The 263,018-nt window shown below is 48.2% G+C and overlaps 105 protein-coding genes across 105 annotated transcripts; 54 read left to right on the plus strand and 51 right to left on the minus strand.

The window, feature by feature from the left end:
- Nucleotides 1-696: 696 nt before the first annotated feature.
- On the minus strand, nucleotides 697-2,127 carry FSUBG_4585 (thioesterase thiol ester dehydrase-isomerase; the record flags this gene model as incomplete). The annotated part of the gene is made up of 3 exons (XM_036682590.1): nucleotides 697-781; nucleotides 825-1,007; nucleotides 1,625-2,127. 3 exons carry the CDS (start codon nucleotides 2,125-2,127, stop codon nucleotides 697-699), a joined length of 771 nt encoding a protein of 256 aa, XP_036539761.1.
- A 581-nt stretch (nucleotides 2,128-2,708) lies between these two features.
- On the plus strand, nucleotides 2,709-3,526 carry FSUBG_4586 (KP4 killer toxin; the record flags this gene model as incomplete). Its single annotated transcript, XM_036682591.1, has 2 exons — nucleotides 2,709-2,758; nucleotides 3,142-3,526. The coding sequence occupies 2 exons, from the start codon at nucleotides 2,709-2,711 to the stop codon at nucleotides 3,524-3,526; spliced, it is 435 nt and encodes a 144-aa protein (XP_036539762.1).
- A 521-nt stretch (nucleotides 3,527-4,047) lies between these two features.
- Nucleotides 4,048-6,090, minus strand: FSUBG_4587 (uncharacterized protein; the record flags this gene model as incomplete). Its single annotated transcript, XM_036682592.1, has 1 exon — nucleotides 4,048-6,090. One exon carries the CDS (start codon nucleotides 6,088-6,090, stop codon nucleotides 4,048-4,050), a length of 2,043 nt encoding a protein of 680 aa, XP_036539763.1.
- Nucleotides 6,091-6,941: 851 nt separating this feature from the next.
- FSUBG_4588 (uncharacterized protein) lies at nucleotides 6,942-7,745 on the minus strand (the record flags this gene model as incomplete). The annotated part of the gene is made up of 1 exon (XM_036682593.1): nucleotides 6,942-7,745. The coding sequence occupies one exon, from the start codon at nucleotides 7,743-7,745 to the stop codon at nucleotides 6,942-6,944; it is 804 nt and encodes a 267-aa protein (XP_036539764.1).
- A 1,479-nt stretch (nucleotides 7,746-9,224) lies between these two features.
- FSUBG_4589 (22kda glycoprotein) lies at nucleotides 9,225-9,708 on the plus strand (the record flags this gene model as incomplete). Its single annotated transcript, XM_036682594.1, has 2 exons — nucleotides 9,225-9,334; nucleotides 9,390-9,708. The coding sequence occupies 2 exons, from the start codon at nucleotides 9,225-9,227 to the stop codon at nucleotides 9,706-9,708; spliced, it is 429 nt and encodes a 142-aa protein (XP_036539765.1).
- Nucleotides 9,709-10,966: 1,258 nt separating this feature from the next.
- Nucleotides 10,967-12,258, minus strand: FSUBG_4590 (uncharacterized protein; the record flags this gene model as incomplete). Its single annotated transcript, XM_036682596.1, has 2 exons — nucleotides 10,967-11,469; nucleotides 11,523-12,258. The coding sequence occupies 2 exons, from the start codon at nucleotides 12,256-12,258 to the stop codon at nucleotides 10,967-10,969; spliced, it is 1,239 nt and encodes a 412-aa protein (XP_036539766.1).
- Nucleotides 12,259-13,395: 1,137 nt separating this feature from the next.
- FSUBG_4591 (hsp70 family chaperone) lies at nucleotides 13,396-14,465 on the plus strand (the record flags this gene model as incomplete). The annotated part of the gene is made up of 5 exons (XM_036682597.1): nucleotides 13,396-13,478; nucleotides 13,523-13,631; nucleotides 13,698-14,144; nucleotides 14,206-14,272; nucleotides 14,323-14,465. The coding sequence occupies 5 exons, from the start codon at nucleotides 13,396-13,398 to the stop codon at nucleotides 14,463-14,465; spliced, it is 849 nt and encodes a 282-aa protein (XP_036539767.1).
- Nucleotides 14,466-14,516: 51 nt separating this feature from the next.
- On the plus strand, nucleotides 14,517-15,325 carry FSUBG_4592 (hsp70 family chaperone; the record flags this gene model as incomplete). The annotated part of the gene is made up of 5 exons (XM_036682598.1): nucleotides 14,517-14,599; nucleotides 14,649-14,748; nucleotides 14,800-14,909; nucleotides 14,958-15,195; nucleotides 15,245-15,325. The coding sequence occupies 5 exons, from the start codon at nucleotides 14,517-14,519 to the stop codon at nucleotides 15,323-15,325; spliced, it is 612 nt and encodes a 203-aa protein (XP_036539768.1).
- Nucleotides 15,326-15,818: 493 nt separating this feature from the next.
- FSUBG_4593 (uncharacterized protein) lies at nucleotides 15,819-16,378 on the plus strand (the record flags this gene model as incomplete). The annotated part of the gene is made up of 2 exons (XM_036682599.1): nucleotides 15,819-15,856; nucleotides 15,922-16,378. The coding sequence occupies 2 exons, from the start codon at nucleotides 15,819-15,821 to the stop codon at nucleotides 16,376-16,378; spliced, it is 495 nt and encodes a 164-aa protein (XP_036539769.1).
- A 384-nt stretch (nucleotides 16,379-16,762) lies between these two features.
- FSUBG_4594 (uncharacterized protein) lies at nucleotides 16,763-21,021 on the minus strand (the record flags this gene model as incomplete). Its single annotated transcript, XM_036682600.1, has 6 exons — nucleotides 16,763-17,288; nucleotides 17,358-17,990; nucleotides 18,046-18,372; nucleotides 18,422-20,076; nucleotides 20,136-20,916; nucleotides 20,966-21,021. The coding sequence occupies 6 exons, from the start codon at nucleotides 21,019-21,021 to the stop codon at nucleotides 16,763-16,765; spliced, it is 3,978 nt and encodes a 1,325-aa protein (XP_036539770.1).
- Nucleotides 21,022-21,665: 644 nt separating this feature from the next.
- FSUBG_4595 (uncharacterized protein) lies at nucleotides 21,666-24,540 on the minus strand (the record flags this gene model as incomplete). The annotated part of the gene is made up of 7 exons (XM_036682601.1): nucleotides 21,666-22,245; nucleotides 22,303-22,379; nucleotides 22,756-23,392; nucleotides 23,440-23,573; nucleotides 23,651-23,934; nucleotides 23,984-24,427; nucleotides 24,489-24,540. 7 exons carry the CDS (start codon nucleotides 24,538-24,540, stop codon nucleotides 21,666-21,668), a joined length of 2,208 nt encoding a protein of 735 aa, XP_036539771.1.
- Nucleotides 24,541-24,817: 277 nt separating this feature from the next.
- On the minus strand, nucleotides 24,818-25,847 carry FSUBG_4596 (uncharacterized protein; the record flags this gene model as incomplete). The annotated part of the gene is made up of 4 exons (XM_036682602.1): nucleotides 24,818-25,160; nucleotides 25,215-25,568; nucleotides 25,623-25,681; nucleotides 25,734-25,847. 4 exons carry the CDS (start codon nucleotides 25,845-25,847, stop codon nucleotides 24,818-24,820), a joined length of 870 nt encoding a protein of 289 aa, XP_036539772.1.
- A 1,754-nt stretch (nucleotides 25,848-27,601) lies between these two features.
- Nucleotides 27,602-29,172, plus strand: FSUBG_4597 (cytosine deaminase; the record flags this gene model as incomplete). The annotated part of the gene is made up of 2 exons (XM_036682603.1): nucleotides 27,602-28,031; nucleotides 28,085-29,172. 2 exons carry the CDS (start codon nucleotides 27,602-27,604, stop codon nucleotides 29,170-29,172), a joined length of 1,518 nt encoding a protein of 505 aa, XP_036539773.1.
- Nucleotides 29,173-30,495: 1,323 nt separating this feature from the next.
- Nucleotides 30,496-31,682, minus strand: FSUBG_4598 (uncharacterized protein; the record flags this gene model as incomplete). Its single annotated transcript, XM_036682604.1, has 3 exons — nucleotides 30,496-30,936; nucleotides 30,985-31,349; nucleotides 31,400-31,682. The coding sequence occupies 3 exons, from the start codon at nucleotides 31,680-31,682 to the stop codon at nucleotides 30,496-30,498; spliced, it is 1,089 nt and encodes a 362-aa protein (XP_036539774.1).
- Nucleotides 31,683-33,060: 1,378 nt separating this feature from the next.
- FSUBG_4599 (uncharacterized protein) lies at nucleotides 33,061-33,361 on the minus strand (the record flags this gene model as incomplete). Its single annotated transcript, XM_036682605.1, has 2 exons — nucleotides 33,061-33,287; nucleotides 33,340-33,361. The coding sequence occupies 2 exons, from the start codon at nucleotides 33,359-33,361 to the stop codon at nucleotides 33,061-33,063; spliced, it is 249 nt and encodes an 82-aa protein (XP_036539775.1).
- A 1,381-nt stretch (nucleotides 33,362-34,742) lies between these two features.
- FSUBG_4600 (uncharacterized protein) lies at nucleotides 34,743-37,372 on the plus strand (the record flags this gene model as incomplete). The annotated part of the gene is made up of 4 exons (XM_036682608.1): nucleotides 34,743-34,812; nucleotides 35,076-35,436; nucleotides 35,484-36,906; nucleotides 36,962-37,372. 4 exons carry the CDS (start codon nucleotides 34,743-34,745, stop codon nucleotides 37,370-37,372), a joined length of 2,265 nt encoding a protein of 754 aa, XP_036539776.1.
- A 49-nt stretch (nucleotides 37,373-37,421) lies between these two features.
- FSUBG_4601 (aminotriazole resistance) lies at nucleotides 37,422-39,165 on the minus strand (the record flags this gene model as incomplete). The annotated part of the gene is made up of 3 exons (XM_036682609.1): nucleotides 37,422-37,717; nucleotides 37,761-38,008; nucleotides 38,060-39,165. The coding sequence occupies 3 exons, from the start codon at nucleotides 39,163-39,165 to the stop codon at nucleotides 37,422-37,424; spliced, it is 1,650 nt and encodes a 549-aa protein (XP_036539777.1).
- Nucleotides 39,166-39,689: 524 nt separating this feature from the next.
- FSUBG_4602 (FAD-containing protein) lies at nucleotides 39,690-41,457 on the minus strand (the record flags this gene model as incomplete). The annotated part of the gene is made up of 2 exons (XM_036682610.1): nucleotides 39,690-41,371; nucleotides 41,421-41,457. 2 exons carry the CDS (start codon nucleotides 41,455-41,457, stop codon nucleotides 39,690-39,692), a joined length of 1,719 nt encoding a protein of 572 aa, XP_036539778.1.
- A 769-nt stretch (nucleotides 41,458-42,226) lies between these two features.
- On the plus strand, nucleotides 42,227-43,596 carry FSUBG_4603 (dienelactone hydrolase s; the record flags this gene model as incomplete). Its single annotated transcript, XM_036682611.1, has 4 exons — nucleotides 42,227-42,551; nucleotides 42,602-43,023; nucleotides 43,083-43,252; nucleotides 43,299-43,596. The coding sequence occupies 4 exons, from the start codon at nucleotides 42,227-42,229 to the stop codon at nucleotides 43,594-43,596; spliced, it is 1,215 nt and encodes a 404-aa protein (XP_036539779.1).
- Nucleotides 43,597-44,589: 993 nt separating this feature from the next.
- Nucleotides 44,590-46,971, plus strand: FSUBG_4604 (uncharacterized protein; the record flags this gene model as incomplete). Its single annotated transcript, XM_036682612.1, has 3 exons — nucleotides 44,590-45,584; nucleotides 45,729-45,759; nucleotides 45,808-46,971. 3 exons carry the CDS (start codon nucleotides 44,590-44,592, stop codon nucleotides 46,969-46,971), a joined length of 2,190 nt encoding a protein of 729 aa, XP_036539780.1.
- A 447-nt stretch (nucleotides 46,972-47,418) lies between these two features.
- FSUBG_4605 (D-arabinitol 2-dehydrogenase) lies at nucleotides 47,419-48,297 on the minus strand (the record flags this gene model as incomplete). The annotated part of the gene is made up of 2 exons (XM_036682613.1): nucleotides 47,419-47,877; nucleotides 47,923-48,297. The coding sequence occupies 2 exons, from the start codon at nucleotides 48,295-48,297 to the stop codon at nucleotides 47,419-47,421; spliced, it is 834 nt and encodes a 277-aa protein (XP_036539781.1).
- A 380-nt stretch (nucleotides 48,298-48,677) lies between these two features.
- On the plus strand, nucleotides 48,678-49,526 carry FSUBG_4606 (hydrolase dienelactone hydrolase; the record flags this gene model as incomplete). Its single annotated transcript, XM_036682614.1, has 3 exons — nucleotides 48,678-48,727; nucleotides 48,782-49,154; nucleotides 49,206-49,526. 3 exons carry the CDS (start codon nucleotides 48,678-48,680, stop codon nucleotides 49,524-49,526), a joined length of 744 nt encoding a protein of 247 aa, XP_036539782.1.
- A 1,831-nt stretch (nucleotides 49,527-51,357) lies between these two features.
- Nucleotides 51,358-52,788, plus strand: FSUBG_4607 (uncharacterized protein; the record flags this gene model as incomplete). Its single annotated transcript, XM_036682615.1, has 1 exon — nucleotides 51,358-52,788. The coding sequence occupies one exon, from the start codon at nucleotides 51,358-51,360 to the stop codon at nucleotides 52,786-52,788; it is 1,431 nt and encodes a 476-aa protein (XP_036539783.1).
- A 1,375-nt stretch (nucleotides 52,789-54,163) lies between these two features.
- Nucleotides 54,164-55,847, plus strand: FSUBG_4608 (heterokaryon incompatibility 6 OR allele; the record flags this gene model as incomplete). Its single annotated transcript, XM_036682616.1, has 2 exons — nucleotides 54,164-54,631; nucleotides 54,702-55,847. 2 exons carry the CDS (start codon nucleotides 54,164-54,166, stop codon nucleotides 55,845-55,847), a joined length of 1,614 nt encoding a protein of 537 aa, XP_036539784.1.
- Nucleotides 55,848-56,013: 166 nt separating this feature from the next.
- On the minus strand, nucleotides 56,014-57,439 carry FSUBG_4609 (uncharacterized protein; the record flags this gene model as incomplete). The annotated part of the gene is made up of 8 exons (XM_036682617.1): nucleotides 56,014-56,032; nucleotides 56,083-56,215; nucleotides 56,275-56,446; nucleotides 56,494-56,680; nucleotides 56,731-56,848; nucleotides 56,899-57,025; nucleotides 57,078-57,164; nucleotides 57,209-57,439. The coding sequence occupies 8 exons, from the start codon at nucleotides 57,437-57,439 to the stop codon at nucleotides 56,014-56,016; spliced, it is 1,074 nt and encodes a 357-aa protein (XP_036539785.1).
- Nucleotides 57,440-58,178: 739 nt separating this feature from the next.
- Nucleotides 58,179-68,361, plus strand: FSUBG_4610 (uncharacterized protein; the record flags this gene model as incomplete). The annotated part of the gene is made up of 17 exons (XM_036682619.1): nucleotides 58,179-58,348; nucleotides 58,401-59,268; nucleotides 59,323-60,995; nucleotides 61,045-61,389; nucleotides 61,445-61,957; nucleotides 62,107-63,103; nucleotides 63,157-63,456; nucleotides 63,968-64,137; nucleotides 64,189-64,637; nucleotides 64,687-64,973; nucleotides 65,026-66,229; nucleotides 66,278-66,608; nucleotides 66,708-66,728; nucleotides 66,776-67,099; nucleotides 67,156-67,321; nucleotides 67,374-67,753; nucleotides 67,809-68,361. The coding sequence occupies 17 exons, from the start codon at nucleotides 58,179-58,181 to the stop codon at nucleotides 68,359-68,361; spliced, it is 8,751 nt and encodes a 2,916-aa protein (XP_036539786.1).
- A 414-nt stretch (nucleotides 68,362-68,775) lies between these two features.
- On the minus strand, nucleotides 68,776-69,888 carry FSUBG_4611 (uncharacterized protein; the record flags this gene model as incomplete). The annotated part of the gene is made up of 1 exon (XM_036682620.1): nucleotides 68,776-69,888. The coding sequence occupies one exon, from the start codon at nucleotides 69,886-69,888 to the stop codon at nucleotides 68,776-68,778; it is 1,113 nt and encodes a 370-aa protein (XP_036539787.1).
- A 581-nt stretch (nucleotides 69,889-70,469) lies between these two features.
- On the plus strand, nucleotides 70,470-72,389 carry FSUBG_4612 (Zn(II)2Cys6 transcriptional activator; the record flags this gene model as incomplete). The annotated part of the gene is made up of 5 exons (XM_036682621.1): nucleotides 70,470-70,680; nucleotides 70,724-70,859; nucleotides 70,908-71,124; nucleotides 71,174-71,479; nucleotides 71,529-72,389. 5 exons carry the CDS (start codon nucleotides 70,470-70,472, stop codon nucleotides 72,387-72,389), a joined length of 1,731 nt encoding a protein of 576 aa, XP_036539788.1.
- A 429-nt stretch (nucleotides 72,390-72,818) lies between these two features.
- FSUBG_4613 (NIT3 nitrilase) lies at nucleotides 72,819-73,772 on the plus strand (the record flags this gene model as incomplete). The annotated part of the gene is made up of 2 exons (XM_036682622.1): nucleotides 72,819-72,863; nucleotides 72,933-73,772. 2 exons carry the CDS (start codon nucleotides 72,819-72,821, stop codon nucleotides 73,770-73,772), a joined length of 885 nt encoding a protein of 294 aa, XP_036539789.1.
- An 81-nt stretch (nucleotides 73,773-73,853) lies between these two features.
- FSUBG_4614 (isoflavone reductase) lies at nucleotides 73,854-75,018 on the minus strand (the record flags this gene model as incomplete). Its single annotated transcript, XM_036682623.1, has 4 exons — nucleotides 73,854-74,159; nucleotides 74,224-74,550; nucleotides 74,615-74,884; nucleotides 74,935-75,018. 4 exons carry the CDS (start codon nucleotides 75,016-75,018, stop codon nucleotides 73,854-73,856), a joined length of 987 nt encoding a protein of 328 aa, XP_036539790.1.
- Nucleotides 75,019-75,558: 540 nt separating this feature from the next.
- On the plus strand, nucleotides 75,559-77,094 carry FSUBG_4615 (C6 transcription factor; the record flags this gene model as incomplete). The annotated part of the gene is made up of 1 exon (XM_036682624.1): nucleotides 75,559-77,094. One exon carries the CDS (start codon nucleotides 75,559-75,561, stop codon nucleotides 77,092-77,094), a length of 1,536 nt encoding a protein of 511 aa, XP_036539791.1.
- Nucleotides 77,095-79,964: 2,870 nt separating this feature from the next.
- FSUBG_4616 (uncharacterized protein) lies at nucleotides 79,965-85,382 on the plus strand (the record flags this gene model as incomplete). The annotated part of the gene is made up of 1 exon (XM_036682625.1): nucleotides 79,965-85,382. One exon carries the CDS (start codon nucleotides 79,965-79,967, stop codon nucleotides 85,380-85,382), a length of 5,418 nt encoding a protein of 1,805 aa, XP_036539792.1.
- Nucleotides 85,383-89,555: 4,173 nt separating this feature from the next.
- On the minus strand, nucleotides 89,556-90,461 carry FSUBG_4617 (transcription factor atf21; the record flags this gene model as incomplete). The annotated part of the gene is made up of 1 exon (XM_036682626.1): nucleotides 89,556-90,461. One exon carries the CDS (start codon nucleotides 90,459-90,461, stop codon nucleotides 89,556-89,558), a length of 906 nt encoding a protein of 301 aa, XP_036539793.1.
- Nucleotides 90,462-93,412: 2,951 nt separating this feature from the next.
- FSUBG_4618 (uncharacterized protein) lies at nucleotides 93,413-94,369 on the plus strand (the record flags this gene model as incomplete). Its single annotated transcript, XM_036682627.1, has 3 exons — nucleotides 93,413-93,491; nucleotides 93,568-93,900; nucleotides 93,954-94,369. The coding sequence occupies 3 exons, from the start codon at nucleotides 93,413-93,415 to the stop codon at nucleotides 94,367-94,369; spliced, it is 828 nt and encodes a 275-aa protein (XP_036539794.1).
- A 196-nt stretch (nucleotides 94,370-94,565) lies between these two features.
- Nucleotides 94,566-96,657, minus strand: FSUBG_4619 (family inorganic phosphate transporter; the record flags this gene model as incomplete). Its single annotated transcript, XM_036682628.1, has 6 exons — nucleotides 94,566-95,510; nucleotides 95,571-95,759; nucleotides 95,813-96,023; nucleotides 96,072-96,374; nucleotides 96,422-96,507; nucleotides 96,556-96,657. The coding sequence occupies 6 exons, from the start codon at nucleotides 96,655-96,657 to the stop codon at nucleotides 94,566-94,568; spliced, it is 1,836 nt and encodes a 611-aa protein (XP_036539795.1).
- Nucleotides 96,658-99,022: 2,365 nt separating this feature from the next.
- Nucleotides 99,023-100,993, plus strand: FSUBG_4620 (4-coumarate ligase; the record flags this gene model as incomplete). Its single annotated transcript, XM_036682630.1, has 2 exons — nucleotides 99,023-99,194; nucleotides 99,273-100,993. 2 exons carry the CDS (start codon nucleotides 99,023-99,025, stop codon nucleotides 100,991-100,993), a joined length of 1,893 nt encoding a protein of 630 aa, XP_036539796.1.
- A 457-nt stretch (nucleotides 100,994-101,450) lies between these two features.
- Nucleotides 101,451-102,272, plus strand: FSUBG_4621 (CCC1-like protein; the record flags this gene model as incomplete). The annotated part of the gene is made up of 1 exon (XM_036682631.1): nucleotides 101,451-102,272. One exon carries the CDS (start codon nucleotides 101,451-101,453, stop codon nucleotides 102,270-102,272), a length of 822 nt encoding a protein of 273 aa, XP_036539797.1.
- A 1,475-nt stretch (nucleotides 102,273-103,747) lies between these two features.
- On the minus strand, nucleotides 103,748-105,269 carry FSUBG_4622 (integral membrane protein PTH11; the record flags this gene model as incomplete). The annotated part of the gene is made up of 4 exons (XM_036682632.1): nucleotides 103,748-104,195; nucleotides 104,247-104,919; nucleotides 104,966-105,101; nucleotides 105,153-105,269. 4 exons carry the CDS (start codon nucleotides 105,267-105,269, stop codon nucleotides 103,748-103,750), a joined length of 1,374 nt encoding a protein of 457 aa, XP_036539798.1.
- Nucleotides 105,270-107,130: 1,861 nt separating this feature from the next.
- On the plus strand, nucleotides 107,131-108,927 carry FSUBG_4623 (isoamyl alcohol oxidase; the record flags this gene model as incomplete). The annotated part of the gene is made up of 3 exons (XM_036682633.1): nucleotides 107,131-107,384; nucleotides 107,437-107,637; nucleotides 107,694-108,927. The coding sequence occupies 3 exons, from the start codon at nucleotides 107,131-107,133 to the stop codon at nucleotides 108,925-108,927; spliced, it is 1,689 nt and encodes a 562-aa protein (XP_036539799.1).
- Nucleotides 108,928-109,520: 593 nt separating this feature from the next.
- FSUBG_4624 (plastocyanin-like domain protein) lies at nucleotides 109,521-110,078 on the minus strand (the record flags this gene model as incomplete). Its single annotated transcript, XM_036682634.1, has 1 exon — nucleotides 109,521-110,078. One exon carries the CDS (start codon nucleotides 110,076-110,078, stop codon nucleotides 109,521-109,523), a length of 558 nt encoding a protein of 185 aa, XP_036539800.1.
- Nucleotides 110,079-111,646: 1,568 nt separating this feature from the next.
- On the minus strand, nucleotides 111,647-112,403 carry FSUBG_4625 (uncharacterized protein; the record flags this gene model as incomplete). The annotated part of the gene is made up of 5 exons (XM_036682635.1): nucleotides 111,647-111,752; nucleotides 111,819-111,893; nucleotides 111,948-112,092; nucleotides 112,148-112,280; nucleotides 112,326-112,403. The coding sequence occupies 5 exons, from the start codon at nucleotides 112,401-112,403 to the stop codon at nucleotides 111,647-111,649; spliced, it is 537 nt and encodes a 178-aa protein (XP_036539801.1).
- A 1,757-nt stretch (nucleotides 112,404-114,160) lies between these two features.
- FSUBG_4626 (uncharacterized protein) lies at nucleotides 114,161-115,355 on the plus strand (the record flags this gene model as incomplete). Its single annotated transcript, XM_036682636.1, has 3 exons — nucleotides 114,161-114,463; nucleotides 114,514-114,864; nucleotides 114,927-115,355. 3 exons carry the CDS (start codon nucleotides 114,161-114,163, stop codon nucleotides 115,353-115,355), a joined length of 1,083 nt encoding a protein of 360 aa, XP_036539802.1.
- A 445-nt stretch (nucleotides 115,356-115,800) lies between these two features.
- FSUBG_4627 (uncharacterized protein) lies at nucleotides 115,801-116,307 on the minus strand (the record flags this gene model as incomplete). The annotated part of the gene is made up of 1 exon (XM_036682637.1): nucleotides 115,801-116,307. One exon carries the CDS (start codon nucleotides 116,305-116,307, stop codon nucleotides 115,801-115,803), a length of 507 nt encoding a protein of 168 aa, XP_036539803.1.
- Nucleotides 116,308-117,448: 1,141 nt separating this feature from the next.
- On the plus strand, nucleotides 117,449-117,868 carry FSUBG_4628 (heat-stable 19 kDa antigen; the record flags this gene model as incomplete). Its single annotated transcript, XM_036682638.1, has 1 exon — nucleotides 117,449-117,868. The coding sequence occupies one exon, from the start codon at nucleotides 117,449-117,451 to the stop codon at nucleotides 117,866-117,868; it is 420 nt and encodes a 139-aa protein (XP_036539804.1).
- Nucleotides 117,869-118,477: 609 nt separating this feature from the next.
- Nucleotides 118,478-119,570, plus strand: FSUBG_4629 (lipase acylhydrolase; the record flags this gene model as incomplete). Its single annotated transcript, XM_036682639.1, has 2 exons — nucleotides 118,478-118,534; nucleotides 118,584-119,570. The coding sequence occupies 2 exons, from the start codon at nucleotides 118,478-118,480 to the stop codon at nucleotides 119,568-119,570; spliced, it is 1,044 nt and encodes a 347-aa protein (XP_036539805.1).
- Nucleotides 119,571-120,557: 987 nt separating this feature from the next.
- On the plus strand, nucleotides 120,558-121,784 carry FSUBG_4630 (OYE2-NADPH dehydrogenase (old yellow enzyme); the record flags this gene model as incomplete). Its single annotated transcript, XM_036682641.1, has 1 exon — nucleotides 120,558-121,784. The coding sequence occupies one exon, from the start codon at nucleotides 120,558-120,560 to the stop codon at nucleotides 121,782-121,784; it is 1,227 nt and encodes a 408-aa protein (XP_036539806.1).
- Nucleotides 121,785-121,905: 121 nt separating this feature from the next.
- Nucleotides 121,906-124,889, minus strand: FSUBG_4631 (uncharacterized protein; the record flags this gene model as incomplete). The annotated part of the gene is made up of 5 exons (XM_036682642.1): nucleotides 121,906-122,382; nucleotides 122,535-122,764; nucleotides 122,812-123,496; nucleotides 123,550-124,429; nucleotides 124,477-124,889. The coding sequence occupies 5 exons, from the start codon at nucleotides 124,887-124,889 to the stop codon at nucleotides 121,906-121,908; spliced, it is 2,685 nt and encodes an 894-aa protein (XP_036539807.1).
- Nucleotides 124,890-125,729: 840 nt separating this feature from the next.
- FSUBG_4632 (3-ketodihydrosphingosine reductase tsc10) lies at nucleotides 125,730-126,800 on the minus strand (the record flags this gene model as incomplete). Its single annotated transcript, XM_036682643.1, has 3 exons — nucleotides 125,730-126,160; nucleotides 126,209-126,701; nucleotides 126,756-126,800. 3 exons carry the CDS (start codon nucleotides 126,798-126,800, stop codon nucleotides 125,730-125,732), a joined length of 969 nt encoding a protein of 322 aa, XP_036539808.1.
- Nucleotides 126,801-129,607: 2,807 nt separating this feature from the next.
- Nucleotides 129,608-130,888, minus strand: FSUBG_4633 (uncharacterized protein; the record flags this gene model as incomplete). The annotated part of the gene is made up of 1 exon (XM_036682644.1): nucleotides 129,608-130,888. One exon carries the CDS (start codon nucleotides 130,886-130,888, stop codon nucleotides 129,608-129,610), a length of 1,281 nt encoding a protein of 426 aa, XP_036539809.1.
- A 344-nt stretch (nucleotides 130,889-131,232) lies between these two features.
- On the plus strand, nucleotides 131,233-132,821 carry FSUBG_4634 (WD repeat-containing protein; the record flags this gene model as incomplete). The annotated part of the gene is made up of 2 exons (XM_036682645.1): nucleotides 131,233-131,752; nucleotides 131,806-132,821. The coding sequence occupies 2 exons, from the start codon at nucleotides 131,233-131,235 to the stop codon at nucleotides 132,819-132,821; spliced, it is 1,536 nt and encodes a 511-aa protein (XP_036539810.1).
- Nucleotides 132,822-133,994: 1,173 nt separating this feature from the next.
- FSUBG_4635 (sterol 3beta-glucosyltransferase) lies at nucleotides 133,995-138,496 on the plus strand (the record flags this gene model as incomplete). Its single annotated transcript, XM_036682646.1, has 5 exons — nucleotides 133,995-134,736; nucleotides 134,786-134,883; nucleotides 134,931-135,368; nucleotides 135,417-138,194; nucleotides 138,242-138,496. The coding sequence occupies 5 exons, from the start codon at nucleotides 133,995-133,997 to the stop codon at nucleotides 138,494-138,496; spliced, it is 4,311 nt and encodes a 1,436-aa protein (XP_036539811.1).
- A 730-nt stretch (nucleotides 138,497-139,226) lies between these two features.
- Nucleotides 139,227-140,699, plus strand: FSUBG_4636 (f-box domain protein; the record flags this gene model as incomplete). Its single annotated transcript, XM_036682647.1, has 1 exon — nucleotides 139,227-140,699. One exon carries the CDS (start codon nucleotides 139,227-139,229, stop codon nucleotides 140,697-140,699), a length of 1,473 nt encoding a protein of 490 aa, XP_036539812.1.
- A 1,729-nt stretch (nucleotides 140,700-142,428) lies between these two features.
- On the minus strand, nucleotides 142,429-143,232 carry FSUBG_4637 (uncharacterized protein; the record flags this gene model as incomplete). The annotated part of the gene is made up of 2 exons (XM_036682648.1): nucleotides 142,429-142,835; nucleotides 142,896-143,232. The coding sequence occupies 2 exons, from the start codon at nucleotides 143,230-143,232 to the stop codon at nucleotides 142,429-142,431; spliced, it is 744 nt and encodes a 247-aa protein (XP_036539813.1).
- A 701-nt stretch (nucleotides 143,233-143,933) lies between these two features.
- FSUBG_4638 (NADH-ubiquinone oxidoreductase subunit) lies at nucleotides 143,934-144,658 on the plus strand (the record flags this gene model as incomplete). Its single annotated transcript, XM_036682649.1, has 4 exons — nucleotides 143,934-143,984; nucleotides 144,168-144,274; nucleotides 144,402-144,554; nucleotides 144,610-144,658. 4 exons carry the CDS (start codon nucleotides 143,934-143,936, stop codon nucleotides 144,656-144,658), a joined length of 360 nt encoding a protein of 119 aa, XP_036539814.1.
- Nucleotides 144,659-144,757: 99 nt separating this feature from the next.
- On the minus strand, nucleotides 144,758-145,703 carry FSUBG_4639 (alcohol dehydrogenase Bli-4; the record flags this gene model as incomplete). The annotated part of the gene is made up of 2 exons (XM_036682650.1): nucleotides 144,758-145,578; nucleotides 145,628-145,703. The coding sequence occupies 2 exons, from the start codon at nucleotides 145,701-145,703 to the stop codon at nucleotides 144,758-144,760; spliced, it is 897 nt and encodes a 298-aa protein (XP_036539815.1).
- A 723-nt stretch (nucleotides 145,704-146,426) lies between these two features.
- FSUBG_4640 (FCP1-TFIIF interacting component of CTD phosphatase) lies at nucleotides 146,427-148,736 on the minus strand (the record flags this gene model as incomplete). Its single annotated transcript, XM_036682652.1, has 1 exon — nucleotides 146,427-148,736. The coding sequence occupies one exon, from the start codon at nucleotides 148,734-148,736 to the stop codon at nucleotides 146,427-146,429; it is 2,310 nt and encodes a 769-aa protein (XP_036539816.1).
- Nucleotides 148,737-150,538: 1,802 nt separating this feature from the next.
- FSUBG_4641 (condensin complex subunit 1) lies at nucleotides 150,539-154,330 on the minus strand (the record flags this gene model as incomplete). Its single annotated transcript, XM_036682653.1, has 4 exons — nucleotides 150,539-150,709; nucleotides 150,760-153,150; nucleotides 153,197-153,462; nucleotides 153,511-154,330. 4 exons carry the CDS (start codon nucleotides 154,328-154,330, stop codon nucleotides 150,539-150,541), a joined length of 3,648 nt encoding a protein of 1,215 aa, XP_036539817.1.
- A 546-nt stretch (nucleotides 154,331-154,876) lies between these two features.
- On the plus strand, nucleotides 154,877-156,427 carry FSUBG_4642 (CDC7 kinase; the record flags this gene model as incomplete). The annotated part of the gene is made up of 2 exons (XM_036682654.1): nucleotides 154,877-155,249; nucleotides 155,304-156,427. The coding sequence occupies 2 exons, from the start codon at nucleotides 154,877-154,879 to the stop codon at nucleotides 156,425-156,427; spliced, it is 1,497 nt and encodes a 498-aa protein (XP_036539818.1).
- Nucleotides 156,428-156,842: 415 nt separating this feature from the next.
- On the minus strand, nucleotides 156,843-157,547 carry FSUBG_4643 (60S ribosomal L27a protein; the record flags this gene model as incomplete). Its single annotated transcript, XM_036682655.1, has 3 exons — nucleotides 156,843-157,151; nucleotides 157,210-157,318; nucleotides 157,516-157,547. 3 exons carry the CDS (start codon nucleotides 157,545-157,547, stop codon nucleotides 156,843-156,845), a joined length of 450 nt encoding a protein of 149 aa, XP_036539819.1.
- A 320-nt stretch (nucleotides 157,548-157,867) lies between these two features.
- On the plus strand, nucleotides 157,868-160,660 carry FSUBG_4644 (chromosome transmission fidelity 1; the record flags this gene model as incomplete). Its single annotated transcript, XM_036682656.1, has 4 exons — nucleotides 157,868-158,032; nucleotides 158,132-158,581; nucleotides 158,631-159,335; nucleotides 159,386-160,660. The coding sequence occupies 4 exons, from the start codon at nucleotides 157,868-157,870 to the stop codon at nucleotides 160,658-160,660; spliced, it is 2,595 nt and encodes an 864-aa protein (XP_036539820.1).
- Nucleotides 160,661-161,409: 749 nt separating this feature from the next.
- On the plus strand, nucleotides 161,410-162,942 carry FSUBG_4645 (purine-cytosine permease; the record flags this gene model as incomplete). The annotated part of the gene is made up of 2 exons (XM_036682657.1): nucleotides 161,410-161,630; nucleotides 161,679-162,942. The coding sequence occupies 2 exons, from the start codon at nucleotides 161,410-161,412 to the stop codon at nucleotides 162,940-162,942; spliced, it is 1,485 nt and encodes a 494-aa protein (XP_036539821.1).
- Nucleotides 162,943-163,116: 174 nt separating this feature from the next.
- Nucleotides 163,117-164,901, minus strand: FSUBG_4646 (cytochrome P450 monooxygenase; the record flags this gene model as incomplete). The annotated part of the gene is made up of 5 exons (XM_036682658.1): nucleotides 163,117-163,211; nucleotides 163,252-163,708; nucleotides 163,762-163,813; nucleotides 163,864-164,714; nucleotides 164,767-164,901. 5 exons carry the CDS (start codon nucleotides 164,899-164,901, stop codon nucleotides 163,117-163,119), a joined length of 1,590 nt encoding a protein of 529 aa, XP_036539822.1.
- A 550-nt stretch (nucleotides 164,902-165,451) lies between these two features.
- Nucleotides 165,452-167,179, plus strand: FSUBG_4647 (Na+ H+-exchanging; the record flags this gene model as incomplete). The annotated part of the gene is made up of 3 exons (XM_036682659.1): nucleotides 165,452-165,587; nucleotides 165,658-166,838; nucleotides 166,889-167,179. The coding sequence occupies 3 exons, from the start codon at nucleotides 165,452-165,454 to the stop codon at nucleotides 167,177-167,179; spliced, it is 1,608 nt and encodes a 535-aa protein (XP_036539823.1).
- A 182-nt stretch (nucleotides 167,180-167,361) lies between these two features.
- FSUBG_4648 (uncharacterized protein) lies at nucleotides 167,362-168,068 on the minus strand (the record flags this gene model as incomplete). Its single annotated transcript, XM_036682660.1, has 2 exons — nucleotides 167,362-167,702; nucleotides 167,747-168,068. 2 exons carry the CDS (start codon nucleotides 168,066-168,068, stop codon nucleotides 167,362-167,364), a joined length of 663 nt encoding a protein of 220 aa, XP_036539824.1.
- A 1,688-nt stretch (nucleotides 168,069-169,756) lies between these two features.
- On the minus strand, nucleotides 169,757-170,281 carry FSUBG_4649 (acyl n-acyltransferase; the record flags this gene model as incomplete). Its single annotated transcript, XM_036682661.1, has 1 exon — nucleotides 169,757-170,281. One exon carries the CDS (start codon nucleotides 170,279-170,281, stop codon nucleotides 169,757-169,759), a length of 525 nt encoding a protein of 174 aa, XP_036539825.1.
- Nucleotides 170,282-171,260: 979 nt separating this feature from the next.
- FSUBG_4650 (GAF domain protein) lies at nucleotides 171,261-172,454 on the plus strand (the record flags this gene model as incomplete). The annotated part of the gene is made up of 2 exons (XM_036682663.1): nucleotides 171,261-171,286; nucleotides 171,731-172,454. The coding sequence occupies 2 exons, from the start codon at nucleotides 171,261-171,263 to the stop codon at nucleotides 172,452-172,454; spliced, it is 750 nt and encodes a 249-aa protein (XP_036539826.1).
- Nucleotides 172,455-180,602: 8,148 nt separating this feature from the next.
- FSUBG_4651 (spindle poison sensitivity Scp3) lies at nucleotides 180,603-182,557 on the plus strand (the record flags this gene model as incomplete). The annotated part of the gene is made up of 3 exons (XM_036682664.1): nucleotides 180,603-180,720; nucleotides 180,844-180,962; nucleotides 181,073-182,557. The coding sequence occupies 3 exons, from the start codon at nucleotides 180,603-180,605 to the stop codon at nucleotides 182,555-182,557; spliced, it is 1,722 nt and encodes a 573-aa protein (XP_036539827.1).
- A 1,270-nt stretch (nucleotides 182,558-183,827) lies between these two features.
- Nucleotides 183,828-184,425, minus strand: FSUBG_4652 (NADH dehydrogenase (ubiquinone) 1 alpha beta subcomplex 1; the record flags this gene model as incomplete). Its single annotated transcript, XM_036682665.1, has 4 exons — nucleotides 183,828-183,874; nucleotides 183,932-184,061; nucleotides 184,111-184,128; nucleotides 184,222-184,425. 4 exons carry the CDS (start codon nucleotides 184,423-184,425, stop codon nucleotides 183,828-183,830), a joined length of 399 nt encoding a protein of 132 aa, XP_036539828.1.
- A 1,066-nt stretch (nucleotides 184,426-185,491) lies between these two features.
- Nucleotides 185,492-186,829, plus strand: FSUBG_4653 (carboxypeptidase A; the record flags this gene model as incomplete). Its single annotated transcript, XM_036682666.1, has 1 exon — nucleotides 185,492-186,829. One exon carries the CDS (start codon nucleotides 185,492-185,494, stop codon nucleotides 186,827-186,829), a length of 1,338 nt encoding a protein of 445 aa, XP_036539829.1.
- A 391-nt stretch (nucleotides 186,830-187,220) lies between these two features.
- On the minus strand, nucleotides 187,221-188,093 carry FSUBG_4654 (NADH-ubiquinone oxidoreductase 23 kDa subunit mitochondrial; the record flags this gene model as incomplete). Its single annotated transcript, XM_036682667.1, has 5 exons — nucleotides 187,221-187,297; nucleotides 187,365-187,563; nucleotides 187,617-187,709; nucleotides 187,759-187,786; nucleotides 187,843-188,093. 5 exons carry the CDS (start codon nucleotides 188,091-188,093, stop codon nucleotides 187,221-187,223), a joined length of 648 nt encoding a protein of 215 aa, XP_036539830.1.
- A 491-nt stretch (nucleotides 188,094-188,584) lies between these two features.
- On the minus strand, nucleotides 188,585-190,337 carry FSUBG_4655 (oxidoreductase; the record flags this gene model as incomplete). The annotated part of the gene is made up of 2 exons (XM_036682668.1): nucleotides 188,585-190,149; nucleotides 190,211-190,337. 2 exons carry the CDS (start codon nucleotides 190,335-190,337, stop codon nucleotides 188,585-188,587), a joined length of 1,692 nt encoding a protein of 563 aa, XP_036539831.1.
- Nucleotides 190,338-191,765: 1,428 nt separating this feature from the next.
- Nucleotides 191,766-192,640, minus strand: FSUBG_4656 (short-chain alcohol dehydrogenase; the record flags this gene model as incomplete). The annotated part of the gene is made up of 2 exons (XM_036682669.1): nucleotides 191,766-192,304; nucleotides 192,352-192,640. The coding sequence occupies 2 exons, from the start codon at nucleotides 192,638-192,640 to the stop codon at nucleotides 191,766-191,768; spliced, it is 828 nt and encodes a 275-aa protein (XP_036539832.1).
- A 1,091-nt stretch (nucleotides 192,641-193,731) lies between these two features.
- Nucleotides 193,732-194,670, plus strand: FSUBG_4657 (uncharacterized protein; the record flags this gene model as incomplete). The annotated part of the gene is made up of 1 exon (XM_036682670.1): nucleotides 193,732-194,670. One exon carries the CDS (start codon nucleotides 193,732-193,734, stop codon nucleotides 194,668-194,670), a length of 939 nt encoding a protein of 312 aa, XP_036539833.1.
- An 817-nt stretch (nucleotides 194,671-195,487) lies between these two features.
- Nucleotides 195,488-196,032, plus strand: FSUBG_4658 (gelatinase b; the record flags this gene model as incomplete). Its single annotated transcript, XM_036682671.1, has 2 exons — nucleotides 195,488-195,525; nucleotides 195,573-196,032. The coding sequence occupies 2 exons, from the start codon at nucleotides 195,488-195,490 to the stop codon at nucleotides 196,030-196,032; spliced, it is 498 nt and encodes a 165-aa protein (XP_036539834.1).
- Nucleotides 196,033-196,671: 639 nt separating this feature from the next.
- On the plus strand, nucleotides 196,672-197,427 carry FSUBG_4659 (uncharacterized protein; the record flags this gene model as incomplete). The annotated part of the gene is made up of 1 exon (XM_036682672.1): nucleotides 196,672-197,427. One exon carries the CDS (start codon nucleotides 196,672-196,674, stop codon nucleotides 197,425-197,427), a length of 756 nt encoding a protein of 251 aa, XP_036539835.1.
- Nucleotides 197,428-197,668: 241 nt separating this feature from the next.
- FSUBG_4660 (L-isoaspartate(D-aspartate) O-methyltransferase) lies at nucleotides 197,669-198,481 on the minus strand (the record flags this gene model as incomplete). The annotated part of the gene is made up of 3 exons (XM_036682674.1): nucleotides 197,669-197,810; nucleotides 197,857-198,335; nucleotides 198,380-198,481. 3 exons carry the CDS (start codon nucleotides 198,479-198,481, stop codon nucleotides 197,669-197,671), a joined length of 723 nt encoding a protein of 240 aa, XP_036539836.1.
- Nucleotides 198,482-199,227: 746 nt separating this feature from the next.
- Nucleotides 199,228-200,331, minus strand: FSUBG_4661 (metal homeostatis bsd2; the record flags this gene model as incomplete). The annotated part of the gene is made up of 3 exons (XM_036682675.1): nucleotides 199,228-199,791; nucleotides 199,843-200,259; nucleotides 200,311-200,331. The coding sequence occupies 3 exons, from the start codon at nucleotides 200,329-200,331 to the stop codon at nucleotides 199,228-199,230; spliced, it is 1,002 nt and encodes a 333-aa protein (XP_036539837.1).
- An 893-nt stretch (nucleotides 200,332-201,224) lies between these two features.
- Nucleotides 201,225-201,681, plus strand: FSUBG_4662 (uncharacterized protein; the record flags this gene model as incomplete). The annotated part of the gene is made up of 3 exons (XM_036682676.1): nucleotides 201,225-201,242; nucleotides 201,300-201,488; nucleotides 201,538-201,681. The coding sequence occupies 3 exons, from the start codon at nucleotides 201,225-201,227 to the stop codon at nucleotides 201,679-201,681; spliced, it is 351 nt and encodes a 116-aa protein (XP_036539838.1).
- Nucleotides 201,682-201,841: 160 nt separating this feature from the next.
- FSUBG_4663 (citrate transport mitochondrial) lies at nucleotides 201,842-202,941 on the minus strand (the record flags this gene model as incomplete). The annotated part of the gene is made up of 5 exons (XM_036682677.1): nucleotides 201,842-202,343; nucleotides 202,389-202,536; nucleotides 202,587-202,718; nucleotides 202,774-202,794; nucleotides 202,848-202,941. 5 exons carry the CDS (start codon nucleotides 202,939-202,941, stop codon nucleotides 201,842-201,844), a joined length of 897 nt encoding a protein of 298 aa, XP_036539839.1.
- A 1,111-nt stretch (nucleotides 202,942-204,052) lies between these two features.
- FSUBG_4664 (heterokaryon incompatibility protein het-E-1) lies at nucleotides 204,053-208,420 on the minus strand (the record flags this gene model as incomplete). The annotated part of the gene is made up of 4 exons (XM_036682678.1): nucleotides 204,053-204,081; nucleotides 204,132-207,404; nucleotides 207,454-207,985; nucleotides 208,034-208,420. 4 exons carry the CDS (start codon nucleotides 208,418-208,420, stop codon nucleotides 204,053-204,055), a joined length of 4,221 nt encoding a protein of 1,406 aa, XP_036539840.1.
- A 2,336-nt stretch (nucleotides 208,421-210,756) lies between these two features.
- On the minus strand, nucleotides 210,757-211,728 carry FSUBG_4665 (uncharacterized protein; the record flags this gene model as incomplete). Its single annotated transcript, XM_036682679.1, has 3 exons — nucleotides 210,757-211,058; nucleotides 211,119-211,641; nucleotides 211,690-211,728. 3 exons carry the CDS (start codon nucleotides 211,726-211,728, stop codon nucleotides 210,757-210,759), a joined length of 864 nt encoding a protein of 287 aa, XP_036539841.1.
- A 320-nt stretch (nucleotides 211,729-212,048) lies between these two features.
- Nucleotides 212,049-213,553, minus strand: FSUBG_4666 (methyltransferase; the record flags this gene model as incomplete). Its single annotated transcript, XM_036682680.1, has 8 exons — nucleotides 212,049-212,088; nucleotides 212,136-212,555; nucleotides 212,601-212,738; nucleotides 212,785-212,822; nucleotides 212,873-212,922; nucleotides 213,174-213,264; nucleotides 213,321-213,350; nucleotides 213,398-213,553. 8 exons carry the CDS (start codon nucleotides 213,551-213,553, stop codon nucleotides 212,049-212,051), a joined length of 963 nt encoding a protein of 320 aa, XP_036539842.1.
- Nucleotides 213,554-215,278: 1,725 nt separating this feature from the next.
- FSUBG_4667 (xylosidase arabinosidase) lies at nucleotides 215,279-217,178 on the plus strand (the record flags this gene model as incomplete). The annotated part of the gene is made up of 6 exons (XM_036682681.1): nucleotides 215,279-215,617; nucleotides 215,674-215,778; nucleotides 215,826-216,279; nucleotides 216,330-216,512; nucleotides 216,593-216,870; nucleotides 216,918-217,178. 6 exons carry the CDS (start codon nucleotides 215,279-215,281, stop codon nucleotides 217,176-217,178), a joined length of 1,620 nt encoding a protein of 539 aa, XP_036539843.1.
- A 424-nt stretch (nucleotides 217,179-217,602) lies between these two features.
- Nucleotides 217,603-218,868, minus strand: FSUBG_4668 (5-methyltetrahydropteroyltriglutamate-homocysteine methyltransferase; the record flags this gene model as incomplete). The annotated part of the gene is made up of 2 exons (XM_036682682.1): nucleotides 217,603-218,171; nucleotides 218,220-218,868. 2 exons carry the CDS (start codon nucleotides 218,866-218,868, stop codon nucleotides 217,603-217,605), a joined length of 1,218 nt encoding a protein of 405 aa, XP_036539844.1.
- A 1,120-nt stretch (nucleotides 218,869-219,988) lies between these two features.
- Nucleotides 219,989-221,661, plus strand: FSUBG_4669 (uncharacterized protein; the record flags this gene model as incomplete). Its single annotated transcript, XM_036682683.1, has 3 exons — nucleotides 219,989-220,409; nucleotides 220,457-220,697; nucleotides 221,259-221,661. The coding sequence occupies 3 exons, from the start codon at nucleotides 219,989-219,991 to the stop codon at nucleotides 221,659-221,661; spliced, it is 1,065 nt and encodes a 354-aa protein (XP_036539845.1).
- Nucleotides 221,662-223,880: 2,219 nt separating this feature from the next.
- Nucleotides 223,881-225,665, plus strand: FSUBG_4670 (major facilitator superfamily transporter; the record flags this gene model as incomplete). Its single annotated transcript, XM_036682685.1, has 4 exons — nucleotides 223,881-224,108; nucleotides 224,164-224,377; nucleotides 224,425-225,488; nucleotides 225,537-225,665. 4 exons carry the CDS (start codon nucleotides 223,881-223,883, stop codon nucleotides 225,663-225,665), a joined length of 1,635 nt encoding a protein of 544 aa, XP_036539846.1.
- A 146-nt stretch (nucleotides 225,666-225,811) lies between these two features.
- On the minus strand, nucleotides 225,812-226,878 carry FSUBG_4671 (gamma hydroxybutyrate dehydrogenase; the record flags this gene model as incomplete). Its single annotated transcript, XM_036682686.1, has 3 exons — nucleotides 225,812-226,229; nucleotides 226,276-226,798; nucleotides 226,851-226,878. The coding sequence occupies 3 exons, from the start codon at nucleotides 226,876-226,878 to the stop codon at nucleotides 225,812-225,814; spliced, it is 969 nt and encodes a 322-aa protein (XP_036539847.1).
- An 801-nt stretch (nucleotides 226,879-227,679) lies between these two features.
- On the plus strand, nucleotides 227,680-228,526 carry FSUBG_4672 (dehydrogenase reductase sdr family member 4; the record flags this gene model as incomplete). Its single annotated transcript, XM_036682687.1, has 2 exons — nucleotides 227,680-228,111; nucleotides 228,164-228,526. The coding sequence occupies 2 exons, from the start codon at nucleotides 227,680-227,682 to the stop codon at nucleotides 228,524-228,526; spliced, it is 795 nt and encodes a 264-aa protein (XP_036539848.1).
- Nucleotides 228,527-229,820: 1,294 nt separating this feature from the next.
- Nucleotides 229,821-231,093, plus strand: FSUBG_4673 (covalently-linked cell wall protein; the record flags this gene model as incomplete). The annotated part of the gene is made up of 2 exons (XM_036682688.1): nucleotides 229,821-229,997; nucleotides 230,047-231,093. The coding sequence occupies 2 exons, from the start codon at nucleotides 229,821-229,823 to the stop codon at nucleotides 231,091-231,093; spliced, it is 1,224 nt and encodes a 407-aa protein (XP_036539849.1).
- A 418-nt stretch (nucleotides 231,094-231,511) lies between these two features.
- FSUBG_4674 (uncharacterized protein) lies at nucleotides 231,512-232,885 on the plus strand (the record flags this gene model as incomplete). Its single annotated transcript, XM_036682689.1, has 1 exon — nucleotides 231,512-232,885. The coding sequence occupies one exon, from the start codon at nucleotides 231,512-231,514 to the stop codon at nucleotides 232,883-232,885; it is 1,374 nt and encodes a 457-aa protein (XP_036539850.1).
- Nucleotides 232,886-233,505: 620 nt separating this feature from the next.
- FSUBG_4675 (uncharacterized protein) lies at nucleotides 233,506-234,864 on the plus strand (the record flags this gene model as incomplete). Its single annotated transcript, XM_036682690.1, has 1 exon — nucleotides 233,506-234,864. The coding sequence occupies one exon, from the start codon at nucleotides 233,506-233,508 to the stop codon at nucleotides 234,862-234,864; it is 1,359 nt and encodes a 452-aa protein (XP_036539851.1).
- Nucleotides 234,865-235,250: 386 nt separating this feature from the next.
- FSUBG_4676 (uncharacterized protein) lies at nucleotides 235,251-236,573 on the minus strand (the record flags this gene model as incomplete). Its single annotated transcript, XM_036682691.1, has 2 exons — nucleotides 235,251-236,179; nucleotides 236,234-236,573. 2 exons carry the CDS (start codon nucleotides 236,571-236,573, stop codon nucleotides 235,251-235,253), a joined length of 1,269 nt encoding a protein of 422 aa, XP_036539852.1.
- Nucleotides 236,574-238,534: 1,961 nt separating this feature from the next.
- On the minus strand, nucleotides 238,535-238,790 carry FSUBG_4677 (uncharacterized protein; the record flags this gene model as incomplete). Its single annotated transcript, XM_036682692.1, has 2 exons — nucleotides 238,535-238,687; nucleotides 238,737-238,790. 2 exons carry the CDS (start codon nucleotides 238,788-238,790, stop codon nucleotides 238,535-238,537), a joined length of 207 nt encoding a protein of 68 aa, XP_036539853.1.
- Nucleotides 238,791-240,499: 1,709 nt separating this feature from the next.
- On the minus strand, nucleotides 240,500-240,994 carry FSUBG_4678 (uncharacterized protein; the record flags this gene model as incomplete). Its single annotated transcript, XM_036682693.1, has 1 exon — nucleotides 240,500-240,994. One exon carries the CDS (start codon nucleotides 240,992-240,994, stop codon nucleotides 240,500-240,502), a length of 495 nt encoding a protein of 164 aa, XP_036539854.1.
- Nucleotides 240,995-241,790: 796 nt separating this feature from the next.
- FSUBG_4679 (uncharacterized protein) lies at nucleotides 241,791-243,707 on the minus strand (the record flags this gene model as incomplete). The annotated part of the gene is made up of 1 exon (XM_036682694.1): nucleotides 241,791-243,707. One exon carries the CDS (start codon nucleotides 243,705-243,707, stop codon nucleotides 241,791-241,793), a length of 1,917 nt encoding a protein of 638 aa, XP_036539855.1.
- A 1,678-nt stretch (nucleotides 243,708-245,385) lies between these two features.
- On the plus strand, nucleotides 245,386-245,953 carry FSUBG_4680 (uncharacterized protein; the record flags this gene model as incomplete). Its single annotated transcript, XM_036682696.1, has 3 exons — nucleotides 245,386-245,622; nucleotides 245,681-245,773; nucleotides 245,834-245,953. 3 exons carry the CDS (start codon nucleotides 245,386-245,388, stop codon nucleotides 245,951-245,953), a joined length of 450 nt encoding a protein of 149 aa, XP_036539856.1.
- A 740-nt stretch (nucleotides 245,954-246,693) lies between these two features.
- On the plus strand, nucleotides 246,694-247,797 carry FSUBG_4681 (uncharacterized protein; the record flags this gene model as incomplete). The annotated part of the gene is made up of 1 exon (XM_036682697.1): nucleotides 246,694-247,797. One exon carries the CDS (start codon nucleotides 246,694-246,696, stop codon nucleotides 247,795-247,797), a length of 1,104 nt encoding a protein of 367 aa, XP_036539857.1.
- Nucleotides 247,798-248,054: 257 nt separating this feature from the next.
- On the minus strand, nucleotides 248,055-248,906 carry FSUBG_4682 (U1 snRNP; the record flags this gene model as incomplete). Its single annotated transcript, XM_036682698.1, has 2 exons — nucleotides 248,055-248,501; nucleotides 248,550-248,906. The coding sequence occupies 2 exons, from the start codon at nucleotides 248,904-248,906 to the stop codon at nucleotides 248,055-248,057; spliced, it is 804 nt and encodes a 267-aa protein (XP_036539858.1).
- A 238-nt stretch (nucleotides 248,907-249,144) lies between these two features.
- On the plus strand, nucleotides 249,145-250,931 carry FSUBG_4683 (phosphatidylinositol glycan class T; the record flags this gene model as incomplete). The annotated part of the gene is made up of 2 exons (XM_036682699.1): nucleotides 249,145-249,907; nucleotides 249,952-250,931. 2 exons carry the CDS (start codon nucleotides 249,145-249,147, stop codon nucleotides 250,929-250,931), a joined length of 1,743 nt encoding a protein of 580 aa, XP_036539859.1.
- A 734-nt stretch (nucleotides 250,932-251,665) lies between these two features.
- FSUBG_4684 (uncharacterized protein) lies at nucleotides 251,666-252,282 on the plus strand (the record flags this gene model as incomplete). Its single annotated transcript, XM_036682700.1, has 2 exons — nucleotides 251,666-251,896; nucleotides 251,941-252,282. The coding sequence occupies 2 exons, from the start codon at nucleotides 251,666-251,668 to the stop codon at nucleotides 252,280-252,282; spliced, it is 573 nt and encodes a 190-aa protein (XP_036539860.1).
- Nucleotides 252,283-253,714: 1,432 nt separating this feature from the next.
- Nucleotides 253,715-254,256, plus strand: FSUBG_4685 (phytanoyl hydroxylase; the record flags this gene model as incomplete). The annotated part of the gene is made up of 4 exons (XM_036682701.1): nucleotides 253,715-253,960; nucleotides 254,008-254,069; nucleotides 254,133-254,175; nucleotides 254,218-254,256. 4 exons carry the CDS (start codon nucleotides 253,715-253,717, stop codon nucleotides 254,254-254,256), a joined length of 390 nt encoding a protein of 129 aa, XP_036539861.1.
- Nucleotides 254,257-254,452: 196 nt separating this feature from the next.
- FSUBG_4686 (N4-(beta-n-acetylglucosaminyl)-asparaginase) lies at nucleotides 254,453-255,496 on the minus strand (the record flags this gene model as incomplete). Its single annotated transcript, XM_036682702.1, has 1 exon — nucleotides 254,453-255,496. One exon carries the CDS (start codon nucleotides 255,494-255,496, stop codon nucleotides 254,453-254,455), a length of 1,044 nt encoding a protein of 347 aa, XP_036539862.1.
- A 401-nt stretch (nucleotides 255,497-255,897) lies between these two features.
- Nucleotides 255,898-258,795, plus strand: FSUBG_4687 (uncharacterized protein; the record flags this gene model as incomplete). Its single annotated transcript, XM_036682703.1, has 2 exons — nucleotides 255,898-256,280; nucleotides 256,347-258,795. 2 exons carry the CDS (start codon nucleotides 255,898-255,900, stop codon nucleotides 258,793-258,795), a joined length of 2,832 nt encoding a protein of 943 aa, XP_036539863.1.
- Nucleotides 258,796-258,929: 134 nt separating this feature from the next.
- On the minus strand, nucleotides 258,930-260,169 carry FSUBG_4688 (d-3-phosphoglycerate dehydrogenase; the record flags this gene model as incomplete). Its single annotated transcript, XM_036682704.1, has 3 exons — nucleotides 258,930-259,533; nucleotides 259,583-259,681; nucleotides 259,820-260,169. The coding sequence occupies 3 exons, from the start codon at nucleotides 260,167-260,169 to the stop codon at nucleotides 258,930-258,932; spliced, it is 1,053 nt and encodes a 350-aa protein (XP_036539864.1).
- Nucleotides 260,170-261,331: 1,162 nt separating this feature from the next.
- Nucleotides 261,332-262,756, plus strand: FSUBG_4689 (ankyrin-3; the record flags this gene model as incomplete). Its single annotated transcript, XM_036682705.1, has 1 exon — nucleotides 261,332-262,756. The coding sequence occupies one exon, from the start codon at nucleotides 261,332-261,334 to the stop codon at nucleotides 262,754-262,756; it is 1,425 nt and encodes a 474-aa protein (XP_036539865.1).
- Nucleotides 262,757-263,018: the final 262 nt, after the last annotated feature.

Here is a 263,018-nt window from a genome sequence, read left to right on the forward strand (position 1 = left end):
TATTATCTTTATTACCCTTAATATTTAGGTTATTAAGTATATATTTAAGTAAATAGGTTTTATAATACTTTTTAAGGTTATTATCTTTATAAAAAAATAGCTTTTTAATTATATTAATATTTTTAGTAAAAACTATATTAAAATTACCTTTTTTAGCTATAAAGTATTTACTATAATTACTAATTACCTAAGTATTAGTAACTTTAAAAACTTTACTTACTATAAAGCTAAGAAGTTAAAAAAGCTTATAAAAAAGGAAAATAAAAATATAATTAAAAGGCTATAAAAGAATATTACCTAGTTACTATAAATTATAGTATTATAAAAGGCTATAAAGGCAGTAATATAGATAATTAAAAAGTTATTAATTAAAGTTATTAAATAACTTTAAAAAGGATTATATATATAGTAAAAAGGTTAAACTATTAATGGTTCTATTAACTAAGTTATCTAGGCTAAAAAAGTTAAAGTGTTAATACTTTTACTAAGGTAAGTTATATCCAGGTAAAAGCTTTAAAAGTTAAGAGAATACAAGCTAATTAAGCTTATAAGATTAATACATAATAATTTTTACCACAATGACCGTCATAGGGTTCCAACCAGCGGTCGCCCTAGTAATATCACCATAATGACAAAGTCCATAGCCATATTCTGGAGCCAGGTGGTCTCCTGGGCCTCTTCCCTCTACCTACCCTTTCACTTGACCCGGTGATACCGGAATACGTGCCGCCAGTACATGTGCTCCGACGCAATGGGGCGTTCTTGGACGGCCAGCTTATAGCTAATGTCTTAGTGATAGCACTTGTTAAAGGCTACACACATACTTAATAGGTAATGTAGTCAACGCTGTGGCTGTGGAGTCCTTGTCTTGGTCTGCGAAGTCTATCGGTGTGCAGGCATTCAAAAGTGGCTGACACGACCTCTTGTTATCTGGCACCAGCCAGTCAGCGCCGACGCGTGAGCTTGGGATGTTCAGTGGCCAGATGATAGCTAGAGGTTCCGCCTCCCTGCATTAATTGGAGCAGATCTCGTCCAGAAGCCGGACCTTGTTCAAAGCCAGAGTGACATGGAGGTTTTGTACAGCATGCTCCAAGCCACCAAGCATCAGCCTGACCAAGAAGTCTTCACCGGTCGTATCCGCCACTCGTCGACTGCTTCTTCGGGCCTATCTATGATGGTCATGATATCGTCGGTTGCTCGTTAGGTGTTGACGTTGACAATTGTGTTGTCAGACAGTCTTTGGGTGCGAGGTTCAGCACAATTACCAAAGGGTGGCGAGACTGGCAGTATGCAGCTGAAGTAGCACTGGCCAGTATCTTCCACGAATATTTCTGTATATTCTCGTGCGAGACATTAGTTTTGTCTATGAATGCCACCAGTGAGGGAGCTGACACGACTGGAAGCGTCTGGGTACGCGTGGCATTGCATCTCAATGTCATTAGATGTACCAGGTTTCACCTGCAGTACTGACAGAGGCAAAGTGAGCTCATACCCCTTGGATTCAGGTCGGTAGCGTATGTAGTTATCTACTTATATCTTGGATACAGGGGAAACTAGGTAGTATAGACATGTTCCATCACCTACTACCTGCCGGGATTCATTTTCCATCTTGAGGTCAACATACATCTTTTTGCCCTTTAGTTGTTTGATCGTCGCCGTGACTATGAAGACCCCACCCAGAACCATTGGTTTACGATAGTTGACCTCGAGCCGCGCCGTCATAGTGGTTGGCTCACCCATCTGCGGGCTACCTTGCACCTTTCCAGCATGGTGTGTGTTGAGAAGTGCTAGCCAGCCAGCGACTGTGTCAAACAGATAGGAGAGAAAGCCCCCATGGCCACGGCCAGCCCATCCAGCTACTCCAGGCCCGATATCGTACATGACGCACAGTTCTGGAAATGGTGCCCCGATCGGACGTCTTTCTTGGGGATTCTGATGGAAGTAGGCCAGTTGCGCTCTGACGCCGTCGGGGATTGCCAGAATGCCGTTTGCGAATGCTCCCCTGTTCATGACGGTCTCTAACGGGTTCTGGATATCGTGAAGCAACTTGATATCCGGAGCTGTAAGGGTTTCGGCGCACCATGGCACCTCGAGAAAGTGGTGCAGGTCGGAGGCGTTGTTGTTCATCTGGTAGTGCTGCAAGTAGGTCGATTTCAGTGGTACAGGCGTGGCGTCTTCGTCTCCTGTCTGGAAATGCCGGTGGAACTACAGAGGAATGTATTTGTATGACCTCAAGACTTTGGGCTTATTGATATCTCATTCACTACCAAAAATAAACCTTTCTCACGGTTGGATCGGATAACAATCGCGGTGTAGACCCACCGACTTTTTATGCCGAGGCTCAAAATATTCGCCGTATATTTGCCGAGCACTCGGGGTTTCGGGGCATGCTAACTAGAAGGGAGCCAGCAGTTTTGAGGTCCCAGGACGATATAGCTACTGACTGTGTGCTTTGGTGTGCACTTTCATCAATCCAGGTATCCTAAATCCAGGGACAATGACTGTTGTATCATTTCGGCATAACAGCCGGCGTTACATGCATGGTGTACAAAGCCGCTTACTATACCCTAACAAGACGCCCGAATAGGAATTTGCTACTCAACCAGTAGAATCAATTACCCGATGAGTCACTCAGTGGGATTGATATTTCATTGAGTGTCGGTCTTTGCTTTGATTGGCCTTCCTAGGCGGTCTCTTTCAGGAAAACCATGCAGGGCCTTACCGACCAAAGAGAATTAGGAGGACCCAAATTCAACAGGTTCGTAATGACGTCTGAGTAAGAATGATATGTGACATGGAGACACAAAAGGAAGGTGTTAGTAGATGTTTTCTAGTTGAAATCAGCGTCCGCGATGCCGAATTCCGGGTCGTTCCAAGACAGGATGATTCCGAGTTGAGATATGGTTAAGCGACCCATTTTGAACTCCAGTCTACTGGTACAGGTTCTCCATGCCCAAATCACATATAAAGCTCGCTACTTCTCCTAATAAATGGCCTTCTATTTCAAGCTATTTAGTTGGCTTTTGTCGATCAGTCAACAGGAAAAGAAATCAACCTTTCATCCGAATCTTCTTCACCTAACTCAAGTCAGTATATGCTATGCTGAACGTTCAAGCATCGCCAAACGCTAATTCCTTCCAGAATGCATATCACCGCTATCCTTGCCACTGCCCTCTTGACGGCTAGCAACGTAGCCGCTGGAATTAATTGCAAGGGCAGTGTGCTGTGCGGCCAAGGCACCGAGCCCCTTTCCAACCTCATCAACTATGCCGGTGGCCTCAACGACGACCGTTGGTACCAGAACGGGCAGCACATTGTCTGCGGAGGTTCACTCTGTGCCTTTCTCCAAAACAACGGTGGTTTGCCTGGTCGTGATATCAAGCGCCTCCTCGGAGATCTCCGCGACCATGGCTGCAAGTACTGCGGCAGTGTCCCTGTCTTCTTCCCTGATGACAACAATGATGGAGACCACGGTATTCTGACCGTTAACTACGTCAGCAACCCAAACTGCCAGGGCGTTTGTTAAGAGCCCACTGTGAGGCTCGTCTAAGTCACCGAAGGAGCCTTGGGCAGCGCCCTTTATACGAGAAGCATCTTCGTAATAGACACGAAGCGTTTCTTGAAGGGCTGGGAGAATAGACAAGAGGTTTCATTGAAAGGGAAGGCTGTTTTTCTCACTTTTGTTATTTAAAAGGATTGTCCCAGCCTCATAGAGAAACAACTTTGAGACAGAATCAAGCGAGCTGCCGCACAATGCAGTCTGTAGATAGATTAGTGGTACCAAAATCATACATTCATTTAATCATTGGACCATGACATAGCTTCAAAGGCGGGGGTCCCTTTTTGCGCATTGTTTCTTTCGGCCTTATGTATAAAGTGTTTACAGAGTTATTTCTCCCTCTTGATGAGACTACATTCCAGATTCTGACATGCTCCTGTTTGGGATACTCCTTCGGTCCTCTGCTCGTTAGACAGGTTGTGAAATAAGCACAACTAGGCTTCCATTATTCTTCAGTCTCTTTTTCTAATCATGTCTCTCCTGTACCACTAGACGAGTTCAACAGTTTTGCTCGCCTGAACACTGGCCCAATATTGTTCATATGCAAGACAAAGCACGCCAATTCGCTTATACTGATCGACAGCTACATCATGGTCTGTGGCCTCCAGGATCAGCGCAGCCCCGATCACTTTCTTTTCATGTTTAGTCCACATTGACGGGAGGAGCTTCGCTACCAACATGCAAGTATAACTCCGCTTGATTGTTCCTAAGAAGTTGGTATAATCCAAGTATGCGATGCGGTCCTCGGGCTTTCGAATTCCAAGGATAGCTTCGGTCTTGATTGTATTCCCTTCCCTGTCGTAAGCATTCGGAACAAAAACGAAATCCAAGTTCAGGTCGTAGAGGTTGAATCGCTTGACAGGGCCGCAAATAGTCACACTCCCCTCGAGTATCTGGCCTGATGTCTGAGACCCGTTCGTCCTTACTGACCACGATTTCACTTGAAGGGTTAAATAATTTTCTTTGAAGTTGGTCATGATTGGCAGAAACGTGATCGGATGAATAGGAGAGGCCCAGCACCATGAGGGTCGATTGGTTCCACGAAATGGGTCAGCTTCAGGCTCTTGCCCTCCCCAGCCTATCCAAAGCAGCCCCTGAGGGATAGAAGACTCCCATATGCCTGCTATGTAATCTTGTGGGAAACAACTTTGGATTCTCTTGGCGACGCCGGACAGCGCAGGTAGCTTATCTCTATAGAAAGAGAAGTTTGTGCCAGAATAAACCTCGACAAATTGGTACCACAGCGTTATAAGATCGTCTTGCTTCTGGCCCTGCAAGTTTCCAAAAACAGATACAAATTCTTCGTTTCTGTAACCGTAAATCTTAGGTTCTGGGCCATTGGGGTTCGCTTCTGTAGTTTTGAGTTCAGAGCATTCCCACAGCAAACAGTTGGCGCCAAAATGGAGTATTCTTCTTGATAAGACCCGTTCTTGTATTGCCCATCCTCTGGTAAGAAGGGGGGCATTCTGGATACTTAGTTCCCATGAAGGGGACGCTGGATGAACTTCAAGGTGTGTGGTGTCCCCAGAGATCTTATTGATTGTGAGCGTCACTGGTTGCGGATCGAGCTCAAGTGCGGGCCTATCGAGGAACAGTCCTTGCTGGGATGATATGGCACCGCTTGCGGCGATCGTCAAGGCGGCGTTTTCGTAGTATTGTCCGAACCTCGCCGCCTCGTAAGACCAGTCGTCTTTGTGCCTCTGGTCATCTGGTCCTTCGCTCTGTAATATGCAGAGAGCATCCACCCACAGATACCTATATCCTAACTTTCTCGTAAAGATAATCGCGTCTTGTACGGTCTTTGCAAGATGACCCCATGGCAGATGTTTCGTCATCTCTTTCAGATTAGATGCTGTCGTTTTGGCGAATTCGTGGCCTGAACCCCATGCATAGCTCAATGCAAGATACTCGATCTCGGGTGAGGAGTTTGTGATCACTATCTTTGGGGGAGCTGCTCCATCTTTGGGGCCAACATCGATGAGTCTTGTCGGTATCGTCTTGGTTTGGTCTAAACCCTCAGGCTGCATACCACATTTTTCATGGCTCGTTGAACAGCTATGTATCCACCTGTTGGCCAATGCAACAGCCTTTTCAACACCCTCTGCTGATGATAAATCTGCTACTGTTCTTGCATTGCGCGAGATCTGTTCCCTAATGCTTGCTTCATCTTCATCCTCCTCATCCGTGACAAGTGGCAGGGGGTGCCACCGACTGCGGTCTATGTCTAATCCAATACCGCACCAAATCTTTGGCTCTTTCGGATCTTGTCCTTCAGCTTTAGATTTTCTGTAAGAGCGGAGAAGCTTGTATGACGAAAGATGAATAGCCAATGTCTCTGTCCAATTACATTTTGAAGTTTGGTAACAAAAGGACTGGTATATTATTTGGCACAGAGCACAGCCGTTCTGCGCTGCTTCTTTGAGTTTGTAGACATTCGGTGCAATTGTCCGGCGGGGAATCGACTCTTCAGCATCAATCTCAGCAAAGTCTTTGGCAAACTGCTTGCATGTATCGCACAAAGACTCAGTCATTTTGCGCAATAGATGGTAGGAACTGAGACATTGTTTGGAGCAACCAAGGCTCAGATTTCAACTGCCCGGCTTGAAATACCCCTCTAAAGAGCCTGCCCACGCTAGCCACGTGATGCATGCTGACACGACATGCCCGCTTACTACCGTATTGAAGCGCCTGGGGCTGTGTTTTTAGGCGGACTGATAAATGCATCATCGGATGAGAACCCCGAATTTAGTTAGACTGGCGAGTATCCCGATCGTTGATTAATGCCCTGATCAATACGATACGTACGGATCAATTGCTACGGATCCAAGTAGGGTAAAAATACAACCAAAGTAGCTTTGTCCACATGTAAGGTAGGTAGCTTTACTACCCGGGGCAAGGGGGTGCAATAAAACTTAGGACTTCTATCTTAGGTTATAAAAATCCTTAGGTAAGCTTAGATTAATTTTATATAATTTATCATAGATTTAGAGAATCTTAGACTAAGTAATTTTGACAACCTAATTTAACGTCAGCAGTCTTCTTGCACCCTGGGGCCGGGTGTAAAGCTACAGACGGATTTTTAGTTGAAAGGGGCACCAAAGCTACAGTGGCTACCCCCTGCATTTATAGTGCCTAACCACTGTAATTATAGGAGGCTGCCCTGTAGGCCATTTAGCGCGACAAAGATACATTAAATAAGTAAAGTGTATCCGTAGCGATTAATCCGTACACATTGTATCGATCAGGGCATAAGAGAACAGCGACTACTGGAGTCTAGAGCAAACGACAAACTTGGACTTCAATTCCTAACTAGGCTCCTAGAGCTGTGCCCCAGATTACCAATAACGGCTCTTTGGAAGAAGACGCTCTACCGGGAAGTCTTCTAGGTAGTTGATTTTCGATGGGAAAGAAACCACTGTTCAGCGAATTTGACAGCCTCAGGTAGAGAAAACAAATGGCAGTTTGCTGCACCTATTTGACCCTTCGTCACACTTTTTTGCTCGACGAACTCCTTTCCTAGTTCCAAAAAGTCTTCCTCATTCACACTGACGTCTGACACAGTCGCCCATTCTCTAGTTCCGTTGACTGAAACTGCGAATGAGATATCAGCCTTTGGTGAGTTGACTCTGTACTCTGCAAGATGAAAGCAAGTACAGCGATCGAATCCAACGCCGATAAGTAGGACCTTGGCATTCAGCTCTTCCAGACGAGCTAGGGGACTCTTTTCTCCCAGCATGCTATCCAGTTCATGTCCGGCTGTGATAAACTCCGCCTTTGCACCAATTGCAGCAAAGGAAGTGTGAGGGTGTGTACTCCTTACTGTACCTGGCCATGTTCTCACTGTCTCGGCCAATGCACCCATGTGTTCGCTTCGAGTTGTTATAGTGTCGAATGCAGGCCTGGTATCGCGGATAGTCTGCCACCATTCTGCAGGGACGGGTGGATTTACCCAATTCGATGGATCTGAGTTGCTGCTGGTGTGTGTTGGAACAACAAGAGTTCCTTTAGGTGTAAGGATGTCGAGAAGAGCTAGGGTAAAAGCTTCAGCTCCGCCGTTGATCCAACCTATGCTTTTGAGGGAGCAGTGGACCAGAACTGTGTCCTGTTGTTTCAGGCCGAGGTTTTGGAGGTCCTGAGTAAGAGATGGCCTGGTGCATAGCGGCCCGGTAAGAGGTGCCGGCGTCATGGTGAACAATGAGTTGAGGGAAGTTATAAAGTGTTGAATATACACAGATACAGGACAAGAAATGATCCAAGTTCAATCAGTAAATGGCTGGAGACCAACTTATACAAAATGTGTACGCTAGCCTCTTTACGCTCCCCCGCTCACTTAACTCCTCTGGACAAGGTGTTCACCGTCTGAGTCACCGTAAGCCAATGCGCAAAGCCTAGATGGAATGGCAAGACCAAAAACCATTTAACGGTGACGTTGGCGTCAATCAAGAATTTTATATGCATATGTTTTTGTGACTAAAATACTGACTGCAATTGAGACTTCTATTCTGGCGTGATAATACAACCCAACCATTTGGAAGAGAGGGGAATCGAACCACTGATCCAATGAGTGTCCGGAGTACGGCCAAGGTCAGCTATGGAGGCTTAGCCTCAATACGGCTAGTGCAGAATCAATATGGAAAGTGGATTGGATTGTGCCCCTCGTTTACCTTTTTCTTGAGCGAGCTCCAGGGTAGCTATCCTGCGACATGATCATCTGTTACTGGAAGTTTTGGTAGAAGCAGAGCTGGAAGTATTTCAATGCCGTTTCTGATACACTAAGAGTGAGATCATAAGAAATCTGCAGAATTGGTGGAATATATGCATCTACATTTGCCGGGAGCCATAACTAGAATATGTTTATGACATCAGACAGCTGAAGACATCGCCGAATGTTTTGGAGTGGATTCTGGAAATAGCAGAGTTTCGAGCCACTGACGCGATTTGATCGTTTGTTTTCGTAGTAACTGCAACGTCGCAATGAAACATTTCCATTGCCAAGCCAATTCGTGACGCGCATTGGAGACGGAACCTCGTATTGAAATGACGATCATCCGAGTTCCGTTGTGCAGGCATACTCGCCTGAGATGACATTCAATGCAAACCAAAATTATCCATAGCTCAGTCGAGAGACATTCTCGACGTCATTGCATTCCTGTCAGCGCGTCTTCTCCATGACATCACTGAACACTCTAGAACCTCGGCCCGCGATTTCTTCACCCAAAATGGCTAAGTCGAGCGCGATAAAAATAGTATATTTATATCACAGGACCCTGAAATCTGGACGCAAATCGAGGCTATTGAGACGCTGTGTTCAATTGAGACATGGCCATCGAAAATTAGCCTGAATAAGGGGATGATCTAGAGGAAGGCCCATGCATGCCAAATGCCGAGTTCCGGACGGCACATAGAATACGAGATTTGGGGATCGTGACCCTCAAGTTCCCCACAAACAGTAGCACTCGAGGGCGGAAATGTGAGGGATCGGCGAATGAGGCGATCGACATGCGCTCCAGCTTTTTCTGGGGACTATCGCAATACAAAAAGGGAGGGATTCCTCTCTAGAAGCTCACTCTTCGTCTCAACAACAACTCAATCTCACTACCATTCAATACTGTAATTCCTCTCTCAACCTAAACAAATCACCAACCTTTTCTTTAAAACCACCAAAATGAAGTTCTTCACCACCGCTCTTCTCTCCGCTGCCGCCGTCTCTGGTTATGCCGTCTACGAGGTCAAGGACTTCACCGCCAGCTGCGTTCCTCACAGCACCTTCTGCAAGTCAGTACAATCCCTTCTCCTCCTCATAAAACAAGTGCTGATATAATATTTCCAGCTACGAGTTCAAGGTGATCCAGCCCGGAACCATGGAGACCTGGAAGACTCCCGTCCACTGCTCCGCCCACGTCCAGTCCGCCAACTATCTCCTCCCTGATGTCAAGGACGCCAAGTGTGATGACTCTTCTCGCACCTTCTCCGTCAAGCGCAGCAAGAAGGGCTTGACTTTCTCCATCTCTCAACCTGTCAGCCCCATCAGCAACACAGTTGGAAAGCACTTCATTCCCAACAAGCAGCTCTGGCAGTCCAAGGAGCCCAATGCTGAGATCCAGGCCTACAAGGGCCCCAAGGACTTCAAGCTCAACGCCGTTGAGTAGTCGGGATTTTAGATCTTGTTGATTTGGGAACCACTTCATTGTTTCTTTGAAAGACGCAGGCGTGTTGATTTGTATTTGAACTATATTTTAGACTAGAACTATTAGCTATATATCTAAGCACAAAGATTCGCTTCCCACTACATGCGCTTGATGAATGGATCATTTAAACCTTAATTAGTCCTAGGGATGAGAAACTCAGCAGATAGACACTGATGGGAGATCAGTGGTTTTTGTTGTAAGCCATTCTGCTGTTTTACCGTACCTCGAGGGCATCCGTCCATCCCGTGCTGGCGCACCCTTAACCTCGTAGAGCCCATTGAAGATCTAACAGGGCTGACATTATTCTTGACCGACAGAAACTGTTCATGATGGTCAGAACCATAAAATGATACCCGGAAATTGGGTTCCGTCACGCGTACTTCAGGGGCATACGCGGCACTACGAGGAATCACCTCCCCCCTGATAACATGATCCAATCACTGACCCATGTCTTATTCGTGTCGCAACGTCCTAGGGACTATCTTGAGGACAGTTGATCATGCATACTGCCCACATGGCTAAACTTCGTTAATGCTGGGTTCGCGGCGTTGTCGGGGTAGGATCCTGGACCTCCGCTGATGCCGATGCCAATGATTTGCCCGCCCTTGTCTGAGAGACGCGAGGCCATAAAAGGTATTGATGATCTTTACAGAATATTGGGAGTCTGCAACTGCCGTCTTGTTTAGCGATCTTTGAGCAGAAAGGTGGAAAGAATGCGTACGTTGGTGAGAAACGACGGTCTATTCTGGTCTTCGCACCATTTAAAATCTTAAGGCCAGAGTTCAGTTACTGGCTCGGGCACTGCAGAGCCAAAAATATGTCTACGATATGTTATTTCTTCGCCCTGTAGTGGGCACTTTTGACTTTGCCTTTTGGCCCTGACCTCCTGCTCGAGGGCAGTTACCAATACCTTCATGCCACTTCATTTAGACGTTTTCAAGGTTTATTTCATGCCAAGAAGAATCAATGCCCTAATTAGCGTGGATGTAGGCTAGGAGAGGAAAGAAAAGTCAGGACCTTGATCCTAAATAACAAAAAGATTTAGGTAATTTAAGATAAGTTTAGGATATCTTTTGCTGAGTTTATTTTTAATACCCTATGTTCAGGTCTAAGTTTTCTTCCCCCCCGAGGGTAGGTTCTTATCCCTAACATGAATACACTTACCTGATGTGACATTGCTTTACCTGAGATCTTAAACCATTCCTTTGGCGTTGATTGTCTAAATGTCCTGACATGAAACTCCCATCTTTATCACAGTAGTTTCCAGCCCCTCATTAACGCCATCGCCATCACCTCGCTTTACTAGGGCCGGCGAAATGACGAACTTCACCACCGCCTGAGTCTCAGTCTTTTTATCAGAACAAAAGCGCTCGGCTTGATCCAAGACCATGCAGTCGCCGTCGAAAACCAACCCTTCCTCATGATGACTCTTATATAAATACTTCCATTCCCATCCAGCAGCCTGTTGACAGAACCTTTTGTCCAAGTCAATGGCGCCCTGCAGGATATCATCGAGCTGCTCAGCGACACTGTCACTAGAGTTCACTGATAACCCCAGAGTCTCAATGATAAGTGAAGTAATTTGGTTCCTGATGCGCTCGAGATAGAGCTTGTTCTGTTCCTTCTCATCACCTCCTCGGGAATTGAGGGCTTCAGAGAATAACTGAGTTGTCTTCGAAGTCCACATCTGGACGTCACTGGGTCTAGGCGAGCCTAGATCGGCTGTTCTCCTGCATTAGTATCATGTTCTGGGCTTTTAATTATTGAACACTTACTCGTCAAGAACAACTGGAGGCCTCTAATATGAGGAGCCACGGACTCACCAGCCCAGTGGAATAGCCCAAAGACTTCAGTGGTCAACACCTTCCAGATGAAACTTTCCACTAGTTGCGGTCGCCTATCTTCATTCTGCAGTAGTCGGCGGTAGTCTGAGCTCTCTGGGGTGATTGACTGGAGGTGGCGCAGATACTTGTGATGCATCGACGTGCTCTTTGGAGGCACAGTCTCAGGCCACTGCTCGGCGAGATTGGAAATGCTGTATTTTAATTGCTTTACAAACCCCATGATTTCACGGTCCGTGAAGCGGCCAGCTGGCTGGACTCTGGTCCGAAGATCGTTAAGCACTTCAACTAACTCCTTACGTTCCGCACACGAGTTGGCTAGCTCTAGTCTTGTTTCCTCAAGCTGGTCCTGAATGCTTTCCATGTTAGAAAAAAGACTTTTCAATTCCTTTTCGGGATCTCTTTCGGAAATTTGGGCAGTAGTTGATTCTCTCGCCATGCTTTGGGTAGACTCTTCGGATAGGACAACTCCTTCCATGTCTTCAGATGACTCATGGCTCTCCTCTCTGTCTTCGGAGAAGGTTTCTGTCATCTCTGTTGGAGATAGGTCGGACTGGGGCTCTTCATTCGCTCTGACCTGGGTGGCATTTGTAGGACTTGGAGGTAGAGGATCTTCGTTATAGTGGACGGCTTCTCGGTCTTGTCTTTGAGACTTCATCGAGGATCCCATGATAGTTGGATTGATTAGAAAGAACAGAACTAAGGGTTATTTTGTTTGAGAACAGGTTCTTGGAAAGATGAAAGAAAAGAATGTGCTAGAACATGTTTTCTTCGATAAGAACCGACACCGGAAGACTCTTATAATCTTCCATAGACCTAAGTAGGACCGGGATCGAGTAACCCATGTCTGTCAGTAAACAGTGTTTCTGGCCAAAGCAAGTTGTGACAAAAATAGAACACAGAATCAGGTATACAATGCGAGAGGGATTGGAACATTAACTTGGGGGCGATGCACTGTACACCACTATGCACGTTCAAGAACCTTGACGCGGTCATGCCACTTGCTTTATCCCTTGGCTGAGACCAGAACAGAGCGCTTCCCTAAACGCCAATCAACAGATACACAATCCGCTTCTGGCCCGTTTGAGCAGCTAAGTCTGTCGGCTCGCAGTTCACGGAAGTCCAGTTGTTTCAGCCTCTTTGCACTTTGCGATAATTTTGTGCAAACCCCTCAGCCTGATTTTGCCAGCCTGCCTATCATTGGCACCCTTAACCGCTGGTGGGTTGAAAACACCCTTGGCATCTTTCAGCTTTACGCCACTACATATGCCTTTATTTTTTATCATGACGTAAAAGTGTTCCCAAATATAGACCTTTATTACTTCAATCTACAGCCGTAGCCGCTGGAGGGTTGAAAATGCACTTGGCGACTTTCAGCTTTGCGCCACAGCAATTGCCAAGATGAAGGTAACATCAATCTGCAAGGAAGATTACCTTGACCATAGAAATGTTTCCAAAGACGGGTAGTCGCCGTTGTTGTTATTTTTGTACAAAGCGGCTATTTCAATGCATACTGATGAAAGTTGGAAATGCTGATCGGCAGCCTGATTTTATCCCCCTAAGCCACCTGGTCCCAGTTGGGTTGGCCGTTCATGATGGCCGCTGTTGTACTACACGACCCTGACCTGCTGAGCTGAACCTAAAGCAGATCTTCTCAACATCGATAAAATGCCTATTTAAGAGCCCAACTGTAATCCACTATCAGCATTAACTCAGAGACTATCTCGAACAGCTTGAGAGTTTATTCTTCTACAAGATAAAGCAACTTCCAATTCCATCACTATTGAACCTGTCAGCAAGAATCACAATGTATCTAAATACCCGTCTTCCAACTCACTTCAAAACAACAAAGAGGGGTGTCTTAGCTGTTGGCATTGATTTTGGAACCACGTGAGTATTGCTTTTCCTTCGTACGCTTACTAGAGACTGAACAGATTGGACAATAGTAACAGTGGAGTTGCTTGGGCTACCGCCGCTGTTTTCGAAAGACACAACATCAATTTCATCTCCTCCTGGCCTGGCCTAGGCCGGGAGGAAGGAAAGGTCCCTACCGAGATCTACTAGGATGATGACGGTGGGATGAAGTGGGGATATGACATCCCTGGCGAGGTATCACGCCTCCAATGGTTCAAGCTTTTGTTGCTGAAACCTGATGACCTGAGCCCTGAGATGCGAGCATCACCCTTCCTGCAACGCGCTCGCGACATCACAAGACAGTCTGGTAAGGATCCTGTCGACGTGGTCGCCGACTACCTCAGACTGCTCTGGGATCATGCCCAGACCAAGATCAAGCAGGAACTCGGCAATGCAGTGTTTAACGCTTTGACTTTGCATATTGTTGTGACCATTCCGGCCATCTGGAAAGGCTATGCCCAGCAAAGCACTGAACAAGCTATCCGGAAGGCAGGCATGCTATCGCGTCGATCGGCTGGGCCGACTGAGCTCAATGTGGTGACCGAGCCTGAAGCTGCAGCGTTGTCAACTATACTAGATCGCTACGACTCTGTGGAGCAAGGCAACGTATATGTTGTGTGTGATGCTGGCGGAGGCACTGTGGTAAGCAGCTCCTCATTCGAAATATGGTATTGGTAACTGCGCTAATATATGTTTGGTTTAGGACCCGATTACCTACGAGATCGAGTCTATTGATCCCATCCGCATGCGCGAGGCGGTTTTAGGACAAGGTTTGCAAACTTAATAAACAACTACTAGCGTCGACTAATATCCTTCTTAGGAGAGCTTTGTGGAGGTGTCTTCATCGATGAAGCCTTTGAGAAAAAGTGCAGAGAACGTCTGGGCTCGACCTGGAAATCTATGAGTCGCGGAGGAAAGAACGAAATCATCAAAGAGTCCTGGGAGTATTCCATCAAGCCATAGTTCAAAACCGGAAACCCGGACAAAGTGTACACGGTCACGCTTCCGAACGAAATGTTCTCGAACAAACCAAAGCAGCGCTTTGACGATACCACGAAGGAACCTTTCATCAAGAGAGGTAAAATTCACTTTAAAGAGTAAGCTTCCGCAAGAAGATATTGGTTGGTCGACTAACAATGTCCGTAGGGCGGATATCAAAGAGACGTTCACCATGGTCTTTGATGACATTGTGGCCCTTATCAACTCTCAGATTGAGAAGGCAGAGGATCATCATCTTCAAGTGACGGTAAGTTGGAATAATTCATAAGCCAGTGTCATTACTGAAAGAAATACCTAGGGAATCATACTCGTTGGAGGTCTCGGCGGGAGTCCTTACTTATACAGTCATCTGCAGGAAATCTTCTCGGATGACGGGATCGACGTCCTCCAGCCGAACGGCATGAAACCGTAAGAGCTCATCTTTCCAGAACTACGATCCAGTGACTGATATATCAGGCGAACGGCAATTTGTCAAGGCGCTGTCTGCAAAGCATTTATGGATGGCGGCGATGAAAATGGCCAGAACCTAGCCCACAAACCCATCACAGTAACATCCACAATTTCCAGAGCCCACTACGGAGTTATGTATCACACACCATTTGAGGAGGGAAAACACCTCAAGAAGGATAGATTCTGGGACGAAGATCAGGGTGAATATCGCGCAGACAACCAGATGGAATGGTATCTCAAAAAGGTACGAGCCTTGACTTTCTGATCTCCGAATCGTTACTAACCTTTACTAGGGCGACTGTATCTCCAAGTCAGAGAAACTCAGCCACCCTTTTACCGCATTTACGATACGAACTGGAATGGACGATTCTTAGACACGATATACCGCATCAACTCATGAAATTCGGTAGTCCCTGTGGGTACTCACTAGCCCGTTATAAGCTATCTGATTGGTCAGGATATCAATTAGGATCTGATAGCTAGTTAAATAGCCTTATTGGTCAAATGAACGAAGTGGCTTTGCCTAGCGTGTACCCACAGGGACTACCGAATTTTATGAGTTAATGCGGTAGTTAGGCAATACGGAGTACGCGCGTCCGTGATAGTGTCGCCGCCCGTTGATATGGGTTCTTCCGTTAGTGTAATAATAGTACAGTACTAAAAATAAGCTACACGCTCATTTGTTAGACTGAACCACCAACCAAATACCCAAAAGCCATCCTTTGGCCAGCTAATCATGAACCACCTGGAGCTAGCCCAACGGATTATGCCGTCGGCTCTCGGCCAAACCGCGAATCCGGGCCGAGGCCAAGTATTTATACTCTGTACAAGCTGTCCTTTTCTTAATAATTTGCAAACAGCACCACGATGAGTATCTCTGAAACATATGGTATCCGAGTTTCAAGGTTCGTTATTTCTTGCAGCATTCTCTTGGTCTTCGACTTGACTGAAACATACTGACGCGCTCTAGCGGCCTCCATGAAGTCAATGGCATGCATCTTGCGCGTAGCCTGGACAAGAATCTAGTTTTAGCCCCTACCGACGTCGCGGGTCTGACTTTTTGCCAACAATGCAAAACGAATGAAACAAATTTCGTTCTCAAGGACGATTCCATGTCAGAGTTTCTATCCGTCATCGGCCCAAGCGGCCGAGGGCCGTACGAGCTGCGAACCTCTCCTGAAACCAAACCATTTGGCATTGGTTCAATGGTTTACCTTGACTTTTCAATAAAGACTCTTGATCAGGGGACTGGAGTACATACTCTGGGGATCGCCGACGAGGACATAAATGACGGACACTGGATGGCATGGAGAGACCCAGAAGGCAATGGCGAATGGTCAGTATATTGGGTGACGCCTCGACCCTACAACATGGACGATTTGCCTGGAGGCATGCATATCGAGTTAACACTTGACAACAAGGCCTGAATTCGCAAGGAGATCTGTTTTAGTACCGTTCGTTGATTCCTCCACAGGAAGCACAGCAATAAATAGTCTAGGTTTACCTTGTTCGAGTTTGTGAATCTATTTCTGCGGCATTATATATATCCAAGGCTGTCATTCCCTATTTGCAAGTCTTCGCTGATTAATGATGACCTGTATTTATTGATTTATGTTGTTCCCTTTGTATTGGGGCTGGGGTGTCTCTCGACCTCTCAGCCCTTTCGCAGTTCCCACAACATCAAGAAGAACTTAACTGGCTTCCGCAGCCCGAATCAGCATATGGCACTCTGCGGCAATTCCTTCGCTAGGATGCATACTCGTTCGGTAGCCTATCTCTATCATCCAGTCCCAACGTTGGTTTCGGTCAGATCAAGCGCCTTCACATAGACTTTCGCTCAAGTTGCTGACAGGCATACTAAACGACAGCGAGTCTACCTTTCGTGGCCGTTCGACGACATTTTTGAATGATACTTTCTGTCTCGTGGCTTCATCTCCAACGTCGCTGAGACCATCATACGAAATTTTGGCAATACCTAGTTCATCAAGGATCTCGTCGAGAGATGTCTCGCTGGTCAAAATGGCAGTCAGTGCACTGACCATCTCTATGTCAACGTGAGGTCGGCCGCTACATTTGGGATCCTGCATGATCCATGTTGCCAATTTTCTGGGCAATACTGAGCCGAAACAGACATCTTGTGATACTGGGTCCATGGGAACATAGATCGTGAGTCTCCCGTCAGGCTCGGCAATATGTCCCTTGGACAGCTGACTCTCGGCTACAACAGTCTCACCATTCTGTTGCAGAATGAAGGAAGTCTTTATACTCCATACTAGTACACATTCAATGCTGGATAGTCGCTTGTGAAACGCCTTGATCCCAGATCGACAGTACGGGCTACCGAAATTCGCCGCAACATTAAAGAGATTAATGGCTCGTTTCTATCGAGAGTACTGAGGAGCTTACCGAGTAATATAGCGGGCCTTGGCATTCAGGCTTCGCTTCTTGTGAGGGATTGGAACTTCAGATGCTCCGAATAGACCTCCTTTCTCCTTAGCAACAACCGTTACATCCTCTCGGACACATCTAGACATGTATCGACTTTCAATTTTCAGCCATTGGAAGAACGGCTTTAGACGATAGAATTCCCCAAGGTCGAAGTCAAGAAGGCGGATGTAATTTTCGAAATTGACCCTCAGATTGTCATTATCTCCGATGGCAAAGTCTGTTTCTACAGATCTCAGGCAGACCCTCCCATCGGGATCTCTGACAGGGAATATTTCAGCATCCCTGACAGGCTGCGGATCTAGGAATGCTGGTTCGCTTCGTAGAAAGTCATTCAGGATGAGAATGGCCTCTTTCATCTGCTGCGGCTCGCATTTAGGAGACTTGATCAAGCGGTCGTAAAGTATTCGTAGCGATAATGACTCAATGCCAAGTTTATCGACGAAGAAATCACGAAGTGGTTTGTATGTCTCGTCTAGGGTTCCCATACCGCATAGGTCCGTGTTGCTAGACCATAGGACTTCAGTAGATGTGTGCCATCCTGTGTATGGGCCGTCGGGGATGAAGATAAGAGGTGAGCTCTCAAATGCAGTCCTACTTTGATATCAGAGTTACATGTCGAACCAGGTTGTGACAAAATAATACATACCTCATATCTTGAGATGAGGAAACCTTCGTGTTCAAGAAGCCATACACCGTGAGAACTTTTGCAGGATCCTCGTCATTCCTGATGCGCAGCTCATTCAGTTCTGCCACCAAATGTTCAAGCTTAGCGTTCTCTATACCGAGCGTGTCGAAGAAAAGACTATGTAGGGCGCTTCCAGCTTCAGCGCTTGAGCTTTGCAGATCGTAACAGGAGTTGAGCGAGCGCATGGTGGCCATGTCTAGTGGTGCGTCCCACAAACAAGATGAAGAATTTATCCACTCAAGTTGTTCTCCATTGAAGTACACAACACCGGATTCATCGAAGAAGTTTCTTGTTTAGTGTCAGCGCTAACCAAGTCAAACAACGTAGAACAGCTTACCTGAGCTTCTCTCTGTCCGTTGCCGTTTCCCCGGAAGTAGAGAGCTGGCCATATATGGAAGCATATAAGTCCAAGACTTTCTGGAGTTGACGATTCGGATCCTTCTTGGGGTCTGAGCGACGGATTGAACGCAGGATCTCGAGACGAAACTCGAGATTATCTTCCTTACCGACCAGACGATATTCGGATAGAAAGTTCCACTTGGTGCCAATGCCTCCAGTACCGTCTTGAATGGATTTCAGAAACGGGAACAGTCCGGGTTGTTCCATATAGGTGTCAACTATATCCGTGAGAGCTTTGAGAGGAAGCCAAGTATCTTGTAACTTGAACGTGATTTCAACATCGCAAACGTTGCTTACAGACAGCTGTCGAATCTCGGATATGATGGTAGACTCGCTTGATAACTCCACCTCATCTTTAAACAGGAGATATTCAAGCAGGCCCAGAAGCTTGTCTGGACTTTGACTTACGATATGAAGGAAATCAGCCGATAGTTTTCCAGTCCCATCTAATTCGAGGCATATGTCTTCCCTTAAACCAACGTAGTCGCAAAGCCATCTCTTCCAGCCGATGGGTGAAGAGTTACCCTGAGTTGGCACGTAGCTCAAAGTTTCATGATGTAAGAAAAGGCAAGGAAGAGAGGATTCTGGCTTCACAGGCCCCAGAAGGCTTTCAGGACTGAATGGGTGATCCTTGCCTGGTAGGTAAATTGCCTTAGGGTTATATTGTGGCCTCTCAAGTGTTGAGCTTGTTGTGAGAACTCGAACTTCTTCGTAATGATGCCGCTCCCAGTCGCTTGCTTCATGCGTCAGGTAGAGGTATTGTAGATATTCGTTGACAAGTTCGAGTGGGATAGTATCTGGTGTGATAAGGCTTTCCCGAACTGACTCCCTGGCATCGTCGAGGGAGGGCTCAGTAACCCCAAGGTATTTGAATAGAGCATACCGATCTGGATCTTGAGTAGCGTGTGGTGCTACCATCCTTAAATATTTGGTGTCCGGGATGGAAATGTCTCCCGTACGTGGAAAATAGATCGGACCAGATAGTATAGACGTCCATGTTCCTCCTTGCAGAGGCACAACTGCAATGGACTTGACCCTCGAAGCATTTAAGCTTGACGTTTCCGAGAACTGGAGAAGGCAGCGCGCCATTCTCGCATGCCACTCTTCAGTAGTGTATTCCCGATGCATCTTGGGGTTTTTAAACCTCATATCAACCTCCAGGTGTCCCCAAAAAGTCTCGTCCCACATGGTCTCTGCACCGTGCTCCTTGAAGATCTCCACCACCCGTTGAGGATAGTCTGTTGACAAGAGCTTGTTGCTTGCAAAAGGTTCAACCAACGGTTGTCCGTTCTCATCTTTCAAATGGTCAGGCAGGATTATTATCTGATTCATGCATCGAAAACCTGACTGCTTGTAGACCTTCACCAAAAGATTCCTCTGAGTCATATATCGGATCTCTAGACTGAGGGGTGACTTGTGGCTGATCGGAGGCAGAAATAATGGCCATTCATAACGAAGACTGGCATGAGTGTCAAATGCGGAAATGGCTTGCAAGAATGCGGCTACGATCCAGATGCGAATTTCTTGATTCTTTTTTGAGTTATGCTTAAGCTTTTGTTGATTGTCATACCCAAGATCAGCGTCTATCAAAAACTGTAGCATATTTTTAGTATTCGGTCTCAAAATCCAGTATAGAGGCAAGATTTTCTCACATTGTATTTTGATTTGCTGATAGGCAAAACGTTGAATATCCCGTTTTCTCTGGTGTCGATCAAGGGCTTGCCCTCCTCGGTCAGTGGGAACGCCAATTTGACATTTCGTCCCCCCAAGGCTCCCCGCTCCGCCATATGGAACACTCGGCCTTTTGCCTTCTTTTCATCGTGGTCGTCGATGGTTGCTTTGAGTAATTCACGGTTACTTTCCATCCAATGCTTGCGGAATCGCTTAGATTGACGAATCTCACCACCTTTGCCGTAGAACTCAACAGTTATACGCCGAAGAGCTCTAAGAAACAGTAGGCTTTCGGCTGGCAAGCTTTCAAATTGTTTCAGAATAACGCTCTTCAGGCGCTCCAGATGTTCTTCGGTGCCATAGTCATGAAAATAGACAACCATGCGCGTTAGTGAATCGGGTATTGGGGCAGATGGCGAAACCCAAATTGGTTTTATTTTACCCTCACTCGAAGAGAGACGTAAGTCAATGGAGAAGGCACCTGACTGGAGATAGATTTTCGCCGTAGATTTGAAGACCGAGAGTAGATCATCCTCGCCAGTGCTTTCATCCTCAGTGGTGGAAGGTAGACATATATGTTCTAGATCTTTTTTCGTAAAACCGTCGTCGTTGAACTCAACTTCAATATGACTAGAGTGTATCTTGAAAGATACATATGGATATTCTCCACGCCTTATCGCTTTCGTGAAGACTCTCGCGTCGATATAGAGAAGCAGCTGGCGTAAAAACTTTCTGCCACTCTCGTATACATTCTCGTCTAGCCTGCTATAGAGTTAGTGTTGGGTGACTGAGCCACAGATCAAAATCGCACTTGTATTCGCCAGTAAGCTCCCGAATGACTCTCTCTGCTTCTTGCTGGGTCGTCATAATGAGTAAGTGATAAGTGTGATAAGGTTGAGCCCACAGAGGTTTCAGCCTGAACTTAATGGTGAAGAACACAAATGAACAAGACTGAGAATAAAGATCAAGTTGTTCCCCTCTATACTAATGCTATTCAAATGGATTGATACTGTGATGCAGAAGAGCGTAAATAAAAAGATGGAGGGCAGTTGTTGTCGCCATCGACGGGGTTTTTGAGCGTCAATATGCATGTTGGTCACGACATCCTTGTTTGTTAATCTGTCTCACATCACACTGCCTACGTTGGCGGCGCTTCGCCAGAAAATGGCCGTGACTTATGGCGCAAATCTAGGATCATCCTGAGCATCACAGATACTCATGTCTTCTCTTTAAGTGACGAAGATGAGAAATTCTTCCTTCCTACTTTTTTCTCCGAGGCTTTTCGACTTTTTCTCATTTCTATCGCGATCAAAAGATCCATTGAGCTTTATGCTTCACAATTCGGGTTAAAATTGGCCATCTGCGTCGACGCAGCCGCGCGCTTAATAGACCCCCTTGATTCGGCTATTTGACAAATGCTGAGCATCTGAATTGCAGACGATATTCAGACGGCAAGAGCATACTGATTCGATCAATATTCATATTTATAGACCTCTGTGAACTCTTTTTCATCAAACGCCGTTCGATTCGCTGAACTCTCCCAGCGGCTGCACCTTTTTGACAACCCTTGCAGGAGATCCTACGGCCACGCTCCAGGCGGGTATATCGCGCGTCACGATTGATCCAGCGCCTATCGTACATCCCTCTCCAATCGTAACACCAGGTAAAATAGTGACACCGCCCCCAATCCAACAGTCATCGCCAATATTGATAGGATACGCATACTCGATGCAGGCCCTTCGACTTGCGACCTCCGTTTCATGTGTCGCCGTCGAGATCATAACGTTTGGACCAATCATGACCCTGTCGCCAATCGTAACAATAGCTGAATCCAAGACCGTCAAGTTGAAGTTGGCGTAGAATCTCTTTCCAACTGACATGTTGGGGCCGTAGTCGACTCTGAATGGTGGCTCGATGAAGACTTCGTCGTCTTCCACGTGTCCAAGAAATGATTGGAGCATTTCGGCTCGCCTTTTCGTGATGTTCTCGATGTTGAAGTCGTCGCCTTCGGGAAACCAGGTGTTGTATTCGTTCATGGCCTTCCGAGCAGCGAGACGAGCATTTGTGAGCTTCGGAATAAGTGAATCATATCTGCAATAGTTGTTAGTAAGTTGGAGACTCTCAAATGCGCTTGATGTGTTCACTGACAGCATCCCTGAGATCATCCTCTCATATTGTTCACAGTGGGGAACATTTGCCAGCTTGGATGCCTTGTCCAACTCGGCCTGGTTCTTCTCGTGTGCCGCCATATTATGTATCGCGTCGCTCCTAAATAGATAATATCAGGTTATAGAACATAAGTCTGGGATATTATATGATTTATCATGAAATAATTGTAGGGGTTCATGTCGTCTTTATTCATGTCCATCGCTTGCCAAGCCATCTTCTCCGAAGATGAAACTATTCCGTAAACAGAAATACTCCCAGCTGCCAAGTCCGATTATATCCCCGATGCCGACTCCGACTAACACGGTGGAGCACTAGTGGAACGTCGGCCCGTCAAAAGAAGAGGTATGCATGTTGAGAACGAAGAAGCTCGGAACAAGTCTAGAAAAATGCTCGCATCAATAGGGACCAAGGTAGAGAAAGCGGCGAACTTACAAATTCCATCCAGGGAATGTTTGACCAACCCCGAGGATTCGTCCTTCTCTCGTCCCAGACTTTGGTCAATAACTCGGTCATGGCGGGGTGCTGGAAGCCCGTAGAGTGCTTGATTTCGTTGATGCACCAGCTTGCGTAGTGTATTTGATGCGGAGCGCAGGTATCGGCCCCTGCTAGGAACAGCGGAAATAGCAGACGTTTATAAAATGCGCTGTCTCTCGGTATTGTAGCACAAACGTCCAAAACCGCCGAGACAGAAGCTTTTATCTGCGGGTCGTCGCATGAGATAGCGAAAGCGTCGGGAAATCGCATCACGCGGAGCAAGCATGCATGTCTGTATGCCTCGGCAAGGTGTCGCCATTCCTGGTGGTTGGTGGGATAAACGGCATTATCGGCATCCCAGCCGCGGAAGAACTTCTCAGCTCCGTCGAGTAATTGCTCAAACTGTTCAACGGGCAGGTCTCCAGCCAGGTAAGCTTTACCTGCCTCGAGCACCTGGCCAATCTTGAGGAACATTACTGGCGGACAGCCAACTAACGTGTGAAGGCTTAAACTTCCGTGGTCTCTCACGCATTCTCGTACCTCGGTCGAGTAGGAGAGCTTTTCAGCACCGCTGAAACCTCGTATCATATCCAGCCTATTTGTATCAGGGCTGCTAGTGAGCTTCGCAGGGTGAAGACTTACCATGACAATGCGGATATCAAGAACATGGCGGTTTTTGAACGCATGGGCGATGTGTCAAGGCAAGCGATCCGCTTGCAGAGGAACGATACACCTGTCAAGTGAGCCCCATGGGTTGAGACGCCTGATTCACAAACCTATGGCTATGTCAGTAGTTGCTGTGCATAAACCTAAGGAAGAGATGCTGTACATCATGCAGAACGAGAAGTAATACCATAGCTAGAACATGTTCCTCCTCGGTTGGTGTCAGTCGTGAGATATCTTCTTTGTGTAGCAGAGAAGCGAGAGATCGTATCGCTGATAGTCTGTACCCAAGAGATATCGTGACGAGTCTCTGACTGTTCGCGTGTCTAGTGTTATGCATATGGCATGCTGTCAATCCGAGTAGCGAATGCAGAATACCTTGATGCTGGTAGGCAAGTGGCAGAACATATTCTCTGAATGGGTTGTCCAAACCTGGTACGTGGATAATGAAGTGCTCGCTTAGCGTTTGATCAACTAAGATAATTGTTACTGTTTGAAGTTTCCCGTGTTTCAAGTGTCTTACAGTAGTCAATGATATATCGATTTGTCGTAATATCGTTCTCTAGGTCGGTGTGTGCTGAGAGTGAGATAGTAAAGGGCGCGACGTCGGGCGACAGTGATAGAGTCGCTGATGTTTGAGGCGACGTCAAGGTCAAAGCTGACGTCTTAAGGACAGGTAATTCGGGCGAAAGTGAAGCCGACAGTCTTGCATCGATGGGCACAGGTGGCATTGACAATTCTGGAGGTGACTCACTCAAGCTCACTGGCTGTGAAGGCGAGGCATCAACGCTATCTGATGTCGCAGGCTGCAAGCTTGGTTGATTGGGGGTAATCGTTAATGTCTCTTGGAATTGAAACCGTGGGGGGTATCCTTCACAATGGAGACCTTTGGTGCGACATCTATCGCATATTGGACGTTTCCGATCGCATTTTCGACACTTCTTGCGACATGTTCCGCAGGCTGGGTCTAAAAGAATATTCTCATGAGAATTATTCAGAGTACGATGAGAGAAAGACTAAGTGCTCACCTTTGCGACGGGCGGTTGAGCGATTTGAAGATGAATTATCACTACCTGTCATTATTGCTGTGTGTATTACCAAAATTGGAAATAAAAGACAATGGTGGAGCGAAAGAAAGGATAATCGAGAGGATGAGAACCAGCATCGGAGTTGTTGATTTCTTAGTGGGGTCGCCCTCAATCTTTTAGGTCATGCATGCACGCCTCGCTATCATCCCGAGCCGATTTATAAGGCACTACAGAGCCCGACTCGGAGAAGCGGGACATCGCCATCTAACTCAGCTCCCAGTTACTGAAGTCATACATACAAGTTATTATTTGTCCTAATACTGAGCTTTCTAAAAATCTGAAGGACCTTTCTCGAGGTCTGGTCGGAGCAGGTATATCGGATCTATCTGTTCTACATAACCGCACGCCGGGTCGCTCATCGAATAGCCCATGAATGCCTGTATATCCTGATCAAGCTTCGTTACTATTTCTCTAGGAACAGCGAGATACTGGTTTTCTTCTTGTCTCAAGAAGCCACGAATGGAAAATGTAGCAAAGACTAAGCGGTGCTGGTCTTTGGTAGAATTGGTACCTCCACCATGATACGCTGAAGCAAGCATGATGAACGCATCGCCCTTGTCCATCTCGGCAAAGATGCAGTCTTCAACACGCGGGGGACCTCGTTCTGAGCCCCTGTGATTCGTCAGTTACGTTTAATATTCGAAAATTCTGGTGGTCAGCACTGACCATAAATGACTCCCTTGGATGAATTGTGTACCGCCATTCTCCTTCGTAACCTTTGACCCAGCTACAAACAGCCCAACAGAAGACTCACGATTGGCATCACGCTCATCATCCCACTTATCAATATCTTCGTGGATATTGTGACTGATATAATCGTCACGGTGAAGTGGCTGTGCCTTGCCTCCAGGCCCGATTCTCATAGCAGTACAAGAATGCAAGTAAGGCTTCGAAACCGACTCCTTCCGTTCAGGACCCCACCAGAACCAACTTCGGGTAGTGAGGAAATGATCGACGACTTGGTGGTAGACTGGGTTCATGACCTGGGATCGGGCGTATGTAGGGCTGAGGGCAAGGAGGCTTGGCGCCCGTTGCGTCTCCTCTTAAGTTCACGTGTTAGTTCGGTTATCGTACTAAGTGTTATAAAGAGAACTTGCTTGGGAAGAAGCTGCCCGACCATTCAACGTCTGAATCTAAACGTGCACGGCATTCATCATATGCCTTATCGATATCTGCCTCCGATACCAGCCCCTTCACAAAAACACCCCCATCACGCTTGAGGAGTGCGATGATGTCCTGGATGGGGGCATCTGCAGGGACTCTCTGAACTTCGGGGCCGTACTTTTCTGAGATGGACATGGTGGATAAGAAATATTTGATATGAGCGACTCAATGGCTAAATAATTCGCTAATCATAATGACTGGGTAATCTGACAAGGAGCGAGGAAAAGAGAAAGTTCTTGGACCTGAGAAATGATTGTTCGAGAACGAGTGGAACTTTTCGAAGCGGAGACTCCGACAGGTGGAGGAGCTGGGAGTATTTCCTGTTTTGGTAAGACCGAAAAATACCCCATTCGGAAATAACATGACTAATAATCTAATCCGATTCCGAGGAATGATCCGCCTTGAGGAGAGGAGCTACATCTCCGATTTCTGGTTGCATACCTAGGAGAGGAAAGAAAACACAGGCCCTTGACCCTAAGCAATAAAAATATTTAGGTAAATCTAGCCTAAGTTTAGGGTATTCTTTGCTAAGTTTATTTGCTCCCTGAGGCATACCTACCAATGGAGTTTACGATGTAGACTTAAGGCCTATCACTTAGGAGATAACATACCGGAAACTGAACCTACTATCTACCATGCATTAATTATGGATCGTTATATGCCATCGCTTCAAAATGACTGCACAGAGCTCTAGGTCAAGTCCGTGTTAAGATACCATCGATCACTCCCTTGAGAAGGGTTTCTTAATTGGCTTAAACTTATATATCACACTTTACTGTTTCGTAAGTAACTAATGAATAGTTGGTATGTAAAGTGGATGCTGTGTCCTGACTTAATTACGTAGCTTGTTAAGATCACTATATCGGTTATCTGAAGAAGACAATATTATCTCACAAAACATCAATTCTACACCTGTGAGCAGAACATTAGCTCATTATATTTTCTTAAGAATTGGCCTCCTAATTTAGGACTTGCTCCAAATTACCCAAACAGTTTTCTTTCTATGATAGCTACCTTGGGCTCATGAAGGAAGGAAGGCAAGGAAATCTCGAACCTCTTTTCGAAGCGATGGCAAGACCTCAGTGTATTTATAAGTATATATCAGCAAGCCTTTATAACAATTCACTTGATCATCCTGGCTTCATTCCAGCAGTTCCCTCTCTAGAGATGTCTAAGCACTGGCTGTTTTCTTTCAACATCATTGAGCTGAAATCTTAAACGACGTCATAACCCATGCACAATTTGAAGCTATTCCCGGATTCTCACGCGACGCCCCCGACGATGCCGTACAAGTCCGAGAAATGCCCATTCTCGATATTGGTCCTTTAATGATCTCTCTCTTTTATCATTCGCTGTGATCCTCGCGATTGCTTCTTCAAGGTTGTCAATCCGAGACTAACTCATAAATCCGACAAAAGCGAGCATCCCAATTGAGTAACCTTCTCTCCCGCTTCCCTCGCTATCTCCGCTCGCGCTTAATCATCAGCCGCGAAACCTTATTATAAATCACCAACTGAGGCTAGTGGTTGGAAGGGTCAAAACGGACTAAACCAATCTCGATGAAGATCAACAGAATTAACAATGGGTATTCGGGTAGCGATGGGCATTTCTGGCGCGAGTGTTGCACTTGTGTAGATCGAGACGGGTAGAAAACGTTGCCTCCGTGATAATGCCGGCCGTGGCCTCACTTGTTGTGTTCCGTGGAGTTAGGCCACGGAACGCCGAGACTGTTCATGCAGGCAGCCTCAAAGCCTTTTGTGAATTACGAAACGGGTATGACATCGTTGCATCGTCATCGACTATAAGAGTCTACCTCTGTCCTGGTTATTCACCTGAACGACAACCCTCTAAATCAATCGCATCTAAGAAATTAATAACTATCACTCACAATGGTATTTCGCTCTTCTCTCAATAGTAACACTTCGCGCCGGCTGTTGCTCAAAGGCGGCACGGTCCTTATTCATGACGCCAATGACAACGTCCAAGCTCTAGAAAGGGACATCCTCATCGAGAACAACCGAATCTCCAAGATAGCCGAGAACATCAGCGACATCACTGATGATGAAGTGATCGATTGCAATGACAAGATCATCTCACCTGGCTTCATCGACACGCACCATCATCTTTGGCAGACCCAGCTCAAGGGACGACATGCTAATGAGCTACTTCTCGATTACATGGCCTCCGGCAATCTCCAGTCTTCGAATTATACGAGAAGTGATATCTATTGGGGACAGCTTGGCGGTTCTCTCGAAGCAATCAATGCAGGCACCACCACTGTAGTTGATCATTCACACGTCAATGTCTTTGCTGGCGCTGGTAAGTCAAATAGCCTCAATCCTCAAGCAGAAGCTAACCGCCACCACCTTCAGCCTCAACTGCCATCTCAGCCACTGCTTCTTCTGGCCTGCGCTGCATCTATGGCTACTGCCCAACTGCTCGCGTCGCATCATGGTCACCTTTTGCAATGGATCCAGATATGCTTGCACCATGGGTCGTGGGCGAGATAAAGGAACTAGGCAAGAAGGCGCCCTTCGGCTCCGGCCGCGTTACTTTGGGTCTGGCTTTTGACCTCTGGTTTCTGCCAGAACCAGCCATCAAAAACTTGTTCCAAAGTGCTCGCGAAGCTGGTGTCGAGTTGGCGACAACTCATGCTGTTAGCAACCCTCAGATGGGATCCTATGATCTCGTTCAGCAGATCAAGAGCCTTGGCTTGTTGGACAATCGCATGCTCTTCAGCCATCTCAACGGATACACCGCCGCGAGCGTCAAGGACCTCGCCGAAGCTGGAGCACATATTAGCAGCACTCCTTCCACAGAAATGCAGATGGCGCTTGGAGATCCTGTGTGCTTGAACGATGATCTTCCCCAGGCTCAAGCCCAGTCTAGTCTAGGTATCGACTGTCACAGCAACCAGGCCTCTAGCATTGTATACGAGATGAGACTTGGTTTGCAGGGTTCCAGGGCCAAGCATAACCAGAGACTGATCGACCAAGATCTGGCCCCTCGCAAGATCTCCAAGACTGTTCAGGACGTATTCAATCTGGGGACAATTCAGGGTGCTAGAGCGATCGGGAGGGAGAGTCAGCTTGGTAGCATCTCTGAAGGCAAATTAGCCGACTTGGTCATTTTTGACGCCAATACTCCCGAACTTATCTGCGCTGCTGAGCAAGACCCTATCGCAGCCGTTGTATTGCATAGCAGTATCGGAAACGTCGACACAGTCATCGTCGATGGAATCGTTCGAAAGCGTCGAGGCAAGCTTGTTGGTGTGACCGTAGAGGAAAGCATGGTGGACGTTACCGAAAAGCGGTCCTTGGAGTGGGCGGATGTTGCCAAAGCGATGAGAAAATCTCGCGCCGAGATTCTCCAGCGCGAAGCAGAGAAGCAAAACTTGGATGATGTCAAGAAGGGGGTGATTAGCAGCTTTAACATTGACTTGTCAAAGCTTAGGGACTGAATGATCAGGCCTTCCAGACAAGTAGAACACCGTTGAATAGACTAAATCCAGGCTAATTTATGCAACAAGATCAAGAGATTCCAAGCTCGTGAATCGATTCTGCGTAGTCGCTGTCTGTAAGATAGCTGGCCAAATACATCATTGGGTTGCGCAAATACTGGAATGCGTACATAGAATCGATCCGTGTTTACAACTTTGCTCATCTAAGGTCATCTAAGAAGCAGTAAATAGTACATTGTCGGGCCATATGGGAACCATTGCGGCCCCGAAAGATCTCTCGTCTTAATGTCCGCGTTATAGTTCGTCCCGTTAGTCAAGACATCTTAGTGCGATCTTCCATGACGGCTTATGCACGACCCTCACGATATCCGAGATTGGATCTTTTAATCCACCGAGAGAAGTGCCTTACGACGGGAACCCGCTCCGTCGTGTATCGGCCTTACCAGAGTGCTGGTTCTCTCTCGACGGCAGCGGAACCGAGCGGCTCCGGCTGTAGTTCCGCCGATCGCATCCGCCGATCGCATCGCCTCTCCTGGATACCCTACCGACTACAAGGACTGGAGATTTCTTCCATTAGACGAACTCAAGGCCAACTATTTAGGATGTGCGGTGTTGTAGTTGGCTTAGCTTTGGTGCATGCTGGAAAGCCCGACCTTTGGCAACGCCTGCATGGGCTCACACAGGCGGACAAAAAGGGCTGGGAACAGGATATGCTTAGCTCGTTCGACCCAGACTAATTAACGAGTATTTCTAGAAAATTCTCAAGTCAAATCCATTCTTATGCTGAAGGGCTTCATATGGTAGGACTGCTGAGAAATATTGCGGATTTGTCCAGACGTAATTCTGGGGTAACTTTGCTTTTTCTGAGCAATCACAAACTCTCTCCACGATGTGATAACGCATGTGATTTCTCGCTTCCCCGAACGCCACATTCATTTTTCATCTCATCTCACCAATAAATCGCCCGATAATGTGGACAATGAGGCCTTTCGTACTAATACCCATGCATCAGCGTCAAACAGCCACAATGCACCGGCCGGTCGAGCGGAGCCGCATCTTAGCGCACGATTTACAACAGGGCCCATCACATCCTTTGCTCCAGAGACAGGGATTTGGCACAAGCCATATTTCTCACTGAGTTATCTATGTTATTTAATGCATTAATATCGTGTACGTCTAATTATTCTAGAAGCTAAAAAAGAACTCGAGCGTCGGGTATATGCCAATATGGTATGCCGCTGTGATCTAACCGGGAGGGGTATCCGTGAAGACATTCCAGATCTAAAATGCTAGTTCAGAAAAGGCTCATCGAGAAGTGTTGAGCTATTCAGCAGGGAATGGCAGTGGCTCTCGCTTCAGATGTCGGGTGGAACTTGATTCGCTTTCAAGATCATCGTAATCAGTACGATCCCGGTTTTCTTTAACAACCTCGATCTGCGTAGTTTTGAAAGTTCTGGAAACCTGAATACCGTCTTCTTTCCTTTGAGGCAACTCGATGTCGTCGCCACCAGCTTCAATGAAAGTCTGGTTGTTGCCCGGAAAGACAGAGCCCATCTTCTTTCCAGTTGTTGTCTTTCCGCTCTTTTGACCAGAGCGAGATCGGGAGTCGGAGTAGTCGTAGCCATTGGGGTTGCTGGCCTTGACAACCTTGGTAATAAGCTCAGCCATGTTCATCTCGATGTGGAGCTTGACGAGGTATGTCAGAGGATGGAATTGAAGGTAGACGATATCGTTGGGTAGAGACATCATTGCGATGAGCAGGACCTTACAACATCAGTATAGTTAAGTGGAACTTGTAAGAAGCACACTTACATCCATTGTCATCGAGACAGCGATCATGAACAGATTGACACGATATAATCGAGTATACTTGGTGAGACCATTGGCGATAAGGCGAGATCGAACAAGGTGGATGAAGTAAAAGTTCAAACCAGCATCGACAATCAAGAATATGCATTTCTCAACTCTATCCCAGACAGCGTTGACAGCGATCCATTTGGGACTGATCTGTAGTCGGGCTGGAATCCAGACACAGAAAACACTGATATTGATGGCGAGCAAAACAAAGAATACACTGAGTTTGAGCTTCCATGCATTATGTCGGTTGACCATGAGGATCGAGATTCGGTTGATGATAATCTGTAGCAACGATTGGATCTGAATGGCCCAAAGAAGGACTTGAGTTGCGTTAGACGAGGTGAGATCGGATCCGATGATGGGTACATACCAATGACAAAGAAGACTGGGAAGCCAGGCGGAATGTACTGTCGCAGATATAACCATGTAATGGCACTCATAATCACACTGCTCGTCCATTCCATCCACACCAAGATGAGATAAATATTCGTCCTCGTCCCTCTCTTCCACGATTTAATCGTCTGCTTCGCAGCTTTCGTGCCCGCAAATATCGACACGCCTAAGGAGAACCCCCAAGCGATGCTCGCGATGTTCATATCATTGATACTAGGCTTGTGAAACTCATAGTGATCTGACAACAAAAGACCACCCATCGTAACGGGTTGGCGAACAAGGAATGTCGATGTAGAGAAGAACAAGAAAGCAGGGACTTTTAGACGAGAATTCCTTGGTGCATATATTTGAAGAAAAAGGTGCAGACGCTAGCTCGACTCAGGGGCCACGAGGAGGCGTTGCATCCGTTAGAGCGCACTCTTGCGTCTGAGCCTGGTCCTGGGAGCCTGGATGTTGCGCTTATGCACCGGGATACGGACCGCTGAAGATCCTCTGTGGGAGGTTGCAGCCCAGTTGTCCGGATCCCCTGAGATCAATCTCCTTTGGGAGTGTTATGACTGCAAGGTACCCCGCGATGCGTGATGTTGGTTACAGACGTGTATGCATGACCCCGGGTCAATGGAGTTGAATCAGGCCACTTGAAGATTGTCTCAATGTCTATAGGCCTACGTGTTGTCAATTGGTATATCGACATCTCCCTCTCGTTCCCGTCTTTTCCATCTTCTAGTAATGGCGGATTTGGTCATTTAGTTGTATCACTAATCAGTATCTCAAAGTCATTCCCCATCTTCACCATTGGCAGTCTTGCATACAAGACCCTGGACGAGTGTTTGCTTTTGCGGCTCCGCATCTTAGCGTCCATCACCACCCAAAAGCCTGGAACGGAATCCCAAGAAATTAGTCTCAATTAACATGGACTAGGTAAAGGGGGCTTATCTAGCACCAATTTCGAAAAAACGTGGTGTTGGGATGATTGGAGACAGATGAATTGATCCCGGACAGAAGGTAATAGACTAGATAGTTCGTGGCTCAAGGCTCATCGCGTGGTGTTGTCAAAATGCCATGTGCTTATCCTGGTCAATGCTGAGGGTTCGGCTCCGCGGTGGATACGGGCCTCAGCCCTGAGAGTGAGACGCGAGTCAATCTATCGAAGCTTATTTTTTGCATAGTCTGGGCTGTTGGGTACATATGTTGCTCGGGGGAATAGGGAATATTTGCGATACGAGATGTAGATCGCAATGTTATTTCCCTAGTCTGCGGCTCAGATTAAGTGTTTTGGGTTGGTTTTATGCGGTTCAGCCAACATCGTGAATGAAGCCAATCGGAACGTTTGGGACAAAATCCGAATGCCATGTCAATTAGGCTCCCAAATTGGTAAAAACGTCTGAATCATGAAATATTAAACCAGGATAGTGCTAGTGCTTGCGCTCAAAGAAGTGTTGGAAACAATGTACCTCATCACTATGACGCGATGCCTACTGGCGTTACGACCCGATAACCAAGCATCACATTTGCATTAGATTCTTACAAATCATATACAATTAACTTCAAATTCTCCAAAGCACACTCGATATGAGAAGTCGGGGGTCAAAGTTTGTTCATTCAGATACTAGATATCGCTGCATAATCCGTAACGCCTTAGTTACCCTTGACGCGCTGGTCAGGGGTGCCATCCTTCTTCAGACCACCATGCTCAGTGGGCTTGTAGTCACCACCGCTGCTGTCGGAGCTTCCAAGGCCCTCGCCAGAGCCGGAAGTCTTTCCGCCCTGCTCGCCGGCCTTGTGGGGGTCGACCTTGCCATGAGCGAACTCGCCAGTGCCGACGCGACCGTCGGGCTGTCCGTCCTTGCGGAGGCCGTCGTGCTCTGCAACTTGTTAGACATTGTTAGACGGAGGAGAGTGGAAGTGAAGATGTACCAGTGGGCTTGTAGTCAGACATGATGAAGTAGTTGTTGTTGGTGATAGTAAAGGTTTGTAAAGGTGCTTATGATTGTTGATGAGATTGAGTGTTTGATGATGAAATGAAAGCACAACTTGGAGATTTGTCCTTCTTTTTATAAACATCAATCCTGTCATATTCATCTAGCAAACGCTGAGACATATGAGCTCATTGACGTCATGGATCGAATTGATCGAGCTGTTGGCTCTCTGTTCTTCACCGTAAGATATTCGTAGATGTCATTGACTTTGCTTTGTTCAATTCCCAACGCAATGTCGCACAAAAAGTTCACGGTGAAATATTGGTGATCGCCCAATGCTCACCCCGCATTCAGACTAGATGATGATGCGGTGTAACTAACAACAATAGCAGCCAAACCCGGAGTATGGGTCAATCTGCAAAGCAATCATCGTTCCAAATAGTCAAAATGAATTATGAGCTTGTCATTGATGAGAGAATGAAGTTAGACAGTCTCATTCACGACATTCAGGGAGATGTTTGCTTGGATCTACTAGTCCCAAAGCACTGTCGTTGGATCTCACAAACAAACTTATGATGGCATAGACTATTTAAACTGGAGCTTGTGATTGGCCAGATCGGGCTGCCCCTGAAGCAGCCGCTCACACAGCCCTATCGTTAACCAGATTCTGGCGATCGCCATGCACCATGACACTTGTATGTCCGGCGCATCTCCTCCGGGTGGCTGACGTTCACCGTTAGACCGATTAGATTTATGCAAGCACTACAGCACGAGAGTTTATTCATCAGCGATCACGGATTAACTCCAATAAAGCTGTTTTGAGCCATGACTTGTGTGCACATGCTTAGGTCCACGAGGCGCTCTGATCATGCCATTGTCGTCACATATTCATCCCTCCATCTACCCGGGACAGCGAGGTAAGCATACCGATGCAGGTAGCTTGGGGCCAAACGGCAAAGAATTAGGCAGCTGTAGAGAAAATTTATCTTTCATAGTGTTATTTACTAAAATACTAGCAGCATAGTCTCCAGTTTAATGAAGTCTGCTATTAACAGAAAATTTGTTGCAATTGCAAAGACCCCAATACCTCTGATCTCAATTAAGTGGCACTTGCAAACAATAATATCCAATGTCGGCCTCGTCGATGCCAAGGCCAAGTGCACTGGAACTACAAGAGTTAAATTTAATAATCTTTTATTGTTGCACGAAAAGGGTGTGATGCTTTTTAGTGTATGTATGAACCCCATCTTGAACCATAATAAACATCACCACCGATGATTGTCTTAGTATTATGTGCCTACGCATTCTTGAAAGAACGGCCGCATCGCGAGTGACATCGATTCTCCCAACAAAATATCTTCTCCTTGTCACATAACCCTCTATGGACTTAGTGACACAACTATGTGCAATCTCAGCGATTATTGGCAATGTGAGAATCATGCGAATAGCTTCACTCACCCTCCCGGTTATCGTGAGTTTCCGGTTGAAGCTTGGCATTTTATTGAGCCAATGACGCAAACTGAAAAATTGTTAAGCGCTGCGAGAAAATCGTTGAACTCATCAGCCAATTGGGCATCTCAGCTCAAATGACCCATGTCAGCTGAAAACCGGTTTCAGAACCCCTCGCTTAAGAATCTCACTGTCGCATACGAATACCTAGATTATGGGTATCTCGTAGTATTATGGACCCTTTATCGATAGCGACAGGTTGTGCCACTCTCATTTCAACCATAGGGTCCCTCTCACTGTCCATCAACACCTTTGTTCGCACTTGTCGTGAGGCTCGGAGTGATCTTGACAGGGTGTCCCGTGAGCTGCTCTCTCTGCAAACAGTCCTTGAACTTATCCAGGAGGACGTAACTGATGAGAGCAAGACATTTCCTACGACTCTCGAACGCCATGTCTCGGGTATCATAATCAATTGCAACTCAGTGGTTGTAGAGCTACAAGAGTGTATCACCAAATATGGCGGCGATAGTCGACTCAAATCCAAGGCTGGTTGGGCCATCAACGGACAAGGGGATGTCGCAAAGTTGCGCTCGAATCTTGAAGCTCACAAAGCGGCATTGGAGTTGGCTCTGGATATGTTATCGCTGTAAGTAAACTCGCAATCACTTCAGACAGGTTAACCAACATGTGAAGGCACGTTACCAAAGAGATTAAAAATGACACATCAGAGATTCGGAATGAGACATCAGCGATAAGAGATGACACGGCACAAATTCTGCAAGAAATACTTCGACTTCAGCAACGATTACCGAAGCAAGGAGGAAACGACTATATCCTTCAGAACTTCCTTGAGGAGATGACGACATATACTGAGAAGGCTTTAGACGGCACCTCTATTGACGGGGGGGATTCCAGCACCAAAGCACCGTCTTTTGTCCTTGAGACAGATGAAGGGAGCCAGAGGCCTTCCGATCCTGCTCATCTCTCGGACTGGGAATTGGATTCCGCAGCGAGCGACCAAGTCGCATACAAGCTGAAGATGAAGAGATGGGAAGAACAACAGAGCGAGGAAAGGTTAGCTGAAGCAAAACTGAAAGATGTCCAACGATCAATCGAGTCCACGCAGCAACAACCGACCGCTTTCCACCATTCAGGTCCTCGGGAGCCGTCTGAGGAAGATGATGAACTAGGTCCAGTACCGCCCAAGGATGCTTATATCGAAGAATGGGAGAGGTCTCCAGTTGAGAGTGAAACGGAATGGTGGGAGAAAAAGGAGAAAGAATGGCAAGATCGCAACTACCAGTTAGATTCGGGTCAACTCCAGCGTCTTATCACCTCGGCCCATTCTATATCTTCACGAGAAGACGCACAAAGAACAACCCGGACACATCCGCATGGTGTGACAGTTCCTGAGAAGAACAAATCTCAGAGCAGCCCAACAGACCCCAGTGAAAATCAGTACTGCCACGATCCCGAAAAGCAAAAAGCTGAGGCAACCAACGATATCTCAAGAAATGCGACAAAGTCAAATTGTCTTCCCCTCTCAGCATCTGCCGTTATGTCAGGAACACAAGACTCCTACTACGTAGAGGTCGAAACTTTCTACGGCAGATTGGTGATCAACTGGCCCATGCCAACTGCGATCACCGACCTCTTGTCTGAAGATTACTACATCGAATCCTCCTGCAATAGCTTCACAGCCTTGACGTGCACAGCACAAGAGTTTCCTTCGCAGAAGGACACTCTACGACCCAGGCGATTCCTGAAGCCCAGAGACATCAAAGTTGTCTTCTACATCCCAGTGACTACCAAGACTACTTCTTCTTGTTTTAAACGCCAGTGGGAATTTATAACTACTGCAGTCGCTGGATTAACACGGCGTCTAGAGTTGAGCGGCGATGTCCCGCCGCCGTGGCACAACATCGTTATTGTCGTCGAGGGACCTCCAAGATGGGACGATATTCACCCCGACATAGAGATTATCCTCACAGAGCTTGGCATACTTTACCAGACAGATAACCTAGTCACTAAGGTCGACGGCATGGTGTTAGACCCCCCTTATCATAAAGACCATTGCAAGGTCTTTGGCAAGATGATCTATGGGACAATACACGAGGTTCGTTCAATACTTCAGGGAAAGCCACACTCTTTCCGTCCTAACGTCTTAATAGTATACAGTACAGCCAACAATCCGTCCCCAACACACCTGTACCAAGAGCATCATGGGTACTGAACCGCTCCAAGTAATTGCAGTGGCTCCACAATGGTCTCAAACAGATTGGGCATCTCATAAACCAGCCCTTCCGCATAACTGGGCAGCAGCTGTCTGCGAGGTCTTGAAGCCAGAGTTCATAATGTCTTTGCCAGAACATCGGATCCGAGCCATACCGTCCCCTGGGGAGTTTCTAAAGGGAGTCTGGACTTGTCAAATACGATTCAGAACATCGAAGCACGAGCAAATCAACCAATGTGTCTTGACTTCTCCCGATCAGTTCCAGGCGGATCGTAAGAACATGATCACGCGCTCAAAAGGCGCCCAAGGGTTTGCCAGAAGGCTCTTCGGAAAGTCTGGATCTAAATAGGTGTTGAGAATATACCATTTGAAGTTACTGAAATCGTGAACACTCATAATTAATCCTGCTTCCTTCCAACGATACCACCCTTCTTCAGACCAAGCCACACTACAATGGTGACAGTGCTGCAGCTGGCAAAGATGGTCCAAAACGCAGCCCGATAGCCTTTCATCAAAGCCTCTTGGCGTTCCGTAATGTTAGAGTGCTCTGTAACTGAAGCAGCGATTGCAGCAGTGATGGCTAAACCGACCGAGTTGCCAAATTGAGCTACTTCGTTGAAGACGCCACCAGCGAGGGACTGCATCTCCGGGGGGTAAGCGTCGGAAATTACAAGGTTTGACACTGTAAACAGTACTGTTTCATGTTAGCTTGACCAGATAAAAGCGATTGGGCTTACCATCTGGATTAACGGGTGAAAGGAACATGGCCCAAAACGGAGCAAGCCAGTAATTCTCGCCGACATCAACTGTCGCCATCAGAGGTGCTGCTACCATTGTCACAATTGCTGAGACAACAGCTAATGTGCGAACTTTGACTTTGGCGATGAGGAGGCCAGTGATGATGTTGACTGCTACACCCATGATGACATGAGGCAGAAACCTGAGGGAGCTTTCTAGAGCTGACAGACCTTCAACCTTTTGGAAGCTACGGAGTCAGGGTCAGTAAGTGATCAAGCATGTATCTCAAGGGACTTACTACAGCGTTGTGAAATACTCGATACCATTCAGCGAAGCCCAACATAAGAAGACAGCGATGCAAACTGATGTAAATGACCGGTTCTTCCAGAGGCTGTTGGGTATCAAGGCTGGCTTTCCGCGCTTGACTTGATAGTCCATCCAGAACGGAAACGCAGCCAACAAGATAATTGCGACTGTTAGAAGGGCGATATTTTGGGGATCATCCAGTCTCTTGTAGGAGGATGAGATCATCGCAAGAACATAAAGCAGCATACCGAGCGCGACACTCATAGTGGTCGCTCCAACCCAGTCAATCTCATGCATCAGCCGAGTCGTCCACTTTCGCTCGGAGGGTGTATACACTGAGGGAAGAGACCAGATTGCGCCTGTAGATAGACAAAAGTTGATGATGGCGCTCATGTAGTAGGCCCATCTCCAGCCGATTGTATCGGTGAAGATGCCTCCAAGAACGAGACCGAGAGCGTAGCCAAGAGGACTGCCCATGCCGTTGATGGCAAACGCAACGTTTCTCCAAGGTCCTTTGGGGAAGGTATTAGCTATCAAGCTGACAGCGGTGGGTAAGCACATCGATATCGAAGCTCCAAGCAGAGTCCGGAAGAGGATAACCTGAATGCCCGTCTGAGCAAGCCCAACAGCCAGTGTGAAGGCTACAAAGAGAAAGCTCCCGGTAACCCACATCAATTTGGCCCCGACGACATCCGCAATGGCACCAAAGATGAGTAAAAGGCACCCAGCAGCGAGCGCGTAAACAGCCGCAGGCCATAAGATGAGGTTCTCAGAGAGACCAACGTCGTCGGCGATCTTGGGAAGCGCAGCGATGAGAATGCCTGAGCCCATGGTGTTGAGAAAACTGATGCCCGCAAGAGTGACGATGACGATTACACCTCTTGTCTTGGATATCCCCAGGCCGCTTGAGTCCTGCGCTCTTGGGGCATTTTCTTCTTCCGGGGCTGGAGGGTTTAACTGCGCGTCGCTGGCGTTGGTATTGCTTGCTTGGTTGGCTGTTCTTAGCTTCGCTTTGGGACTGAGGGGTTCCAAGGGAATGATGCCGCCGTGAATTGAGGCAGCGCCTGTGTCCGTGGTGATATCGAAACTGCGGTCCATTTTGCGCTGTTGCCCTGCGTGTTTGATGATTGGCACGCGAGTTTGAAGTCGAGATAAGCTCTTTTGAGAGGATATAAGGTCGCATCAATTGATGGTAAGCAGCGTCATAGTTCAGTCGAAGGGCGCGCTTCACGCTGACAAATGACATCAGTTTACAAGTTTCGAATAACTCAATTGGATCTGTCGCAGATGTAAGAAAATCGCCAAGCATTCTTTGACTCTATTATAGCAACGTCATTTATGAGAGCTCGATAACAAGTGTTACCCGCGCCAATGAACAGCGAAGTAATTTGGCGACACGTATAGGCTGTGAGGTTGGCATCAGTGCTGAAGTTCCAGTGGGTTACCCCTCCAGTCAGATGCCGTCAACCGTTATCGCGACAGGCACTTCTCTTGTCGGGCAAAGAGGCACAAAAGGTTGCTAAAGAATCCAGTTTTTTATTCTTCTATCATAAGACAACCGATAATGGACAGTAGCGCGATCAATCTCGACTATGGATATATGCAAACGACAAAAATACACCTTACGCCTTCTTCAGCGAACCAGCAAGCTGCCCAACCTCGACACCGTCAATCTCTTCAGTAGCCTCGTGCTTCTCCTTCCACTCTTCAACTAACCCCTTAAAGTCAGCAGGGAGGTAAGGCGAAGTTAGTTCCTGGAATCGGCTTCCCTTGCGATGTGTCTCGAGTCCCATATCCTTCATAAGCATGTTGCAATAAGGCAGGCCCTCGAATACAAGATCAGGGAGATCAGCACCGTAACCACAAGGGTATCGCCACTTGCCCCATTGGGTGTGAAGCATAATCTCATCAGTAATCTCCTTGTCGGAGGTAGGAAGGCGATCGATCTTGCCGGCAAGGAAAGCAGCGATCCAGTGGCCTTGGATGGTTGCGCATGTGGCTGTGCTGACGGATGAGATCATGCCGGCGAAAGCCAAGTCACGGGTCTTGACCATCCCGGAGGGAACCATGAAGCGGTAGTAGCGAAGAGGGTTGGCTTCCTTGGGCTTGACGTTGAGTTCTGGTTGGTTCTTGAGGCCAGGGTAAAGAGAGAGGACCTTCTCGTCGGCCTCTTGGGCCAAAGAGCGCTTCTTCTCGGTGGAGTATGGAAGACCAAGCTCATCCTCTGCAAACTTGATAGTAGACTCCTTCTTCCATCCTGTTGAGCAGATAATAGCATCGGTGTCGATGACGTTGCCAGAAGCTAGGACAGCTCGGTTAGGTTCCAATGACTCAATGTCATCAATGTGGACTCTGATCTTGCCCTGCTTAACAAGATCGAACAGGGGACTGTCGTAGTTCAGAATACTAAGTCCACTACCGATCCAGAAAGCAGAATGCCAAGGCTTAAGCTTCGCAAGCTCCGGGTGAGAGTCGTATCCGATGGCGCCAGTAACATCGTTGCTGAGAGTCTTCCAGAAGTTGCTAACGAGGAACCGGCCGACAGAAGTTCCATGGAGGAAGTTTCGCACAGCAGGGTAACCGTCTTCTTGACCCCATGGGCAAGGGCTGAACCAAGTCATCCATCGAATGTTCAACAACTGATCCAGTCGCTTCTTGAGGGGTGTGACGAAAGGAGGAGCGATCCAAACTGGACCGTTTCCTGTAGGGCGAACAACCAAGTCTACTGTTGCGCCATCTTGAACCAGAGCGTAAGCAACATCAAATGCAGACTTGGCACCACCAACAACGATAGCTTTCTTGACGTTCAGGTTAGGAGCCTCTTTACAGAAGTCCTTAGCATGGAAGAGAGGAGCACCAAACTTCTCAGCGTTCTTGTACTGGGGCATATTTGGTGTTGATGTAAGACCAGTAGCCAGCACCAATCTCTCGGTGGTGATACTTTCTGTTCCCTCGGGGGAGGTAACACTAACTCTCCAGCCAGCATCACCATTTCGCTCCACCAAGTTCACAGAAGTGTTGAATTGAATTCGGTCGTGAAAGTCGTAGTGCTTAGCAAAGTCGGTGAGGTATCGGTGGAGGACTGTTCCAGGGATATGGCTATTAGGCTTGACGCCGTATGTCTTCTCGGCCATGGGAAAGTCGGGGTATTCGTATGTGCCTTTCATGTTGTTGGACTTGAGACCGGGGTAGAGACGGTTCTTGGACCAAGTGCCACCGCATGACTCGGCGGACTCGAGAACGGCAAGATTGGCGTGAGGGCTGATTTGTCTGATGGCCTTTGCGGCGGCCAGACCAAACCATCCTGACTTGTTAGTTGACAATATCTTTGTGAGGAGGGATGATATGCTTACCGGCGCCTACAACCACAACATCATATGATTTAGTCATGTTGTCTCGATAAAGGTAGATGAATGAATGTTGAGAGGTAAAGGGAAAGATCGTGTATCCTCTATAAGTTGAAAGAAGCAGGTATGATGATGCAGACAGTCAAGGGGGCGAAGATGGGCTATCTATATCTATCCAACCACAACCGTCGGGTATCCCCAAACGTCAGTTTCACCTTAAAACCTCGTCTAATCTCCAACTGACAACTCAGCTGGACCCCTCAAACAGCCCAACAACGTGTCGGAACGATATCTCAACTGCTGTAGAACTGTCGTAAACAAGAAATGCCGATAACACTAGCTTGGGTTCTACCCCAGATTCGACGTTCCGTTATCCCCATTCCGTCCCCACCTATCAATTGCCTTATCTGGGGTAAATCATGGCTACGGAACGACATGATAGCTTCAATAGGTGTTCCGAACCCTGTAAATCATATATCTAATCCAGATTAGTGACGCAGGAACAGATATGACTCGCTAGAATTGACTCGGTTATCATGTCTAGCTCAGAGACTAACAGCGCATCATGCGCCTACGGACTTTCCTATCGGAAGTTCCGAAGCTGAAGCGTTTATCTTAGATCTGCGATAAGAGTTGTCAAAAGCGGGGCCTGCGATAACCCCTCGTATCATAATCTGGGGTTTACCAACCTTCGGCGGAGTTCCGCTCTACGTACTTCACGTTCTAATTTACTATCTATATATTGTTTCTTCGAGCAGCGCCTAGACCATCTTATACCCCCAGACTCAAAAATCAACCAATCAGTTTTCACGATGTACGCCGACATTTCAAAGCCTCCTGCTCCTCTTCCCCAGGCCAAGCCTGAGACTGTTGGTGAGGGGATTACTCTTCTGCCTCCACTTTCAAGACGGGGTCATGGACCTGGTCTTGTTATTCTGAGTCCTGACTCGGAGAAGCATTTGGATATTATTGAGGGTGTTCCTTCTGCTCTTTTGAAGTGGGCTGAGGAGGGGTATGCTGTTGTTGAGATACAGGCGAAGGCGTTTAAGAAAGATGCTGGTGAGGTGTTGAGTGATGCTTTGAAGGCCTTGAGGGGTTGTGAGCAATTGGAGAAGGATAGCAAGATTGGACTTATTGGTGAGTGAGCCTCTATGATGGTTGGTGGCGTGATACTGATTCTCCGACAGCATATGACCCCAAGCTATGGAACCAGGTAGCTGGCTCAGTCAACAACTCTGGTCTAGTAGGTGCAGTGCTCTACGCCAATGATGCAGATCTCGCAACCCTTGAGAAGTCTAGCATCCCCATCCTGCGCCATATTGCAGGCCGCACAGCCATCATCGAGAGAAGTGATGGCCTCACAACATATTCATACTCCAGCGCAAAGTCTCATCTCATGGCAACGCCATTCCAAGATGACTTTGACTACTGGACTGAGTCTCTGTCGCACACAAGGAACTTGACTTTCCTGAAGCCGCTGACCAATGGCCCTTACTTTGATCTTGAGGCTATCTGGGATGAGCATACTTATTATGAGTTTGCGGACCGCTCGGTTGAGCATACGATGAGCACTATGGTTGATCAGCCATATGTTAACCACGTACCTACAGTAAGTTCACTACATCTCTGAAACATTGGGGCTGGCATGGTATACTAACATTGGTTCAGCTTACCGGTGGCATCGGCCGCAAGTCACTTACAACCTTTTACCGCGATAACTTCATCTTTCAAAACTCAGACGACACAGAACTTGAACTCATCAGCCGCACAATCGGTATTGACCGTGTAGTCGATGAATTTCTCTACAAATTCACCCACAACAAGACAATTGACTGGCTGTACGTCACTTCCTGACCCTCTTAGTATCCCTCGCTAATGTCCCAGGCTTCCCGGCGTTCCACCAACCGACAAGAAGATGGAAGTTCCCTTCACAGCAGTCGTGAACATCCGCGGCGATCGCCTCTACCATGAGCATATCGCATGGGATCAAGGCACTGTACTTGCGCAATTGGGCTTGATACCGCAGTATCTTCCCTTCCCATATCCTGTTGCAGGACAGAAGGAGGGTGCCAAATATGAGTATCGCGTGCCTGTGACGGGTCTTGATACAGCGGCGAAGATGAGGGATAGGAATTCAGTGGCTTCGAATGAGATGTTTAGCTACAAGGTTCGGGAGGTTTAGTGTAGCATTTTGATCTCAGCATTAGTTCGGCGTCAATTGATTTCATTACAAGACTAGCTTTCTTCCGCTTCCCGCGGGTAGTATTCGGTCCCGACTCCCGAGATATGACGACAACTTTGCCCCTCGCGGGCCCTTGTCTTCACGCTCAGATTCGCGTGCAACGTTGAGCCTCATTAATAGTAGAGGGATGATAGCCAATGGCACTCAGTGTCAGTATGGCGAGATAAAATTGTATAAACCATTGGCTTGTGAGTTTTGTAGTTTCTAACATGTCAGAAGCGGAAATGCTTGGGAGTGATGCCAGAAATACATCAATATTGCCGGAGTCATTATGCGCTACTATTGGATCTCAACGGTCTCATTGCAGCAGTATCTCGTTCTACCACAACCAGTACAATGTTCTCACCAACGTTGTAAGAATTGCCACCACTAATAAATATGAGGCGTTTATGCCTCCAGCTGAGCGCCTTCACCTGCATCCTTTGAGTCGGCCATGCCGTCAAATGCGATAAACTGAATCATCTACCCTGCACCATCGCATCCAACCAATGCAGAGAATCCTCTTCCGAAACCGGGATGGAATGATAAGGGTCTTTCAAACCGATACTGTCTGATTGGCCTCGAAACTGCTCATGTAAGCCGTTGGCCACCGCCTAAACCGCATCGATAGAAGTCTGTTACTTATCTCCGCAGCTAAAATTATGGGAGATAAGAAGTAGAAGCTTAGTCTCGCCGATCTTAGTCTAGTCTGGTTTACCCCGCATGGGTCCAAGGTGAAGACCGACGCTAGTCAAGATTAACCCAAGATAAATAATCAACGCGGTGTTTCTTCACCTTTTGCCCACCGAGTTTCCGCCTTCCTCACCTCTGACCCGACTTCCGACAGACTCGAAAGAATATTGAACGAAACAACAGACTCAATTGACTGGTTGGTTATACTGGGACACTCATATACGCGACGCGACAAAGGGGGCCGAAACCCCTGTTTTAGCCATGGCCCAGGCACGTGAACCCAAAGGAGTCAAGAAATCCAGCACTTCAACCGGGGAACCTGGAAAACGGAGGACACCATACGCTCTGCGCGCATGCGACGCATGTAGAAGGCGAAAGGGAAAATGCGACGGGCGACAACCATGCAGGCACTGCTCAAGCCGAAACCAAAATTGCAGTTACAGCAGCAGTCTCGAGAACAATAGCTCCAGTCTTGACAGCGACGATTGGCACCCCGCTACAACGACAGCAGCGCCCCCAGCGCCCGCCATCACTGACCCGATACCTGCGACTACAAACCACGACTGCGCGACTTCGGGGACCTCATGTCAGACGAACCAAGCTGCGATTGTTGATATGCTCTCTAGTCTTCAGGAGCAATTGAATAGTTTGGCGTCGCAAGTGCAATACTCGAGTAACCAGGAACAACCAAATCTTCCGTCGCCAATGACTACGATTGCTGCGACACGACCCCGCGATCATATTCCCACCGCAAATCCCAATACAATACCCATCATCAGTCACAGTTACACTGAATCCACCATCGATGATCAGAGCTCAACGCCAAAATCCTCCCGAACGACAGCCTCTCAACATTTCTACGGCCCAACATGTCCAGACTACGCACTGAACGTGGGACAATTAAAACTTCGGCGGAATAGCTTGCCAGGTCCACCACTTCAACAAAAGCAACTACAACTTGCCAGTATCCACGAAGACGACGCTTCCGATGAGGCGGATCAGAACGATGGGCAAAATACACAATTCTCTGTATCGCCGCGCACGATCGACAAGGGCGACCCAGCTATGCTTTTGACATTTCGCTCAATTATGGGGCTGCAAGAGACTACCCAGCTTTTGTACATTTACCAAGAGGTCGTTGGTGAACTTCATCCCGTTGTTGATATCGACGCGCTCATTGTGCAGACGCGTTCGTGGTATGCTGAAGCTGATGCTGGGATATGGGATGTTTTGGCGTCGAGCACTGGAGCTGCTACGTACGAGCTGCTATTAATACTGAACCTGTGTTTGGCTATTGCTTTGAGGGCTGACGGGAACCCGTCGAGTTCGAATACAGAGACTTTGTTGAGGGATAGTTTTCAGGATGCGGTCAATGCGAAGCTGGCTGCACCCGCTAATAGCATCCAGCATGCGACCATCGTATTCCTCAAGGTATGGTACTACCACTATCTCAAATCGCCAATTTACTAATTGAAACAGGGCTGGTACGACTTCTTCCAAGAGATGCCCCGCTCAGCTTGGCGCATGTGCGGCATCGCCGGTCGCATGCTGATGGAACTCGGCCTACACAACGCCGAAGTCTTTAGACATACCGTCAAGACCGAGGCTCAACGCACAGAAGCCTGCACTCTGATCAGCAGTATTGTCATTCTTGATCGACAATGGAGCTACGCAACTGGTCTACCAACACACTTCCAAGACAAGAGCTTCAGCTCCATGTCTACATCTTCTGTCAAGAACCCATACCTCAAAGCCATGCTCTCCTTTATCCTCATAAGCGACCGTTTCAGCGAACCTATATCCAACGCCGCGAAAGGCGAAGGCTACAACGATGAAAACTCCTTTGAGTTGATGAGCTTTCAGATCGAGCAGTGGAGAAAGAAGGCTGTTGGTGATTACACCGTTGCAAATTGTCAAACATGGCATACAGATCCATCAAGTCGTCCGCCAACATGGACCATCTTACTAAACCTCCGAGCGGAATCCGTTCGGAGCCAACTCCTCAAACCGTTCTTCTTTTCAGAATTGGATATTGAGATTACAAAGAACCACGTTCGACCAGCGACTGATCGAGTTTACGATATCATTCATGTTTTGCACACGCTTGACGCGACTACGGATATCTACCGCAAGCAACATCCATATTACCAACATATACTGGCATGTACCGCTGGTCTAGCATTTCTGCTCATCGCTTTCATAAAGCAAAACAGAACAACAATGCTACCAAGTCTGACACCCGATCTCATCGAGTCTCTCGGCGGCAGTTTCAGCATGTGCGTAACGCTCACAACAAAATACACGCGCCGCTCGCGCTCCGCCCGTCGTCTCGCCAAGCGTCTTATCGAGATGCGACGCAACCTTCTCAGCCTAGGAATTCTGAACCCAGCGAGCCCAGGAAGCCACGAAGGTCTAGATAACGTCACAGAGTCAATCAGAAGAGCGAGTCTTGCACAGCCAGTTGGAGATTTCCAACCCTATACAGAGTACTCGCCGCCTTTTAATAACGGTGTCGTTCCCGGGGGATTTGTGGCTGGGACGGTACTTTCGGATACGGATATGCAGATGGGCTGGGAGGATTCGCTAAGGTTGCAGTGGCCTATTGGCGATGTTAATCACATGTTTTCGGAGAGCATATTTTGATATTGATTAGCGACAGAAATGAATTACGATGATTATGATCCCTTAGCCGATAATTTGCTGTTCCGTGTGATGGTGAAGATAGCGGGTATGAGGTTTATTAGTGACGGATCTGGGCGCTTTTCCGATTCCGGGTGCGGTATCCGCTTCGCGGGCCGCTGGTCTGCTGAACTGGTGAAGTCTTACCACTTGAGGCCTCATGGCGGGAAAGGTATCTCAAACATTTTGACTATCAGTGGCGCCGGCTGCCCTTGGCAATAGTCTATAGATCAAGAGAGTCATGCGTTGAATGATACAGCGTGAAGATCGAGACTCTGTTCCGTCTCTCCATCGATGATGCAGGCGTATGCGATGGAACAAGCAGTTGACGACGATAATTTAAGGGTTGTAGGAACAATGATTAGGGACATAAACAAACTCAGTTCGATATAATTCTCAACGCTAATTAACCTAGTTGTTCTCATAACTAATCAATCCATCAATAGTACCAGCATGTAATCCGCCAGTAATCGGAATATCCGCCGCAGTAGTATGTCTCGCCGCATCACTCAACAAGTAAATCACCGCCCCCGTAAGATCATTCTGTGTACTCAATCTCTGATTCGGCGGCGCCAACCACATCTGCTCTCCCTCCCGCTTACTCTTAAGCTCACGAACAGTCCTCGTCATCTCCGAGTCCACGAATCCTGGAGAGATCGTGTTTACTCTGATACCCTTTGGCGCCAGCTCAACGGCCAAGGCTTTGGAGAGCATGAGGATACCGCCTTTTGAGGCGTTGTATGCCGCCATGCGGTAGCCGGGAAGGCCGATGTGTGCGGATTGAGAGGCGAGGAGGACCATGCTTCCGCCTGTGCCTTGCTTGACCATCTGGCGGGCCGCAAGTTGAGCCACAAAGAACGTTCCCCGGACCTATCCCCATTAGTTTAATTCATTTTGGCGGACCGGATAACTTACATTGATGTCCTGAATGCGGGTAAACTCCTCCCAAGTCTGATCCAGGAACGGCTTATCAATAGCGATACCCGCAGCGGGTACAACACCGTCAATAGTCTCAAACTCCTTCAGCACCTTATCGAAAGCCGCATTAATGCTCTCCTGTGACGTAACATCTGTTTGGATGTAAACAGTCTTGGCGGAGAACTTCTCACTCAACGTGTTGAACTCGGCAGTAGGCTCTTTCTGGATATCTAACACAGCAACATTGCCGCCCATCTCGCAGATAGCTCGCGTGCAAGCGAAACCAATGCCCTGAGCTCCACCAGTGACGATGTAGTTTCGCCCGCGGAGCTCAAACATGGGACGGACATCTTGGAGAGCGTCTGTAGCCATATTGATCAAGTGGGTATAGTTTGAAGGTAATAGTGTGATGGTGAGTTATTCTGTATAGATGGGGCGTATTTGATGACAGTATTCCTTATAAATGCCGTGGCTACATCATCTTATCGGCTCTTTACTTATCATCTGCTGAACGATTGCCGGCCCCGGAATGTGGATAGTGACCCACCTTCCGGCCTTCGGAACGGTAACGGACCATTCCGTTTATAGCAAAGGTCCAAGCTGAACTGCCTAGATCATGGGACTGTTGTTACCAAATAACTGATTGGAGTAAGAGGAATTATCGTATTTATGCATGCTCTACTGTTCCATATCTTATCGTGGTAATTGTGACTCTCAACGACGTGACTCCATCAGCTGTAACGAAATCGAAAATGGCTTCTCATCCTCCTGCTGCTTGCTGCACCATCGCCAACCTCCATGAGTAAGTCATTCCCAAGAATCCCACCTGGGGATTCTGTCAACTCACATGTTCAAGGGGAACTCCCAAGGGAGATGTTGTCAAAGTCGGCAATGTCACTGGATACCTAGCAAAGCCGTCCAAAGACTCCAAGCAGGCTGTTCTATATCTCCCAGACATCTTTGGTATCTGGCAAAACAGCAAACTCATGGCCGATGCCTTTGCTGCTGAGGGATACACATGTCTTGTTGTCGACACCTTCAATGGTGACCCAGTGCCGTTGGAGATGCCCGAGGGCTTCGACATTATGAAGTGGCTTGGTGAGGGCTCCGATGGAAAGAACCCTCACACCGCGGAGGCTGTGGATCCCATCGTCGTGTCGGGGATCGAGTACCTCAAGAGCATTGGTATTACCCAGATTGCTGCTGTCGGATACTGCTTAGGAGCCAAGGTTCGTTTTATACGCGAGCATGAAGACTTCCAGACAGCTAACAACTCATAGCACCTCATTCGTCACTACAAGGATGGCATCAACGTTGGATTCATAGCCCATCCATCATTCGTCGAGTCAGAGGAGTTGGCTGCCATTACTGGTCCTCTGTCCATCGCAGCCGCAGAGCTTGATGACCTTTTCACAGTAGAGAAACGTCATGAGAGTGAGGGCATCCTGTCCAAGTCAAAGCAGGACTTCCAAATCAATCTGTTCTCTGGAGTTCATCACGGCTTTGCTGTCAAAGGAGATATGAAAGATAAAAGGCAATTGTTTGCCAAGGAGCAAGCTTTCAACCAGGCGGTGTCTTGGTTCAAGAGACATTTTGAGTAAAAATAAGATTATACGAGTTTCAAGACCTTGAAAAGAGGGTACCAAAATAAATTCAGTAAAGAGTAACCTAAGACCAGGCCAAGATCAAACATCTGCTAGAGAAATAACTAGAGAGTTGAACAATTACACAATATTGACGATAGAGTTACATGCTCAGCCTTTTCTATGATTCCTGTCTACTCGATACACGGTGAAATATTAGCAACGCTAGATATCTGGAAAAGACTTTATTTACAAAACGTAGGCAAAGTCTCCGTCGCATTGGCTTCAGCACATGCGATTGCTAAAGACAGCTCATATGGCTTGACCGATATATCAAGGGACTTGACACTAACATCCAGTGCTTTCTTAGCGAGTACCAAGCCAGCTACGCCAAACACAATGCTGATAACAGTGAGTAGCAAGACAACTGCTGCAGCCCAGAAAGTAGAGTACTCGAGGAAATTACTCCTATCAGGCCTCAACCGTAACTGAGACCAACCGCTGGGTCCATGTTCCCAGACATCCAACAACTGTGAGATCTCTGTTTCCCAATGTGAGAAGTCTCCAAGTGATAACGATCGCTCGCGGCCAAAGGGAATCTTGAGAAATTTCCTTCCTTCTCAGATAAGAATGCCTTAGTGTCCTTATCATCCGGGAAAAGCAATTTGATTGTGTCAACTGCTTCCTGTACGAATTCCTTTGGAAGTGAACAGTCATCTGGGTATGCAAGGTGATTTCGTAAGGTAATGGCGTGCTCAAAGATTGTAATTTGCTTGTATTCCCAGTCGATTCTGAGATGCTGCATCAGATCACTTGTCCATTTTACTTGGAAGCCGTAGTATCGAGTAAGGTTCGCAATCGAGAAGCTCTGAGAAATCTGTCGGGGTTCGGCATCCGGCTTTCTTCCTGGCGCATACCAGTCTTGTATCAGTAGGCTCAGTGGCATAGTCCTTGGCCACTGGTAAGAACTTGCTGAACCAGATGTTGAATGTTCGATGTGCACCATTAGCCAAACCCTTATTGCCATGTCAGCTGATCTCATAGTTTCATCCGACGAGTTTGCGAATAACTCGGACTTTTTCTTGTAAGCATGTTGCCGAATTTGATCGATAACAGATGCGAGGTCGTCAATCGATTTCGCGGTGTAAAGAATCGACTTCCGTTCAATCAAGCTCATTTGCTCTTCCAAAAATAAGAAGTATCTATCGTATAGATCCACGTAGGTATCAAAGTCGCTTCGAGACATATGCGGCCATATCCTATTGAGAATTCCGTATTTTCTATCGCTACTTAGCTCCCGTATAGCCATTTTCTCGAAGTTGCGTTGTGTGTTTAGTGCCACGATATTTTGCAAGGTAGCATTGCCCTGTTTGGTCGAAAGTTTTCGCCAGCTATAAAGGTAACAAATAATTTTGAACTGGATTTACCATGCGGCTACAATTCAAAGATTAAAGGACATGAGAGAATAAGGGCACTATACGATCCTGCGACAGACGCGAACCGCTATCTCTGGGCCCTGGGCCCCCCCTTCGAGTCACATCCAAGTATGCCTTGGCAAGCCACCTGCCACTCTATGCAGGCGTGACTGGTTTGAACGACAGTTTGGTATTGAACTATAAGTTCCAGCGTGACCGTGGCCTGCATGATAGACAGGGGTGCGAACCAATAACAAGAGTCGCATATCTTGCTAGGCTCTCTTGCCATTGGGGTTGCGGCTGATAAGCCTCGCGTTGCTGCCAGATCATACCCATCTGCCTTTTTCTGACCTTGCATCTAAAGGGGTTGGAATACGAAACTTCCTTAAAATGTCTCCGAGACCCAGGATCTCGCCCCTGTTGCTATGTTAAGTATGGCATCTACTTCATCAGAGACCGAGGTATACATTACCCCGCCAACAAGCCTGTCACAAACAACGACATGCCAATTTCCTGGCCGTATTGTAGTGCAACCCAGCTTCCTCGATCTCGAATTTGATGAAAGTAGCTTTTCACTTCCAAATAAGGCCAGGGGCATATGTTGCTCAGTTAAAAATGTCTGGTATTCCAAGCATCATTGGCCCGAGCAGTCTCAGTACAAACATCTCTTCGAACAAGCCTCGGAGACATGGGAAAAGCTTGCACCGGAGTTTAATAGAATATGGAATACGGTATGGAGGAAGTCGCTTGCCACAACCCTGCGGACCGTTGAGCTACGTCTTGCTGGTGTCCATCAGCCCGGCGACAAACGGGTTATTATCAGGCCAAGCGTTTGGATCAGGAGCACGGATGAGGCTATTCGCAGCGCCACTGTTTGGAAGAAATTACAAAAGCAGGTTCGCAAACTAGGTCTCGACTCGGCACAATATGCGTCCATATTCGCTGAAGGTGGTTTAAGATCAGCAAATGGTCCCGCATCTGTCTCACGGGAACAGCTGGATTTACGAAAAGGAATCAAGTTTGCATATAACTTGACGTTACATACCCATGTGGCCTGGTGGGCCGTCAGCGGACCTTATGAGTGCGGTGAGATCTGCTTGGCTACAATTGTTAAGTATGGGAAAATAGTTTATCAGGAAGTATCACGCATCGGTGGCGTGTTGGGCATCAATGTCTCACACGAGGCAGGGGTTACCTCAGGGCACACCATGCTTCTTTACTTCTTGCAGAATATGGATCAGACAGCCGCAACGACTATAACAGATTTGAAAGGCACTGGCAGTAGCAGCCAGACGTCCAGCTCCGACTCCTGTTCAGAGGACGATAATGAGGAAAGCAGTAGTGACGAGTGCGAGCTCGTGGAGAACGATACCGACAGCACAGACCCTGGAACTGATCTCGGTTATGTTGATCTCGAGAAAGTCGGTACTTGGGTCCCAGTGAACCTATTAGGCATGATCAACTTCATCAAACAGGTCGACGTCGACGTTTCGATCAAACCCTCATATTTGAAGCTTATGAGCCCCTCAGATGGCTTCATACCTGCCGACTTTGCCCTTGTGTCTCGAGTGGAGTTCGATTTGTTTCTGGGCCAGAACGATAATATCTACAATTTCAACGGACGAAACATTGTATCCAGCATCTGCTCTGACTCTTCTTTAGCAGCGAATGAGCAAGAAATACTCGTATTATTGGGTAATGGCATGGAAGCCTCAGCAGGTTTCCTCCAACCAGCAAAGATACCCTTCTCCATTGGGAGCACAACTGTTTCGGCACGAAAGATTCGCTTGACTGCACCTTTGTCAGTAGTACAAGGGGGGAGAGTAGGAAATGACATTAAGCTAATTATCAGTCCAACTGACTAGGTCGAGGCACGTCAGGGTCTTGGGTTGTTCTACGAGATTCAGGCAAATTATGCGGCTAAATCATAGCCGTGTTCGAAGGAGAGCCATTTGCACTTATGATGACCGCCCAAACTCTTTTCTCCGACATTATGAATTACTCCCGAGATGTGTCACTCGTCACACTAGGACCCTGCAAACTGGACCTGAAAGATAAGAGTCAAGCCTTGGTGTACAACAATCTCGGACACGAAGTGGGCTTAAGATCCGTCGCAAAAGGTATCAATATCTTCACACCTGAGGTGAAATCCAGTAGGGCAATGGAGAAGTCCGTAGCAGCGCCTGAAAGATCTCAGACGACATCTCCAACCATACCGCATCATCCAACAACAGCTCCTAGTCACAGACCGCCGCCTGCAGCTAATGTCTGTTCTTCTATGGGCAATAACCAGGGGAGCGTTAGTGATACTGGGTCGTCCGAGCATTCGTCGCCACCTGATGCCCGGACCCTGGCACTTGAACGCGTGCATCTGTGGTCAATGGACAATGTGATTGCTCGAATCTCCGCCAGAGTCGTCAGCCAGGCGAACTTGAACTACATTCCCATAACAACCCTTGAGTCGGATATGTCAAAGACACAGCCGCCAGCAGGAAACTTACGATTCCTAAATACCTCTTGCTCTGACTTGGCTCTGATGGGATGCGGCTCAATGTTTGACCAATTTATGCCGAGTCGTAGAATAGATTTCAGTCTTGGATGAACTCAATTGTGTCTTGCGGGCATAAAGGCAGTGACGAGAAAGCCAACCAAGCTAACACTTTGGGTTTAGATTTGGAGTTTATTGTCACAATGCCTTTATATAAAAAGAAAGGGTCCAGGTTCAGGATGTGATACTAAACAGCGAATATTGATTGGAATCTTTCAGTATGTTGGTCTAATATGTCTCGTTGATATCATGAGCCTTAAGTATGAATCAAACAATCTACTGGTTATCATACTCCGTCTTATTTGAAAGGAGCTAGACGCAAATCTCCTCAGTAGGCTGTCCAAGCAACTGTAATTAAATTCTATTATTGTTATGTTCTATTCGTCTAAAATGAGTAGTAAAGAGGCTGTTCTATCGCTGCCTGAGTACTTCGGCTGACAGCATTTTGATGCCCAATCAACACGGCCTCATCTTTGAGATGTCTAGTGGAAAGTCAAATAAGTGTGGCTACTAGGCAAGTCAACACTTTTCAGCTTTCCTTTTACACACTACCAAGTTGTGGGGACTTCCCTTAGCCGTCAGCTCAGGCTTCTTTGGTGGCAGCACTGCCCCCTCACAGCCTCATTTTACACTCCATAACATGACTGAAATCGCCAACTTGACTTCTCCCTGTCCAAGTATCAGCAGTCGTTATGTCGGGGCCAGAAAGAAGCAAAGACCGTCCAGCAGAGGATGTCTTGAAGAATACGACTACGAGAGACCTGCCTCCTTCACAAGAAATATTCGCGACACCCGTAAATGAGCACTTCTTGAAGCAATATTCTTACCATGACCTCAATTATCATAAGCATGAAATCAGATTGGTCCACGTATTCAAGAAACCTGGAAGCGACTTGATCCACGGTAATCTCCTTCCACCGCAGAAGCTCACAGATGTCAGCGGGAAATACCACACAATATCCTACTGCGCTGGGAGTGCCAAAGGTACCAGGCCTATTATACTACAAGGAACCGAGTTCAACGTGTTTGCCAACCTCGACTGTGCTCTTCGAGAAACACTGGCATATTGGAGCACTACCAAGTATTCTGACGACGACTGCGTTCTGTGGATCGACCAGATATGCATCAATCAACACGACGATTCAGAGAGGTCACATCAGGTAGCTTTCATGCGAGACATTTATGTGAAATCTCGAGGAACCTTTATTTGCCTATCGACGGTCCGGGCAGACCAGGCTTGGCCAAATGCCTTTTCTTGGTTTTCGCAGCGAGATGTGCAGCAGTATACTTCTCGATATTACAATGGCAGAGTACATCAAAGGCTGGAATGCTTTTTACGACCTACTTGAGTGTCCATGGTGGAGCCGAGCTTGGATCCGTCAGGAGTTTGCCTGTTCCCGAGCTGCGATTTTCTTATATCACAATGAAGCCCAGGACTTTTCCGAGCTATCGTGGCTCCAAGCCATCTGTCATTCGGATCTAGTTACCAATCCTCACCACCCTGAGAACCACTTTTCTGGACCTTTACTATCGAGAAGCGAGGTCAAGCAAGAAATGAAAACTCTGACCAACCGACGATTTCTCACAATTGAGACTTGCCATGTTGCCCGGTTCTTACTTCTTCAAAAGACGATGCTGGGGGACGGGCCGGTAGAGTGCAAGATGGACTTTAAGAAGTTGGCATTGGATGCTCGTCATTCCAAGGCCACTGACCCCCGAGATAAGGTCTTTTCTCAACTGGGGCTTGCCCACCCGGGATACAATATCATGCCCAACTATTCCAGGTCTAATGATATTTCACGCGTACTGATTGATACTGCAATCAAGATAATTCTTTTCGAGGGAGATCTCAACATCTTCCTGTACGCACTTCAGCTTGCAAAAGCACCTTCGTGTCAACTGCCATCATGGGTTCCTGATTGGACTTCCGCGACTGCTTCAACGATCTCCGTTTTCGGCCAGTCAGAAAACCATCAAGTTGCTAGCATCACTGCTCAGATAAGACACGATGCCGTTGGCTCCATTCGGTTTGGTGCGAGTATTGACGGTAGCCAAATGACTGTTCTATTTGTGAAAGCACTTCGCTTTGGTATCTTGGAAAGACTTTGTAATGACTTACCGGCGTATGGATGTAAAAGATTTACCTTGAGTGGTGGACTTACCACCCAATGCCGGGATGAAGCTGAACTGGGTGATGAAATCTGGCTGCTTATGGGCACATCCTGTCCATATATCCTCCGTTCTACTGGAAAAGGATACAAACTCATCAGTGAGGTCGTTGCGATAGACAATCCAAGTTGCAAGCTGCTTTGTGAGCGGGAAAGGGACAGGATGCGAACGGGGCTTGAGGTGTTGGAGGAAATTTCAATAATCTAATATCTAGTTTACAACTCAAGCAAGAAAGAGTTATGTGATACAAGTGAATATGATAATGACACCAGGACCTATGCAAGGTCATCACTTTTTGAGTTGTTCAGTTATGAATATATTTGCTTGGCTGGCTGGCCGAACCCCCGGTTGATGGTGGCCTGGCCCGTCATGCTTACGTCTTCTTCTCCCATCTACGAGGTTGTGAATAGCTAGTCAAAAACGTGATGGAAGGATTACTTACAGATCGAGGAACAATTTCCAGAGAATAGAGAACAGAATTCCCTGTAGGCCGTTGGCCAAGATGCGCGTCTTGAGTCCACGTCCAAGGAGACCAATGACCCCATCTTGGATGACCACAGCGCGTGCAGCCTCGGCTAAAACATGATCGTGTTAGTTATTGGCTTTAGATTCTTCTGGTGTTAGGTGGCCTTACCATATGAAATCTTGGTGTCGTTGACTTGTCGGTAGGTCTTGACAACTCTCAATGAGTTGGAGATGGAATCTGAGACGATGGAAGCGCAGAAGCCGATGAAGGCGAGACGGAGCAACCACCAGAACAGAGGATGTCTTGGTGGCTCAACAATGACCTCCGACAAGTAGTTGTACTTTAATAGGTCAGTTTCCTATCTGCCGATTTTGGGTCTGGACGTACCGTAGCGAACCAAGGATAATGACCGACAAATGTCGCCGCAGCGGTAGCGAATGCTCCCCACCACAAGCTACCAATCCCATTCGATTTGATACGCCGTCTCAGAAGGGCTGTTCCACGGGCACCCTGAGCTTGAAGGGTTGTCTTCAAAGTGTCGATGGGAGTGAGGATCATGCGGAACGCAGCGGCACTGACAACTAATAAGCGTCTTCCTACAGAGGAACTCAGGCTCTGGCTTACCATAGAGAGGCAAAAATGGTCTTGATAGGTGATGGAAGATTCTTGAGGTATGGGTTTGACTGGAGCAAGGCGAGGATGCCAGCGTTGGCAGCTGTGTCTCCAAATCTCGCGATTGGGCCTATAGCAGTCAGATATCAGCATTCCAACTCCGTGAGTAGTAGTACAAACCTTGGAACAAAGCAGGTGCAATTCCTTGGTAGTATCTACGAATTCCGCCCTCGGTGTAAAGAGTACGCGTGGCAACAGTGAAGGACGTGCCGTGACGATACTGATAGTTCATAATGGTTCGCAGAGGCTTTGCACGCTGTCAGTCAAACAATATCTATACTTCCGAGACAGTGGCCTACCATTAGTAATAAAACTTGCAGCACCATAGCCGCCGCACCGCTGAGTCCTCCGCCAAGAGCCCGTTTGAGGGCTTTCTTGAGATCAAACTAAACAAGTCAGTAAGCATTTCTCGCCATGACACTAAACTCACCTCAGTCTCATCTGCATCAATCCAGCCCTTGACAAAAACCGCCAGTACCACTATCGCAAGCACAGCCCAGAATATCCTCCAGGCGTACCAGCTCTTCGGTCTTTTCTCTGGAGTCGGCTCGGCTTCCGGCTCATTATCGGCTTCATTTATCTCCGGCGATGGCTGGCCCGCAAGAAGCGGCGTTTGCTCAGTAGTTCGCGCAAGAGCCTCGGGATCGAGTTGAGTCGTCATCGTGAGTTTTGAGGATGTTGTATATCCTCAAATGAATGTTGATAAGAGAAAAAAGAGGCGGGTGATTGAGATTCTTGGGGTCCCCGCAAGCGTCATTGATTAGTGGGCGATTTGCGTGCTAGACATGCCGATTACGTGCTAATTTAAGCGGGGACGGATCACGAGCATTATTAATCCACGTAACACGTTATCTTGTCTCAGCTCTCTTATCTCATCTCGACATAAGTTCCATGTCGATACTCAACGTGGTACTTCTATTGTCAATCTTGGATAGATTTGGATCCTCGGAACTAACTACCACTAGTCTTCTAGAATCGAATCTAGTCTGAACCCACTTTGTGCAGTGTGCTAACTTAGTCCCAAACCCGGCGGGTGCAACACACCATTGATAGCGACAATTCATTAAAATACAGGGGAAAGCCAGAGCCCTGGCATTTCACCACGCAGCAATACTCTCTTCATCTATTGATAGAATGGGGCTAATCCACCATGGCAATTCAAATACGCGCTGAGCTTCAGTGGCGGTCTCAGAACATAGCGGCTGCGAGGTGATAACTTAAAATAGACCAGGATGTTGTGACCAACATGCATTGACAGAATGGCTGCCTCTTGTTATCACGACCAACAGCGCTAGCCCCCCCGCAACACTTCTGGTTCAAGAAGTTTCAGCGAAAGCTATCCTTCATTCTATTTTCCAAATTCACGAGCGAAACACAGCAAAATACTTCCATTACCGATCATGTCCACTCCGGAAGAGGCAGAGAGAATTGTGAAGGAGGTGACGGAATATTATGGATATCTGGACCATGACATGATGGACGATATTGGCCGTTTCAACTCCGACTATCGCCGAAGGATTGATGAAAACTGGCTCAAAATGGAGAACGCCGCGTCTCATTCCATTAAAGTGTAAGTGCCATTGAGAGTAAGCACAAAGCCCCGAAATTCACAAAGTGTTCAGTTTAGCGAGAAACATATACGGCAGCGGTGCTCGTTTCGTGTTCGAGCTTCTCCAAAATGCCGAAGACAACAGCTTTCGGAAGGCCGATGACAAGAATGACCCCCCGTTTATCTCCTTTCAGATCCACCCGAAACATATTGTGGTTGAATGCAACGAGGATGGATTTACTAGTCTGGATCTGAAGGCGATATGCTCCGTTGGAGAAAGCACCAAGACTGCGAAACACGGATATGTAGGTGCCAAAGGTATCGGCTTTAAATCTGTCTTTATCGCTGCATCCCGCGTCCACATTCAGTCGGGAAACTACTCATTTGAGTTTCGACATAACAGGAATGACCCGGGTCTTGGAATGGTGAGACCCATCTGGTTGAAGCCGACGGAGACGATTCCTAGTCCCCTCACTCGCACGACACTTTATTTACATGAACAAGGTGACGAGGATGAGATAGAACACCTCAAAACGGTCATTGCCATGCAGTTTGACGACCTCCAGGAGACCTGTCTTCTCTTCCTACGAAAGCTGAGCAAAATTAGCGTCACTTTCTATGACGGACAAGGAAATCTCCAGCGGTCAAAGCAGTTTACGAAGAAGAAGATCGACGACTTCCGTGTCTCTTTAGAAACTACGGTAGCTTCAGCGGACATATCCTCTATGACAAGCCAAATGTATCACATTACGAAGCAGTTAGCCACGGGCCTAGCGCAGAGCGAGAGTCGCGATGCTGCCACCACTGAAGAGGCACGGAAAAGCCTGACCTCTGCTGAAGTTGTCTTGGCATTTCCACTAAAAAGTGATTACCAGCCTCATATTTCTACGAGAAGACAGGAACTCTTTGCCTTCCTGCCTCTCAGGACTTCAGACTACAAGGTAAGCAATAAAGAGTGTCGACATTGACTAGGGAAGTCCGCTGACCATGAATAGTTCCATATCCAGTCAGACTTTGATACAAATGCCAACCGGCAGGATATTGTGACTACAACAAGAAGAAACTTGAACATTCGTGATTGGATTGCCAAGACCTTTCTACAGGCAATTTTGGAATTTAATCAACATCCAGTTCTTTGTTACAACTGGCCACTGTTTCTACCATCTCAGGACAGTGGACACGACTCGTTCTGGTCCGGGCTAGATGCCAAGATTCTATCTCTGGTTCAAGATAATCCTATCCTAAGATCGAGAAACAGAAGTGACTTGCGTCTCGTTCGCGAAGTCGTGATAGCCTCGAATGGCATGGTCGACGATGAAGGTGTACTCTTACTAGACGATCCCGTCAAGGATCCCTTCATCTCGGCCAAGTACCCGTACAAGGTGACGAACCATCTGAAACCCTATGGACTACGGGTAGCATCCACGGGTCTGTTTGTTCTTCTACTGGAAAGAGATCTTGGGCAGCATGACTCCAAAATGCGGGCCAATACAACTGCTGATGACTGGCATTCCTCAGTGGCCCGGCTGTGTTCCAAGATATGTAACAACGGCTGGAATGGAACCACGTTGCTGAAGTCGCTTGAAGTTCTACCGCTGAGAAACAGTGATTGGACAGCATCTACCTCAGGACCGGTCTTTTTTCCGATGACGGGGGATATCGAAATACCCGAGCACTTAGGTCTCAAAGTGCTCAGTAAATCTGCGACTACCAATACTGACCGGAAGATTTTGTTTCGGCATCTTGGAGCAACAGATGCCACATATGAAAGTGTTCGATCGGCGATATTCTCTTCCTTCATTCGACTGTCCGAGATGTCGTTTACCTTCACTCGTGATTGTCTCCGCTACTTATTTCTAACACATTCAAGCCCTCAGCACACACGAAAAGGCTACGAGAACATATGGCTTTTCACCCAAGAAGGAAAGTTATATCGAATGGGCGGTTGGCCCACGATTTATCTGCCTACAGATGAGCATCCTTTCAGTCCTGCCAGCCTCTTACAAAATACGAATGTGCCGACAGACTTTGACGTCCACTTTTTAAGGCTCGGATACTTCACTATCGCACACGGAGATCAGAAGCACTCCTTGTCTTCTTACAGACGATGGCTTTGCGATTTTATCGGTATACATGAGAGACTTACGATCTTATCAGCCAACCAAAATGAATTGTCACCGCCTTTTCAGTACGTCCTTGCCCATCACCCTGCCAAATTCCTCGGCCTCCTTGAACATCTTTGGCGACTAGAAGGAGAAGAAGTATTGAAATACCCAATCATTATGTCTCAACTTAAACAAATCCCCGCGAAGGAGCTTTGCAAAGTTAAATTCTCCCCCAAGCTTGAAAACACGTGGCTTCCTCTACTGGAGCTTAAAGATTCTGTTCGCCGGTACATGGAGCTTCCAGAGCAGTTTCCTTTCCTCAACATTGAGGATGATGCCGACGCTGAACAAGTCAGCTCCAAGTGGAATTTCTTGACCAAACACTTTGGTGTTGGAAAGTCTGACGACTTGGACTTTCTTCTCGAGATACTCCACTGCATCCGGAGGTCTTGCACAGTCCCTGTGTCTATTCGGCAATCACAAAGGGTTTTTGAGTTATACATAGCCATCTACGCTAAGCTTGTTACCTCTTTGGTGCCGAGTATTACGCGAACAAGAATCAAGTAAAGTTCAACTGAAATTCCTTGCGCCACCTTACTGATAATTCGATAGAGAGGCCTTCGAATCGTCTGATGGCGATTCCATCCTCGTCCCATATGATGAAGACAAGTCATCGTGGTCAGAGCCTGAATTCTGTGTCTGGGATGCACCATCTGATCTCGTCACTGTGTCTTCTCTAAAGTCTTTATATAATAGAAGAGGTCTGAGTGATGAAGACATGCACATCATTGAGAACTTGTTTCTCGGAACCCTAGACGTACGTAATATTTCGGTCGAGGGGATTGTGTCAGAGCTCGACTGTCGTCGGGGGCTTGGTGCGGATTGCGAGGACGAGGACCAGATCACGAGCTTGTACACTTATTTGCATGAGAAGATGGATGTCACACCAGCCGCAAGGTATGTCACTATGTACTATTACAGTGCCAGACCGACCACTCTGACCAAACCCTAGAGCTGCATTTGAACAATCTCCACTCATCTTTCTGAGGCAGGAAGGTGAACCAAAATGGTACAAGACATCTGAATGTTTGTGGTCTAGCACAGCACCAATCCGTGGTAAGGTGACGCTTGACGAGACTTATGAAGACCTGAAGGAACTTTTTGTCGCAAAGCTTGGTGTTAAATCGCTTACAATGCAGATGGTCTACGATGAGCTGCGACAGTCACCTGAGAGCAGCGTCGAAGATATAAAGGTTGCTCTCTTCTCTTTCAATGACTTCCTTCAAATCGAAGATGGAAATTGGGACCCCGAACCTATCAGAGCGGCCAAGATATTTCCTGTCGCCTATCCTGATGGGACTATCGCGTTACGGTCCATGGATGTGGGATTTGCAATAGCAGATCGGGGTAACCTACGATCTAAGTTCGCTGACCAGATTGCTCTCTTGGACTTTGAGTTGGAGGATATCCATCGACTGAGACCATTATTTAGCTGGCTAAAGATCCAACAGCGATACCTCTCTAGGTGCGTCGCAGAAAGAACAGCAGTTGCAGGGGATTCAAGATTGCCGATATCATCACCCAAAAGAGACTTAGGCCTCAAAGCCTATCAAATATGTCGGTCAGTATAGTCACTATCATGCCTAACCACAGCTAACCACTAATAAACTGCAGAGTTGCAGCCACATTCAGGAGTCCGCGCTTTCAACATGGCGACCCGCATCTTTACAACCAGCTGCGTGCTATGAAGGTCTTGGAGGTTGAAGGAATCTCTTCTGTTCTGAGATTGAGTCAGAATGGTAGACAATATGAAGCGAGACTCTCGACAGCCAGTGAGCATATCGACGAGCCAGCTGGGAGTCTTACCATTTACGTCCCACGAAATCGGAGAGAACAGGAAATATGCTTTGGATCAGTCCTTCCCAGGAAGTTTGCAGCATGGCTCATGCGTAACCCCCATACTAATATCGATGGCAATGTGGAGGTTGATATCATCAACGCCCTCACTTCAATATTTGCTAGCGACCGAGCCGTTCTTGATGAGATCCTTGACGATCAGGGAATGATACAGTTGCAGTTTGAAGATCCAGACAAGCATTTGAATAAAGACGAGACGGGTGATGAACAGGCCGAAGATAATTATGCATCTGATTCGACCCCAGAGCCTGGTTATGAGGTTTCTGACCTGCTTCCCACTCCAACTCATTCGTCAATTAACTCGATCATACCATCGCCGGTACGAGATTCGGAAATCGAGGATGGTACTTTGGAAATAGAGGAAGAAGTAGTTGAGATTCAGAACAGCACATCCCAACAAGTTCGCCGAGGCGATGGAAGTGCTTCGCGGCCCCTACGATATCACTCACCAGATGGCAGACCTTTCAGCTCCGAACGGTTGGAAAGCCAAGGCCCAATTCCTTCATATCCAGCTTCCCAAGCGACTGAGGACCAGAGATATCTAACAATTCTCGAAAGAGTCATCGCGGCAGCCCGACTTGCGAACTTTCCATCTGGTGGAGCATTCGACTTGAATGGCCTGCGAGATGCCTTGCTCGATTCTGGAGAGCATAGCACGTACTTGAGTTATAATGGGTTGGATGTCTTGAGTAGGTTTCAATCGACAAGCCAACTAGAGCGCGATAAGAAGATTGGAGCCGCTGGCGAACTCTACGTAAGTGTTCTGATCAGAGTGTACCAATTCTCAGGCTGAACTTTCACTTCCAGGTATTTGAGCTGTTATCGAAGCTTGAACTACCCGGATGGGGTCGTAACAACTGGCAAAGTACTATAAGAACATATGCCAACATTCATCCGGAGTACGCTGATCTGTCTCACTGGCCTAGTCGTGAGACAGCAGACCTTGTATACACAGATACCCAAGGAGACCTGACATGTATCTTGGTCGATGCCGAAATTCTTAGTGACGATTGGTCTACGAGACGTCCCAGATACTACATCGAGGTGAAGACAACTACTGGGCCATGCGGAACACCATTCTATATGAGTGGAAACCAATACCGACTGGTAAGCTTTCTCGTCATGCGTTTCCCAAACAGGGACTAATGGCGCATAGGTGGAACGTATTCACCATAGTTCAGACTTTTCAGAAGTCTATATCATATTCCGCGTTTATTTCTTGCTAGATAGGTCGCAGATCAGTTACTGTGTATATCCTGATCCAAAGCAACTTCAAGATGATGGACAGCTCATTTTTACGGGAACAACATGGTCGGTCACTCCTGGGCTACAAGAATGATGGTTCTATGGCAATCTATGATACGAGATAGTTAGAAAATGACGAAAGACAAGTTAATCCTATGAAGTAACTATGGCTCGAAAAAGTGTTCATCTTGAATCAAGCTGCTAGTCAAATAGGGCAAATGCCTGATCATAAAAAGTTAAATTCTGAGATGGTAGCGCGGATGCGAAAGTGAGGGGAAGTTCAACAAGGTTCACTACAGGGGTCGGTTGGCATGGTAGGGGGTTAGCGTTCACTGGACAACCCTATCAACAGCAGACTGGTCACATTTTCCAGGTGATCCTCCCCAGCTTCTTTTCCCAAAACCTCATTCACAGATTCTTCTTCAAAATCGCTGAACCGTCGCACTTGCGCCTTCTAGTAATAACACGTAATCCACAATCTAAAATCATGGCCAGCGCGCAGGAGGCTGAAGAAATCATTCGAAGCTTGAATGGCGACATTAAGTGAGTCGCCTCGGGAGGGTCACGCTGAGCAGAGTCACTAACCATGAAAAGGCTAGGAAAACATGTCGAATATAGCGCAAAGAGATTACTACCTGAAATCATCCGCTATGCTAACAGCAGATCCTTCACCAAAGTCTCGGCGGCCTCAGAAACTCCTGCAATCACATTTAGAATACACGATTGCGATAGAATCGTTATCGAGTACAATGACGATGGCCTGACCAAGGCTGATCTGGAAGCGATTTGTCAACCAGTCTCCGAAGAGCAAACAAGCGAATACAATTTCAGAACAATTGTTATCGCCAATAGGAAGGTTCACATTCAATCAGGGAATTTCTCATTCGACTTTCAGCACAACATACTCGATCCCGAAGACAGTATAATGCGTCCTGTTTGGGTCTCCCCCACTGAGATAATCCCCGACAACATGACTCGCATCACACTTTACCTTCATGACCAGGGCAGCAAAGAAGAGGTCGAAAATCTGAGAGACACTATCCGTTCTCAGTTTGATAAGCTACATGACGCCCACCCTCGTCTTTCTTAAAGATATCAAATGGATGAGCATTGAGTTCCTCAACAGTGCTGGTCTTGTCATTCGTTCCAAGGTTTTCGAGAAGGGGAACATTGGTAAGCATGGAGTTTGTATAGATGTTACGAATGCAGACCAAGACACTGAGAGCCAGCTCTATCATGTGACCGACTACTCTGTGGACAGCTCGGCCATGGATGTCACGCTCGCCTTTCCTCTCACAGACGATTTCACTCCTCGAGTTGACAGTGTTGAGGCAATGCAATTGTTTAATTTAGTGTCTCTGTGCGCATCGCCACTTGCAGTAAGTCAATATGATTGAGGCTAATATCCTTCCACTAATCATTATACACAAGTTCCACGTTCACTCGCACTTTGAATTCGAAGATGAGACGAATGGCATAATCATCACATCAGCCCACAACATTAGCATCCGAGATCTGGTCGCAAACGCATTTTCCAAGGCCGTTTTACAATTCCTTGATATCAAGTGTCTTGCTTATTCTTGGCCGTTGTTCCTTACCCCCATCTCTGAAGATGCAGATCCATTCTGGTCTGCTCTCGACTCTGATATTCGAAGCTGGATATCTCAAAACCCAGTCCTCAGATGTAAAGGTTCAAGGCCGTGGCGGCTCATCAGTCATATCACCAGAGTTCCTCCAGAGGCTCAAGATGAAAATGGAAAGCCACTGTTAGACGACCCATCCGGCGATTCTTATCTTCTGCACAAATATCCTGCGGCTGCAGCGGCTAAACTGACCGAATATGGCCTCGCCACTCTAACCGACACTCGACTGCTCGAGCTTTTGGAGATGGATCTAGAGAGCCCGAAGCCGAGGATGCACACCAGCACCTCGAGGGATTGGCAAATTGCGATGTCGCGCCTCCTATCAAAGTTGCTCACGAATGATGAGCGAGTTGATAAGCTCAAATCACTTCCTATCGTGCAGCTGCGGGACGGTAGCTGGGCATCCCCGGCTTCAGGGCCATTATACTTTCCTACCTCAGGCAACAGTTCCATTCCTGAATCGCTGAAGTTTCGGGACGTAACTCTACTCGCAACATTTCAACCCGAACGAAGAACCTCATATGAAAAACTCGGGGTTACTGAGCCCACAGTCAAGGAAGTCAGACAGAAGATCCTGGACACTTTCAAGTCAGCAGAAAGCTTACCGTTTGGGGACGTCTATGAGTATCTTCGCTACCTATACCTGACTCATCAGTCTTTCAATCTTTCGAGTCCCCATGAACAGCCCTATAGTGACGTTAGGGTTCTGACGACGGGCTTGAAATATCAGAATCCGCACACCACCACTGTATACTATCCGGGTATTGATGATCCGTATAGTCCTGAGAGTCTGCTTGGCCCTGCTCCCATGGCCAACTTTTTGCACCCCAAGATATGGAACGATGGAGCGGATAAGCCTGGTCCCTCCCACCCAACGTGGAAAGTATGGCTGTGCGATTCCATCGGCATACGGGAGCGGCCGAGTCTACTACAAGCTCAAGCGCAGTCCGAGTCGGAGCCTATCAATCACGGATCCTCGACCAGCACTGACGGTATAGTTCTGTCTGACGCCTTTCATTACGTATATAAACATCATCCAGACAAACTATTGGGTTTCATTGAGCGCTTTTGGATCCACGAGGGCCACGAGCTGTTAAAGCATCCAACTCTCGTTTCCGAAATTCGACAACTTCCTGCACAGAAGTTATGTGGAGTGGATTTCGAGGTCAGTTTACAAGATACATGGGCTCCGTCCGGGGACCTTCAAACTTCCGTCAAAGTGTTCATGATGGATCCTGAAGTATTCCCTTTCCTTAAACTGGATGACGAGAAAGACGTTGATCTAGTCATCGCTACCAGATGGAGCTTCCTTACTAAACACTTTGGTGTTAAGTGGAAACACGACCTTGACTTCCTTGTACAAATGATGAGGTGCATCAAACGCTCACGTACCACAATAACATCGGTGCAAATAGACAAACTCATGAGGGTGTACGATTTAATAAGCAAAACATATTCTTTATCGACTAGCGAACAGAAAGCGAGAGCCTTGTAAGTCTGCACACCCATTGGCTTTCATCGTGTTAATATGTTGATAGAGAGCTTTTCAACGATGGTGGCGTGCTGTATGCTGAAGCCAACAAAGCGCGTTGGTTAAGCTCTTCACGTTGTCTTTGGTTTGGACCAACTGATCTTGTGTCTAAACGCTCCATCAAGCGCTTCTACATCGAAAAGACCTGCGACAAGAAACAGCTCCAGAGCATCGCCCGGCTTTTCGTTGATGAGCTTAAGATACGAGACGCTAACGACGAGGATATGGCAGAAGAGCTGTGTAAGCTGCGGTTGCGAGAATCCAAAAATATCCCCGGCGTTCACCGTATCTACACCTATCTTGATGGGAAGACTGTATCTCCTGAAACGAGGTGAGCTCCAAGGCATTTTCTGGTTCTTTACGTGTGAAGAACTAACCAAGTATTAGACGTAAATTTCATGAACTTCCGCTCATCCTGGTCAAACAGGGCGGCCACACAGAATGGCTTCGCGCTTCACAATGCTTTTGGTCCGAAACAGATACAGATGATTTGAACGGCAACCTACAAAGTTGCTACCCTGATCTAAAGGATTTCTTCCTTGAGAAACTGGGTGTGAGGTTATCAGCCTATGACGAATGGCTGAACACAACTTCGGACAACCCAGAGGGCATCAAAAGGGATCATTAGGTCATTTGCTGTAGATGTCGGCGAATCAATTTCCAAATTTCCTGCTGAGCCAATCCGACAGGCAAAGATCTTTCCTGTGAGAAGTCCCGGTGGAGGCGTATCGCTAGTATCCCTGGATACAGACTTTGCTATTGCCGATAGACAAGGCCTCCGAAGAGACCTGCAAGATCATATCAAATTATTGGACTTCGATCTAGAAGATGTCCGATGGCTTTGGCGATTCTTCCAATGGCTCAAGATTGAAGACAGATATCTTTCAAGATGCGTAAAGAGATCGGTCACCGTGTCTGAAGACGGCACGCCGTCAGAGGAGGGAGATCCATGGGATCTGAGACACAAAGCATATCATATCACTCGGTAAGATTGGTCACTCGGTCTTTAGGCATCCACTAATCGTTCTCGTTCTTTCTAGAATTGCCGCCACTTTTGAGGTCTTTGCAACGTACAACGACCCTGCCTCGCTATATGAACGGCTAAAAGCCCTACGTGTTATCGAGGTTTCCAACATTTCTTGTGCACTGGAAATTACCCAAGATCAGAAAGCAATTCGGTCAGCGCCACAATCTGTCACTGCGCACATATCTGATGACGACCTCAATTTCACCATCTATGTAGCGAAAGACAAGAAGAAGAAGATCTTTTCGGATCTTCCAAGAGTCCTGGAGGAATGGCTCAGGAAGGATAGGGATCGATGCCATACATTCGAAGTGATTAGCTCACTAACTTCTATCGTTGCTAGTGACATTTTTGTCCTGGATGAAATACTCGAGGATCAAGGTATTATAGAACTGCCTTGTGAGAATGGTGACACAATCGGGACCAAGATGGCTTCTGAAGGCGCGTCTGAATGCCTGTCTGTGCAGGAGGTAGTTGGGAAGCCATCCGAAGAAGATCAAGGAGAGTCGCTGGTTCTTCGAGGGCGTGAGTCTGCTTCCGAAGTTGCAGATCAGGATGAAGTCATGTAGCTGAGTAACATGAATCTATTGTAACATTCGGAGGTTTCATAAGTGTATATGAGTATGAATTTCCCCAGAGCATATTGCTAAACTATCGAAACATTGTTAAGATAAATTAGAAACATCATACACTATAGTACCCCTTACTCTTCGACCTCATCAATGAAGATGATAGAATGTTACACCCAAGTAAGCATGCATATAATTAGGCTTTATTATTTCATGGATGCATTATGATCTGCATACTTGCTCCCTTCAACACTGTTGTACTCTCCCCTACTAGAAAGGCCATTACCACTATTTTTCAACAAACAATATAATTGTATTTGCCTAAAACATTCTGATGTCCGATGCAAATAAAAGAAGTAAAAAGGGGCTTCAGAAGTCTATTATCCAAATCTCAACACTCGTAACACCCACCATTCAGGCTCGCACTTTTAATTTTCGACTGTCATCCCAAAAGTAACGGCCTTCCGTAAAGCAGCTAAGCATTGGACCGTCCTCTACAAATAGCCCATACAGTCGGCATGCTATGTTCAAATCGACACAGCGTTTTTCTGCCCTCTCTGCAGATGAGTAAAGCCTTGCCTCCTGGTTTTCAAACTCAAAATAGCTTGAGAGCACATAGTTCTGCAACTCCTCCTCCTTCATCTGTCGCAGGTTCTGCAACACGACATAGCCGCGCAAGCACAGAGACCTGATGTACCTCAGTTCTTGGGCCTTGGTCATATGTAAGAACGCCGCTGATGTCTGGTTATCCTCAGAGCTTGACATGATCGGTGACCGGGAGGGACTTTTCCGGAGCTGTTGTGTGACTGATTGTACCAGGGTTCTGAACTTGCCAAAGACAAAGCTCAATATCGAATGGAGGTAAAGTCTGTCATCGGATATTGCCCACCAGGGACTCATGCAGTTCGGGTGCGGCCCTGGGACGTTGCGACTGTCAAGACACTTAAGAGCACCGAGACCCTCAAGATCATTCGGGCCATCAGAATGCATTTGGAGTCGCCAAGCTTCATATAAAAGAAAGCCACGTTCAAAGGTGTATGTCTCTTGTTCGGAAAGGACCAATGGTCTGTCCACGATTGGGTCCCGCTTGGAAGCTAGATCCAGTTGGAGCCTGTCCTGTTCTTCCGACACTAGGAAATTCTTCCATGCTTCCATTGAATATTCTGTGATGAGATGGTCTGCTTCTTCTCTCTGGCGGTAAAGCTCGCAGATTAAGGGTAGGTGACTTCCCCATTTCGTGTAACACGCCTCATGTCTGACAGCAGGCCCATGAGTATTACCCAGCATCCGATATGGGAGGGTATTTATACTCTGAATCAAATTCTTTCCAGAATTTAGGGCTGAGTAGGATGTTTTCATTCGATGGATGGTAAGCGCCATTATGTGGGAACGGTGGACAAGGTAATGTTGGAACATGACGGGCGATGCTTTGATGACAGATTGGAGATCCATCGGGGATGAACTTGATCGCATGATCATAATCAGGACTTCACTTGGAAGCCTCTCCAGTTTTGATGCAGCATCCATATTGAAAACGTGTTAAAATGTTGGTAGAAACACGAGAGAGAGATCCATAATGGGGCGATGCATTCTTTTATACCTCGACAGATTTCTAGGTTTGGTTTTCATAGCTCCCCGAATTGCCACGCCAGTTAATTTCTCATGCTAACATACCACCCTATAGATTGTCAGACCTATTCGAAGTTTGAAGTTCTATACTTTGATTTAGGTAGACGTAGGTCTGTACTAAGAATTTTGAGCAATGAGTTATAAACTTGTCAATAAGACTAGCTTCGGGCATAGTCAAAAGTTTTTCACTTAGACTTTAAAATGTTTTACTTATACTTTAAAAGCAAATCTTAAGACCACCTTTCATTCATTTTAACTTGATGTTGCTGGCTCGATTCGTTATTCTTTTCTGGCCTTTTCGACGAGGTGTTGCATAGTTTAGCAGAAAATCCTCTTATCGCGATACAGGCATCAGTGGTGCACAGCAAATCACAAACGACGAGACCCACTGTATTACAGCCCCTACAGCAAAACTAAAGCATCACGTAACCTTTAACTCCAAAAATAACTTTGCCAAGCTCTCGCCAACTCTAAACAAAATGGCCTCGTCCTCCTCCAAACCGCCAGAGGAACCGCTCATGTCATTTTCGTGCTATCAGTGCCGTAACCGAAAACTAAAGTGCGATCGTTCGAGTCCCGAATGCAGCCGCTGTTCCGCCACCGGCACAAAATGCCAATATCCCTCTTCCCGCAAGAAGCCTGTGATAACAGCAACGCGACCACGAGTCAAAGAACTCGAGTCTCGCTTGGGTAAGTGAGTTGCGAAGGTTCTAGCTGATGCTAACAGCGATAGTCGATCTGGAATATCGGCTCAAGGCGACGCAGGAGGAGGGATATCAATCATTCAGACCCTTTGAACCGTCAGAGAATCAGCTTACTGAGACGGGGAGATATGAACAACTTCCCCCGCAGGAAATCATTGGGGAGTTGTGAGTGAAACTTATCGAGAGTGAAGGAAAGAACCTGACAATTTCAAGGACCAATGTCTTTTTCACAAAGGTTCATTGCGATGCGCAGTACATTCACCCTTCGCGATATCTTGCATCGCTGTATCTTCCACCTCATATGCAGCCACCCATGTGTCTTCAGTATATAATCATGGCTCGAGCTGCAATTGTTTCACCGCCTCATAAGCACCTGGCAGATCCATTCTATCGAAGGGCGAGGTATTATCTTGAAGCTGATGAGCAAAAGGTCAGTCAATCACGAACCGTACACCACATACGTCCACTAACAACACCAGGGTGAGGGAGAATATTTTGTCACTCTCGCCCATACACAATGCTGCCTTCTCATGTCCCATTTCGAAGTGCTAAACATGTGGTTTTCTCGATCATCAATGAGTACATCAAAGTCTGTTCGTCTGTCGCAAATTCTAGGCCTCCATCAACTCGATGGGAAGAACGACTGGAGAAGAAATGCAACGCTTCCGGAACCCAAGGATTGGTGTGAGCTGGAAGAGAGGCGGAGGACTTTATGGTCTGTTTTCTGCAGTGATAAGCATACGAGCGGTACTACCGGATGGCCAAGTCTGATGGACGCCAACAAGGTATGATGATCCCTCAGAGCTGAGAAAATACGTGACTGATGCTTTGCAGATCAGCACATTATTGCCAGCCTCGGATGAAGCCTTTCAACTTGGCATGGAGGAACCTTCGACGTCATTGCATCGAGTTCTCGGCGGTGACAACTCTCTCTGCTCATCATTCGCATATCGCATCACCACGACTCACCTGTTCCACGAATGTCTCGACCATACTTACCAAGATCATCAATCCTCTGACCCAACAGATATTCAAAACAGTCAGTTCTGGAAACGTCATCGCGATCTCGACACAAGTCTCTCAACAGCGTTCATCACGCTCCCCGAAAAGCTTCGTGGGTCACATACCCAAGAAGCCACCAACATAAACCTCCAACTTCACACCGCGTCGATATGCATCCATCGTGTCGGCGCCGTTCAGGCCAAGAAGCACAACATCTCGGCCGATGTACTATCCAACACCCAGGCGCGTCTCGTCCCCTCTGCCGACGCGATATTTAATATCATTGCTTCACAGCCCGACGTGACAGCCATGTTCAGCAAACCCCTCGTTACATTCGCAGCATACATGGCGACGTATGTGTTTCTAGAAGATTATGTGTCGGCACAGAATCGCACCAGCGAGATGAAGATGACAGCGCTCATGGATCTCATGATCACGATTGGACGTGAAAACCCTGTCACTGCATCTGCAGCCATACAAATGGCGCATGAATTACGGAAGACCGGGATTGATGCATCTGCTGTTGATAAGGTCCAAAGTCTCATGGAGACGAGGGCAAATGGGCCACTTTTGGGGCAGCAGAATACGGCCGAGGGCACCGTCTTGTTCTGTCCATTCGAAGGACCTTCTGGACCTGCGCCACCTGGTGTACCCAGTGAGATACTGAGGGGTAACCTCAGCGGTTTTCCTTAGCTTTCGAATCCCCGTCATTCGCGAATTGTGATTCGCTACGGATATAACAAAAAACACTTTTGGGCAATCATTCGCATTGCGCGACATAAACGTGAACACGAGGTGACACCTGTCAATCAGCGACCAAACCCATATCGGGTAATCAATACACAAGGAACTCACAGAGTTGACGCAAGTGGCGAACGGCCAAGCAAGGAACTCGATCCGTGATAATGATTGGCCTGTCACGAATAATCATTGACAAAGTCTTTGCCATTTACAGAAATGGGTACCCGATGCTAACTGTGGAGAATTGCTGCGCATCACGCCGACGGCCGATATTTTATACTCCGCCCGCATTGCATTTGATGTTTCCCCAGATATGCAAGACATTTCGGTTCATTTTTGACAATAATTTCTCTCGGTAACCAACAGTACGTTGCATCCAAAATGGCACCGATTTACAAAGTTGCTGTAATTCAATTCGAGCCAAAGGTTAGTTCCTGGACACCATCGCGGCAGCTGTATTGATGTATCTGATGTCATTGACTTACACGTAATCAGGCCATCGTTGTCGAAGAAAATTTTGCAAAAGCAGAAACTTACCTTCGCTCAGCCACTTCAAAGGGATGCGATATTGCAATTCTCCCCGAATTCCATTTAACATCATGGGTCCCCGAACACCCCGAATTCATATCGGCCAGCAAGACATCAACAGGATATCTTTCGAAATATCAAGCTCTAGCTAAGGAACTCAACATCAACATCGTTCCCGGCACAATATGCGAAGTCCATGCTGTTCCCGATTCTAAAGATGAAGAGCTCCGCAACATGGCATACTTCCTTGCCGCAGGAACAGGAGAGATTTGTGGCTCTTATCAGAAGAAGAATCTCTGGCATCCAGAGCGTCCGCATTTAACTTCTTCGACGCATACACCTCATACTGCATTCGACACACCCCTGAAACATGCCGATGGAAGACCTGTACGCGCTGGTATGGTGATATGCTGGGATTTAGCATTCCCCGAAGCGTTCAAAGCACTCGTCAACGATGGTGCTGATATTATTCTTATTCCATCATACTGGTTTATGGATGACAATGGCGAAGAGGGAGCCGGTCTCAACCCTGATTCTGAGCGAATCTTCTTGAATTGTACACTTACAGCCCGAGCCTTTGAGAATACGGCTGCGATTGTATTTTGCAATGCCGGAGGACTGAGTTGCGTGAATATGCCGATTCTAGGACCATTGGGAAGGATTGAAGTCGGTGAAGAAAAGATGGAGATTGTGGACTTGGATTTGGATGTTCTCAGGGTTGCGGAAGAGACCTACAAGATCAGAATGGATATGAAGAGTGAGGGATGGCATTATAAGTATAATATGAACTCGGGTTCAAAGGTATAGAAGTGGTATATATCCTTTACTTATATATATTAAAGAAATTTCAATTTTACCTGACTTCGTCCCTCGAATGATACCTATGGCTCATTCCGTTATGGCTTTACCATCGAAAATGAAAGAGCTGGATCCCCGCAGCAGATCTGCATATTCTTCATACATCGGCTTCAGACCATGTTCCAATGTCTCTTCAAAGAAATCTTCAAAAGAGATTCCTTTCATGTCAGGGTACAGGTCCTTGCTGGTCTGGTAACCTAAATAGCGGGCGTAGTCGGGTGTATTTTCTCCCATAATGTCATATGACTTTTGGTAGGTGAACTGGTAGTAGTCCATCATCTTATAGGGATCGTCCTTGGTTCTGGCAATGCCATCGTCAATCTCGTCGGCGGTGCGCTACGAGGTGGAGAGTCAGTACATAGGTCATAACAAAGACTGCGATAAGAATGCGGAAACATACGTATTTCCTTTCGATTTTCTCGCCGCTGATTCTCTCGACTGTATCATACAGCTCATGCTGAGTGCGAAGGTCAGTATAGGCGAAAACCTTTTGGTTAAGCGTCCTAGGGTCAGTGATGATACGAGCGACATATCGGCCAACATCGCGGGAATCGGTCCTGGCACAAGGTATGTCGCCGCTCCCTCCGATGGCACTGTTATACAGAAACAGGTTGCGATCGATGCGTCCGGAGGGCAGGCGTGGAAGGCTGATCTGGTACCACCATCCGACGTCGATGACAGTATAAGGAAGATGTAGTCTCTGAATATGATCCAGGGTGGTCTCCTTCTACAGACAGACGATATGTCAGTCCTCTAAGTCTTAAGCAGAACATTTCTGTGGCATGACTTACAGTATCTCGCAGAATCTGGACACCCCTAGGCATCACTGTTGCGTAGAAGCATGGCACGTAGCGTTTTACACCTGCCTTCTTGGCTGCGTTGGCAAGAATAGCTTGATCAATCAGGCAACAAATAATAAGGACATCGATGCCTTTGAGCTGAGCTGCGAGATGGTCCTCGGGGTCATCAAGGCTGAATGACGCGATGTCGACGCCCTTGCTCTGTAGCTCGATGACCTTGGGCTTCTTGAGTGACGAAGGTCGGACAAGGGCTACAATATCCTGCTTCCATGGTGAGGCTAGATACCTTACAAGATCTGATGAAGACTTACGAATCTTGTTTTGGTTGATGCAAGTAGGCCGTTAACAATAGACGTGCCGTTTTGGCCTGTGGCCCCAAGGATTGCCACCTTCATGCTGAGACGTTTAATCGAGGGTGAGGAATATGCCTTTAAGAATATCTGGGAAGAACGCCGTGTACCTTATATTTGCTTGAGGGCATACAATTCTTTTATGCTTGAGATATTCGAACGGCCCCACTTGCATTCTCATATTGATCAGTCCAGTCCTACATCGTCACCATTCAAATTCTATAAGCAGGTGTCGAAGACAGACAGACTAGATCCACTAAAACCACACTAGCTCATGGCTTTCTGCTCGGGAGAATTCCCGAGCGCTGTTTTCCGCGCGGGCTTTAAAAAATGGGAGACTTTGCGATATAGGTTTTCTTTCTTTTCCCATCAGCACCAACCATTAGACGTAGATATTGCGTTTAATCTGACGAGCACCATACTGTCGGAATGAAGCCCTCAGCATGCTGGACGTGTCGCCTGCGTCACAAAAAATGTGACGAGGCGCTGCCAATTTGTGGCGCTTGTGCAGCGCTAGAGATTGATTGCCACTATTCCCCCCGAAAACCCCAGTGGATGGAGTCTAAGAACCGTCGGCTTGAAGCCATGGCACGGCTCAAGGTGCAAGTCAAGAGAAGCGCAAGACGACGCCGCAGAATCGCTCAAATGAGGACTATCGCCAATGGAATCGATGCCAGCCCAGACTTTGGTACACTTGACCAATTTTCTGATGCTTTCCAGGATTATCGCCTATCGGTCTCGCCGCCATCAGAACCAATGACCCTACCAAGACTAACGCCGACCGAGGATGGGGCAGCCTTCGTCTCAGTGTATATGGACTACGTTTTCCCCATTCTTTATCCCTTTTACCGCCCATACATCACTCAAGGCGGACGCACCTGGACACTATCCTTGGCGATGAAGAATACCGGGTTCATGAGCAGTATCAAGAGCATCTCTGCACTCATCCTGCGACTTATCCCTGCCCATGTTGGCCCGGGACAGCAAGCTTGTACCTCAAAAACGTGGGGCGAAATTCATTCGCAGGCCAGCGTCGCCCTGGCAAGTATGCAACGCGACTTACAACACCTTCACGAATGCGGCATCGAGAACTGTCTTTCAAGCAGTGTGCACTTGCTGGCAAATATGATGCAGCAACTTAGTTTTGAACTTGCAATTATGCCGTCAGGAAACTGGCAGGCGCATTTAGATGCGGCCACCAATCTGTTTGAGCAAATTCTCAAGCATCATGGTAAGGCTGGCCCGTCTTCGCAAGTATCCGCCGTACTCAGTAACTTGTCTCATCCTTCTTGGCCCGGTGCGGTTGAGGCTTTAAATACCGAACAAGGGGCATTTCGCTTCTTTTCTAGTCTCTTAGTGGTTGCCGATATCATCTCTAGCACGGTGCTTGACCAACCTGCCAAGCTACTTGAGTATCATTCTGAGCTCCAGGGCAGCGACTCGCGCCAGAAGCTTAATGCTGACCTTGAAGAGGTAATCGGATGTCAGAACTGGGTTCTACTGGCTATAAGCGACATTTCATCGCTTTCGCGATGGAAAAAAGATCAGGCGATAAGTGGCAAGCTGTCAAAGGATGAGCTGATTTATCGAGCGACTTCACTCGACAGAATTCTCAACAATGGTTTTGATAAGCTAGGGCAATATGACAATACAGACCACATATCCCAACATATCCAGCCCCTAGAGTCGCTTCTCAATCAATCTCGATCTCCACATGGTTATTCTAGTTCTTCACCAGAAGCCAAGTTGCCGCTGACGCGAATCTGGATTCATGCAGCCCGCACGTATCTTCTTTCTGTTAAGCTAGTCAACAGCACGGAGACCTCCGAGCTTGAGATAAGCGTGGAGCAGACAATCCAGTCTTTTGGCGCTATCACTTCGTCTCCGTGGCTGCGGTGGCTTGCCTGGCCGCTTTGTGTAGCCGGCATCTATGCCAGCAAACAGCAAAGGTCAGCCATTTCTGAAATCATGGCCTTGCTAAGTGGTTTCAACGGCTTTGGTACTATACAGGCAGCATTCGGCATTGTAGAAAAGACATGGCAGAAGCGAGATGCAGGCGAAGCATGTCTAGATCTGTCCGCATGTCTTGGTAGCTTGGGATATAAGGCCCTATTACTATAGTGTTACGACCTCATTATCCTTTTCTATAGTATTTGTATCGTTCACTTATATTACCGCTAATTATCTAAGGCACAATTACCTATGTATTGTATAAAAAAGGTAGAAATTCCTACTGTATTAGTATATCAAAACTCTTTTTTCTTCTTGTTTTCGGCCACTTGAATAATTGCCAAGAGTGATCTCGGCTTCAATGCCGTTGGCTTGCTATCCCCGTACCATAGAGATGTATGCCTGTTTTGCGAGACACTTGACTCGGAATCGGCAGGGCAATCCTGCTAACCCTAGTTTCAACTCAATCGTTAGATCTGCCGAGTTGGTATGATCTGACAGTTCAACGTCTTTGACTCTCGATCCTGATCGATCATGTCTCAGACCACGCATCGACTTTCGCGTCTGTGCAATGGAGGCGGTAAAGAGTTTCACCCATAAAATATCATCTGATCCTCTCGAGTCGCCCGATCTAGAAAAGACTGCATGAGGCTGAATAATGTCATGCAAGGGAGGACACAACCTTGGGACTGTGCAGCTGAAAGGTGATCCACAAACGAGATATCATTGGTTGTGAAGGAGGAGTATGGATCATGTTATTTCCGGCGGGTTACACCAACGAGGGGCTTTTGCTCCGTTGTTCATTTCAATAGTCTCTGTGTTACACACCTCGAGCCTCTTGGAAATGTGACTTGTGACTTGGGCATCCGCCACAGAGATCGCTCTGTAATGGCATCCCTTTGGCGCAATGGGTACTTTGAATGTATGGCGTCAAAAGGACATAATGATGAGGTTAGGGATGACGATTTGCAAGGTGCATTATCAGAGATACTTGAATGTAGGTATGGCCTCCGGTCAAAAAGAGGTACCCTTGATATTGAGTGCCTGATTGAACAAACCCTTGTACAGTTCGGTGGAGTCGCCTTGTCGTCCCGCAAGGGATATCATGCAATACCCAGAATTTTAGTATGCAGAGCGCACTGTTATTATGAATTGTTCCAGTTCCCCTCACCAACACAGCCATTCAGAAGCTGACTTTCGGGCCTGTCCCCTCGAAAATCCCAGTTAAGTGTTCGATTAATGTCACACGACACTACATGTTTGTGGTCACAGAAACTACGTAAGAGGTCTAGCGCTTTGAATACGAAGCAAATGCATCCAACAAGGGCCAGATGTCCTAGGGCATCTAACAGTAGTAATTCAGAAATGATACAGGTCTGAGATGCCACCTTCACTGTTCTGCGACGTGGGGTGAAAGGAATGTGATGGTAGAACGCACCAAAAAACATACCATACAACATCGACCGGCCGAATATAATAAAACGGAGTTCCCCGTGTGAATGAAGAATTGCAAGCCATAGTTGATGTCTCCATGTTTCACCGAACTGCCGAGATCCGGCCATTACAACGTGGCGCTGCCGTAATTTAAACTGTAGCGTCCGTTAAGCCTAAAGTCTGAATGTCTCGGTTACCTCAAAGGCCGAATGTTATGGGCACGAATACGCTGTCCCATAGTTAGCGGCTTGACAGATGTAGTGGTTGCAACCTGTTTCACTAGAGCTCCGATCAACAGTGGATGCTCACTATGGCTGTGAGACTGGCATATTTCTTATCAGGGAGAGGATTCCATCATAAACAGTATTTCAGAGAATTTGCGACTGTGTTGCTATGGCCAGTCTTTGCTCATTTGGTATCGGTCCAAGGTCTATTCAGAAACTTGGACAATGAGTGGAGTCAGATTCAAGATGAACACAGCCATTCTATTACGAAGACTGAAAGACGAATTCAAGGCCTGGGTTGAATTACTTTAAACGGCACTAGTAGACCTATCATCTCTGCTTGTACATACCTAAATGGCCAACCAAATCAAATGAAATCGAAAGTTAGGACTATTTAGTAGATACTAAGTATGCTTATCACCATTGCACTTTAGGCACAGCTTGGGTCTAGGAACTTGCCAAGAAGCTCTCGTTGATATCATTGCCACTGCCAATAATACCGGGGACGCCTCCCTGAACATCAGGGATACTAAAGCCGAGACCCCTGTCAAGTGCTCATAGTAGCAGATAATGCAGACACACATCTCAATCTGACGAGTGGAGCTGGAGAGAGAACAAAAAGAGACGTTAAAAAGTCTAATACGTAGGTGGCTACTATACGGTTATATCCGTTGCATGATCTGATGGCGGTTGACTCAGCCCCAAACGTTGACAACAGAGTGCATCAGCCACCATGGAATGCCGGCTTTGATTCATGCTGTTGGTTCTATCAAACAGGGAGGACGGGGCTTTTCGACCCCAGACCGTACTTTCTGCTCAACGTCGCCTTGAATTTGTAATCTTCGGCTCTCGATATCAATTCAACTTTCCAGTCGTTTATTGCTTATGATTGATGAGAACAGAACTGTGAGTAGGGAAAAGGCCTATTTGACTCCCAGATTTCACATCGAGCCGGTGTCATGAGCGACCGACCCCCTATCTCGAAGGTTTCACGTCAGCTAGGCTTGCCATTGATCACAGACAGCCTAGATCTGGATCCGAACTCAGAGGTGTTTTGTTTAAGATCTTGTTGTTCCAAGACATATACGCTCCGTCTTGATCAGTCTGGAATCACCCGGGATGCCACGATTCCGAGAGCCCTCCTGATACCACATACCAATGAAGGCATACAAGCCAGCCTAATCAAACATTGATTCAGGACGTATCGAAGACCGATATCTAACAATGTTGCGTGTCAACAGCTGTCTGTTGCTTGTTTATTGTGATGATAGGTATGTTGGGATGTGTCTGGTCAACAACTACCGAGATATATAGGACGAGGTTTTATCGACTCTGTAGGTTAGCATCATCAACAACAACTCGACTAATTATCACTTAATAGCCATGACTCCCTCTATGAGCTGGCGAGCCCTCGTGGCTATCACCCTGACGGTTTCAGCTTCTGCATATCCCCATCAAACATACCCCAACCTTGTCCCACGTGCAGGATGTCCCATCCCTGACATTTGCACCTGGGGCAGTTGCACCAACACCACTATTGGTCTTGATCCCCGAAACTGTGGAAAGTTTGGTAACTCTTGTGAGCCCTCAGAGATCTGCATTGCTGGTCTCTGTCTCCCGCTTGATCTCGGTACAGATGACTGTCCTACCGCATGTAAGCCCGGTCAACTGTGCACCAACGGCGAGTGTGTCTCCATCGAAATCGCAATTGATCCTCTCAACTGTGGAGGAGAATCCTGTGATCCTTCATCTCTCTGCATCAACCAGCAATGCCAAAAGATCGATATCGGCTCAGATCCTGCATCTTGCGGCCCTTCCAATACCAAATGTGATGCTGGAAGCTGGTGTCTATACGATACCTGCGTTCCCTTTATCCTCGGTACCGACGTTCAAGCCTGCGATGAGAGAACTTCATGTTCTCTCGGTACATCTTGCCAGGACGGATACTGTCGACAAATATTCCTTTCGACCGATATAAACAGTTGCGGAGAAGATTCCCAGGCCTGCACTGCTGGGCAAGTCTGCGTCTCTGGGCAATGTAAGTCCCTTGATGACGAAGATTCAAACAAGAACTGCGACAGACCCTGTGAGCCTGGCTCATGGTGCTTGGGTGGCGAATGTGTACCGATCAGTATCTCGACGGATACTTCTCAGTGCGGTAGTAGCGCAGAACCATGTGGCAAGGGTCAAGTCTGCGTCTCAGGGCAGTGCATTAGCGACCTAGTTCACCAAGAAAGCATCCCCAGGACAGCTTGCAGTCCTTCTGTACGCCTAGGAGAATTTCCTTTCGGGCCAGGGGGATCCTCGGACCAGAACAACAATGGGGGCGGTCGCGAAGGTTCTCCCAATGGCGCCACGTCGGGACAGGACGGAAATCAGCAAGGAGGAGACTCTACTTCGAACAACAACGGTTCTGGTAGCTCTCCTGGCGGCGCTTCAGGCGGAGGTGGTCAGACTCAAGGTGGCCAAGGTGGCCAAGGTGGCCAAGGCGGCTTCCCGGATTCACGCCCGGGTTCACGCCCAGGCTCCAACTCTGGCTCTGGTAACAATCAGGGTGGCCCCGATAACCTTGGCCCAGGTCGTCCGGGCCCAGGCGAGGATGGAAATGGGTTTCCATCTTCAGCGTGCGAGCCAGAGTGCGCATCGAACTTCATCTGCGTCAGCGGAGAGTGCCTTTCAGTTTCGGACCCCTTATCCTGCGGACCCTCTACCAACCTCAACCGTCTCTTCCATCGGCAAAACGCTGTATGTCCACCAGGTTATGCCTGTATCGACGACCGCTGCGTTCAAGTAGATGGGCCCATCAGCTGCGGCGGCTCTATCTGCCCTGCCAACTATGCCTGTATCCAGGAGGCGTGCGTCCCTCTCGGGGATCCCACCGACTGTGGTGGTGAGACGTGTGCCAGCGACGAGATCTGCCTGGGTGATACCTGTGTATCGAACCCGGCCTTGGCAAGCTGCATTGGCGTCGTTTGCCCTCCCGGACAGGTATGCCAGAACGGAGACTGTGTTGCCATTGGTTCGCCTGGTGCAAACGGTAACCCTCAAGGCAGCGGCGGCCGACCTGGCGGTAATGGTGGTTCCAATGGAGGCAATAACGGTGGTGCCAATGGAGGAGGCAGCGGTGCCACTCCCGGCAATGGCTCTGGCGACGGCAATGGCTCTGGCGGTTCTAATGGAGGCGGCGGAGGATCTGGTGGTGGTGGTTCCAACAATGGGGGAGGCAACGGTGCCTCTCCTGGCGATGGCTCAGGCGATGGCTCAGGCAATGGAGGTAATGGCAATGGAGGTAATGGTAACGGAGGCTCCGGCAACGGTGGTAGTGGCAATGGGGGCACAGGTGGTGGATCCAACAGGGGATCACCAGGCGGTAATGGTGGTTCTCCTGGTGGTGGCTCTGGGAACGGACCAGACAGCGGCAACCCGGAAGGAAACGGGGGCCGACCTGGACCGGATCTTGGTGGTGACGGCTCTTCTACTGGTAACGGTGGTGGAGATGGTGGTGCAGCTGTAACCTCACCACCCGCAGGTACTGCTACGCGCTCGGGGGCTGGCAATCTTCCAGGTTCAACAGCATCCAGTGCTGATGCCAGTGACGACGCGCCGATTGTCAATCCTGGCCCTGGCACGACTGGCGCCGATGGACTCTCAGCTTCAACCACTAGCATTCGAGGTCGTCCCGATGGTAACGGTGGCTCAACTGGTTCAGATGAGGGTGGCGGCGGTTCTCCTACGGAGACCAACGCTGCCACATCTGATGCCGGGCCTATTGTCGGCCCTGGATCTGATTCAACATACATTTCGGATGCCAGCACGAGAGTGACAGGCGGTGCAGAAGGTGGCGGCGGCTCTGAGATTACGCTCAGTGGAACTGCTTTGCCCACTGACACCGACGGGGGGTCTCCTACCGACGGCGGTAGCTCCGCGGCCGGAGGTGCCGGTACCGATACGACAGACATTAACAACCCCGGTGGGCCGACTACTGACGGAAGTGGTATCTCAGCTTCTGAGACTGGTGCCACTGGTACCGGTATTGATGGACAGACAGAGACAGCCTCCACTACTCAAGCGGCAACTGCAGTGCCAACGGAAACTACACCATGCTCTACAGACGATGATTGTCTTCTCAATGTCGCCCTTTGTGTTTTCAACGGCCTCAACATCTGTACTTGCGTCGACGGAGTCTGCACGCAGCAGCCCGGAGGACCTGAAGGTTCAGGAGTCACCGGTTCTGACCTTGGAGCCTCAACTTCAGGCAACGGCGAGCCAACTGATGGTGCTGGGTCGACAGTTACCGACGGTGCTGGAGAGACTGCTACTACAACAGGAGACCCAGCTGCGACATCGTCAGTATCGTGTTCCACGGATGACGACTGTCTGACCAATGCTGTCTTTTGCTCAGATGGCTTGCTCAACCTATGTATCTGCGTCGATGGCATTTGTGTTCTTGACCCAACTTTAGCTTCGACCACTAATGCCAACAACGGACAGACGACCACTGTCCAGGATGCTACTACTACCGATGCAGAGGCAGCCGCAACATCGTCAGCTGTCGCTTGTACTACAGATGATGACTGCTTGGCTGACATCGGCCTCTGTGTCGATGGCTTGCTCAACCTATGCATCTGTGTAGATGCTATTTGTGTTCTTGATCCAACTTTAGCTTCAACCACTGATGCCAACAACGGACAGACAACGACCGTCCAGGATGCTACCACGACGGATGGAGAAGCAGCCGCAACATCATCGGCCGTTGCTTGTGATACGGACGCTGACTGTTTGGCCGACCTAGGCCTCTGTGTTGATGGGTTGATCAATCTATGCATCTGTGTAGATGCCATCTGCATTGTCGATCCAACCTTAGCCACAACATCTGGTGCTGATAATGGACAGACAACTACAGACGCTGGTGCTACGACCACAGAAGAAGCACCAGCAGCGACATCGTCAGCAGTGGCCTGTACTTCGGGTGATGACTGCTTGGTTGATGTTGGTCTTTGTGTAGACGGTCTACTCAATCTATGCCTTTGCGTAGATGCTGTCTGCATTCTCGATCCAGCGTTAGCCACTACTACTGCTGATGCTACTGGCACAGCGACTCAGCCAGCTCCAACAGAGACCACTGCAGTTGCCTGCTCCACAGCCGATGACTGCACTGTCAATGTAGACCTCTGTATCATTGGAGGGCTCAACCTTTGTGTCTGCCTCAACGGAGTTTGCGTTGCTGATCCAGGCGGTCAAGAAACAACCGCTACGAACCCTACTGCGACGAACACGGGACCAGGAGCTACTTCCACAGCTATAGCTTGCTCTACGGCTGATGATTGCGCTGTTGACGCGGATCTGTGCCTCGATGGATTGCTCAACCTTTGCGTCTGTCTCAATGGCGTCTGCGTTAATCCTGGAGGAGGCAACGATCAGACAACTACAGAGACTGGAGCTGGAGGAGGACCTACTACAGCACCAGTGGCTTGTACCACAGCTGATGACTGTCTTGCTGATGCTGATCTCTGCTTGGACGGCCTGCTGAACCTGTGTGTCTGCCTCAACGCTGTTTGCGTCGTAGCAAACCCTGGAGGTGATCCGACTGAAACAACTGATCTGCCGCCTGCAAACACTAGAACACCGTGTGCCACCAACGGTGATTGCACAGCGAATGCGGCACTCTGTCTAGACGGCTTGCTCAATATTTGCGTTTGCCTCGAAGGCTTATGTATCGTCAATCCCGTTGTCAATCCCACTGAAACGACTGCTCCTGCACCAACCGAGACTGCGACGACTTCTTGCAACACTGCCGACGACTGTACTGCGAATGCTGGTCTCTGCCTAGACGGGCTTCTCAATATTTGTCTCTGTGTCAATGCAGTTTGTGTGGCATCACCAGGCGGTGGCGGTAACAATGGCGACCCTTGCAATGACGATACTGATTGTACTGCTGCCGGAGCTATATGCCTTGACAGTGGTGTTTGTGGACCCGACCCAGGAAATACACCAACTTCCTGTACTACAGCAGACGACTGCACTGCCAACGCCGCTCTCTGTTTGGACGGCTTGTTGAATCTCTGCGTTTGTCTCAATGCTGTCTGTGTACAAGCCGGTAATGGCGGCGGGGACGGTGATACCTGCACAGACGATACTGACTGTACTACGGCTGGATCTATCTGTCTTGACAGCGGCGTCTGTGGACCCGATCCGGGCAACAACCCAACTTCATGTACCACTGCAGATGATTGTACGGCAAACGCTGGCCTTTGCCTCAACGGACTTCTCAACATCTGCGTTTGTCTCAACGCTGTCTGCGTACAAGCCGGAGGGGGCGGAGGAGGAGGTACTGGCGACGCGTGCACCGGCAACGCTGACTGCATCACCGCAGGAGATGTATGCACCAACGGCGTATGTACAGCAGCAGGAGGCGGGGGTACAGACGCTTGTGTTGACGCCAACGACTGTCTCCTCTCGGTCAATCCTCTTTGCGCTCTTGGTCTTTGTGTCTGCGTCGATGCAGTCTGTGCTACATCGCCCGACGTTGATGAGTGTACCTCTAACGCAGGCTGTAGTACGGGTGCTACATGTCAGAATGGTGTTTGTGTCGACAACACTGATTGCACTGGTGCGGCTGATTGTCTTGCTAACCTTGATCTTTGTGTTTTGCCGGGAGTTTGTGCTTGTGTCAATGGTGTCTGTGGACTCGTTGGTAATGGACCTACGCCGGAGTGCGCTGCTGCTGCAGATTGTCGAACTCTACCGAGGTGTCGTCTAGGATTGTGCCTTTGCGTGGCTGGACAGTGTATTCTTGGATAATGGAGATGGTGGTTGGAGCTGGTGCAGTGACGGATGTCATGTACAATATTTCGGTGGTTCGATCAGCATGTTCTTAATAATCCTAATTCTAATTTCGATTCTCTTTCATTACTTATGTTTCTCCAACTCAGCATTATTGAGCTGCTGCTGTATGTTCTTGGCCTAAGGTTACAACATGACCCTGCTCTTTATTTTGACTCATTTAGATCTTCTCTTGCCATAGTGGTCCTATCATAACTTGTCCGGAACTCCAATATGTGTATAATGACCTTTGGTTGCTGTTACATATCATGGCAAGTCCGCTTCAGGGTCGCATTACTTTCCTACTATTCATGATTATTTATGCATTAATGTGAGCCTCCATGAATGACACTAATGTTTCCTAACCTCAGTTTCTCCCCAATCATGAATACTTATGTAGCCCTGGATATAAACCCCTTGAGTAGCGTCGGCAAGTAGAAGAAAAGAGCCTTGCCTCGTGTTATGTATTACAAATATAAATAAGTAATCCTGTAAATGCTACTAAGTTCTAAGTTCTGTCTGCTGGTTTAAGCTCTCAGCCACGAGCCTCAACTGTAAATGCTACAAGGTATAGTTCATGATGCTTAGATCGTGTTTCTTGTTCAAATACTCCTGGACACTGTAAGAGAAATATTAGTGTACAAATGCATTGAGTCTTACCCCCCTTCAACAAGAAACCCTGTCTTACGATCGATAGGCGACTTCTGCCAGCCCTTTCGTCTATGAGATTTTTATAGTCTGTTAACCAACACGGCTAATGGGTGGTGTAAGGCATCAAATATTCCGATGTGACAGCACCCGCGAGGAGAAAGGATCACTTCAGAGACAAAGCGATGGGAATCGTGGTATTCATTATGATCTGCTTTAAGCTTTGTATTATGGATATAGTGCACAGTGTGTGAAAGAAGTGAATATTCGAGACGGATCCGACACCCTTAACTCCCAAACCACCTGGACTAGAACAACTAGTTAGGTGGATATGAAGTGAGGACACTCGGCCAATAACTATCGAGAGGAAAAGTGTTTCCTTGGTGTGATAGACTCGCCTAAATACAATTACCAAGAGCCATACAGCATTGTCTCGCGCAACTTCCTGGTTCACAGCCTGTTAAAGCTGACGAGGTTTCGGAGCTGTCGCCGAGCGAATCAGGAAGGAGACACCTATTCTTAAATAACGTATGTGGCACGATATTTCTTGAACTAGGATTCTTCTGGTTGGGGCCTTGGATGTAGTCTCCTTTACGAATTTGGTTGAGCATGGCTGGGCCACTTTGTCCATCGGCAAGATGCTGCTGCATTCGCCAACTTAATGGCTTGGAAAACAGGGCAAAAATAAGACCAATACATGAATCTTGCTGTTTATCTTGGTTGTTACAAGCATCCATTTCTGTATGTCATTTGCCTGTTCAAGTAGTTCAATCTATTATCTCCTGTTGGCCAACGGCCCCCAGCCGGGGTCTCCTTAGGTGGAAATACAGGGCCACCAAGGCCTGGACCTTGCTTATCACACTCTATTATTACTAGGGCCAAGCAAACCAGGTCGCCCTACGCCTGGCCGAGGTTTTATGGGTTGGAAATTTCCAGGCTACAGATTCAAGGGATATTTGACCAACTTGGAGGCATTAACTAGTTGTCTTCGCGCATAGTCCTAGTCTCTAGCGCTTGGAGCAAGCGAGTGCAACTAGGTAGTTGATTGCCAACTTTGATGCAGCTTATTCGACCTGTGGGGGTACGTGGTTTTGTTTCGTGCCTGGGTAACGGGCGCAGCAATGCTTGCCCAAGACACACGTTTGTCTGCATGTCTCACTCGAATTGGCGCTTTACTTGACTCAATGATTCTTCGCAGTACCCGTATCGGTTCGCGGTAATATGGTCGGTATCGACATGCATTATCGAAGTGCAGGGGTGATTGTGTATCGATCTTGGTGGCTGTTCATTTCGTCCTCAGGGGTAGTCCATTCCTTGCTCTTTCTGATAGTCTTCCCATTCGAAGTCTAGATTTACCCAGAGCCACTGCTTTTCTCTTATGTCTCTCATGTTCGGAATATCGTTGCGTGAATTGATGTCGAGTGGCAGATTTCACGCACACATCCATATGTCGAAACGAATGAAGAAGTGAGTTAAGTGAGCGGAAGGAATTCAGCTCTTTATAGAAATATAATAATGTGAACTTAAGCAGAAGTTATATCAAGTTTATCGTAATTTGCGTCTTTTTAACGTCTAGCATTGAAAGAAAGGGGGGGAGCGAAGACCACGCTGCGGATCCCTAAGGTACGGCGCAAAGACGCACTCAAAGCCAATCATAAGGCGGGGATAAACAAGGCATATCGCAATCATTTCGTCAACTGTGATACCCTTGCAGTTCATCATATGTGATTCCAGGTCTTACCTAACAGCTACGAGTATAATCTAGAGTGTTTCTGCCAGCTTGCCTGGTAGGGTGACGTGGGGCTGAGCTTGACCTTGAAAAGTGTGTATTTTGCTTTGGCTCCATGCATGAATCGTTGCATGTTTGCCACATCGTCTTGCTTATGATCTGGCTGGATGGAGCAAGGCTCCCTGTGAGCAGGAGCGTATACAGGGGCACTTCGAAATCTCCAGTACTTACTTTCCCCCAACAAATTCCCACTTTTCATCATGATCGGAGAACCGTCCTTCCGATAATTTCATTGGTAGCCGCACCCATGTTTCTTGGGCAGAAGTTCCAGTCAGCCCAACGCATGTTGGCGAGCACCAACTGAATGTCACTACGCCCAGAATAATAACTTCCTTGCTTCAGTACCCATGTAACTTACCATTGGGTGCTACAAAAACGATGCCTTGTCCAGATGTAATGTAGTACAAATACGCTTGTTACTGAACCTGTTGTTCTATTGACCAGCTAAACCCATTGACGTGCTCGTCTTGTGAGGCATCATTTGTAGATCTTACGTGCTAAGGCTCAAGGGTTATGATTGGCTACGGTGTTATCGTCCGTGTCACAGTAATTGGCTCGGAGGCTCTATCCCTGGAGACATGATTGGTCGGGCTCGAGCTAGGCCAGTGCGATCAATTGGATTCTTGCGCTGTGCAGTGTGCACATTATCAATCACTCCATCTCGATTTGATCCCAGTAGAATTGGTCATAGCTAAGAGTATGCGTGCGCGTTTCGATACGTATCCAGATAATTGTCTTTCTGCTGTGTCTGATGATGCTATCATATTCGTTGTCTGTGTGGAATCGAGTCGAGCTGGCCATTGGTGACAGAAACCATAGGGCGTCGGAGAACACTCCGTTGTCAGTCTATACCGGAAGTAGAATAGAACAAAAGATTTCGGGGCTGAACGTTGTCCATTTAGTGTTGGCACAAGCGTGTAAGATTGTTGGTGGTGGAACGAGAAGATAGCATGTCTGTGATTGTGCCACCATTCCGCTCTCAGTTGGTATGTCTTTGGCTCATCAATAGCCTACTGTGATAAGCTGCAGTACTCTCCGAGAATTAAATTCCTGTGGCCCCCTGGTCCTGAAAATCTACATACTAACTCAGCGCGATAATATTTCCGGGGACCGTTGTAACACTGTGGCTTCTCTGCCCAGCCAATCTTTGCGTCAGGATCGCCTCCGGGCACAGGACCTCTGTCCACTGAGATCCCTTGGGGGATGCGTTGTGGACAGACAAGAGACAAGACTACGATACATCGACCGTTGGGTGTCTGTGAGCCGTTCTCGTGGTCTGACCTTGTCCAGTTTTGTATTGACATTTTACGGTTGGATAAGGTGATACAGGCCAGATATTAGGACATGATTTGATTGAAAGTGAGAAGTAATACAAGCATTAGAGCATAAATTTGCATGTAGCCTTGGCCATTCAGCAGAGCCAATAAAGTCCATTGGTCTCTTACTGCCATGCTTCCCAACGCCATTTGAACACGTCAATTCCATAAATTCGCAGAGAAATAAGTCGCGATAAATAGAAGAAAGAAAGAAAAGACCAAGAAGTGTAACATATCACCCCATCGTATTCGATATCTTCTTTTGGTCTGGCAAATCGCACTGACTCCTCCGCTGCATTCTAATAAATAAACCCGTTAAATCGCCGACCGAACCTTTTATCGTATCGACTCGTCATAATCGTCGTCTTCGTATCTTGTAATCGTACATGGATGCCTCTCTCAATTGTGCTGGTTGTATGGACAAAGTGGCGGGGTCGCGTGGTTCTGTTTTCCCTCGCCCAGGTCCTGGATATATCGATGCGCTTCACTCGCAATGTAGTTTTGAATCAAGTGGCATTCGCAGTCGGTGTGTTGTAAGAGTCTCATCTTGAGTTCGTAGACCTGCATCGTGAGTTCGGACACGCAGCTTGACAAGTCGCGGTTTACTCGCTCCATGTCTTTTTCGTCGGCTCGAAGTTTCTTAGCGTCTTCACGCTTCTTGACGCGGAATTTGTTGGAGGCGATGCGGTTTCTCTCCTGGACCTTTTTGCTGTGCTCGTCGAGTTCTTCTGATTCGGGAGATGGCGATCTTGTCTTTGTCGATTGGACCTTTGCTGCTGCTTTGCCTTTCCCTTTGCCTTTGCCGCGTCCCTTGGGCTTCTTTGCGGCTGTTTCTGATTTACTGGTCATTCGAGTTGATGTGCGTATTGGAGCTTTGGGGGCTGCGGATCGACTCGCATTACGTTTTCGTTTGTCGGGCTGGGTTGACAAAGAGCCTCGACGGCTTTCGGAGTCACCGGTCGCATTCTCTACGCTCGTTGACTCTGTGGAAGGAGTTGGGACGGGATAGCTGTGAATTGAGGTTGAATTGGATACCCATTGCGTCGAGGAGTCTTGATCGTAGGCGTACTGGGTGTGTTGTTGGTGCTCTTGCGCGTAGGCATTTGGGGCGGCCATGTTTGCTGCTTCGGCAAAGGCGGCGTTCCCAGGAGACCACCATTGCTCCCAAGGGCTCTGGGGAAGCGTGCCGTATAAATTCGAGCCCGATGGGTCCTGGGCCATGAGTTGCATGTTCGGGTCGTAAGGCTGGCTGCCATCATTGGGAGGATGGTGTTGTTGTTGGAAAGGAGGGTAAATGGTACCCATCTCTGCAACTTGGATGGTGTTGCTGTTAGATAGCTTGGTCGAGTCAGACCTTGAGGTTCTGGTCAAGCCAGGAACCGTAGTGGAGATAAAATATTAGCAGTCAAGCTTGGACCCTGCAAACTGAGGCGAGGTGCAAATGTTATAAATAAGAGAGGCACAAAAGAAGGGTGGAGGACCGGGTTTGGGGGGACAATGCGGGAGCCAAGAGGGGGGCGTGGGACGAACGGCGAGATACATACAGTACCAATGTACTCCGTACTGTAGCACTAAATATGGTGTTTGCCAGAGTCAGGGCATGACAAGACATGAGAGGGGAACTGGACACCAAGCCCAAGCCATCAAGTACGGAATGAGTTTAGCCCTGGGGATATGTAGATGCACGCAACTGGGGTCTGGAGACAGGGTTGTGAGGGGTCGATAGGAGTGGCCTTTTAAGCCAAATGTGTCACTTTTTAGTCCGCCTCAAGCTATGCCTAGAAAGCAATCCAGAGTATTACCCGCGGGGATAGTAGAAGAAGCCATTCGCAATTGGGTTAGGTATTGCACAATTGTGAAAGAACTACATAGCTACACCAGTGAATGAAGCTCAGATCAAGGGTCTTACGGCAGTTAAAAAGATGACATGGAGATCACCGAGGACAAAGCTGCATCAAGGCATTGATGGATGGGCACCCTGGCACCCACGAAAGCAAAGCAGCCAAAGCCAACCAAACGACCTGTGAGACATTGGGGCAAACAAAGATCTTCCCAACGTCATGAGACGATTGCAGCAATGCCCAGACTACAGACCATGTCTCCCTGGGGTTCCTCACGGACTACTAGACCCAGACGAGGCTAGCAGCGTGTGAGGAAGACTGTGACAATTAAAAAGGGGGGCAGTGATTGGATGAGACTTCTCGGTTCTAAGTCCGAAGGCCATGATTGGTGGATAAGGTCCGGACAAAACACAAGTACATACCTGGACTTGACAGGGGCGCGACGCCAAAACAGCCCACGCATAAGGCAATAAATAATTCATGGCTTGTTGTTTATGTCAAGGGGGGGATGATAAGAGAGAAGAGAACAAAAGAAAAGAGAAGACAAGGAAAGATCGGCGCTACGCACACTCTGTCACCGTTTTCCAGGGCGACTACGGGTCCTATCATGTAAACGATAGCCATGCATGCCAATATCCCATCGAACACCAAATGGGCAAGCAAAGTGCAAGTTATCAATACTACAAGCATGTAGCTTGCAAGATGGAGAAAACACGCCCGTCTCCATATCCGTATGTATGTACATTGGCTGGAGAGTCTGACGTGGATGCAACACTCACCAGCCAAGCCCTCATTGGTCAACCTAAACCAGCACCCAATCAGCGCTCACGGAGCCGGGAGCCGTCTACAGGGCCATCCAATGTACGTACGTACCTAGCATGGCTTGAAAGGGACAAGATCAAGACTTTTTTCTGCAATGGGGGGCGCAGTCTACACTACCTTACATCTGCGAGATGCTGTCCCTTTGACATCACATTCTTTGCATCGTGTTATCTAGCAGTTATACATTCTGAATTGACTTTTCTCTTTCTACCGAATGCTACTATACATCTCATGAGTCACCTTAGAAATTGGCCGATCTTGCAGATACCATGATGATGCGTTTGCATCGATGTCTGCATGTCAAGCTGGAAGATAACAAATTGATGCCTTGATCAAGCTTACTGCACTCCACGATGGATGGCCCTTTTGTCAGTGACAGGAGTCTCATCACACCATTCTTGCATCTGCAGAACAAACAGTAACCTGTGCACTGCGTGAGAACTTCAAGATCCTTGGACGTACTGTAGAGAAGAAATTTCAGAGATCTGCAGGATGGATCCTTAGTCCTTGAGACGGGTGGGCTATTGCCTTGTTTTACTTGTCTTGGATGGAGACATCACATACCAGGGTTGTTATGTACCTCCGCGGATGGTCAGTGGTCACAAAGATCCTCCAATATGGGTACACTACATGAATAGGAACCCTCGGTTTAATGGAGAGAACAACTTGTCTTCATCGAAAAGAACAGGTCATTTGAGAATGGGTTGAGATAGCCAGGGGGTTGGGGGTGATCTGGCACTGTACTGTGCAAAGGAATTGCCGAAGGACCACTCCCAGTGGTTTAATGACTGATAATATTTCTGGGAACATCACCGAGCCCTACTTATCAATGAGCAAGGACAAGAGACGTTACCCAACCAATGGCACCAACGTGTGTATCGAAGGGCTTGAGGAGTCAGTATCGCCCTAAATTCCGGCTGCAATCATCCCAAGAATGTCCAAATTATCATATCGACCGTAATTCATCACACAGGTATCTCTCACCCTAATGGGCTGCAGTATTGGCAAGGTACTGGCTGGTACTTGGCACCCATGCGGGCTTAACCACCAGTACAGTATCTAACTCCCCCATCCATCAAAAGCCGAGATTGACCGAGATCTTAGGGCAGTATGCAGAGTACTAGGGTCTGGTGGCGAAATCAGATGCCATGACGATTCTCTAGATTCATACTGACAGTTGAGAATACGACCATTATTTCCGTCTTTGTGTGTTGGTAAGGTTCAAGGCACGTCGTTCTGCCCAACCTCCGTCAGGCTCCGGGGGAGCATTGCATTTCTCAGGTCCGTGCCGAGGCTTATCCTCCGATGCCAATAAACGCTCCCTTTGCTGGCTTGCCCAAAGCCCTGGCTTCTTATTGCAGTTAGAGGAAATAAAATATCAGTCCCGTTTTCTGTAGCCAGTTTCTCCGGTGGTTCTAATTGGTTCCAGTGTCTGTAAATCTGAGTGACCATTATTGTTGCGCAGTGATGCTTGTCTCCTTCGTCGAGTATATCCAGGACACCAGCAGAATCCTTTTTCATCGCTGCCGCGATGATTCACTGCCGCAACACGAGATCGAAGAGCTTCTCTTGATTAGCACTTTTCTCAACAACATGATCTCCTCTACTCTTCCACAACGCTCCTCTGCATGCTTCTTCCGCCCCTTTCGCCCGTGCCGCTCTCAACCCTCCTGTACGCTTCGTACCACCATGCACAGCTCCAGCAATTGTCAAGCAAGAACCAGATGATTCGGAACCAATACTGATAGGCAGCAACAGTCCCTCGCCCGAACCTCGATCCAGCGTCGAATCCCGCAATCGCCTCTTCACATCCCTCGAACTCGGCGATCACATTTTTCGAACCCCACGATCCATCACAACTCCTGACGATCTCGACGACTCCGAACTGAAGCGATGTTTCGATATACTCCACGCTTGTAGCCTTGCGACCGAGTCCAGTGCGACGCTTTCTAAGACGAAGGATACAATGGAGGACTTTCTAACGGCCATCTTCAAGAACTGGACGGGAGACGCGGGTGAACCGGACAGGCCAGCTATGGACTTTTTAGTTCGCGAGTATATCAGCGTTGGAAACATTTGCAGTAAGAAAACATGTCACTTGCAACGTCACTTGACATGACGTTAACCCTCCCAGGCCAACCCACCAATCACCGAACCAGCTCCTCATGCGCCGAATCATCATCCTGCCGCACCCCAGTCTTCGGAATCGCCACATATCGAAGTCGACCAGCGCAACTCAGCATCAGTTTCTCCACCACAGAACCAGAGCAAGGCTCAAGCCAAGATGCGCACGACTTCTTCTGCCCGATGGAACGCACTGATGTGAGATATGAGGAGGGCGATTGGATGACGGATCTACGACGGAGCATGAAGAGAACTTGTATCAACAAGGTACATCGATACAATAAACATCTTGCGATCTGGTACGTGGGGTGCTTGGTTGGGGGCTGGGCGAAGGGAAGTATCTCGATGGGAAAGGACGTTGAAGTCTTTTCGTTTGTGGCAAAAGAGGCTGTTGATACGGCGTTTGCTATGATGGGGGACGTTTGATGGGTCTTTGGGAGATGGCGCATACTAGACTGGAAGAGAATGGGCTAGTGCGCCGAGACAGAGACATCGAAGAGAAGATATTACGCAAACATGGGAACAAAACGGTTAAGGGGCTAGGAGTTTTGCTATTTGGGAGCTCACAGAGGCGGATACCAGTATCAACACAACATGACTTTTCTTTTGAGATTTATCCCCTTTAGTCAACTTCTTGTAAGTGCTTCTTTATCGACCTCAAGCCATTCGGGTGATCATGTCCCTCATGGTCCTCATGTTCGTCATCCTCCGGCCAATCGGGAAATCCATCATCGAACAGATCCTCTAGCGCCTCACGCTTCTCCTCATCACTCTTCTTCTCATTTCTCATGACCTTTTCCCACTTCTTTAACTCAGCGTCAGTGAGCAAACACTCATCCAGCATCTTTTCAAGAGCCTTGTGATCCAGGTTCTCTCCGATAAACACCAATTCCTGACGTCTATCTCCCCACTCTCCACCTTTCTTGATGTCATGTTGCACAAGCCCATCAACCTCGGGATCGCCGGTCGTGTACTCCTCCGCAGGAAGAGTGCAGAACCATGGACGTCCGCCGGTTAGTGTGAGCATAGCTCCAGCCTGGGACCAGTCTCCGGCGCGGTGGGGCCGTGTTGCGAGGAAGAATTCACCTTTTGAGCGGAAGAGTCGTGCAAAGATGGGATGTTTGCGCTTGGTTTCCAGGATGACATCGTTTGAAGGTGTGAAGAGATCATCTGCGTCTTGCATTTCCGAATCATCGAACTTTTGCTTCTTAGATGCAGACTCAGGTGAAGGGGCAGATTCAAGGGTGGAATGGGAGCTGCGAGGTGATGATGGGGCTGAACGCTTTCCTCGGGATGAAGAGGAGTCAGAAGTGTCTTGGTCAACTACAGCACCTCCAGCTGAGTCCTCATCATCTGGGTAATCGACCATCTCAAGGTCTTCATCTTCCTCTTCTTCCTCTTCCTCCTCATCGCCGTCTTCGGGCTGCTCAAGCTGCAGAATGAACTTGTCATACAGCAGTGCCCAGAGTCGACGAGGGTGGAATGGTCGATGACGACTGTAAATGCAGCTTCGCACAGAGTACTCTTCAGTCTCGGGCTTTGGTGTAAGCACGTTACGGCCATTGACCTAGCATAATCAGTATACGAGGCTCTATTGGAAGATGGTCTGGGCGCGAGTATAACATACCTCCCGAACGGTCATGGCATGAAGGTCCTGAAGCCATCCATAGCCTGACTGAGCAACCTGAAGGTTGAACATGCCAGTGTTGACAATCTGCTTGACATCGACCTTGCCGTAGCTCGACTCGAGGATCTTGGCGCGGTGGTTGAGCTTCTTGATCAAGTCAAGCAAGCGAGGTTTCGTTGACGCATCAATCTGGTATTATCTTAGCTCATTGGTCCCTGTGGAAGGAACGTTCTTGAACTCACCATGTCGAGTTTGTTGAGGATGATGACATCCGCAAACTCAATCTGATCAACCATAAGATCAGAGACAGTCCTCTCATCCTCAGGCGTGACATCGTCACGTCTTGAAGAAAGCAGATCACTCGTGTCAAAGTCATGTAACATAGTAAAAGCATCAATGACAGTGACCGTGGTGTCGAGCCTGGCAAACTTCTCAAGACCACCAGCATCTTTCCTATCAAAAAGTCAGCATCTCTTCCCTCACTTGCTGGAGAGTACTCACAATTGCTTGAGAACCTTGATCATGTCAGCATCTAGACCAGGGGCACCCTCGATGGACCCCATGGCATCCATCTGCTCGGCAAGTCTCGAGTCGAATGTCTCAGCGACCTGCTCGGGCTCACTGATACCGCTGCTCTCGATGATGATGTAGTCAAACTCTTGAAGTTGGGCTAGACGAACTAGCTCCTCTAGGAGATCACCGCGGAGGGTGCAGCAGATACAGCCATTCTGGAGAGCGATTACTTTCTCTTGGGTCTTTGAAAGATGGTGTGTTTTCTTGATGAGGGAGGCATCGACGTTGATACTAGAGAGGTCAGACTTTGGTAGTGCGGAAAGGGAGTAGGAACATACGCTCCAATATCGTTGACCACCACCGCGATGCGGAGACCATGCTCAGTTCGAAGGATATGTTGAAGAAGAGTCGTTTTGCCAGATCCCTACACAGTCAGCTGAGAGTTCCATGATTATGGATCAAGAAAACTTACCAGGAACCCAGAGAGAAGTGTCACAGGTAAAGCCTTTGGAGGAATGCTAGGCTTCTTAGCACCCTTGCTCTTGTTTCCTTTCTTGACCTTATTCTTAGCCATCTTGAATCCGAAAAAGACAGTGAAGTACAGAGGAAACCCTAATGAGATGTGAAGAGGAAGAGAGGAAGTAGATTCAGAAAGGTCTCCTCCTTGGAACAGTGGTATTTCTACTTGTTGTGACTTACATAATATTCTTGCTTACAAGTGTAGTGCTCATCAAGGTACGGACCCTGAAGCCATCAAGGTGATGCTATCGCGAGTGTAAGTACCCTGATGACAATTTGCGTGACTTTATTGGCTACCGCTGAGGAATATGGCCATTGGATTTCGGACTAACTGTGAAAAGGTTTAGTGAAATATGCAGCCACAAATGGGGGGACGCGGAGCCTCCAAAAGGGTTTCACGGCTGGAGTATCAAAGGTAGCCGCGTGAAGATAAAATCGACAGAGTGACGACTTGCGATTCCAGTACTTCTAAAGAAGATCATGAATTACTTCATAAGGAAGCTCAAAGCAAGGTTCATTAACCTTGACATATTTCTAGCCGAAAATATGGCAACACGCCACTGCTCAGTGATGATGATTGAGGGATGGCTTGATGCACTTCATGACCAGGGTATCTAGTGCATTATCAATTCTCTCAAGGTCATTGGCTTAGCCAGCCTCTTTCTTCAAACTATCACCACTAGTCAATGTCTAGGAGGCTTGAGATCAAAGATTGCCGGCATCATGACTACCTTGTTGAGTTTGTGAGAACCTTGATGTCTTTTGTCATGATACCTCGAATGATGCAATAGGAAACTCTATTTTATTTTTGCTGGTAGCCAATTCCCAAACGCTACTCTGGGTACCTTATATTTGATTGTAACGCTCGTGCAGTAATGAGATCACAGGGAGTCTCTACCGCTTTCATATAAAACATGAAAGTTGTCAAGATTGTGATCAAAGCTTATGTATCTTACTCATATCAATTGAAGTACAAGGACTTTGACAAGACTTACCCTGACAGTCAGCTCTACAGAGCCATCCACCATGCCACTGAGGATTTAGTTGCATTGACTGTTACGGGATGGTGGCATCTGTTCAAGGTAAGGCTCTTGATCAAGAGCGTGGACTGGCACTACACCGAACTTTGGCTGGCGACGCAATGTCTGTTACTGCAAACTATGGCAGCCTACTTTTCCATTGCTCTAAATTTGGTGAGCGTACCAAATGTGGTCTCAGGCTGAGAATCAGCATCTTCACGATGCTCGGTCTTCTGACGAGTCGTCACTGATAAGGTTTTGTGAAATCAAAAGACGCTTCAGCCCCCAGCGCACAAAGGTGAAGAACACCAATAAACACATACGGAAAATATACTCATCACCTTTACTGTTGCCTAGGGTCTTGCATTTGGCTGAAAAGTTAGATATCCTGATAGTGACGAGTCGTCACACTCTCGAGAAGCTCTGATCTTTCGGCCGAGCCATCCTGAGGGCCGGCTCTAGGGTAGCCAGTGGTGAATTGATGGTTCTAACTGTTCGCAAGTGAGGTGGCCCTGTTACGCGACAGATATGCAGTTATCGAGAGATATCCTTCACCTTATTCTCCGACAAGTGCAGGTCCTTATGAAATCTTACGAGGAGACTTCTAGTACTTAAGTATCTTTTCATGCTATGAGAGCTGCGTCGCTTACTGAAGTCTCTTAGGCAGGGGCGCTAGGCGAACAAATCATGTACCGACCTCCTAATGCCGGTGCTACTAAGATGAAACAAAATATCAGAAACCGAGGTGAGTACTAAATTGATCTTCGTCTATATACTCAATGGCACGGCAAATCTTGAATCTGATTGAAGCGTAATTACAGGCTTGTTCTCACTGTTACGGGGCTCAAGCCTCGGGTTGCCTAAATCGGTGAGGATCTGGATATTCTTATACCCGGTCAGCGTTGAACGGCTAGATAATAACAGCCATAGATCGTAGCAAATATGATGATTACATTAGTTTAAATAGATGGAAATTATTTTCGGCAGCTTGTATGCTTATAATATTGTTTTGATTCGATCAATTTACCACGTTGTCTGTGATTTCATATGAATCTGCTGATATTCGCGTAACGAGGCACATCCTCAGCCGAAAACAACTGCCGCAGGATCGAGCCGCAGCGCCTCCCGTCTCTCAGGCCCGAAACCGAGAAAGACAGCTCTCAACGCGGGGTCTCCGCAATCTCCACGCCGGCCCGATCGTTCTACCCAAGGTATACGGTAAACGACCTCACTCACCTCAATTATAAGACCAATTCCAGCTTCAGACTCTTTGACTTGTCATCAATTTCTCCCTTTCACAAGCAGCCTGTACCGTACCACCCCCTGCGTGTCACCCAGCAACCAACAGAGCAACATCAACAAAGCAAAGGGCAAAAAGTTACACCAACACAGAGACACACAATGGCAGACACAAAGCCCGCTTATGTAGGCACACCCGCCAACGTCCCAGGCGCGAACGTCTTCGACTTCTTATTCAGCAATCCCTTCCAAAACGAAAATGAGTTTACGCCTAGAGCGAGACGTGTGCCAAAGATCCATGATGATCAGCCCATTTTCGTCGACCACGCCAGCGGTACGTTGCACTCCTGAACTCAATCTTGCATGCACAAACTCAACATCATATCATGGCGACACGCACTGACTTATCTAGACCGTCCTCTCACTTACTCACGCGTAAAGCGCGATGCCCTCACTCTCGCATCAAACCTCCAATCTCTTGGTCTTGACCCCAGTGAAATCGAGACCCTCCCCCCAACAGCATCATGTCCTGGCCCAGAGGTCGCACCTGTGGTGCTCATCCAATTGCCTAACTGTTTGCCCTTTGCGACACTCGTGATGGGTGCCATCGCAGCTGGTTTAACTACCACATTAGCATCGCCCTCACTATCCGCTACTGAGCTCTCATGGGTCATCAAGAATTCGCGTCCTCGCGTGTTCTTCACAGCGAAAGCCTTCCTCAGCACGGTTGAGAAAGCGCTTGAGCAGCAGGAAGACGAGGCGTACAAGAGAAGTGTGCGCGTCTACACAGTCGATGTGGCGAGGGATTTGTATCCTCTCTCGCCGGCTTCTCATGCTGAGGATGGTGATTGGAAGAATCTTCTCATGCCAGCGAAAGAGCCTCTTACTGCTGGTTACGCGTTCTCGCCAGACTCTGCCGCTACACGAACAGCAATTATTCTCTGGTCGTCTGGTACATCAGGCCGATCAAAGGGTGTTTTGCTATCTCATCAAGCCATCAACTTCTCAGTCGCGTCGCTGTGGCATGATGCGGACTTTTACGGGTTTCACCAGCGATGGCTAGGCTATGTGCCATTTTACCACGTCTTCGGTCTCACCAACACCTTCTTACTAGCTTTGGCGACGGGTTCTACGGTGTTTACTATGCCCGCATTCAAGCTCGATACTGTTTTATCCGCAATCCCGCGCCGACAGATCACTTATCTTCATATGGCACCTCCCGTGGCTGTCATGCTCGCCAAGTCGCCCGTGGTAGAACCATTCGCGCGACGCGACGCGCGCGGTCGCAATGCTTTCAGCAGTGTTGTTGCAGGTGTCACAGGCGGTGCACCTCTCGGCCATGAAGTCGTAGAGAAGGTCTTCCAACGACTCGGCTTCCTTGTGAGGCTTGGCTACGGCATGTCAGAAGCGTGCAGTGTCACTCTGCAAAGAGGTCTAAGGGAAGAAGACATGCACAGTTACAAGCACGATACAGGAAAGCCCCATTGGGGCGTTGAGCTCATGATCGCTGGGTCGGGTGAATTGAACTCCGATGATTCCACCACAAAGGCTGCGCCGTTCGGTGCTGAGGGTGAGATTCTTGTAAGATCGCCCGGATTGATGAGTGCTTATGTCCCATCCCATGGACTGGGAAGCAAAGAAGCGCCCGATATGAGCGTCACAACGGAGGCGTTCACCTCAGATGGATGGCTCCGAACCGGCGACGTCGGTCATCTCGACGAGGAGGGCACTCTCTGCATCACAGACCGCATCAAAGAAATGATCAAAGTCCGCGCCTACCAAGTCGCGCCCGCTGAATTGGAGGCTATTCTCTGCAGCAGCGATGACGTTGCTGACGCTGGCGTGATTGGCGTGCACGATAAGGACGAAGCGACAGAGTGGCCACGCGCTTATGTTGTCGCAGCAGACGAGAGCAAGTCAGAGGCCGAACTTCAAAAGTTGGCGCATGATCTTAAGGATTTGGTCGAGAGTCATTCAGCGCGGTACAAGTGGCTTGTTGGCGGAATTGTCTTCGTAAAAGCGATCCCCAAATCACCGAGTGGAAAGATTCTCCGAAGGGTTATTCGGGACGGCGGCATACAGGGCTTTGAGGTCTCACTCTACCAGCGCAAAAAGCGAGACCACAAGCTGTAGATTTTTGACTATACTACACTACGCATGTACTAAGACCGCCTGTAAAACTCTTTTTTCCATCTAGCATTTCTCTTTATGGAGTATCTTATTAATAAACCGGTAGTTTAGATTGCAGGTCTCAGCTGTGTTTACACCAAGATTACTAAAACATGCATCGTGATTGGCCGGGCTTCTAAATACCCGTGATGGATTCGGTCCCGGACTTAGCCCTTTCGGACAAGGGAGCTCTTTTCGGTCTGTGCAAGGTGTGGAGAGACAAAGACCGAGATGGGTATAAGACCTGCTTGGAGAACCAGCAGTGAATGTGAAAGTATACGATAGAAATCTTGTTTGCATTCGACTTGATTATAAATTAAACCTGCCTACCAATTGAACTTGTGGCGAATTGCTTTATAAAGCCATTCATTCTGATAGCACCACCTCGCAAACACCATCACGTCAATCTCAGCACAACACCATGACACACATTACATCAGAATCTACTCCCCTCCTCCCAGAGCCTGCCACTGAGCGCTCAATCTCCTACCAAAGCTCCCATCCCGCCTACGATGCGCGGCCACTGCACCCCAACTACAGCAAGCATGAAGAATGCCATGTCGACTACAGCGACGTCCTTCGCGACATCATCATTGGCTTCTCAGACGGCCTCACAGTTCCTTTTGCACTAACAGCAGGCCTGTCAAGTCTCGGCAGTGCCAAGGTCGTCATCATCGCTGGCCTAGCAGAGCTCTTCTCCGGCATGATCAGCATGGGTCTAGGCGCGTACCTCGCCGCCGTGACAGAACGCGACGCGTATCATTCACAGGCTGGTAAAAAAGAATTCGCGGTACAGAACAGACCTGGTGACGAGCGCACGGGTGTTTACGATGTCTTGGAAAAGTACAGCGTCTCGCGAAGTGCCGCTGCACCTTTGGTAGACGAGCTCTGCAAGAACCCCGCAGAATGGGTGCGCTTCATGATGGATTTCGAACTCAAGCTCGAGGAGCCCAACGTTCACCGTGCATGGATCTCAGCGGTCACCATGGGATTGAGCTACTTCATCGGCGGACTGATCCCCATGATTCCCTACTTCGTGATGTCTCGCGTGCGCGAAGCATTATACGTATCGATTGGTATTACGGTCGCTGTGTTGTTGGTATTTGGATACGTCAAGAACTACGTCGCTATTCGCAATCATCGTGCGGGTGTCTGGGGAGCAGTGCAGACATTAATTATTGGCATGTTGGCAGCTGGCACAAGCTATGCGATCGTGCGGGGTCTGGATTCGAACGATTCTTGAAGGATGGTGTGATTATGGCGCGACGGAGGCGTTTGGCTACGGCGTTAAGGTTCTTTTGGACGCGAGCAAAGTCCTCGTGATGGACGGCGTGATTCAGGATTTGGGTGCGACAGGAATAAAAGTGATGATATCAAGAATATTCGTATTAGCGATCGAAATGACAATACTCCATTCCTCCAAAGGCAGTGCTTGTTTGCCTAACCCCACAACTCTCATTCCTGCCTCCTCCCCCACTCATTAGTAGTGATCTGTTCGGTGGTATCATCAACACTGACCTGAAGAAAAAAAAGTGAAGCCATCGCCCTCCCCAGAGTGATCGGAATTGAGTCATCCAGCCCGCGAAGGGGACAGGACGCCGCGTATCGCACTTCAGTTTTTCCCAAAACGAGCCTCGCAAAGACGTTCCCATAGAGACAGCGTGACGAAAGCACGCGCTCTGAGTATTTCTGATATCTTTTGCAGACGTGACATTGACGCCAGGCCGTTACCGGCAGACCGACGGTTCCAGCAAAATGCCAGATGTCAGCGATGGGTGAGGCTTACTCCGAATTTCCCACATGCGAAGAGTGATTGAGAGACAGCGCGAGGCGTGTCTCTCTGTTTGTAGCATGGAAACGCAGCGTTGGGGAGGGCGAATGGCTTGAGGAGGGAAAGATTTGGGAAGCGAGGAAGGGTTTTTTATTGTGCGGAAACAGCCGGGGTTAAGCCGGGTGGGGCTGCAGGGTAGGACCACTTGAGCTTTCCATTCTGCTCGGCAGCTCGATTGAAGATACCTCGAAAGTTTATTGATGAATCCTTGTAACCCCGGGAATTTGGTAGCGAATGCGGTTGAAGATAGGTCTCCAGGGTATGACTTTGACTTTCCCTGTTGTCATGGCTTCAGAGCCTCAAAATGATGGTCGCCCAACCTCGGCATTTTTAGTTGCAACATCCGCGACATGTCCAAGTACCTACGTCAAGCATTCATAAAATTCCATAACGATCCTTATCAAAAACAGGGCCTTGATGTTTATTTGAGCGAACACGAGCCACCGGCAAATTTAATAAAACTCTCAAGAACCCTATTAATATATGTCTTTCACCTGGCTAGCTCTCATGCATCACTAGTATGTTATCAAGACGGACTCATCGCATACAAATTGTAATAGAACTGAGACTTTCTTGGTAATCTAAGATAACGATCTAAGAACAAAAAGCTTTGTGAATGTTCTGCTTCTAGTTGACATCATGATCAGGCTTTCATTCAGACTAAGACTGTTTTCAAATATCTCACTTACATGCAAAAGCAAACGTCTCTTACTCGAGATAAATGACTGCAACATGGCACACTAAGTATATTTGCATGCCCGGTGGAAAATTATAGATCATTCAGTGACATCGTTCACTCATCTCATTGAGATTATCTAGGGCAATATGAGGAAGTTAAATTTCATTATCTTCTTATTCATTAACATAGGAATTATTTGTATATGACGTTAAAGAGACGTTTCCGACCTGACCTCTGACCTCGCACTCTTATGATCCATATCCTTCATATGAACCAAGTATGTTTCATCATTGTCTCCATATTCCACCTCATATGTCCTGTGACATTCAATGCCTACAGGATCGACCCGCCTTTGTGATCGATCCGCTTGAGAAGTGGCATTTGTTCCAAGCGGAACACTGCGGTTGTGAGTATTGCCAGGTGTTTGCTTGTTGCTCTTGCTGCCATAGTTGTAGTAGCGTTGGGAAGTACCCAGAATCTTAGGGAATAGGCGGACGAGCAAGATTCGGAGGGACGGCATGCATGCGCAGATGATACCAACGTTGCCTTCGATGGTGGACCATTTTGATACAGCGAGGTATTCCCATGTTGCGTTGGTAGTTTTGACGCCGGCTTGGACTGTGGCGTGAAGGCGCAGAATACTCATGATTGTGACACTTATAAATGTTAGTGAGTGAAGAGTCTAAGGTGGCAGAGGATGAACTTACAAGATACCGACGCTGAACATCATGCCAACACCGATCTTCTTTCGCCAATCCAAGTTGAGTGACTTGAGTTGAGATAAGGGAATGGCAAGGATCCAAAAGTCAAGGGCGATGTTGATAGCGGCATTCGACCAAGTGACCGCGTTGATATCGGCACATTTGCCCTCATGTTGTCCATCCCACTTCAGCCAGAAGTAGTTGATAGGCCGGCACTGGAAGATGGCCACGAAGATAAATACAAGCCCAAAGACAACCGTAAAGGCAACAGTTCCCCAAAGCAACCTCCTGACATTCTGCGTCGGAAAGATTCTCAGGTAGAAGAACAGCATTGACAGCTTCAGAAACGTTTGTAGTGAGAAGTACAGGATGGCCATGGTGTAGAAGAACATTCCGAACGAGGTGATCTGATCAGGTGTGACGGTCCAGATGTCGCGACCCATGCCGTTGGGAGCGAGACCACGAGAGTTGATGACGATGGAAGGAATGGCGACACACATTGTCAGTACAATGAAGAGATCATCAAGGCCGAGAGGGAGCTTCCAGTAGAGCTTTGTGCCGAAGCGTTGGACGATGAAGATTCCTGTTATAATGGCCATGACTTCATTGAGGACTATGAATTGGGGTGAGTGGTCTCTGATAGGAGCGCCACATGCTGTGAGAGTGGCATTTTTCGTGACTACAGATGTGAGTTGGTGCACAAGAAGTGAACAAGGTTGACATACCGAGAGACTGTGGAATTGTACATGCGCGCATGACGCAGCCTTCAATGTCTTGTTGTAGTGCGGTGTTGGTGCACATGCACTTCTGGTCTGTAAGTTCACATGTCGATCGCTCAACGGCCGACACGAAACAATTTGCCTAGGTCCTCGTCAGTCGCTATTCACATGTGAAAGCCATAAAAAAACTCACAGCACATTCCGGTAACGCAGACAGAGCAGAAGCAGCAGCAGCAGAAGACTCTTGTTGGGCAAAAGCCAACGGCAGAGCCGCAAGGGAAGCGAAGACAGCCCCACGCAGCAGCCGCATCGTAAAAAGCAAGATGATGGAAAAACAAATGGATCTGGGGATTGGGTGGGAGAGGGTGGACTGATATGTAGTTGCAGGGCTAGACAAGATCGTCTGCAAGGGAACTTCAGCCCAGTTTTATGTCACTGCCCGAGCTGTGGTTCAGATTTGTGTGTTAGTTCCGCGGTCAGACCCGCACAGACTGATCTGATCCAGTGTTTCGAGTCAAGACAGACATGATAATGGGGAATAGACAAGTCAAGAACAGGCTGAATACGATCAAAACGAGGTGAGCCAAGGCGGAAGAGGAGGTCCCAAGAGGCCGGATCAGGATGAACTTAATTAGTTTGATTGATGGCTTGCAGTGGATACGGCGTTATCATTGGGGACAAAAGGTCCATTACTTGGTGTCTGATATTGACAGGTTCGTTTACGGTGGCTGCGGAATCGAAAGAGGGAGGTGTCACTACATCTGTAGTGGTGGGTGAAACGTGAAACCGTCACTCGGTGGTCAGAACTCTAAAACCGGCACTTGGGCCGATGATCTTTTTCACTTTTTTACTTTGCACTACATAACCATGAAGCTGCTTTCTACGACGATCGCGGTGCTTTGATGGTCAAAGCAAAAAGAACAGTGAAGATCACGTCTCGATATGGATTAAACATTTTCGATTCCCGAATCCTCCGAACTGGGGCCCGCAGATCATCCATCACGAGTCTCCTCTTCACGAACCACTCTCTTTACCTACTGTAACCATGGCGCCTGAGCCATTCCCACTAGACCCTCTTGGTGATGTATATCCGAGATCAAAGCGTCCATGGTATAGGTAGGTTCGCCTATTGCGCCACCGTTTGCCAAGCATACTCACGCTCTCCATTTAGGAAAGTGACTCGTAGCAATTCTAGAAATAACTCAACGTTTATTTACCGTTTTGCGAGTTAAAAGGGGGGGCTTTTCCTCTTTCTCGTCCCCTCTCGCCTCTGCGTCAAAGGGGTTCGTGGTGTAGTGGGGTCTGAGACGGAGAGACCCCTGAAGCTAAAGACGCTAACTATCATGGCATCGGACCTTTGTCCAAGCAAAGATTGGTGAGAGGGCTGTGGCGAGTTGGACTTGACCAGATGATGGTTCGGGGTGACACTGAGAAGGGGAATATATACCGTTCAGGTGCTGCGAGTATCATGCATTCATTTATTGGCGACCTCCTTGCTGAAACCCTCCCTGCGTGAGAATGTCTGCAGTGTGGTCTGGCCCTGTAACTGCGGGACCCCGCCGCTGAAGAATCTGTCAAAAGTGGCGAATGTGAATGATGTTATTACGTTGACTTTCGACTACTTGACTCAGAAGCCAATATCCATAAGCAAAATCCCTCTCTGATCCGCAATGCCATCTCAACCGGAGCCGGGCTTCTTCCACAAAGATCATCAACACGTGGCTATGACTGGGTTCGTCGATTGCCAAGGCGGTTGGATTCCGGCTGGAACAATCGGGATCAACATGGGCTTTTTCTTCTTTCATATTTAATCTCCGGCGCTTGGAACCCTTCTATACCTCGGGTAACTCGGCTATCAGAACCCCATATAGGGCCCCCTGGCATCTTAATGCACATCTCCCATGAGGGACCTGCCAAGAATGGTTATTCGCGCGGGAGGGCAGCATGGCATTGCAGAGTCAAAGATGAACCAACAATCAACGAAGCTTGCTAGTGCGCGGTGAGAGCTGAAGGATCCAAGGCCTGCACGCACTTCGTGGACTGCATCCGTAGACAGATTAGATTGCAGAAATAGGGGGCTTGTAAATGCTAAATTCTCGTGAATAAATACTCATTCTGTCCCGCCTAACTACGCCACTTTGTCACTCATTCCGCTCCAAACTACCCTCAAAATGAAGTCCCTCCTCTCCTTGGCGCTTCTGCCTCTAGCACTTCTCATCGATAGCTCCAGCGCCACAAGCGCTAGCTGTCGTTGTCTTCCCAGCGACAAGTGCTGGCCTGCCGATAGCGTCTGGGCCAAGTTCAACACCACCGTCAATGGCGCTCTCATCAAGACTGTCCCCCTTGGCTCACCATGCCACGACCCCAACTACGACGAGGCGGCTTGCGCTGCCGTCCAGGATGCATGGAAGTGGCCCATGACACAGTAGGTTTTCCGGACTTTCTAGCGCTGAACGCCACCAATTAACCCTAACTAGCATCGAGACTTCATCGTCGGTGATGCAGAATTGGTTCGCCAATCAGAGCTGTGACGCTTTCACTGCGGAGGAGAAACCCTGCACCCTTGGAAACTACGTTAGCTACGCCGTAAATGTCTCGAATGCTCGCCAAGTAGCTGCCGCCGTTCAATTCGCAAATTACTACAACATCCGGCTAGTCGTCCGAAACACGGCGCATGAGTACGTTTCAACCCCGGATTTAAGTTCGATAACCTTATTAACTTTATTCCTCTTAGCTACTTTGGTCGATCTACCGGTGCTGGCGGCCTCGCTATCTGGACTCATCATCTTAAGAACACTGAGGTCGTTCAATGGGCCGACAAGACTTACAACGGCCCTGCTTTTAAGCTTGGTGCTGGTATCCAGGGCTTTGACAGTGTTGAGTATGCCGACTCCCAGGGACTTACCAGTGTCCCTGGTGAATGCCCTACTGTAGGCCTTGCTGGCTTCACTCTGGGCGGTGGCCACTCTCCTCTCAGCTCCAGCTACGGTCTTGGTGCTGACAACACCCTCGAGTTTGAGGTTGTCACTGCTGCTGGCCGTATTGTCCGTGCCTCTGCCACTGAGAACAGTGACCTTTACTGGGCTCTCAGTGGCGGTGGTGGTGCCAGTTTTGGTATCGTCACTTCTATGACTGTTCGAGCTCACAAGACCACTACCATTGGTGGTGCCACTCTTACCCTCGTTGCTGGAAGCGACAAGGATGTCTTCTACAATGCTGTGACCAAGTTCCACGAGCTTCTGCCCGCCATGATTGATCACGACGCTACAGTCACCTACATCCTCACCAGCGCTTATCTCTCCATTAAGCCTGTCACCATCGCCAACTCCACTGGCGACTACGTCCGTGATGAGGTTCTCGCTCCTTTCACAGCCTACCTCTCCAAGGCTGGCCTCACGCCCACCGTCTCATACACCACCCTGAGCTTCCGTGACCACTACGAGCTTTATAACGGCCCTCTGCCCGGTGGCCATCTGGAGGCCTCTCAGTTCCAGTTCGGCGGTCGTCTTATTCCCAGATCTGTTCTTGAGACTGATAACGCCAATTTCAACAAGGTCCTGCGCAACTTTGGTGCCGCTGGTGTTCTCGTCGCTGGTAGCAGCGGCAAGTTTGAGGCCTACCCTGGCGTCTCCAACGGTGTCCCCTCATACTGGCGTAAGGCCGCTATTTCCCTGCAGTTTGGAACCCTTTGGGACTCAACTCGCTGGTCCGACATGATCGCTGATCAGAAGAAGATCACCGAGGTCTACATGCCTCAGCTTAAGGCTGTTACTCCCGGTAGTGGCACCTACATGAACGAGGCTGACTTCAACGAGCCTGATTGGAAGAACGTCTTCTACGGGACAAACTGGAACCGTCTGAACACCATCAAGAGGAAGTGGGATCCTAACTCCTTGTTTTATAACTTCAAGGGTGTTGGAAGCGAGGCTTGGACCGTGGCCAATGATGGTCGCATGTGCAGGGCGTAAGACTTGTAATGATTTCTATTAGCACATATTTCAATTGTATCATACAATTTAGCATCCATAATCTGCATGGCCTGGGGTTTTAGCATTCAACGGTGTATATATTACTAGAGTTCTTCACGACCTGTTTGTGTACAGCTTCATTCATCATGTGACAGGCTTCTGATAGCATACACTGACGCTGAGGGGTGCTGAATAGTAAAGAAATTATGGCGTTATGGGATTTTCTAGTATGTTGGCTTAATATGTCTCGTTGTCAGTTGAGACAGACGCCATAGGCTTTACAGGTCTATCGATCAATGACTTACCAATTTATGGAAGCCGAAGGCTACCATGTAAGCTCTCGTCATCAGATAGTACAGTCATTACATGATGCCGTAGCAAAATGTCAAATTCAACGCATCTTGTATGAATAAGAGAACAATCTATTGAAGTCTGAATATATATATATCTAGAAAGGAATGTAGGAGATGTAAGTGCAATCTCAACCCGAACCATATTCTATCCTATAACCCACCAGCACCTCTTCGCCAATGTGAAGCCAATTCTGTGAAAAGACATTGTGCCAGTGCCTGACACCTCATATACTAAGTCGCTTAGAAGCCACCGTTGGGGTTGGGGTTAGGAATGACCATTCCGCCCTGCTGAACAGGGGGAATGACCGACTTGACGGTCTCAGCAGCAAGCTCCTTGTGTCTTCGGAGGCTGAAGTCCTGGTTATCGAAGTTCTGGTTGATCACACCAACCATGCCGTTCTGGCAATGGTTTCCCATCTGCTGGGCACAGTAGTACCAGATGGGCTTGGAGTCTTCAACCACAATCTGGAAGACATCAGGAGCCTGGCCCTCCTGGGTAGGGAAGTTGAAGCCGGCGAAGAAACCGCTGCCGTCGGCGAGAGGCTGGCAGGGCTCGCCGAAGCTGGACTGGGCGACGGTGTGGTTCTTGGGGAGGAAGTGCCACTCAACAACGTCACCGACTTCAGCGACGACGTTGTCGGGGTCGAAGCGGAGACCACCGAGCCCGGCGTTGACGGAGTGTGTTACTCCAGTGAGAGTGACGGTCTTGTCGGGTGTTGAGCGGACAGTCTTGGAGGCGGGTGCCGCGGAGACAGTGGCGGCGAGAAGAAGAGTGGCAGAGACGATCTTGGAGAACATTTTGATGATTTTGAGTAATGAAATTGGAGTTGAAGTTGAAGTGAAAGTTGAAGTTGTTGAGTAGTGTGAGAGTGTAAGTTGTTTGATTGTTAGTATTGTTGTGATGATGATGAGAATATTGCCAGTAGACCGGATATCTCATTCATTATATAGACAATTGACTCTCTCAGCAATCTATTTCAAATTCCGCAAAGCCATCATCATCATCATCGCAGTGTAACTCATCTCTCTGTGCCACCGCCTCAGCTGGGAATAGCAACGAGCTGTCCAACTCAGCCATCTCCGGAAGAGCTCTCCTCCGAGACCTGTCAATCTAGGATCCTCTCTATCCTCATTGGTCAAAATCTGTTTCTAGCATGGCTGAGGGGAGCTGACTGTTTCTCGGCATTTAGTGAGCTGTAAGCGTGGTCTACACTAGCCCCCAAACACTGCGCCTCAACGTGGAATGGATGATGAGATTCTTATTTTTATCTGAGTAAGAGCTTTTCTATTGGTCGGAGCATGGAAGTGCTTTTTTGACAGGCTGCTTATGTTTCAAGCCATGGGATTTGTTTGTGCGATGCTGGTACTTGTTAAGTCGGGGAAGCTTACTTTGCATGGTGATGCCTGTATTGCCGACTACCCGAATCCCATGCTTTTTCTCCTCTGGCAGGGAATTAGATTAAAATTGGAAAATACACTGATTGAACAGGTTCGGCCGCTTCGGCTCTGACGACATCCGGCGCTATAACCGTCAAAGCTTCCTATACCGTCGGGCATAATAATCTCACTCAGCGGTATCCTTGCCTTCAGAGCGCTAAGTTCTTGGTTGCCCCCGATGCTCAGTAAGCCAAAATTTACCCCAAATGAAAATAAAATCCCAGGACACTCACTCAAGTACCAAAGTTCAGAACGTGGCGGTCATGCTGGGACAGCATCGCATGGAATTGACAATTCTGGGTAAGTGGCACGGCCCCCATATTATTAGCATCAGGCCTAAGAACACAAAGCCTTTGACCCAATGGGATTGTCTCTCTGTGATGCACGGCATATGCGTGGTGGCAGTGACCAAAGTCCTTTCTCAGCATAAGGACAGTTCTGAGTTGGACAGGCGGGCTTGACGTGTTGTCAGCATTCGATGGCTGCATGGATGAAGAACCAGAAATTTAAAACATCAGCAGGTACTAATGGCACCTGAATTCCCCTGTCATACTCAAGGATGAATTCGTGTGCAGTAGCTCTGTACTCGTTCTAAGTTTAGTGCCATCTTGGCCGTCGGGACTCAGCCTCACGGACATTCAAGCATCACACTTGTAACCCGTCATTCATATATGACCTCGCAGCATGTCATATCCGACTCCCAATCACAAAATTGGTGGCTCGCTCCAGCTATCTTGAGTCGCGGGTTGTCTGAGTCTAGTCAACTTTGATAGACTTGATAAGATCTTGCAGTAGATCAGAAGGCTTCATGTTTCTTCTCGGTTATACAAGAATCCCCTGATTCATTTCTAAAAATACTGCTGTAGAAGATATCGGAATGGACGAAGAAGTAGTGACGCTATTTTTATCCGAGTAGACTTGTCAAGCAATCACTCGACACCGCGATTGATCCCCCAAACTGTTGTGAAGATAGACCGGTTGCCCACGAAGGCTCCTTCGAGTCTGGAAGTACGTTCTGCCCTTTGAACGCGGAAACTGGAATGATGAAAGTACTAAAAGCGGTTAAGTTGGCATCCTTGTATTGTGATTTGCTTATCTTACCGCTTGTTCAAACTGAGAACGCTGAATACGTCGACTACATCCTTGAATGTCTTCTCAGACCAGCTGACCGAGTCCCTGTCGATCAATCATGAGCCAATGCATCGAGTATTTAACAGTTTATCCACTTACAATTTGTTAACCACAATGATCGAACTCTCGTGTGGTTGAAGCTCGCCACTTGACAGCTTAACTGCCAGTTTCTGTGCTGATGTGGCCCAGGTTAACCGATCTGAGCCATCAACAACCCAGATGGCAACGTCAGGCGTTTGACTCTCTGGACAGAACTCTTTAGTGATAATCCAAGCATAAAGATGAGCTCGATTTCATACCTTCAACCTTGAAAAGGCCCGACGGAGCATGGAAACATAGAGGCTGTCCTCTCTCCTCGAAAAATGGCACAATGTCTCCATGCTGAATTCCTTTCCGTTCTAATTCCTCCAATCGTGACAGCTCAAGTCCGCACTACTGAAGTCAGCCGACTTTCAGCCATAGAGATAACAAACATACCATATAAATGAGGCACGCGATAAGAATCTTCTTACCAGCCCCCCGATTGCCTCGTAGGCTCAGCGATCTCCAGGACATGTTCTAGGGGGCGGCACGGGGACACGATGGGAATAAATGTCGCGTGACGAAAGATGACTTGCGTGTAGGATGAATCAAGGCGGGGTATTTTGAAACACAAACCAGAACCAGAAAGCTTCAATTCGATAGGGCAATGTTTGCTTTTCCGTGTCGTGAACCAACAGCTTCATGTTTGCCCAGGATGAGTAAGCAGCCAGCCACAGACGTACCATGATATTGGGCTATGAACCTACAGTACATGATGAAGAGCACTGTCTGGAAAACTGTCTAATTGTGCTGGCAATGGCTCTGAGAGCTTGTAGCTATCCTGAGTCTCGGTTTCAGTCTGAAAGGTTTAACCTGCGTCGTGCGTTCCCCCATGAACTGTCAATATCATGAACTCTGATCTCGATGCTTGATACCCTAAACTACTGCACTAAGGAGGAGAAATAATTACAGCAACAAAATACGTTTCGATTGTGATAGACTGAACTCGCTCCCACCTTCCAATCTATCCGTATTGTGGCTAAGAGGTTTGTGGATGATTGAGCAACAGGGAACAAGCAGGACTTTATTGTCTTAGCATGTCCTTTAGAACCAAGAACCAAGCTAGGTTTGCCATTCAATATCCTTATAAAGATGGGTTTGACTCCAGGCTCCCTTAAATGACTATCATCTCAACCAGGTTCCCAGTGTTCCTAGACATCGAACACGCAACGCTTTCAGGCTGCCATTTCAGTCACATGCAAGTCCGGTCAGAGAAAAAGGCGGAGATGACCGATTGCATCCCCTTCTCGGACCTCTAGCTCCAACTGTCTTGAAGCTGTTGCAATTCTAGGGTGGTCTGAGGCGCAGCATCTGTTGACTTAAGGTGAATGTGCTTGACCCTCTGTCACATACGACCATAGCTCGTAGAAAATACGGGATCCCGTCTGCTCTCCCATAGTCAAGCTGCGAAGCGCTGGATTAGTAGTTGGGTCGGTGACGACCAGCGAATCCCCGGTGTTGTATGTTTTCTCGTGCTGGAACTAATTTTTGCCGTCTCCACGATATCCACCCAAGTCTTGATTCAACACGACTACAAGAAATAAACAATAATAGAAAGAACTTAAGCTCTTTAAAAAAAAATACAAAATAAGTATCCTTTAAGAACATTTAGCTTTTATTTTGCCAAGATTTATCGACTTGGTAGGTCCTCGCAAATACCAGGAATGTCATCGCTCATCGCCGTTAAGCATTACTGCTTATTAATATACTCCAAATGTGGTCATCCTGGGTCTATTCACACCGTATTATAATACTCACCTTTCAAGAATGATGTTACTCGCATCGAGAAACGGCAGGGGATGACTGTTCTTGACAGATGTCCATGCTGTTCTGTGTTTCTCACCCAAGCACTAGATTTCAGTGCACCCACCAACAGAGCTATCAGATATAAACCAAGTAAGGAACATATACAAATTCGAAGATAAGAACTACTCTCAAAGTCTCAAAGCAACTGTATCCCAAGCGACGTGTAAATCGCCAGCAATTCCTAGCCTGCTCGTTGGTAGATCAAGCACTCGCCAGGAATATTGATGGAATGCGTGCGTGCGTTCAAATCGTGCTCGTATTAGGATTGTAGTTATAACATGATGTTCGCGTGATTTTGATATTGTGCGGTTTCGAATGATCTCAAATGTAAAGCCCCGCACTTCCATGTGACTTGGTGAGCACTTTTACCACCCCATGCCAGCCAGTAATGTTGATGTCTCTACTCCGTAGCACTTAACTTTACAATGGCATCCAGTCTAAGTCCAGCTTCACAAGGACCGGCTTTTTTCGAAGTACTGGACAATGAACATCGGAATATGCTCGAAAGAGCTGTGAGGAATGTCCTGAGCACGGAGGTAGCCGAGCTTGTATATGCCCAGATTCTCGATGGACTTCCTACTGAAAAGTCTTTGAGAGACAGTTCCGACTATGTCAAAGATCACCCCGTTCATAGCCTTCGGCACACTGAGACTTGCCCCGGATATGTAGACAAAGCCCGCGAGTTCAGAAACCAGTTTGACCTATCTCAACTACAATTAGACTTGAAGGTACGTCTTGACCAGGGAAACATTGGCATGTAAAGCTTACGTTTGTTCAGACAATCAAAGCCTTCTCCGATACAGTGCCTGGCTCAAAAGAGTCCAGCCTTCGACTGATCGAAGTCGTTGCCGTGGCTTGTCATCAGATCGGTGCTTATCTCTTCAATCTTGATGATGGTGCTCACAAGCACAAAGTATATGAAGATTGGAGACAAAGTGTCCTAGAAGAAAAGGAACTTGGAGTTGAGTCAAGGCGATACTACGATCCTCCTCCCATCGCCTTTTGTCATCGAGCATATCGATATCCCGAGCAATATCCAAAAGGTATGGCTGATGTTGCTGGCTATTGGGCTGAGTCCAAGATTCTCGGCGGCGTCGTTGTATTCGACCGCGGCGAGACCGAACAAGAGGTATGATATCTTGGTTCTTCACCATAGAAATCCAGAGCTGACGACCACTTTGCCTGGCACAGTGCAATGCCATGTGGATTCACGGCGACTTGACCAGAGGCCCAAGAACGCTCTATCCACCGACCCAGGAACAATTCGACGCCTTGATCAAGTTCCTCACTACTCCATTCGAAGAAAACTTCACATATCCCTTTCCTATACATGGAGCAAGCGTTAACAGGCCACGATGGCATCCATATCACGCATTTGCGTACTATCACATCTTCCGCGATAACTATGAGAGGCGACTCCCGCCAAACCCGCCACAGCCAAGCTGCGTTGAGGACGGGATGGACTGGCCAGAACTGGACGATCGTCGACTTCTTCTCTTGGGAGGACTTTCTAACCCCCAAGGCGAGCCGTACGTCAATGATGATGAATATGCCGCGGCTACAGAGAGGATCAAAAACATAACGCCTTCTTCGCCCCTTTGGCGGCAATCTGAGATCTAAATTGAAGCTCGAATGGACTTTCTTTTCAGGTCATGAGGTAAATGTGAGAGCTGACAAAGGTATGGAGGTTGTCATAGGAAATTTGGAGCATCACTGGAGAGGAGCGACTGGGTCTATTCTTAGCTCCCAAAAGACCCAAAATCTACTCTTGCGTAAGAAAATGAAATGTTGGGCTACTTTTTTCATAAGATACTCCAAGAATGTCATGAACTATGACAGCAGATCACATATGACTCCAAGAATGGCATGACTCCCCCAATGAATCCTACGCAAGCTTGATTAAAATGCTTTCAAGATATCCCAATCCTATCTAATACTTTCTATCTTGAATTTCAGTCTGTAAAACTTCGTAGCCCCAAGTATAACATGATGGCTAGCGACCATAGTTATAAACCGCAACTTTCTCAGAAGTCAGAGTCATGGATCTCCTTCGTAATCCTGCCTTCTAACAGCTACATCCACACACACCAGGCAGAACACAGTTCTTTCCACAGCCATATTGGAGTCCGTTTGTTCCGCAGTCCTCCCACGACTTGCATTTGGCCCACGGCCCAACTCCCCCAGCCGTAGCGGTCCAGCACCATTGGCCGCTCCCGCTCGCACCGCAGCTCTTCCAGCAGTACTTGTCTGAACAACCGTACGGTGCCCCGTAATAGCAGCGTCTCTTGTGGAAGAGTCTGGAGGCACCCGTTGGGGTTGTATCAGGGACATCGCCTTCCTCGACGGGCGCTAGGGATGCGCCCTTGGCAGGATCAAGGGTACGGTTGCGGCCGAGTGGATGATCGGCGCAAAGGCGAAGATCAGAGGGCTCTACGCCATCAGGGAGATTTCCGGGAGTGACCTGAAGAATTCCGAGATCTCCACAGACAGCTTCGGCACCCGAGATAGTGGATGTTCCAGCAGAAATCAAGGTTGAGTAGGCGAGAACAAGAATCGCGCTGTTGAACTTCATCGCGAATAATGATCGAAATTGAAGATAGAAGGAGATTGAGTAGTGAGAAAGGAGATGCTTGAACAGGAGCTGTTGTGGATGAAGTGACCAACAGACTGAGGATTATCAGGATCTACTTATACTTATTGCAGAGACCTCTCTTCCGGGGGTTCAGGGCTCTGATATCCGCTCGTCAATATCAATTTGAGGCAGTACAAGAACCATGAGAAGCCCCGTTGAAGTTGTTGTTGGGGGCCATGAGGCCCCGCAACCGAGCGTCACTTACAGTAAGGTTCAGGGGCCCATGCATCCCTGATATGATAAATGATGGTGTATGTTCATTGTTGAACAAGAGGCCAACGCTTTGACAGATTTTTGCTAGTCTCGTCGCCGGTAGTAGCCTACAAAGAATTAGGAGCTATAGAAAAGATCATTGCTACACGGAGTTCATCAAACTAGCAAACATACCATAAGATCAAAGGAGCAATCCGCACCGGGCTTTCAGAAACAAGATGTATGCCAAGGCTAAAGTTGTATGGTGGCTTAGCTGCTTATCATATCTGTAGTAAAAGGAGTAATCGCCGCGAATATTATCGCGCAAACCGGATCATCTATACATCCACGAGTTGCCTATTCAGGCTTGCCAGTCTAGAATGATCGAAATATACGAGTAATGAGCCTCTGTAAGCGAATGACCCTGGTGGGCCAAGACGGTCTGGATCGCATCTGTCTCACTCTGTTGACAGCGAATAAGCTTTTAGGCAAAATGCAGAGGGGGAACGAAACCTTCTGAACAAATCATAGCTCAGAAATGCAATGTGCGACCAATTGGAAGTGAGGTATCAACCAGCATGATATGATCATGAGAACTTGATTACAACCAACAACCAACAGTCAACAACGCCGCTTTGGGACATAGTAACTGACATTCTGATAACGAGGATATCGGAAAACCCGTGAAATCGGATATATTCATCTTAGCCTGGCTCGTGGCCACCCCGCTGTTGTCCATCCTTTCAAAATACCAAACCTTGCTCTTTTGTTTAACGGCAAGCTAAGGCTTTTTGTCGCTTTATTTTCCATCCATGATGTTCGCTTCAAAGTCCATAATTGTTGGTCTACAGCTGACTTCAGTATCTGCTGTCTCACGTAAGAGTTCACCATGATTCAACCTCCCTCCAATGGAATATTAACTCAGGACATAGTCACATACAGCAAACTATATGACAACGACTCGATACCTGTTAGTCAGCTAGCATGCTACAAGAACGGTCTTATACTGGATGGGTACCCATCATGGAAAACCGTCGGTGACATCCCGCATTCAATCACTGGTCTTGAACAGGTTGATGGACCTGATTCTCCACTCTGCGGTTCCTGCTGGATTCTTACATACGGCGAAACCTCTAGACCTGTGCTTATCCTAGATAGTGCAAAGGAGGGCTTCGTATCGACTCTTGATACCTTAAACTGGCTCGCGAGTGGCAAGGGCGAAGAGCTTGGAAAGATTGAGGTAAAGGCTACCAAGGTTGATCACACGAACTGTGGTTTTGCCCCTGGGGATATACATAAGGAACTCTGATATGCCTTGATGGCTTTTGCCTACCATCTGGCTCGCAAATTGCGTTTCCGAGGGCGTCTTTGTCCTGTTCCATCGTCATCCTCTTGCGTATATCTTTCGCCGTCAGTTGGGTCTGGATCCTGTCATTCAAGCTTATCCTCAGATCCATACCAACCAAACGGTGCTTAGATAGTGATTTATTCTTAATGGATTAACTGCTGATAAACTCCGTTCATAAGCAGCGGTGATATCAAAAAGTACAATTATCCCTATACCTATTATTAACTAAAGATGAACTCCACTCTAGGTTACTCCGAGAGCTCCGGATCTAAAGCTCTGGTTTCGGTCCGGGACCTATACGAAGGGCCGCGGACAAATACAGAAACAGCTGGATCGTCTCAACTAAATAGAATAGGGCACGTTGTAAGTGGTGGATGATTTATGAAACAGAAACCTTGTAAACAGCCGTACTTTGCCTATTTAGGCAATTCGGATAGGCTCTGCCGAAGTCTCTAGGATTGATCAGGAGATTAGAGAGTATATAAGATGATGAAATTTCCTTCATTTCATCGAATGCCTTACCAATTATTGATTATCTCGTTGTCTGTTTAGATATAAGGCACGGTCAAGATGAAGGTGGCTGTGTTGACCTTTTTTATGACCGCTGTGTCGGCTGCCTCCCTCCCTGTAAGTCTCATCGTCAACAACCGTAGACCTTACTAATCTGCGGGTGCAGAGCTATAGGTTTGTCGGAAGAGTCAACCCGGCGACCAAGCAGCTCACATGGCCGAGTACCGGAGTGGCTTTCACCTTCAAGGGAACTACCGCGAGTATCAAGATTGACGGTATCACTGGAACATCAAGCGCAGATCTGATCATCGACGGTGGCAGTCCGATTCTCATTAAAAATGTAGAGGGAACATCGATCTCGACCCCGAAGCTCACAAAGGGTACCCATACCGTTGAACTTCGCAAGCGATCCGAAGCATCTTTCGGTGTCTTCCGAGTTACAGGTGTTAACACGGATGGCCAGCTGGTCGAGAACGTAGCACCAAAGCGCAAGATTGAGATTATTGGCGACTCCATCACTGTTGGATACGGTCTTGATGGCGTCAATCCTTGTGTCGACTCAGCTGTTCTGCAGGACAACGGCAAGACATACGGCGCTGTGGCGGCGAGAGGTTTGAAGGCGGATTACAGTGTCGTCGCTTGGAGTGGCAAGGGTCTTACTCGCAACTATGCTCAGAACCCTCCCGACACTTCACCAACGATGCCGGTCCTCTATACGCGCTACGGAGCCAACGACGCCGACAACAGTTTCACGTTCCCCAGCTCATGGGTCCCTGACGCTGTGGTGATCAATCTGGGCACAAATGACTTTAGCTACCTCAACGTGCGCCAGCCAGTCAACCCTGCAGACCTGACTCAAGCTCTGGTCAAGTTGGTGAAGAGCATACAGCCACACTATCCGAAGGCTCAGTTCTTCTTTGTGTCTTCTCCGCTCCTCAGCGATTACTACCCTACCGCTGCTGATGCGCAGAAGTCCACAGATGTCAAAGTACTTAAGGATGCTATGCAGCAGCTGACTGGTATCAAGACTCATCTAGTTGATTGGCCCACTCAGGGTTCTGATTCAGGATGTGACTATCACCCAAATGCTGCTACGCAGGCCCAGGGCGGTGCACTTCTGGAGGCCTCTATCAAGGCAGCTCTGGGATGGTAAAGCTGAGATGCAGCAACAAGGAAACTTCTTCGAAGTGCTTCTGAAGAAGTTAAGCTTCTATAAAGTTCGAGTAGGTTTGAAGACGACGAGAAGATTGGATCCTAAAAAACTGGTGAAAACAGTTTAAACAGCTTCTATTCAACAAGTTATAAATTTCCAGGGAGAATAAACTCACAGCTATCACCGTAACTTGTCAGATTACTCCTCAATCCAGTTTTATGAAGGGTCGATTTCCATGAGAGTTGCCAAGGCGAGTGAACTTCGTTTATTTCAGGTGATAAGCCAGTACTCGTTGTTGAACTCATTTGTCGACCCATCACGTCCATTAGACGGTCCAAAGATTATGAAGGCCGCAGAAATGTATCCAACTCACGCTCTAAGTCAATATGTCCTCCATCCCTTGCTGAGAAAAAGCTCTTTTGTTTCAATCATACCAGAAACTCACTCCGGTCGATCTGAATTTGTAAGCCCGTGGAGATAATCAAGATAACGCTCCATTTCCCAGATCTAGCGTAGTTTCTAGACCCTACTATGACCTTATCACAGCGTATCAAATACTCATCCCCATCCTTATCTCCATTTGGAGTGGACCGCCGTTACATCGTCCAGAATTGACGTCGGTACCAAGGACCGGGTTTCTCGTGCTGCAAGCCTGTCCATTTGTCAAAACATTACATCAGCTCAATCCTGCGCCTAAAATCGGGATCAGTCCACAATATTCGCCAAGATTTCCACAGACTAGAGATTATGGTCCATGTTTGTGGAGAATGCCGAGGTGGCGTAGGTGTCATCTACGGAGCCAAAACGATAGATCAAGGCTGGTATTGGTCTTTACAGACCGTTCCGGTTTCTTGGAACCCTGTATAGGATGACATATCAGACTCTGATATCGGTCGTTCGTTGATTTCCAATTGTTTAAGTATCTGAGATCTCGCAGACCCCTGAAGACACAAGGCATGCCTTCCGAACTTCGTGTTATACTGCACAATGGGTGATATCATCGATACCGGAGCTTCTTCCAAGCTCTTCACCCCTCTTGACATTGGAAATGGCAAAGTCCACCTCAAGCACCGCATTATCCATGCACCTTTGACTAGGAATCGAGGAACTCCGTTCAATCCCGAGTCTACGCTTGAGAAGCCCAACAGACTCTGGGTTCCCAATGACCTAATGACTGAATACTATTCTCAGCGAGCAACCAATGGCGGCCTTATCATTTCTGAGGGCCTTCCTCCTTCACTTGAGGGTAATGGAATGCCAGGCGTTCCAGGCATCTTCCTCCCTGAACAGGTAGAAGGTTGGAAGAAGGTCGTTTCTGCTGTTCATTCCAAAGGAGGCTATATATATGCCCAGCTGTGGCACTCCGGCCGCGCCAACATCCCTCAATTAACTGGAACTCCTATTCTGGCTCCCTCGGCTACACCATGGGATGACCCTAACGAGACCTTTGCATATCTCCCACCCCACAGCACCACTCCTGTCAAAATCGCGGACTATCCACCCATCGAGATGACCGTGGATAAGATCAAGAGTACTATCCGTGACTACGTCAATGCTGCAAAGAATGCCATCGAAGCTGGTTTCGACGGCGTAGAAGTCCACGGTGGAAACGGATACCTTGTCGAGCAATTCCTCTCCTCAAACATCAACAGACGGACAGATAACTACGGCGGCTCCGAGGAGAAGAGATGCAACTTTGCACTTGAACTTATGGAGGAACTAGCTAAGGCGATTGGTCAAGAGAACTTGGCTATTCGTCTCACCCCTTTTGGTCTGTTTAATCAGGCTCGTGGCGAGAAGCGTGTTGAGACGTGGAGCCACCTCTGTCGTGAACTGAAGTCCCGCTTGCCGAAGCTTTCATATGTTAGTTTCGTTGAGCCACGATACGAGCAGATCTTCTCGGAGGCAGAGAAGCAGAAGTTCCTAGGATCTTGGGGTTTACCTACTGCCGATCTGTCGCTATTCCGCTCCATTTTTGGGGATACGCCATTCTTTTCCGCTGGCGGATTCAATGACGTTAACTCATGGGGTGTTGTCGAGAGTGGGAAGTATGATGGTCTGTTGTATGGAAGGTATTTTATCAGTAACCCTGACTTGGTGGAGAGGCTGAGGAATGGATGGCAATTGCAGGCATATGATCGAAAGACATTTTATGGACCTTTTGAGAATAATGCTGTTGGGTATACGGATTATCCTTTTTACAAAAAGGAGTAGACGTTAGTTATAGATGTACTTAACAAACTACGAACACAAGCTGGGATATATGAATGTAGCCTGAGATGATGAATGATTATTGATAGCAGAACATATGACTTAGCCTGGGCTCAAATAATTGTCACCCTGAGACAATAGAGCTTCCAATACCAGAGTCCGTCGGTGTCAGGGGACCTTTATCATCATCCTGCCGCTCGGTACTCTCACTTCCATGCCCGCTAGTCTTTGAACTTTGTTGATGCAGAGGCAAAGACAGGTTCTTTTTCCCTCCCGCTTTGTAGCGCTTGACAAATTTCGACAATCGCGACCCTGAAGAAACAGATGATGCTACCTCACTTGTATCCAAAGTGTCAGGCGAAGACTGCTGTGGTGTCACTGGTGGGGTGATAGAAATTTGTGGTTGAAGTGCGACGGGATTTGTCTTGCTTTGGGTCTCTATGGTTTGTTCTGGTGTCTTTTTTGGTTCTTCTCTAATCGGTAAGTCGATAATGTCGACTTCACTTTCGTCTTCGACTCTGGCACGTCTATCTGGGACAGGAGGCGTTCTAGTGTCAGAGTCTGTAGTCTCAGCAGGTGAGGGCGCTTCCAGCCCGTGTTTCTGTCGAAATATAGATGCGGAGTTATAAAATGTTGACGTGAAGGTGCGTCTTTGCCGCATGCTCCTCAGCTGAAGTGTCGTAGTAGCAAGCTCCTTAATCATTGACTTCCCTAGTTAGCAATACGTCCGTAACACTTGAGGAGATCGCTTACCCATGTTGTGCTAGGGTCCAATAGGACACGCCCTTCTTCTCGTCTCTTGACAGCGAAGCCAAGTTGTTGTAAAGCTTCGAAGCTGGCCCATTCTTCCCCGATAGCCACGTACTCTTGCTTCATAGCTCTCTCGTCGGCCTCCTTTGCTGGGTAGAACTGAGGCAAGTACCCAGAATGAAGGAACTGCAAGAAGACGGGCTGTTCATTCATGAACCAAGTTTCACCGATATCTGATTTGTTAGCAATTGTAGCTATCAAGGCTCTCTTTGTCACGCACCATTTCCTCGGATGTACACCAGCTTCAAACTTCTTCCTTTCATCAGCGTATGTGCCAGATCTAGTCCGTGAGGATTTCTAGCGGATTTATCGCCAATAAGTGCACCCATAATCGCTTTCCCTGGATAACCCTTTTCAGACATGAACGCATCGCAGTCCCAGATTGGCTCATCTCCTTGCCTCATGATACCTAAGCTAACAGACACAAGGTCAAGCCCGGGATTGATTGGCTCAGCCTCATAGTCTGCAGAGTCTGTTTGTGGCAGAACAACAAAAGCAGGTTTCTGGAACTTTAACCTCACTGGTTTTGTCTCTGTGGCTGGGTTGTGTGACTGGGTTGGTGGCGGCGAATACGTCTCTTCGTCTGGTAGTGAGAAAGGATAACGATGAGAGGAGTTCGGTGCACCAGGCATCCAGTTTGCGTAGCCCGAATATCCGTAAGACGGTGCATAAGGATTTCGAGCCTGACCGTATGGTTGGCCGTAGCCACCATTTGGGTGAGGCATACTTGGTTCTGCTGATACCGGTGAAGGGATATTATTTTGAGGGGGCGCATTTGTATATCCAAAAGGACGATCCCGATTCTGTGTCGGTCTGAGTATCCTGCGACCACGAGGATCAAACTCAGGCTTGTCATTGTACCTGGTCTCTTCTCTTAGGAGCCTATTGCGAGCTGCTCTTGCTTCCTATCCAAGCCTTAGCATATCTATGCACGATCAGTACTTGTGGATATACTTACTCTTCTCCAGTTTCTCTCTGGGTCCTCAGGCCCGTAGAGCGACTCTTCACTGTCAGAGCTGTCACTTTCTCCAAATGCCCTACTTTTATCAGGCTGATTATCCGGTTTCCCCTTTTCAACCTCGCTTTCGCTCAGTGACGTCCAAGCCAAAAGAAGGCGATTGACAATCCTTCCCGGTTCTTGAGGCTTGGGGTCTTTAAATCTAACTCTGTCCCGAGGGGCCGCATTGTTTTCATAGTCATGGTATTCATTATGCAAATCATCCGAAAGTCGATGTTGGTACCGCTCTTCTGCCTGGTCGTCGCTTCCAGTGCCTCTGAGATGTGAGCTCTCACCTTGTGCTTCTCTCACTGGTATCTCGTTGAGAAATACAAGGTTGTATAGAAACGTAGCTGCATCGCCGCGTCGGTGGAAATCAGGCCCAAACTGCGCAATGCTATGACCAGACAGTGGATCAAACCCCGACCTTCTGCGGTGTCGGGATACCCTTTCTTCGTCCACGGAAGAGATGCCTTCCTCATCTTTATCATCGATTGCAGGAACCGTATATCGTCTTTCTGAGCGTACTGGGTCCTTTACACTTAACGCAAGTGCTGAATGGACCTCTTCTTTCTCACTTGCAGCAAGAAATGCGTTGTCTTCAGGATTCTTATTTTGACCGTAGAGCTCCTCAGTCCGCACGTGTCCAGGAATCTCAGACTCGCGCACGGGACTTGGTAGTCTTTTGCTTGTGCGAACTGGTGGACTCGGTGCTCTTTCTTGAGGAGGATCTGGAATCGGCTCCGATTCATCATTTTGAAATGAAGCTTGACCAGCCAGGACAAGACTCTCGGCTTGAGCCTTGAATCTGTTTTCCACTTTCTCGTGTATGGCTAGACGGCTGAAAGGGTCAGGATAACTGTTCATAGTTACCAAATGGGTGCTTACCTGTTGGCGGTTTTGACCAGAATAGCCGCTGAAAGAATGGCAATCTGCAAAGTCAATGTGACCTTATGTTTTTCAATATCTGACAACAACCTTGCAGCCTTGAGCCATTTGACTCTTCGCAACATACTCTCGTCAGCCGCCATCTTGTCAATTTCTTGTTGCGTCATTTGGAAATTCTTGACAACATGCCGAACAGCTTGGCAAAACTGCGGTTTTGCATATGATTGTCCGGATTTGATGATGTCGCGTAAGTGCTCAAGAGTGGAAGTCAAGCCAGACATCTCAATAGCGACTGATTGGATCTCCTTGGGCGCGTTCTTTACTGTCTTGTAAAGCTTGAAAAGAGTGTTTGAGAGTTGAGCACCGGCTGACGCTATGCCAGCGATACTGGCTATAATTGAGAGAGGGTCCATAGCGAGCAATTGCTGTTCAACTATTGCACAATTGAGAGAAGAAATAAAGGAAACTGAATTGAGACTGTAGACTTAGATCAAAGGCTTTTGAGGGCTAAACTTGGTTGTGGATTGCCTTACGGCTGCCTCTAGAGGTCGTGTACCCTGCCTTGCATCATGCATGTAAGACTGCCTGCAGTTAGCTGTTAGCCTAACCCAGCGCCTAGCAAACATGGATATGCCTCGCTCAATTGGCTAGGGGAGAGAAGAAATCTCAGGACCTTGATCCTAAATGATAAAAAGATTTAGGTAATTTAGGATAAGTTTAGGATATCTTTTGCTAAGTTTATGTTTAATACTGTATATTTAGGTCTAAGTTTCTTGACCCTGAGGATTGGGTACTTACAGTTACAGATTGAAACAGTTTTCACTGGGAAAAGAGAAAACAGCAAGATAGCCTTTCAAGGCATTATGGATGGAAGATGCCGTGATCCGTTCTATAGCAACCTGCCAATCGACCGTGTGTGCTTAGTGAAGAAGGAAGTGACAGATCGTCTTTACTACAAATGTTTCAATTTCAGTGTCTGTGTCGACGACTCTCTGGCTTGATTCGAGGCTCACTCCTTAATGTGCAACTCTCAGGGACCTTTCAGGCCATGGAGTGAGACAGGGCTTAGTTCGTGCAACGCGCCACATGTATCATGTTCTCACTATGACAAACAACTTTGCGAAGTCTCATCGATGGGGGAAATGAGAGACCACAACGAGGCACCATTCGTTTTCGTATCTTGTTGAACCTTGTATGTTCTTCTTTACTCGTTCGGTTACGCATGCTTGCGAAATAACAGCTTGACGTTTTCCTCACTTATCCTTGGTCGCCATACCGCTCGGCCCATGCTTCTTACCCCAATTGCGGACCTTGACATCCATATCCCACCGAATAAATACCATAACAATCATCACAACCCAACTCAGCAATGTATTTGCCAAGCCGGTCCAGAATCCACCACGTATGGCACCCCCCATAACAGTAGTCATGACGAGTCTAATAATAGTGCTCGTCGCAATGAGTTCTTCCCCCCTCTCCAACCCCACAATTGCACGACGTGCACATTCATCCGGTGTGAGGATCTGGCCACCCTCCTCAAGCGCTTTTGTAACATCTGTCTTGACCTTGTTCTCGTCATCAAGTGACTTGGTTGGCATCGTGGCTGGGAAGACGGTATGTATGCGCACACGAGGCTCATTGGAATGGGCGCCTGCGTATAGGTTCATCTCCTGTGATAGAGAGTCTGATAGTGATCGGATGGCAGCTTTGGAGGGTTAGTAGGGCGTGAAACCTGCAAAACTGTATAACGAAACAAAAGATCCCGTGAAGATGATGTGACGGGACGCCGGTGACTTGGCTTCTGTGGTCTTCTTCGTGGTACCATCGATAGCAGGCTTCAGCCACACATTGAGCGTAGCATGAGCCATATACGCACTTGAGAAATAATTGCTATCCATCATAGTCTGAAGCTGCTCAACCGGTGTATCAACGAACAAAGTCGGGTGCGCGCTTCCACTACAACACCAGACAACACCCGGCGGGCTGTCATCATTCCAGGCAGTGACTTCTGCGATTACACGAGAGCATTCGGAAGCTTGGGTAACGTCGGCTGTGAGTGAGAAGAAGCGCTGAGATGAAGATTGGGCAGATGCTTCGACTTGAGTGAGAGCTTCTTTCAAGACGGTTGGGTCACGGGCGACTATACCGACGTTTGCGCCTTTGGAAGAGAGTTGGCGCGCTGCGGCTAAGCCGAGACCTCTGGAACCGCCTGTAATTAGAACTGTCTGCAAAATGTTAGCAGGCGGGGCAAGCTGTACTGAGGCAATGCAACGACATACTCTGCCCTCAATAGGGAACTCGTCACGAGACAAAAACGAGCCCATGGCTTGAATAGGAGTCGTAAATAAATGCAACTTGACCTGGAGAATTATTGCAAATAAAAAGGAGTCCTTCAGGCGCGTCGAAGTTGTCAGCATTTAAACCTGAACAATTTAAACAGTGATCCACATTTCTGAGTCGCTGATTGGTTCGTCCCTCAACGCTCCCATCCAGCGACCTCAATCATCTACCACCAGCAAAGAAGAATTCATCGATCCCGAGAAGTAAGCAAGACTAAAAGATATAATCAAGTCCAAGATAAAAGCAAAAAGAACATCGACAACGGCAGGATTCGAACCTACGCGTGCGACAATGCCTATGATGTCTCGGAAGAGATTCGCCTTAACCACTCGGCCACGTTGTCATGCTGTGGCGAATGATATCATAAAATATATACAACAGCTGCCACCTTTACCTAGAAACACCTGTTGGCCAACCCCTACACCGTGATCCTGCATCTCTATCGTAGGCGGTCGAGAGACTGCATATTTAGAACAGCGCAGGTTCGAGGTTCCTTTTTGCTATCCGATACTCCTAGAGCAAAAGATCCTCAACACTCACAACTCTTGGGGCAAATCAGCCTTCTCATAAATCATTACCAGTCAAGTCAATACCCACACCTCCTCTTGGGATCCCTCCTCTGCTCCTCTAGCAGATTTGTTCCCATAAACGGCATCCATCTCACCCGCACTGCCCTCTCTGGCATGCCAGACGTCTAGGTGTCTTTGGTCAACGACATAATCCCAAAGGAGGATACCCTCACCACGATATCGCGCTGGGTGTACAACCACGCATGCAGACCTCATCAGAGCCTTCAAATTGTCAGTCATGACGGCTAAACAAAGTTCCTCTCGGTTCTACTGTTGTGTTCTTCAAGGGGTGGTCGAAAATTCGCTTTAGGTCTAAGCCCTATTGAACGCAAGATCTCTCCAGATAATAGCCTTCCGAGCGCTGCCTAGGAAGCTGGAACCAAATGCCGATGTTATTCTACGCGTGATTTGGAGAATATCTCTTGAAACCAGCCGCCGAAAAACCTATATCCTCCGATTTTGAGTGATGCGGTGGTCACTGGAGGCAAATGGCTAGCGCTGTATAACACTAGTTGGAAACATGTCATATGACTATGACAGGATCAAGACACGGGGAATTAGAAAAGGGTGTCCTCTTGATGCAGTCTCAGTAACATACTCGTCAGCGGCTTCCCGACAGCACATGTTTTAATTATTGAGGTATGCAGATTACTTCATGAATTGGCCACACTGAGGGAATACTCGCCAACTCACAGTAACCTACGTTTTGGATAAGGCATATGAGAACATAGTTTATAAGAAACATCTGTACTTTTGACGGTATGTATCTCTAGATTCTATTGTGTTAAAATAACTTTGTTATGACCGATCTTTCGCCACCTTGTGACTCAATATTCCCCAACCTTGACCAGGCAGTTTAACCTTTCCTCCAACAACACAGCCACCGTTTCCAATATTGAGTTAAAGACCTACGATGAGAGTGACTGGGGCAGCCTTTTTATCCCTTGGTAAATGTATTTAAGTTCTCTTTATGCGTCAGACGTGATCATCAGATAGGCTAAAAAGCTTATCTTAGGCAATTGTGTTAGGCAGTCGGTATACTGCCTGAACTGATTTAATAAGAGTGTTATTTTAAGTTAATAGAAACCGCCACTGATGCTCACATCACGCGCCTCACACGTATCTCTAGATTCCATAGCTATCATCGAAGCTGATACATAACCTTTCCCTGCCGAGTCTCGAGGCTAAAGGCTTCGTTTTAGACGTCCACTCTGTTTGAGGCTTCAATCGGCTGCAGTGATTAGACCAACCCTTAGTCCTCTTTCAAATGAATAGCGTGCCAGGCTGTCAAGAGGCCGCTTGCCAGATATGAGGTTAGGAGGACGAGTGGCAGTAATTCCCGCCAGTTCCAGCTTTCCAGCATATTGAATACCACCCGAGACGGCCCGAACCCATGTCTCCTGTTCATCCACATCTGTCCCATCGCACAGGCCAGAAGGCCCAGTATACCCAAGAACTGATTGAAACATTGCCTATGTGAGAGGTAGTACCAGACAACGGCGGCATAACTGCAGCTTTCGGGAGCAGGACGTATAGGCACGTATTCAAATATCCCACCAAACCTTACAGGTCCTGCATGTTTAAGGCTGAGAAATAAAAAAAGATACTCGCAACAATCCCAAAATCCAGGCATGGTTGAAAGGGTGTGGTGATCAATGGTCACCCACTTAAAATACACCGGGTCGTTGGGGAAGATAGCGAGCCACCAGAGTCTGATAGCGATGACTTGCAAGAAAATGGCAAGCAGTAGTCGAGGATTCTTATACCAGGCGTGGTGTATGAGGGCGGTTGTTCAATGTTTTTTGCCTCAGATTGAATTAATAGAGCGCACCGAGGAGCTAAGTCCGTAACGTGAAGTGTATAGTGTCAAGTGTAGATCGTAGGTCATGGATTGGTGGTGGTGCTTGGCTTTTTATGATCCGGAATTGAGAAGAGGGAGAGTTCTGTGTTTTACTCCAGCAATGCAGCAGGCAGGCACTTATTTATATACCTTCGGAGTCAGTCATTGGGACATCTAGCTTTGCAGCTAAAAGCAAAAAGAGGGAGTCAAAACCTTCCAGCGACTTGTGATGTGAGAAAGTAAAGTCTGTTGACTAGAAAGGATAATTCTATTACTTTTCACTATTGATACATGATAGCTGTTGAGCCACAAAAATACAATTTTATACATATCCAACGTTATAATCTTACAATCATTTACCCATCACTCAGACTCTCCATACTCAAAGCCTAGATTGATCTGTGCGGTCCTCGAATCGACCTTCTCTCTCATTATAAAAGTGCTTCTTCGCAATTAAGCCCCTCATGCGTCCCAAGCGGCTCATAAGGCTGGCATCGTAGGGCGGGGCCTGCATCATAGCCATAACAAAAGGTCCCTGAGCACCCCAGGTGCAGCTGTGCAAGTGATCTGAGATCTGCTCAACCAATTCCTCGAGATCGCCGAGCTGTTCGTTCGGGAACAACCCGACTGGCTTCATCTCGTCAAGGGCGTCAAACGCGGATGTAGCATCACCGTAACGCTTCCAGTGGATTTCGGCGAGTTTGATGAAAAAGGTGGTTGAGACGCCAAGAACGTAGGAGGAAAGCCCGAGTTCCTTGACTCGTGGGAGGATATTAAATGCAAGGATAGATGATCTCGCAAATGCAGTGTCGAAGAGTTCAAGCCCGTAGATGAGATACTGAGGGTACAGATGTCCGTGGATATCCATAACAGGCTTCTCCCCTTCTGTTTTCTCTGCTTCCTCAGCCTTCAACTTTTCAGCTTCCTCCTTCGCAAGTTGCTCTTTGGATTTCCGACCCCTCTTTACTGTCGTGTCTTTCTCGACAATACCTAGCTTTCCAGGTAAGGAGAATACCTCTTCCTCCATGACATTCCAAAGCTCAATGTCTGTCTTGCAAGCCTTCATGAGATTCTGCACTCTCATCTTTTCTTTCTCCCTGATCTGCTCATACTTTGCCCACTCACGCATCTGCTTCTTCTCCGCCTGGTCAAGCTCAGCCAAGCTGTAAAGATTAGGGCGCTTTGGTGCAAGTTCGAATTTGCCCAGAGCGTTCTCGGCAGCTCTTCGAAGAGATGCTGGATAACGCTTGAGGAAGTCGTCGCTGAAATCCGAATTATGAGCTTTTTCCACAAGTGTATTTCCTCCACGCGCCGCGTCTGGTTGTTCTTGGTTTGATGCTGAACTTGTAGGTTGAGTTTGGCCAAACTGAGAAGGCTTTTTGTTTTTGGCTAAACGGCCCTGAGCAATATCATCGAAAATTCCTTTAAAAATTTCCGTTTCCGTCGGCGTCAACGTTCCTTGTCGTTCAATCTCGGTTTCGTTTGCACTTGTTGTCTCCTCCTCGTCAAACTCGAAAGGAATTTCAGAATTGTCTACTTTTCTAAGTCGTCTTGTCGAAGTCGCCACTCCAGCTCTTTGAGTGAAAATAATGCTGGCAGGGCGCCTACAAACCAGTTGTAGTGTCCTTGTTTGATACAAGAACGGTAAAAGATTTCGGGACATTTTTTTTGTTGTGCTCAAGGATTTGTTGAAACCTTTAATTTTCACATGAGATTTTCAGACGCTGAAAATTGATACCGGTTCAAAACAGTGGTCGGCTGAATGTCGGATGCAGAGCGCGTAGGCACCAGCGCGTGACTTCGCGCCAAATTCAATTAATGAGTCGCGCTTTGGTTTGCGCCCTTCACGTCACCATTCACGATCCTGTCACTTTTGCTGATTGCGCAAACCAGCACAACCACTCGAATTTTTTGTTCTGGGGAGGCTCTTACTACGCCTTAGTTTCCACCTTTGCTTGACAATCCTTTGATCAAATTCGCCATTCGTGCGCCTCATCCACTGTCACCATGCCTCCTAAGAAGGGCGTCGACTCGCCCATGAGCGCCTTCGAGCGCAGGCGACAAGAGAACATGGCGTCAAACCAGAAGATTCTAGCCGATGTCGCCGTAGTCGCTAAGAAAGTCATGCCGACACCCCAGAAGAAGTCAACGCCAACCCGATCGAAGACCCGGACTCCTGCGAAACGGGAACCTGCAATGCCGACCCGGCAGTCCTCACGACTCGCTGGTCTCGATGCAGACAATGACACCTTAAAGCGAAAACTAGCTGTCGAAGCCGAACATAACGCAGCGGAGGCAAAGGCTAAAAGGTCGAGAGTAAATGGAGACCTAAAGCTCGGCGATATTGCAGTCGAGGGCAAGAAGTATCTCGCTGGTGTGGACGGGTTTAAGGGCCTCGTCCGTGGTGCGCAACCCGGAGTCCGAACATTCACGGAGGAAGATATTAAGGAAACCACCGACAAGGATTTGAAGGAGCTGCGAAAGCGTATGGGTGGTTTGACGTTATACGAGCACTGGGCCCCCAATGGTAAATATTGTCTCGCACAAGCGAGAAGCATGTCACTAACCACTGGAGCACAGACATCAAGATCACACCCCAACGAGTTTATGCTCTCGGCCTTCATCCCACCGAATCGAAGCCCCTTATCTTTGCTGGCGATAAAGAAGGTAACATGGGCGTATTTGACGCTTCGCAGTCTGCTCCCGAGATAAGTGATGAAGACGAAGATGCGTCTGTGCCTGATCCTACCATTTCTGCTTTCAAGATACACAGTCGCACGATCACTTCCTTCGTTTTCTCCCAGCAGGATAGCAACTCTGTTTACACATCTTCATACGACTCGTCAATCCGCCGACTAGACTTGGACAAAGGGGAGTCCTACCAGGTGTGGGCGCCGTCGGATCACAATGAGGATCTGCCCATCTCGGCTCTTGACATGGCAGAGTCGAACCCCCATATGCTGTACTTCTCTACACTTGAAGGCGGCGTCGGTCAATACGACACAAGAACCTCCGATGACGCTGAAATATGGACGCTTTCGGACCAGAAGATTGGTGGATTCTCTTTGCACCCGCTCCAACCTCACTTGCTCGCGACTGCATCATTAGACCGCACACTTAAGATTTGGGATCTTCGCAAGATCACTGGCAAAGGGGACCTACGGCACCCTGCCCTACTTGGAGAGCATGGCTCGAGGCTGTCTGTGTCGCACGCATCTTGGAGCCCTGGCGGCCATATTGCTACTAGCTCTTATGACGACACTATCAAGATCTACAACTTCCCTGACGCTTCGTCTTGGAAGCCTGGCCAGGACGTTAGCATTGAGCCTACCCATCAAGTACGCCACAACAATCAGACTGGTCGTTGGGTGACTATTCTAAAGCCTCAATGGCAGAAGCGGCCTCATGATGCAATTCAGAAGTTTGTCATTGGCAACATGAATCGTTTTGTGGATGTTTTTGCTTCAGACGGTAGCCAACTGGCTCAGCTTGATGGGGATGGTATCACTGCAGTACCAGCTGTCGCACACTTTCACCCATCACTCGACTGGGTCGCTGGTGCAACATCCAGTGGAAAGCTTTGTTTCTGGCAGTGAGCCTCGGATTACCGGTTTCGAAAAGGAGTGCATGGAATCATCAGCATTTAAGCGGGAGTTTTGGTTTGCTATATCTCGTGAATGATGGATCAGGTCGTCGGCAATGGCGGAACAGAATACGCGTATGTTGGAGTACTGTAAGATACGAATGTCCGAGTACGAGGGTCGAGGACTATGGGTCCCTTGTCTTAAACAATTGCTTTGATGTACATTAGAGGCTGAGTCGATCACGTTTTAACGTTTGTGTGGGATTTACTGCTAGCCACACAAGATTTCGCGTCAAAGTGAATGACAGGCCATGGCGTTCTTCTGACTCAGGCACCGTAACCTATCGCATGCACATTCATTATGACGTGGATTCACAAACAGCTGATCCTTCTTCCCTGAGTGAGGGTCTTTATGGTCAGCATGGCAAGGGCACTATTCACATCATCTGGGCCTGATTTCCCACTTGACCAATGCTTGCATGTGATCGATTCACGGTGTTGAAGGACAAGCCGCCCGATTGGCGTCATGCCTTATCGATAACAGTGTCAGCCAATCATAGGCAGTTTTGGACTCACAAGAGGGGATAGTACACAAGGGTTCCATTGTTTCCCCAGGGTATTTCCACCGCTTAAAAGGTCAGGTCCACTAGCCGTCCCCTAAAACCCCACTGGAGATTCAGGCAGATTGACCTAAAAGCCTAGGCAGCGTCAGCCCCAGGGTCAGGTTCCTTCTTGATCAGGAATGCCGTGATCCTTATCTGGATCCATGCTTCGTCGTTTCCTTGCGATCCGAACGTTTTGTTTCCTCCAACTCCTCTTTATGTTTGTTCTTGTTCACCCCCAACAATAACATTTGTATCGTAGCGTAACACTCACACAAGCGAATCTTTACACGAACCACGATACGCGCAGTGGATGGCATCAACTTCGAGTCGTGTTGTTTTCCCACGATAGCATAGGATCGACTGTTTGCGGCGCAAACCGGGTCCAGATTCACGACTGTATAACCACTCGCATCCCATCCTTGGACCGTGCCTAGAATTTAACGTTCGACACAATTAGACTTCGCACAAGAAACCTTAGGGCAGAGCAATAATTTCGTGAACCATCCCATCCTTCCGATCACAATAGAACCACGACAGTGAGCGATCGTTGACCATCGCCCCGCTCGACTTGACCGGCCATCATGGCTTCTCAAGCTAATGATGCTCCGGCCCAAGCCAGCATTGGCGCGGGGGACATCAAGGAGCATGTCCACGAGGAACTCCATCGAAGAAAGCGACAAGATTCCACCGCGACCGTGTTTCCCGAGCCTTTGCGAGAAAGCGATGCCGAAGACGAAGAAGAGGATGTCACTACCCAAGGGCCTCCGATGTTCATGAACATGAACCAGAGCATATTCGGTCTTATTGCGACTGCTAGCTCTCGTGTCGACTTCAATGATCGGTTCGATGGAATGAGTAGTGACGAAGAGGGTGAAGGATCATCATCACAACATAGCCGTGACCATATCGCACAAACATCGATCCTACAGCCAGGGGGCAAGGGAAAGGACAAAGGGCACAGAAGGAAAAAACTTTCGGAGCATAAGTTGCTGCGATCGCTACCTGCATTGCCGAAACTTCGTTCCCGGCATAAATCCCAGCCGTCTCGACTATCTGCTCCGGTTGAGACTGCTGATGAATCTGACGTGGAAGACAACGGCACTTTATCGCCTGCGCCAGCTCTTACGCTGACACGCCAAGATACCCAGGGTGTCATGAGTAGGATGTTGGAGGCCAAGGCGGACTTGTCTAGCAGACCCAGCTTCGATCTGGACCGGTTATCATCTGATGTTAGTCGATCAAGTGATGGCGAGGTTGTCTCAGCTCTGGCAAGGAAGCTTAAAGAGATTTTCGAGTTTGATACATACGAGCAGGTCATTGAGGGTTTGTCAAAGTCGGATCTTCATCTTTTGAGTATGCTAACTGGTCATAGAATACCCCTGCTGGCTGCTACAAAGTGTCCTTCTTCAAGGATACATGTACATCACTTCTAAGCATATCTGCTTTTACGCATACCTCCCCAAAAAGGCGGTAAGTAATAGAGTCTGACTGCCAGATGGTCACTAACACCAAACAAGAATGAGGCCGTTAAGTCAGGCTATTTATCGAAGAGCGGCAAACGCAACCCAAGCTACACAAGGTTTTGGTTCCGACTGAAGGACGATGTTCTGGCATACTACAAGACTGCAACAGACGTTTACTTCCCCCATGGACAGATTGATCTGCGATACGGCATCTCAGCAAACATCGTGGACAAGGATAAGGAAGGTCTACATTTCACAGTTGAGACACATCATCGAACGTACAAGTTCAGGGCCGACAGCGCTCCAAGTGCGAAAGAATGGGTCAAGAGCCTGCAGAGAGTCATCTTCCGAAGTCACAACGAGGGCGACAGCGTCAAGATCTCATTACCGATTAAAAATGTGATCGATATTGAAGATACTCAGATGCTTGAATTCGCCGATACTTGCAAGTTTAGAGTCATTGACAATGACGAGACATACGCTATTGACGAGGTAAGTGCGCAAAAGTCTTGGAAACATCTCCACTAACAACAGTCACAGTACTTCTTCGCCTTCTTCAGCTTTGGGAAGGACGCCATCAATGTGCTCAAGATCCTCATTGAGGCTTCTGCAGAAAGCCGGTCAGCGGAGAAAGCTGTGTCTAGCCGTGAAGAAAACGAGAGCTCTCAATCTCCATCCGGCCGGACATCAATGGCAGCAAGCCGTCATCTTCCCCACATTGACAGACTGCACACAGGAAAGCTTCCCGACACCGTAAAGGCCACACTGGCTCCCATGTCGCCATTATCGCCTCATTCACCAAGCCAACTGAGCCCTCGAGCAAGTATGGACGCTCCACGAACGAGTTTCGACGGCTTCAGAAGATTCGGACGCAAAAGTATGGATGTGCCAGGTTCCATCGGAGACTTCAGCCCTCGCAGGAGCTTCAGCGGCACCAGACGATCAACGAGTCGACATCAACACGGCAACACGACACCCAAACAGCAACAGGCTCAGGACTCGGGAGATTCGTTCGTTCATTCTTCGATCGACAACCCAAGTATCTCCACACTATCACCGTCTTCCTTTGATGATCCATCCGCGAGCCAGATTCTCCAAGGAAGCGAGGTCTTTCACAGCCCGACGATACGACGCTCTGCTTCGGCATCCAGAAAGCGCGACCAGTCTGGGGAGAAAACATCTCGGAACTCTAGCTCGAACCGAGAGCGCCCTCGCCATATTCATCATGCCGCAACGACAGGCGCCATGCAGGAAATGGGTGGCGAAGCTAGTGAATCTCAGCGCCCAGTCACACCAACGCTCACCAGTATCACTAAGATTGGAGCATATCCCTTACAACGAGCTAATGCCTTTGCGGAGTATCTCAGCCGTACGAGTCAGCGTATGGGTTCCATGTTTGCGACCGAGTCACTGGGTTATGTAGAAAAGGTCCATGGCATGTGGAAAGGAGAACATAGGCATTATGATGAGCCTCAAGAGCTCAAGACTGATGATGATGCCGATGATATCGACTCGGACGCAGAAGACAAGACGCAGACTGCCATGGATCGTTTCCGAGCGCATTTCACCTTGCCCGAGTCTGAGAAGCTTATTGCAACTTACTTTGGGGCCATCTTCAAGGTCTTGCCTCTTTATGGAAAGTTCTATATCAGCGATCGATCATTCTGCTTCAGAAGCTTGTACCCCGGCACAAGAACAAAACTCATCCTACCTTTGAAGGATATCGAGAATGTCCACAAGGAAAAGGGTTTCCGGTTCGGTTACTACGGCCTTACGGTCGTCATTCGTGGTCACGAGGAGCTATTCTTTGAGTTTAGGCGCCCAGGGCTCCGAGATGATTGCGCGGTGACGCTGCATCAACTCATGGAGACTAACCGTTTTCTTGAGAAGTCTGGTTTCCTTGACCAAGAGGAACAAGATGATGAAGATGCTGCTGCTGCAATTGCTGAGCGCGACGCCCTGAAGGCTGCACGCCAGGACGAGTTTGTCAACCACGAGCTGGAGCTACCACGCGAGACCTCTGGAGTTTCAAACGCTCCGACAATATTGTTTGATAACCCCAATTCGTCCGGTCTTGCGTTCAAGCCGCAAAAGTCGATGAAGATCACCTGTCTCACCATCGGATCTCGAGGTGATGTGCAACCATACATTGCCTTGTGCAAGGGTCTTCTTGCTGAAGGCCACAAGCCTCGGATTGCCACACACGCGGAGTTCCAAGGATGGATTGAGTCACACGGTATCGAGTTCGCCCGAGTTGAAGGCGACCCTGGTGAGCTGATGCGTCTTTGTATCGAGAATGGTACATTCACTTGGGCTTTCCTGCGGGAGGCAAACTCGACCTTCCGAGGATGGCTTGACGAACTTCTTGACTCTGCCTACACAGCATGTGAGGGTTCTGAACTTCTCATTGAGTCTCCTTCTGCCATGGCTGGCATTCACATCGCGGAGAAGCTTGGTATTCCCTATTTCCGAGCGTTCACTATGCCTTGGACTAGGACACGAGCATATCCTCACGCTTTTATCATGCCTGAGCACAAGATGGGAGGTGCATATAACTATATGACATATGTCATGTTTGACAACATCTTTTGGAAGGCTACAGCTTACCAGGTGAATCGATGGAGACGAAAGACGCTTGGCCTACCTAGCACCAACCTCGAGAAGATGCAGCCTAATAAGGTGCCCTTCCTGTACAACTTCAGTCCCAGCGTGGTCGCACCTCCTCTTGACTTTTCCGATTGGATTAGAGTAACTGGCTACTGGTTCCTTAATGAGGGAGGTGACTGGGAGCCACCTCAGGAGCTACAGGACTTCATCGCCAAAGCCAGAGCTGATGGAAAGAAGTTGGTCTACGTCGGTTTTGGTTCAATCATCGTCAAGGACCCTGCCAAGATGACACAAGAGGTCATCGATGCTGTTCTCAAGGCAGATGTTCGGTGCATTCTGTCGAAGGGCTGGTCAGACCGTATCTCACCGAAAGACGACCCGTCCAAGCCTCGCCCCGAAGAGCCAGAGATGCCTCCAGAGATCCATGTGATTAAGTCCGCCCCACACGATTGGCTCTTCACTCAGATTGACGCTGCTGCCCATCACGGTGGTTCTGGAACCACGGGCGCCAGTCTTCGTGCCGGTATTCCCACCATCATTCGTCCATTCTTTGGCGACCAGTTCTTCTTTGCTACTCGGGTTGAGGATCTTGGGGTTGGAGTTTGGGTGAAGAAATGGGGTACCAACAGCTTCGGTCGAGCCCTCTGGGAAGTGACGCGTAATGAGCGCATGATTGTAAAGGCTCGTGTCCTTGGCGAACAGATCCGTAGTGTAAGTCCCCCTCGACTCTCAGTTCCACAAACCACTAACATCCACAGGAATCGGGGGTCGATAGCGCCATCCAGTGCATCTACCGCGATCTCGAATACGCCAAGAGTCTCATCAAGCGCAACGCCGGTAACGCCGCACAGCACGATGCAAATGAGGACGACGATACAGAAGAGAGCTGGACATTCGTCGGAAGAGACGAGCCAGATCCCGACGCTGTGACGAAGAAGCTTAGTGAGGGTTTGGTAGACACTAAGAAGCCGCTGTCTTTAGGAAGTCAGGCGCCTTCGACTGCTGCGGCATGATGAACTTGCTGCTACGAACTGTTATGTGTGGGGTTTTCTTTGGTGACTTCCTCTGGTTGTGCACTTGTTCTTCTGCATTTGGGTGATGGCTTAATTATGGGCTTTTGGATGATTTGGAGTCTGGATGGATTACTTGCGGATAGACGTATGATCTAGAAGCCATAGACTACGTATGAAGATAACACTACTTCTTCTTGGAAATTGAGAATCGAGGTCTGGTGCTCTGGCTTGGATGATGAGTGAGGCCGGCAAATTGACATATACATGTAGCTTGTCGCCACACAGCTAAACACTGTGCTCGCAGGCCCCAACCGCCAACATGGAGCTTTCGCTAGAGTCTATTCCACGGTTGATCAACTATTTTCTCAAGCGCTCGTACTAAATTTTAAAGGGTCAAAGTATAGTATACCTTGTGTCCCGTTTCGCCTTCAACGCAGAGAGTCAAGAGTTCGGATAGCGATCTCGAAAACCCTCTGCGAACTCTTCGACCTTTTCATTGGCAAGTTTTAAGCATAGTTCAACATGAGTATCAGACTTTTTTCTGGTAGGTAGTTGCCAAAGCTTCTTTTGACAGTCACAAAGCTTCTTATATTGTGCGCAATATATTCTCCCAATATCCTTCACTTCTCCTTCCTGGTTACTCTAACCTCCTTCACTTCTCCTTCTCGGCTCTCTAACCTCCATCAATCACATCAATCAAGTTCAAAATCTTTCGCACACGCACAACAAAATGACTGGCTGGTACTCACTGCCTCAAGAGATTCGCAGCATGATCTTGGGATGCGTCCTTGTTCAAGACCATATCGCGCCCTATGCTCCCGTCTCAATAGAATGGCGCGATGCCATTGAGAAAAAGATCTTTCGGCACCTTTGTATCGAAACTTCCCTTTCGGACGCTCATGGCAGCCCTCCAACGGTATTTGCCAGACTTAGCATGCTGCGTGATCGACACAGACGACTCGTCAAACATATATGGCTCAGCGTCGAATTTACCCCATGGGATATTTATGGGATGCGGAACGACGAGTCTTTTTGCATTGGTGTTGCTATAACACGGCTATTCGAAGCCTTGAAGTACTGGCCGGCACAGAACGACTTGACGCTAGAGATCAATGTATATGAGCCTAAGTATTCCTCGGAGGAGTGGTTCAGCGGGCATCACATTGGGGCTCCAGAAGAACAAGACGGAGATATGTCTCGTTTGTCCAATTCTCAACTCCAGGGGTCTTCAAGGCCTCTAAATAGCTCACTGCAGGGTTTATTTGCGTCCTTGGCCTTCAAAGAGTGGCATTTCCCCTTTGTCGAAGCTGTAACAACGTTTCTTCTTCCTCGACAGTGCCGACGTCAACTTGAACCAGACACTCTTGCCCGCATACTCGAGCGACTTCCACGGCTAGAAGAGATTTGCCTTGAGACTTGGGATGTCTCAGAGTTTTATAAGCCCGATTACGTGCCTGACAGCTTTGGACGACACCTGTTCTTACAACCTGATCACTTCAAGAAGGTCAAGTCGATGACAGTTTTCCAAGATCGCAGTGAGCACTTTAATGCGGTAGTTCGTCACGAAAGAGCTCAACTCGGGCCCCTTTTCCAGCCCTTCCAGCCCTTATTGCCCTTCCAGCCTTTCCAGCCTTTCCAGCCCTTCCAGCCCTTCCAGCCCTTACTCAGCCCAGATCCAGAGCCGAAGCATCGACCAGTGCTTGCTCGGGAATTCGCTGAAGCAAGTCTTTCGCTTGAAAATCTCTCCCTTTCCTTCATCGTTGACGCCGTCGACTTCTTCGGCCACTGTCAAGAAGACTGGCTCTGGGCCGCCTTGCGTTCCCTTACGCTGACGTCCCGAGTTCTCACCTGTGACGGTGACTCTTTTGAGATCGACGGGCTGTTACAAACTGCTGCGCAAATGTTCAAGCGCATGCCAAAGTTGGAGAGGCTCACAATATGGAACGGGGGGGCCAATGAAGCATGCGCCTTCACATATCACAAGCAGCAACACAATGCTTCGGTGACGTGGCAGGCAAAGGGGTACAAAACTGAATCCCGCAGTGTACAGTGCTTGGGAAAACTTGCATCCTGGATGCTTTCTCGGAGTCGAGGAAAAGGATACTTGGTATTTGATTACTTCTCACGGCGCTGCTATCATGTGCCTGGGGTTAGAGCATGTGGTAAGCGAAGTGTCGTTGAGACAGATACAACTGGAGAATAGTATCCCTTGGAGTGGAATGGATGGATAGGTTGACGAGTTTCATTTAAACATAGAAGCATTTACAAATATCTCAGCTTATAGTATGTCAACATGTAAGGAGGAATGTCACCCTTGTCGTCTCTAAGTAACGTTACTCGTATGTAAGACGCAAGCTTAATTTCCCACGGGAAAATTATCGAGGTGAGTGTTCCATCGATTCGGTCGCTAATAATGTAATTCTGGATTCTTTCGTAGTTGCACTCTGGTTAATGTAGTAGTACCACTCATCACTGCATCTCGGGTCGATGGCGACCGAAAGTAAGGTAAGGTCCAGGCAACCCAGTAATACAGCCATTGAAACTTCAAACAGAAGAAATATGGCCATAACTCGAGAACTGCTTATATAGACCGGCTAAATGGTGACAATGGCGGTTCGCTTCGGGTATATAAGTCAATTGACAGACAGTAACGATTTGCATTGACTTCATCATCTCCTACTCTAATCGTAGTTCTTGAGTGAGTCGCCCTCCATTTGGGCGTAGTATCTACTAACGGTGGATAGAATGGGGGGTGGCATATACTGCTACAGCGCCGATATGGCAGACTGAGACAGCACAAGCCAAATGGCGAGGTGAACTGGTCATTCTTATGAGATGGCAATGAACATCGCTGGTTCTCCGCTGTGACAAAGACACATCCGATATCAAGACTCTTTGGCGTTTATTGCTCGGTTCAAACACTCAAATTATGCAACAGCTTGGTGATATTAACATCGTGAGTTACTACATGCCTACCGTTGTCATCAACAGTGTCGGTCTTGCGGGGAGTAGCTCGTTTTCTCTCCGCTTGCAACGTATCATGCCTGATCTTCTCGTCAATGGCGATTCTTCTTGTTAAGAGGTGGGGACGGAGAGGACTCATATTACTCTCCTCATCTGGTCCGCTGTCGTGCTACTTAGTCATTACTATTCTTCTGAGGTATGCTATTGGTATGGAGAAACCACTGAGATTGACTTCTTCGGTATTCTTCTCGTACTTCATTTCCTTTGGAGTCGGGATGTTGGGTGTGCCATGCTTGTAATTCACTGAAGTCGGTTCTCTTGCCATGAGGACGAAGAGAGCAGTGCTTGCTAGGGACTAATTGGGATGTGCCAGCATTTTCGTTTGCGTCTGGTACTGACAGATAACAGGATCACAAACTTCATGACCGTGGAAATTACACCTATTGGCATTCAGAACCTCCGCTGGCGCTTTTGGATTGTATGGACCGTCACAAATATTTTATTTCTACCGGCCATATACTTCTTATACCCGCAAACATGTAGGTCCAGCCCCATGGGTGACCTTGTCAGGGCTAACTGCTCACGAACACATGGGTGCCTACTTCCGAGAGAATCCCTCTGTCATTGTAGTCCGAGATAAGGATGCAATTGTTGCTAAGAGACCTGATAAGTATATTCAACAGGAGAAGGAGGACGTCCGAAGGGAAGAGGCTTAGGATGGAAGTCGGCTCTGAGGCTGTTATTGGAGGTTACTTTAGTGATAGAGCTACCATAAGATCACGGAGCTGCGAAAGGTCTAGAAACGTTAAAGATATCTCAATGGTTGAGGGCGGCTATTCAAAAGCAACTCTTGAGCTTCTTTGTATGTGAATAGGCATGAGACAAGGTGGACTACTGGTACACCTCCTCGATCCATGCTCATCCACAGCCAGTTCTTAATGGTGAATCCCTCTCCAGACAATTCGTCGTCAGGCAGACTCCTCGTCATCAGCATCCTCATCTTCCCTCTGCAGATCCTCACCAACGGCGATCTCAGGCTCTTCATTACTCCCATCATCTTCTTCCTCCTCAACATCCCATTCCATTGCCTTCTCCCCGTACATATCCCGGTAATTCTGTGCCGTGATGGGCAGCACCGCATCCCCATTGTCAAACCTCCTCAACTTCAACTTCGCCGCCTTCAACCACCATCTCTCCAAGAACTCGTCCTCCAACTCCACAAAATGCGGGTTTCTCTTCACCATACGAAGCTTTCCGTGCTTCTTCCCATCCGGGTCATTTCTTATTTGCGGCGTATGCAGCAAGTCGTCAAAAATAGGGCAGTCAAACCAGGGCGAACTAAGAAGCACATCGCGCCAAAGGCCATCTTCATGGGCTTGCTGTGTTTCCTCGAGATGTGGGGAGTGCATGATCTCGCGCTACCAGGCCAGCATACCGTGCATGTCGTGGAATTCCCAGAGTTGTGCGTTAGGAGCATGGATGTTTTTGTAGCGGCGGTTTGAACGGTCAAGAGCAGTCCAGAAGAAGAATTGGATGTGTTCGGCCTTGTATTCCCGGATGTTGGTGCTACTGCTGAGGGTCTTGAAGAGGCGCACTCTGCTGGTGGCCACGAGAAGCCAGTCTTCGTCTAGATTTGATGTTGATGGGATGATGGGGCTCTTATTGTTAGGGTAGGGGTAGAGATCTAAAATCGGGGTATGGCTTTTATGCCACATCGATTCGATGTTGCCTGGAGGGTCTGGCCTGTAACCTTCAGGAATATCATCCTCCATCGTGAAGTCTCTGTTTAAGAAGTTACTGGGATCTTGGTATCCGAGGATGCTTACAAGACATCTTTATAGTCGCAATCTCTGCAAGTCTACTCTGTGAAGCAAACGCCTTCATTGGCAAACTCTGTGAAGCAGCATTGATGGTCGGCAAAGGCAAATTAATTATCGTAAATAAAACAGTCAAACTCGAACGGAACTCAATCGAAGCGAGCGTTGTCATTGATCAAACACGAGCCCATAACGGAGAGTGATTCCATCGCCTAAGGATAAAGCTGTCACTGTAAGCCAGCTGGTCAAGGCGCAGGTGTGAAAGGATGACAATAAATAAACATGACTCCTCGAGAGGCAAACATTTTTACATCCATTGTTTCTATGAATCACCCAAGCACGAAGACACAAAGACAAAGCAAGCAAACTCAATTGCTTCAAGGCAATGGGAATACCTTCACTTGCTAATCCCTACAAATCTACTGGCCAATCCGCTTAGTAACCCATTTTGGCGGCCCAGCTCCCAAAGCTCCCCGGTCACCTTACGTAATCGGTCAAGACTGTCAATCGGAATTGACTGGCAGCTCAATTCAATCAATCACCTCACAAACCGAAGACCGCCCAACGCGACAGCAAACGACGAGCCCGCCCGCACGAGGGACGATACGACAGTAGCGACATTCGAGACCAGCGAGCGACATTCATATTTGCCCAGCATGCCTCAGGATATGCCCCCTCGGGGCGGGTATGAGCCCGTCCAGTACAAGGTGCGTTGGAGGTTTTCGGGAGTGCAGTTGGGGGGATGTGTTGTTTGAGAGTGTTTCGAAATCAATTGGTCTGAGGAGAGTTTGTTAAATGGGTTGAGGGGGGGTCACGATCGTTTTGGAGGGCTGGGAAGACATGGAGCAGTTGCAGGCAGTTCACATGGACGTTTATCTGACTTTCTACAGCGAAACCTCCCCGCGAAGGGTTTCCGTCCTGGTATCCTCCTCCTCGGAATGGGCGCTGTAATGGGCTACGGCTGGTATAAGCTGATCGGCGGTATGCGGGAGGCCAAGTACGTTATCTCTCCTCTAGCCGAACATGCATCTACAACAAACAATCCGGCAATCTACAAACATCGCACGACCACGATTTCTCACACAGAAAACAACGATATCGAATTCAATACTAACAATTAACAGCGAACTCGGTCGTGAAAAGATGTGGGCTCGCATCAACCTCATTCCCCTCCTCCAAGCCGAAGAGGACCGCGATCAGGTCCGTCGATACCTGGCCGACCAGAAGCGTGAGAAGGAGTTGCTTGGTGACAATGCCAAGGTTTACAACAGCGACCGGTTAGTTCTCTGGCCAAGAGGTACCGTTGATGGGGAATATGCTAACACGGGCCAGATTCGTGAGGCCGACTTTCGCTGTTACGCCCCCTCCTACTACAAACTAAACGGTGGAAAGACACACAAGCTTGTATATATGTTTTAACAAAGTGTTTTTACCTGGAATTGAAAGGTCACCAAGAAGACACTGGCTCCCTCTACTGCGACTACTTGACACTCTCGATCTTCTCTTCTGTCCACTCCCACAGCTTCTTTCCCAAGTCCTCACTAAAACACATGTCATCTCCCTTATTCGCCTTCCCAACGGGTTCATAAAAGGCCACTGCCTCATCTCTCTTGACATCACCGGCCGCAGCCCAAGCGGTGTTGTATCCACCCTGCTCAACCGTCATCATCGATGGGTTGGTAACATACACAAACATTCTCTTCCAGAATCCCAAGCCTGTGACCAGATTCGTAGCAATGACACCAGGATGAACAACAACGCTCTTGATAGCAGGGTATTGTCGCTCCAGTTCCTTGGCCAGGACGACGTTGGCGAGTTTGCTCTGTCCGTAGCGACTCCACGTTCCAAAGGGTAAGTGTTCTTGGAGTGAATGAAGGGTCTCAAACTCAATGCCCTTCTTTGGATGGCCTGCGTATCCGAGTGAAGTAACACTAACAAAGCGAACCTCGTGACCGTTCTCCGCAGTCTTTTGCATAATTGGTAAAAGAGCCATCAAAAGCGTCGCATTGCCAACGTGGTTCACACCAAACTGCAACTCAAGTCCATCCTGAGTAAGCCCATCAACAGCCATGACTCCCGCATTTGCGATGAAGATATCCAATCGATCATGTGTGAACTTCTTCGCTACGGAGCGCATGCTTGCGATGGACGTGAGATCACATTCGAGGAACGTTGCAGGAACAGGAGAGAGGGAGGATATGAGAGACGATGCGGAGACCGAGGAGCGGCCGGTGAAGTAGATGTGAGATGGATTGTGAGAGGCAAGAGTGAGGATGGCGGAGCGGCCTAGGCCGGAAGTTCCTGATGACTTGTTAGTAGAGAGATTGAGAAGAAGGGTGAGGAGACGAACCGCCGGTGACGAGGATGACTTTCCCGGCGAGAGAGGGAATGTTGGTCTCTGGATTGAAGCCTTTGAAGGATACCATGATTGTGACGGATCGTGATTTCAGGATAAGAACAAAAAGATTTGTTCTATATAAAGGAGTTGTGTTGATTCAAGTGATTGTACGAATGTAACAAGAGTTGCTGCCATCCTAAACCAAGGGACAACTCGTCCTTCTTATACAAAGTTCCCTGTCTCATCATTATTCCTCCGAGTAATTCTAATTACAAAGCGACACACTAAACGTCATGACTTTGTCGTTCGGTAGGTGTCTTTCTAGGTGAAGCGGCACGATAGATCCCCGATGTAAGACGGGTTAATGTAGTAGCTATCACTAACCCGTCCAGGCTCAGATTAGACCTAGCGCTGTTAGTACGGGATAATCAACCATCCCTGTCCCTCCACCAAAAATCGGCGACAAGATCTCTCTGGTGGATCGCAATCAATTTCAGTCTCAAGCCTCATCCGATCAAAGGGACAAAGCGAATATGTCACACAATGGCTCACACGTGTCACAAGACCGCTCATCAAATTAGATTAGACACAGCAACGTGCCTGTAAGACTTGATTGCCCTTGCCTCGGGGTACTACATAGCATAATTACTAGTACAAATCTCAAACCAGCCAACTCCCCTCCATCATGTACACGCTTCTATCTCCATTTTACTGATGTAAATGTAGGGTAAAATTTATCCTATTCCATATCGCGCCTGACTCCATTCCCGAGGTTTCAAGTCTTCATTTCGCTAGTAATGTTTCTCATATATCAGTCCGCCATCAACTCTGCTAGCAACTCTCTCTCCAGCTCATCCTCGTCAAAATCCGCGCCATCGTCCACATTCACCAGAGGCTCTTTGTCCCGATCCACCACGTCTTCATCGCCTGTTGGAACTGGTGTAGGTAGACTCCCATCTTCTGTATCTTGGTCGTCGCCATTGGGTGTTTGTATTGATCGGAGACCAGAGGCGCCCCTATTCCGAGCCAGACGTTGCTTCTTGGCTAGGACACTTTCGCCTAGATTTGAGCCGTCGTCGTCCGACTCATCAGCATCAGCCTTACGTTTAATGCCCTTCGAGTTCTGACCGTCCACGGATTCGACGTCTGATTCTGTGACTGTGGGGGCAATGCTCACGTCGCCGTCGTCGCCAACATCATCATCCAGAAACTCGGCCAGTTCATCTTCAGCTTCTCCCCAGTCAAAGTCCCTAAGCTCTTGTCCCGTCTGCGCATCTTCAGCTTCGTCGGCTTCTGATGTAACTTCAGTAGTATCATCCCCTCCCTTCTCCCTGTCAGCGTCAAGAATCTCTAAAAAATAAGGTCGCTCGTCAAGTCGTCTCCATTGACTTAGGCAGTCAGTGAGCCAGTTTTGGTTGACTATCTTAATGCTGGGGATTTTTGCTGCCTGCTGCACCTTCTTGGTACGAGGGCGTGATGAGGCAACAACAAGATGTGTGACTCGTTTGGATACTGTATCCAGGACCTGAGCACCATAACTTTGAGCCTGCATGCCGATCTCTGACTCCTCCACTCTCACGCCCAGAGGCACAAGCCCTGATAGCACAATCACAAGACCAGACAAGACATTGGACTTGAGTTCGTCGAGAATGTCGCCGACATCCGGGACCATAGATAAGTCGACGCCATCGTCAACCGACGCCCTTCGCTTGGATTTGCTATGCGCAGGTGGGTGTGTACCCTCTTTCTCTCTTCTTTCCGCTCGTCGCCGGTCGTATGTCTCGTAGAATGCCGTGTGTAAATCTGTAAGATGGTCTTGGAGCGCGATAAGCTCCTCGTCGTCGTCAACAAGAACATTTCGGTGGTGGACAGGTGGCGATTCGCTAGCATTCTCGCAATCATTGATGTCTTGTTGGTCGTCTTCCTTGTCTAGCTCTTCCTGCATATGGAGCAATGGCCTGTCCTTGATTTGCTTCTCGAGTGTCTTTTCCTGCTCTTCTTCCTGGACCTTGAGATTGGCAGCATCGTCTCCGCCGCTCATTCGAGCAATCTCATCCATTGGTGAAGCTTTCGGAGCTATTTTCACGCCCTTTTCCACCGGCTTCGACTTGAGTATAGGTAGAATATCCGTTCGCTTAGGGAGAAAACTCGAGTTGATGTCGCCAATACCCTTGAAGAAATCGTAGGGCACCACCTTGATAAGGTTCGGTCGGTTCATAGGCCACACGTCGGCTCGGTCGTCAATGATAACTACCATGTCTGTACTGACAGGGAACAGACGTTGTAAGCTCTTGGAAGTGATGCTACCATTCTCATCACGACTGATAACTCGGTTTCCAAAGAGCTTCTGTTCGGGGTCAACGATCTTGGCGATGTTGAGGGCATAGGCGCGGGTACCCATGGTGTAAACATGTAGCTCGTACATCTTGGAAACCTCGTCCAAGAATTCCATCAATCCAGGTCGAAGCTTGATATAGTACGTGCAGCCACTGGTCAATCCGCGCGGACCGTCATCATTGAGCTGGAAGTCCCTAACATCCTTCACAGCTTCGTAATTAGGATTCGTTGGGTCGTTCTTCCACTCTCCGATCGTGGGTTCGATACAAGCATGAATAATAGTTTGATCAAGATCGACGACGAGACTCAGTTTCCGTTGTCTGAGTAGGCGCTTCTGGTTCTCGTGCTCGGCCTTTGTAGCGACGCTTTCGCTGACTCTCAAGACAGTCTGGTCATGGCTCATGTTGATCATGGCGCGATCTGTGTCGAGGTTATCACTCGCCCAGTTGATCTCGGTCATGTCAGCGCCGCACAAACTGCAAAGACCTTGCACCTGAACTTCGTGGCCGCACGCTTCTTCTACCATCAGACAGGGCGAGTCAGCCGCGATCTCCTGGCCTTCGCGGATGCGCCATTGTTTAAGTTTGCCTTCGGCGGGGCTGTCGAACTCGGTGTATGTGGTCTCGTCGTTCCAAGTCTCTTCGTTGACCTTGCGCTTCCAATGGAACTTGTACTCGAAGATGCTTTCTTGTTTCTTGATCGTATCGCCGGGTTTCTTGAGTAGTTTTGTAACAATGATGGGGTAATGTAGGCGCGAGCCTAGGGGGACGACCTTGTCGTGCATTGTGTGTATCGTTGGTCGGTAAAATGTGTGTAAGGGTTCTTGCGATGATATTGGTAGCCTCTGATCACGAAGATTAGCTCGCATTCATCGGAACTTGCCATGCATAGCTTGGTAAAAGACTGAGTGTGGATCAAGTCGCTCGTGATTTCTAGAGAGGAAACTTACCTAGCGAGCTCCCCTTTCTTTAATCCTTCGCGGCGTAGGCACACCAGTCAAGCCCATGGCCTCACCAGCAGATCGTCGCGAAAGTGAATCAGCGCGCCGCAGTCGCACGTGCAAATCGCAGTCGCAATCGCGTTAGTTCTTCTCAATGGACAATCCTTCGCAGGCTTAAACAGCGTAAGTAATGGTACTGGAAGAATTAAGTCGTGCTGATAACTTGAATCCCTTGGCTGGTGTTTTTTTGTCCTTGATGCTACGAAAGAATGCTCGTACAAGGTGACGCACTAGGTTGGCACAACTTGTAGCGCAGACCAGCTTCTTCCTTGTACTGCTTTCAATGAGCGCGATCACGTGGCTGGTTGATGAGCAGCTTGGGGGTGAGTGTCCGGGTGCTAAGAAACTCGGAGGCGCTGGAACGTTATCGCGGCGCCTACCGTAATGTAAATTGGTGGCGCAGTTGATTCTCCGCGATCGCGATCGTAGGAGTTGGCGTTGGTCCAAGCTCTGGGGTAACAAATGCGACGTGATGTTGGACAAGACAAGACAGCAGAAGCGGTTTTATTTCACTTATCTTTATCTTATCAATAAGAATAAGAAACAGAAACAAAAGGGCAGCTCAAGTCTAAGGTCGGAATAGAAATGTGGAGTAACACGAGAAGCGGGGAGCGATAAGATGCGTAAAGTTACTGACACAAGTTAGTTATATGTTGACAATGTTCATATCCATCAGCAGGGTCATACATAGAGAGAGCTTACCACGAATGAACCAATCAGGTTAGGAATAGATCACCAAGTTTCGTCCTATGATGGGCTTGATACAGTACAACTGCCGCTCAGAGAAACAAAGGTGGGAAGACCCGCCCTTTTTGTACCTGGAGCTGGAGGGTGCTGACCCCCCGTCACATCATTCAATCATCGACGCAGCAAGCTCAAGTTATACTTTACAGCTCGAATCCCCAAGAAAAAAAGGGTAAAACACAAAGAACTCAATTAAGCTGCCGCATCCACTTGAGTCTAGGCAATGACAATATCTCTTTGTCAAGGTCCTCATCTGTTTTGATCCTTTGTTACTTGATCACGGATGCCATGACCGAGGCTATCACTTGGACAGCTTGTGTGGGGCTTGACCTCAGCTTAGGTTGTCTCGCGACGCAGAAGTGGTCTCAGTTGGTGGCGTGTCGGTAACTACCCTAGATCAATCCGGGATGCGAAAATTCATCACCAGTTGAGCTCAGAATGGAACAATTGAGTCACATGCGCATCGTTTACGTATACCAGGTCAACTTTGTCGGCGTGTTTATACCTGAAGTATTACAAACTACCAGGGATGTTGCCTTTGAGCGTTGTCAAGCCTGTGACAAACATCGTGAAACACAACAAGCATCATACAGCACAACGTAAAACAGGTACCACTTCAGCTATGAAGTCTTCTTTCAACAAGCACCAATGCAATAAATGTGGAGGCAACACAAACTTCAATACGGAGTACCAAAATTCTTCAATAACACTGGTATCTATCGCGGAATCTCAAATCAAAGCATCTCCACCCAACCTGGCCATCTATATGTTCATCATTACATCCCATTTCGTATCACTCATAGCATCATTTTAGCCAATCCCAAAATGCGACTCCGACACCCTTAAGCAGAGGATTGAACGACTCTGTAGCCTTCAGACACCAGCTTTGTAATCTCTTCATTCTTATGTTGCAAAATGCCCAACGCATATGCAACATCGTTCCATTGTCGCTCTGTCTCACAACGGTTGAGTCGTGCGGCAAGCTTCTCGGCCAGCTGTTTAGCGTGTTTGTCCTGGTCAATGCGTTAGTTATTGCTTGTCCAACCATGAGTGCATCACATACCTTTTCAACAAAGCCAAGAAGGAACTTGACAATCCTGCGGAAGCTCTCCTCCTCCATGTTGCCGCCAGCGCTGAGCAGACTGAACATGTCGACAAAGTGGTTGTACACAGCATTGTCTTTGGTGCTGAGCTCGGTGAAGAACATTCTCGCCAAATCTGCGATCCTGCGATCTTCGTCCTCCAAACATTTGGCCATCTCGCCGAGCTGACCCTTGACCTTGACCTGTCCAGCGAGGATCAGGAAGGTCAATGTCATGAGACATGTTCGCTTGACGGACGCATCGTCATCAGCCAGTCGACGATAAAGGAAATCGGTGTTCTCATCAATGAGATGGTTGAAGCAGACCGCCATGTCACCCAGAGCAATAACAGCATTGCTTCGGACAGTTGCGTTGGGTGAACGCTCCATGATGGTGATGAGCAGCGGCAAGTTTGCTTCACAGTACTCGGCAGACACGCACATGAGTTTAGCGAGGCAGAGTGTCGCCGCGGCTTGGAGCCCCTTATCGGCGTATGTTGTGTTGTTGGCGCAGATTTCTGATACCAGCGGGCCAAAGACGGCTAGTAGAGAGTTGGGTCCGTACAGAAGCTCTCGCTCACGAATATGTGCCATGGCTTCTGTAAAGTCATCCTCTGTTGTACCTCCGATCAGATCAAGCTCATCCGCATCTTCCTTATCCTTGTCGTTCTTAGAGGGCGCTGCCTTCTCCTTCTCCTGCTTTCTGCGCTTGAAGTCGAGTTCACACAGCTCAAGATGAACAATCTGCTTGATGGCGACGTGGCCGACGATAAACAGAAGCTGAGACAGAGCGATGGCATTGTCGCGTTTCTTCTTCTCACCCTGGGTCACGGTCTGGTCGGCTGTTGGCGCAACCTTTGTCTCATCTCGCGATGTAGGGCGCGAGCTGGGTTGCGAAGATGGCGGGGTACGGGACTGTCCAAACACCTGTCGTGCTTTTCGTCGGATGAGGTCGGAGCAGAGAGTGTCGGGATGCTTAGAGATAGCATAGATGGCGTTGATGGCCTGCTCTGCTACTCCATACCACTCCTTGCTGTCCGACGGAACCTCGGTGATGGCAGCCAATCTGACTGAAACGGCGTGGTCATTGGGCAATCTGGAGAACTTGACAGGAGAGTCCTTAGACTGGCGTCCAGACGGGTTGATTCGCCTCAGAGCAATACATGTAAACTTGGCCAACTGAAGATCATTGTGTCCGTGCAGACCAAGACCAGTCCGAAGCATGGTCTCCATCTCACCAACCACAATCTCGGGGTTTGCAGTTGCCAGCATCCCCAAAACAATGATAGCACCTCGGCGCTGAGTTCGGGAGATCTCCCGTTTCTGGACACCATAAACTTGCCAAAGCTTGTTAATAACAACCTCGGGGATCATGCCGCCCTTCATCATTGTCGCCAACAGCTGCTCAAGCGACGTGAGCTCAGCGGGTGTCGCTCCAAAAGTCAAACTGATCATGTTTCGCGCAATGTAAATCGCCGAATCATTGGGACTGAACGAGTCAGGCGCCTCGAAGAAGAGTCGCTTGTAACACTCGATCAAGTGTGTCTGGACACCCTTTCCTTCATCACTGTTGCCCTTGGTCCAGATGAGTCGAAGCATACGTCGAATACCGACCTTGTTCTGCTCAATATTGTAGGCATCACCGACCTCAAAGAAGTCCATGGCTTCAATAACCTCGCTCTTGTTCCTTGACCCGAGGAGCTGGCAGATCGTGGTGGTGGCGTCGTGGATAACATCGATAAACTTGAGAGCCTCGTTGTAGTATCGCCGGGTGAGTGTCAGCTTCTCGATAGCTTCACTTGTGGCAGCTTCCTCCTGTGCTTTCTTGATAGCAGCAGCCTTCTCCTCTTCAGTCATCTGGGTAGGCTTCTGAGGAGAGCCAAGTTGTGTCGCCTCATCAAGAAGCTCGTTGTCCACAGTCGTGTTCGCCTGTTCGCCTCCAAAGCCAGGGACACCTGGGGGAGGCTTGAGAGCGTCTAATTCCTCCTGCACCATGTCCAAACGAGCCTGCCACTCCTTTCTTGACAGCTGTGCGCCGTGCATGACCGTGAAAGGATGTGTCTTGATAAGTGTCCCGAGAAGCTTGATCGCGTTACGTCGGACATTACTGCTCTTGTCTTCCAGACTTCTACATGCAAGTTCTGCAGCCTTTTGTCGTCGCTTGGGGAACTTTTGCGCAAGATCGCAAAGTCGCATGTACACTTGGAGAGTTCTGCACCGGCAGTAGGGGTTGATGTCGAGGAATCGCTCTTCCAGCACATCGAAAAAGGCGTTCAGTTGGGACTTGTGGTTCTCGCTGCGCTCATCTTGCTTGCTGAGGTAGCCAACCATGTTTCCACAGACCTCAATGAGAGCACATCGAAGAGTATATGACTGCTCTGGTTAGCCAACAACCTATGACATATCCATGAAAACCCACCTCGCTGTCCAATTGCTTCGCAAGCATTGTCATCTGCTTGATCACCAATCGTGGCGCCAACTCAGAAAGCTTAGCAATAAAGGAAGAGACAGACTTAGGTCCTCTAGTATCATTGGAGTTGAATTCTTTGTTACTGATTTCACGTAATACCTCGTCAGCGAGCTGAGGATAGTCGTAAGTTTCTGCTAGGATGTGTAGGAACTCGGCCATGGGTTCCGACAAGTGCTCGAAGTATGTCAAGTTCTGGATGATGTTGATTTGCGCCGCTTTCAGTTGTTAGCACTTCACTTGTCTGGGCACTTCGAGGTGCTTACCATATCCATGCCCATGATGCTTCACTGCAATGCAAAGGACTTTGAAGCAGTGCATTCGAATGGTTGTTGTCTTGACTCGTTGCTCGCTCTCCAAAACCATGTAAACTGGTCGGGTGAGGAGACCAATAAAGGTATCTCGTTCGCTTGTTGTGAGGAAGATCTTAGAGAGCTTGAGCTTGAGGACCTTGCACATAACTTCCAAAGCTCCTTGAAGTTGTGTAGCAGAATCCCAAGCCGCATCCTTATCCTTTGCAGCCCCTTTCTTTCCCTTGCCGCGTCCTCTAGCAGCCGGTGCCGTTGACGACTTCTCAGCGGCCTTGGTCTCAACAGCAGCGATCGTCCATTGCAGAAGAAAACCGTATATCTCGAGTAGTTTCTTGTGGTGGGGTACCGAGTCTTGCTCGTCGGGGGAGTCGATATCGGAGTGAACAGAGTCGGCCTCTGCACTCAAGCCGCTCATAACAAGGTCGAAGATCTTGCTTAGGGCGTGGGTGGGGAGATGTGCTGTGTATCTGGGATTTTCTAGCTCAGAATGTTGTCCCACAGTCGGAGTATCAGGTGAATGATGAAGGGATATGGGGGCTAACTTGAGGAGAAACTGCAGCGAGTCCATGTGGGAGGCGCGCATGATGGCATCTGGATTATCGGCGACTGCGTCGACGATAGGGTTCAGGACAGAGTTAACAACAGGGAGTGTAAGGCCTTCGGGATCATTTTCGCAGTCGAAGAGAGCACCGTCAGCTTCAGGCGTTGAAATGCTGGCTGGGTCTGACATGTAGTGCTTCAAGGCATCGTTGAGGTCAAAGTCGATGGTATCCATGGCGGGCGATTCGACAGTGTCGTCGCAAGGAGCGAGCGACAGCAGAGAAAAAATGAAGCGGTAACGTTAAAACCTAATAAAAGGGTATCACAGAATAATAGAGGACTAGGCGTGCCTTATGCGCCAATGTGTTGCGACAAGGTAATACCAGACCCGTTAAACCTGACCGTTTGGTGCTTGTTGACAAGGCAAGCTTAGTACTGAGTCGGTGGAGGGGATTTAGATTTGGCTGAGGGGACGTGAGCCAACCCCTGGGCAACGATTGTTTTTGTTTTGTTCAACGCGACCACTCAGAACCCTTCCCCTCCATGTCCCGCTAAGAAGACAGCGCGTTGAGCCTATCAAACCCCTGCAATCATTCGTCAAGGCTGGCTTTATTCTTTAAGCCCCTCCAACTTCAACTGCACTTGCAACCCGTGTATGCTCTGAAGGACCAATAACAAAGTCTTGTTCTTTTGCTTAAGTTTTTTTCTACTTGTGAGAGTTCGAAGCGGCTGAAGTGAGGTTACTTTTTACTGGGTAGATTTTCTGCATTACAAAGCGATCATGAGTGCTGCGGTTCATCAGCATGTCGAAGAGCACTTCGATATCCATGAGGATTTGAGGACGGAGGATACGGAGATGATGGTAGAGGAGGAGCGCACTGAAGAAGCAGCTCCGATAGATGAAGACGAACGCGTTCAGTCATTCCAGCAGGCGCATCAACAACAGCACATTCAGCAAATGCAACACCAGCAACAACACGCCCATCACCAACCGCAACAACCCCAAGAAGAGCCCCAGGAGGAAGAGGAAGAAGAGGAGGAGGAGTCCGAAGACGAAGCCGTTGACCGAACCGTTCAAGCAGACATGGACAAGTTACAGAATGACTTTCCTGGTTTTCGCAATCGGTATCGGTTGATCAAACGCATCGGTGAAGGTACCTCGCCGTTTCTCCCGTCCGCTTCCCATTGAGATTAACAAATGTTGCCAGGAACCTTCTCTACCGTCTACAAAGCCGAGGATATCATGTACGACCACTACGACAATAGTTGGGACTATGAAGACGATTCGTCAAAATGGACGCCACCGCCCAAAGCAACCGACAGCCCTGTGTCTCACCGTCCCCGTCGCAAGTCACGTTACGTCGCCATCAAGAAGATCTACGTCACCTCGAGTCCCTCACGAATTCTCAACGAGCTTGAACTACTCCACGATCTACGTCAATGTCCCTCCGTCTGTCCTCTCATCACCGCATTCCGCGAAACCGACCAGGTCGTGGCTATCCTGCCTTACTTTCGACACGGGGACTTCCGCACGTACTTTCGCGACTTGACTATTACAGAGATCTCTGTTTACCTTCGAGAACTCTTCACCGCCCTGAAAAGTGTTCATGATCACAAGATTCTCCACCGAGACATCAAGCCTACCAATTTCCTGTACGACCCAGGTACACAGCGCGGTGTCTTGGTTGATTTTGGTCTTGCTGAGAGGGAAGGGTCTGATGCCAAGCCTTGTCTTTGTCATGAGTCCCGAGAAGTCCGAAAGCATCGCCAAACAAACTCAGTCTGGGCGCAGAATGCTGCGACTCCTCAAGCAGGATATCCCAAGTCTGACACACGATCATCCCGGCGTGCCAATCGTGCTGGAACAAGAGGTTTCCGTGCTCCTGAGGTTCTCTTCAAGTGCACGGAGCAGACTACATCGATCGATATCTGGTCTGCTGGTGTTATCCTGCTTACCATTCTATCTAAGCGCTTCCCATTTTTCAATTCGGCCGACGATGTTGAAGCCATGATTGAGATAGCAACTATCTTTGGTACTAAACGCATGAAGGCTGCAGGTTTACTTCATGGCTGTGTCTTTGAGACCAGCATCCCCACCGTCGGTCAAGGAGGCTTCTCGATGGAGAAGATCATCATGTGGAGCACATGCAGAGGCGAGGAAAAACCTCTGACAGGAGAAGAAAAGTTGGCCATCAACTTCCTCGAATGGTGTATGGAGCTGGATCCTGGCAGGAGAATAACAGCTGCTGAAGCATTGAACCACGATTTTCTTCTCTTGGGAGACATTGAAGCCGAGAAGCGGGAGAACGAGCAAGCAATGGCGGGGCATTAAAACAATCATGTATCACTAATGTAATCATAGAAGCATGGAAAGGCGTCGGTTTGAGTATGGTGTTATGGAAGTGGTTGGCTAGATATCTGGTACAAAGCCCAACATGACTGATACCCAGTGCTGCGAACGTTTCACGGGAACAGATTCAAGGACATCAATGGCACGATCACAATGTATTAAAAAGTTTTTGTCATTCATAATCATGGGCGGAAATCGATTTTTATTTCGTTAACTCCTTGCAAGAGTCCCTGATGCAATGCCCGAAGCCGACCGACCTAGGTCCCTGCTCACAGGAGACCTGTAATCCATTTCCCGTTGTTCGCGGGTTGGAGATTCTTTTTTCCTTTTGCGAAAATTCCCATACAAGCCCAACCGACTCCTAAGCAAGCACAACATTTAGAGAACAGTTGCTTGCTTAAGCGACAAGCTCAACGACACCACCGGCCTGCTTGATCTTCTGCTCAGCAAGGCGGCTGACCCAGCGGGCGCGGACGACCAGAGGGATCTCGGGGAGACGGCCCTTGCCGAGAACCTTGGAGTAGCCGAGGGGGAGGAGGTCGAGGACGGGAACGGTATCCTTCTTCTCGCCGGAGACGTAGGCGTCACGGGTCTCCTGGGGGACGAGAGACCACAGCTTGTCGAGGTTGATGATGGGCTTCCAGAAGTGGTTGGGCTGCTTGTGGAAGTATCGCATACCAACCTTACCAAAGTAACCGGGATGGTACTGTCATGGAGTTAGCCAAAACCTCGTCCAATTCTGCGCTTCAATCGTCCTCTCTAACCTTGTCCATGTTGGTACGGTGGTGGTGCTGACCACCAGCAAGACCACGACCACCGGGGTGCTTGCGGTGCTTTCCGACACGTCCCTTACCGGCGGAAACGTGACCGCGGCTGAATTATAAGTCAGTCCATCTCAAGTTCGGTATAACATCGTTTTTGGTCTCGTCGGGTTCGAGAGCAGCCGCCGACAAAGGGCGATTATTGTGAGCTCCAGCGGTCTATCTCTGAATTTCCCTAGAGAAAACAGAAACGGACGCGGTCTCTCTCAACGACCAACCTCGTCGGCGGCGAGGGGGATGAGGACATACTGCTTGCGGGTCTTTGAAGTACGGGTAGGCATGGTGACGGCTGTGGTTGTCGACTTGTCCGAATGTTCACAGTCGAAACTTCGAAATGGAGGGTGATATCCTGTAAAGCTAGCAAGAGCCGAAAATCTAGACGAGGGCAGAGCAACCCTAAAGAAATGGCTGTGGGAAAGCGGGGCCGACTTGCGTTCTTTGCCGGTTTTAGCGGGTCAGGTGATCTCGTGGATTGACCGTGGTGAGACTCGGTGAGGACCCACCAATGATGGACTCAAGGGTAACTGATGCTTTTGAGACGCGACTGAAGCGCGGTGACTCTGGTACTCAATCAAATGAGAGCTGATGTTATTTGATCGAGATGGTGCAATCCGAAGAGGACAAAGTCACGCAAGATCTTGAAAAGCTGGACTTTCATCACCCGTATACACCTTATGATGTCCAAGAGCAGTTTATGAAGGCTGTTTACAATGTTTTGGAGACTGGTAATGGGCAAGTTGGCATATTGGAGAGCCCGACTGGTACAGTAAGTGCCCGCAAAGGCCAAGATAGATATTTCGATACTGTATTGATTGGCTTGGAGTCTCCAATTCGCTATCCTATCAGAGATTCTAACATCGAACAGGGGAAGTCACTTTCACTGATCTGCGCCTCATTAACATGGCTTCGCAATCACAAGTCCCATCAATTCGAAGCATCAATCCAAGAATCAGCAGAAGCTTATAAGGATGAACCATCATGGCTCGTTGAGCAGCTTCTCCGCCGCAAGCGCGAAGAGCTCGTCACCCGTTGGGAGGATCGAGAAAAGCGTCTTGAGAGCCTTCGTCTTAAGGAAAAGGCACAAGAAGAACGTGCCCGTAAGCGTCGGCGGGTTGAAGACTTCGTACCCAGTAGATCTCGCATAGAAGATGAAGATGCCGAGTGGTTGCTTGATGATCCTGATGATCGCGACGCTGGACCTCAGGATGCGCTGTCTGGCTTGAGTAAAGAGACAAGAGAAGTCCTTGCGAGTATTGGCTTGGGAGGAGCGAAGAGGCCCGAGGAGGAAGATGATCTTTTGGAGGAGCCAATCAAGGTGCGAATGTTTTCGATGCCCCGTAAAATACGAGTAGTAACATTGATAGATCTATTACACGTCAAGAACACATTCTCAACTTTCGCAATTCATCACCGAACTTCGCCGCCCCTCATTTCCACCTTCACTGCCAACGCCACTCGCCAAGAGCGAAGAGACGAAGACAGAAGCAGTAAAGCTTCTACCATTATCATCTCGGCAGAGATTATGCATCAATCCCACTGTTTCACGCCTTGGGTCCGTCCAGGCCATCAACGACCGGTGCTCAGAACTCCAACAGCCAAAGTCAGGACAGAAATGTCCCTTCGTACCCAAAGAAGATCTGCTCTCGCAGACACACCAATTCCGCGACTCAGCTTTGGCCACACTGCCAGATATTGAGGACCTTCATCAACTTGGCAAATCGCTTTCTGTCTGTCCATATTACGCATCGCGAACTGCCTTACCAGGCGCTGAGATCATCACACTTCCGTATCCTTTATTGTTGCAGAAGAGCGCCAGAGATGCGCTTGGCGTCAAGCTGGAGGGCAGTGTTGTTATTATTGATGAGGCGCATAATATCATGGATGCGGTGGCAAATGTGCATGCAGCTGAGACTAAGCTGAGTGATCTTCGAAGAGGGCGAGCCATGCTCGGTGTTTATGTGAAGAAGTTTGGCAAGAAACTCAAGGGCGTCAATCGAGTCAATGTTGGGAGAGTGGGAAGGGTCATTGATGGTCTTAGCGAGTGGATGGACAACGCACTCAAGTTCAAGGTCAATCTACCTATCCATCACTGGTGAAGTAACAGCTAACGTCTTTACAGCAAGAACATGGTATCGTGGATCCCAACGACTTAACCCGACCAAAAGGTATTGACCAGATCAACATGTTTGAGCTCATTCAGTACATCCAAGAGTCAAAGCTCGCCTTCAAGATCGAAAGTTACATATCCCATGTCGAGAGCGACGATACAAACCCTAAAACACCAAGATCGAGTTCACCAGTTCTTCATACCCTAGTGTCGTTCCTCATCGCCTTCACAAATCTCAGCTCTGAAGGTCGAATATTCTACCAAAAGATCAAGGGGCCAACCTCTGACATACAACTTTCTTACTTGCTCTTATCGCCAACCTACGCATTCTCATCTATCGCGTCTAGTGCGAGAGCAGTTGTGCTTGCAGGAGGTACCATGTCTCCGTTCGACGATTACAAGGACCACTTGTTCCCTTCACTGGAACCAGAAAAAATCACCACTCTGAGCTGTGGACATGTCATTCCTCCAGAGAACCTCTGTGTCTGGACGCTGGCCTCTACAAGACCTGGTGCGCCGCCTTTTGAGTTTAGCTTCCAGAAACGAGGCGACACAGAAATGATAACACAGCTGGGCCTTGCCATACTGAACCTCTGCTCCTTAGTCCCAGACGGTGTCGTTATCTTCTTTCCCAGCTATGGATATCTTGATGAAGTGGTAACTGTCTGGCAAAAGAGTCAAGGAAACGCACAGCCAGTCTGGGATCGATTGGCAGCACGAAAAGCACTCTTCAAAGAGTCGAGAGGCGCATCAAGCGACGAAGTTCTTCAAGAATATTCCGAAGCTATCCTCGGCGAAAAGAGCAACGGCAAAGGTGCCCTTCTTCTCAGCGTCGTCGGTGGTAAGATGTCAGAAGGCATTAACTTCTCCGACCGTCTCGGTCGATGTGTCATAGTAATCGGACTACCCTATCCCAACATCGCATCACCAGATTGGAAAGCAAAAATCGAGTACATCGAGACAACAACACAAAACAACCTCACAGCGCAAGGCGTAGCTAAAGAAGAAGCTATAAGTAAAGGCAAGCAGACAGCGAGAGACTTTTACGAAAACGCCTGTATGCGGGCAGTTAACCAGAGTATCGGCCGTGCGATCCGGCACCGGGGCGATTATGCGGCGATAGTTCTTGTGGATCGACGGTATGGCACCGAGCGAATCCGGGGCAAACTACCGGGGTGGATAAGAGGGGGTTTAGTCAAGGACAGTCACGAGAAGGGCCTCGGAGGTTTAATGGGCGCTGTCGGAGGGTTCTTCCGAGGAAAGAAAGGCAAAAGCCAGAATCATTAAAAAGCGATAACGGTAGGGCTGGATCTTCGTTACTTCCAAGTCTGGGCATAGCGAAAGCTTTCAGATCACGAGATAGACTTGAGCTTGTACAAAGATGGGAGCTTGTTTGTGGGTGGAGGTCGAGACCCTTCTTGGCGTGAGGATGGAGACGGCGAATAGAGGAGAAGAGGCAGATTAGGCTTTTCCGCCACAGAGACCGTGCTTCTGATGGAAGATCGATGGACGGCGTGTTAGAAGGATGCAGAACATGCGTCGAACATTCGATATCAGGTCGTGACAAGGTTCATGTCTAAAAACACCCAAGAGAGTACAGTAACTGTCTCACCTACAAAGCTACAACGAATAAACGTTCACCACAGTAATTAAATATATGCAGAATAAAGACATTACCTATGAAGGGTAGATACGGCAACATCAGGCATTTCCTGTCAAACACGCCTTAATAACACGCCTTGACTAAGTCGTCCGCGGTAAACCCTTCATGCGGCGACCTTTATCCCGCAGAATCGCGTTAGCAGTCACACTAACACCGACTGCCATTGGCGAATGAATGAATTCTCGTTGGTTGATAAAAAATACTAGCGACATCTGAGAAAAAAAAAGGCGGAACCGGGTCCGGGACCGGGGTGACCGATTTATTTGCCCGTTGACTCTTATAAGACTCATTCTCCTCACTCTACCCAAGACATTGGCAGGTGGATAGTTTATCATCTTGTTCTCTTCTTGCTTCTTCTTTTTGGAGTCTTGCAATGGCGACAAAAACAGAACAGGCTCCAGAGAGGAGCATGCCTCCTGATGATGATCACAGCGATGTCGAGAGTCTCAAGGCTGCGGCTCTTTTCCACAAAGCTTTGCGCATGGGAAGAGTTGAGGAGAAGGGTATCCAACCCATTCCCCTTGAAGAGCGCACCGTGACACGCTTTTACAACATTTTCACGGTCTGGGCGTCTATCAACTCTAATATCCTTGGGTAAGTTAATCGCTGCACCTTTTTACAAGCGTATACTAACAAGTGCAGTATAACTTTTGGCATGCTGGGACCATTGGTGTATGGCCTGAGCTTGAGAGACTCTGCGCTCATTATCCTCTTCTTCTGCCTCTTCTCAACTATCGGACCTGCTTATCTTGCTACGTTTGGTCCTAAAACGGGAATGAGACAGATGATTCAGGCGAGATATAGTTTTGGTCGATATCTCGTCTCTATTCCTGTTCTCCTCAATCTCGCCACCCTTACTGGTTTCATGGTCATCATCTTTGTCGTCGGCGGACAGTGTCTCTCCGCTGTATCAAGCGGCCACTTGAGCCCTGATGTCGGAATCGTCATTATTGGAATTTTGTCGCTGTTTATTTCGTTCTGTGGATTTAAGGTTCTGCATTACTACGAGACTTATGCTTTCATTCCCGCCATCATCGCCATCACCATTGCGACAGGATGTGGTGGCTCTGAGCTTTCCAAGCAGGCTCCTCCTGCGGCACCAGCGACTGCAGCAGCAGTTCTCAGCTTCGGAATGATTGTTGCGAGTTACATGATTCCTTGGGCAGCTATTGCCAGCGATCTTACGACATATTTCGATCCTAAGGTCCCTTCGTGGCGCGTGTTTGCGTACAGTTACCTCGGTCTCGTTACACCTACCGTTCTCCTCATGGTTCTTGGAGCTGCCATCGCTGGGGCTCTTCCAAATGTACCCGAGTGGTCAGAAGCATATGGCCAAACAGCAGTCGGAGGCGTTCTCGCAGCCATGCTTTCAAGCGCCGGTGGCTTTGGAAAGTTTGTGGTGGTTATCCTCTCGCTGACTCTGTTGGGTAACACTGGCGGTACAATGTACGCCATTACACTCAACTTCCAGACTCTTATTCCTGGTTTGATCAAGATTCCCCGCTACGCCTTTGCCATTGTCGTTACCGTAATCGTCATCCCCACGGCTATAAGAGCTCAGCGCGATTTCTTCGTCAACCTCGAGAACTTTGTCGCTCTTATCGGTTACTGGTCTGCATCTTTCATTGGAATTGTTTCAGTTGAGCATCTTGTGTTCCGAAAGGGTCGCTGGGAATCTTATGACCATGCGATCTGGAACGTTGCGTCTGAACTACCCCTTGGTATTGCGGCCATCGCTGCGGGTATCATTTGCTACGCGCTCGTTGTGCCCTGCATGGCGCAGGCTTGGTGGACTGGTCCAATTGCAAAGACGACTGGTGATATTGGCTTTGAGATTGCTTTTGTTATGAGTTCGCTGTTCTACATACCCTTCCGATGGTTGGAAAAGCGCATGTCGGGAAGGTAATTAGGGTAACAAATATGGCATCAACGCCGGATTGAGGATAATGAGTTGTATGCATAAATAGATGGATTAGAGAAAATGCCAGCATAATCGGAACTCCCCGATTGAAACATACTTAGATGGTGAAGACTCAAGTCCCTCTTCAACACCCTTATGCCTTTTTCCTTACAGTCATCATCATCCCATCCCTCGGTCTCCCGTCCAACCCCAGCTGCTGAAACGCCATATTCCCAAACACCAGATCAGCATTAGTATGATTAGTTTTTGGCTCTCTATTGGGCTTCAGTCCCGCACATTCAAATGTATACTTACCTATAGTCATGGCTACGACAATCTTGAGTATGTTCATTCCCATATTCTGGCCAGGGCAAGTCCTCCCATCTCCGCCAAATGCCCTAAAGTAATCACCGGGGATGGGCTTCTCTTGATTTAGCCATCTTTCCGGCCGGAAGGCTGTAGGGTCCGGGTAGATGTGTGCGTCGTAGTGGATGGTATGCGCGTTAGCTGTCACGATGAGGCCATGGGCAATAGGAAGGCGGCGGCCATCGTGAGTGGTGATTGTTGTTCCTGGAGGTGCTTGCTTTAGATCGGACCCGAGAGGGTAAAGTCTCAAGGATTCTTTGAGAACCGCTTCTGTGTAAGGGAGTCTTCGAAACATGTTTGGGTTGGCAAGAAGAGTGACCTGAGGAGAGGTTCCAAGTTGATCAATGTGTTCTTGGTGCAATTTTCCGACGACATCGGGGGCATTTGATAGGAGCATGAAAATAAACTAATGTAATAGAGTCAGACAAGTATGTTCTCAGAATTGGAGGGCCGGCCTACGCAGAGAGTGTTCGTCGACGTGGTGTGTCCTCCTAACAACATCGTTCTCAGACTACGGTGGAAGTTAGTTGGTACCAGCAGATGTCAGACAGCAAAACTTACTTGCTAAAGAGTATCTCTTCTTCGGAGGTAGAAAGCCGTGAACGGCCATGCACATCCCGCTTCCTTTCTTCCAGCACAGCTTGTGCATGCTCACGAACCAAAAGATCCATGATGCTTTTCGGGTTCTGCCTTGAAGGAATGACTCCTTCCTGAACAATCCGCTCAACACTCCCATTAACCTTTTCTCTCAGAGAGCCTTCAAGTCTGCGAACAATTCGGCGTCTTTTCCATCGTCGGGGGATCTGTACCAGTGGGCTATAGGCAATGAGGGGATCTGTCTCTCCTTGAGCAAGATTCACAAGGTCCCTCAGGTCCTCCAAGATTTTACTTCCCACTGTTTGAGAATACTGAGGCTCTCCAAGAGTGACTGCTGAGACTATACCGAATACCAGTTTGGCGACGAGCTCCTCCATGGAGAAGACGTCTCCTTCCACGGCTAATTCGTCCAGCTTCTCTTGGAATAGCAAACATTCGTCGACCATGACATTCGTCATTCCCAGGACATGACCCATCGAGAAAGCTGGACTCACAACAGTGGCCATCTTCCTCCAAGAAGCGCCGCTGGTTGCTGCCATTGTTCCCTCGCCAAACATCAGGTTCATGAATACCGCAGTAAAGGGATGTATAGGAAGAGGTTTCGGAAGTGATGAGTTATCCAGGAGTTTAGGATCAGTAATTACGACAATACCAGGGCTTATAGGCCAGAGATCAAGATAGAATATTTCTTTGAGGTTGTATAAGCGGACCATTTCTGTGTAGAAGAGCTGCGGGTGAGTGTTTGGAGGCATCAATGCTGTGACTTGGCTAAAGACTTTGATATGGCCGAACAGCCAGCTATGAGGAGGCCCTGGCTATAGAAAATTAGTTGATTCAAGCGCTTTAATGAATTGTGAGATGAGGTACCAAGTCTCGATAGAATCGGCGGTGGTTGTAGGCACGGTACAATACCACGATAATGAGACAGGCTGCCAGTGCACCAACCAGAATTGGGACTGGCATTCGTGAAGGGAGCTCCGTCGCGATGTTCATTGCATCCATCTCGATCACGTTCAGAAGAGAAAAGAAGCCTGTACGAGATAAAGAGCCTCATCTTGATGGTTCGCCATATCAGTCACGGATGCTTTTATACATGATTCCAAAGGACTTGGCTGAGATTGAGTTACCCAATTTAAATAGATTCGGGTTCCGGTGCCCCCAGCCGTAGAAGCCGAGTGTAATTCATCGGCTTCGACATGGCGTTCATACAAAAGGTACAAAGTGCAGTGCAACGGCGGAGCTGTTTCATGGTGTTGATCTGGCGGTCAGTCCGTAAGTGAAGATAATGAACGCCTTGTTAGCTGAGACATGACACAAAATCTCAGACATGGTTCAGCTATTGACATTTGCAAGATCAACAGGGTTTCAATGACTACGATGAATTAATCCGAGGCAATTTATTCCGATCTTCATCTCATGTCCATCGGTACAAGGCTCTTGAGATTTAATTGGTGTAGCCTTGGTATTACGCACTAATCCACCCATGACATCGTCCCTCTGCCTCAGATTCCCTGCCAAGACTTTTCACCTTCACTTCATCAAAGCGCCCAAAATGTCTGGATCTCTCTGGTCAATCCCTCTCCAAACCACAAACTTCAACATAGTCGTCGCTTTTCTCGGCGGCTTCATATCAATCTTCGGCCTCGTATCCTACCTCCTCAAAGAGAACTACTATCTCTCCGAAGCCCGTACGTCACCAACACCCTTGCATAAATATCTCTTGGCATACCTAAATCTAACGCGCATTTCCTTTTACAGTTATCTCTCTCTTGGTAGGCGTTGCATTTGGTCCTCATGGCGCAGACTTCATTCGTCCAAAGGACTACGCTGAGTGCGCTGAGTTTCCCGATTCGTGCAATGTTGACCTCAATGCTATAACGCTCAACTTTAGCCGTCTTGTTCTCGGTGTGCAGCTTGTCCTTGCAGGCGTGCAGTTGCCGAGCAAGTATCTGGTGAGAGAATGGAAGTCGCTTAGTTTATTGCTGGGGCCTGGTATGACCTGTATGTGGCTTGCTACGAGTCTGCTTGTATGGGCGCTTGCAGGGCAGCCGCCGTTTTTACATGCCCTTGCTATTGGGGCTTGTGTTACACCCACTGATCCAGTCTTGAGTGCTGTTATTGTAAAGGGGAAGTTTGCGGATCATAATATTCCCCAGGATCTTCAGTATCTCATCACTGCTGAGTCTGGTGCCAATGACGGACTCGGCTATCCGTTCCTCTTCTTGGCGCTCTATCTCATCAAGTTCACAGGTGCTGGAGCTACGTCTGGTGGAGCTGCTGATGCTATGGGGCTGTGGTTCGGTATGACCTGGGGTTATACCATCCTTCTCAGTGTAATCTACGGCGCTGTGGTGGGATGGATTGGCAAAGAGCTGCTTCACTTCGCTGAGAAGCACAATTACGTTGATCGCGAAAGCTTCCTCGTCTTCGCCATCGCTCTCGCACTCTTCGTCCTGGGAACATGCGGAATGGTCGGTACAGATGATGTTCTAGCATGCTTCATTGCCGGCAACACATTCACATGGGACGACTGGTTCCGCCTCGAGACAAAAGATGACTCTCTCCAACCTACAATTGACATGCTGCTCAACGTTACCATATTTCTCTGGTACGGAGCCTACATCCCATGGAAGGACTTCCGCGACAACTCTGTTGTTCCTCTTTGGCATCTTGTCATCCTGGGAATTTGTGTTCTTGTGCTGAGGCGCCTTCCGTGGGTGTTTGGTATGCACAAGTGGATTCATCAGATTGATGAGGTCAAACAGGCTGTTTTTGTTGGCTTCTTTGGACCAATTGGTGTTTCCGCGGTGTTCTATCTATTCATCAGCCTGGAGTTCATTGAGGACCATCTTAGTGTTGATGGCAAACCGAGGAGCGATGTCAAGAATCTTGGAGACCAGACACGCATCATTGTGTGGTTTCTCACAGTTTGCAGTATCGTAAGTGTAACCTCTCCAATCAATTGTTGTTTATTCTAAACAGCATCCAGGTCGTTCATGGCTTGAGTATACCGGTCGGAAAACTTGGCTTCCATGCACCTAGGACATTGAGCCGTGTTGTCAGCGAAAGTCTGAGCGATGCTCCAGTAGGCGGACGACGACGAAATATTCCCTTTATTGGGAGGTATCTCTTTGGACCAGATAAGAAAGACGCTCGTCCGGCTACTGGTCCAATTGTCATTACTGGTGTTCAAAGAATGCGCTCAGAGCTACCGGTTCATGCTGGCGATGAGACACCTCCGCTAAGACGAGAGATACAGTTCGCTGATGAGGTAAGATAAGATCGCATGTGAGTTTCCTTTATCTGTCATATAGATTCGCATCGGTATACGGTGTCATATAATATATAGCGGCATATCTCATTAAACGTATCCCTCTAGATAAGAAAATAAGGCGTTTGACATAAAAAGCGACAATCCTTCATCGTTTCAGTAGCCCTCTTACAGGTTATGTCCCCTCATATCTAAGCCAGGAGCATAGCAGCGCCAACAACAGCGCCGACGACTCCATAAGGTGCCATTGCAGCAGCAGCATTGGTCTCGTCAGGGTTGGAAGCATCGTTGGTAGCAGAAGCATCGTTGTTGTCGTCATTGCTTCCACTACCCCCATTACCACCGCTGGTACCAGTAGCAGTAGGCTCGTTGGAGTTCTGAGTTCGTGTACCTCCGACAATGGTAGTGGTCAACTGAGACGCATCTGTAGGTCGAGTCGCATCGACTGAGACGCCAGAGACAGCGGCTGAGGCAGCGGATGCGACATAGGTGGTAGATGAGAAACCACAGGTGTACATGAGATCATCGATATCTACACAATTAGCACAGCTCATATAATTTGTCAAAAGAACTTACCCTCGGTGTCATCACGGATATCATCGTCGTCGTCATCGTCATCCCGGTTGTTCTGAGCATTCTGGTGAATGCAACCGGCGCAGAGAGCAGCGACACGGCTGACGTTGAAAGAGTCGTTGGTGCAAACACACTGAGCCTCAAGGCGGTCTTCTTCACGATCACGGTCGCCGCGGAGGTCAGTGTCGCATGTCTTGGTGAGTTGAACGATGGGATCACAGACGGCGTCGCATTCTCGTGGGATATCGTCCCGGTCAAGACTAACGTCTGCGCGGGCGAGGTAGAGAAGGGGAGCAATAGCGAGGGCGATCGTTGAAGTGTACATCTTGAGTGATGGTGTGAGAAGAAGCTCTGTTGTTGGTGTTACTAGGTTTAAAGTGTGAAGGGGTAATTGGCGTTGCGAATGAAGCTGTTGATGATGAGAGAACGACGTGAAGGACAAACCAGGGCTTTATACATTCTCATCGGTCAACTCCAGTATCACAATACATTCTTTCTTTCTTGGCAACTCTTATTGCATGTCACTTCCCGACGATCCCCTTGGCCAGCCGAAAGCCTCACTTTAATGTCGATTGATCCTTGCCTACCTTACTTTCACCAAGCCACGGCAGTCGTAATGCCTGGGGGGTATGCCAAGCAATTAATCTGCCCACCAATTGATCGTCTGCACGACTCAGAAGCTGCTCGTAACTGGCTTCACGATAACTCTCGTCTCCGCTTCTACGGTCTTGGCGGAGCGTCATGATTAAAGCGTTGGGCTGCTATTCCCCACTGCCAAATTTCTTGCTTGACTCCAAGTCTGAGGAACTTGTTGTGCCAATGCTCTCGGCGAGCTTGTATTGACCTCGCAGCAGTTTGCGGACAAATTACAGGTATTGGGATTCCGTACTAGAGGCATTTGAACTGATTATGCTTATATTTCTCCGACGTGCGATATAAGCTTAAACTTTTGGCCCTGCGTCATAAGTGACATACAACCAGGGTCGGCAGTTAACAAAGAAATTTGAGACAGCAAAAAGATCAACAGACGCACGATGATCAGTGGCTGTTCCCCCCAGGCCACGCAATACCCCCTCCACTACCCCAGCTCCCACAATTTATGCTTGATTCTGCTGTCGCGTGAGGTCTTTCCTCTCTGAGAAGCATTGATCGTTTGTGATTCGTCTACAAAGGCTTACACCGGTGGATTCACATTGGTTGAAAGTGAACTCAGCTGCCAAGACGATATCACAGCCTCGCTAGCCACGCGTTTCCATTGTTCTTTAATAGCAGACTTTGTCTTGGCGACTGATCTGTTTGAGCCCTATCGTGTTTGATCCTCGTTCAACGTGGTGATCTCGGGGGGTTTCGTTTGGTTATGAGAATACACTGACTGCGTAACTTGGGAACACAGACGTCTTGGCGGCGTTTTTGGGAAGGTCGTCGTGATGTGGCTCAGTATGTTGCGAAGACGACGCAGAGATGTTTGTCACGTTAAATTCTGTATCACCAAGACTATTGGTTACCATGCTATGGCAGGCTGAGCAAGCTCAGATCGCTCTGAGACGTGGTGATGAGGCGCAAGGCAGAGAAGGGAAATGTCGGAATAGAGGAAATCCTCGGGCTCAGAAGATGGGCCCGGATCTGCTTCTTGTGCTACCTTGATGATTATCACTAGGCATGAATCAGAATGCTGATCGATATCCGTTTATTCACTATCATGTTGTCGTCAATTTAGCGGAAGGATGTTTGTATGGAGACATGAGAAGAAGAATCGGGATGAAACGTTGAGATATCGCACTTCTTTCCGTCTCTCTCCTCCTCCAAACGACTTGCACACAGATGTCCCGTTTCAACGCTGACCAGGTGATCTGCACATCAATGGATAAAAACACTCAAACATCTGAATGGCGGCTCACTGCACATCATGTTAGCTTCTCGATGCCCCAATCTCACAGCAACTCACATTTGTCAATCTCGCGCCCATCAACACGTCCATTCTCCAACGTCGTCACATCTCATGAGAGCATGAACTCAAGCAACAGTCTTATCCAGCTCGGCCAAGACAATAGGCGTGTCCGATTCAAACCTCTCAAGCAGAATCGTGGTCATCTCTCCAGTCCTAACATACCCCAACTTCTCATACCACTTAATAAGGCTCTTTCTCGTATGCAGCGCATTCAACCCGATCTTGCCAACACCAAAATCCTTCGTGAGATACTCTTCTCCATATGCAACAAGCTTTCTGCCCAGGCCTCCCCGCTGCAGTGTCGGGTCGACGGCCAAGAGACACAAACGGCCGTAATCAGGGGCCTTTCTCATAACGTTGACGCACCCGATTATAGGACCGCTAGGGGTGTCGCTGGCGACCAGGAATTTACTGTCATTCGAAGTAATCCTGTCGGTAATGACGGATATGTCGATAGTGAATGTTTCAGCTAATTCGGGAGATCCGACCCAGTCGATGTGAGCGTCTGTAAAGCGGAACGCTGCTTCGATGAGCTGTTGAAGACGAGGGGCATCATCCTCAGTGGCGACGCGAAAGTGTAAGTCAGACATTGTTCTAGGTGATGGTTTCTTGATTAGTGCTGAAAGGATAGTGTCAATTTGTTGTAGTTCATTCGGTCGTATGCGTGACTCCTTAAATACCTCATGTTCCTATGGGAATCACCAAGTCTTCAATCTTCAAATAGGAAGGTCGTCCAAGGGCGTCAGCTTGACGCGAAGGAAGCGAAAAACATGTCATATTAAATGGTTCCCAGTGCCGTTTAAGCGGTCTGTTGTAACCTGAACTGATCACTGACGGATAGTAAGGGCGAGCCTTTCAATGGACAGCCCTACAGGTGGAGGGCGCAGGCAGTGGTGACATTCGGAGATAGGACAGCAGACCAATGGGAGAATTTGTACAATTGCCTCAATTACTATCTTTGCTCCAATCGGTCTTTTGTCTTATTTCCATCTTCCTTTATGTACTACATTATTGGCAAGAAATGCTGCACCAGATATGAGGTGCTCTCGATCTGACCTGCGGTGAAGCTGCTTACCCGAGACCTGTATCCTTGAGATCAGTGAAAGACACTTTCTCTGCCACAGGAGCTATTTGCTTCCTGACTATATTGTTTTCTATGAAAAGCCACTTGCATAAGATCCCTCGTTTCAAAATACTCAAGGTTGTTGTGCCTGTATTCTCCTTGATCAGCAGAGTGGTATAGTTTTGATTTGGTTGTTGAAAGATTTTATGTAATTTTCTCCCCCGGAACAAGCTTCACTCCATATGAAGAAACCATTGATGTGATCAACCCGATGATATTTGAAATCGCCGTTAACTTGTTTGGAAGTATCTGCCTTCCCACTCTCTTTGGTGTGTTTTTGTGTCAGGCTTTCGGGCCCATGGGAAGTCCCGACAGCTTCACAATATGGCTTCGGTGGAAACGTGCCCTGTAGCGAACGTGGAGAATGGTCGCCCTTAGATTCCCACTCCAGGACTGATCAACCCCAGGTGAGATCAATTGGAATTTCTGCTCATACTAAGTTGAACATGTACGAGAAAACCCGTTTGTCATTGTGAGGAGCGTCCTATACAAACAAAAGCACATCAATTCAATGGCTTCAACCCTCACTTGGAGCCGCTGCCCACTTCAAATGCTCAATTGCAACCAACAAACACCAATGAGTCAGGCCCAAATTACACAGCCCAAACTTCATGCAATTGAACTTTTGATGCATCGCAATTGTCCTATCGCTGAAGAGCAAAAACGGCGATCCCGATAACCCATCTCACACCGTTCGGGTCCACGGGCCCATGGCCATAAGCGCCCGCTGCAAGGAATGCTTTAGCGCAAGTGCCCCCAAAATCCAAGCACACTGTACGCCCGACCTCGAGCAATATAAAACACCATCCCTCGTCCTCACTCTACTTCTCTTTCTTCATCAACACCAACGGACTCTCCCACCGTCCGCTCCTCCTCCTTCCCCTCTTTAGCCTAATCGGCCTCTCTGCACCTACAGGGGAGGCCAAGCCCCCTCTAACTTGAATCAATGGCAGTCACAGCAGCATCAGGAGCAAAGTGCGTCCGACAACTCGTCATGTCATGGTAGTCTCATCAGTGCCCTGGCGCCAGATTCTGATTTTGGTCTCTTGTGCGACGTTTCTCCTTTCTTGGATTTTCCCCTTCTCGACTTCGACCTCAGCTCCCAAGGTGTCTACCAGGGAAACGATACGACATGGAATTTTGGTCAGAACATGGGAGAGGGATTGTTTGATCAGATTACGATTCCTGACATGAACACTCTGGATACGAATACTCAACTCGATGTGGGAGATGGCTTCCTAGCTCAGGAGCAGCCTCTCATCACTGTCAACTCTTCACCACTCGAGCAACCTTCAACATCAAGCACTCCCCACCCTCCCACTACTACCACCACCAACAAATCTCCCTCTTCATCTATCCCAGGAACATCCACCTTCTCCCTCCACCCATCTCCCTCCTCTTCATCAGGCTCCTCCCGGAAGCGTAAATCGTCACCGGAAGACGAAGAGTCAGCTGTCACCCTCAAGCGTCAACGTAACACCCTCGCAGCTCGTAAGTACCGCCAAAAGCGACTAGATCGCATCTCGGAGCTTGAGGAGGCACTGGCTGCTATGACAAATGAGAGAGATGACATGAGACTCCAACTTGCCAGGAGAGAAGCTGAGGTGGATGCCTTAAGAGAAATGATGGGGAAAAAGTGATGGGAAACAATATCGGAAACAGGATGAGATGAGCAGGAAAGGAAACACAACACAAGAGTTCAGCATCATTGCTTGGTTCCGGGGCTTTGGAAAGACTTCTAGATATGTTACTTGTTAGCGAGGCGCATTTCGAATTATAATGTTTTTTTGTTCAATCATTGAATGATAATTTCTGTCATGTGGTTTATATCATGAGATAATGATGCTCTTTTAGCAGGTGATGAGATCGCGATTGTTGATGGACTTCAGGGCTCTTGACATGTAGAGAACTCAAATAATCTCGTGTCAGTTTGCATTCATCTCTGTCAATTTGTATCACCACTTACATCAATTGCTTCGTTATGTCAAGTCATTTCAGGCAATTTATACATGCTTACTTGAGGCCGCAAACCTCCGTAGCATCCGAACAACCCTGGCGTAGGACTCAAAATCAGTCTATGTATATAGAATTCCCATTCCATTATCTTCCTTTCCATGGAATGAGTAACTATGAATCACCGACAAGTTGACAAGTTGTGATAGAAGGACAGTGCATCACGAACACAAGAGCACTGTAAGGACCCCGGACCAACGAGCGGGAGGTGGGGTGAATGCGAGGTCCTTTGTACGATAGAGGATGAGCCAGAATGAGTCATTTCGAAGATTTCCCTTTTAGGAAAGAGAATATTCCCGCCCTGATCTGATCTAATCTGATTGGCTGGATCTTATCCTGTTCAACACGGGGTATCCTGATATCGAGAGATTCTTGGGTTCGAATCCTAAGACTGTCAATTGTCTTTTGCTAACCAGTATTTATTTTACGTGGAGATATGCTGGGTCTCGCAGTTGACCCAATTGCTCAACTACTGGGGAGTTGCGTGTAAGATTGCGTTCACAAGTCTTGAGCTACAATGGCTAGAAATCTTACGAGTAACTGCCCTCTGTCCATGATAGACCAGTAACTGAACACATTACTCATCACTCCAGTTCCACGTTCCTCTTCTTTTACCTAACCTTTATTTTGTTGTCTGAGAACTACAATTATGCCTTGCTTCTCGCCGCCACAACGCCAGTCTGAGAATCATGAATCTCGATCTGAGCCGTATCTAGCACAACATCCGGTATGGTGTAGTGGCTAACATTTCGCGCTCTCATAACCTGAGAGATCAGTACCGCGGAGCCCAGGGTTCGATTCCCTGTACCGGAGGATGCTCACATTTTTTGCTGTTATTTACGATGGCTCGGTCGGCGAAACATCATGCGACTGGCAGCATGGATGATGGCTATGAGGACGATAAGGTAGGCCGGCCTCCCCAACCAAGCTGGCTGGATACGCGGATAATCGATACTGCAGGATGGCTATTGGGACATTGTACACACAGGGGCCGGGCCGTGCAAAACACTCTTAGGAAGCAGTCTCGTGGATGATCAAGGACAACGAAATGCTTGCCAATTTTACATCCCACGGATCTGCTTACCCATCTGCCTGCGCCTTGATTGTCATGGCGAAATGTCCTTGGTTGTCTCTCTCGACGTTGACTGACCAAGTTTGACAAGAGTCTCCAATAACAGAGTAGACTCTTCTCGCCCGCCTTCTCTCCCTGCCCAAATTGTTGGTGGCACACACGGATATTCCATTGACATCCGTCGTTTCCGAGCCCGAGACTACAACGATGACATCAACCGAGATCATGTCCTCATGTACAATATCTTCCTGCTCGGCACCTTCTCGTGATCAAGTGTGGGTTCGACCGTATCAAAAGTCCTCCAAATATCTTGGCACATCCTTCAATCCCTGACTCGACAAGAACATTACCGAAAACTCACTCTTTACAGCCGAGTGTTACTCGAGACCTACCTTCGCTGCCCTTTTGCGTCTGCTTGTCTCACATTGCCGGAGTAGAGAAGTTCACGGCCGTGATAGACCAAAAAAGGAGAACAGACCGCTTTCGCTCTTGAACGAATACGCTAGAATGAAACGCCACAACCTGTCACCTTGCTCACCTCCGTGTTATGACGGTTCGACAACATCACTGGATGACAGGTACGCCTACCACCCTTCTCCAGACTGATCAACATCACCAGCCACAAGTTCCCTCACTGCAACACCAGCATTGCCCAACCTTTCGCCACAACGTCTCCTCCGCAGTGGAGAGAACACGGCTCGTCACGCGTCCGGCCGGAAGGTCTTTGACCTCACCTCACCGGCCCGTCCCATTCGTCGGTGCTGATACGAGGCCGGGCTTAAGACATGCGCCAGGCAACAAGGTCATCCGAAGAGTAGCAAGGCCTACCATTGGGTTTTGTCATGAGAGTGTCAGCAAACGAGGCTCTGGGCGCTGTGCTAGCCGTAGAGCGCATGACTGGTGTTATCGCAGACCTTGGAAGAGCCCGCGAGGCGCTCTAGAACACCGGAGTTGATGACAGAAGAATGCTTTGTCGTGATTGCATACGATTGGTGTCATATCATGCATTGAAGGCCAATATGGTGTTCATGAGCAACACCAGATGATAGAGTGAAGCATGGTTGTAGCGATCCGGTTCCTTCGGGTCCTACTGTAACCATCAACATTACCAGGAAGTTGTGTTGCAAACGATGATATCTTGCAGGAACTAGATGTAGTGGCCGTTGCGATCGTCCTCAGGGTCTCTGCAGCAGGGAATATAGACAGGACCCTTGACGCAGGCGGGGAAATGTCACAATGCCGGAGACTTTTGACCGGACTGTGTACTCCTGTTGCCAAGTCCAGAAGGATTCAAAACAATTCAGGCTTGGCGATACAGATGCAACGCGTCCAAGGGGGCGATAAACACCAAAGAGTCGTGATCATGGTGGGGGAGCAAGACTGATGACGCCGCCGGGGTTAGTCGGATGATGTGGGGCAGGGATCATGAGGCTTCTCAAGATGCTAGGTACTAAGCTGCCCATGTCAAGGAAGAGTCGATCTCATCGAATCTGAGGGTGTGATGACCAGGAATCTTCTTGTCTAAGTGGGAGTGGTTGGACGATCGAGAAAGCGAGCGCACGGGGACGGGTGGTGTATATTGAGTGGGTGTCATTCTGCTTAGCGCAACACCTGCCGAGCGCTTATTCCGGATCATGAATGAAAGGCTGCGAGAAGTGGACGTCTCGTGGTGTTGGTGTTTGGCGGTGACTCAGGGAGAGACAAAGTCAGACAGACAAGGTGAACCCAGCTTTGCGGAGAGAGGGGCGGGAACAAGCAGCGTACATTAGAACATTCGACAGGGACGCCACTTATGCGATGTGAAAGGCTGAAGGTGCCAAATCTGGGGACGCCAGCCAAGCCACCAGACAGCCAATATTCTTTCAGATGCAACAGCCAATACATTTGTCCAAGGCTGTCGTATATGATGGACTTAACCAACAACACAGAGGCTGTGAGTCTGAGGATCGAAGAAGAGGCAAATTTCCATATCGTAACCCCGGTCTAAAACAACAGTACTTCTCGGCAGTTGATAACCACGAGAGACAAACATACGGGGTGTTTCGCGAAACCAAAAACATCGATAGGATAAAAGATGGGTGTAGGGGAAATGTGAGAGGAACGAATCAAGAAAGGCGTTGTGATGGGGATGCTACAGGATGTAAGAAAACTTGAGACCTCGATCATAAGTGACAGAAATACTGGGACAAGTTTCGGATAATGAGGATAAATTTGGAAGACTTTTTGGCCAGTTATTTCAGCACCCTCACTGAAGGTTGATTGTATTTGTCCACTCTTTGGAGAGGGTTTTGATTGTGGTGGTGTTGATGATCACCCGCCTGAGACAACCAAGGCTGATCTGATGGCTTGACCAAGGACATCTCGCCCGGTCGTGGCGCAGTAGAAAGTAGTCTCAAAAGTTGGAGAAGGTTGCTCTCCTTTTCTGATCAATAATCGGGTACAGGTTCCTTGATTATAGAGGTCCAGAAACTGATCCCAAGACAGACGAAGCTCAAGCTTACTGGTTAAGATCTGCAAGGCCGAAACTCAAAGAATCCAATACAAGGCTGTTCCCATGCACAATCACCTGCGAACGCCTGCGAAACATAAACATCCAGAGACGAATCATCTAGATTCAGCACTGTACAATCAGAGCTGAAGAGGCAACAAGGATGTGTGATGCGATGAGGCAGTCAATTGGTCTGTGTGAATGCGGCTGCCACTGAAGGGTATGTACGCTGGGCAGACATAGCCAGCCATCCTGACCTGCGGAAGCTACCCGTACGATGCATCTGCAGACTAGTGATAGATACCAAGGCCTACAGCAGGGAAGCGCCATACATAGTTACCGGAGAGGATGCGCGGAGACAGCGGCATCGCGGGATATTTGAACATAGTGGAGATGGACAAGGCTCGGGATGGAACGAAACGAGCCGGAGGATGAGAAGACAGAAAGAAAGCAAGAAAGAAAGGTGCGGCTGTATCAGGGAGGTGTGGATAGACCGGAGATAGCACACGCGCTGAGTCGGTAATGAGAGGTCATGTGGGAAAAGTGGTGATGATAAACAACGACACTCCAAGCCTCGCTAGATCCGGCTTTGCCCGGGCGATGACGATAAGTGTATCATTCTTTCAGAATAGCCTGAATGGCACTGAGACAAGCATAGAACAGAGAATCTCGGTTATGCGCGTTGTATCGTAAACAACGTCAGGCCTCGTCGTGAATGTCTGATGATTGATATAAATGGAGTTTTGAAGTTGAGGGGCCTAGTTACAAGCCAACCTGCACGGCTATTTCTGGATCAGAGACCCACCGACTCGACGCTCGGACCCGTCATCTACCCCTCCTTACAAGACATCCGCTGTAAGTGCACTAGCCTGGGCTTTTGTCAGGGGGTCAAAGCCGCCGGAAACACTTGATTGAGTTCCACCAGAACGGCGCCTCCAAGATCACGTCTTCCCGATATGTCGTGGGCTGGGCTGGACACTGCAGGAAATGCATACATGCAGATGTGACTGTGTAACTCGATATTATCCAACTTGATATCTTGTTGCATTTTGTCCTACCCCAGGGACGAAGTTATCACATCCAACGCAACAGCGGTTGTGCATGGAGTATGTCGTCAATGACTTACAAACAATGCATTGGGGTAGCACCGATAGCCCAGAGGAGAAGGACATGAATGCAATGATTCCACAAATCGAAGGTAGGCGTCTTAACACGGAGATATATAACATGTTCCTGTGATACGAATCTACTGCTGTGCGAGGTTAACGTCACACAACAAGTCATTTCCCCAAATGCATCGTCCAAGATGGGATTCAAGTGCAGAGACAACACAACAGAGCCGTTACAGTAATATTATCTGGTAGACGGCAAGCTGCGCAAGCGCAAACGCGTTGCGATCCTAATGGAGACCGCCTCAACTTGTTCTGGGCTGAGGCACTGACGCCAAGGGATTGTCGATGGGGAGAGACCCTGGTACGACTCTCTGTGGCTGCATCCTGGGCGCACATGGACACGAGGGTCGAGGGTCTGGTCGGCCGAGTTGGGGATAGTCCTCGATTGCCTTGATTGTAAAGATGACTATGAACGGTTGGTGGCTTGGGGAAATTGTATGCATGTCAGACAGACAGACAGGGATTTCCATTTCTGTACAAAGGCCAGCCAACATCTGTACTGTACGGTCAGACACTACGGTACTCTAAGTCAACTACATGATGCGAAGATATCAAGCGGACCACGCACAACATTACGAATCAGTTTACAGGGATCTTATATCGTCATTATCGCGAGATGCTTACCCCCTCCTATTCAGAAAGAGGCAATGCAAGATCGTCAGGTGCGGAACCCTGGATATCCGGCTCTTGGAAGTTGTAGGGGTCCTGTCATGGTGGGCAATAAATCGGCGGGTGGCGACCTGTAAATCTTGGAGGACCCTTGACGAACAAAGAGATACGAGCATTTCAGCTTTGTCGATATCCCCTAAAACGGATGGCTTTTTTCTGTCATGGATGTTTATTTGACATGGGGAATCGGCATGTGTTGAAGAGGGTGGTGTTGGTTCACTCCTACTGGTGGCGATGGCACTGGCACAGGAATCCAGACATGAAGCTTCAACATCGACGGACTCGGGCCACTATATCGTGGCTAACATTCTAGGTTCGCTCGCGGGCTCTCTGTTGTATCCTATTGGAAGCTTGTTTCACTTCAGATTCTTATCCTAGACATGACTGGATGAGAAGGCTGGGATGTTTCGATAGCTCCAAGAACGACAAGATCCAGACCGGTGAGATGAGATCTATGATACTAACATGATGTCTCCTCCGGTCTCAAGTGCAACCCTAAGAGATGTATATATGCATCAGAACAAGTTATTCAGCACATCCATCTGCGTGTGTGACCCTTTGATGGCCTGATTTCTTGCCTTCGCTTGTCATCCAGATGGCCCATTTGGGAGGGACATGTAGCAAATGAGAGGCCAACCCATCAAGGGAGACATCAAATAACCTAAAAGTCTATTCTTCTAGCTTCGAGCATACGCAGCTCATAAAGATACTTTTTCCCAGGTTCATGGGTTGAGGCTTGAAGAACACGGCGCATTGAGGCTAGGCTGACTCCCGGTTCGCAACGTTCCGCGCCAGTTTACCGGTGAGGATACAGTGAACTTGTGAAGTGGATGCTGTGATGGGATGTTTCAGATTGCCTAGAGTTGAAGAATTCCACAACCTATTGCTATCCCACCCTCAGCCGTGTCTGCACCCAGAGTAGAGATGTGTCTACGCAGGTGGGCCAACAGGCACACACGGTGAGGTTTGTTTCGGGCCCGATAGTCAGTCACGTTGACTTTTTTCGGGTTGAATCTTCTGCCTAAGTCTAGGACCTCGAAGTGTAGGTCTGTAGGATATGGATGGCTGTCTGGTGGTGTAGGCTATGTAAGCAGAGGAGGCTGGTATATTAAGAGGCAGCCCTTTCCCACTTGAGACGTGTTGTCTGCTGTATTGTATGATGGCTCTTCCATTTACTTCTCTCCCCGACTTTTTACATTCTTTGATCCTTCTACATGAGCGGTCACCTGAGATATCACGACCTCACAAGACTCAAAGCGACGTAGCATACCTAGCAAAGTTATAGGCCTTACTCGTCTTACACCAAAACAAGTATCCCGAGATATCCGCAGCTGGATCACTATTTTCTCATATAAGCCATCTGGAACATTTCCGGATATAGAACTGCAGAGTGGGAGGTAATTCCTTGGCTGACCCAATAAACAAAAGTGGCCTCATACAAGCGGATCGCTATTCGATGCGAACATCTGCACTGCATTGCCTGCCGAGTACAGTACTCGACTCGAGTGAGTGGTACTACAGAATAGGAAGTACGGGGTAGCATTTCTGGTCTACAGGGCATAACACATCTAAACCAGGATCAGATCCTCGTTTGTCAGGTGCTTCTTTTTCGCCGCCATTTATTTCTCCTCAGCTCAGAAAGAAACCTGAACTTGCTCAATTCGTTATCAACTCTTTTTTATTATCTTGCGCCACTCTAATTACGACTTACTCGCAATCATCTTACCGGTAGTGGAAACATATCCGCCGTCGCAGCCGGTTGCACCATCAGAGTCCGGGCACGGCGACATACCCCGTGCGAGGTACAAGCTTAAGCATATCATCACTGCGGGATATCAAAGTCACTTTTGTTTGTTCACCCCTCCATATCCGTCGCTCGCTGCTCGCAAAGAACAGCCCGGGCCAGGCCATTTCCAGACTCGCAGAGGCACAGACAGAACAGAAGAGACAAGACAGGACAGGAACATCATAACGCCCCCACCATTTCCCCATCACTCGCATTTGCATCAATCGCGTCAGGTCTTCCAGGTTCTTTTACCCACGAAGTTTACCTTACCTCAGCTAGGTACCTTGCTACGCCTAACTTTACACTGCGACGCCTAAAGTAACGCCCACTCGGCCACTCTCGCCCACTTTCACCCACTACGGTCCATCCTTTGCCGCCCGCTCCGCCGCTGGGGGCTTCACTCAACTCGCTACCATTATAGCACTCTCCTCTTTGACTTCCCGACGTCCAACTCGGATTCTTCTAAACTCCCTCCACTTTCTTTTTATCCTTCCTCCACCTTCCCTTCCTTCGAACCTTGGACTTCGGCCCGCCCCCCGATTTCGCCCTCCGTCGCGAATTGCTTCAACCCTCCAACACAAAAGTATCATGCCTGAATACCGCCACGCCAGGAGCGGTAGCCTCAGCGTTGCCAACGGCGGTTCACACTCTCAGGCGAGCACTATGGCGAATACTCCCCGCTTCGATGGACCCCGAAGTCCCCCGAGTACGTTATGTTCACCCATTGTTGCTTTGCTTTGCTTTGCTGCGTGGTTGTTGCATGTTGCACACGACCCCCGCCAAACCTTGAATACCAAATGTCGTCCCTACTGACACGACTGAATCATAGATACGTCCCACGTTCCTTGCAAGTTCTTCCGTCAAGGTGCTTGTCAGGCTGGTAATGCCTGTCCTTTCAGTCACGATCTGAGCAACGCTGCTGAGAACGTCTGCAAATACTTTGCAAAGGTGAGTGCGCCATATCATGATCCATCGCCCGCTGCCAGCCGCATCCACCCCTCACCACGTCGCAACGTCCCCAATCCACAACAGCACTGACGACTGTTCTTCAATTACAGGGAAACTGCAAGTTTGGTCCGAAATGCGCAAATATCCATATTCTCCCCGACGGCAGACGCATCAACTACGGAAAGAATGGCGTCACGATAGGCAATACTTCCACCCTCGCGGGTCGATCTAACCCCACCTCCGCGAGCAACAATCAATCCTCCACCAGTGCCCTTACCACCTCCCTCTACCGCGCTGACGTTCCAGCATACGCTTCGGCATATCCTTACGATGAACAAGATCAACACACTCTCGGTCGACAGCCTAGCCTCGAGAATGGCCTCCCAACCATCGACATGTCCTATACTGGATCCAACTACGGTTCTCCCCGAGACGAAGAGTCCTTGCGCTTTGGCATGGGACTTTCTCCTATTAACAACAAGGGTCTCTCTGTCCTAGATGCTCCTCTCCCCGCATCTTTCGATTCCAATGGCATCTCCAACGCTGCTCGCTTCCCCGCTGGTCCATGGCCATCGTCCGTTCCCAACCAATTTGGGATCGAATCGCCAACTCCTTCGCTCAGCAATGCTAAGGACTCGCGTACATCGGAGACACTCAAGCTTTTACACACTTCAGCATTTGGTTCGTCGGAACACCTCTTGGCCCCTCTGGATAGAAGCCCTCCTAACTCTCATCAAGCCAACGGGGAGGAGTATTTTGGCAGGCGAGCTATGCACTCGTCCCGCTTCACCAAGCCCCGGATGCTCAGTTCCAGCATGCCTAAGACGTCTGTTGATCGAGACTGGGAGCCTGGTTTTGCCTTTGGCGACGATGACGACAATCTCCCCGAGAACTATGTACCCGAAAACCTTCAAGACCTCTTGACTCCGGTCGAAAAGGCTCGCCGTGGCTCTATGCGAGCCGACAGCGATGTCGAGGGCCTGAGCAAGTACGGCAGTCCCATCGGTACCAGCCCTAGCCGATGGGGACCTATGTTCCAGCGACAGAAGGAAGAGGAGGAAACCTCTCGATCTCTCCGAGGTGCCTCTGCTTTTGGTCACGTTGGAAGCCCACTCCGGAACTCTGTTCTTTCCCAAGAGATGGGAGGCACAAACGGATTCGTCCGTCCATCTTCTTTGCGATCAGGTAGTGACGGCATGTCCATGCTTTCCCAGCAACTTCAGCGAAGCCGTCTTGATGATACTGCAGGCAATTCTAGTCCTCTTCTCCACCCCGCGACCGCTCGAGCTGGCACTACTGCTAGTGCCATTAGCCCGATTAGTCCTATTGGCAGGGAGCGTGAGCGTGGTGGCATGGAACGTCATGTGTCAAGCGGTAGCATCAGCTCTTCTATGAATGGCCGGTTCACTACCCCGATCAACGAGGATGATGAAATGTTCCATATGGAAGGCATGGAGGAAGACGGTGAGCCTTCTATCAAGTCACCTAAGAGGACATCAGCTGGCTTGGCCAATGTCTGGAGCAGCTATGCTGGTGCTGTCGCCGGCAAGCCTTCCACCAATGGAACCAAGGGGGTTCCTGTCAGCGGCCGATAAACGATCAGGCTGAAGGCGGAGGATAGCGTCTTTGAGCAACTGGTTTCAGTTTTATCAGCCAAGCGTCGGAGTTGGTAGCTTAAACAAAAAAGGAGGTGACGAGTTGATGAGCCATGATCTTGAGCGGACAACACTACAGTCGCTACGACATACTGCATTTCGCCAACAAGCTTTACGCTTGAGTGGAACGGACGAAAGAAAAATATGAGGATGCATGGCGATTTATTATGGCCAAGATCAAAAAGGATATAGGATACACGGCCAGGAGTTTTGACATTTTCTGTTTTCATATATTGCTTGATAATCGCTATCATATCATGAACTGCTTTGGAAGGCGGATGGAATCTGATTTCTGCCCACTCAGTTTTCAGGCTTGATGAGGGTAACAAGCAAAGCTGACTTATTGCTCTATGCACAATTGGTTCTTTCTGCTTAGTATCCTCCTCTTGGGCATGGTGTTTTGGGGAGGTTCGGATCTACAAAAACAATTGCAAATGGGGGTCAAGACCTCGTTAGATATATCGAGGCAAATCATGTATGAAAATAGCTGCATGTATGGGAGGATGCATAATGAACATTACGTGTTCACCGGGCCTGTTGGCACTGGATTTGCTTAGTACCTAGCCATTTGCGGTGATGTAATGTTGATTCTCGGCAGATCTTTGGTCTTTACGTGATAATGAGGCCTGCGTACTAGTCATGCTCCCTGGTGGAGACGTGAGGTCGGGGATAGCGGCTATGTGAGCTCTACAGGGAGCAGTCACGGAATGTAGGTAGAGAAATTGGGTGTTTCTATACACTATACAAAGCCACAGTAGAGATTCCACCATCTACCCTTCATCAACTCAGCGAACACAATGCATCCCATTCGCCGTGTTCATTGCTTCACAGTATGAAAACCAGGGAACAGCCAACCATGGCATTCCTTCGAGCAGTGAAGGAGGACCTCAAGCATACACTTCAAGCCGTACACTCGTCGCCAAGTCTTTCATTCAAACCATCTCCTCATCTCTCCTCCTGTGGCTCCTACCTCCACGACCGTCTGGAAAACAATGAGCCGTCTCATGGTGCGCCGAGATTAAAGAATAACTTGATGCGTTATATTGCGTTTTTATATCTTTCCGTTCACCACCGCCCCCTTCACAGTCCCCGCTCGCTTTTTGATCGGCGTCTTTTAAATCCTTGCCGAGGAAGGATTTTGGTGGTCATGAGAGTGGTAATTTTACAATGAGGAGGAAGAAAGAGGGGTGGCGGTTTGGGAGATATACGTTTAGTTGGCGTCGGGCTGGTTCAGGATGTACTCGACAGCCTGTTGAACTGGGAGGTTGTCAGTACGGCGTTTTGGAGCTCAAGAGGGAGTCAGGCTAGACATACCGGAGTGGATGGAGTCGGCGTCCTTGTCGGGGATCTCAATGCTGAATTCCTCCTCAATGGCCATGACGACCTCAACGGTATCGAGAGAGTCAAGACCGAGGTCGTTAGCAAAGTGAGCGCTGGTACCGATCTGCGGATAGTCAGATAAATATTCGAATCTTTTAGTTATCGAGACGTACTTTGGAGACATCGTTGACCTAAGGCTATCGTTAGCTACTGATTTATCGGATCGGCAATTTGGAGAAGGATTCCTCGGTGAATCCATTGCCATCTCGGAGATGATTTCTCACCTTGTCAAAGCCCTTCAACAAGCTCATAATTCGGCCCTCGACCTCCTCCTTGTTGAGCGCACCGCCAGCGCTGTAGAACCGCACGGCCTGGAAGCTCTGGATCTTAGGGACGGCAGCGGTAGCGACGCGGGGCGCAACGGCGAATGAGCGCATGGCGGGACGGGCGGCGACGCGGACGGATCGGAGGACTGCTGATCGGAACATTTTGGCTGTATTTTCTCTTTTCCCGTGTATCGAGGAGGAAAGGGTCAATTGACGTCGGTGGGTGGTGGTGGAGTTTGGATGATGAGGTTGAAGGTGATGATAAATTTCTCGTTGCTACCCGGGTTGACTGGTCTGTTCCGATGGAGAAAGCTGAAGCTAAGCTCGGTTTGGGACGAGTCACGTGATTATGCCGGGGAGTCGCTCCGGTATACGTCAGCGAGCGAGGAGACATGATTGGGTGATGAGGCCGAGGAAGAGGAAAGGCATTGAATATTTGAGCTTAATGATATTTCATGAGGAAGTGAAATTGAGGTGAGAGTCAATTTGTGAGATGCACTCGGCAAGGTTTATGGTGTTTATTGATTGAGACGCTGGTTATAGTCTAGTCAGCATAATCGAACTTGTCCCCATTGGTCTCTTTCAACCTGGGGAAACAACTAACAAGAACACTGATGTTAGACAAGTGTACTGGCAAGTTTACCCATCCTCATGTGTCAATTGACAAATTGAAATATTAATTTAATACTTGATAGATTAAAGATAGCTTTTAGTCTTCGTAACTTCCCCATATCCTGTAGATAAGCCCGTACCATACCGCTGCACCAGCCATCCTACATCCCCTACCCTGAACCTCCTCCATCTCTCCATTCCAGGGCCAAGCTTCTAATTCCCCCAATAAGCACCAACTACCAACTCAGCATGAATGTCCCTTGTCTATGTTCCCCAGGTCAGATTACAATCACCAAAAGATCGTCTACAAACGTTCCTTGTCACATCCAATCATGGCCCCTTGCTGCATGTTATCTGTCGCTTCACCTACCACAAACAGTCTGCCCGTGCCCCCAGGGGACTTTGTTTACGGGAAGCTGGCTGAGATAGGAAGGAGAGCTACTGGAATCCAGTTGATTCCCAGGGCCAAGAATTCCAACGTCGTACAGGAGATTCAATGTCTGGTTGATCGATTGTCTTAAGCTTAAGCTTAAATATAACCCTCTTCTCCCGTTATTGGGACTTCATTACTCCTCATCCTTTATTGGTAGTCATTTCTTTACAACGGGTTCCAATCATGAAGCTTCAACTTTTGGCCTACGCTCTTTCGGCTTCCGCCTGTCTTATCCCCTCCGACTCAGTCCCCCACTCGGAGCGCGCTGCAGTCCTCGCTGCTAGACAGGCTACCCGCCCGGAACCCGATTTCCCCATTGGAACGGGCGATCGCTTCAAGAAGGGCACCATCGTCCCCAAGGGCCTTTCTACTTCAGACCGCAACCTCAAGTCCATTCTCACTCCCGCTGAGGTCTCTTCAGCTCTTGAGGGTCTTGCTAAGAACTTCAAAGAGGTTGAGCTCATCCGCCCCCCCTATAAGACCTACGAGGGTGTGAAGACCCTTGGTGCAAAGATTGGCAAGAACCCCAAGTTCTTCATCATTAGCGGTGCCCATGCGCGTGAGCGCGGTGGCCCCGACCATGTAGTCTACTGGCTATCTGACCTCCTTCACGCTCGCAAGGCGGGTAAGGGTCTGAAGTATGGCAAGACTACTTTCACTGCCGCCCAGGTCCGCAAGGCTGTTGATGGCGGTATTGTCGTCCTTCCTATCATCAACCCCGATGGTGTCAAGCACGATCAATCCACCAACTCATGCTGGCGCAAGAACCGCAACCCCAAGAGCTCAAAGGGTAACCCTGATGCCATTGGTATCGACATCAACCGCAACTACGACTTCTTGTTCAACTACAAGAAGGCATTCAACTCAGGCATTGATCTGAGCTCCGTTGCCTCTGAGGATCCTACCAGTGAGGTCTTCCACGGTACTGGCCCCGAGTCGGAGCCTGAGACCAAGAACGTCGTCTGGGTCATGGACAAATACAAGAGTCTGAGCTGGTTCGTCGACCTGCACTCTTTCGGTGGTGATATTCTCTACGCATGGGGTGATGATGATGCGCAGACTAAGGACCCCAAGGAGAGTTTCGCGAACAAGAAGTTCGACGGACGTCGTGGTGTTCTCGGCGATGCTGAGACCCCCAAGACTAAGTACAAGGAGTACATCACCTCCAAGGACATCAACGTCCAGAAGAAGGTTGGCAACAGCATGAAGAAGTCCATGGAGAGCGCTGGTACCACCAAGTACGTCGTGCAAGAGGCTGTTGGTCTGTATCCCACTTCCGGAGCTAGCACCGATTACGCCCTTGGCCGATTCTACGGCAAGGCTTGTGGTAAGAGCAAGCTGCAGAGCTACACTATCGAGTTTGGTGAGGAGAGTGGTTCGGCGGCTTGCCCTTTCTATCCCAGTGAGAAGCAGTACCATATGTGGATGAAGCAGGTCGCTTCTGGTTTGACTGAGGTTGCTCTCGCGGCTGCTGAGACCAAGCCTGAGGTTAAGAAGTGCGCATACCCAGCTCCCAAATAAGCCTGGACTACATCGAGTCTTTCGTAGTATATAATTAGTGGAATGAATCATGATTATGATGTTGACGTGCTGAAAACCCCGGTAGTGACCACAACACCAATAAACAGACCTCACCACCCAACCCACCTTCTTTTTGATCATCGCTTCTCCCATCATCAGCTTCACCATCCAACCAATTAAGTGACGAAGGGGCATTTTTGGACATCTAGATTATGTACATCCACCCATCCCTTCCGCCTGAAGCCTCAGCGTATACTATGCCGCCTTTCCACCCAAAAAAAAAAAAGAAAGATCCCGTTCCTACAATAGCGACGTTTCAAACGACTCGAGGCATCAAACAAACCAACATAAAAACCATGCTTTCCTCTTCTCCCTTTCCTTTTCGTATCGTTTATCGGTATGGTGAGTCGGCACGGATAGCAGCTGCAAGCTCAGGCTCCCACTTGTCTCCGTTGGAGAGAAGCTTCTCTGTTGAACTGTCAGTAATGATCTCGGCAAATCGGCCTGAACGGATTATAGAGGTGTTGGTACGCACCCTTGTTGTAAAGAAGCTCCTCTCGGGTTTCGGTAGCGTACTCGGCGTTGGGCGACTCAACGATAGCGTCGACAGGGCAAGACTCCTGGCAGAAACCGCAGTAAATGCACTTGGTCATATCAATATCGTACTTGGTTGTTCGGCGGGATCCGTCAGCTCGCTCCTCAGCCTCGATGGTAATGGCCTGGGCGGGGCAAATCTGTTGTTTCATGTCAGCAACTTAGCTGCCACTCGAGATATGTGGTGTCGTACAGCCTCGCAAAGCTTGCAGGCAATGCATCGTTCTTCACCGGAGGGGTATCGTCGAAGGGCGTGCTCGCCACGGAATCGAGGAGAAATAGGGCCCTAACAGGGTCAGTGATTTGCGTATGGAGCTTCGTTCGACGTCGTATACCTTCTCGAAGGGGTAGTAAATTGTATAACTAATCCCTCGTCAGTCCAATTCAACTCCTTCAATACCAGGTTCTTTATAACATACGGTGGTCGGAAGAACTGCTCAAGCAGAACATACATTCCCCTCGCCATCTCCGTCATGAGGAAAAACTTTCCCATGCGATCGAGGGTGCTGTCCCTATCCCAGGTCCACTGCACAGGCTTGCTCGTTCGGAAATTGGCGGGAGGAGGTCCATGAGGTGTCGCGTAGCTTCGCTGTTGGACCAGGCCGAGGATGCTAGCTCTGCTGGTGGCAGCAGAGGCGAGCTGGCGTCGCGCGATGAGTGCGTGGGCCATTGTGTCGAGGAGGATATTCGAGGAGGAGGGGAGATTCGAAGGAGTGTCAATTGACTTGACGTCCCGGGGTCAATTGAAGCGGACGGGCTGGGCGGGAGGCGAGGATTTGACGTGATGGATGTGTTCGGCTACGAAAGTTGCTCAGCGGGATTACAACTCTAGGCTGTTGATTGGCTGGAACAGTACTCGTGACTCTGCACGTGATCAATGTCAATTGAACCTCATCATCATCCAACATCATGAGCCAATGATGATCGCATATTAACAAGGAAAATCAATGCAATTAAGTCCAGTTTATCTATAAGTCATCCAATTGCTATATTTTGGTATTTCAGCCGTCTCCGTATAATCGTTACGTCGTCTCAATCCTCGCGGCAACTCCCTCTACGTAAATAGCCAATATCCAAACCACCAGCTTTACAAAAACGAAAACACAAACTCCAGAAATCATGTAGGTATCTCAAAAAATGGTTTAGATGGTCACGAGTTCCCTAAAAACTCTTCTCCCAAGCTTGCCACCAAAGCCCCATGTTGGCAGATACCAGTAGATCAAGCATCTTAAGTCCATCAGGATAGATGATGAGTTTGCCTAGCTTGGCTCTCTTTCCTCGGTTGCCACCGCCGGCTTTCTCCTTTCCAAGATTGATGTCGAACGGCGAAACCATGCCGTCATCGTCGCAACTGTCGCCTCGTTCGTCGCGGCGGAGTAACTTGTTGAAATGTCCCTGAAGTTGAGTCTTCACCTCCTCACGACCTTCAGCAGACTTGAAGAGTTCCGCTGTAGGAAGATTAAACCGAAGTTCACTCATGGGCATGCCACCACCACCACCCTGGACTTGCCCCTGACTGAACTCAGCCAGAGGATTGCTCGGTCTATCATCATGTAGAATGTGATAGCAGCGCAAGCTTCGACCAGCAGCTCCTGTACGGAACTCACATCTTCCGTTCCAGGGACTGGTAAAGATGTATCCCCGAGGTCTCAGTCCTGGACCTGGATGCATTGAAATCGCAGGTTCAACAGGCGATGAGGCCTCAGTTGATTCGATCGATCCAACACTACCCTGTCGTCCATGTCCCTTTCCAGCACCGTCTTGCAGTTTCTCCCGCCAATTCGATGCCCAGCTTTTCCCATAGGCCATTGCAACTTGTCTCTGTAGCACAACACCACCGTCTCGTGGCTGAGTCATATCTGAGCCTGGGCCTGCATCGAAGCTCCGTCGCGCAGGCATACCACGGAACTTTCCATAGCCAAGAGTCTCGATCTGAACGTTTATGGGTGGGTTCCCGGAAGTTGGCGGTTGCGCAACGGGCGGCACGGAGGCGAACAGTGGGTTCGCATCGTCCTGATCAGTTGGTGGTGCTTCACACTGGAAAGACGAAATATGTCCAACGTTCCATTGATTTCCTGTGCTGGGATCACGGCGGATTAGAGCTAATGTGAAGGGCTGCTTTCCTTCATAGCTCTTTCGAGGTGAGGGAGAGCGATTTTCGGCGTTTCGATTCGGTAGGGGAGGGCGGCTCGTCGCACGCATTCGATCGAAATCGGGACCTCCCTGGTTGGGAGGTGGAAGGGGCGGAAGAGGATGGTCGCCTAGTGCCGAGGCATTATTTGATGTCATTCGAGGTCCAAGTGGTTTCCGGGCTACAGCAGGTTCCGGAGTCTGAATTCTGGGGACGTTCTTCGGTCGAGGTGGCAGAACTGGGCTTTCTTCCTCTTTGTCATGACCATGTCGTGCTGACGCCTGTCGAGGATCAAAGGTCGAATTGACTGAAAGACCCCGTCTTCTCGTAGGGTCCTGGTTCTCGTTTCCGTAGCCAGGTACAGGAAGATGATCGGTCGGAGGAGGCGTCAATGGCCTTGCGCCACCAGGCAAAGGCTTCCTCTTAATATTCCGTATTGACGAGCTCTCGTCACTCGAAGATCGATGCTCATCATCTCGTGGTGGACCAGCAGGTTCTAGCGATGGCGCTTCGAAATGAACATAGTAGAGACAGCTGGCGACATCCTCGGCGGTAACGTTTTTTAGTTGTGGTTTGAAAGGTGATAGAATGACATCTGTGTTCAGAGGCGGTGTTAGTGTCAGACCCGGTGGGGGTTGAGAGGGGTGTTGTCTTACCTCGAGTGCCCGGTACTCTCGAGATATAGAGCGTTAGAGGGTCTTGTTTCTCCTGCGCTGGGTTGATAGGGTATTGAGGCGGATTGCCCGCGAGGTTGTTTAGTGCTGTTAGAGAGCGAGCTTCCATTCTTGGATGTTGTATGTTGGAAAAGGTATGATGGACGTGGGGGCGAGAAGTGAGAAGAAGCCCGAGAGCGGGAGGTTGGCGAAGCAAGTAAGTAAATAATCCACCTCCAACCTCGTTTTTTCCGTGACAAAGAAAGTGCCGACAGAATATTCGCAGAATCGAAAAGGGAAAAACGAAGAGAAGATGAAATCTGGGGTATCAATTAGATTCGAGTAAAGTTAAGGTATTAAGCGTTACGTTGGGCCAAAGGGGAAGATGGGAGTCTAATATCTAAAACGGGCAATGTGTAGCAACACTAATAACTGTGAGTGGTGCGACGTGGCAGAAGAGTGAGTGAAGAGAAGAAACAAGACGCAGACAATCCTTGCATACTTGGGTTAAAAGGATCAGCCTTGCCTTTTTACTCCCCTGCTTATTTATTAACTGCCTACCATTCATTAACGGGAACCTAAGCTGAGGGCGAAAACCCAACGTCAGCTCAGCATCGGGGGCTGTGCTGCGCCGTGCCGTGCCTGACAAGTAAATATTAAAAACGGCCGCCTATTTTTTGAGCTGTTGAATTCTTGGCAGGGTCCATATTTGATGTTCTAGATGCTTCATGCGCCGAGACGTTAGTGTAATTGCCTACGACTGTTGTCCTTTTTTATTGCTATTTTTTGTTTTGGAAGCTTTTGCTTCGTTTGTGATACTGGCACTTTCATGGCGATGGGCGTATTCAATGAATTGAGAGAGTCCGAGGCTGTGGAGACGCGTCCGGAGTACGCAACGCACTCCGCGGCACTGCCGACGTCACTTTGTGGATCAGGGGTTGCGATGCCGGGACCGAAAGGGTTCCGGGAGTTGAAAGCCTCGCACTGTAACTCTGCAAAGACTACTGCTAAGCACTGTACCAACTACTTCATACACTGTCTATAGGTCATCCTCATCTCTTGTAATCCAAGCCACCTCCATCTTCCTCTTTATTCTATTCTCAGAATAAACCCTTTCGACCCTGATTCTAATCACATGTTCAACAAGGGTCCATCCCCGACTCTAGAAACTGATCTTGTGCCATGCGCCGTCACTCAACTTCCGCTTACATGGAACATCCCTCCACAAACTGCCAGCGAATGACACAAAAGGCTGAGTTGGATAGTTGCAATAACGTATACTCTGCGCGCATAAATGCCAAGGGAGCGAACAGAAGTTTCTTTTTCATCTCATTTCTTTATGGCGCTCGGATCACCAAGAGCAACACTACGATTGTTCTGTGGTAGGGACTTTTGATAGCGAACGATAGGTACATCATCAATGTGGCTTTGCTAATTGCTGTCACTGGAAGAATTTACTTGTCAACTTGAAAATTCGCCGAATCGCTAATAGTGTTGTTGCTAATCCCAGGTCTTACTGTTTCGAGTCGTGTTTGTAATGATATCCCAGTAGAATAGACTACCATGCCTGGATTCCAGTCTCTCCAACCCATTCCGGCTGTCCGATAACCTTTCCGACATCTTCATCTCTCTTGCCCTCAATAACATTCTGGATTAGCTCCGCACCAGTCGCTGGATCACCAGCTCCAGCCTTCTTCAGCACTTCGGGCTTTCCTCCAAGGCTCGTTGCCAGAAAACCAGGACTAATTGACCAGACTCTGACGCCGTCGCCCTTGAGGAGATGATGCCAAGAAAGCATCATCATGTTGAGGGCGGTCTTGGATGATCGATAAGCCACAGCTGTACGGATCCCCTCCTTGGGCCAGCCCCGGGGAACCTCGCCAGCGAGCTTGGTTAAGTATGACTTGTGTGCGCCTTCAAGGGTTGCAAGGCCGGAGGTCAAGAAGAGGAGGCGTGGGGACTTCGAGGCAATGAGGAGAGGAGCGAAAGCCGAAGTCATGACTTGCGTACTCGAGACGTTGACGTCGTAGGACTTGTTGAAAAGCTCGCGAGCTTTCTTTGGATCGCTGGCATCATTGAACGCATCAAAGTTTGCGCCTGTAAGGCTTAGCACAAGTGTAAGGTTTAGACGTTGGGCGACTTACCGGCGTTGTTGACGAGAATGTCAACTCTTCCAAACTTTTCCTTCACATGTTCGAAGAGCCTCTCGATAGCTTCATCATCGGTGATGTCAATCTGAACCACGTCCAGACTGCTCTTGGAGCTAGGACATTCACGCTCTAGTTCAGCGACAGCCTTCTCTCCTTTGGTAGCATCACGGCTTCCGAGGAGAATATGGTAAGGCTTGGGCGAAGCGAAAAGAGCCTTGACAGTCTCAAAGCCGATGCCGGTATTGGCACCAGTGATGAGAACGATTTCTTTGTTGTCGATCATGTTGATGTCGGTGTTGGAGATGAGTTCAGGTTTGAGTTGGGATAGAATGAGGAAGGGGGGTTGGCTTTTATATATCACATTGTTTTCTTTGTGCCACTGATTCACAGGCGCAGGTGTATTGTGCGGTAGTTACCCCAGTGCGACAAGACGGTCGCGATGAAGCGAGACTGTAACGAATGGGGTGATGCACGGGGCGGACTTAAGAACGCTTTCACGCGAGGATCTCCAATGGGGGAGAAGATCAAGATCATTGGCCCCCAGGGTGACACATGAAGTAATGTCTAAACTGGGTAGATATGCATGTATTCAAGGATCTGATAGGCTTTGAAGTAATGAAGTATCTTGGCTGGTGTATTTTTATTGACAGAAATGAGTACCTATGCAGAAACAATGCTGTAATTCTCATTGAATCGACAACAATGGGAAGTGGTATTGGATCGATGTTCTCAGTACAAGCAATCTAAATACGCGTATCGCCAATCTCAAATCTGTATAGACTTACAATTATACTGCTGACACTGATTCCTCTGGCAGCCCATAATCCTATCCGTAAATTATACGACCTCCCCTCCCAATCAGCACATTCAGCCTCAACTCTCACCGTCATAGACATCACTTACACTTACACATGTCGGCTCCCAGCGTCTTCTCGGACCTTTTTGTGGGACCTCGCGGCCGGAGATACGCACGCTAAGACCCGGCGTCGCACTCGGACGCGGAGCAACAAAATACGAATATCAACACCGAAGTCCGGCAGATCTCGTTAGTGCATTTACCTAATTGGGAATGTTATCACAGGGGGTTGTTTGTGTGCTGGTTTGTTTCGCGCTAGTAAAACGGCGGAAGGTCTCCGCGATGGGAGAAATGCACTTTCGGGGTGGCTTTCCGGTCTCTCGTGTCGGAGCGTCTTGCCGATGTCTTGATTGCTTTTTGTGAGTAGTTAAAGCTTAGAATCATTGAGATGATCAATTGCGATATGTACCCCGCATTGCATATTATAGCTAAACTACCCCGCGGTGCCGTATCTTTTTGCTTGATCCCAGCACCTTCACCTACCTCTGTCTCCTCCATCTGCAGCTTGTCATCGCATCATGTCTATCAACAAAGTCCTCCTCGTCGGCGCAAATGGCAATCTTGGCTCAGTCCTTCTTGAAGGTCTAGTTGCCTCAAACTCCTTTTCCGTTTCCGTCGCCAAGCGCGCATCGTCCAAATCTACCCCCGCGCACGCATCGTCCGTGAATATCGTCACGATACCCGATGACCTTTCCATTGAAGGCTTAATCCCTATCCTGAAAGAGCAAGATGCTGTTATCGCTTCGTTCCCTTTAACAGGCGTCGTCGACCAGCATTTACGTCTTGCTGAAGCCTCTGCAAAAGCTGGTGTCAAGAGGTTCATTCCAGCTGATTTTGGGAGCTGTGATGCACAGAGTGAACAGGCTAAGAAGCTGTTGAAATTATATCGAGATAAGGACACTGTCAGGAGCAAGGCCGTCAAGCTTGCGAATGAATACCCGGGTTTCTCATGGACATCGCTTGTCTGTGGGCATTTTTTCGATTATGGTATTCTCGATGGTCTTCTGCACACGGATCTCGAGACCAACACTGCTGTTATCCTCGACAAGGGCGATGTCCCAGCCTCAGCATCTACACTCCATCGCGTTGCCGAAGCATTAGTCGCCGTTCTCAAGCGTCCCGATTCAACCAAGAACCGTCTTCTATACGTTCAAAGTTTCTGCAAGACACAACTTGAGGTTGTAGCAGCGCTGGAGAAAGCTACAGGTGCAGAGTGGAAGAAGGAGTTCGTAGACTCGAAGGAGTTCTTGGAGAGGGAGGTTAATAAGTTGGCGGTGGAGTACAGCCACCATGCGATGGAGGAGATTGTGTTCGTGTTGGGGGCACTGGATGCTGAGTGGCCGAAGCGGGGAGATGCATTTGCAATGAAGGAGTTGGGACTGGAGGATGAGGATCTAGATAAAGTTGTCCAGAAGGTTGTGGATGAGTGGAAGAGGGAGAAACAGGAGAAGAAGTGAGAATGTTAGACGTTGGCTTATACCAAAGGCATTAGAAGGTTAGGACTTGCCTCAAGGCTGGTTTGCTCTTCTTGTGAAGGGCCATGATAGACCATGATAATCAGAAGCATTGACTTCGTTGTATGCAGTGTTGGTCTCCTCGTTCCACTTATGTGCAAGGCGTACGTTGTGTTACCTTCTGCCACAAAAAGAAGGCCTCATCAGTCTTACTACTATCGTAATGACAGACCAAATCTGCGGCGGACAACGACTCACGTAGAATGCACAAAGCTGGACATACAGAAGCAGCAGAGGGAACACGGATGTACTCAAAAACAATAATCATCCCGCGATAACCAATCTAAATATAGCTTCACCCAAACCAAACACTCACGACCCCAAATTGGAAATCCCAACATCATATCGCTCGTATTCCTTCCCCTCACATGAATGTCAACGCTCAATGCGTCTACCCAAGAGTGATCTTCAGGGTCCTCCTACGCCATCCTTTCAGCCCCCAAGCCAATCCACGTGCTTCACTTACATCATCGGCTGTCATCCTCATTCCTTCGTTTGGAAAGTGAGATTCTGTTTGGACTACAAAGATCGGATCGTCGGCAGCGATTGTGACAGGTTTTGCAAAACCTCGTATTTCGGTCTGGGCTGACGATGTTGGTATTTTGAAGGTGCGAAGGTTCAAGTATAAGAGGTGACGATGTTGCTGCTGGATTGAGAGATGCTACTGGCGTCAAGGAGCCCCAGTACTACCAGAAGCATATTTTACTGTTGATAATTCTTCAACTAAAACACTATATATCGTCCTGCGTATCTTGAAAACATGTGGTCTCTCTACTTCCTCACAGCCTTTGTCGCAATGTAATCCCTCCCTTCCATACCCAAACACATCCAACTAACACACTCAGCTCTCCTGCCATCGCAAAGAAATCCTCCAAGCCCTGTCCAACCGTCACAACCACTGCAACTCTCTGTACAACCTGCGTTGTCCCCGCCTGTCTCACTATCGAAACCATTTCCTCTCAGCGAAACTGCCCCTCCAAGGTCCCAACCTCTGGCACATCATTCCCCTGCTCCAAGTCAAAATGCCCCGGTGGCTGCGCAACTTCCTACACCTACGCTTCAGCCTATGGAACTGTTACCAAGAAACCTAAATGTCCTACTGTCACTGAAACAGCGACTATTTGCTCTGATTGTATCAGACCGATGTGTTTGACCCTGGAGACAGTGAGTTCGGGTTGCGGATGTCCTGAGTCGCCTGCTACAGTTACGACCAGCTTCCCTTGCGGCGAGGATTGCCCTGTTGGTTGTGGGACAGAGTATGTAACTCCTACTGTTACGCCGAATTGTGAGAAGAACGAGGATTAGAAGATGAGGCTGGTAATGAGTCGCTGTGGTTGGTACGGTTTAAGGGACGATGGTGTATTCTTTCTAGGACTAGGAGGAAAACATTTGAGACATGGAAGAATTGTAAGACAGTTATACGGTGTATTGGGTCTGGCGTGGGTCTTTGAGTATGTCAACTAAATGTTACCTGAATGTAAAGCCTTTCATTTTATTGTAGCTTATAAGCGTCGAAGTGCCAAATGACAATCCCTCTCTTTTCAAGAAAACCTTCCATCAATAGGGTTGAGATTGTCTAACCAACCTGATCAATCCCAAGTAAGCGTTCCTGATTATGGTGTTGATGTCTGACAGTCTGAGACATATCTGCTACTAAGTGCCTGCCACTACGCCAACATTGTCTGCCGCGAATTGGAACGCAAATAGCCAAACCCCATAATTTTGTAATTGTATATCTGCAATACCCGGGAATAAAGAATGTTATTCAATGAAAGAGCCTTATCGTGGAAATGCTGTGAATAGTTGACAATGAAGAGGCTGGGATGGAACAAGAGTATATAAGACTTGCAGATGCCTTGGCTAAACATCATTATCAATCACCCTACTTACAACAACTACCACTCATAATATCGACATCAAGACCACTTTTAATATAAGTTCATAATGATGACTACAAGTATGCATCTATTAGTCCTCCTTCCCTTGGTCCTTCTCGCGGTCGCCCTCCCTCAACCTCCCCCAAAGTACATCGGCTGCATCGCCCAAACATCAACCTTCTCGGCAACGACCCTCCCCTCACCTTTCAAAACTCATCAATGCCTTCAAGCCTGCGCCGCCAAAGGTAGCCTGGTCGCAATCGGTAGCGGAACATGTTACTGCGATAACGGTAGCGCATCTGCATCTTTCGATCTAGTCGATGAAACCCGCTGCACAGAGCTCTGTATCGCTGGCGACGAGACCAGCGGCAAATGTGGAGGACAAGGCGTCTTTAGTCTGTACCAGATCAACGACTGTGATGGTTGTTGTGCGAAGAATGGAACTATTCCACCCGTGGTGCAGACTCCCTGTACGCTCTGTGGACAGGCGACACTTGTTCCTACTCCTACAGAAGTTCAGAGGAAAGCTGGGAGTCCTTGCCCTTTTGAAGGATGCAAAGCTGCGCCAGCTCCTATCGCCACGCCTGCTGGAAACTCGACTGCCAAGATGTGCCCGTCTGGGGGATGCAGTTCCAATGGCCAAGGAGGGCAGAGCGGTAGTGGAGGAGCTGGTGGCCAAGGTGGAACAACAGATACGCAAAATGGATCTTCTGGTGAAGGGTCCAAGGCTGCTCCAGGGCTTGCGAGCGAGAGCCCAAGATTGTACTCACCAAGTATACTATCAGCTATTGCTGCCGTGATCTTTGGGCTGCGATTCCTATGAGGGAAACGAAGGGAAAGGGAAGTGGCTGGCAAAAAGGAGAAGAATGGGCACATTCGCTTGCATATTTTGGAGTTTAACGGCTGGGCATGATTCATGATTTGATGGACACGAAAACGGGAACGGAAACGAAGGATAGCTTGCTGACTTGTTATTACTATAAAATACCAACTTTGACAATATGCTACGATCTCCCAAATGAGTAGTGAGCCAGTAGAGGAAAGATATTGCAAGATTGACCTCCCTACGCCCTCGGTGCCTCAGTCAGTGGCACGTAACGAACTCCAAACAGCTTCTTCTTGGTGACCTCTCCATTTCCATCCTTCTCAATTCTCCAAACGTGCTGGTTGTACCCCATCTTGTCGTCATCGACAGGGATGAACATACTATAGCTTGTTAGCATACTCGCTCAATCAATACGATCTGACTTACCACCCTGGAGCCTTCAACTGCTCCAACAACTCGGGATGAATCTCCACCGCAGAAGCCCCGACATGAATGACATCCCAGCCTGTCCCCTCACTCCTCTCTCCCTCTCTCGGTTCCTCAACCCATCCTTTCCTCCCGTCACCAAACCTAAATCTCACCTTTCCACTCTCAAGCAATCTTCTTCCCTCCACACTCTTCGACATATTTGTCTCACCAAGTTCTTTCAGTTCACGAATATGCTCAAGACCGACTACAAGGCCCTTCTCACCAACAAGCTCCGCCATAACGTGAGTCAGATACCCAGATCCAGAACCGACATCTAGGACCCGAGGTGCCGGCGATGTCGATGAGGGGAGAAGATAGCTGAGAACATGCTCGATGGCTGAGGCGTGCATATGCGGTGCTGATATAGTTGCTGAATAACCGATGGGCTGGGGTGAGTCTTCATACGGCATTGCTGGAGCGTAGTGAGCTCGGTCAACCTGGATGATCAGTATGAGTTTTGAGACGGGGACAGGAAGTTTACCTTGAGGAATGCCTCTTTCACCCGAGAGTCGGTAATGAGACCGTTCTTCCACATGTTCTCAATAAGAGCCGAGTTGGTGTCTCCACTGCATGTCCACGCCATGTTGATACTGAAGAATCTTTGGTGTGTAAGTCGATAGGTCTTTCTATAGAGGCTAGAGGCAAAAGAGGGGAGATGGAATGATTTCTTGGTGAAAGCCACGATGACGGTGCGGATCTCAATGATGTGAGACGCTGTAGGGGAAATTAAGATGCAAGATTGATGATGAGCAAGGCTTTACTGATTCTGGAGAGGAAGGCGTGAGTTGTAATGTTATCATCATATCGGAAGGTACGCAAGGTAACCCGAGCTGAAGGCTGTGCGGGGCCGTTCCGTAATACGGGGATCAGCGACGGGTAACTCCACAGACCAAATCACCACTGACATTCACTAACAGGGGCTTTAATTTGCGAGATCGTTCACTACCAGGATAGTAGACTAGGGAGGAGGATGATCCGGGAATAGAGGTTTTGATCCTTCGTATCGGATTTACAATAATTTAACTGAAGGACAGAGATCGAGAACAGGAAGAACGAAGACCCTTCTCTTATTCATCACGAGCCCTTTTAAATCTACGGTTCTCAGGCAGCCAATCGTAAATACAACCAAAATCATGTTAACAGACAGATATAGAGACGTATGAAACTGCGTGTGACGCGCCAAACACTAAGCTTGTAGTAGGAACCAAAATATCCTTCCCATCCATCCACCCAAGAAACGCCAAAAGGAAAAGAGTTAACGCCTACGTCTCTCGACTGATGCGCTTCCATGATATAATGGTATTGTTGTACATGTTCAAACCCGCTAATTTAGACTACTCGCTCGTTCGACTCTCCCTCAGCGATGATTGGTACGCCAAGACCGCGATCAGGGCTCTGGAGGACGAGCTGCTCGTGACGTCGTGCTCGTAGAAACTCGGCGACGCTCTTGATAAGAAGGAACCAGCCGACCACCATGAGCACGTATCCTAGCCACTCGCCTCCACTAATGCTGCCGAGATCGTCGTCTGTTACGTCGCCTTGCTTGAAGTTGTGGGAGTTGGGATCGGGTGGTGCGGCGTAGCCATCGGGGCCGCTCATCGCTGGGGGTTCGTCTTCTGACACGCCTTTCATGTAGAAACCGTATTGAATAAGAGTTATGCCGAGACCAGCGCGAGAACCGTTCTTTGCAGCGTGGGTTGAGTGGAGAAGATATGTAAGGAGGAAACCGACGAGCTGGAAGGATGTCGAGATCATTCCGTTCCAGACAAAGGAAAAGAACGAGCCAACTGGCATGCCGTCGATGTAAACCTCGTCAGGACCTCCCATACCGGGAGCGAGGATAGTCGTCTCCCAGTATGGAGGAGCAGCATCGGCCGCAGCTTGTTCGTAGGACTATTAAAGTTAGCGACACATACCCGAAGGATGTTTATTTGGACAACATACCGGTGGCAACTCGTCTTTCTCAGGATCACTGTTCCCTCTCTCTGGGCGCGCAGACAAATTGGCAAAAACACCATCTGATCCAGAACCACCTCCTACAATTCTCGTTGACCTTGAACCGGACGGCGTTGGTGCCGGAGCAGCCGGTTGAGCAGTTGTTGGTATTGTGTTGACATTCTCCATAGATGGCGTCGAGTTTTGTCGCATCAATCGCCTCCGGTCATCAACCTCATCGTCGCTATCGTCATCATCGTCAAAGGCATCGGCGAGAGTAGCATCGACCTGGCGCGTTGGTTGAGGAGAAGAAGATCGAGAGTGAAATGAGGGAGGTGGCGAGTGGGGGATTGGATGAGAGAGATTGTTGTTATTGGTGTTGTTGTTGTTTCGGGCGTCAAAGTCCTCCTCGTCTTGACCGTTAATCTGAGACCTTGTTAGCATGCTCAAAACACCGCTGCTGATCGCGCGACTTACTCGTTCGTATCGTCCGGACATGATGGGCTAATCGTCTGGCGGTGTCGGGCTGCCTCCCGAATCCGCTTACCAAAAGGAAAAGATACGCGATGTCGTAGGAAGAGGAGAAGGAAGATTGAAGAGACTCGGGAACGAAGTTAAAAGGCAGAGATGAAACCAGCGCGAGAAAAAAAGGAAAAGAGGATCTTCAAGGAACGACGGCGAAAGGGTTTAGTTCTGGGTTTTGGGTGTGCTTGCGTTGACTTTGAAGTTTGACGATTACGAAACAGACAGCGACAGGACGGGAGGAGAAAGCCTGCCTGGGGCGAGCACCTTAGTCGATATGCGGACGGCGGCTGTATTCGGATTCGGTATCGACACAGTGTAAAATGGAACAGGGGATGGTCTAGAGGGGTCTTCAGGGGTGATGCGCCGAAGTATCCGCCCACTGAAACGCCGTGGCGCACTGTGATGTTACTTTGGCTTACGGAATCTTTTCGTTCATAGGTGGGCAGCCCCTAATCAAAGTTCAGGGGCACATCAACAAAGCCAGATCTGAAGATGTTCTTGAGCGCGAGTCTATGATGGAACATCGTGGAAGAATGACAAAAGAACTTGATTTATTCTTTGTATGACTCTTGACTTGAACTTGCAAGTGGGCTGTGTCAAGTAGCGTTGGATCCACCTCCACATTGAATCAGATCACGGGCTTGTCCTCATCTGGTTGAAGAATGAATGAGGCAATCCATTTCAAGGGTCTGTGGCAGCCTGAGGCAAATTGCGCATGACACCAATCATATGTCTTTCAATTACAGTCTCACAAGAGATCAACACTGTGACGGGCGCACTGTCTCATGGAATTTCTCGATGGTTGACGTCGAGATATCCTGCTGCAGAGAGATCCAGTTCTAGCAACGGCATCTTCACAATTCACAATGTCGCGATCATTATCTGTAAGTGACTGCCTGCTATAAAAGTACAATGACTAAACATTCGCTTTTTCTTTGTAGCAAAAAATCTACTCCGACGTCTTTGCGCGCTGGCCAAAGCAGGCCCTTCGTCCCGATCACCAACTCCAAGATGTCCTAGGCAAAGCCGTAACCGAGCGATTCCAGAACCATAAGCCCTCCATGGAGCGTGAGGAGCTTCTTAAGGCGCGGGCGCTACAATTCCTTCTCCAAGACCGATATAACGATCGAGTACGTACCATGATATAGCGAACACAATCCGGTGCTAATAAAAGTACAGTTCAAGCTCAATGGTAGATTACTCGAGCCAAAGAGCCAACCGACGTATTTTGCGGATCTAGTGAGGGAAATCGACGAGGCGCCGAACAGATCATGGTTGGAGAGATTAGGCAAGCGATTAACAGGAATGATCCGATTCCAATAATTGATGGACGAGAAAACGACTTAATGCATGGAAAGGGTCCTGCAGAAGGACATTGGCATCTGACGTGTATATGTATTGTACTTGTACATTGTATCAAAAGCGATTCCCCATATTTGTTCATGTGCCCATATTCAACGCCCTCTAGATCGCTCAGCCCTGTCTAGATGTACTTCTCATCCGGATCTATCTTGTTAAACCACACTTGGATCTGCTCATATGCAGTAAACACCAATCCTCCAGAAACTACCAATCTCGCCAATCGCGGCAGCGCACCGCTCCAGAACGTCAAGACACCCTCCTGCTTGAAGATAGTCGTCGCGCACTTGAAGCTGTTGCCATATGTCTTTTTCGCCTCGATACTCTGCATGCGTGTCTTGATAGTATCGAGCGGTTGTGTCACATATACAGTGATCAAACCAGCCAAACCACCAATTGCAAAGGTACCAACGGCACCAAGCTTCTCGCCAGGCGCCGTGTATGACTCGGCCATTTGCTTGAAGAAGTTATAGGCGGTGAAGCGTGTTGCGCTGTTGGCTGCTTGTCGAGCGGTCGTGGGGACGAATCCTTGGAAGAAACCTCGGAGACCACGTTCGCGGGCGATGATGGGGACGGCGTGCAGGAAGCCGCGCATTCGAGGCTTAGCGGACTTGCGGTCATCGATACTGCGATTGTAAGCTTGGATCCTGAGGGGGAAGAAGTCAACTTACAGAGTGGTCTTGATACTCTCGGTGGGAGTCACAGCAAGCAATGACTCTGTGACCCCAGCACCGAAACCAGCAAGGACAGTACGAGGTCCAGAAAGATTGCCATTCTCATCGACTAAAAGCGCCTTGTACTGATCAAACGCAACGAATCCTAGCGATCGTCAGTCAATGCGACACACACAAGCTCGGGAAACAGCATACGGATTCCAGCCTTGGCTGCGTTGCCAATGATGAGAGTGGTGCATCCAGCATACCACTGCTTGCCGAAAGGCGGCCAAGGGAGCTTCTGTCCCTCAGCTAACCGCCTGTTCAACTGCGACCTTGTCTTTGCAACTACACCAAATCAGTATTCTAGGTCCGTATCGACTCGACGCGTGAGTAAACGTACACTCAGCGGGGTAGGTAATAGCTATACGACAGCTTGGTTAGCTACATCTTCAGAGTCATGCCGTGTGGACATACCAATCTCAATGGCGCCGGCAGTCGATCCAGCGATGATGGATCGCAAGGGTGTGGGCTGCTTCTTCTTTTCGCCTGTTTGTGTTGTCGACGCCATGATTGCTGTCCTGCCCGGTTATGGTCTGCAGGTGATGTTGGTGTTGACGGGAGTGGGAACTTTTTTTGGGCGTGGGACGGGATGGATTTCGTCACTTTTGGCACAGATGGGAGCTGTTGTAATTTACACGTGCGCCGATGTCGCTGTAGTGTAAGTGTAATTACAGTGGTTGGCTGATGGACACGGGCGAGTGATGGAGTACTCCGCATATGCTTGGGCGCTGGGAGCAATCCGTTGAAACAGCCACGGATGCCTCCTTATTTTAGTAACACATCCAATAAGGAGTGCTAAGTAAAGGGATAGCTACAGTTTATTTCAGATTCAAACTAAAATTACGCCGTTGTTAAGTTCCAACCCGTCGGGTGTTACTGAGTCGGCATATCACGGCCCAAGTCAACTTCAACCTCGGCGTACGTTTGAGGCGACGGATACACGCATTGCTCTAACGACGGCCCAGATCTTGTTTCTTTATGAGACCGCATGAATAGTTACGCAAAGGCGCTTACGGCTTGCATACGTGTGGCGTTTCTGTTGTATGAGAAAAACGTAGCTTATTGCCTATAGGACAGTCCGTCATCGTTGGACTACTTGGGCGAAGATGGTGATGAAGTATGGCAGTCCTTCAGGAAAGCCTACATTAAACAAGACAAGGCATGTCGCACCAAGGATTTCCTACCGGCGCCGGAAGCTGTTATGGAGCATTTTGAATCGCTGTGTTCTGAGATGGAGGAACGAAGTGAAACGTCTGGAACCTGTGCAGGCTTGTGAGCATATTCGTTGCGAGTAGAAGTTTATGAATTTTCCTACGGTAGCCTAACCATTGCAGTAACACTTCATCTAAATGCTGACCAACTCCACTCATGCTTCATTTCTCATACCTGTGTACTCATGTCGATCCTACTAAATAAGTTCTGTCCGCTGATTTAAGCTCTCAGCCACAAGCCTCGATCCCATATACTTCGTCCTACCCCATTTCTGCTCCAACCCAGCCTTCCACTCGTTGAAGCTGGCCACCTTGCCATTAACCAACAATATCTCTCCCCTGTGCAATACTCTTTCCAACGAGGGTACAGTAAACCACTGATGATCACTCCTACAGATCAAATCATCTCTATGATCGCTCGTCTTGTTCCCCTCGCCCTTGATAACAGACATACACTTTGCATCGTACGTCTCCATGCAGTACTCACAGATGTAGTACTCATCCGAAGGAGGGATTAGATCGAGACACTGAGCGCAATTTTGGCGCATTGTTTGGATTTCTGGGAGTTTGGGCTCGATGCGTGAAAGGACAGGTGAGTCTTCTGGGGTAGAGGTGAAGACTTTTGGGTCGACTTTGCGCATGGACTGGCTGAGGGCGAGAGCGTTCTCGATGTCGTCGGCGGCGATGAAGAGGCCGAGGAGGTTATCCAGGGCGTATTCGTCATTTTGGACATCGTCGTCAGAGAGAATGTCAAGACTGTCGTTGATGAGTTGCCGAAGATCGCGGTCTGTTGAAGAACTTCGACCGAGGAGGCGATTGAAGAGGATCATGTAGATGGCTGCGATGTTGACATCTGAACCAACCATCTCGATCGGCATATCCTGGTTCTGATGCCGACTTTGCTTCTGCTTGATCTTCTCAAGATCTTCGAGCCAAGTGTCTGCTTCAGGCGTTCTTAAGCCGGCATGAAGAATGCGCTCTTTGTACAGAGAAGCAAGTTTCTGGAATGCGAGAGCATAAGCCTGTCGCGTGGGAACGTTACCGCGAGGCCGGTATCCAAGTTGTGTTATACTCTCGAACAAATCCAGCGCAGAATCGATATCGCGACTGTACGTGTACGTCGCGCCAAGTGCGAGACGAAGATACAGCGCTTTGAGGGGATCGCGAGTTGCGGTTGCGACCTCAATCGTGAAGAGAAGAGACTCGTAAATAAAGTCTGTTTCACCCATTTTGCTAGCTGCCTTGGGGATCCAGTCTATGACAAGAGGCTTGTTATGGAACTCGAGCAAAAAGTCAACGAGTCTTGTGCGCTTGTGTTCTGTATCAGTGACCTCTTCTGAGAGTTGTTTGAGGAACTGAATGACAGCTTCATGGCGGTTCTCAGTGGCCACTAGCTCGAGATATCCGAGTTCAGGCTCGAAGTATTCCTTGCATTCTTTGCGATCCAGACCGACCAATTTGGCACTCTTCATCGCTTTGACGAAGTATTCAAGTGCTTGGTCAACTTTGTGGAGTTCTTCGTAACAAGTGGCTATGAGAATGTGATCCTTGTACAGACGCCATTTGCAGCTCTTCAAGGCTTGCTCATCAAGCTTACCGCTCGCGATACTCTCCTCCTCAATCGCTTCGCACTTGAGAGTTTGTTCCAGAGCCTCTTTGAAGCGACCGTCACGCGAAAGACAGTATGCAATACGACCACGTGTCTCGACACTATTATTGTCGAGGGCAAGAGCCTTATCGTAATGTCCCAGCGCCTTATTGTGCATGTCATTCGTGAGGTATGTGCTTCCGAAGCGACGATGCCAGTGGGCACTCTCTGGGATCTTTGCCCATTCTGCTGCTTTGACGATTCGGTTCTCGACAGGGATCTCAGTCCAGTGGGTGTTGCAGTCGGACCAAGAGTAGCCCTCTTGCATGAATGCGATGGACTGGACAATCTTGAAGCAGAAGAGGGTGGGGATGTATTTCTTGAAATCTTCTGAGAGCCACGCTCGAGCGTAGAGGTCTCCGATGGGCTTGAAGATACCGGGGGATTCCTTAACGCCTTTGCTAGCCCATTCTCGAGCTTCAGGACTGAGGGAGGATTGGACATCGGGATCACCCATCCAGCGCTTGAGACCTTTCATGTTGGCATCTGTAAGGACATCAAGACCCTCGTCGTTCTTCTCATACATAAGAGTCCAGTCGAGAATTGTGTTCTCATCAGTGAGCATCTTGTGCACATACTCTCCAAGCTTTTTCTTCTCGGGCGCAGGCACTGTCGCGGGATCGAGAACAGCTAAATGCTCCTGCCAGTACCACGCGGCGTACTGCTTCATGGATTCTCGCCCACTAGCGCTGAGCCGGTATTTCTCAAAGGCGGTCTTGTTAGTGAAGATGGATAGACAAGTCCTGAGGATGTGAATGCGCGAAATGAGGGGATCGAAGCCAATGCCCGCACCGAGCTTTGAAGAGTTTTGTGTACTGAAGAACTCCTTGACGGAAGAGTGGAAGAAAGTAATCCACGTATTTGTCTTGCTCGATCGGAAGTCCATTTCACTCATGGGGTCAAAAAGGTCGGAGTTAGCAGCTGGACTCACGCCACGTCCAGGGCTTACTCGCCCAGGACCCAAAGCCTGGATCGGGCTCGTGCGACGCAGAGGAGACAAGTTTCGACCCAGGTCGGGACTCCGGCCGAAGACTGTTGGACTCTTGGGACTTCCACTTCGGCCTGATCCTGGACGACTCGCTGAACTTGAACGCCTTCCGGAGCCGAGATCGCCGTTCTTAATGCGCTGTTGCTTCTCATGCTCCCGAATGAGATCGTCAGTTGTTAAACCGTCTTCGCGCTCGAGTTCGAAAAAACATGCGTATTGACCGCGCAGGGTTTCTTCGAGGTGGAAAGGAGGATCCCCGAAACGCATGATGAGGACTGCTTCCAACTGCTCGAGGGATAGAACCTCTTCCGCGCATGCGACCCACTGGAGCATTTCGTTCAAGTCTCTCGTCTGATCTTCATATAGTGTCTCCGAAAGGTTCTTGAGCGTTTGCCCAATGATACCGCTGATCTCCTTTGGATATGACTGTAAACTGGTGAGGATGCTTTGGGGATGCCGCTTACGACTAATATCCTCTAGCATGAACTTTGCGAGAATGAAGAGACCGTCGGCTTGCTTAATCATGGCGTCAATGATCTTTTGTCGAAAGTCGGGAGGTGTGCGGCTCAGGTTACGAAGGTGCCAAACGCTATTCTCGATGTACAACTTGACATCCTCGGCATTGCGATCGGGCGTGACGTGAAGGGTTGTAATGACTTGCGTTCCCCTATTTCCTGGATCGAGGGTATATGTAACAGTCTCAGTCATGTACGTTCTTCCAATGAGAGCAACTTGGAGCGTGACATGTTTTGGTCTCTTGTCAGACTCATCATCCGAGCCCATTTGCTGGAGTAGTTCCTCGACTTCAGCAGAATCCGCCTCATCGATACCATCGAGGAAGATGTAAATCTCTTTCTGTTGTTCTTCTTGCTGGAATGGCTGGACAAAGAGTTTTCGGTAGGCGCTGGGGATGGTGCGGATCTCATCGATGCTGCGAAGATTCTTGAGAAGCTGTTTGGCGTAAAAGGGATCGCTTTCGCTTAGTTGGTAGGCGAGATCACGGAGAGCTTGGAGAACTGAACGTGTCTCGGGATTGTTGTCTCTGAAGTAGAAGTACGCAAGTCGCGAGATATGTTGTGTTCCCCAGGACACGAGTCTAGTGGTCAAATACGACTTGCCAGTTCCTGCGAGAATGTCAGTTGGCGTTCAGAAATTGAGGTCAGCGACACTTACCGGCTGCGCCTGTAATCCAGAGGAAGTTGGTCTTCCTTTCGAGCCACGCTTTGAATCCACCATCTGTGAGGATCCAGTCTCCGGTAGACTCCGCGCGTGACTTGTTGAACATGGCAAAAAAGTCCTCAGGAAACGGCGAAGGGTCTAGAATCTCCTTAAGTTTATCCTGATGCGCTGCGATAGTACGCTCACGGCCTTCCGACCTCATCTGCAACATTGTTTGGTTCATCTCCTCAAGCTTACTCTGCATATTCTCCGTCGTGAGATTGAGCTTGTTCACACCTCCATAAGTATCTGCAAGAACCTGCCTCTCTTCGCCAATGTTAAGAGCCTTGAGCTTATCGAGCGCTTCTTGCACAGGCGTCCCTTTGCCGAACAAGGTACGGAAGTAAGCCTTGAAGCGACCGCGACGAACCTCCTTGGCAGCCAAGACGAATACTTCAAAAAGTTGCGCCAGAATAGTGACGACCTTGTTTCGCAATGCATTTCCCATCTTATACTGCACATAAACGTCCAGTCGCGATGTAAAGTCCTACAATTGTCAGTAAAGCCTCAAGCGGGGTTAATCGACATCACTCACCTTCAAATGTTCAAATAACTCAACGATCGTATCATACGCTGAGGAAACATCTCTCGCTGCTCCAATGAGATACGCAACAGCGCCAAAGATTCCCTCCGCTGGCGCAAATGAGTCTGCCGCAGCACCACTCACGATCTCACCGATGACTTCAACGGGCGTAAGGCAAGCCGCCATAGCGCTAAATATTGATTGCCGCTTCTCGCGGAATTTAGTAAACTGATCATTCTGCTTGTCAACTTGCTTGATTAGGTCTGTGACGTTGTTTATAGGCGGGTCAAGAAAATCGCCGAGTTTGTCCTTGGAGTCGGAGGAGTACAGCTTGCTAGCATCGTCGAGGATTTGCGCAAACTGTGCTTCCGCTGTGTCTTTGTCTTTGCGGACCGCCATGATGTCTTTACGGCCCTGAAGAAGATCTTTACGAAGAAAAAAAGGGACTAGAATGAAAGAAGTTATGGTGCAGAAGAGAGGTGAGTATAAGAGACGGTTGGCGTTTCAGAAATCAGGCTGAGATGGAAGCGTTCACGCTATGACTCGTAACCAACGAACTTGGCGGGGGCCAAAACGAATGATCGAAAACTGAGGTATCAAAAGAGTCCAAACATTAATCCTTGTAAGCCTGTAAGGGTCCGAAAATGAAAGGAGGATCTGGTTGCATTTGCTGCTTACGGTGCATATTATACCATGCCTCTGTTGGTAAGGCTGAGCTGCGTGGTAGGGCGATCTTTGGGCTGTGTTGTTGTAAATCTGGGGCTACTTCTTGGCTATCGACTGAGGGTTCGGAAGACGGCATTTTCGAGAGTTGAAATGCCAATCACAAACATTTCAAGTACATAAAATAATAAGGAACGAACGTCAGCCTCGATGTGTCGTTAGGCGCTCGTCATCAAACGGGAGGCGTTCAGCCTGAGACGCTTGCTCATTGAATGGTTTCACCGTGTGCCTTGTAATTCTCCCCACAATCCATTCACATACATGGGGGCTTGATTTGTAACGTGACCATCATTTGTGACTGGTTTGTTGTCTGGATGCGTAATAGAAATGGTTGATCTTTACACTTGCTGTTAGGCAGCAATCTGTTACAAGCCATTGATTTAGGTACCTAGGTAGGTAGTTTAGGATGCTCGCCCTTTCAGCCTTGTCTTTAAGGTGAGAAAGCGATCGTATCGGCACCACTGAGCCTTCAGGTCATTGCATAAGGCTGGGCTACGAAGCCATCCGAAAGTGGACTCAAGATACCACCGTAACCCTCCTGGCGGCCCGTCCCGTGTTGCCTCCTCTGCCCGTACTTCAACCTCGACTCTCTACGGAGTAGCTACGGTGAGATAAGCTCTCGATTGACCTTAGGGTTCCTCACACACCATATGGCGTCGTTCCCAACATCAAGTAGCCGCCTCAAGAACGAATACTGTTGTGAACAACCGTTTTTGAACTTGCACACCTATGCATCTGCTCGGTTTAGCAGTCAATGGCTACACAGTTCCAAGGCGAATTTTGAATAGGTTCAAGTAGCGATCAATAGGCAAGGGGAATGATGAAGGCATGATAATATATTGTATGAGAAATACCGGGCATTGCTTATGGTACGAGATTTATCTTTATGTTGGACAAGATGCTTGTGATTATTACTTATGATTAATAGGACATAGCGCGCGGTATTACAAGAGTCATGATAGCCTAATATAATAAGAATGCTAAGCTAGAATATTACAATATACAAGTCTCTTGAGCGCTGGGCGACAGAGTAAGTTACAGGTTTAAACGCCAGGGTACACGCTGTGTTACGCGACATGATATATGGAAGCCACCCCAGGCAGCAATAGCCTTTATTACGCGGCCGCGCATTTAAGCATTCTGGCGAGATCTCTCAACCGAGGCATTCCAGTGTCCTTAATTCAGCAGTAAAAATATCTAAAAGTTATAAAAATGGTTTAAAAAAATGGTTTGCGTCTCTTTGATTACATGTGTCATCCTTAGTGCAGGGGCCATGCTACTATAGAACTGTTAGTAGGTGCTCGAACGCTGGAACTTAGGGGGGATTGCTCTTACATCTTCTCTGTATTTTTTCAAGTTGGACCATAGGCCAGCGGTTTTCCCGCTGGCAAAAACTCTAGTATAGAGGTAGGTTATATAGCCTTGGAAAGTAAAGCATTTTTATTTAACATTTTTACTTGCATATATTCCTACCATTTCTTAATTGAAAAGTAGCCATAGATACCTGCCTTGCTGAGGAGTTGCTTAAATCCGTAACAATCTCTGACAAGTTGAATGAGATAATACTAAGGTAGCCAAGTTATTCATGTGTCTTCTCTCACGCACAACACCCTGAATTGGTGGCGGGTATATCTTCTATAAAGTGAAACTTGAAGATTGAGTGTATAGACGTCTTTTATTTGGTTATAATTATAAGGAGAGTATTAACTGGGTATTAGTATAGGAGGTCTTGTGCTTGCAATCGAGCGAACTTGCAATGAATCAACAAGAAAAGAGACAGTAGCTGTGCAAAACGATAAGTAGTAATTCGCGAGTATTTTGGTGGTTGTGCCCTAAAACTCCTCTAAAAGCTTACGGGGCTTTAGGGTGATCGGCGGGGCATAAACAGGCAGCCAGCTGGGACGAGCTGGTTCAAGAGATAGATGTATTAGCCGGTGAACCCAATGACAAAGGGCATTTGATCTGATGATGAAATACATAGTAGGCAATATTCCGGAACATGAAAGTATCGATCAAACACAAGCTAGAACATAAGCGACAATGCTTCCAGGCGTTTCCCGAGTAACCCCAAGCAGCCCAGAATCCGACTCCTCCCACGACGATGCAACAATACAGCGAGCTTTCCCTCCCTCAACTGCCTCATACAATTGAGCGACGGCCAAGTCAAGAATCCAGCCGCCTTCGCCATTGTCGCGCTTCTTTCGCGCTCCATCTATAAGCTCACTCGTTGTTTGTCTTCTGACATCCCATTCACTTCCTGTTCCCTTCTGAAAAGCTTCCAAGAGCTCGTTCTGACATGTTTTGATGGAAAGCACTTTGACGTGTTTATTCACTGTTTCTTCAGGGCGTTGAAGGACTCCAATTACCGACTGACCTATGCCTTGGAGAGTAGTACCGGTGAAGTACTCTTCGCCTTGATCATAGATAATTGCACTGCGATTCTTGATGTCGAATCCCATAGTAGGGAACCGTTTTAGCGCCCAGTCAATGGGGTTGCCAGTCGCGATACTGGTCCAAGTAAAGTTGGGGTTCGCAGCAGCATGCTCTTTCGCACGATCGACACCAACAGTTCGCTGGGCGCGCACTGCTTCAAATTCAGGATAGCTTCTGAACTCTGGACCCCAGCCGTAGTCATCCGTGAGGAAGCGTTTGACACCAGCGGCGAGAGCAGCGTCAATCATGGTCGCTTGCAGACTGATGCCGGCTGGACCGACAACACATACAACTGCGTCCTGACCAGACAGAGCTTGGGTAAGTGCATCTAGGGTATAGTCTGTTCTGATTACGGGAATTCCATCTGGAAATGTGGACTTGGATTCAGTTCGGGTGATGATAGTGATATTGAAGCCTGCTTTAGTGAGAGCGGCAGTGATGGGGGTGCCGAAGTTGCCAGAGGCCTAGCTGTGTTAGTGGATACACTACTGCACCATGGATGGATGTCTTACACCAAAGATGGCGACTGTCTTAAGTTGGGTGGCGGACATTGTATGGGCTTAGTGAGATTGTTGTGTGTAAGTGAATGTTTCAATGAATGAGAATGTCTCGATTTGGTTGACTTTATCCCCAGTGCAGCCCCACCAGGCGGAATTCCGCCCAGGCTAACACTACCTGGCTGAAGCTGCCTTGAACATTCGATGAGAGCAATTCTACCAAACCCAGCGGAGTAAGTAAAACTTAGGATCTCTATCCTAAATGACGAAATGACTTAGTTGAATTTAGTATATGCTGGTAAACTTTTAGACCATCTTATTTTAACACCTTCATTTAAATTCAGTTTTCTTAATCCCCGAGGGCATCCAGCCTATCAATTCTCCTTTGATGGCTTCTTTCCATAGATGGAATAGCTAATTTGCAGTCAGATATGTTCTCGTGAAGTTTGAAGCCAACTTACAGTGGCCAATACGCATGAGTGTTTCTGTCAGCCATCGCCTTCCGTTGATGGACTAGCCAGAGATTCACTTCCTCAGGTGTCCATCCGTGAGCACGAGTCAATGGTGCCATAGTGAAGGCCTCAAGACCGCAAGCCATATTGGTATAGCACCAACTTCCGAGCAACTTAGCCTTCTTGTCTCGGGGCCAAGAGTTGATTGGCCACTTGAACTTCTCAATAACGACATCCTCAAAGCCGATGTCCCTCATCATGTCCACGAGAGACAGGATATCGAGGTATGGTCGGCCAAACATGACAGACGCTTCATTCAACAGGGCCAGAGACTTGAGCATAATATTGTTTGGGCTGAGACTGCCGTCATCGGACTTGATGTTTACGTCGACTTCTTGGATTTCGAGATATCCACCAGGGACAAGGTTGCTGGACTTATGAGCATGGAACATAAAAGTCCTGACTCGTACTTACTTAAAGCACTTGGTCAAATATTCGCCCCAGTCTGAAATGCAGGATGTCATGACACGACTGTGGATATAGTCAAATGGCTGACTGTAAGTCCACTCATCTTCGATATCATCGATGACAAAGTTCACGTTGGGTGGGACGCTACAATCGTTAGTGAAAGCTCATGCATACTCATACTTAGTCATACAAGTCTGGTTGGATTGGCGATAGATCAACACCAGTTACCTAGACATCATGTTAGAAGACAAGCAGTTGCCCTGAGAGGGCAAAGTTACCTGAGCTTCAGGGTGTTCATCTGCATAATCGATAGCCCAGATGCCAGTACCTGTCCCGACATCCAGAACATGCTTGACATTGGCATCTGGTTTGTTTGGCGGTGACAAGCCGAGTTTATCGTCAAAGGTGAGCAGAAATAGGTTATGTTGAAGATCTTCGGTGATTAGCATCTATGGTTCCCTTTTTGAAGGTGGCTTATCATACCAAGCCTCTCATTTTCAGCCTCATCATTTGGCAAAGCATATTCTCGAATAATGGGTTAGCATCCGAGCGTCGAGTATGACCATTGAGAAGTCTTACTTCCATCTTTGTAGGCATGATATGTCCTGCCATTCTCTCGGCGATAATTCAGGATCGAGCTAGAGACACTGGCGGTAGAAGACTGAAGGTCCTACAAATCGTTAGTCTACAAGGACTGTATTTTCTATATCCATAAGGATCGCAAACCTCGCCAAGGGAAGAGTCAGTATCCTCAGTCTAGTGATAGTCAGATATGCCTCCCTGTTTATGTCATCTCCGCTTACAACGTCGTCAGGCACGATGACTGCTGGATCGACTTCCTGAGTTTGAGCCATATCGAAGTAGAAAAGGGGTATTGGTTTGTGGACTTTGACAAGAATCATATCAGGATCTTTGGTCGCTTTATATGTTGGTCGTTCCCTGTCCTCGGCAAACTGCATGTTACTTGACTTCCTAACACGGATTTACCCGCTGTACCATCGGCCCATCGGAAAGGCATATGATAACTTCCAAACCAATGATGCTTCATAGAATTTTGTTAACCCTATTCAATTCATATCAGTGTTGTTGACGTGTCATACTACGCCGCAAGTTGGGAAATTAGGGTTGAACACAGTTCACGTGTATTGTAGCACCTTTTGGACCTGTATATGTTCTTCCCATTTGATCAAGGCCAAGTTATACTATAGAAACTCTGGGGGAGCGCTGATAATGTAGCGATAGTTCAATCTGCATTACGCTGAGAGGATGAAGTCTTGTTGACGCACGTAGAAATCGGAGGACAGATAAACGCCTCTCAAAATTGAACTTATTCGTAAAATTTACTTAAAACATTATGTATCTCGCATAATTACCTACACAAATTAAGCCTTGTTCGATAAATTAAAGTGAGAGAAACGTAGGATCGCATAACTTGTTGCCAAGTAGTTGGTTACCGGCTACATGTTGTTTGAGAATTATATCCGGGTTTTATGGAGTCATATGTGTATCCGACCCGAGAGAATTCCTCACTGAGGAGTTTCTTTTTGTCTTCATATATCTGGATCTGAAGAGTTTTATGCTTGCATTTCCAATTCCTTCTAGAGTCTTTAATCATAGCGGAAGGCAATCGAATCATCGTCAGCTACCGAGCTTAGAGCTTGACTGCCCATAACACAAGTGACCAGCCTTGCCAGACTTTAGTTTCTGCTGTTTATCATCATAGATTATAAGGGAGCTAACGTAATGTCTGGCCTGATGGGTTGCTTGGACTACCTAATACTGTTTGGGTGGCATTTTGTGAGTCCTGATTAGGAGAGAAGAAGCTTTGCGAAGAACATGAGCTTCACTAGCTAATCACATAATGAAGTAAATAGAATACATATAACAACTACTCTATATATTTGTTTAAATGAGGGGCCTTGTCAGTTTCGAATGCCACAGTCGGCCCTTGAGTAAGCAATAAGTCAAACAAGTGGTATCTAAGTCGTTGAATAAGACTAAAGATAGCTTTTAGCCTAAATGGAACGAGTAAGTTTTATTCCAAACAACAGCTAAACGGGTAACATGAATAACATAAGTCAAAATCATCGGTTTCTTTGATGATTGGACGAACAACGAGTTTTAGACCTACAAGCGGTATGTTTGGGGGTTGAAAAATTTAGAAGATCCCACTATGCCAAAACGGAAGGTACCTTTACATCAAGGAAGGCAAGTATCTCAGGTTTAACCTCTTTATACTCCCCCTTAAGCCTAGCTTATCTAATATACTAGCTTAGTCTTAATAGGCTTATTACAGCGGATTTTGTTAATTTCCTATAGGGAATCAAACCTAAGAGCAAAGGGAGGCAGTAGAAGCACATTGTGTTACATATACCGGGCTTATAACCTTTAGAAGATCCTACTATGCCAAAATGGAAGGTACCTTTATATTAAGGAAGGCAAGTATCTCAGGTTTAACCTCTTTACAAAGAATAACCCCGCAAGATCGCATGTCAAGTTTGGGGGATGCTTCGCAGACGCTGATTCATGGAAAATTACTAGCCTGGTGGACATAGCCCGGATCTGCTTAGCATCTCGGTATGGCATAACCGACTCGAGAGATTTATATAAATAGTATTGGCCATCATCCCTACGACTCTTGAAGACGATAGCCATCTTTACTTTTATCATAATCGACGACATCAATGGCTAAAGAATCAAGTTTGACGTTTACAAACCCGGTCATTCGCGGCTTCAACCCGGATCCTACCGTCTGCGTTGTTCCCGCCACGTATTCAACCCCAACGACGTTCTTCCTTAGCACTTCGACATTTGAGTTCTTCCCCGGATGCGCCATTTACACGTCAACCAATCTAATTGACTGGAAACTCATTGGACATGCGCTCAATCGTCGAAGCCAGATAAATATGCGGACTGTCGAGCCTGGTGCGGGTAGTTGGGCCAGTACTTTGAGATATCGACCTGAGGAGAAGAGATGGTATTTGGCCAATGGCGTTTTCCACCGTTACCGACCAACTGTCGATGTAAGTAATGAAGCCGAAGAGAGAAAATAAGATCAGCCTCTGACAACTATGAGCAGGAACGTATCTTTCCCAGAGGATTCTATGTTTGGACTGACAATATCTGGGACGACACTGCATGGTCTGACCCAGTTTACTTTGACAACCCTGGCTTTGACCAAGATGTGAGTAAATTACAGTACTTCTCGCACGGACATGCTGACCGGACTAGTTGTTCTGGGACGACGATGGGAAGGTCTATCTCTCAACCACAATGCGCTTCTCCTGGCGAGACCCCAACTCGAAGCAGAAAGACTTTGGAATTCACATCTCTGAGATCGACATCTCAACTGGTCGAACCCTCACCGCTCCGAAAGTCATCCGAAAGTCTCCTCATGGAATTGCCGAGGGCTCTCATATCTTCAGGCGAGGAGACTGGTACTATCTCTTGACCGCTGAGGGAGGCACAGAAGCCGGTCATCAAGAGTGGGTGTTTCGAAGCAAAGACAGCCCACTAGGTCCGTGGGAGAGCCAGGGAAAGCCTCTTTGGTACAATGGACCCGATGAAGAAGTTCAGAGAACGGGACATGTTGATGTCTTTGAGGACGGAAACGGAGACTGGTGGTCTGTCTTACTGGGTGTTCGACCAGTGCAACAACAGGGGACCTTTTTGGAACCGCAACTAGGTATTAACTAACCAGCTCTCTTTGGAATTAGAGTAAGCTAACTTCGATAGGACGAGAGACCTTTCTCGTCAAGGTTGAGTGGAAGAACGACTGGCCAGTCTTCAATGACGGTAAAAATATCACACTGAAGACTGAAGGAAGAAATCTTATCAAATCAGCTTCGAAACCAAGTCTTCGAATATGGAAGGCCGATCTTTCAAAAGATGATCTGGAGTTGGGATGGTACCAAAAGAGTAAGCCATCTCCTTGAACAGTTTAGAATCCATCTAACATATCCAAGACACTCCCATTAAGTCATGCTACACACTCACAGAGAAGCCGGGTGTGTTAAGACTATATGGTAACTGCTACGACTTAACATCTCCTGAGGCACCGGCCATGCTTCTTAGGAAACAGACTTCGTATAACCAGGTGTTCAAAACAAAAATGGAGTTCAAACCTACGGTTAGAGGCTACGAAGCTGGTGTTGTACTATGGTGGAGCCAGCACTCTTACGCCTCCTTGGGAGTCGTCGCTTCAGAAAACTACAATGGAAAGGTCGAAGCAATGATCAGCTATAAGGGAGCCTCTGGAGATGCGAACAAGTTCAAGGTAAGTTACGAGAAATATCAATGAGCATAAGCTGATGTTATTACTAGAATTCAGAGACAGATCTTAAAGGTAATCTCGAAAACGTTGAGTTGTCTATCCGTGCATATCCGACCAAGTATGAGCTGTATCTCAAGGCTGGAGGAAAGGAGTCAGAAGTATATACTGTGAATGCCAGTGCTTTAACGGTGATGCCAGCCCACGGAGGATGTTTTACCGGAACAATGTTTGGAATTTATTCCTATGGCAAGAATCAGCCTGTATTGGATCTAGTAGATTTTTCATATATTAGCACAGAGGAGCTTGAGTAGCAACTATAGACAAATAAAAGTCACACCGCTATCACAACTTCTGTAGTCAGGACCCTAAGAGAAGCAAAAGCACAAAGCATCCAGAAGCAAAAACTGCAAAAAATTGATTCGCATGTTTAGAACATGTGGCGGATCTCTCCCGCCGGGAATTGAACCCGGGTCTCAAGCGTGACAAGCTTGCATACTGACCACTATACTACGGAAGAATAGCCGGCTTTAACCGGTTGTAGTGAGGAACTGTGGTTGCTAAGTCACAGTGAAAGTATATATCCTCAGTTCACTCAAAACTCCAAATCGACAGTCTGGCTTCCGTCACAATTTGAGTATTTGTGCAATCTCTAGCTTGCACTGCACTGAAATTTTTGACCGAATGAATGAGTTTATGTCTTCTGTTCATTTATATGCCTGTGTATATATATAGTACTTAAGCCTCTCCCCAAATCTCGTCGGCGATGTCTCGAACCAACGCAAGCTTCTTTTTCTCTTCCTCAAGATTAAGGGGATATCCGCTCTCATGAGTGCTGAATCCACACTGAGGACTGACAGAAATTTTCTGAAGCGCCTCCTTCTGGCTTTCACCAGTTCCCTTGGCCACCCAATCCGCTGCACTCAAAACACGCTGCTTCATCTCCTCCTTATCCTCCAGCTGAGGCAACTTGGTGCTAATAACGCCAACGACGACATTCTTGTCCTTGGGCAGGAACTGAAGAGGCTCAAAGCCACCAGCGCGCTCGGTGTCGTATTCAAGGTAGAATGTGTTGACATTAAGGTTGCGGAAGAGCTTCTCAGCGATGATGTCGTATTTTCCTTCAGCAAAGTGGCGACCGCCAATGAAGTTGCCACGGCAGAGATGAATGCCTGTGTGCATGTCTGAAGGTATCTTGGAAAGGCTATCGTTGTAGAGCTTTATATAAGCATCTAGGAGATCGTCGACGGTACCAATGTTATCAGAGTCAGCAGCCCAGCCATCACGGAACTTCTGGCTGCAAAAGTCTACACGGTGTCAGCTTTTGTCGTCAATATTCAAAGAAGTCAACTCACAAGCCATTCCAGGGTCATCAAACTGAACATTCCTCAGACCAGCCTTATAAAGCTGATCAAGCTCATCCTGGTAGACCTTGGCAACATCCTTGAAGTACTCCTCGTCGTTCTTGTACGCCTCGGGAGTATACGCCTTGCCTTGCTTATAACGCATATGGAACCAGGCAGGAGTAATCATAGTAAGCTTGATGGAGCCCCAGTCCTCCTTTGGGACAAACTTCTGAACGAGCTTCAGCTCATGGAGGTTTGAAACCGACTTCTCAGGGCTGTGGGAGAGCTTTCCGCCAGCAATGACAGATTCTCCGGGCATGACCTGGCGATCAGTCTCGATCAAGCTGACGACGTCGGGGTGGTAAAGCCGGAACATGGAAGCATCGGCATCGGAGAGCTGGGTCGTCCCCTCAAACTCGTCCCACATAAGACCCCAGAAGCGAGTACGGGTGAACTCGCCGCTGGTCACGGCCTTGAAGCCTAGGTCTTGCTGCATCTTGACAACATCATTCACAGCGTCGTTCTCCACCGTTTCGAGGCCGGCGTTTTCGGGGCTAAGACCCTTCTCACGGATCTGCTCTCTGACATCAAGAAGAGCTTGAGGCCGGAGCAAAGAGCCCATATGCTCAGCGCGGAAAGGTTTAAGAGTGGGTGCCATATTGTTGAATATTACGTATAAAGTTCAAGCAAGCTTGCAAGAGTGAAATGGTCTTAAGAAACGCTTCTTAAATGATCTCAAGTCGAGTAATCTTATGAGGAGGGGCGCTTGCGGGGCTTCCCATCGTGGGGCGGGGCCGTCTTAATAAGAAAAGGGCTGAATGGCCGCGATCTAAAGTCATTCTTGTCCGTTTTGATCTGCCGTTTTCCGTAAATCCGGTTTCTGGTTCTTGGTGGTGGGATTTGGAGAGGGGTAATGACCGGATGGGACAATGCCCGAAGTGAAAGAGGAGATGCCCTGGGTTGCATTGAGAGCTGGTAGGTTGATCCTGTCTCGGCGGTGAATTTTGGTGGTGGTAAGTAAGAGGAGAAGACGCTAAAGATCTTCAACTGAGTGAGGGGGTTATGATGGTATTTATATCCTATATCCGAGAACCTTGAGGTCCTGAGTCCAACTGAAGTACTCGTAATACGTTTTCAGAAGTCAGCTATATTTTTATTAGCGTATACTCCCTTTCTTGTCACATACTTGAGCAAGTAGTTATCGAAATGCTACCCCAGATATGGCTCGGAGATTATTCAAGGTTAATCAAGTGATTACAGGCCATCAACATGCAGAATCCGCTCAGTGAAACCCGCCCATGCATAGAAATCTGGGGAAGCCCAGGAATGGACCACTGACTGGAGAATTCTGGATTGGAAAACATAATCGCCCATGCAGGAAACCCTGCGCGTCAATTAAAAATAGCAGACCTGCCACTTTGGGAATTGTTATATTTTAGATGTCGTTATCAATAATTAGCAGGTCAACAACATACTCAGGCACGAGGGTGCTCTGCTAATGAACCTATTGTAAATTTTAGCACAAAATGTTTAAATGAAGGTTGCGAGGACAAGATAGACAGTATCTGACAATGCCTTACGAGGCATACACGAAGGCACATCGGCTCAATTGGTGGTTGACAAGTGCATAATTCCACAGCCTGGTTTGTTATCTCTCGATTCTGGCAATTCCCCGCTCCCAGAATTGCACTCCATCCCCCGTTTTCTATCTCTCAAGCTCGGCGAAAACCGTTAGAAGCGCCCAATTTCAACCTGGCTTTCCCGGAGTCCAGACCGTTATGGACGGCCTCTCAGTAGCCGCATCCTGCATTGCTGTAATCCAAGCTGCTGATCAAACCTACAAGATCATATCGCAATTTAGAAGAGATTGCAAAGACGCGAAGAGTGACTCGGTCGCTGTGAGCCAAGAGTTGTCCACCTTGATAAGAACTCTCACACAGCTGAAGGATTTGGTGCCCGATGGTAGTGACTTCGCGAATAGTGACTTGGCCAACAATACTAAGAGAGACATCCAAAATATTGTTTCAAGCTGCTTGGTAGTGGCTAGCGATATAGAGGATGTTCTGTCGGGCCACGAAGGAAAGTTGGCTGCACTCAGTTGGGCCACCAGAGGCAAGCGAAAAGTCGCGACATCCAAAGTGCTTTTTGGAAACGAATCGTCGAGCTCTCAGTCTGGCTGTCGATACCATTACGCTGTTAGTAATAGTGGTTATCTATTCGGTGTTGAAGACTGACTGTTGACAGAGCCACTGCCCAGAATATCAAGCAGGATACAGCCAATATTCTAGATGATACTACGCATATGAGAGGTGATATTTACGACTTGGTCGTGAGGATCAGAAACCTCGAGGCGATGGTTGCAGACAAAGACCCCGATGATCCGCGAAAATATGTACTGATGCGTTATCTCAACGATTTATCCTCCGTTGCTGCGTCTGTATGTGATATGTCGTCAAGGCCTGCGACCCCTGAGTCAGACACCAGCGAGTAAGTTTCCCAGAAGTTCTGGTGAAACTTGAAAGTTGACAATAATAAGAAAATTGGTGGAGGACATACACTCTCTTAATCCATCAAAAGATTAATCTTTTGGTGCGAAAAATACGAGTTATAGTGGAACAGAGCCTCCATCCTCCATCCCCCTCATACCAGACAGAATTTCAGGAGCACGAATCGATGACAGGTTTACCACTGAATCCGCGGGTAACTCAACAGATAATCATAGAATGGCGTCCTCGACTAGGGGAACCTCAAAGCTTTCCTATGTCAGGACTAGCTATCGTCAGCTTCTGCAACCGAAGCTGAGCCCTTTGTCTAAGAGTTTCCGGGGATTCACACTATCACCGGATGGGACCAAGCTCCTATGTAGAGATAAAAGATACATGCTCCTCGATATCAATTCAGGAGAAATCAAGGATATCGATCCCAAACCGCCTCGATTCAGCCTCTCGGGCTTTCCATCCGTAACAAATTTCATCATTGAAACTATGAAAGTCGAGATCCTGACAACCGATGCCTCAATTTTTCTGGCGAGTGTGAATACAGCTGCAGGTCGATTCTGGATGTTTGGAGACAGCAGCACTGGCGAATGGACAAGGCAGATGGGCTGCCCAGATCCTTTCACACGCCATGCTGCATTCTCCCGCTCTCCCCCAATTGGGCACTATTTGTCCAGCAGACCGGCGGCGACGGAGCTTCCATCGTCAAGGTAGTCAAAACAACTGACCCTGAAGGAAAGCCAAAGCTCGTGTGCAAAAGTGGGTTTCTTCCTCAAAGCAGAGAAGTCAAGAAAGGACTTTTCACGTTCTCGCACATGGACCAAACTATCACTACCATTCGACACGTTGAGCGTTCCGCAATCTTGTACACTTGGAAGCTCCATGGGGATTGGTTCACAGATGCCGATGTGACGAGGCAGGCACAGGAGCCTAGAAGGCTTCTCCTACCAGAATAATATGGGAGCGATGAAATAGCTATCATTGGCATAGCTCCTGGGAGTAGCATGCGTGTATTGACTATGAGATGAGGTTTCCGAGTGATGCTCACCCTGAAGATTTTATAATTACTGGCCAGGATCTATCATCACATCAATCTGAACCCTTGAAACCCTACAGGCCAGCACCAGGGACAAGAAGCTACAGTTACGCTAGGACATATGCCATGGGGCAAGTTATGGTCTCGGAAGACAGAAAGCTTATGCAGACCAAGTCTTCAGTTGCTTACGGAGCAGTCTTAAGGGAAACAGACTCTTTGCATGCGATTCAATTGATTGCGAGGAAACTAGATGAATGGAATACATTTTCGCCAAATTTCGATCACTGAGTGCATATGGGCAAGGATGCAAGGAGTGGCGAGAAGAAACACGGGATATATATTGACAAATTCGCACTCGGATGGCCTGAGGAATACCATCAAACTTGAGGGGGTTGGAGGACAGACGATTGGCATTGTGTATGGATCGAGTACTTTAAATTAAGGCATCCAATATACGTAAATACATTCTATTCAGTCCATTGATTTCAGAGAATGTTCTGATAAGCCCGCTTAAGGTATTAAATCTATTAGGTACCTGTATAGCTACTTCAGACCGGGTTTCAAGATATTGTCAAACGTTATATCTCAAATACAAGGGAAACTTGAAGTATATTCCTGAAGGCTGCTCCAGCCCCCTATGCTTCGGTTGTCACTCAGAGAGTGTCAGAATATAAATAGCGTTTTTCAGAATTTATTTTCTGCTCGAGATTCAGCTGCCTCCCAGTATGTAGACTCACCAATTGGGAACCCATATGTCAACAAGGGCTCTGAAATAAAGCCATCGGTTGGAAAACGTAGAACGCAAGGCATATCCGTTCTTTTGATCTCATGGTGGCATGCAGATATGCCAAATCACTCTTGAAAGGAAGGAGTTGAAATGCTTAAGTGTCACTTTGACAAGCGATTGATAGGAGAATAACCTTATATCAGTCGTGTTTCTACAACTATGCCTAATCAGCATGTTTAACTACGATATGAGCTTCTGCAATGACTCCTTATGGCAAAAGTTTCCCTCTGCTCTGAGTGTAATCATGTAATAAATTCGCTTTCTCTTGCACCTATTAGTTGTCTTATCCTAAGAGCTGCCGGCCGTCATTGGATAGGTCGTTTCAAGCGCAGCTGCTGACAAACGATGGGAAGGTCCTCGGACGATATTGACGAATAGTTGATGAATTATGGGTCCCGGGCTCATCTGGCCGGTTACTGAATGGGAACTGTTCTTGCAAGCGTTGTGCTGAGCGGGGAGGATGTGCTGATACGTGGGGGTCATCGGAGCTCATCCGGGCGATCAAATGAGTATCAACAGACGATCAGTCGCGATTCAACGGTCAAAGGAAAGATAGAAAAGAGAAAACCATTAGTGAGATGAGAACAGCTCCAATAGTAAGTCAAAATATCTCCGACTTCATGGATATCTTCCGTGACTAAACCCGTTTATGTTCTCGTGTCCCCATCACCATCACAAACCCCACGTCGGTGGTCATGCTGAACAGAAAAATTGGCTAGGATGTGCGGCTGCTGAAAAGCTGGGGTTACGTCAATAACAAGGCAAACCTATCACAACAGATCTAATGTCACATCTTTCTGAAATCTTGTAATCTGTAGGTATTTCCTCGTGTGGAAGGTCATCTCGATAAACTTGGATACAGACTTTCAGTGGCTTGAACGGGTCGGGGAGTCCGGCCTTGAAAGACAGTGTTTAGTGTGACGGATCAACCGATCTGCACTGGAAGATCAATGCGGCTACGAATCTCGGGATCCGAGAAATCATGAAGGCGTTAAATGCTCTGTGGCTCTAAATTTGAACATCTATATAGTCCGTCTTGATCATTCTATCGCTTCAAGACCAGAACAAGACCTTACGATGCTTACTCACATCAAATCGATGACTCCAACAAGTGACGCCATAAAATAAGCACCATCACTGCAACCCCTGTCACAAGAACCGTAGATCACCGAACGTGGCACGCGAGCCCCCCCCCGCGCACCCACCGAGACCAGAGTGGAGTAGCACCTAAATTGCACCATCAAACCCCGCGACTTCGCAACCGCCGGGGAGTTCTTTTGTCCTGGTTTTATTCCTTCTCAATATCAAGCCACTGACGATCACCTAACGCTTTCGTATAATATAACATAACCATGCCGCCAGCCGAAAACTCGGAGGCTGGTCGTCTCCTGAAATCTCAACACCGCGATTCTGCCTCTTACACCATGGCTGACAAGGAAGAAGAGCGCAAAGCCTACGGGGCAATTAATAATGATGGGAGGAGGAACAGTCTTGTCGACGCTGCTGATGACGAAGCAATCATTCCCAAGGGAGCTTTGGACCCAGTTTATGAGGCGAAAGCTCGTATTCTGAACCGTGCTGTGAGTTTTGTTTTCTTTACTCGTGTTGGTGGTCGGTGGGCGTTAACAATGTCAGATTCAAGATCTCGGCATGGGGCGGTATCAGTGGGAGCTTTTCGTCGTCATAGGCTTTGGCTGGGCAAGCGATAATCTCTGGCCAATCGTCACGTCGCTTATTCTTACACCTGTCGCCAATGAGTTCAGCGTAAGCAACCCACCATATCTCACCCTGGCGCAGAACATTGGTCTTCTTGGAGGCGCAATATTTTGGGGATTTGGGTGTGATGTTTGTAAGTCGTCTCGCCAATTGCCTTAGACTGATTATTAATTTTGGCAGTTGGGCGGAAATGGGCATTCAACATCACTCTCGGTCTTACAGCAATTTGGGGCCTCATTTCAGCCAGCGCCCCCAACTTCGCAGCCATTGGCATTTTCGACGCATTATGGTCTTTTGGTGTTGGCGGAAATTTACCAGTTGACTCGGCCATTTTTCTCGAGTTTCTACCGGCATCTCATCAATACCTCCTCACGATTCTGTCCATTGACTGGGCCATTGCACAAGTCATCGGTACACTTATCGCATGGCCACTTTTGGGTAATTATACTTGCGAACAAGATACAGTCTGTCGACGAAAGGATAACATGGGATGGCGATATTTTACCATTACTGTTGGTGGACTAACCCTCCTCATGTTCCTTGGACGCTTTGTATTGTTCAAGATCTACGAGTCACCCAAGTATCTTATGAGCAAGGGTCGCGATGAAGAGGCTGTTAGGGTTGTGCACACCGTGGCCAAGAAGAATGGAAAGACGTCAACGCTTAGTCTCGAGGATCTGAAGGCTTGTGAACCGGAGGGTTACGTCGCCCAGACAGATACCAGCGCCGCGTTAAAGCGATATCTGGAGAAGGTCGACTTGTCGCATGTCAAGGCACTTTTTGTCACGAGAAAGCTCGGCCTCAGTACAGGATTGATCATGGCGGTTTGGGCACTTATCGGTCTTGGATATCCCCTCTACAACGCTTTCATTCCCTATATCCAGGCGACTAAGGGAGCCGACTTTGGCGATGGAAGCACATACCTCACATACCGAAACAGTCTCATTATTGCTGTTCTTGGTGTACCAGGTGCACTTCTGGGAGGATGGCTTGTTGAGTTACCACGGTTGGGACGAAAGGGCACGTTGTCACTCAGCACTATCCTCACCGGCGTCTTTCTCTACTGCTCCACGACTGCTACAACAAGCGATGCTTTACTCGGATGGCAATGCGCTTTCAACTTCTTCAGCAACATCATGTACGCGGTTTTGTACTCCTTCACGCCAGAGCTGTTCCCCACGCCTCACCGAGGAACAGGCAATGCGCTATGTGCTTCTTGTAACAGAATCTTTGGCATCATGGCAGTAAGTTCGCCCTAGAATCCTGTTACAGGCTAATACTGACTTATGCAGCCTATTATTGCCATTTTTGCAAATTTGGAAACATCTGCTCCTGTATATACAAGTGGAGCATTGTTCATAGCAGCTGGGCTCTTGGTATTGCTGATGCCCTTTGAGTCTAGAGGCAAAGCTGCACTATGAGCAGTAATGTGATACTGAATAGATAATGATGGCATGAATGGCAAAATACGAAGCGAAGCACTCTTTCAGAGTTACTGGTAAAGCGTTTTCGTGTACTAGTTGCATAAATTAATGATAAAAGACTGATATCAGTCATATTTCACTCTTTACTTCTTGTCGTCCCGTTCCTTAACCAGATCTGTTTCAAAGGATAGTCCGGCCTCCTTTCTGAGTATTCCATACATGGAAGAAGAATCAAGAGGCCTTCCCTCGACTTCAGAGAACTGCTTTGCATCTTTCAGATGTTTGATGGCAACCTCAGCGACCTCCAATCTTGCTCCAGATTGTTCTGCAAGGGCAATTCCATGGCCGACGTCCTTAATTGCCAGATTCAGGTCAGACCAAGGCCGGTCGCCTCTTGCTGGCATGTAAGCTCCAGTAGTGAGTCGTTGAGACATGGAAAGTGCCAGAGGGCCGTATTGTTGCTCTACCAGGGCTTCGAGATTCTTGCTTCCGAGACCAGACTTTTCTGCTAGGACATGTGCTTCTGCCACGACTTCCATCATGCCAGCCGTAATAAAGTTTCTGTCTTGTTATTAGCTATGCTTAGGTATCAGATGAGAACCCCTACCCAGCCGTTTTCATCTTACTCGACACTCTCACATCTTCTCCAACTCGAATCACACCTCTTCCCATGACTCCCTCCAAGTACGGGTTAATCTTTTCGACGGCATCGTCAGGGCCAGCAACTATCCATAGAAGCTTTCCCTGTGCCGCAACAGGGCTTGCACCAAATACGGGTGAGGCGATGAATTTGGCGCCCTTCTCATTCAAACGAGCTTGAGCTTTGGCCGAAGAGTCCGGATGAACGGTTGAAGTATCCGCAATAACTTTTCCAGCGAACTGTTCAGGGCCTTCGGAGTCGATGATTGAATCGAGGGTCGACTCAAGAGCTGAATCGTCGCTGAGAGATAGGAAGATGATATCGCAACTTGTCACGAGGTCTTTTGGTGAAGGAGCAGGTTGAGCGGCAAGGCTCTTGAGAGAATCACCGCGAGAGATAGTTCGATTGTAGTAAAGAATATTGGGGGCGCCTATTGACTTCAAGTGTTTCTGGAGGTTTGTTGCCATGGGGAGTCCCATTGACCCCAGGCCTGTCTGATTGTCAGGTTTCTGTTGCAACTGGTGAGTGATAAGTCTGCCTACCGATCCAGCCAATTCGTAGAGATGTCATATCGAATTCGAATTAAATTTCAGATGCAGGTATGTATGTGCCGAACATGCACTGAAAAGGAAACCTGTACCTATTGATTATGGTATTCATAGTAAGCAATTAGATTCATCATGACTCAAATTGGGCCCTCGGATCCGAAACCCCGCAGTCTCGGGCGTTATCCCGAGTCCTTTTAGCCTCTCTCTATTACTAATATTTCTTTTACATGCTATTTTTATAGTTGTTATTATTATTAAAGCTATTAATTATAGCATTATTCTCTCTGCCAGATACTTAGCTTACTTACCCTGTTGCAAAGTTGAGCAGGATAAACTAATAAACGCTAGTACCTGTTGGGTATCCCAGAATATGAATTCCATTCTGGTTGTCAATTTTCAACCAATCATGAAGCAATTCCGGGCGAATGGTTTAGTGGTATAATACTCCCTTAGCATGTTCTTTCCTCTGTGATAACACCTCTGGGAGTGGTCCAGGGTTCGATTCCCTGTTCGTCCAACGTCGGTGGTTAAATCCCACTATTATCACTCTTTTTTGTATTTAAGTAAATCAGGACTTTTTGCTTTACTGACTTAATATCTCAAATTCTATAAATTTTAACTATTAATAAGGGAAATAAGTGCATAACTTACTGCGAAGTAGTAACTTAAAACCTGGGATCTGACATAAGCTTATAGAATCCTGCGATTATAAGTCTTACCACTAACTGAACCTTTTCTTTATCCCTCATAGACCTGGATGAGACCTTATTACAACCATTTGTACTTCGTTAAACTTCCTGTCGCCTCGAATCTCAATCCAGATATGACTTCTGTTGCTACAGCCGCAAGACCTGCCCTGGTAATCGTACCTGGCAACTTCAGCTTACCTCGCTTCTGGAGCGCCATCCAGCGGTCTGCTGAAGACAAAGGCTATCCCGTCGAAGTTGTTCCTCTTCAGTCTTCTCGTGAAGGAAGGATTGATCCTGCGCCAGGTTTGGCCGATGATGTAAATGTGGCTCAGTCGGTCCTGAACAAGCACATCAACCAAGGAAAGGATTTTGTCATGCTCATGCATTCATATGGTGGCATAGTTGGAACTGAAGCAACTCGCGGTTTGAGTCGCACTGAGCGAGAAAAGGCAGGTCGAAAGGGTGGGATAACTGGCTTGATCTTTCTGGCTGCGATCTTTGCACCTCCTGGCAAAAGTACTAGGGGGCTATACGAAGCCAACCCGGGCCGCTATCCCCGCCGCGAGGTTCGCGAGACTTTGTTATGTGACTGGAGTTGAACTAATTGTCACTAAACAGGGTGATTATCTTGTATGCGATGAAGAAACAGCTATGTGCCTCTACAGCGATCTCACAGAGGGGAAAGGCTTGCCACTAGCTCAGGACGCTTCCAAGATTTCTCAGTCCGTTAGGGTCTTCGGCGATGAGCAGACATACGATGGCTTCCATAAACTAATTCCATCCACTTATATCCTGACTAAGAAGGATGTGCTTGTTCCCGAAACAGCTCAGAGGCAGTTCATCTCTCGACTGGAAGAGAACGGAGGTCGACGTGTTCCTGTTTTTGAGCTTGATACGGCTCACTCGCCTCACCAAACAGATTCCCAGTTGCTGATGAGAACTTTGGCTAAGATACTTGAGAAGGACCATGGAGCCGAGTGAGAAGTGAGAAGGGTTAGTTTCGTCTCACAGCTATTCTCTGTCACACATCAGATGTTACTCAAGGACCTGACTTTGAGAAACTCTTCCGCCTGGTCGTAGCAGAGTGAGACAAATGACAAACCATGACGAGCTGACAGCATTTCAAGAATCGGCAGAAAGCTTAGTTGCATATGGGAGCCGTCTCTAATTCGTGTTACAACTTACGGCTGAATCAACGGGATAGCCGCAGATAGTCCAGAATCTTCAGCTTTCCGATTTTCCCGGCCAGCTCAAGTGTTCTACTTTATTGCCAGCCACATTTCTCAAGTATCCTGTAAGACTATTGGGAGCTGTACTGGCCCCTGGCGCAAGGGTAGATCATGTTTCAGCGCCGCTCCCTTGCGTCTCTCCTGATGATCAAGAGTCATCACGCTTTCCTATTCGTAAATCGATAGTTACCAAGTCTAAATCACGACAAAAATTAATTTCAAGCCAAAGGAAAACTCGCGATTTGCTTAAATATCAATTGTGTTCTCGTATTGCAATGCCTTGCTGGTGTAAGTCTCAACAAGATGATGAGGTGGCAGGGTGTTCATCGTCTCTCATGGAAATTCGCTGGAATATCGAGAACAATGCCATTTTGAGAAGTCAATTAATTCCATACTGAAAGGTAATTGTGGAATATTGAACTTTGAGCTTCCCTATGGTATGTACTACCAGGCGCAATTGCTTTGATCCCTGGACCCATCCAAAGTGAGACATTGAGCTCGTCTACTCCGTACTCCCTTATCCATTCCAGGCAAACCATCTCGCCTCCCTCAAACACGCTGCGATTCAAATCGATACACAAAAATTCCAGCGCGTAAGGGTTTCTCTTTATTTTAGCGCGTTTTAACACCCTACTTGTCAGCTTTCCAACCACGCTCGTGAACGAGGCCCTGACGATGTGACTCTCCCTGCTTTACTGGTGCCTTTCCGCCACAGCAAGGCGCTGAATAGTTGAGTAACTGGTATGCATGACTGCCGACAAAGGGTTTTAATGGTTATAGAATTATTGGACACCGTAAATCTGGACTTCCCAGCCACACGGGTTGACGTGTGAATAATGCAGTATCGATACGAAGATGCGCAACCTCGTTGTTATAGCGTTCCAGGCAGACTGAGTGGAGTACGACGCCATGTATATCAAGCAGGCCTCTTCTCTCGATTGAAGAGACTCATCAACACTACTAACCAGCAGAAACAAAGACATCTTTCGTCTATCTCGACAACAAAAGTCTTCTGTATTTTCTTCATCCCATAACTCGACTCCAAGATGAGAACATCGCTGGCTTTCCTGGCTCTGGCAGCCACAGCCTTTGCCGTTCCCCAGGCCGTCACAGAAAATATTGCACCCAAGGGCAAGGCACCCAAGGGTTGCACCACCTCATATGATGGTCAATTCGAAGTCACAATCTTCAAGCCTGGTAACGAGAAGCGCGATGTCACCGAGGTAAGCAAGATCATACTCTCAAAGGTGACCCTTGACTAACAGACAACAGCGATCATGCAATGGCGAAGGTGTTCTAGTCTTGAACCTCAAAGATGGCGTTCTCAAGGACGCTCAAGGACGAACTGGCTACATCTCTGAAAGCTACCAGTTCCAATTCGACAAGCCCGTTCAAGCTGGCGCCATCTACACATCCGGTTTCTCAGTCTGTTCCAACGGTACCCTCGGCTTCGGATCCTCCGCAATCTTCTGGCAATGTCAATCCGGCGACTTCTACAACCTCTACGACCGCAACTGGGCCGAGCAATGTGAGCCTGTTGAGTTCGGCGTCATGCCCTGTGGTAAGAGCAAGAATGCCAAGTCCGCCCCCAAGAAGAGAATCGTGGGAAGCAGTGTTGTCGCTACCACTGTCGTAACTGTCGTCTCCGATGGCACAACGAGGGAGGTTCCTACCACTATTGCCGTACCCATGTGCCAGATTGGCGATGGACAAGTTCAGGTTCGCACAACGCCTTGTGATGACATGGAGATCCCTATCATTACTGCTGCTCCTGTCAGCCAAGTCTCGGATGGCAAGCTTCAGGTTCCCACTACGGCTCCTCCCGCGCCTCCTGCAGTTCAGAAGCCTGCTAAGCCGGCGGATGACACGCCTGCTCAGGGTACTGGCGGCGATGCTGGGGATAAGCCCAAGCCCGCTGGCGAGTCGAAGACCGCTGCATCTCCTGCTGGGAACGCTGCGCCTGACAACACAGGTGCGGCTCAGGCTGATAAGCCTGCTGGGGATGAACCTTCTGCTACAGGCGCCCGACAAAAGTCAAAGGCTACTAAGACCGACAACGAAGTGCTGGTCACTGACTCTGGCGTCCCCTCCGACACTGAGACCGAGGAAGCTGGTTCTTCACGAAGCACACGCGCCGTCAAGCCCTTCAAGCCTCAGACGACCGAGAGTGATGACTCTGGGGAGACTGGAAGCGGCTCCAGTACTGGCTCGGCCGACGCTGCGTCTACCGGCGCGGCTCAGTCCGATGCCTTCAAGATTGTCGCAAGTTTGGGCATGATGCTTGTATCGGGCCTGTTTGGATCTCTGTTGATCCTGTAAATGATGATGGAAACGGGATGATTGATTGCAGTAATGATTGTATATGTTTTCTCGCATAAATGTGGTGTTCTGGTTTTCTCATGTCGGAGGTATTGGGTTAGTGGATTTAGACATCTCTTTACACACAATGAATCGCACAATAGACATCGATCACAAAGCTAAACGTACTCAAAATGCTGACGTTCAATTGCCTCTGCTTGTTGCTGCAAGCCAAGATCAGTGGAGATGATTCCTCATCATTACCCCACTATAACCGATATGGGTGGGCCTATTTTTAGCACCACCATTAGTGTCAGTCACCTGTATTCACAGTGTTCTACGTAACTAAAGCTTTACGAGGGGTCTTGCACAAACTTCTTTCACTCACAATCCTTTGTAATTCGCAAAAACTCACACAAAGGTTCGCGTACGTGAAACAATGGACGACTCATTTATAAGGAATCTCGTAGAGAATGTCAATCAATTGGCGCCGACATCAATCGCCATCTCAGTCGCGGTCTTGTTGGGCAGTCTCATCACCATCTGGCTTCAAAATGGCTCTTCAACACCGAAAGAGCTTCGCAATCTTCGACGACAAGGCGTGTCATCAAGCAATATGCATGATCAAACCCATTCCAAATACGACCTTCCTGAGAGCAGCGAAAGCAGTGGCCCAATTCGTGTCAAAGCAATCTTTGTGCATCCCATCAAATCATGTGCCCCGGTCGAATTGCACCGAGCGCAGCTCCTCAAGAGTGGCTTTGTCTGGGACCGATGCTTTGCTCTGGCGACAGAGGTCAATCGGGCAGAATCAGAAGGAGGCCCAATATGGCGATTTATCAGTCAGCGGACTAAACCGCTCATGTCGCAGATAAAGACCGAAATATGGCTGAGGCCTGAGGGTCGCGATGCGATATCGTCGTCCGATTCAATGGGATGTCTCGTCCTCAAGTTCCCAGACCCAGATCCTTTGAGTTGGTTTGACCAGCTGAAAGCGCTGCTTTTTTCTCACCAAAAGGCGATTTCCGCTATTGTACCGCTGTCTCCTAGCGAAAACTATCTCAAAACTTATGGAATCACCATGAAGAAATTTGCCATTCATTCACGAGAAGCAGAGGGCTTGGATATGGGAAATGCACCATCAATTGCCGCTGCACTCCCCAAACTCAAGCGCTTCCTCAACATCCCTGAGCATCAAGATCTTACACTTTTGCGCTGCACCCCAAACACTCTCGTACCCACAGAGAAAAACCTCGCACCGTTGGAACACATCGGCAATCCGGCTGTTCATGGTTACACAGACCAACAACCCGTCAACGTGAACAATCTCGCCTCCGTTCACGCCGTTTCCGCCTTTCTCCCCAAGGAAAACCAGCCTCTCAATGCGCTTCGCTTCCGCGCAAATATTTGGATCACAGGCGCTCCAGCGTTTGACGAAGAAACATGGAAACGATATCGCATTGTGCCAAAACAACAAGATGCAGCCTCCCCTTCACTCTCTGTCGTTTGCCGGACATCGCGCTGCACGTTGCCGAACGTGAATCCTCTCACTGGTAAATTCGACACCGACAACCCGGAAGGTGGCAGAACGAGAGGGAATGCGCAGCCTAGCTCGACACTCGTCAAGCATCGAACGGTTGAGGATGGAAACCCCAGGGCTCTTGGGTACCTTGGCATGCACTGTGTGCCGGAGAATGCAGGCTTGCAGCAGGCTACGGAGATTGTTGAAGGCTTGCACGTTCAAGTTGGCGACGAGATTGAAGTTCTTGAGCGCGGGGTTCATTTATACGGATCGACTGCAAATGACTACTAGCACCAAGTCTCACCACATACAATTACCACCAGCTCGGATATCTCAAGACAAGAAACCTTACGCAGAAACTCTCCGTTGTAGGGTCAGTGCTTCTACCATCGGCATCCTTGTCTAGCGCAGACGATCAATCTTACAAAAAGCCACACTCGATGCCAAGCCAACATCTGTGTTACCATGTAGGCGGTAAAGACGTGTTGATAGGCTATCTCGCTCATGGTGATTGGGCTACGGGCGCTGTGCGGGGATCTATGGCGTTTTGTTTGAGTCTGGTTCTTGGGTCATGCTCGAATTCGCACGCTATGGATCGTGGTTATTTCAGGCTTGAAGAGAGTTTATACTGGTATTATCGAAGCCATGTTTGAACAATTGAGGCAGTGTCGTAGGAAATTACGAGTGCTCCGACTTCTTAGAAGTTCCTACTGAGACCTGCAGGACAGCTCCTCAGATATATTACCACAGTGTGCAGATCTTGTCTCAACATACCTGTCTTGCTTGTGGCTTGCCATAGTCTGCTCACATTTATTTTCTTTGTTTGCCCTCCTGCATTTTTCTCGTCCTCTTTCCCTTTTGTTTTCCAATGCTTTGTTCCATTGATCCTAGGCCCTGTAGTCATCCTAATCATGAGTGAACCGGAGCCAACAGCGTTATGGCTTCCTGATGAGGTCCTCTTTGGTATCCTGTCCATGCTACAGGATAGTGACGACCCTGATGCACTGTCCACCAAAGAAGCAAGAAAAACCCTCTATAACGCTTCCTTGGCATCCAGGCGACTCGAAGGCCTTGCTCGAAGAGTCTTGTACCGACGCATTGATGCACGGTCATCAAAGTGTCTCTTAACACTTGGCCCAAACCCTCATCTGTGTCGTCTGGTTCGAGAGCTGTATTGCCCTTACGATGCGGAAGTGGTCGATTCCTTGCTACACCCACACTTTCGAGATTACATATGGCTCCCATCTTCATGGAATGCCAGCTTCCCGGGTTGGCTCGAAAGTGAATATGGTCGGCAGCAATACTACGACCGGGCAACAGCCTTCTGGCTACAGAGGCTGCCAAACGTCAATAGGCTCACTATCAGCCTGAACTACAACATGCAAGCCTTGACGGAAATGGTACAAAAGAGCTTGAACGGGCAGCCAAGGCGATTCCCGCGGTTGACGAGAATCGACTTCAAGCTTAGTCCAAGCGGTATACCAGCATGCATTCAGCCGAGCTTGATTCTGTTCCAGCTGCCGTTTCTCAAAACAGTGACCATCGACGATATGTCTGTTGCTAGAGCCAACAGCGAGGACTTGGAAATGCCAAAGAATGCCTGCAAACGGCTTGAAAGGCTTGAAGCCGACTTTTCATGGATCACACCCGGCAGCTTGCGAAATATGCTATCCGTTTGCGAGAGTCTCCGCTTCCTGGACATCAAGGTCAGAACAATGTTATCAACAAAGTGTGATCCATTCAAATACCGCCTGGGTGACTGGATCCAGCACTGCCATGCCTTGGAAACTCTTGACATTCAGATCAATGCATCTAGGCGGTGGACAGACGGTCTGACTGGTGGGAGGGAGGTCCAGGAGCACACGTGGGCTGCAAACAACGTCGGATCACTCCAGAACTTGACTCGTCTGAAGAGGTTCTCCTTAAGTGTGGAACTTCAACACCTGACGGTGCCAGGACCCTCTGTTCCTCCTCCCAGTCCGTCAAAGCCTGACTTTGAGCTCATGCTTCCAACCTCAATTGAGCATTTTGAGATCAAGAAGATCGGCATTCCAGACTACAAGGAATTTGTCACGAACATACGCAAACTACTCCAGTCAGAGCGGCTGAAGAATTTGTATCATGTATCCGTGGCAGCTAACTTGAAGCCGCATCATCTCGCACAACTGAGCTGGGATGTACGATTGCGTAGGTCCGGCCAGTCTAAAAAAGTCATTCATTTGGTGCACGAAGACCGTGAGAAGAGAGTCCGATCATCGTATCATGAGTAGCGTTTACGACTTTGGGAAGGAAGAGCATATCAATTCATCTGATGTTCTGTACACGAAAGTCCTTTGTTACTGATGGGTCGGACTGGATCTACTCTGTTCTGTGACGGGATAACCCTTTGGCTTCATGGTACGCTTGATGAAATCTGATCTTCTAGAATATCAATCTATTATTTCCTGAAGACTCTCGTGTTCATTGGGCGCAATGAGAACTCTGCATGTTCAGCAACCATCACGGTACAGGACGCTCAATGCATGTGCGTGACTATGAGCCAAAATATGAAACTGGGTTGAGAAATAAAACATGATGTCCCTCTATGAATCTGAACGTTATCTAATTTACACCAAAAGGCCAGGTCCCCATGATTCATAAACATGTCTAAAAGAAATCAGTCTCTGTCAATCTCGTCCTGATCACTAGCGCCAGATTCATCCTCAAGCCAAGTCATAACCTTTTCCTCAAGTTTGTCGCGTAGAGGCATCTCAGGGGTACCCGCAGCGCCAATGAAGGCCATGAAAACTATGGAGCACCACTGAAGATTGATGACAACCTCGAGGCGCTCCACATCTTCTTTAGGCAGACATATATGAATGAGATGCCCAGATTGAAGAGGTGTGCCAGCTTTAGTGGTGGCTCGAAGTGTCTTGCCTCCTATTTTAGGCGGAGGCTGATGCTGGGCGTGGAAAGTATCGAGCTCAGCCATCAAATTCAGCCAGTCGTTCTCGGGGCCAGTGCCGTGAATTTTCATAGTCATACGAGGCCTTTTCTTGATCTGCGGCATCCATCGAAACTGCAACGTCACCATTTCCTTTCCTGCGCTGATATCATGCGAGTGCATAAACTTGAAAGCGCAATAGCCTTTCGCCCACCAGCTGTACAGCTCAGGGTCGAGACATAGTTGATTCCATGCTTTGTCAGATCCGCCGAGTGTACGAGAGTTTGAGACATAAGGCGCCTGCGCGGGGATATCCTTAAGCAAAAGGCTCTCCGCACCTGCCCTCACATACGCGGTGTTGTTATTATGATTCACGGTGTCGTTACACGTGAAGGGAAGAATGTGGTAAGTTTTGGGATTTGGTTTACCAGTCACAATGCATATGTTGCCATCGCGCGCTCGGCATTTGGCTGCTTCTGCTTCGTCTCGGAGATGGTCCTCCAGCGTCGGGATTGTGCGAGCATACCTCCTGAGGAGCTTTTTGAAGTCCACATCCATGTCATCCGAATCAACATCACTGTAAGTTGGTTGAGGTTCGTTGTCCCTAAGGGCATAAGGCTGCAGTTCAGGCGCAACATCAGCAGCGCCCAGATTCATCATATCTAGGTAATGTTAGATAAATCTTTGCGTGGGAAAATGGAGGTTTAGCGACTCACAATGTCTATAGAATGGAGGAATATCTTCGAGTTTCTCTAAAATGTCTTGATGGTTATTGCCACCAAAAGGACGTCCATCAATCAGGCAGGATTCCATTGAAAGCCTGAGTGGGGGTTTAAAATTCCTGGAGGGGATGGTCAAGATGGTGGCAACATGGTACAAATCCAAGCCAAATCCGGGTAGCAAGTATGCGTAATCTGACTGGATGCTGGCCTCGAGTTGCTTCGTATACTCGAGCCTTTTTCTGCTTTCAAATGAGGAAACGAGAGGATCTGGCTCAGTAAAGTCTCGAGCGGGCTGGAAGTCGCATACGTCGGGCTGCTGTGTGGCTTTGACCATGTTTGCAGAATGAAGTCTAGAAGAAGTGGGAAAAACGTTGGAGTGATTCATGGGCACAAGTGAGGATGGCTCTGAATTTATATGTAACAAGCGGCGGGGCAGAATGATTTGACTTTCTGGGCGATGACCTATAAAATTAACTTCTTGACGGAAGGACAAGAAAAATGTTAACTCAAACCTGACAGACCTGATTTGTATCATAAGATACCTTAAGTTACTTACATCAACGACCGCCATTGACTCAAAGTCGATAGAATACAAAGTTGAGTTTGGTTTTGATAATCTTTGAGCCACAGCTCGCAACTAACGAAAGAATTATGTATCTAACCGTCGAATGATATTTGCTATGCCGGCCGCCACAAACAAGGGCTGCCCAGAGTAAACTTCGCTGCGCCAAGTGTTTCCTAAAAAGGACAGCCCCTTGCAAACGAAAGTTATACTACTTAGCATTGAAGGATACCGTTTGAGACTTACTGCTTGGGCCCCTCATTATACTATTATTTATATTTGTCTTAAGCTAACCTTTCTTGGCCGAGGGTTTAGAGCATCTTTTATGCCTCTAAGGCTAACCAAGGAGTTATCTTTTAGGTTTTTATAATATTAGCCTTTAGCTATAGTAATAAGTTAATTATTATAGTATAAGATCTATATTATTAGCTAGATATGTTATTTATAATTAAGACTAGTGGGTAGGAGCTTAAATTAGCTGACAGAACTTAGTTTATTATTAGAAAGCTTTTAGTGGGAGTAAACGACTAGGTTTGATGCTGCGAAAGTATCAAGACTATACCGGAATTTAAATGTCATATGGGACAACGGATGGAAGAACTTACAGCAATGGCTGACCATTCAGCACCGCCAGTTCTCATTTTAATAAGTCGATGCAGTTCAGACTCAGAGCACAAGCGATACGACTAATCTACACGTGCCTTAAAATAGAGTTAGTATACTTTGGATTTAGCAGGTGAGTTTGTGACTTACCGCTGCTGTGCTCGTGGTCCGCGCTGGTTCATTGTTTTGCGCCGCTGAATTAGCGGATGGTTTGGGACCCTTCGCTCTTCTCTTCTCCTGGTCCTTTCCTTCAACTGCAGGGACAGCGGACTTCTGGCTTAGCCAACGCCGTGATCCAGAGCTATCCGCGAGCGGCGCGCGCCCCTTTGCAATCGCTCGTTGGTGCCAGGGCTACATCGTATCACGTGTGATGCCTGCATACTTGTGTGTAGAGTGAAGCCTATTATACAGAAGTGAGAGATGTGAAGGGAGAAGGGGGAAAGGAAAAGTAGAATCTTGCTATAGAGATAGACAGTGAAGTTGACAGTGCCAGCTGTGCATATTCTGACATTGTTCTGCTGTGCCAATACATCGTAAATGAAGCAGTGACAATAGGCTTGAGCTACTGATTGTCGAGCAATATAGTTGATCAATTGTATATGTGTTAAGATTCATTGCTCTAATGATAGTGATTGCGGAGCGAATAGCTAGCTAGCTAGATAGTAAGATTTGATGTTCGTGTCAACAATGCCAACTTTGCGAAACAAAGCATGAAATTCCTTTCTTGTCAATAAAATTGTCGACTTCTAACGACTTGGAGAACTTTGGTAGCATCTTTCAGAGCTATCAGGTCTCAGAACCTGATTGTATAGTATAACCGTGTTGGTTATGGCCATCCTCGAGCCGGTTGTTAAGTAGTCCGACTTGGAATAACAATAACACTTATCAATGTTGATATAACAACTTTCATTTACTAGACAAATCCGATAATAAAAGGGAAGTGTATCTCACGGGGGAGTATAGACCAGAGAGTGACTTTGTAGTATATGAGTAAGATGTAAGAATTGTGATCAGTGTGCTGGCTCGATATGTCTCTTTGGAACGTCATAAGATTTAACTAACAATCAATCAAAAGGAGAGAGGGCCGTGGCAAGGGTCACACTTACTAGGACTAGGTTGTGATCTCGAAACTACTGATTACTCTTCTCGGCGTCGTCTCCAGTAAGGGAAGAATTAGCAGAAGTCGCGGCTAATGCCTCTTTCTCCATTTGTTGCTCAGTAGCGAATCGACGCTTGCGGTATGTCTGCTTGACTCCTTGGAGAGTCCTCCCTGGAAATTGAGCCTGTAAATGCGATTAGTTATGTTTTAGAATACTTGGGTTAGATACTTACAGTGATAGCAGCCCAGGACTCCCCGCCGTTTCTCAGCTGAATTAGCCGTCTCATTTCACTTTCTGTCCACCAGCGCTGGTTCGGTGTAGCAACCTGTTGACGATGTTAGCTGACGTTGAATTTGACATGGATTTGGTGATATTGGTGATACTCGCCACAGTCTGGTGGTAGTTTTGCCTCTTAGGGGTACTTGCATTTATCAAAGACGATAAAGGAGTAACAGATATCTCAGTATCTGTTAAAATATTTAGCCAGGGCCTTTCTCCTGGACTTTCAGGCAGCGGCGTACGTCCATTCTCGAGAGCTCGCTTTTGCCAGGGCCAAAGCTGAACCGAGGTCTTTTCGTAATGGTCTGTCATATATATGACTTTCCGTGCTAACAAAGAAAGTTTTTAAAATCGGAGATATGTATGTAACTGAAATTTATACCAAGATTGGAGGAATATCGTTGTTTTTAAAATCTTTAGTTTTCCTATATATGTGGGGAGTTGAGTCGTGTTTTGTCAAATGATCGTGTGTTCAGGCATAACTTGAACAAAGCAAAACCGGAACACCTTATGTCCCTTTGAAAAGTCACTATTAGTTCAGACATTGACATGGAGGCATAGACAATGTTCAATAGACAGAGAAACAAAACAAGAAAAAGCCACTTAGAACAAGACTCAGGGAGTTTAATGACTAGCAATCGAATATCAGCAGCAAATCTGAGAATTCTTGCCTCTCATGCTATTCTGATCGGAATTGAAGATTGTACCCTATTTCGAACAACGTTGCCTTTAATCGGATCTTCGAATTTTAGGATTTTGACCACAGCCAATACTTGTATCGAAACTGATTGGGTGGCTAAGGGTCTTGCTGGGGATTTCTTTGTTATAGTTAGATGAACTATTGATAGGAGGATTTAAGGGAACGACCCGCCTACGTTTCGGAGCTCGTGATACAGTTTGGGATTTACTGCTGTGAGACGTAGAATATAGATTCAATTCCCAGCACAAATGTAAGGAACACTGAGCGTTACTAGGTTCTCTGTGAGGTTTTGGGCTCTCAGCCACAAGTTTCGACTGATACATGAGCGTTGCCTGGACCCATCCCTCCACATCTTGGTCCATCCTCACTCGAGAGACGGCGTAATGTATAAGTGTGGACAATATATCTTAAAAAGAAGTAATAGATAAGGAAGGAATACGAATTTGAATAGGTACCAAGTTGATTTAGAGAAAAGAAAGATCAATCGTTCATAGTGGTCCCACGTCTGGCGAGCTGAATCAAGCAATAAATAATGACCAGTAGCCTAGAGGCCCCCGCTGCTTCAAGGTATTAGCATGCTAGTACCCTGGATCTATAGACACCTCTTATCTTGAGATTGTAAGCTGATATTCCTGGCGGCTGATGCTTATATCACGGTCCTTACTCGTTAGGTACCTTTGGATTTGAGCAGAGAAATGCTTTTGAAGCATTGCAAAGTAACTCGAGGTTATTATATAAACAATTCTCAGAAACTGCAGCCAGTCATTGTATGCTCTAAACCAGTGGTGAATCTTGATATGGGCTAGTCTGACGGCCTTGGTAGTGTCACACCAAGTGCGAGGCCGCTGGCCAGTCAGGCTTTGCAATTAATGCCTGGAGGCAAATTGAAGAGGCTTTGATAGCGGAAACGGGTACGACATATGCCGTCAAAATAGAGCTGGATGGTCAGAAGCAGCGTTGTTACAGATTTGCTAATGATTCACTATAATATCAACCCGAGCGCAATGTAGAGTAAGCTACTCTAAGTCGCCTTTTTGCAGGGCATTGAGAAGGGTATCTCGTAATTCCTCCTCGGTATGCACTAACTTGGCTTCGAACCTTTTGCAAACCGCCTCCACATTCCCCTTTTTCTTATAGCCTTCCTGGGCACAGACGAAAACTCTTTTCAATTTTGTCTTTACCGCCAAACCGAACTCCATGAGACTAATAGGAGCATCCGTTGATCGGTGGAACATGAAAACAATGATGTCTGCGGCCTCTTGCATGTCGAGTTCCCACCAAACCTGCTCCTCCCATCGCTTGTCGGAGAAGTTTTCCTTCCATGTCCTATCCCAGTCTGGTCGGTTTGGGTTGAAAATTGTCACCGGATGATGGATGAGGGCTCTGGTCAAAGTTTCACGCCAGTCAGGGCCGCCCGTGTTTGTTGTGGTTCCAGCAAGGAAAATGGATGTCTTTTGGTCACCCTGGTTTGGCTTGCACGGAGCCATTACTATCTCGGCGTGACGTTCCATATTTGAATTTGGGACACAATCTTAAACGGTGATGGGAAAGGCAAATTGAAGGTTGGTTGATTACTGGCACATGGAATGCCTACCCCGCCATTCTAGCAGCCAATCAACTGCATGGTTCGCTGACCATACCTGTAGGAACCCATAATCTAGTTGCTTTCGACATGTGTTGCAAAGCCAAGGGGATGCAATAAAACTTAGGACCTTTATCCTAGTTAATAAAAAAGCCTTAGGTAGACTGTTGTATAAGGCGTAGATTGGTCACAACGAGCATTCCAGCTTTGATTGAAAGAGCCTTGTTTTCTTCAATTGAAGGTGGCGGTCTGTTTGCTACGGAAATCGCGCAGTGGGCTTAATCTGACCAATCAGAGCGGGCTATGCTGTTTACAGCTCAACATAAACTTAGGTAAACTTAGTGTAATTAAGTATAGATATAGAGGATCTTTAACTAAGTATTTTTAGTACCTTAGTTTAACATCAGAAGTCTTCTCACACCGTGAGGAAAGCGTAGATAGGTCACAATAAGCATTCTAGCTTTGATTCCGGGATAAAAGAGCCTTTCAAGCTACCGAAATCGCGCAGTGGGTCCAGTCTGACCAATCAGAGAGAGCTATGCTAGTCACAGCGCAACAACATCAAGGTGGCAAAGGTGGCAAGAAAAGCTGAAGACCTCTTTCCCAAATGACGAAAGCATTTAGATACATCTAGAAGAAATTAGAAGCTCAATAGCGCTTCAGATGAGTTCCCATAACTAAGGTACCTTCTGATCCTCAGCGTCGAATGTCAAAGACATAGCCAACTACTCTTGGCCCTGCTCACCCCGTACATTAGGGTCAACCCTCTCTGCCAATACCCCTAGAGGCACGAGACTTCGGCGTCCTTCAACCTGAACCGGGCTACCTTCTTGGAATGGGTTAACATTCTCGGAAGGCGTGGCAGACGCACCTTTGCCCTCCTTCTGTTCTTTGCCTGGGGACTGGGGGCTTGATCTGTTGGACTGGAATAGATCCTGAAGTCTGCGTACTGAAGGTCGAGCCTCGAGGTTCTCACGTGCCCCCCGCAAGCCAGCTGAGGTCTTCTCACGCATTTCTCTCATGCTTCCCCGAAGGCTATCTCTCAAGCTACGACGACCCGAGGCAAACTGGTAAAAGTCCGATTCAGCAGCTGATGCATCCTGCTGAGATTGAAGAGAAGCTCCGAAGCGTCCCTCCGCTTGGCGTCTTGGACGGATCTGAAGATCAGGTATTGTTGGGCGTGTCATCAATGGTGAAGACGATTTGCTTTGCAAGTCTGCAGGGTCTGCGGGCGTTTCCTGCCAGATAGCTGCGTGAGCGCGTGGGGGGGACAGAGCATCTGGTCCCTTCTTGCCTGTCTCACCAGAAAGCTGTTCTGGTGACGGCATCTTCTGCTTGACACCGAACTGTCCTCTGTCATCCGCCCCATCGTCACTGTCGTCATCGGCAGAGAAAGAATCAACCTCGGCACCACCTTTCATAATAAACAGACAGAGTGACGCCCACTGCAGCTCCACCACATGTCTAAAATCTGGAGCATCCCCTGTATCCATGATGAAGTGGAATTTCTGTCCGGATTTCAATGTTTCTCCGGTATGTAGCCGAAACTCGACATGGCCAGGCTTTCTCGGGATTTCAGTAGGATAATAACTCTCATCCTGGAAAAATCGTTGCAGTTCTCCATTCAGGGCGTCCAAGGAGTTGCTGTCACCAGCTAGTGTGACATCGTCAGGTTCCCGCTCGCGCATGGCTATGAATCGAGGTAGCCAGCGGAAGATCAAAGTTACTCTGACCTTTTTCTTGCTGCCATCACCAGGCTCAGTGACTGCTTCAATGCCATGGTATTGGAATCCCCAATAGGCACGTCCCCACCAATCGTGGAGCGTCTTGTTGAGGCAGATAAGGTTCCAAGCCTTGTCTGACCCCCCCAAGTTACTCGCATTCGCCATCAACGGAGTGTAAGTTCTCCGAAAATCGGCAGATACTAGGGCCTCAGTTGCCGCAAAGAACTTTTTCGTTCTGTTAGTGTTGTCGACCGTTTCGTTCAGCGCGAAAGGGAATATGTGGCAGACATCAGGATCAGCCATTCCCGTGATTACACATGCGTTCCCGTCCCTCTCCTTACACTTCCTTTTTTGAGAGGGAGAACGAGCGATCTTTCTCTTCTGAATACGTTCTTCGACAGAGGTTTGTTCTTTTTGTCCTTGCCCAGATTCGAAAGCGGACGAAGATGCTCCCTGATCACCGTGAATACTCGATTGATACTGGTCATACTGTCTCTCGGCTGGCTTTCCAAGCTTTTGAACAAACAAGTTTGCGAAGTGCCTCATTCTTTCGAATTCCATGATTAAATCGACAGCATCGTTGACTGCAACCCCGTCACGGAAGTCCGGGCATAGCTTTCCCGGATACATCAGGGTCGGTAGCGGAACCACTGCAATGGCCGCGACGTGAAACATTCTCACTTTGAAGTTTGAGTCATGCTTAAGCAGTCTATCTTGTATGCGGAGGCCAATTTCTCGGCGCCGCTCGAACTCCTCTGGCAGCAGAAGTTCTCGGGGGACAGTGAATGGGGCTTCTCGATACTCCACGAGAATATCGGCAAGATGGGATGAAAACTGGTCGGATGCAATGTTGGTATCTATTCGGTCGTGGAACAAGTCGCGTATTGCCTGGACCAGTTCCTCTGTACCTTGGTCCATCCTCGATCAAGAGACGGCGTACGGCGCCTAAGTAATCAAAGATTAGGATCTATCAGGTCTTCGGGTTTTGATTGCCTTACTGCTGGAATGTTGAAATAGGGTTTAGCGCTTTCGCGACTGTTTTGTCGGATATGGGGAGTGAAGGTTGAAAATGACAGGTCAAGTTTATCGATGATTGGGGTGGGGGAGGATATTGACAGAAGCTGTTACCGTCTGGCCAAGGGATATGAAGGTCTTAGAATACCAAACCAGACGTGGTAATGAGATGTAATGTGTGAGTAGGAGCAAGAAATCTTGAGAGGGAGAAGTACGAATTTAAGTAGTTGCAAGGTGGTTACCGAAACGAAAGGCCACAAACAAGAGGCGGTTCCACATCTGAGGTGGCAGGCAGTGCCTAGCACCACCAAACAACTACCTGCCTACCAGTAGCACAGGCTCCCGCTGTTGAGACAGTAGCCCTCCTTCGGGAAGAAAATATCGGACCTACCTTAGACATGGGACATCAAAATTAATAAACTCAGCAAAAGGTATCCTAAACTTCTGCTACGTTGCCTAAGCCTTTTTGTCATCTAGGATCGAGATCTCGAGATTTGCTTCCTCCACAGCCTGACTTTGGACCTATAGATGCATAGATATGTCTTACCTTGAGTGTGGATTTTTGAGTTCTTGTATTGTGGAATCAGACGTGCGTCGATGATTTATAAAATCCATTAAAAGTTTTGGTAACATGAAAGACCAAAATCCAAGTTTGTCCAAACGAATCCATGGAACAGTGAAAGAAGTGTATTCTTGATACGCTGTTGGTCTAGGGCAAACCGCGTGGTATCAATGGCCTATAGAAACTCCTTCTCTGTGCCAAACCGAAGGCCAAATGCCTTCATGATACCAAATACATGCCAGCAGTGCATCCGTTTGATCCCAGCCAAACGACATCTTCAACCCTCCGGGAACGCTGATCCACATTGACTACCTAAGTTGTAGCAAATAAGTGGTGGAGTTGGCCCTCTGCTTCCTCTTTTCTATAGGCATATTGCTCCAGTTTTCGGTTTCTTGTAGCCCGGAATGAGCGTGTCTAATCTACCAGCAGTCTCTGTGAATGCTGCCATATTTTGTTCTGTCGGTAGCTGTGGCGTCTTCGAAACCGGCAGCCGACCAGCAACCGACTTTGCCTCGTGAGCAGCAAAGCTTCTAATCCCCAGCTGGCCTGCCTCTTTTCTTTGTTTTTGTTTTTGTTCTTCTCTGGGCCCTTTCAGGTGCCATGAGGATATTCAAGAGTCTAGTTAAGCTCAGGATGAGATCATAAATTTATGTTGATTGACAATCAGATATCCGACACAATAGGCTGCATTTCATCACAATACCCTGCCTTATATGACCATTCATTCACTTCTCTTTGGGCCAGTTGCCTTCACCTTGAGATTTTATGGAAAGATGCAGCTGCCTCGGCAGATGGTCATCATGGCAGCGACTGGTCGCTAGCCTTCAATAGAACAATGAAGATGCTTCATTCACTGACTTTTATCAGTGCCCACGGCATTCACTCAAAATTTGCCAAGATTATCCAGTATATATAATTATTTTGTGTCTTAGTATATTAGCTTCTTAAAGTGCCAGACCTTGACATTGCTTTCTACAAGAACACCAATATCACTGTCCTGATCATTTCCTTTTACAAATCATGTCTGGGATTTACAACGAGACTCCTCCTAATTCTCTGAAGCCCTGGCAAGTACGGGCCTTGGTGAAAGGCAGAACACCCTTACCAGAAAGCCCTGGTTGTCGACCATGGCTGGAAACTAGCTCGACCCAAGACGTGTCTGGACGTGGACAGCAAGCTCTGGTGACTACAGGATCATTCTCTGCTTCACCTCCTTCAACTCCAGGGGCAGCCCTCCTCGTGTTGGAGGCTGACACGGTAAGTGCCCAGTCGCTTATGACTATACATTCAACTCTGACATAGTGGTGATATGTAGAGCAGCAACCCAGGCTACAAGTTTTGGAACCAAGACGAAATGAAGCGGCTCATCGACCTGAAGAGAGAGGGGAGATCATGGAGAGATATTAGCGTAAGTTATTGTTCGACTTGACCAACCCTCCCACTAAAATACTGACATAACATTTCCCAGTATCATTTTCCTGGACGATCTATCGAAGCGCTCAAACAGGCATATCACAAGAGAAGAGCAATTGCTGAAGAACAGATGCGCCCGGTCGCCAATGACAAGGAAGACCAGCCGGCGGAGTAAAGAAAGGCGTTCAGATGGTAGATCGACACGAAGTTATTCTCATAGCCAGTTTCCTTGTTGCTCTTTGACAAATGTCACACGTTTACGTATTGCCTCCCTGGCCTTTTATATCTTGCGATTCATGCTTTGTTCTTTGTTCATCAAGGGCCCAGAAAGCATGCGTCCTTATCATGTCAGCTGCTCCATGATAAAATATTCACATATATTGTGCTACTTTTTTCGTCTTTCACATGACCAACCTTTCATCCCATTCACCGGTTACACTAACAGTGATGGGAATTGATGTTTCACTACGAGTAGACTACCTTATGCCAGTATGTTGGCCGGGTAAGATACATAATTGTAACCAATAGGCGTAATATTCGTCTTCTCGTTGGGGCTAGATTCTGGTATTATAAAGGTTGTCATGGCCTTGATAATAACCTTTAAGTTAAAAAGCAAGTCATCTAGAGTTCAAACTTATTACTGTAGAACGCCAAAACCGGAGCGCTCCAACAATGAACCGTATGTCTTCCGGCTCCACTTATCACCCACCGAACCTCCCCCACATTGTAGCGACCCTCTGAATACCGCGGGGTACGGTATTGCGCGAACTTCATCCCTCTTAACTTTACAAATCTCCCTTTGTCTTTTTCTTGGACAACTGCGCGACCTATATTATACGTATTCTATTACATTGTTTTGAATATCATTTTTCCCCCTTGTCTCTACTTCTTTGTAAACCGCCACAGCTACCCACCATGGATGACCAATTTGGAGGACGTACCGACGATGATCTCTTCTACGATGACTTTGAACCTGTTGAGAGCGAGACTGTCGTCACCACTGAAGCCGTACCGGAACCCCAGCCTGCATCTGTAGCACCGGTTCAGGAACCAACCGCTCCTCAAGAGAAGCCAGCGCCAGCTCCAGCTCCCGTACCGTCGGGCCCCGTCTCAAAACCTGCTGGCCTCTCTTCGTCACGATACGCCGATAAGCCAGCTCCCCCTAAACCCGCAAAGCAAGTTCCTCAACCAACATCTAACGCGCCTCACAACGCTCCAACGGCTCCTCGCGAAAAGAGCAACCATAGCTCGCAAAATACTGCCGCTAATTCTGCTGCTCGTCTTCAATCTGGCGCAAACCCACGACAGAAGCTTACGGACCAGGAACTCGCTGCCAAGATGGAGAAAATGAAGCTGCTCAACGCAGAGAAGGCGCGCAAGTTTGAGAAGGCCGAAAAGGATGAGAAAGATCATGCTGCGGCGTATGCTCGCGGCATGGAGGAGGCTAAGAAGCGCCGCGCCGAGGAAGCTGAGCGACGAAAACGCGGCGAGGAGGATAAGCGCAGGCTTGATGATGAACGTGCTAAGAACCGAGAACGAAAACTTAAGGCCATGGGTATGAAGGAGGGTGGATGGGATGAGGGCAAGGATGCTCTGGAAGAAGAGGAAAACAGACGTTTCCGTGGCGCGAATGGTGGTATTCGAGGATCAAGAAGCTCCGGTCTTGGTGGAAGTCGGTACGCTTCGAAGGATAATGAAGAACAGGATGTGGATCGCTTCTTGGATGAGCGACATCGTGGTGGAAGGGGTAGAGGTCGTGGCCGTGGAGGACGAGGAGGCCGAGGCGGACGCGGTGGCCATGAAGGCGCACCATCAGCGCCAGTCAAACAAGCCATTCCCGCGGCTGAAGACTTCCCAGCTTTACCCGGTGAGGTCAAGAAGAGCACACTCGCACCAGCGAACGATAAGCCGGCTTTTGCGGCTGCTGCAGCTGGACCTCCACCACCACTGCCACCACCCACTGGTGGAAAGTGGGACGAAGAGATGGATGAGTACGATGAGCTGAACAAGAAGTCATGAACAAACGAAAAGAGATGGGACACTAGGGATAGCTTGACAGTGGAGCTACAAAAACACCATAGGTAGCATTGTTAGAAAGCATCAAAAGTCGAAGCGAGATTGAAAGATTTCTCCTCATTTTCATTTGCCTTTCGCGCTGAGCTGCTTTTCTAGAAAGGGTATTATCCTGCTCTTCGCCAACTCTTTCATTCTTATTTCCCTCTATTTTATACACAGCGCCAAACGCCTGAACATCCCAACAAATAATTACACATTGATTACCATCCTCCACGGTATCCCCTTCCGCCGCGGCCGCTCCTATATCCTGAACCTCGAGGTCCTCGGGGTCCTCCAGGCCCATCGTCATCCATGGGTGCCCTCGATCGGCCCTTCATCTCCTTGGGAAAAGCATCGTAAGTCTTCCTCATCTGCGCATATCCCAGATGCATCTTTCCATAGAAGTGATCGGCGAGACGTCTGTCGTTGTCGAGTCGACTAAGGTAGGCACCACAAACGTCGCAGACTTGCAGCTTCTGGTGGCCTGAGGGACCAGATGTATCGGAGAGGGCTTTGAGTTCCTTTTCGCGGTCGGATTTGGATTGCGAGGCTTGACGGACACGGAAGAGCTCGTCTTGGGCGCGCGATACCTCGCCCATGGAGCCTAGGATTTCAACTTCGAGGAGGCCATTGTTGACGGAAGCTGAAAGGTCGGAAATAGATTTGAGCTACGTAGGTTAATATCTCGCACCGCAAAATAAGGGATAGGGACGTACCAAAACATTGGTCTGGCGAATCTCATCAGGTGTCTTCTCTAATCGTCTCTGCGCAGCATCGATTCGGCGATTACAATCATCGATGTACTTTTGCAGATCGCGCATATAATCGTACTCGAATCCATATTTTTGCTTCTCCCGATCTGATAGGCCATCGTACTCGGCTTTCAATCCTTCATTGTGCACCTTCGGACACGGTCCAATATCCTGCTTTGTGTTTGTGAAGAGATCGTGCGGACAGGTGCCTGCGAGGTAGGATCGACAGACTTTGGGGTCGGTGAGTGATAGTTGAGCGGCTCTTGATGTCGAGGATGCGCCCATCAGCTGCTCGAGCAGCTTTCTCTGTTCAGCGGCCATTGTGAATAAGTCGTTTGAAGATGTTGAAAGTTGGCGGGGCCTTAAGATTCAAGATGCGACGGCATGTGGAGGAACGCGCCGGGAAGCTAACTTTCTGCCGGTGTCCACCGCTTACTTCATCGAATCCTCCACGTCGCAATAGCTCTCCAAGCTACGACACCAAATCGATCTCCCAAGGGCAAAGGTCCCATGTGAAGTCTTGATCGACTTCCTCACTTCCTCACCTTTTTCTTTCAACATGCGCCACTTTTTGGCCTATCTGTTACTGGCCATCACAAATGGCTTCGTGCTCACTCCTGCAGCCGCTTCCGATTATCACGAGCAATTGACGCTTCGACCTTTACCCCTGTCCCAGCTCCTAGCGAGCTTCAACTTCCGAGCCAATACCTCGATTGCCGATTTCGAAGCGCATAACTTTCGACTGTTTCCTCGATCTTTGGCTCAAATTCTTCAGTATGCTGGTACACGAGAGCTACATTTACGATTTACGCTAGGACGATGGGATGCTCAGTCGTGGGGTGCTAGACCGTGGGATGGAACACGCGAGGGAGGCACGGGTGTTGAACTTTGGGCGTGGTTGGATGCCGAGACTGATGAAGAGGCTGATGAGAAGTGGCTAACGCTGACAAACGCTCTGTCGGGATTGTTTTGCGCAAGTTTGAACTTTATCGATGAGACGAGGACGATTCGACCTGTTATGTCTTTCCAGCCCGACGGCGACCATTCGAATTCGTCGCTGACGAACATGAGACTTCTACATGGCGTTTTGCCGCATGAAGTTGTCTGCACGGAGAACCTGACACCTTTCTTGAAGTTGTTGCCATGTAAGGGCAAGGCTGGAATTGCTACACTTCTGGATGGTCATAAGCTATTCGATGCCTCTTATCAGAGCATGGCAATTGATGTTCGACCCAAGTGCAATGCGGATGGAGAGTGCTTTTTGGAGATGGAGGAGACTGTTGATATGGTTCTTGATGTCAATCGATCCAAAAGACCTCAAAGTATGTACCTTGATGCTATTGGATGACCCCTCTAACAATTCTAGACAACCCAATTCCTCGGCCCCCTCCTGCTCACGAGCTGCTCTGCGATACCTCCAAATCCTACCACTCTGACCACGCATGCTACCCTGCCGACAGCCTCGATGGTCAAGATTGGACTCTATCTCAAGTCTTCGGTCGCCCCATGAAGGGTACATGCCCTCTCACCGACCCTGGCGTTCCTCCAGTCTGTGTTCAGATCCCACAGTCCCGCGACATCTACACCACCGAAGGCGCCCGCGAGATCCGATCTCAAAACTCTCGCTGCTATAGTCTTGATACGAACGCCGAGCTCACCCTCATGCTCGTCAAGCCCGAGTCACAAGACGAGGACAAGATCCTTAATAAGCCCGAGACGCCTCTTCTCTACGCTGATCGCAGCTTCAACGGCCACGGCCAGGAACACGGTGGTGTACAGGCCATCTTGAGCAACCCTAGTGACACCGACGTTGAGTTCGTCTACATGGAGTCGCTACCATGGTTCATGCGTATCTATCTTCACTCCCTCTCGGCCCGCATTGCCGATTCACCTTCGTCGAACTCGAGCGATCTGATCAAGGAGATCTACTACCGTCCAGCACTCGATCGCGCAAGAGGTACACAGCTTGAACTCCTCATGCGCATTCCGCCACAATGCACCGTTTTCCTGACATACGATTTCGAAAAATCCATTTTGCGATACACCGAGTATCCTCCTGACGCCAACAGAGGTTTCGACGTCGCCGCCGCTGTTATCACAACATTAGAGCCCAAGGTTCTCAACATTCGCACTACGACACTGCTGCTGTACCTACCCACACCTGATTTCAGTATGCCATACAACGTTATTATCTTTACATCAACGGCGATCGCACTAGCATTTGGAGGATTGTACAATATTTTAGTGAGGAGATTTGTGGGTGCTGACGAGGCGCAGAGCACGGGTTTGAAGGCGAAGCTGTTGGGGCTTGTTAATAGAATAAAGGGCAAGGCTGGGAAGCAATAGATATGATGTATGAGTTATTTTTCTTGGTTACAATGCAAGATGTTAATGTTACCTGCCCTGGCCATCTTCAGCTGGCATGGTCCTGCGATCCGAGTACATGGTCTTGGGGGAGTGGTCACCAATGATGGACAATGCCATTAAGTGTGTTCTCGGTCTTACCGTCTTTGCCACGTCGACCCTGCATTGTCCTTGTCGATGCATCATCGGGCCGCGTCATTAGATCTGGGGAACGTGGACACGAACTTATCGCATCTCTGTTGAGGTTCCAGATGACGAGTTGAGGTGTACATGTGTTCAGGGTCCTGAGGGGAGTCTGGAGGGCTGTCAGTCGTGCTGGCGTCTCTAGAGAGGATATGATCGCCGTTGCCATGGCCTTTGACCTGGAGAAGAGGTCAAATCTGCACGTGGAAGAGAAGACGAAGAGTCGAACACAACATTACTCTGGAGGTCAACAACACAACAACAGAGATTTAAAAAACAAGAATTATTTATGGCATATTCTGAAACATCTCTTCTTCGAGGCATCTCCGCGAGATGTAACCGAGATAAGAAGGCATCAAGTCGAGTAGAAAAGGTTCGAGCCTTCCTCCACTTGTCAATCACCTTCATGTCGTCCAATCTATCCGCATCTGCCAAGACATCCCATGCCCAACATCATCATCTTATAGCACTCAAGCTGCCAGCTTCCGGTATTCCATGTCAACACGTAAATGCGCCTTGCGTAGTTCGCTGCCATGAGACTCCTCGCTCTGTTTCTCCCAATCATCGTCGTGGTGAACGCCTACTACACTCTGTCCGTCTACGCACCTTCGCTCCCCCAGATCCACGCGCGCATCATCAATGCAAGGAATAAAGCCTTCATTATAGGCGCTACAAAGCCCAGTACATTCTGCGGTCTTGAAAACGCCACTGATTGCCCTGATGGCACGTCCACACAAGTCGATGGAAATATGACTGGTCTCGCAGTAAGTCACATGGCCACTCACCAAACCCATGCTCACGACAGTAGGCCGCAGTTCCAGGCGGTCAATTCATCTTCGTCGCCCCCGACGGGATCATATCCTATCCACCCGCACACTCCGCCCTTCGACCCCCGGGCTCACAAATGGGTGGCTTCCAGCGCGCACATATCATCTCGGAGTGCAAGATGCCTGTCACGATACTTATGTGGTCCCCGGAGAATGCAAGTCCGGGACTTTGGGCTTGCCCAACGGCGAGGAATGTCCCAGTCACGAAGGAGGCGGTTCTCAAGGCAACCACAAGCACTTTTTCGGGAAGTGGCTGTTTGACTGTCGAGGGGATTGGGATTCAGACTGCAGGGGATAAGTTCGCTGCCTGGGCTTATACGTAGAAGGTGTTTGGGGGATGTGACAGGCGATTAGTAGCATGATGTGGACGATAGTCAATAGAGAATATTATATCCCCAGTTGACAGCTTTGTTTTCTACTTTGTAACTTTGTCATATGTAGATCTTAAGTCCGTCATTATACTTGGTCATGAATGGCAGCGTGCCCCTCTGCTTGAACTCAGTACGAAACTATCCCCATTGTAAGGCCTTCGAGCCAGCCCCAACTAAGCAGTTGCTTCTTTCAGCACACCCGGTCAATATTACACTCGCTTTTAATTTAAAGATAGAGCTCCCGTGTAAGCGTCAATCTTGCCCGTGCCCGATGAAGTTTATGATAGCATACCTCCGCTGGCCCTGCACCCCGCAACTCTGTGACTGCATGATGTCCAGCTGCCGTGATAGAGCGTCTGACTGGGTAGTGTCTCGCCGAAATCTTACTGTTTTTGGCAAGAAACTTACGTATGATGTCGGAGATGTTTCCCATGTGTGTAAGTGTTTTTCAGTCAAGACGCTGTGCGCTGCTTATATAAGTAATAAAATGACGACACCCCCTCATGGAGCAAGAAAACATCGGAGCTTAATATCAGGTGCTAAAATGAACTTAGCAAAAGGCGTCCTAAACTCATCATAAATATATCCTAAATTTACACCAAGTTACCTAAGTCCCTATATCATTTAGGATCGAGGTCCCGCGGTTTCTTTCCCCCCCTCCTCCCACCAATATCCATCCGGTCACTCCATGTCAATCGAGTCACTTACTGCCAGAATGATTTTATATGACATGGCCCAAACTGCGACACAGACGGCTCATCCTGTATTCGTGGAAGGCTATCAAGTCAACGATGGACTTCTTGAATCTGGCATGATTGGGAAGCTCAAGTAGTCCTACGAATCTGAGTCGATCAAAGACCTAAGCGCCCGCTATGAAAAGGATGGCTATCTCTTCATGAAAGGTCTCCTCCCCCGCTCTGACGTTCTTGATTGACGGGAATCGTATTTCCGTTTCCTCAGTCCGAGTGGTGTTCTACAACCCAATTCAGCTCCCGTTGACGGTATCTTCGACCCTGATAATAAGGGTGTCAACTATCCCAGTATCGGCGCCGGCCCTTTTGATAAAGAGCAGATCAACCCAGGTTCATTCGCGAGCCTTGCAGAGAAAGCTCATACAGAGGACTTTTACCATGAGTTTTCGAGACATTCAGCCTTGATAGATTTCGTTTCGAGGCTGAAAGGCTGGGCGAAGATACAAAGTTACTGCCAAGGTCTTTGTTGAGGAATAATACGCCACACAACAATGCAATTGGAGTGCATTATGATCAATCATTTCTAAAATATGGAGAGCCTACTTCAGTGACAGCCTGGGTCCCGATTGGGGATGTTAGTCTTCAAGGCAGTGGGTTGATATACCTCGAAGGCAGTGAGTCTTCTTCAAAGCATGGATATCCCCAAGCTAACCATCAAAGGTGACACTCTGGGTCGAACATTGGACGATGCATTCAACAAAAAGGCGAGGGAAGGCGGTATGACTGAAAAGGAACGCATCAACGCATTCAACAAGAACATGATGTGTAATGGTTTCTTGGAACTCGGCCCCATCAAATTTCTACAAGACAACGGAGGTGCAAGATGGCTTTTAACAGAGTATGAGGCTGGCGATGTTGTTTTTCACAAGCCACATATGGTGCATACCTTCGGTACTGAGATGAAACTCCGCTAACCTTTTTACAGATCCACGCTTCAATTATCAATAAGGATCCTGGGAACCGAATTCGACTCGGCACGGATTTGAGGTTTGTCGATTCTTACATAGTACGTGATTCCGTACATGGAGGGTCAGACTAACCGTGCTATAGAGACGGTCTGCACCTTTTCGGCTCGATGATGGGTTGTGAAGTGGTGAGTAGAGGCTGTGGGTTCAACTGTTGACGAGATATCAAGACTTCTCGTGAGAAGGGATCAAACAAGTCAGTTGCATAAACACGGAGAGATATCACATGTATCAAGGGCATAAACATAACAATCGTTCTCCATTTTCGTTTTTGGATATCTAAATCGCTACTAAAGTCAAAGACATAACCATTGTCGATTGATACAACTAAAATACAAACATGCTGTTACGCTCGATGCTCGTTAAACCTAAGACTTTGTCAACCACATTCATAATTCGTCAAGGCTACAAGTCAAGACGTACCTCCTGCACCGGCTTCACAGTGACGACCTTTGTCTCGGTCATCTTTCCTCCTCTGTAGCTGTACTGGAAATTCCAGCCACTGCATGCAGCGCCGTGGTTTCCGTACCGATCCACGACGACAATGCCGCTCTTGAGATCGCCGTACTTTCGAATCATGCGGAGAACGGCATCCTCGGCTGCTTCTTTCGGTGAGAGGCCGTTGCGCATTCCCTCGATGGCTTGATAGCATGGGAGGAAGCGAAGCATGATGTCGCCATCACCTGTGGCACCGCAGCCGCCAATGTCGCTGTCGACGTAAGAACCGCTGCCAACGATGGGGCCGTCGCCGACGCGTCCGGGGATCTTGTGGGAGGCGCCGTTTGTTGTTGTTCCTGCAGCCATGGAGCCGTCTTTGTGGATTGTGATGAGAGAGAGGGTGTCGTGGCCGGTTTGTTTATTGGTCTTCATGGTGCTTGCTGTCAGGGTGGCGAGGGGTTTGTACGGGCCGCACGTTGATGCTGGGTTTGGGCTGACGTTGATGCGATAGTTGGGCTGGCACTTCTTGGCCTTCCAGTCCTTGCACAACTTATCCGAGTTTTTGGTAGACAAGCTTGTGGCCTTGAAGCCATTTTGTATGGCAAACTCTGTAGCTTGGTCTCCGACGATGAGAGAATGGGTAGTATGATCAAGAACATGTCGAGCAACAGAAATCGCACTCTTAACGCGACGCAGGGCAGCAACAGCACCAGAATTCATACTCCCACCATCCATGATCATCGCATCAAGTGTAGTTTCACAGTTCTCATCAGGACTTCCTCCAAAGCCTACGCTCCCATCGCACTGCTTGTTCTCACACGTCGTACCTCCAATCTCAACGGCGTCAAGTGCAGAAGCCTTCTTCCCCAGCGCGTTGAAGGCCGCATCCGTAGCGGCGGTGAAGTCGCCACCCCATGTATTAATAACAAGAGGAAGACCAGGAGTATTACCTGCCGCGAGTGTAAATGTTGACAGGGAGAGAACTCCCACGAAGATAGAGAGAGAAGACATTTTGTTGGTGTTGTTCGATGACGGTGGTGAAAATTGGCAGGGAGAGTGGCGTTTCTTATACGACGTTTCGAAACAGACGCATTTGATAAGCGTGGCACGGGCTGTGAACCTTGTAGGACGCTATAACCAATTGTTTCACAGACCGGCACTCGATAGCTAATTCAGCCTGTTTCAATGCAATGTGATAGTAGAGAAGCTGCAGGGATGATTGCTTACGCATGACCAACATGAGACCGTATTTAAACCCCTCATTCCAATCTCACATTCCATTCCAACCTCTCTTTTATTTTTAAACTTGAATCTCTGTGAAATTCACATGCCAAGAGGACAAGATTAACAGGACTTTTGCAGAATAGTTTAATAAATTAAACCCGCTAGCTGCACCATTACAAGCTTATAAAATGGCTGCAGGCGCTAACGTTGACACTGTATCTGAATTCCTCCCTAGGGCTGTTGATGTGTGCCATGCTGTGCGAGGGATACACAGTCTGGGATATACAGATCGCTGTGACACCGACTTTGCTCGCTTGCTCGAGGGATTGACGCATTCGGTGAAGCACGTTGAGGGTGAAGAGGGAGAATACGAGAAAATTCTGATCGGGTTTGCCTGTGTTCAGATTGGTAATGACCTCGTCGTCCACGTCAACCGTGTCTTGAACGCGTTCAGTGATTCAATTGATGTCGCTGGCTTCTGCAAGCTCTGGCCCCTGGACGATGTCAAGGCGCTGAATGCACGGCTCCGTCAAGTGTTGCACCAATGCCAAGACACATTTCCGTCCTCACAGTGAGTTTAGTTGACGTTACTGGTTGCTATCCAGGAGCTAACGGTGCGCTAACGTGTCGTTACTAGTGAACTCTGTCTACCCTTGCTCGCCGATTTACAGCTCACAGGCCGTGAGCTTGAGTCTGACGAGACTGAGACCAAGATTTCAATTGAGCACGCGGAAACAAATGCTCAGAATGATGCTGGCAAGTCTCCCGGGCAGATCCCGATTGGGCCGAGACCCCCGAGGTTAGCTCCCGTCGGCCTCATCAATGACTTCATTCTCGAGAGTCTGTCATACAAAAGTATGCATGATCGCGAAAGTCAAGTCACTGAAGCACACGCCAAGACTCTTGATTGGATCTTTGACAATTCGCCCATCGATCAATCTCTACGTCAGAATTTCAGAGACAGCTTCGTCTCATGGCTTAGCACCACGGAGCTGGGTCCTATCTACTGGATCACTGGAAAGCCCGGTTCTGGCAAATCTACTCTCGTGAGATACCTCTCCCAGCATCCAGTCGCGCTATATCATCTTCGCAAATGGGGCGGGAAGAAGAGAGTCAATACAGCGGGCTTCTTCTTCTGGACCAGTGGATCTCAGCAGCAGAGGTCGCAAACTGGTCTGCTGCGATACCTCCTACATCAGCTGCTGTCTTTTGATTCGGAGCTCACTGAAAAGGCATTTCCTGATCTTTGGAGTCGCCTGCGTCATATGACAACCAAGGAACGAGTCAACTTTGCTCTGGAATGGACTGTCCAAGATTTGCAGGCTGCTTTTCACTGTCTTCTCGATGCGGCCTTGCCTAGCGTGAATATCTGTCTCTTCATCGATGGTCTTGATGAGTTCGATGGCGATCATGTCCAAATAATCGACTTCTTCAAGGACTTGACATCTAGATATGATGGAAAGTCACTCAAACTCTGTCTCTCATCTCGGCCATGGGATGTTTTCGAAAGGGCATTCGGAACGTCTGTCCCAAACACCAAGCTTCAGGACCTGAGCTACGACGATATGTACCGCTATGCAACAGATACACTCAAGGCGGATAGACAGATTCGAAGACTAATGAAGCAGAATCCTGAGTCGACTCACCTGTTAATTACTACGGTGGTTGAACAAGCTAATGGGGTTTTCTTATGGGTCAGGCTCGCAATTGAGCGTATGCTCGTAGCATTTCAGAAGAACTGCGAGTTCGAAGTCCTGGAGAAAACTCTGAAAGAACTTCCAATAGAACTGGATGACCTCTTCGAAAAGCTTCTATTCAAGGATCAGACATCCTCGGAGATCATGCAAACTGCCACTCTGTTCCAGCTCATGCGTGCCAGGGAAATCGTCGCGGACTTTATCATAGATGAGTCCTCCAACTCCCTGACAGTCTGGGAACTCGCTTTTGCGCTTTCTCAAGAGGACGATGTTACTGCTCTCGATCGTGAAGTGATGGAAGTGACGGATGAAGAGATCCAGAGACGCTACGGAACGGCAGTACAGTATATCCAAGCTCGCTTCGCAAGGCTTCTGAACGTCCACATTGCCAAGCCGATGGGCAATATGCGTGTAGCAAAGTTTCAGGACAGGCATGTCAACGTTGCAAATCTCATCGCGACCTGCAAGGTCATCTACATACACCGTACAGTTCGAGACTGGCTCATGGATAGCGGTGCAGGAAAACGTCTCGAAGCACTCCAGTCTGCAGAGTTTGACCCTCATCTCCGACTTCTGAGATCATATGTCCTTCGACTGAAGCATCCTCTCGAAGAAATCGAGCATCATCGCCGTTTGGATGAGTGGTATCCTGATATTGCACTCGCCATGACACACGCACGATATATCACCAACGATTCCCAAAGCCTTCAGCGGAAGTTCTTGAATGAGATGGATAAAAGTCTTTCGTGGCTCTGGCTTGAAAAGCCGTCTGACCCGTACGATCATTGGGCAAAAAGTACATTTGGAGCTTATGAAATCAGAATGAAAGCGCCTCCTATTCATCGCCCTTTTCTGTGTCTTGCTACCAAGTTTGGACTGGCAGATTATGTCTGTCAGGAAGTTGAGGACCTGAGTCGTGAAAAACAAACCATGGAAGAAGAGGAAGAGGACGGGTCTACACCTTTACTTTCCTATGCGACAGAATTTCTCTGCTCTCGTAACAAGACCATCTTCCCCATGTCATCACCCAAGCTCGTTTGTTGGCTTCTGAACAACCCAACATGCATCAATCCAGGTCCCAATCATGAATACAGACATTTCATCACACGTCAGTCAATTACTCCATGGCTGGCTGTTCTTCGTCATCTCCGTGATGCAAAGCGGAGGGGATGGATTGAATACTACGATATCAACCTCGAAGGAACTGCATGTTGGGCCGAGATTGTAAGAGAATTTGTGCAATTTTCGGATGTCAGTGCTGTGATTGTGAAGGATATGTGGGATCCGGAGATGACTGCGTTGGGGGTCTTGGAGATGCTGGAGGAAACGTATGGTTCTGCTGAGGTACAGAGGATCAGGGTATTGATGGAAAAGAAAATGGTTCAGTAAACGTGTAACTCAATATCACTCCTACTTTCCCTGAGAGATGCGTGTCTCTGTTTCCAATATCCATTTCTTTCCCATATAGAAGACAGGAAACCGAAAGGCACTCAATGGTTTCTCAACTCTTCGTTCGAAAACCTCTAGTAGCCTTCCTTCCGGTTGACTTTGTTGATGAAATCGTTTCGTCCCTGGCTCAGCCTCTCAAGGTTCAATCTAAAAATATCCAACAGCCTCGTATAGTAAAATGAGGAAGCAGCACTGATATGTGGCGTGATAGTCACATTCTTCGTACTCCACAGTGGATGCTGATCCGGCAAAGGCTCAGGGTCAGTGACATCAAGCGCCGCACCCTTGATCGTATCCGAATTAAGCGCCTGGATGAGATCATCGGTATTGACGATGGGCCCTCTCGCAATGTTAATCAAGAAAGTCCCCTTCTTACCGAGAATATCAAACTCAGGCTTCGAGATCAACCCCTTGGTCTTGTCGGTCAATGGCACTGAGATGACGAGGATGTCTAGTCCTGAATCGAGAAATCGGTGGATTTCTTCTTTGGATCCGCCGGAGAACCATTTGCTAGGGAATTCACCCTCTGGATCACCGAGGCCAGGAGGCGTGTAGGAGTCATCGCGGCGGGACTCGGGGGTGTTGCGAGGGTGAAGAGTGTAGGCATGGACGTCAAGGCCTAAAGCTTTAGATAGACGAGCTGTTTGACGGCCGATACTTCCGTAGCCCAGAATACCACTTTAACGTGTTAGTTAAGTTCCCTTGTAAAGAAGTATGTGGTGCTAACATTCGCTTGCCAGCTGTGTCTTCAGTATCTTCGGCACCCTGATGAAGACGTTTCCATTTTCCTTCATCTTGAAGCTTCGAGTATTCCTTTACTATCAAACTGTAAGTCAGAGTTTCAGAAAATAGCAATCGTACGCCCTACAGTGAAGTCGATGAGAGAGATAAGTAGTTATGATCCACTCCGCAATTTGAGGTCTATCAATTAGCTATGGTCTGACATCTTGTAAGGCCATCTCACCCATGAACTCCATTAGCGGTCGAGAATGGAATCTTTGTATCCGTAAAGAGGGGATCCTTGATGAGATGGTTGGCACCAGCGCTCGTGAGCTGAATGTATTGCAAATGCGGCGCCTGCTCTGGCTTTGGCAATAAGGTAGCAGTCAGTAAGACGGTAGTATCCTGCCACTCTTCTTCCTTGAAACTAGGATCGAGAGGTGCACCCCATGGCTGAATAAAAGTCTTGATGGTCAAATCAGGGAACTGTTTCTGAATAGCGTCAATGTGAGCCTTGGGTGGTTCAACGGTTGAGAAGATTATGGCCTTGTGGCCCTTGAGAGTTTTATTGTTGCTGATCCTGACGAGCGTCATGGTGAAGTTATTGGTAGTAAAGATATCAATTGGAAGGTTGAGTTGGAGGATTGAACAGAATCATGAGTGAATATTGAGTCTAGGAGATGACAAATAGACATCCATGGTGTTATTGTCGTCAAGGTGGGGCTGATTGACGCCTTGAGATAAGGATGGATCTGAGTGGATTGGTATTGCGATGGGCAGGTTGCATGGTGCCGATGTTGTCATTATAGTCTCAGGAACGAATTGCAGCTCGATTGTATATGGATTTCCAACCTATAGGTTCTCGGTTTCACAACGTTGATTGATTGAGTTTATGAAGTTGACTTGTCTTGAAAACGGCTACCCTGTACTGCCTCGGAAACAATGCCGAAATTTCGCTTCACAGTCTGCTTGGCAAGGGGATGCAATAGAACTTAGGACCTCTATCCTAGGTGACAAAAAGCCTTAGGTAAACTTAGGTAAATTTAGTCAAGTTTTAGAGGATCTTATCTTAGACTAATTATTTTTAGCACATTAGTTTAGCGACAGAAGTCTTCTTACACCCCGAGGCTTGGTTATGATTGAACATTGTTGCGCTCATGCATAAGATCTAAATGCTCATAATATTTTTGTATAAGCTTTGAAGAAAACCTATGCTATCATGTCATGCCAAATTTTCACACTCAAGATTTCGATCGACCGTCCGGTCAATCACCTTGAGTTGCTAGCAATAACATCCATCTTGCCTGATCAACCCTCCAGATTCATGACGATGCCACCATGCTGGGATTCACTAAAATGCTGGCCGAGCCATACTAAGCAATTTTGCCGGAAGAAGCTAAACAATAGGCGTACTCTGCTGCGTTCCAATCAATGGAAATATTTGTCAGTTTCCATTCTCTCAGCCCAGCAAAACTCGGTGGCTGTGCCCACCAAACAGCTCAGCCCTACAGGCAACCTACGCTAATATCATCCACTAACCCTGCAGGACCGTTGGCGGTGGCAGAGACCAGCAGCTGAAAACGCCCCCAATTTCCAGAACCTCGGAACGACTTCACACCGGCAATCCATTCCCAAGAAGGCCAACGAAAGCAGCTGATTCCGCCTTGACGGCAGCCACAAATGCTTGAGATGACTTCAAATACTTACCCCTCCCCCTACCTGAGGTTGAGGTGATCATCATCTATCATTCTACGAAATGCCTCACGACGTGCTACCAGATCCTGCTGCGTTTAATGAAAGCCTTCCCAACCCTCTTCCGCCATACTCAGCCATCGACAATGACGACCTTCTGAACCGAATCGAAGCCACCGAAAGGGTCGAGCTCCCTATCCTCTACTCACCCGCCAGCCGTGCGCCGAACTTCCAGCAACTTGCCTCCAGTGCAGATAGGGAACCGTACCTCGAAGCACACCGACTCGAATGCGACATAGTCAAGGCCTTCTTCTCCGCTATCGAGAATGGCCACGATGATATCGTCGCCGATTTTATAGCTCGTGGGTGGGTGTCGCCCGATACTGCAAGCCAATGGGGCGAGACACCGTTAAATGCTGCTGTGCGCGCGGGCAAGGTTCCCATGGTGAGCCGCCTCGTTGCCCTTGGCGCAAGCGTCAATGGATTCGGTCGCGCCCGGGATGAGAATAGCACCATCGAGCCTGCAGACTTGCCTGAGCGTACGCCGTTGATGGTCGCCGCTGAGCGCGGGCACCTGGCGCTGGTCAAAGTCTTGATCGAAGACTACGGCGCGAAACACGACATCATTGCGCCCGATGGAGCGATCGCCCTTCGTCTAGCCGCCTCGAACCGTCACCGCGAAGTCGTGCATTATCTCCCTACTATTCGTGGCGGCGCGTGGAAGCGATGGGTGACCGTACATAAAAAGCAAATGGACCGAGTGCGACGAGCTGTCAACAGAATCGTCAAGTTCGTCAGAATCCTTATTTGGGATCTCCCCAGGTTTATAGTCTGGGATGTGCCGAAAGAGATATGCCGTGCTGCTTGGGGGTGTCGCCATCGGGTGAAGAACTTCTTGAAGAAGTTACCTGGCAAGGTCAAGGACGCGGTACTCGGGATACCTAGCACCCTCAAACGCGCTGCAACGGAGGTTTGGAATGGCATCAAGGAGCTTCCGTCGCTTTTGAAGAGCTTGGTCCAGGCTACCTTTAAAGTATTTTGGAAGGTTCTGACCGGCATACCTGGCGCAGTAATGTTTGTTCTCAAATGGATCGGAAGCGGTTTGAAGGGCGTCGGCGAAGCCATTCTCAACATTTTCGTTAAGCTGTTCTCGCTCCTTCACACAGCGACCATGGCAGTCGTGACTTTCTTGCGTGGGATCACTCTTGGGGATGTATGGAATGGCTTCTGCCATCTCGTACGCGCCGTCTTCGTGGACGCGCCCAAAGCAATCGTTGCATTTATGGTGGCCTTTGGCAACACCAGTTACAATGTGCTCAAGACAATCTTTGGGACCTTAGGTGAATGTATCTGGTGGCTATGTGCGGGTGTTTACTGGTTGATCCGATATATTCCCCGTCGAATATGGACTATGATTGAAGCGATGGGGACATCTTTGGTGAAGGCCTGGGAGGAAATCATGGTGTACTTCAATCCTAAGCGAATGTGATCAGTTACTTAGGGCTCTAGATTAGAATTAAAGGATATTCACTAAGATTCAATGGAACGACGTTGGCTATCAACACTAGCTAGATGATCGATGATGCAAAGCGTCCCTTTCACAACTTAATAGTGATGATGATCTGGAGACCGGCAGTGGAGCTCCGAATTTTGGGATGCAACAGGGCTTTTTGACAAAATCAACCGCCGCGCGACGCCTCCAGCTTCAACGCTGGCACTGGTATCCCTAATGCGGAAGATTTTATTTCGGG

The sequence above is a fragment of the Fusarium subglutinans genome, assembly GCF_013396075.1.
Source record: "Fusarium subglutinans strain NRRL 66333 chromosome Unknown NRRL66333_c0000042, whole genome shotgun sequence".
NCBI lineage: Eukaryota > Fungi > Ascomycota > Sordariomycetes > Hypocreales > Nectriaceae > Fusarium > Fusarium subglutinans.